The sequence below is a fragment of the Sus scrofa genome, chromosome X (assembly GCF_000003025.6).
Source record: "Sus scrofa isolate TJ Tabasco breed Duroc chromosome X, Sscrofa11.1, whole genome shotgun sequence".
NCBI lineage: Eukaryota > Metazoa > Chordata > Mammalia > Artiodactyla > Suidae > Sus > Sus scrofa.
Window position 1 is genome coordinate 33,046,355 of NC_010461.5, and position 288,358 is coordinate 33,334,712.

A 288,358-nucleotide genomic window follows, 5' to 3' on the forward strand; every position below is an offset into this window, starting at 1 on the left:
AGAGACCAGTGGAGGCAGCTTTAGGGAGGCAGATGCAGAGACAATATAAAGAGGAGTTAGGACAGCCCACCTATGGAATCAGCTGACATGGGCAAGACTATTTCCCCAATAACAGAAGTCTTCACACAGCTGGATGACCATGTGTCTCTAGGCTGCATGCGACATTGAAACTGAGATTAGAGCATCTCTTTTCACTCTAAAATGCTTGGCCCTGCGGGTGTCTTCATTTAGACATTTCCCACTGTGCCCATGGCTTGGAGGCTGCTGAGCGGACAGCCAGAGGAAGGACAAGAGTGCCCTCTGCCCGGGTCTGGGAATCTCATTCTGGGTGTTGTCCCAGGAACCTGGGGATGCTCCCAAGCCCTGGGGGTCCTTTCCTAACGCCGCCTCGTACAGGCAGGCGCTCCATGTGGAGACAAACCTCTTCACTGGCAAGATCCATGCCTGAAGTTGCACCTCTAGAACTAACCTTTGGGGGTCATGTGGCAGACATCAGGACGCTACCTCGTGAGGGACTCTGTTGAATTGCAGGTGCCACTTCAGTGTACACCAGCAAGTTCCTTAGTCCTAACTGACTGAAGCTTCTCATGTTACACCATTAAACACTCATTTCTCTGCATCTTACTAATAGGTGGACTTTCACCAAAACTCTGCTAAAAATAAACACCCTGGGGGAAGTAAAGTTTTACCCAATAGCATATAAATCAGGGTTCTTTAAATGTGTATCATGTAAAAATGTTGATTCCTATCAGGAAAAAGTCAGTTGTATCAGTAAGAAAAAAAAATTATCTGTATCGCCACCATGTCTATACACGTTTCATTTCCTATATTCTTGACTCCCTTGACTCATTCTTATGCAAACGTATGTCCCTGAAACAACCAAAACCCTCATCCCAGCCAGCTCTCTGCCTCCCCTGCAGCTGTGCCCATAGTGCCTTTGGCTGGAGTCAGGCTCACCTCCAAGCAGATAGGTCTCTCTGGAAATTTGTGCTGCAAGCCTCCAGTGGGCCCTTAATGCAGCTGGGCCATCAGGCTTTTCTTCCCCCATCTAGCCACGCCCCCTAAAGTGTAAGTGCAGCTTCAGTGGGCTCTAAATCCCCCGAGATCCTGATAAATGCACTTTCTGACCTGGCCATGGAGTATGAGAGCCTGTGTTTCTAACAGGCTTCCGGGTAAGTTACGCCACGGGTGACCAGCGGGTAGCAAAGTCCTAGATGACTATTTTATACCTACTTTTCTCCCTCCAAGCTTCCAACACCCCCTCGCCCACCCCCTCTGCCAGCTAGTGACCTGCTTCCTACCGCATGAGGAAGGTGTAGGAATCCGTAGAAGACCTCGCATCTCCATCACCTCGACTACTGACCTGCCAGCATCTGGACCCACATATTCTGCCTTCCCACCTGTTAACAGATATCTCAAACATTCCTTGTGCAAGAGTGAAGTTCTGATCATGTCAACACAATCTCCTCTACCAAGTTCTATGCACCCATCTGTGCTGATGTCACTGTCACTCCTCCAGTTGCTCAAATCCAAAGCCTTAAAGTGATGCTTGTCGTATTTCTTTCCTTCATACCCTATATCCAGTCCTACTTGCTTTACCTTCAAAATACATCCAAAGGCTGGCTACTTCTCACCACCTATACTGGTACCACCCATCCAAGGCTCCTGGATCACCAGAGTCATCTGTGGCCTCCCTGCTTCTATCCTTGCCCCAGTAAGGGTCTATTTCAAACCAAGTAGTGAGAGTGATCTTGTTAAACTTACCATGTGTCATTGAACCTAAAATACCATCAATTGTAAGAAGCAGCCTCATTTTATGTATAAGTAAAGTACACGACATTGCCATGAACTAAACTATGACACTTTGCCTTAATAATTTTGTGCAAAACATCCCTTAGTCTCGCCAGAATCTGCCTGCTTTGAAGATACTTCACAATTCCAGTATATTTGACATTTCATTTTGGCCTCAGTGCAGCATGTGAAAGTTCCCAAGCAGGGATTGAACCAGCCCCACAGCAGGGACAACACCAGGTCCTTAACCCACTGTGCCACAGGAGAACTCCTTGACACTGTTTAGTGCATCCAGATTCATTTCTTAATGCAATGATAGGCAGTCCTTTCCGGTGTATATCATGAACAGAAGAAAACCCAAGTCCATCTACTCTATACTTGTTGGTATATTTTCTTTGGTCTTTGAAGGCACTTACTTGGTAATTGCTTTGCAAGAAATCACAGACTTTAACTCATTCCTCCAATAATAAACATTCATTTCACTAGTATCAAGTTTTTACACTGCTGCTTTCTGTTGCCCTTTAACTTTTCATTTCAGTCCCAAATCATCATGTAATCTTTTGTTTTTGTTTGTTGTCTTTTTTGCCATTTCTTGGGCCGCTCCCATGGCATGTGGAGGTTTCCAGGCTAGGGGTCCAATTAGAACTACAGCTGCCAGCCTACGCCACAGCCACAGCCACAGCAACCTGGAATCCAAGCCGCATCTGCGATCTACACCACAGCTCACGGCAACACCGGATCCTTAACCCATGGAGTAAGGCCAGGGATCGAACCCGCAGCCTCATGGTTCCTAGTCGGATTCGTTCACTACTGAGCCATGACAGGAACTCCCGATCATGTAATCTTTTGGAAGACATTTTAAAACGCAGTTAAACTCTACACGGGTAGTACTGATAATGCACAAAACTTGCCTAAAGGGAAGACACTAAGAACTTTCCTGAGCAAGTTCCTCTGTGCAGGCAGTGACAACTATGCCTGAACTGCCACCTGGCAGACGATTATTATAATACAGTTTCTGCAAAGATAAGCCCAACAACCCCAATCTAAGCCATCATAAAATGTAGGGGGAAAGTTATAAAATTTGGTAAGTCAGATCATGTCCCTTCTATAGTCAAAACTATCAAAGGCTCTCTCTTGCACTTACCAGAATCCTCACCATATCCTATGGAATTCTCTGTGAGCTCCTTGCCAAGCAACTCACAGAGCTGCTCCTCCATCCCAAGCAACTATGTCTTTGCCCCAGAGGGAGTTTTCAGTGGGGTGGCCAGGTGGGTGTTTGGAATCTAGCCATAGGACTATTGAGTTGAGGATATATTTAGTCTGGATTTCTGAGATGTATGTCTCTGGTTCACAGTCCTCCCTGGAGGTAAGCTCCTTCTAGCTTTCCCATGTAAGGAATCGCTTCCAGAAATTCTCCTCATGTCCACTCTGTTGACTCACCTGGAGTTGGAACAAGAAGATCAAGGCCAAATACTGTTTGGTAATATGAACATGTGCCCTGGTTCCTGGCACCTGCAAGAATGTAGGCAGTGGAAGAGAAACAGTTACGGAAACGGATGGTGTGGTGCCAGAAGCTAGACCGTGGGAACCTCTTCTAATCACCAGACATATAAAAGCGTAGACAGAGTGGTTTATTCACATCAGTGCTTGTCAAAACAGACGTTTTCTCCTATCAGGAACATCCTTGAAAATGCAGCACAGCCAATTAAACGCCACGCCGTACTTGAGGATTTTGGACGTTTGTGGCAGCTCGTTGGCTTTTTGAGGTTTGTGATTTGTTGCAGTGTCTTTTGTCATTCTCCATAAATCTCTGAGGTGGGGCCTTGTTGGTATTTGGGCCGTTGAATTCTTTCTTTGAAATGGGCCAGATTCGGGCCCCACAAAACCTGGATCCGTGCCCACTGACATCTGTACCACTACCCTAGTTCCCACTCCCCATACTCTTACCCTGAGCACGTGCCTTGATGTCTCCTCACTGTTCCTCAGACAATTCCGACATTCCCTGTCTCTGCACTGCTGAGTCCCCCTGTCTGGAGCCCTCTTCCTACAGACATACCACATTTCTTGCCTCCTCCTCTGTTGAACGTCTTTTCTCAAAATTCACTTTTCCATAACCCCTCCTTGTCCCGTCCTTTCCTTTGGAATATGCCGTCCATATCTACACACGCTCCTGGAACTTCTTGCCCCACTTTCATTTTCTCTTTTCTGTAGCATTTTTCACACTCTAGGTGGATTGTTAACGATGGATTGAGCAATAGGTAGATGACAGACACTATCAACAAATTATCAAGTTACTATGCTTAGAGTTTATTGCCTGCCCCTCCACAAGAATAAACTCAGTAAATATTTGTTAAATGAATGAAACGCTCCTTTTATCAAAATCTGAATCATTTACTGAATTACACCCCCCACACACACACACACCACTCTTCTAAATCAAAATGAAAACAACTTCTAAGACCTTGAGTGAACCCTTAGGAAAGGAAAATCAAGATGGAGTCAGTATTGCTAAGAGAGTTTTCTAAAATGCAGCTGGGAGGCCATTAAGTGTGACTTATGCATGGATGGAATCTGATCTTTTAACCTGAAGAAGTCACCCAGAACACCTGCCAGAAACTCGAGGTACTTATTTGACCCTCACCCTAAAATAACTTGTGACAGTCTATCTACTGATTGGACCCCTACCCTAAAACAACTTGTGATTCTTTAAGGACGAATATTTTCATACCCATGTCAGAGTCAGTCACAGTTCTCACTAGCTTTTAACCACCTTGTGGGTTTTTTTGTCCGTATAAGCCCCTGACTCTCTTCCCCAGAACAGTCTCTTGGGGTAACCATGAGACCAGGAAGATGTTAACCAGAATCCAGGTTCTTGTTCACGGAGCTGAAGAGTGGACATCACGAACACACAGGCAGCAAGCAAGCAAAAGTCTTTATTACAGAAAAGCAAATAGCTCCCAGCACAGACACTGGGAGGGGGAGAAAGAGTCCCCCGCCTCCTGTTTTTCTATGGAGGTTTTTCTTTCTTAAGGACGAGGGTGCCAACGTGGGGTCCAGGTATCATTCCTTTTTCCCATTGACCTTGTCCAGTCACCTATATCAGGCCTTAGCCAATAGGGCTCTTAGAGATGGATATGCCCCATCGGTTTTATGGCTACTTTGTTCTTCTTTCTCCTGGACTGGGAGTCACCATTCCTCTCATTCCTTCCCTATCAGGCAGGGGGCGAGTTAGAGATTAACGTCCACCTAAACGTACAGCAGATACACTTTCTATAGAAAACAAAGCCTGAGAATGTTATTTCCTGGAACTCCCAAATCATAGATATTAATCAGCAACTATATCAAAGAATACATCGAAGCCCATGTTTCTACACTAACTACCTAAATCATCATTTATTACTCTGCCTCAACCAGAATATGGGGCTCCCAAATTATAATTCTGAGGACCCCCAAGTAAACTATTTTCTTATTTGCAGCTTCTTGCATTATTATTATTTTTTTCTTTGGTTTGACACCCTTTCCTGTGCCTCATAGCCATTTACTATCAACCTGCTACTCTAGGCCCAGAATGTGAACGTGCGTGGAAACTGTGAGTCTTTGATTAAAGAGCGCCCCCGGGGAAATAGTGTAGGGTTCAGTTGTAGTCCCTGGTTCAGATCTTTTTTGATCGTGCAAAGATTTTTCTTTTAAGACTATATTTTTAGAGCAGTTTCAGGTTTGCAGAAAAATTGAGAAAGGTACAGATGTTTCCCACATAGCCTCTGCCCAGTGGTTGCCGATTCTTCCTACAGAAAAAGAACAGGACAATGTTTATAGTTGAATGACTACAGGACAAAAGACAAAAGCCGCCTTTGAAATAAAGCTTCTCACACGCATAGCTCTCGGTGCAGGAAACCAGCGAATTCTGTAGTGGTCATTATTTAGAACAATGAGGAAAATGAGAACAGCAGAAAATGTTGAAGGTCGCGAACACTGGATACAAGCCAAACATTGGAAATGATTGTTTATTAACTTCTTTCCTGCCTGAATTTCTGTCGCTTTTTTTTTTTTTCCTTGCCTGAGAAGGGAGGGTCTGGGTTTTTTTGTTGTTTGTTTTTTCTACATCTGCCTGATAAGGTAGCACGGAGGGCTCCATTTCCATCATCATGCAGGAGGGGTTGGCGGCAGGATAGGCACAGATGTTAATTTAGCTTCTGTCTCAGAACTTCGCACTTCAGGAACGATCTTCCTCCTTGTCAACAGCAAGTTAGGCTACACTTAATAGCGGTGTTTCTTGTGTCTTCACCTGGCCGTGGGCTGCTTTAAGCAACTCCTGTCACTGTGCGAAAGGCTGGATGAGAGGTCATGCTTCTCCTTTTTGCTGAAACCAAAGAAAGATTGAGGCATGTTTTCTGCTTGGCAGGACACACATCCTGGGGTGCTTACATCTTTGGCACAGCTATTCTGTGGAAATTTTAATTGCAAGAGCAGGTATCCCCTAAGAGGATCAGTTGTCAGGGGGGTAAACCATGTTTGTTCTTCATTTATATTACAAATATATTTATAGGCGTTCCCCCTTATGGCTCAGTGGATTAAAGACCCAACATTGTCTCTGCAAAGATGCAAGGTGGATGCCCAAGATCTTCCATATGCCACAGGTGGGACCATAAAAAAACAAAACAAAACAAAACAAAAACGAACATACTTGTAGCTCTGGTTTGTGTCTCATCTTGACCTTTGACAGCTGTCTGAGAGCTGCAGTTTTTATTCACAGCGTGGTGGACTGACAGGAAGGGGTCTCCAGTGGGCATGGTCTTGTGGAGCCTGATGGCTTGTGGGGCTGGCGGGGGCAGGGGGCACAAGTGCCAGGGCCTGGGAGGTCATATGGGGTTTATTCCTTTGTTATCCAAGTAAACAAGACACTCGTCTCACTGCCTCCATCCTGGCCCGCACTCTGCAGCCCAAGGGATCCTGTTGAAACCCGAATCGGATCATATCACATCCCGCCACTGCTTCATGCCTTCCCTTGCATTCTCATTTCACTCAGAGGAAAAACCGAGTCTTCACAATGGCCCGAAAAGCCCTGCTTGATCTGACCCGTGTCCTCCTCTTACCTCTCCAACTTTTCCTCCTATGGCTCTCCACCTCCCTCCCTCCAAGCACCCAGGACCACACTGGTCTCTTGCTGGGCCTGGGCCACACCAAGCACTGCCCTCCTCTGGTCCTGTGCATTTTCTGTCTCTTCTGCCTGGAATCCTCTTCCTCTAGATTTCCGTATGGCCCTCTCCCTCATTGTCCACTTGTCTCTGCTTAGAAATTACCTCCTCCGTGAGGCTTACCCTGATGGCCACATTTTAATTAGCATTCTCCAGACACCCCATTCCTACCTATATAACTAGATTCTCTCGTCCCTGCTTTCATTTTCCCTCAGCCTTTTATCACCATTTAACATGCTAGATCACCTTTCTGGATTGTGGCATTGTCTGTCTGTCTTGCTACAGTGTAAGCTCCAACAAGGCACTGATTTTTACCTTGTCCATGCTGTTCCCGGCTCTCATCCAAGCCCCTGGAATAGCACTTGGAATATAGCCAGGTTGAGCATCCATACTGGTTTGCCAGGACTGTCCCAGTTATGCCTGTTATCCTGGCATGCTTATTATTATTTTTTCAAATCATGAATATGTTTTTTAATGGAGATATGGTTGCTTTACAATGTCATGCTAGTTTCCAGTGTACAGCACAGTGATTCAGACACACACACACACACATACATACATATATAAATATATTCTTTTTCAGATTCTTTTCTCATATAGGTTATTGCAAAATATTGAGTATAGTTCCCTGCACTATACAGTAGGGCCTTGTTTACCTGTTTTATATATAGCAGTAATGTATATGTTAATTCCAAACTCCTAATTTTATCTCCCCCACACTTCCCACTATCCCCTTTGGTAACCATAACTTTGCTTTCTATGTCTGTGAGTCTATTTCTGTTTTGTAAATAAGTTCATTTTTGTGTGTGTGTATATATACATATTTAGACTCTGCAATAAGTGATATGATATTTGTCTTTGTCTAGCCTACTTCACTTAGTATGAGACTCTCTAGGTCCATCTATGTTGCTGCAAATGGCATCATTTCATTCTTTCTTATGTCCGGGTAGTGTTGCACTCTATACATATGGCACATCTTCTTTGTCCATTCATCTGTCGATGGACATTTAGGTTGCTTTCATGTCTTGGCTCTTGGAAACAGTGCTGCTGTGAACACTGGGGTACATGTATATTTTCAAATTATAGTTTTCTCCAGATAAATGCCCAAGAGTAGGATTGCTGGATCGTATGGTATTTTTAGTTTTAGCATTTTTTAAGGAACCTCCGTATTCTTCTCCACAGTGGCTGCACCAATGTACATTCCTTCCAACAATGTGTAAGGCTTCCCTTTTCTCCACACACTCTGCGGCATTTATTATTTGTATACTTTTTAATAATGGCCATTCTGACCAGTGTGAGGTGATGGCTCATTGTAGTTTTGATTTGCATTTTTCTAATAATTAGCAATATTGAACTTTTTTTCCATGTGCCTCTTGGCCAACTGTCTGTCTTCTTTGGAGAAATGTCTATTTAGACCTTCTGCCCAATTTTTGATGGGGATGTTTGGTTGTTGTTTTTTTTTTTATATTAAGCGTTATCAGCTGTTTGTGTATTTTGGAAATTAATCTCTTATTAGTCACATCATGTGAGAATATTTTCTCCTATTCTGAGGGTTGTCTTTTCATTGTTGTTTTTTTTTTAAATGGTTTCCTTTGCCATGCAAAAACTTTTAAGTTTAATTGAGTCCCAGTTGTTTATTTTCGTTTAGATTCCCCCCGCACTAGGAGATGCACCCAAAAAGATATGGACGCGATTTATGTCAAAGAGTGTTCTGCCTATGTTTTCCTCAAGGAGTTTTATAGCAGCTGGTCCTACATTTAGGTATTTAATCCATTTCGAGTTGATTTCTAAATTGGCATGATTATTAACTGCACTCCTTTCACTGCGCAGAGTGTTGGATGATTCGATTTACGGTCACCGTGTGCAGAAGCTCAGTAAATATGTCTTAATTGAGAGGCTGCTCCCTCAGGGTAGAGGCTTTTCCAGTTGTGGTTCAGGTACATAGTCCCAGGAGAAAATCAGAGCACTCACCCGTATGAAGCAGCTGAGGCTCCGAAATGGTGGTAGGGAAGAGCCGCTGGCATTTGGAAGGTCAAGTCTTTGGGCTACAGTCCATCCATCTCTGATATTCAGGAGCCGGGTACCGGTTTCCTCCTAAGAGCACCGTGGAGTCACTGCTCCTGCAAGAAACCTTGAGGACTAGAAGGTGGACCAGAGTAGAATCGTAGACTAGCATCCAAAACAGAAATCCAGCTTCATAAACTGAGGCTGAAGAGGGTAGCGGCCAGGTAATCAACATTTCAGTTAAAAACTCAGCTAACATGGAGGTCCCATGTGGCTCAGTGGGTTAAGAACCTGACATAGTGTCCCTGAGGATGCGGGTTCCATCCCTGGCCTTGCTCAGTGGGGTAAGGAACCCACATTGCCGCAAGCTGTGGTGTAGGTCATAGATGCAGCTCTCATCTGGCGTTGCTGTGGTTGTGGCTCCGATTTGACCCCTAGCCTGGGAACTTCCATATGCCATGGGTGAGGCCTTAAAAAGACCAAAAAAAAAAACACCAAACCCTCAGCTAATATAAAGGATCCTTAATACTTGACTCTCTTGAATGAACCCTTTGAACTCTACATATATTCAAAATCCAGCCTTTTCTTCATGCAGACTGTGGCTCCCTTTCTCGTTGCCTTGTTATGTTTCCCTTTATTCATAATATATACGTGAATACCTTTTTAAATGTAGATTTCACTTTTACTTCTTATTCCCTGCATTAGTTTTCTGTTTCTGACATAAGAGACTGTCACAAACTTAGCAACTTACAACAATACACATGTATTTTCTCACAGTTCTGCAGGTCAAAAGTCTGGATTGGGTTAGCAGGTTTTTCTACTCTGGGACCCACAGGCCTGCAGTCAAGGCATTGGCTGGCCTGGGCACTTATCTGGAGGCTCTGGGAGCGGTTGCCTTGCTAGGCATCTTCAGATTTTTAGCAGACTTTCGTTCCATGCTGTTTTAGGACCGAAGCCCTCATTTCCTCGCTGGCTGTTGTCTGGGAGTCGTTCACAGCTTCTGGCAGCTGCCCACATTCCCTGGTTTGTAGTCCATTTTTTATCTTCAAAACCAGCGTCGACTAAAAAAATGCACCATGTGAGCGTTAAGTTTCATTTGGGGCCAGAGAGGACGTAAGCCAGGGAGACAGCATCTGAAGTAACCCTGAGAAAAGGAGGTAGTCAGAGCAAAAGACGACTGCTAATAGCAGAAAGCCAGCCATCTCACATTAAGGAATTTATAGCTCTTTTTCTCTGTATGGGAAGATGCTCATTGAAATCATTCCTTTGCTGTGCACCTCAGCTCTCTGGGGCCACTCTCCTGTATTTGCCCATCCTGACTTTCCTCGGGGTTCACAGTGGCTTCGGTCTGATGGCTGCTAGCTGGCAGGTAGTCTTTGTTTCCTTCCTGAGTTCCCTCGGGGCTCACCGATGTTAAAGGTGGCCGCGATTGCTGAGGACTGTGACACTCTTTGTTTACGGACCTGGCAGGCAATATTTTACTTCTCACCAGCAAGAGCTGGTTGACTGCGTCTCGCACTTGGAACCTCTGTGACTCGCCCCCCGTCTAGCACCTCTCCTCCACTCTCTGCTGCTGCTGCTGCCTCGCTCTGACTCACTTCATTGCTTTTCTCTTTTGCTTTTCTGGATTCATTTATCTATAAGGGGCCCACAAGGACAATCCAGAATATTCTCTGTTTTAAGATTAACCGATTCATCACTGTGAATCACTTATGAATCAACTGGTCATTGTAATGCACTGTAATAATTATAATAAACAGATTAATTACGGCTGCAAAGTCCCTTCACAGCAGTACCTAGATAAGTGTTGGATTGAATAACCAGGTAAAGGGACTCTTGGGCTCACCTCCTGTTTTTGAAAACATGTACTGTTTTCTCTTCAGAATATGTGTTATCAGGCACTGAGGTGGTTTGGGGTGGGGGGTGTTTGGTTTTAATTTTATGGCCGCCCCTGTGGCATTTGGATGTTCCCTGGCCCGGGGTGGAATCCAAGCCACAGCCAAGACCTCCGGCAGCTGCAGTAGTGCCAGATCCCTTTAACTCACTGCCTCAGGCTGGAATTGAACTTGTGCGTCTGCAGCGACCTGAGCCCCTGCCATTGGATTCTTAACCCACTGTGCCAGGGCAGGAATTCCCTAAGGTGTTTTTAACCTGGGAGTATGAGGGCCTCCCTGCCCTGCAACGCCCCTGAATTTCGCCTGTAAAGTGGTGAAATGGGTGGGCAGGATACTGAGCTGTTCTTCAGAAGTAAACTCATCTGCTGAGAACCAGATTTGTGAGCGTCTCCAGCTTCTGGCAGCTACTCAATACCTTCATTCCTTCCTGCTTGCAGAGTGTTTAGTAACTCGCAGAACCAGATGTCAAAAATCCGTCTCCAAGCCTGGTTCCCAAGGCCAGGGAAGTGGATAGGAGGGTGTGCATTGTGCTCAGAAAACTCCACGCAGGAGCAGAACTATCAAAACAGTGGCACCCAGGAGTTCCCGTCATGGCTCAGTGGTTAACGAATCCGACTGGGAACCATGGGGTTGCGGGTTCAATCCCTGGCCTTGCTCCGTGGGTTGAGGATCCGGCATTGCCGTGAGTTGTGGTGTGGGTTGCAGACATGGCTTGGATCCTGCATTGCTGTGGCTGTGGTGTAGGCCGGTGGCTCCAGCTCCGATTCGACCCCTAGCCTGGGAACCTCCATATGCCACGGGAACGGCCCTAGAAATGGCAAAAAAAAAAAAAAAAAAAAAAAAAAGACAAAACAGTGGCACCCGGTAGTGGAGGCGGCGAGATTCCACCCAACTGAGACCCACCAGATAGATGTGAGTTGTAACAGGGGACGTGAGGATGATGATTCGGTAACTGCTGCAGGAACTCCTGTTTGAAGCTCAGATTGGTCAAAGGCAGTGAGTCTCCAAGTGTGGTCCCCAGACCAGCAGCATCAGCATCACCTGCGGACTTGTTAGAAGTGGAAGTTCTTGGGCCCCATTCCAGATCCATTGACTCAGAAACCCTGGGGACAGGGCACAGCTGTCCCTGGTTTAACCTACCCTCCAGGTAATTTAGATGCAGGCTTAAAGGATTCCCAGAGGGCTTCCAGAGTGGTTCCCCTTGCTAAAGATTTGGCTGCTCTCAAGACAGTAGAGAGAAAGGAAACAGGTTTGCTCTCTGCTGGGGCCCCGTCTCTTAAGCCACCACACTACGCACTACACAGTAAACGGAAAGAAACACATTCAGGAGGTGAGGATATAATGTAAAAACATCATGGAGACTTTCATTACCTTTTATGCGTGACACTGTGTGGGCAGAAGATGTGGGCACAGCATTATTTCCTCTAGAAGTTTACACGCCAAGACACAGTTCCTTAATGTCAGATTTGAACATCTCCTCTAGAGCAGGCGTTTTTGTTGCCCTGCATCTCTGGGGACGTTTCCCAACTATAATAATCTAAGAGTATACTTAGTGCCCAGGGGCAGAAATATTTAACACTTGAAATCATTCCCCAGGAGATTCTGATCAAATTCACCCTTTCTCTCCTCTTGCTGAGGGCCACTAAGGAAAGCGTGTGCATTTCACGTTTCCAACCCAAGCGGAATCCATTCCTAAATCACTCCACTGAAGCCCTTCGGATTGTCAACTTTTCATTCATGAGCCAGAGTGTGGAGGCAGCGTTACCAATTTGGCTGCTAGGTGGCTGGTGCTGAAGGTCTAAATAGCAGCAGTGAGCCCTGTCTCTACAGTGAGCGTCTCCTTTGACTGAACTTGGATGTGAAGCTGGCAAGCTGCCTGGCCCATCAGAGAGTGAAAGAATTTATTGTGAGTCACTGTGGGAGGCAGAGGGAGTGGAAAAGGTCAAGGGCATGGGTGAACTCAGACATCTGCCCGGCTTCTAAAGAGAGGCATGAACCAGGTTAAAGGACTCGAGACTTAGTCCTCTTCGTCTTTCTTTGCCAAATACTGGCTTTTCACTGAGACTCTGCTTTTTGGTTTTCCTTTGTTTTGCTTTGGGGATGGATCTCGAAGCTCTAAGACCAAACACAACGGCTTTTCTTGATGTCTTTACATTCAGATTTTGACACACCCACGTAGCAATTCCGGAAACATGTTCCTTAAGAGCTGCTTGCACCCTTGCTCTGCCATTTCCAAACTCTGTAAGCTTTGGCAAATCACTTAGCCTCTGCAAGATGTAAAAGTAATAGTTCTTACCTCACTGGGTAATTTGAAGGATGAAATGAGTTCATAAAGATCAAGGGCTTACAACTCGGCCCTACATGGCATAGGCCTGCAACAAATGAAAATTATGGTTGCTGTGGTGGTGGTGATTTTCCTTGCCCTGAATCTTTTACTTCTCACACTTCCCATCTCTCACCCAGTGTGTACCACATGCCAAGGGACCATCACTAGGGAAGAAGACAGAGGCTCTTGGTTGAAGGAGAAATAATTTCCCAAATGCCACACCCAATCTGCATGCACATTATCTCCTTTCTCTCACTGACCAGGAGTTTATTAATGAAATGGCAGGACAGTGAAGAATAACAAAGAATTACTTTAATGACCTGAACATGGGGCCTTTTAGCACTTAGAAATGTAACAAGTAGAAACTAGCAAAAACAAATGGTAAATCATTCCAACATAATGTATAGACTCTATCAATCAGAATAGGCAACATCTTGTGCAGTAACAAAGAAGCCCAGCGTTGTAACCATGTATAACAACAAGGGCTTATTTCTTGGCTCATGTAACCAGTCTGTCATGGAGAGGCTGGGTCTCTACTCCACAGCCCTCTACTCTGGCTGACTTGGGTGGTTAGAGCAGCCAGCATCTGGAGGGTTGCTGTGCTCTGACCATGGCACATGAAAAAGGAGACGAGGCAAATCACATACTAGCTTTTAAAGGTGTAGCCCCCGGAGTTCTCGTCATGGCACAGTGGTTAACGAATCCAACTAGGAACCATGAGGTGGCGGGTTCGATCTCTGGCCTCGCTCAGTGGGTTAAGGATCTGGTGTTGCTGTGAGCTGTGGGTAGGTTGCAGCCATGGCTCGGATCTGGTGTTACTGTGGCTGTGCCATAGGCCAGCAGCTACAGCTCGGATTGGACCCCTGGCCTGGGAACCTCCATATGGTTGCTGCCCTAAAAAAGACAAAAGTTTTTTTAATCGCTTAAATTGTCTAAGAAGGAACTGCATAAAAAGATCAATCTCAGTATGATTTTAGGACAATAAATAAGTGGAACTTTTTCCTGAGTTGTTTGTATTATCCTAAATTTATAGATATATAATTCCTAAAGTATATTTTTCTGCAGTATCTTTTGTTCCTGGTGTTCAGTGTGTATGCATGTATGTATTTCAATTGCTTTAATTTTTAGTAACTCCTTAAAAATGTATTTTGACGAAGGAAATATATTTTTGAGAAAGTCTATCAAATTTACTATGTTTTAAGCATGGACTATAGTGGTTTTTGTTTGTTTGTTTGTTTGTTTGTTTTACGTTAACTCTGATAATTGCATTTAAAGCCAACTCTGAATTATCCATAGTCATGAAATGAGAATGGCAATAATAATAGACAACAGTGTCTTTTTTTTTCTGTCTTTTTAGGGCTGCATCCATGGCATATGGAGGTTCCCAGGCTAGGGGTCCAATCGGAGCTGTAGCCACCGGCCTACACCACAGCCACAGCAATGTGGGACCCATGCCATGTCTACAACCTACACCACAGCTCATGGGAATACCATATCCTTAACCCACTGATGGAGACCAGGGATCGAACCTGCATCCTCATGGATACTAGTCATATTCGTTTCCACTGAGCCATGACGAGAACTCCTAGACAGCAGTGTCTTAACTTACTAAGTTTTATATTCTTATTTGTCCTTTCACTGGATTAAGGAGCTATTGTTTACCCTTTTTTATGTATTTAGAGATTAAGGAGAGGCTGAGTCTTAACCCTGGTCACACAGGAAGTGGCACAGAGCCTTCCAATCCCAGTCTCCCTGGAGCCAGATTTGGTGCTCCTAATACCAGCCACCCTAGGCTCAGGCTCTGACCAAGCCCCCCGAGTGAAGTCGGACAAATTTAATTATCCACCTGAACTTATCTACGTGGAATCCCCGAATATGAAAAACAAAAATGGGGTCACCTAGAGCCAGATAAAATACATCCCGATGAGTTGAGAGCATCCCAATTATGCTTTACCCAAAAGCATAATTGTCACCTATCCACTAGTAAAATGAGTCCAATACCATGATATCTACATTTAAAGTATGTAAGTACAGAGGAGCAGAATTTCGTAGGTTAAAAGAATGAAAAAAACAGTTGTGCTGAATTAAACAGTTGTGCTGAATTTTTTTTTTTTTTTTTCCTCTTTTGGCCACACCTGTGGTATATGGCGTTCCTGGGCCAGGGATCAAATCCAAGCCACAGTTGTGACCTACACCATAGCTGTGTCAATGCCAGATGCTTAACCCACTGAGCCAGGCTGGGATCAAACCCTCACCATCACAGAGACAACACTCCATCTGTAACCTGCTGAGCCACAATGGAAACTCCCGCAGCTGAATTCTTAATGTTAATGGAAAAATAACTATGAAAAACTTGAGTTCAACTGGTACAAATGTCAAAGGCTTGTTTAGTAAAAGTAGAGATGAACAGCAAAGAATGTGCCGTAACTTCAATTCGCCTCTGAACACGAGAACCTCCAGGCCTGCCCTGAGACTTATAGTAGCCCAAGTGTCATAATAGGCTTTGACTTTTCAGTAGGATCAGAGAGAAATTACTTTTTAACTCCAATGAATTCCAACATCCTGTTAATTGAATACCTTGACAAGCTGGTTAATGAGACTGTTGACAGAAGAATGTAAGCTCAATTGTTTTTTATTGTGGCTTTTCAATTTACATTTCCTTCCTAAAGAAAAGCTGACAAATTGCATTGGAAAAAATCTATATTAGTAACCAGAAAATAAATTGCTATTACAATAACTTTGCTGAGGTAGGGAAGCTACAGTATAAAGAGCATTTATTTTTAGGTAAATTGCTGGTGTTCAAGAATGTTCTATTTGCAAGGCTAGCTACTAGGCAAAAAAGAATGAAGATAGCATACCTGAGATTGCCATCCTGAGAATGGCCTGCTAGTAAGGTTGGACCTTGCCTGCAATCTGCAAACTAGGATTTTGAGAGGGTTCTCACCAGTCCCAGGACTGATAAGGGTGGTACAAACAACACGGTTCATAGTGAACTCTGCTTTCCTTCTGGGAGTCAGGAATGTTGATCTATGATTGGCAGAGGGTACTGACATGACCAGCCCCCAATGAAAATCCAAAGTGCTATGGCTCTAATGAGCTTCCCAGGGCAATAACTTCACACACGTGTTGCTGCATTTTTTGTTGCGGGGGGGGGGGTAGGGGCGGTAAGAGTGCACTGAGTGACCCCTCATGGGAAGAATGAAACAGAGCAGGATAGGGCGGGCCCTCCAAGGTAGGGTACAAAAATGCCTCCAGGTCCCCCATTTCATGTCAGTAGAAAAAGGCTTTAGTCTCCTAGGCCCTTCCTGAGTTCCAAAGAGAAGACTCAAGCAATGAGTAGTTAGGGACGTGAGGGGATGCAGGAGCAAAGGAAAAGCAGTCAAGCAAGGGAAGGAATGATAGCTTAAACAGCTATACTGCAGCGATAAAACAGTCTTAGTTCCTCCTCAAGAGATACACATAATAATCCAGTGTATATCTTTGAGTTGTTCTGAATAAACTAGTACTCCCTACCTAGGTGGAGAATGGTGACAACTTGCGGACCACAAGTGGGTAGACCTCAGACTGATTGGAACCAGAAGGCTGTTGATTGATTAAGACGACGGAAATATCCTCCCATTACTTCACCACCAACCAATCAGAATAAGATCCACAAGCTTTAGCCCCACCCCCACCCCAAATGTTGCCTTTAAATCCCCTGAGGAGTTCCCATCATGGTGCAGCGGAAACGAATCCGACTAGGAACCATGAGGTTGTGGGTTCGATCCCTGGCCTCGCCCAGTGGGTTAAGGATCCGGCATTGCCGTGAGCTGCGGTGTGGATCACAGACGTGGCTCAGATCTGGTGTGGCTGCAGCTGTGGCATAGGCTGGCAGCTACAGCTCTGATTTGACCCCTAGCCTGGGACCTTCCGTATGCCTTGGGTGTGGCCTTAAAAAGACAAAACAATGACGACAACAACAACAACAAACCTTCCCCTGAAAGACATCAAGGAGTTCCAGTCTTTTGAGCATGAGCTGCCCATCCACCTTGCTTGGTGCGCTGCCGTTAATGCTATAATGTCCTTCTCCACAACCTGGTGTCAGTAGATTGGCTTTGCTGCTCTGTGGGCCAGCAGACCCAAATTTGGTTCAGTAACAGAAAGAGAGCAAAAGGAAGCCTAAACGCATATTCCTCTAGATTCCACTTGTATCTTTCCTCCCTCTCCATCTGGCTGCATATCCATACAGCCTCACCGTAACAAATCTAAGCCACATGTGCAACTCTGCACTGAGCCTCATAAGTCCTCATGATGCATCTCTGAATGTGGGGATGGTCTTGGAAACCCTTCAGCACAGCCACTTTCCATGGGCCTTTTACCTCCATAGGCTTTCATTTAAAAAGCAGTACGAAGTTCATGTGTTTCATCAGCAAGTTGTAGAAAGACTTGGCGTCTCGCCCCTGTTCTGACAAGATAAATAAAACTTCAAATATATTTGCAATCTGGATTTCAATACATCAGCTTGCAACAAACATTTTACACAATAAGAAGTTCTGGAAGAGAATCGGGCAGGCAGTGAAGGCACACAGCAGAAACAATAGTTCACTTTTAAAGAAAAATAACAATGGCAGAAATGGCATTGTTCCTTTAGCCTTAGGGCACAATTATTCTTTGTTCTGAGAATTATGAGAGAAAAAAAAAATCCAAGAAGCCATATGAAGATCTCCTATGGACTTCCAAAAATATTAGCCAAGGGAGAAGGTGGGCAGAAATAAAGAGGAATCATGTTTTTAACAAATGCTGTCTTTTTGGTTTGTTTTTTTGATGGTTTTTTTTTTTCCTTTTAAAAATGTATCCTTTATTTTGTTTTTAGTAAACACTGTCTTTTAAAATTACGATAACATTACCTTCACGACAACATCCGTATGTGTCTTGCCTGTTCTGTTTAGGTGCTGGAGGGCTGTTTAATATTTGCGAACGAAGGGGAAAAAAAGTATTCAGACAGTCTGTTTTGAAATGGAACTGAAAACAAAAGAACAAAGAAGCATGTTCTTTGAGATCATCGCCTTCAAAGGAAAGATGCCTGACAGAATTAAAATGCCATTGCCTGACATCAGGTAAAATTAAAATATCAGTTTCGTAATAAATCTGTCATAAAAAGATACTGTAACAATATAAAATGTTAGGAAACAGTCCTGCCGTGCAATGTACATCTTCTAAACATCACTGTGATTTTTTTTCTTATCCTTTTAAAGCAATGTGATTTTTCAGAATGCATAAAACGCAATGTTCTGACAGTGTTTAATACATTTCATACAGTTTCACGGAGTATTTCCAGAAAATGAGGAATAATTTAAGAAAGAGATTTCATCTATTCAGAGTATGGCTTGACATGCTCTTCCTTTCTGCTAAGATTCCTGTAATATTTATGCATAGTTAGCATGTGCCCCCTTGTTTTTCCCCTTGCCACTCACTGACCACTTTGTAATTACCTTTCTTTCTTCCCTACCAACTCAAGATGCTTAATGGATGAAATGGGGAAAGACGGGCCTTAAGGGGAAATGGATTTTACCAGAAAGTTGCAAGAGGGTAGGATGAAAAAGAAGAAAGATGTGACAGTAATGTGTGAGGACCAAGATGGCAGGGAATTGCTCTCATTGTAATGTGAAGCCTCTTAAAATGATCTGCCATTAAAATAGAAGTGATGTGACAAATAACGATGGCGATCAAAGAATTTTAACGTCACGAAAAGATTCGTTTCCAGTACTCTCAGTCCCAAACATTATTTTCCAATACTCTTTATACTTTTAGAATATATACATTATTTGTTACGAAGATGTCTTGATTTCTGTAGCATGCCGCATAATAAAGGTGAGTGAATTTGGCTTCGCAGAATTCAAAGACTCTAAACTCCAGTAAGGAAAGGAAGTGAATCCATGACTCTTTACCTCTGTATTTCTCCCCACCCGCTCAGACTCTTCTCGAAGTTTACTTTATCACAGGAGTTTGGAGAAAGGTGTGGGTAGTGGGAGGTCACTTTGCTCTTTGTTGCTTGGGTGATTTGAGGAAAAATGCACAGTGTTAAGAGGTGTGTGCTTAACTTTTCTTCGGAGAGCATCCTGAGGTCTGTAGCCCAGCAGACAGCCTTGCAGCAGCTCTGAGTGACCTGCTGCCAAGAGGAAGAGGGGCGTTCCTGTTGTGGCACAGCAGAAACGAAGCTGACTAGGATCCATGAGGACACAGGTTCGATCCCTGGCCTCGCTCAGTGGGTTAAGGATCCAGCATTTCCATGAGCTCTGGTGTAGGTTGCAGACTTGGCTTGGATCCCGAGTTAGGTGGCTGTGGTGCACAGCTCCGATTGGACCCTAGCCTGGGAACTTCCTGGGAACTTGGGTGTGGCCCTAAAGAGACCGGTAAAAAAAAAAAAAAAAAAAAAAAAAAAAAAAAAAAGGAAGAGAAATAAGCCTAGTTCGTATATGATTTGGGGCTAGGGAATCTTGGTAAAAAAAAGCATGGACCTTGGTAAAAAATTACTGAGGATCACAAAGAACAGATATTTCAAGGTCATGATTTTAGTGTTTCTCTGTGTATGGGAAGATGCACCTGTCTAAGGGCTTTTCTTTCCAAAGCGCAGAGTGTCTCATCCTGTTTTTCAGGGTGAAATGTCAGTCAGTCACAACATAGAGCTGTCTCCTCGTTCTTCTTCGTTTACAGTTATGTTATTAAAAATTAATTTTACTTTCTAATTCATAATTGAGAGGTCGACTGCAACTCTGTATGGTTTTAGTTCTAGAATTTCCCCTGGGTTCCATTTATATTCCTGTTCTTTGCGGCACGTTCCTGCCTTTGTATTCATGGTGAGAGTATATTTATTTAGTTCCCTGAGCATAATTAAAAGAGCTCCTTTAATATCCTTGCCTGATAATTTAGACAACCGAGTCGTCTTAGGGCTGCTCTTGGCTGATTATTTTTTTCTCCTGCAAACTGGGCCACGTTTTCCTGTTTGGTTGTATCCTTTTGGAGTTTACCCTGGATATTGCGAATGCGATGTCACGGAGACTAGATTCTGTTGTGGTCTTCTGAAGAGTTGCGTTTGCTCTTTTGCTTGTTTGTTTTTCAATCGGGGACATCATTTGGTGGGTTTCAGACTTCATGGTCTGAATCTCCTGAGGTGGCAGCATCTCAAATTTCAGCTCCTTCAGATTTAGCTGTGTTTATTTGAGCCTATCCCAGCTCCTGGGCGGTTCAGCCACAGAACTGAGCCAAGAGTATAGCGAGAAATGGATGCATTCCCCCTCCTGTCTCCTTACCATTCCCTTGCTTAATGTTAGGTGGTAACGGTACAAAATGAAAGACAAGGCTGCAAGACAAGAATAGCTGGCGAAACTGGTAAATTGTCGCAGCAAAATTTGGATCTTCCCTGTTTCTTACTCCATGCAGCACCTGTGCTAAAAATAGAAACTTATCCCTTTCCCTGGATAACCCACTGCTCCCTAAGCTGCAGGCATCCTGAGTTCTCTCTTTTCAGTGCTCCTGGCCACTCTGTTGGTCAATAAACCTGCTTGAGATCGCATTGCTCCTGTCTCTGCCTCCTTCTTCCCTTGTGGTTTCTAATACTTGCCAGTGGCTGTGGTTGCCCTGGATACTTTCCTCTAGTTCTGCAGGCCAGAAATTCTGCAGTTTCCTCTTTTTTTTTTTTTTTTTTCTTTTTTGGTCTTTTTAGGACTGTACCTGTGGCATATGGAAGTTCCCTGCTGGGGGTAAAATCCGAGCTGCAGCCGGCAGCCACAGCCACAGCCACAGCCACACCAGATATGAGCTGCATCTGCGACCTACACCATAGCTCACAGCAGTGCTGGCTCCTTAACCCACTGAGCGAGGCTAGGAATCAAACCTGCATCCTCATGGATCCTAGTCAGGTTAGTTTCCAGTGAGCCACAAAGGAAACTCTGTCTGCAGTTTTTCTGTTAGAGTTTTAGCCACTCCATGTAGAGATATCTATTCCGTCCTCAGTCGAAAACATGGAAAACTGGTATTGCACCCGCCCTGTTCCTTCTGAGTTTTCAATTCCCTCCAGGATATACCTGGTTTTGTTTATTCTCCTATGCCTTCCAGTCACTGTCTTATATTATTTTTGATATTTTTTTCCAGAATTTGTTGTTGTTTCCTGTGGCAGGCTTGGATCTAATAGAGCTACTCAGCTACACTAATAGCAAACCTATATAGCTCTATGTGATTTCAGATATGACCACTCTAAAATAAACTTTGTGAATTGAAGTTTTCTGTGCTATTTTTGCTAGTGGGATATTATAATACAAATAATCAATCTAGCTATTAAAGGCCAGCCTATTAAATATAACTTTTCTCTAAGCTATTTAAATATTTTTATTTTATTTTTTTCATTTTGGGCTGCCCTGCAGCATATGGAGCTCCTGAGCCAGGGATCAGATCAGAGCCACAGTTGCACCCTAAGCCACAGCCTCAGTAATACTGGATCCCTAACCCACTGTGCTGCACCAGGGATTGAACCCATGTCCCAGTGCTCCCAAGATGCCACTGAGCCTGCTCTGCCACAGTGGGAGCTCCTATTTTAATTTTTTTTAGAAGGATATTTTACTTTACTTATTTTTTTGTCTTTTTGTCTGGTTCCCAGGCTAGGGGTCCAATTGGAAATGCAGCTGCTGGCCTATGCTAGGGCCACAGAAATGTGGGATCCGAGCCACTTCTGCAACCTACAGCACAGCTCACAGCAACACCTGATCTTTAACCCACTGAGCGAGGCCAGGGGTGGAACCTGTGTCCTCATGGATGCTGTTCAGATTTGTTTCTGCTGAGCCACGATGGGAACTCCAAAATATTTTTTAAAATAGAATGTTTCAAAAGATCATAGAATAAAAACAAGAACAGAACTCCCGTTGTGGCTCAGTGGGTTAAGAACCTGACACAGTGTCCATGAGGATGCAGATTCAATCCTTGCTCAGTGGGTTAAGGATCTGGCATTGCTGTAACTGTGGCATAGGCCAGCAGCTGCAGCTCTGATTCAGTCCCTAGCCCAGGAACTTCCATATGCCACGAGTGTCACCATAGAAGGAAAAAAAAAAAGAAGTAAATAGAACAATAATTACTTAAATTAAGGGTATATGAAGAAAGAATAAATGGCATTACAGAAGACATAAGATGAGAATTAAATGCAAAGGTGTGACCTCGATTCTAAGTTACTATAGATAAAGACATTGGATCTCAGGATAGGTTTTCTCCGTCAAAGTATGATGTGGGTGGACAGAGGCTCTCTTCCATTTAGTGACTCAGGGGTCCAGGTTCCCACAATCTTGTGATGTTGCCATGTAAACAGGTGGCTTGTATAACCTCTGCTACAGGGAGAGAAAGAGCCGGAGAGTTGCTTGCACACAGGCTTTTTATAGCCAGACTTGGAAATGGCCTGCTATTTCAGTCTACATTGACTAGAACTCAGTGAATTGGTCCCTGTCCACCTGCAAGGCAGGCTGGGAAGGTTTTCTTTCTTTGAGTCCAGGAAGAGGAAAAGGCATGGTGAACACATAGCACTGTATGTGTCATCCTCTCCTTTTAATCAAGGCTATTAGAGAACAAAAAGATATAATTTTTATTTCATATTTCTTTTCTTCATGGAAGAGAGAGATGACCTTCTTTCCACAGTTGGTACTTCTTGCATACTGCAGGAATATTCAAGATTACCTCAGAAGAGTACTTAGTACTTACAATAAAGAGTAATTATTGATTTATAAACAGAGTTGCATTTGGTGGGGGAATGGCATTTTACAAGATGTCCTTTCTGCTCCCTTTTCTTAGTAGTTTCAGCAACCTGCTCTATGTTACAGAGCAATATGGAGTGTATACTTGTTGTACAATAAGAAATATAGTATATATAGCTTTTATATACAGGAATGTAATCTACAGCCTCTATGGAAGGTAGGAGCACTGGGAACCTGCCACTGAGGGTTGGTGCAGCTAAGGCCACCTTCATACTGACAGCCCTTCAACCCCAGGGAGGCTACTGGGCTAGGGTTGACCTTTCTCTCTTAGGGCTATCTGCTCTAACATGTGGGAGTGGCCTGCATGTAATCCATTTAGGAATCCCAAGCCTGAAATGTTCACTATTAATTACTGATCGTCCCTTCAAAAGTAGTCCCTACATTGGATTTTGGACTTAATATTCATGGATTGTTTTATTGCTATAGTTGGGTTTTAATTTTTTTAAACGTAGACTATCTTAGCTAGTCTTTCATAGTTTATATGGTGGGTTTCTTTGTATCATTGTAATTATCTACCTTTAACCTCTTTCCTCAACCTTACTAAGTAAATATTCAACATAATTAGTTTTTTTAGCTCCTTTCATACCTACATATGGGGGCGAGGGGGGAAAGTGGAGAGAGAAACCAAAAGATACAGGAACATGTGTTGCTTTCTATGCACAATACAGTATTTTTGTGCAGAAATGATCAAAAACTATTTTCTGAAAGAGCCAATGTCTCTGTCACAATAGATAATTTTAGCAAGAAATTATTATTTATTTATTTATTTGTCTTTTTGCCTTTTCTAGGGCTGCACCCACAGCATATGGAAGTTCCAGGCTAAGGGTCTAATTGGAGCTGTAGCCACCGGCCTACACCACAGCCACAGCAACATGGGATCCAAGCCGTGTCTGCGACCCACACCACAGCTCATGGCAAAGCCGGATCCTTAACCCACTGAGCGAGGCCAGGGATCAAACCCGCAACCTCATGGTTCCTAGTTGGATTCGTTAACCACTGAGCCACGACAGGAACTCCAAGAAATTATTTTATTAATACAACATATAGTATTTTAGACTATATGTTGTAATATATATTATTTCTAGAATTACATATTATAATAATTAACATAGATAATATATTAATGTATTATAATATTATAATTATATATCATATTTCTAGAATTTACACAATATAAAGTATATGAAAAAATACCCCAAAAAGTCAAAAGAAAAAAAAATCCTAGTCCTGTCATTCAATCATTGTTTACAATTTAGAAAACTTATGCACAGAAAACTTGATGATATTTGTTGGTAGAAAGAAGACAACTCAAAAAAAATTTTAAAAAGAATAGAATGGAAAGAGGACAGCTCAACTGCAAAATCATGAACAGCTGGTGAGCTGAGGAAGCTGTAGAAATGGAGAGAATGGAAGGTTTGAGACACTGATATCAGAAGAGCATAAAGCAACCAGATGAATGTAAAAGAGTCAGGGAAGAAAACAGTTCCCTCTACCCTTGTAAGTTCTTCTGGCTGGTCTAAAGAATTAAACTCATATGAGACACATTAACAGCAGAAAATCAAACAAAAGTGTATGAACATATATACATGGGAGAGACCCAGGAAATCCGAGTAATTTGCCAAAATGGCTGAAGCCCCCACCTGAAATACCACCGGCGGCGGCTAAAGACAGAAGAGGATTTTGGGGAAAGTGGTTTGGGACTTTATAGGGAAGGCAGGCAATCCACACAGAGATGGAAAAGTAAATGTTTGTTAAACAAATGTTTGCTGGGCCCTGCAGAGATGGTGGAACACAGAGTGAACCCTGATCTCTAGGCTCTGCTGAGTTTCTGCAATACATCTAGCGCGTATTCTTTACAGAGATCGCTAGTGATAGCTCTGTTCTGGGAACAGGCCTTCTGTCTGAATTCTTTTAGGCAGTGAGTTGGAAGGTCCGAGATTCTTCCTGAGTCTTTTGGGCTTTGATTATTTGCAACTTGACATAATCTGCATGTCAAAGAGACACATTTTGATGTGGTTAATTTTGTTCCCCTGTGGAGTAAAACTATTATAAAGGTATAGTTTTAACATTGTTAGGAGGAAAGAAGAGAAATGATAAGCCACAAACAAAATCTGTTAGATCACAACAAAATCCCTAGTGCTAGTTCCTCGATAGAAAAAAGCTAGAGATAGCTCTTAAGCCCCCAGTATAGAAAAACTGTCACCCCAAACACTAATAACATTAGCCCTAAAAGCCCTGTGGGACCTCAAAGTAGCTAAAGTGCTTTGGAAATAAACAGGATGAGGTAAAACTAATTAATCTAATTTTAGGGCTCAAGTTGGGAAAGAGCAATCTGGCAACTTCCTTACTGGATGCAAGAAAAATAAATTATTATACTTATATTTATTTTGGTTATATATTTTAAATGTAAGTCTAGCTTCCGTTTTCAAATAAGTACTGCCCTTTTATTTAGAAAAAAATCAAGCTGGAGTTTTATTTATTATTGAGCTCAAAATTGAATAAGAAATGACTATAAAAGCTCAAGAACTTATAGACTCATTAAATAAGTTGTAGAGGAGTGTAATTAAGAAAAGGAAAGTGAAGAGTGGGAAGAAGATAAGTGCAAAGGAGGGAAAGAGGGAAGGCAGAAGAGAGGGAGGATGGTTTTCTTGAGTTTGAAATAGATTTTGTTTTTAAAAGAAATGAGCCATGTACGCTACAAGCTCCCAAGTTCAATCTGAAACTCTCCATTACCAAAGTTCTTAAATTGCCTTTAAAAGTTAAATTACTGTTTAATTCCTCACAGTTTAGGCGTTCTAGGCATCTCTGTTGAAAACATTGACCTGATTACTTTTTCACTTTACTTTTGGAAATTAGTTCTTTAGTCTCTAATTAAGCCTTGTGCGGTAGACTGCATAATGAGCCCCAAAGATATTCACATTCCAATGCCTGCAATCCATGAATATATTACCTAACAGGGTAAAAGGGTCTTTGCAGATGTGATTAAGTTAAGGATCTTGAGGTGGGGAGATCAGCCTGCATTATTTAAGTGGGTCTTAAATGTAATCACAAGGGTTCTTATGAGCAGGAGGCTGAGAGAACTTTGGCAGCAGAAGAGGGAATGCAATAACAGGACCAAGAGATTGAAATGATGTGAGGAAGGGGATAAAAGAGACCCCTAGCCAAAGGATACAGGAGACCTCCCCTGATTGGAAAAGGCAAGGAAACAAATTCTCTCCTGACGTCTCCAGAAAGAACGCAACCCTGCCAACACCTTGATTTTAGGCTTGTGTAGATTTTAGACATTTCTGACCTCCAGAACTACAAGAAAATAAATGTGTTGTTTTAAGTCAGTAAATTGGTGGTAATTTGTTACAGCCACGTAAGAAACAAATATAGCAAACCAGTATGAATGGATCTGAAAGCTAAAAAAAAAGGCTGTAAATAATGTGTATACATACACGTGTGTATACATACATGCATATGTTCATATTCGTATATATATAAATGTATATATTTTTAAAGCTATATTCATATGTAAAAGGCTATTCACATATACATACTTCCTATATACGAAACCAAGTCTCTGACATGTTAGACTTGTAATAAAAATGAAAAATCACACATTCCTCTGTAATCATATAAAGGTGATATGCGTAGTCACTATACCACTTGTTCTGCACTTCCTCTTAGCCAAAAGGCCTAGAAGCAATTACTATACCACTTGTGACTATAGTGAAACACAGATGAGATTGGAATATGGCAGAAACTCTTGTGGCTGATCTCCTCCTGAAGGAGTTGGAGGTTTTTTTCATTACATTTTATTGCAGTAGAGTTGATATACAGTGTTGTGTTAGTTTCAGGTGTACAGCAACGTGAATCAGTTATATATGTACATATATCCATTCCTGCTCAGATTCTTTTCCCAGAAGGTCACTACAGAGTATTGAGTAGATTTCACTATGCTACAGAGTAGGTCCTTATTACTCATCCATTCCACACACAGTAGTGTATATGTATCAATCCCAACCTCCCATGTTATACCCCTCCCAATCTCTTACCTTTGCCATAAGATTGGTTTTAAAATCTTAGAGTCTGATTCTGTTTTGTGAACAAGTTCCCCTGTCTAATAATCATTCTTTACTAGATTCTAAATATTAGTAATCTCATATATTTGTCTTTGTCTGGTTACTTCACTTAATATGTTATTTTTTAGGTCCATCCATGTTGCTACAAATGGCATTATTTCATTCTTTTATGACTGAGTAATATTCCATTGTGTACATGCACCACATCTTCTTTATCCATTCCTCTGTTGATGGATATTTAGGTTGCTTACACATCTTGGTTATTGTAAATAGTGGAGCAGTGAACATTGAGGTGCATGTATCTTTTTGAATTATGGTTTTCTCTGGCTAGATGCTCAGGAGGGGATTGCTGGATCATATGGTAGTTCTATATTTCATTTTTTTAAGGAATCTCCATATTGTTCTCCACAGTGGCTGCACCAATTTGCATTCCCACCAGCAGTGCAGGAGGGCTCCCTTTTCTCCACACCCTCTCCAGCATTTATTGTTTGTAGACTTTTTGATGATGGCCATTCTGACTGGTGTGAGATGATACCTCCTTATAGATTTGATTTGCACTTCTCTGGTGATATTGAGCATCTTTTCCTGTATTTTGTGGCCATCTGTATGTCTCTTTGGGGAAATGGGTTGTATATTAATTGATGATCTCTATTTCAACTGTAAAATCTACTAACTGATGTTCATAGCACAATGAAAACTCTTGGACAATAATGCTTATGCCTACTTCTACTCCACTTAACTAGTGGTCTTCTCTGAGAGTAGTTGTGTTTGTTCCCAAACCCGTTTATTTCAATTACAAATCCGTAATTTGATCACACATATTATAATTGTATATGCACAATTTAAATTCCATCATTTGAGTCCTAGCCACAGCAATTATACAAACAAAAGAAATAAAAGGCATCCAAATAGGAAGAGAAGAGATAAAACTGTCACTGTATACAGATGACATGATACTGTACATAGAAAACCCTAAGGACTCAACCCAATTTGAACTGATTAACAAATTCAGCAAAGTAGCAGGATATAAGATTAACATTCAGAAATCAGTTGCATTTCTGTATACCAGCAATGAACTATTAGAAAAGGAATACAAAAATACAATACCTTTTAAAATCGCACCTCACAAAATCAAATACCTCGGAATATACCTGACCAAGGAGGTAAAGGACTTATATGCCAAGAACTATAAAACTTCAATCAAGGAAATTAAAGAAGATGTAAAGAAATGGAAAGATATTCCATGCTCCTGGGTTGGAAAAATTAATATTGTAAAGATGGCCATACTACCCAAAGCAATCTATAGATTCAATGCAATCCCTATCAAACTACCCAGGACATTTTTCACAGAACTAGAACAAACAATCCACAAATTTATATAGAACCACAAAAGACCCAGAATCGCCAAAGCAATCCTGAGAAACAAAAACCAAGCAGGAGGCATAACTCTCCCAGACTTCAGGCACTATTACAAAGGCACAGTCATCAAGACAGTGTGGCACTGGTACCAAAACAGACATATAGACCAATGGAACAGAATAGAGAACCCAGAAATAAATCCTGACACCTATGGTCAATTAATCTTTGACAAAGGAGGCAAGAGCATAAAATGGGGAAAAGAAAATCTATTCAGCAAGCATTGCTGGGAAACCTGGACAGCTGCATGCAAAGCAATGAAACTAGAACACACCCTCACACCATGTACAAAAATAAACTCAAAATGGCTTAAAGACTTAAATGTAAGACAAGACACCATCAAACTCCTGGAAGAGATCATAGACAAAACATTCTCTGACATCAACTTCATGAATATTTTCTCAGGTCAGTCTCCCAAGGCAACAGAAATAAAAGCGAAAATAAACCAAAGGGACCTAATCAATCTGACAAGCTTTTGCACAGCAAAGGAAAGCAAAAAGAAAACAAAAAGACAACTGACAGAATGGGAGAAAATAGTTTCAAACGGAGCAACAGACAAGGGCTTAATATCTAGAATATACAAGCAACTTATACAACTCAACAGCAAAAAAGCCAACCACCCAATGGAAAAATGGGCAAAAGACCTGAATAGACCATTCTCCAAGGAAGATATACAGCTGGCCAACAAACACTTGAAAAAATGCTCAACATCCCTGATTATTAGAGAAATGCACATCAGAACTTCCATGAGATACCACCTCACCCTAGTCAGAATGGGCATCATTAATAAGTCCACAAATAACAAATGCTGGAGGGGGTGTGGAGAAAAGGGAGCCCTCCTGCACTGTTGGTGGGAATGTAAGCTGGTACAGCCACTATGGAGAACAGTATGGAGGTACCTTAGAAATCTATACATAGAACTTCCATATGACCCCGCAATCCCACTCTTGGGCATATATCCAGACAAAACTCTAATTAAAAGAGACACATGCACCCGCATGTTCATTGCAGCACTATTCACAGTAGCCAAGACATAGAAACAACCCAAATGTCCACTGATAGATGATTGCATTAGGAAGACGTGGTATATATACACAATGGAATACTACTCGGCCATAAAAAAACCCAACATAATGCCATTTGCAGCAATGTGGATGGAACTAGAGACCCTCATACTGAGGGAAATAAGTCAGAAAGAGAAAGACAAATACCATATGATACCACTTATCTCTGGAATCTAATATAAGGCACAAATGAACGTTTCCACAGAAAAGAAAATCATGACTTGGAGAACAGACTTGGGGTTGCCCGGGGAGAGAGGGAGGGAATGGGAGGGATCGGGAGCTTGGGGTTAACAGATGCAAACAATTGCTCTTGAAATAGATTTACAATGAGATCCTGCCGTGTAGCATTGAGAACTATGTCTAGATATTTACATCGCAACACAGCAATGGGAGGAAAAAGTATGTATACATGTATGTGTAACTTAGTCCCCATGCTGTACAATGGAAAAAATAAATAAATAAATAAATTCCATCATTTGACTAAACATTTCATAAACTGATAAGATAGAAATTGGAAAGGAATTTTTTTTTTTTTTTGTCTTTTCTAGGGCCACACCTTTGGCATACGGAGATTGCCAGGCTAGGGATCTAATTGGAGCTGTAGCCACCGGCCTACACCACAGCCACAGCAACACCAGATCCGAGTCAAGTCTGCGACCTACACCACAGTTCATAGCAACGCCAGATCCTTAACCCACTGAGCACAGCCAGGGATTGAACCCACAACTTCATGGTTCCTAGTTGGATTTGCTAACCACTGAGCCACGACGGGAACTCCAGGAAAATTTGTTTTCATGAAAATACTTTGGAATGATTTAATGCAAATGAATACCTAATATAATTGCTGTCAAAATATGGATAGGGCAATAGCTTAAAAATTTTGGAAAAAATCATAAAAATCTAGGATTCTTTCCTAGACTGCTTCATGAATGTCTTTAGTTTCTTTTTTTAAAAAAAATTTATGGACACACTCATGACATATGAAAGTTCCTGAGCTAGGGATTGAATCTGAAACCTATTCTGCCACTGCAGCTGGATCCTTTAACTCACTGTGCCAGGCTGGGGATCAAACCCTCACCTCTGCAGAGATCCAAACTGCTATAGTCGGATTTTTAACCACTATGCCACAATGGGAGTTCCTGCATTTAGTTTCTTAAAAGCTCTTCTCTAAGGACACCCCGAAGTGTAAATGAGAGATGACGTTGTGTTAAGAATGTAAACTTGGGAGAAAGACCACATGAGTTTTAATCTTATCTCGACTGTTTACTGATTGTGTAATCTTAGGCAAGTTTCTTAACCTCAAATGTAAAATAAGGATGATTGTAATTGCTACCTCAAAAAGATACTGGCAAGACTAAAAGCATATGACGCATAGTAAATGCTCAACTGTTATTATTAATACTGGTACTGCTACTGTGTATGTGGTTTATTCAAGAATGACTACCTGGACCATCTATTCAATTTATTTATTTGTTTATTTTTACTGAAATACAGTTGGTTTACAATGTTGTGTTAATTTCTGAGGTACAGCAAAGTGATTCATTCAATTATACATGTATACACACATTCTTTTTCATATCTCTTTCTATGGTTTATCACAGGATATTGAATATAGTTCCCTGTGCTATAATGTTTATCCATTATATATACAATAGTTTGCATCTGCTAATCCCAAACTCCCAATCAATCCTTACCCGATCCCACTCCCCCTTGTCAACAAGTCTGTTCTCTATGTGCCATTATGATTTATCACAGGATATTGAATATAGTTCCCTGTGCTATAATGTTTATCCATTATATATACAATAGTTTGCATCTGCTAATCGCAAACTCCCAATCAATCCTTACCTGATCCCACTCCCCCTTGTCAACAAGTCTGTTCTCTATGTGGACCATCTACTGATGGAGTCATGCTCAAGGAAGACTCCTGGGCTTTAAGTCAAAAGACTGATAAAATCTACATATAGTTTTATGGTAAAATGATCTCTACTTATTCAAATTTGCCAATTAACAAACTTTTGCCAATTAATTCCAATTGTAATTGCTTTTGATAAGGGATTCTCCTAGAAGTCGATTTATTTGTCTGTATATTAGTAGTTTGAAAAACACAAAAAATGAGACCCAATTGTGTGAAAATACAAAGCTCCCATGACACATAAGTATCACTCCACTAAATCATTTCTTCCATACATTTTTTAAGATTAAGAATCTAGGGAATTCTCATGGCACAACAGAAATGAATCTGACTAGTATGCATGAGGGTGCAGGTTCAATCCCTGGCCTCGCTCAGTGGGTTAAGGATCTAGCATTGCCATGAGCTGTGGTGTAGGTTGCAGACCTGGCTAGGATCCAGAATTGCTTTGGCTGTGGTGTAGGCCGGCAGCTGCAGCTCCAATTCTCCCACCAGCCTGGGAACTTCCATATGCTGCAAGTGCGGCCCTAAAAAGAAAAACCAAAAAAAAAAAAAAAAATCCCAAACAAACAAAAAAGAAAAACCTGATTGTGATGAAACTAAAGACATATTAGAACTGAAGACAAAATGGCCAACAAACATTCAGACTAAATAGAGAGCAAATGCAAAATTACTGATGTTGTATTGACTTTTCTGTCAAAAGCTGGATGTTTGTTTGACTAGAAGATTTCAGAATTCAATCTCACATCCTAGATTAGGAATCATGATTTTTAGCCTGAAAAGGGATACTTATGATTTACAGGCAAGAGCACAAAGTGAGGTTTCAGAAGCCCTGAATTCTAGTCCCAACTCCATTCTGTATTTAGGTGAAGACACTTAACCTCTCAGAGCTGAGTGATTAGTGGATTCTAATCTAGTCCTTGACCCTTAACAGCCATGCCTTGGACATAGTGCTTAACTTTTCTTAACCTTGGATGCTATTTGCAAAACAGGGACAATAATAGAACCAAACTGTAATAGGTACAAATGGTGATGACATGGAATATTCATATGTAAAGAGCATAGCACTGTGTCTGGGGCATATATTAACTAATATAATAATCAACAGATATTAACTGTAGTTTACCTATTCATTTGTTCTGGAGGTGGTTAGAGAGACTGGCAGGAAGGAATGACTGTCAGATCCATGGCATTAGTTCATTGAAAGGGAGCTATTTAAAATATATACTATTACAATTTTTCAGCCTCTAAAGAAATGCTGGTGTACTAAGGCATAGTCCTGAGTGACCACACCCTAGTCAGTCAAATCTTTCTTTACACATCTTGCTCTTTCACATGAAGCTCCAGGGAATAAAAGAATATGCCGAAGTATAATTGACATATTATACTTATAGTAATTATTTTAGCTTTTATTCCAGTATTGACAATATCAGATTGATTATCCTTTCCCGACATTTGGGAACAGTTCAGCCACCAAAAAGATGATCCACATTTCATGTAGTTAGGGCTTAGAGAGTTGACCTGTTTGGGTCCTCCAGGAAGTCAACTCCAAGACAATCAGGCTTACAAGAGGTTTGGGGGAAGGGTGGAGAAGTAACATCTCTGAAAGGTGAATGGGGGAGGAAGGCTTGGGCACAGAAGACACCGATTTGACACTTTTGAAGGGAACGTGGGCAAGGAACACCTCAGAGAAAACTTAGACCAAAATGCACCTCCAATAAAGTTTCAGCCAACCCAAGAGGGAATTCCAGAGCAAAGATTGCTCCATAGAGGAGACCCACATTGGGCAGGAATGGCCGGGCACCAGTGCCCCACCATGCTCATTTGAATGCCAACAAAGCATGCATAGCACCCCCACCTCAAAAGTGGAGGCGCATCCCAAAGATGATATAGTCGAAGGCTGCCAGTTAAGCCTTCTCCTTGTAGCTGAACAACAGTTTTCTTTCTTGAAGGAGTATCTGAGAGGCGTACTGGAATGGCTACCAGAGTTCCCACATTATACCTTCCCTCGATATAGTTTATTATAGTAAGTTATTTCCCTGTTTTTATGCCTTACATCATTTAACATTTTATAAGTTAAAGCCTTTAATTTTTTTCTTGAGTATATTTTGCCAAAGTTTTGAGTTGTTAAAGGAAGGAACAAATTGCATATTACAGTAAAGGATTTTAAAATACATACTTGAAAGTTGATTTTCTTTTTAGAGACAACGAAGTAAATATTCATTCTTGTCTTCCCAAATATAGCAATAAAATTGGCGTTTAGAATGCTGACCTACCTAACCATAAAATTTCATTTATATTTTGTGTGATTAAAATGCATAAGTTTAAAGTTATATTTTCGATATTACAAGCACGTGTTAGATGCAAAAACAGCATCCTCTATTAGTTTTCAGGTTCATTGAGGATAGGCGTTGTATCCATGTTGCCAAGTACTTCCCAGTTGTAATGAGCAAAGAATCACCTCACGTTTCTTGGATGTGATGAAGGATTACTTAAAGTAGACCTTTCACATCAGTGAGATGTATAAAGCATTCATTGAAAATGAAATAGGTTTTTTACATATCCTTACTTTTTACCGAATTCAGGAAGGTGACAGACTATGCTTTTGGATTACTCTGTCACATAATAAATAAAGTTGGAAGTGAAATGAGCAGTGGGGTGTAGAAAGGTAAAGCTGTACGCTATCCATCATGACCGTATACTAGAAGATATTCTCTTGTATATGTTTTTACAGAGATGTATGGACAGATTGACAGATTGAATTCTGTGTTTATACACTGGATGTTCCAATTCACTTTAAGACACTTTTTAAAATGTGAATATTGGCTTCCTGGATTATCTAACAATTTAAATAAGTTAACCTCCACATACATGGCAGTCATAGTTATTATGTTACTAACGTTTATATTCTGCAGCCAAAAGAAGTTTCCTGTATTCTGATGAAACTCAGTAAATATAAATTTGTTCGTTTATTTAACATCTCCTAAGTATGTCACATATTGCTGAGTATTTTTCCAACATTTTACTATAAAATTTTTCAAGGACACAGAAAATTCAGAAGAATTGTACATGGAACACTCACCACCTAGATTCTACAAATAGCATTTAATTTTACCTGGTTTAACACATTTATCTGTCCATCTGTCCATGACTTCACCCTTGTATCACTCTAAATTATTTCAACAGATTTGAAAGCAGATTGTACATATCCGTATATTCCCCCTACAACACATTAGAATTCACTAGAGGTTGATATTTGACTGTATTTTTTTTTTCTTTTGAGGTAAAATTTCTATATAATAGAATGCAAATGTCTGGAGTGGACCAGTCAATGAGTTTCCACAAGTGCACAAACCTGTGTGCCAAGAATACAAAATATTAATATCATCCCATAAAGTTATCTCATGCCCCCATACCACTTCCCAGCCAATCTCCCAACACCCCATAGAAAATACCATTCTCTTTTTTTCCACTGTAAATGAGTTTTGCCTGCTCTAGCAAAGTCATGTAAATGAAATCATACATACTCTTTCATGTAAGGCTTTCTTCTCGTGGCATATTCTTTTCAGATTCATCCGCATTGTCACTTGTTTCAGGGATTCATTCCTTTTTTATTGCTGAGTAATATCTCATTGTGTGAAGATGTCAGGTTATTTATCCATTGCCTTACTGATGGGCAACTCTGTTTCCAATTTCAGACTATTGTAAATAAAGCTCTTACGAACCTTCTTGTACTAGTCTTTTCTGTACATATTTGTTTTCATTTTTCCTTTTTTTTTTTTTTTTTCTTTTTAGGGCCATACTGTGGCATGTGGAAGTTCTCAGGCTGCCAGCCTATGCCACAGCCACAGTAATGCAGGTTCCGAGCTGGATCTGCGACCTATGCTGGAACCTTAACCCACTGAGCGAGGCCAGAGATGGAACCCACATCCTCATGGACACTATGTCAAGTTCTTAACCCGATGAGCCACAACAGGAACTGCTGTTTTCATTTTTACTGAGTAAATACTGATGAGGAAAACTGGTTATGGAATAAGCATGTGTCTAGTTTTAAAAGAATAATTTTGGAGTTCCTGTTGTGGCACAGTGGAGACGAATCCGACTAGAAACATGAGGTTTCGGGTTCAATCCCTGGCCTCACTCAGTGGGTTAAGGATCTGGCATTGCCGTGAGCTGTGGTGTAGGTTGCAGACATGGCTCAGATCTGGTGTTGCTGTGGCTGTGGCGTAGGCTGGCGGCTATAGTTCTGATTAGACCCCTAGCCTGGGAACCACCATATGCTGCAGGTTCGGCCCTAAAAAAAAAAAAAAAAAAAAAAAAATCATTTCTAATTATGTTCTAGCATATAAAACATAATAGACTTTTATTTAAAAGAAAAATTTCTTTTAAAACTAGACACATGCTTACTCCATAAACAAACAGCCAGATCGTTCTCCAAAGTAGTTGTATGGTGTTTCACTTCCATACAACTACTCCCACCAACAATGTGCGAATGTTCTGATGATTCCATATCTTCAATAAAATTTGGTGGTGTTAATCTTTTTCATTTTAGCCAAACTGGTGGGTGTGTTGTATTAGCTAATAATGGTTTTATTTTGCATATTCCTGATGACTGACGATGTTGGACTCATTGTCATGTGCTCATGGGGCCATTCGTATCTCTTCCTTAGTGAGAGTTCTATCAACATTTTTGTTGATTTTTAAATTGAATTTTTCTTACTATTCAGTCTCAGAAAGTCTGTATGGATGTTGATAACCAGTATTTTGTGAAATATATGTTTTGCAAATTTTTCTGCCAGTCTGAAGATTATTCATTAATTTTTGAAATGATATCACTTGATGAGCAAAAGGTTTAAATTTTCATGAAGTCTAATTCATCATCATTTTCATTTATGGTTATTGCTTTCTTTGCCTGTCTTAGAAATCTTTGCCTACCTCCAAGTCACAAAGATATTCTGTGTTTTCATATAAAAGATTTATGGCTTTACTTTGTACATTTAGATCTCTGTTCTATCTCAAATTAACTTTTTGTGTGAAGTAGGAATCAAGCTTCAATTTCTGTGCATATGGACACCCAGTTGTTCCAGCATAATTTATGGAAAAGGTTTTCCTGTCCCCAACAGATTGCCTTGGCTACTTTGTCAAACATTAAATGACCATACACGTGGGAAATTTCTAGGCTCTCTCTTTAATTCTATTGATATTTTTTTTTTGGTCCCTATGCCAGACTGTCTTTATTACTATGACAGTGTAGTAGGTGTTAAAGGTCAGTTACTATAAGTCAAGTCCTCTAAGTTTGTTCTTCTTTATCAAAATTGCTTTGGATAATTTGGATTCTTTTTTTTGGTCTTTTGCCTTTTTGGGGCCGCGCCTGCAATATATGGAGGTTCCCAGGCTAGGGGTCTAATTGGAGCTACAGCTGCTGGCCTAAGCCAGAGCCACAGCAACACCAGATCCAAGCCACGTCTGTGACCTACACCACAGCTCACGTCAACGCCAGATCCATAACCCACTGAGCGAGACCAGGAATTGAACACAAAACTTCATGGTTCCTAGTAGGATTCGTTTCTGCTGAGCCATGATGGAAACTCTCCATGGATTCTTCCTTTTCATTTCTTATATCTTTGTTTTCCTATGTCCCTTTTATAATCAGTTTGACTATGTTTTTAGGTCTGCTGGGGTTATGATTTGAAGTGTGATGAGTCTAAAATCAAAATTGGGAGAAATATATCTTAACATTATTGAGTCTTCCAATACATGAACATGGTATAGCTTTCCATTTAGTATGGTCTTTCTGAATTTCCATGAGCAGTTCTTTGTAGTTAACAATAAAGAGGTCTTGCATATCCTTTGTATCCCTGACCACTTTATAGTTTCTGATGTTATTGTAAATTAAATTGTTTTATTTTCTAATTGTGTTCTAGCCTATAAAACACAATTGATTTTTATTTCCAAATATATAGATACTTGTCTAGAAATCTGTTGTACATATTTTTAATTTAATCTCTTTGTAGTCAGAGTACATACTCTGTATGATTTAATTCCTTTTATTAACCTTAGGTTTATGACCCATCATATGGTCTATCATGCTAAATGTATATTTACCAAGATTTTTTGACAAGATACAAAAGGAATAGAAACATTAAACTCTGCTTTCTTGCAGTTTACTGACCACATGGGAGTTAAAAACATAAATGCATAGAACAATATGACAAAGTCCAGAAAAACTAAATTATATCATCAGTAGGGATCAACCTCATAAGTGATGAAAAGTCTTAAAGGAAAGGATTTATTAGAGTAGGGACTCAAGGAATTTGCTTGTGGTGCAGTGGGTTAAGGATATGGCGCTGTCACTGCAGCAGCTGTGGCGCACTGCCGTGGCACACATTCATTCCCTGGGCCAGGAACTTCCACATGCCTCAGGCATGGCCAAAAAAAAAAAAAAAAAAAAAGAGTAAGAGCAAAAGAGTAGGAGCTCAAGATATGCACCCCTCCTTCTTGCTGGACATAAATGTTTGAGCCAATTCTTTTTTTTTTTTTTTTTTGTCTTTTTGCCATTTCTTGGGCTGCTCCTGCGGCATATGGAGGTTCCTAGGCTAGGGGTCCAATCGGAGCTGTAGCCGCCAGCCTACGCCAGAGCCACAGCAACGTGGGATCCGAGCCACGTCTGCAGCCTACTCCACAGCTCACGGCAACACTGGATCCTTTAACCCACTGAGCAAGGCCAGGGACCAAACCTGCAACCTCATGGTTCTTAGTCGGATTCGTTAACCACTGCGCCACGATGGGAACTCCTGAGCCAATTCTTGAAGCAAGTTCTGGGCACAAAGTATTAGGTTGGAAGTTGGAGAACTAATAAGTGAAATGATTAAGGGATTATAAAAGGATTTGGCACGTCATGAGAGGAAGACAGCATGGAATCTTATTTCCTTTTTCTTCTTTTCCCACAAGAACTTTTTTTTTTCCTTTTCTCATGCATTTATTTTTTTTAAATTGTAATCAATTGTTATTTCCCCAATATATATTTTTTTCTACTGTATAGCATGGTGACCCAGTTACACATACATGTATACATTCTTTTTTCTCACATTATCATGTTCCATCATAGGTGACTAGACCTAGTTCCCAGAGCTACACAGCAGGATCTCATTGCTAATCCATTCCAAAGACAACAGTCTCCGTCTATTAACCCCAAGCTCCCAATCCACGCCCTCCCTCCCCCTCCCCCTCCCCCTTGGCAACCACAAGTCTATTCTCCAAGTCCATGATTTTCTTTTCTGTGGAAAGTTTCCTTTGTGCCATATATTAGATTCCAGAGATAAGTGGTATCATATGGTATTTGTCTTTCTCTTTCTGACTTATTTCACTCAATATGAGAGTCTCCAGTTCCATCCATGTTGCTGCAAATGACATTATTTTGTTCTTTTTAATGGCTGAGTAGTATTCCATTGTGTATATATACCACGTCTTCCTAATCCAGTCATCTATCAGTGAACATTTGGGTTGTTTCTATGTCTTGGCTATTGTGAATAGAGCTGCAATGAACATGCAGGTGCATGTGTCTTTTTTAAGGAAAGTAGTGTCCGGATATATGCCCAAGAGTGGGATTGCTGGGTCATATGGTAGTTCTATGTATAGATTTCTAAGGTACCTCCATACTGTTCTCCACAGTGGTTGTACCAACTTACATTCCCACCAATAGGTCAGGAGGGTTCCCTTTTTTCCACCGCCCCTCCAACATTTGTTATTTGTGGACTTATGAATGATGGCCATTCTAACTGGGGTGAGGTGGTATCTCATGGAAGTTCTGATGTGCATTTCTCTAATAATCAGGGATGTTGAGCATTTTTTCATGTGGTTGTTGGTCCCATCTGTGTATCTTCCTTGAAGAAATATCTATTCAGGTCTTTTGCCCATTTTTCAATTGGATTGTTGGCTTTTTTGTTGTTGAGTTGTATAAGTTGTTTGTTTTAGAGATTAAGCCCTTGTCTGTTGCTCCATTTGAAACTATTTTCTCCCATTCTGTCAGTTGTCTTTTTGTTTTCTTTTTGGTTTCCTTTGCTGTGCAAAAGCTTTTCCGTTTGATTAGGTCCCATTGGCTTATTTTCACTTTTATTTCTGTTGCCTTGGGAGACTGACCTGAGAAAATATTCATGAAGTTGATGTCAGAGAATGTTTTGTCTATGATCTCTTCCAGGAGTTTGATGGTGTCTTGTCTTACATTTAAGTCTTTAAGCCATTTTGAGTTTATTTTCGTGCATGGTGTGAGGGTGTGTTCTAGTTTCATTGCTTTGCATGCAGTTGTCCAGGTTTTCCAGCAATACTTGCTGAAAAGACTTTTTCCCATTTTATGTTCTTGCCTCCCTTGTCAAGAATTTTTTCTAACCTAGGATTTGTGAAGCTATGTAATTAATGGCAGAACTACATTGCCAAAAAGGTCTTGGTGAAGAGAAATATTCAGGCATAGAGTAGAGGGGGGTGCAGGCACTAGGAGAGCAAGGGGAGTAGCCACAATTAATTTACTTTGCATAGGCCAGGAAGACCTAGTGGGTAACTTTTGAGCTGGGTCTTTAAGAATATACCTGCCACATTGAGAGAATAGAAAATCCTAATAGCTTGAAAGTATAAGACAGATACAGAGAGCTGCTTAGGTAGAGAGTAGAGGGAGGAATTTGTAAAGGTGCCCTAGAGTCGGAATTAGAAAATTTGTGCTTAAAGAGTTTGTATTTTCTGTTTAAGTGGATGGGAGTCATGGACTGTCTAAAGCTATCTGGCGGAACTGAAAAGGGTGGATAGGATTTGGGAGAAACTAAAGACAGAGAAACTAGTTAGTTGGTAGACCATCTTAGGTCAGGTGATTGATGATGAATCTGAAGTGAGGCAGGAAAGAGTCATTAAAAGGTAAGACCTGGAGTTCCCTTCGTGGCTCAGTGATTAACAAATCCAATGAGGAACCATGAGGTTGCAGGTTTGATCCCTGGCCTCATTCAGTGGGTTAAGGATCTGAGCTGTGGTGTAGGTCGCAGGTGTGGCTCGGATCCCGAGTTGCTGTGGCTGTGGTGTAGGCCGGCAGCTATAACTCTGATTAGATCCCTAGCCTGGGAACCTCCATATGCTGCGGTTGCGGCCCTAGATAAAAATTAAATAAATAAAAATTTAAAAAGGTAAGACCTGAGGGAGGTAGAATGAGCAGACAAACTACGGATAGAAAAGGAGTCATGGGTGAATGTCCCATTTCTTTCTTTCTTTTTTCTTTTCTTTTTCCTGAGCCCACAGCATATGGAATTTCCCAGGCCAGGGATTGAACTCAGCCACAGGAGTGACTCAGTCACAGAAGTGACCCGGGCCACTGTAATGACAACACCACATCCTTAACCCACAAAGGAACTTTGAGTTTCGCATTTCTGATGTGTGACGGGGCACATGGGAGTTTCATTACAGGGAAAGAAACTGTAGGACAAAAGGCAGAGTTTGGAAGAAAAACTGAGTTTCATTTCTCATCGATGGAGGAGGAAAGATCTATTAATTTTAACCATAGCTCTGAAGATTAGAAGTGGGAGGGCTAGAGATTAGATTTGCAAGTCATTAATATTTACCGGGCAGCAAACAGAGAACCGGAACTACACCCACCTGGTGTGTCTTAGGGAGCCTGGACTATTGAATGAGAAAAAGGCTGAGATAACTTGTGAGTCCCCTTCTGGGCCTTTGAGTAACTATTAAGAGGGAAGAGGATAACCAGGAGATGGAGTGCTAGTGAAGCAGACAGCCTGGCAATACCACCTCGGATGGTTTGGTCCTTAAACTTGCTTGATTTCTTAAACAAGAGGCATCTCATAAAAAAGCAATCGTGGGAGGAAATTAAGCTCACGTCATGTATTAAGGAGAACATCTGAGGGTTTATGCAAGAGAAACCAATCTGCGCTAGCTTCAGTAAAATAAAACTTTCTTATGAGAATGCAGTGGTGCTTCATAGAAGTCAAGGGTAAGAATGCCACTATAACTTGGAGGTGGACAGCCACTGAGAATCCAGCCTTGGGTCCACTCTATTTCCCTCTTTTCTTTGTCTCTTCCCTCTTTTAACTAGTTTTTTTCTCTTTCTTCTGATGGCATTAACTCCTAAATTGATGTTATGGCTCCAGACACCCAGTGTTACCAATTCCCCCTCCCCATTCTAAGTCCCCAGGCAAGTTCTCTGATTGGCCCAGCATGGGTGAGATGCTCCATCCTGATCCAATCAAGTGTGTGTGTGTGTGTGTGTGTGTGTGTGTGTGTGTGTGTTTAGGGGCCAGTGGACTCCAGGCCAGTTAAATCATAATATCTGGGGATGGGATCCAGACATCACTATTTGTTACAGGTGTCCCAGTTCTGGAACCAAGGCCTTAGGTTCTGTTATTTTTATGAAAATAAAGACTGTGGTAGGGTTAATAATGCCCTCCCCCACCACCGGCCATGTCCATGGGTTAATACCCAGAACCTGTGCAAGTATTACATTACACAGCAAAGAGGAATTGAAGATGGGATTAGAGGTGCTAATAAACTGACCTTAAAATAAGGAGATGATTTTGGATTATTGGGGGGCTGCCAGTATAATCACAGGGGTCCTTAAATGTGGAAGAAGTAGGCAGAATTGTGTCTGAGAGAAATGTCATTGCTGACTTTGAAGATGGAAGGGGACCATGACCCAAGGCATGTGGGTGGTGTCTGGAAAGTGGAAAATCAAGAAAGAGGAATCTCCCTTTGATCCTCCATAAAGGAATTCAACCCTGCTAACACCTTAATTTTAGCCCAGTTGTGACCCTTTTCAGATTTCTGACCTCTAGAGCTGTAATACATTTGTGTTATTTCAAGCCACTAAGTTTGTGGCGGTGGTGTGTTTTGTTTTGTTTTAACAGCAGCCATAGAAAACCAATAGAGACATTATTGAAAAGACTGGTTGGTACTTGAATAAATGAGAGAGCAATCAAAGATAATCCCAAGGCTGTATTCCTTAAATACAGTTGTTCTGGGATGAACATTTCTTTTTTTTTTCTTTTTAGGGCCGCACCTGCAGCTTATGAAGGTTCCCAGGCTAGGGGTCCAATCAGAGCTGTAGCCGCCGGCCTTACACCCCAGCCACAGCAACGCCAGATCTGAGCCACGTCTGCAGCCTACGCCACAGCTCACGGCAACGCTGGATCCTTAACCCACTGAGCAAGGCTGGGGATCGAACCTGTATCCTCATGGATGCTAGTCAGATTCGTTAACCACTGAGCCCCAGCAGGAACTCCAAGGATGAACATTGCTTTTTGTTCTCTCTAGACCTTCTCTTCTGAAAACAGCATCTCCTTCTATAATTTAGAAATTTTCTCATTTTCTCTTCCAACTCTGTGGTTCTACTTGGGTTACACCTGCACTTTCTCTCCAAGAATTGTTATATTACTTGGCCTCACCCAGTCATGCTCTTTATCTGGTATTCCAAAAACTAGACTTTGGAAAGAGGGGCATTCTGTCTGGTAACAACTTGGTAGGTATGAGCTCACTCTTTGTCAGAGGCCATGGTTCCAAGCCTACAGAGCATGACTTTCAGAGGGTCTGAAGAATGACCCCTTCCAAGAGAGGGAGGGTTGAGAGGCTAACCTGGAATTTGAAGCATTCAGTTACTGATTCCATTTATTCCCAAGGCCAGTCATAGACTTGCCCTTTCGCAACTTGGGTTACACAATAACTTTTCTCTTTTTGCCTAAGCTATTTTATGTTAGTTTTCATCACTTCATCAAAATATTCAGACAAATTCAGACATAAAATAAGAAAATAAATCTGGTAGCCAAATGGAAGTGAACAAACGTATATACATTTCTATTAGAGATGCAAACATTGTCTTTATTAATAACCCAGTTTTGTTTTTCCTTTTAGCACTTTCTGTACGTGAAACACTTTATCAGTGAAATGACTAGGACAAGGTCCTACTTCTAGGCACTTAGAGATTTATTCAGCCTACAGAGTCTGTGTCTGCATTTGCCAGTATAGAGACCCTCTTACAATATGTCCTGACTATAATTCCCCTAATGCTAACTTGACAAATGCAAAGCAGAAATGACTTCAGAAAGCCTGGTTTGTAAAATAACACAAACAGAAAAACCACAAAGGTTAATGGGGAGGATTTCAGGAAATTTAGATCTCTAAGGGCAATTACCAGTCTCTCCTCAAAAATGTCCCTTTCCCTTTTCAGTCAAAACGCTTGCTGGGAAGGACTATTGGTGTGGCCCTGTGGCAATTCTTTTATTCTTAATAAGCCACATGTTTCTCAGTTCCATCATAACTAAAGTAAAAAGAAGAAAGGAAAAGTAATTTCAAATAAATCACTTCGGGCCCGCAAGGCAAGCCACTTTGGATTCACTCAGGTGTGTTTATTTTAATAGCTGCTCTGAAGGCACGTGAGATACCACAGCTGACCAGATTTTAAACACAAAAGCATGGAACTTAAAACTAAGCACACATGCAGCATGGAATAATAATCAAGTTAGGCTTCTTAAAATGCCAAGTGCCAGAAAACCTGAAACCAATAGGGTAAAATCCACAGGACAACACAAGCGGAATATTCTGTTTCTCAGAGAGACTTTTAAGAAGCCCAAATTTTGAGGTGGCTCCCTAAAAAGTAGGGTCACTCATGGGTCTTATTTGACAACATGTGTTCTTCCCAAAGTAGTCAGGTAGGTTTATTTAAGACTCTTTTTTAAAGAAAAAGCAGATGTTGTCAGCAGTAGGCCAGAACCAGCAAGAGTTTGGTCTCAGGGAAAGGGCTGAGCTGTAGCAGTGGGCAACGCTTGGAAAGTCGCTAACCACGGTCTGGGATCACAGACAGAGGAGATATGTTAACTAGGATGCCCTGCACTGGCGCTCTGCGAGTGAGCAATTTCTCTGCCGCTCACCTCTGGAGGGCTGAGGTTTGCGCGCAATGAGGAGAGAGGCCAGTGGGCGGGTGGGACAACGTGTGGGGAGATAGGCATGCAAAAAGGTGAAAGGCTGCCGAGGATCTAGGGTGGCTCCAGGGAGAGGCGCGGTGACCCTGGGTGGTGGTGGGGGTGCGGGGGCGCTGGCTAGCTTGGCCCCGCGCCAAACTGGGATTTTCGAAGTGTGAGTGTGTGGGGGGTGCACCCCGGGCCCTCGACGACTTATCCGCCAGTGTTACACACATGCCTCTGCGGTGGAAAACAGCCCCGACCAGGTGCCTAGAGCGATAGGTCTTCTGGACCGGGGCGGCGAGGGCCCCGCCCCTCTGTTTCCCACCCTGCCTGGCCCCGCCTCTCCTCTCCTAACCCCGCCCGGGCCCCGCCCTCGCCACTTCCCACCGCCCTTTCCGTCGGCTCCAGGCTCTAGGCTCGGAACGGGTTTGGGGAAGGTGGGAGCGCGCAGGCGCAGTTGGCGGCTGGCAGAGCGCGGAGTAGCGGCGCGGGGTGCGCGGTGAGTGCTGTGGCCGCGCGGGGCTCGGAGACGGGGAACCTGGTTCTGGCCGAGCGTCCCAGGAAGGATCGAGGTAGGTGCTGGTGACTCCCCGGGGAGCCTTCGGTCCAGTAAGGAGAAACCTGCCAGACGTGCTGGCAGCTGGGTTGGCGCGCTGCCGGAGGGTGTCCGGCCCTGGCCGCGTGCGGAACGGAGTGCGTGGTGGCGGGAGCCGGCGAGGATCTGTTTGAGGAGAGAAATAGAAGGAAAGGGCTCCAGAGGCTGGAAGTCAGGACTCAAGCTTGGCAGGACCGGGAGGTTCGCCAAGAGCGCTGGAGGGTGTCCCAGCTTCAAGTTCGGTATCCCCCGGTTGGTGCCCCTGAGCGGCGAGCGTCCCAGGCCTATCCCTTCCCCCGGCTGCCGTCTTGGAGTACGGAGTTGCCAGGAACATTCCTCATCGCGAGGGGAAGAGGATTTGGAGGAGGTGGGCTGTCGCCCCAGGCTAGTGCCAAGGAGGGCGTGGCATTCGTGTGACTTTCTTCACCCCGCCCCCGGGAATGTGTGGGTCTTCTGGTACAGTGTGCTCAGGGACGTTTTAACAAAGGCTGTGACTGTTTTCTAGGCAGTGGCGGGTGACAGCGGGGGTGGGTCAGTGGAGGGGGGCGCACGAGGTCGCGGTGCGGCAGTGGGGGACCGGGAAGCAAGAAGGGGGCAGGCATGGGGGGGCGTAGAAGGAAGGGAACAACCCTCCTGCCTCAGCGTTTTCCTCCTTCCTGGTCCGCTGATTTTGATCAGTGGTAGAAACAGCCTCGGGAGAGAGATGAGTGGAAATTAGTGTGTGTGTTCAGGGCCATTGGTTTTGTAATTGAGCTGTTGATGTATTTTCTAAGTGTCCCTTCAGGAGAAAGGCGAAACTGATGGAATTTAAGAGGAAATAATTGAACGGAAGGATGAAGAGGTGCAGTGTCAAAACTTAAAAACTATTAATGCCTTGAGATAGTCATAGTACAGATTAAGCCAAACTTTTAAGGATGTGGAGGTGTGAAAGTCAGGGTAAGTGGAAAGTTAATTAGGGTGCGGTTGATTGTTGCAGTCAAGAGTGGATTGTGTGGTGTGTATACATGTTGCCAAGTTCTTTGGCACATTCACTTTAGAACCTTTAAAAACGATATTAGGGATATAAAACACCAGGGCAAATACTGTAAATTTGGATAAGGTTACAAGGCTTTTGTTTTCAAATTTAGGATCTTTAGGAAAAGTAGTAAATGTGTTCCCAAGCATAGATGTTGATATTTTTACTCATTTGTTTAACTTAATACAATTAAACAAACTGAACTTCCTCCTCCTCCACCCCTTTCCCTTGATTGTGAGTCCTGTATTATAAACATTTACTTTCAGATCTGAAGTGTGTTTAAAGGCACAGCCAACTGCCAACCCCCAAATCGTGAAGTGATCAGAATTTCTTCTTGTGTTATTGTCATTTTACTTTTTCTGTTACTCCTATTTTAAGTTAAATGCCACTGGCATTACCAAAGTGTGGGAGGGAAGCGTTAAGGATACCTTCTCTCTTTTCCAGGGCCTGATGAACTCCTCTCCATCCTTTCAGACTCAGCCCAGTTCACCACTTGGAAAAATTTCTCAAATAGCTCAGAATGAATTAATCTCCTCCCTTTCTGTTCAACTGATACACTGGCCTTATTTCTCTCTTGCTACTAGAACCTCGGTCTTCTGTGTTACCCCACTATCTAGGGCTATTGGGTATGTACTAAATGCCTAATAAATGCCCTTACAGTTTGATGTTAATAAATGCTGTTAGGTAGTAATTAAGATCACCTAATGTTAATGGGATAATAGAAATTCAGAAAGCTAAAATTATATTTAATATTTTTGGACAACATTAATTGCAATGTGAATAAGAAATAAGTATGGAAATACATTTCCATGTATTAGTCCGTGGAATCCTTCTAAAAGAAGGCAAAACCACCATCAGAAAAAGGCCAGTTTTTTTTTAAAAGGTCAACTTGTGATACTGAAACCAGTGAAAAGTCAACATGACATGAAGATTTGTAGAAAGACACAAATAGGGTGCCTCTTTGCTGCTGGAATTTAGGAAATTTGTAGTGGATCAAGCTGGCAAGATGGGATCTTCTGAAGGCTAATATAACTGAAGAACCTGTAACCTATTATTCAATTAAGGAGATTAATCAGTCGTATTATACTCCCGAATCTCAAGGTGTCTCGAGCATTTGGCTAACGAGTCTCTTTCACATTGTAGTGCCTTTAATAGGCTTGGCCTGACTCTTCCTGCCAGCCAGTTCTCTCAACTCCATCAGCATCGTTAGCCTTCCAGTCACCTCTGGCTGATAAGAGGAATTATCTTCCTCTTGCTCCTTACCACTCAGGCACATCACCCCCACACCTAGCTTTCATCTGCTAAATGGATTTACCCATTGGAGAGAATATCATGAGCCAATGATTATTCAATGTATAAGTAAATAGAATTGAGACTTCTAAAAATGAGTCAGGATTGGAAGTTCTCTGTGGCACAGCAGGTTAAGGACCTGGGGTTGCCACTGCAGCTGTGACACAGGCCACAGCTGTGGCGAGGGTTCAATCCCAGGCCCAGGAACTTCCACATGCCATGGGTACAGCCCCAAAATAAAAATAAAAAATAAAAGTCATAAAATGAAGCAGGGTCGGCTACTTGATTAGTCCAGGTTTCTGTGCCTGCAAAGCAGAAAACCTATTTTGGCTTTGAGTAAACGTCTAAGTTTTCTCCCCTCACTTAACATAGCTCCTCTCTACCTAAATGTAAAAGCTCTTCATTTCACTTTTTGAAATATATGGTATCAACAACCCCCCCACACAAATGAAGTGCCTGATTTTTATGAGTAAAATTTGGGACTCAGAATGAATGGCATCCATTAAATTTCTTTTTTATGAAAGTTCTACATCCTCTGTGGTCTGTAGACTCATAGAAAGAAAATATTCCCACCGCTGTGATTAAGGCTTCCTACTTTAAACTTTCCTCACCTAGACTTCCTCCCATAGACGTTCCTCTAATTCTTTGACCGGTCAACCTCAGTCACTTCCCCTGAGTCATCTTCTTGGGGTTCTGTCCAAGACTCACTCTTTCCTACTCTGTGCAGGAGGCAGTAGTGTGGTGGGCAGGAGCATGAGATGTGGAGGCAAGATGTTCCACATTTTTCTTTAAGTGTCAGTGTCCTCATCTGTGAAAATGATAATACCTGATAAGTGAGATCTGGTGTATTAATGGCTTATCATAATATCTGGTACATACTAATTGCCCTAAAAATGGTAGCTGTCATTATACGCAATTGCCATTTCTTACAACTGAAATTTCAGTAGCAATTAATTTCAAAATAAGGACATATCGACATCTGCTCTGTTCCAGCTTCAGTTCTGTGATGGTAGAGTCCTCTTATATACATAAAACAGGCGTCTTAGCACAGTGGTTCTCAAACCTCAGCATGCACAATAATCACAAAAATGCATAGATTTCTGAGCCTCACCGCTAGAGTTTCTGATGTCTGAGTCAACGTCTGAGAATTTTCATTTCTTACAAGTTTCCAAATGATAGTGATGCTGCTGACCATCAGATCACATTGAGTGGCACTGATCTAGATGGCATTAGGACACGGTGGCAGGAAGGAAGTGAAAGGAGACCAAAAGACAAAAAGTTATTAAAGAGAGGAGTGTGCTTAAAGCTGATGGCATAAGATAGCTTGTGAAGTTTGGAAAAGATAGGACTAAGAGAACACAGTTGGTTTTGGTGACCCGGAGTCTTGTTTTGTTTTTTCATGTGTATCAGTTACAGAGGGTCGATTTAATTATACTACTCAGTTGGTGGAATTTTATCATTATTACGACTAGGAAAAACATACCGCAGGTATTTGAGGTGATAGTTCTTAATCTGGGATGTGCATTTGACTCTGTTAGGGAGCTGTTTTCACCAATAGACTTAAACGTTTAGTGCCCTTCCTCCCAGTGCAGACTCATCAAACTTCAGAGTGTGGAACCAGCACATGAAAAAATACCAGGAGCTTTTCCTGAATACCCTGGTTAAGAAACGCTCTTTTGAATCGTGGTGGTCAGGAAGGAGAAGTGGTAAAAGTAAATTGTTTTTTTTTTTTTGTTAAATTGTTGATGAAGGGAGGAGGGAATTAAAAAAACTGGAGTTTGAGAATTTTCAACAATCAAAGAAATTGGAATATGTCAAGAAGTGAAAAGCCTGCTGGAGTGTTTGAAGGTGTCATAAGGAGATATAATTGAGGAAATAGAGAACTGGACACAGAGATAGGAGGGAATGGAGCGGGGACCAAGATAATAGCAGGGAAAAGAATGAAGAAAAATCAATCTAAAGGTAGAGAGGGGAGCAGTCGAAGGAATATTCTGTAAGGGCAGCTTGTTTACACACTACTGTTCTTCAGTGGAACTTAAATAGTCCGTGAACTCCATGGATTTTTCAAGTTTAATATTGTTGGTAAATAAACTCGTCAGTTCAGCTATTCCAGCTACCTCTAATGGTTACACAATTGTGTTTTTTCACAACTTTTCTCATTTAGAAGAATTTTTTTTTGAAATTAAGTCCAGACACACTGTGCTGTAATGCTTTTGTCCAAGCCCTTGCTATAATATCGACGTATCATCAGTATGTACATGATTATTATTCAACAAATGTTTGTGTGCCTCTCAATTGCCAGGCATTGTTCTAAGCACTTAAGGATAGAGCAGTGAATAAAATCTGTGTATTCTGTTGGCTATTTCTGTCTTCAAGGAACTTACATCCTTTCCGAGGGAGGCTGAGGATAAGTTAAATAAAAAAATGTAAGTGCACATGTGTTGTGAGCTTTCTATATATACATATGTATGTGTTTGTGTGATTGTGTGTGTGTGTGTGTAGTTATGTAGTGTTGTATTCTTCAGAGAACTACGAAGTGGGGAAAATGAATAATAGGGGAGCATCTATAGGTTTTCACGTTTAGGTGAACGGGATCTGTTGGAGGTGGTGATCAGGCAGGACTTTGCTGACTGCAGAGTCTTTGATGAGAACACCATTTATTTGGAGAAAGAGATCTCTGGGTGTAGAGAACAAGTACAGAGGTCTGAGGCGGTGTTTTTGAGACTTTTTTGCTAGGAATTACAAAACAGTCCTTGTGGCTAGAGTAGCATAAATAAGTGGGGGTGAATAACAAGAAACAGGGATAAGCAAGTAACAATGTGTATTGGAAGGTGGGAAGAGCATGTGAGGGCTATTCAGCTCATTTTGAAAGGACATTGTAAGGATACAGAATGAGAGGGAAAACCAGAGAGTGTTTCAAGAGAGAGGTGATCTGATCTGATTTTTCTTTTGCAAGGATTAATCTGATTGCTTTGAGGAGACTAGATTGCAGGGGGAGCAAGAAGACAAGAGTGACCAGGATTGAGGAGAAGCTGTGGTGGCCTGGACCAAGAAAGTGTAATGCTGGAGATAGGAGAAGTGATCAGATTTCCTGCTCACTTACAGGAAGTGGAATTGGAAGGGCACTGTGACGGAGGAAGAGAGTCAAGGGTAATCCCTAGGATTTTGATCTGAGCAACTAGAAGGGTGCAGTGGCCATTTAGTGAGATATGGAAGATGGTTGGAGAAAGAAAATTTGAGAGAAGGAAGACCAAGAATTCTGTGCTATGCATGTTGAGTTAGAGATGACTTTTTGATATCCAGGTAGAATTCAGGAGAGTGGTATGGGTGGACAGGAAGCTCTGGGGATGGATCAAATCATTAGAAGGGAAGAGAAGAGGTCACTCCTTGGCTTTCAAAAAAAAAAGAACTATTTTTAGAGCATTTTAGATTCACAACAAAATTGAGCAGAAAATCCGCAGTTTCCATTACCCCCAAACACACACAACCTCCTCCACTACCAGCATCCTGCAACATAGTGGTACATTAGTTAGAAGCAACAAACCTCCACTGACATAGCGTCATCACCTAAAGTCCCTGGTTTAGACTTCACTCTTGGTTTTGTACATTCTATGGGTTTGAACAAGTGTTAAATGACTTGCATCTACCATTGTAACATCATACAGAATGATTTCACTGCCCTAAAAATCCTCTGGGCTCTATGTAATTCATCCGTGGCAACCCCTGGCAACCCTGATCCTTTTACTGTTAATATAGATTTACCTTTTCTAGAATGTCCTATATAGAGCTGGAATTACACAGTATGAGAGCTTTGTATGTTGGCTTATTCATTTAACAATATGCGTTTAATTTTCATCCATGTCTTTTTCATGGCTTATTGTTCACTTTTCAGTGCAGAATAATATTCAATTGTCTGGATATATCACTTTCCATTCACTTATGAAGGACATGTTGGTTGCTTCCAAGTTTTGGCAGTTATGAATAAAGCTGCTGTAAACATCCTTGTGCAGGTTTTTTTGGTGGACATAAGTTTTTAACTCCTTTGGGTAAATACCAAGGAGCACAATTGTTGGATCATATGGTAAGGGTATGTTTGCTTTTGTCAGAAACTGCCAGATTGTCTTCCAGAGCGACTGTACTATTTTACTTCCCACCTACAATGAATGAGAATTCCCATTGCTCCACATCTGCACTAGCATTTGGTTTTGTCAGTGTTTCGAATTTTGGTTATTCAAATAGGTGTGTAGTAGTATCTCATTTTTTAAACTTGGAATTTACTAATGACATACTGAACATCTTTCCATATTATACTTGCCATCTATATATCTTCTTTCTTGAGGTGGCTGTTAGGTCATTTGCCCATTTTTTTAATCAAGTCGTTCATTTTGTTACTGAGTTTTTAGAGGATTTTTTTTTGGTATATTTTGGAGAACAGTCCCGTATGAGATGTCTGTTTTTGTTTTGCAAATATTTCCTCTCAATCTGTGATTTGTCTTCTCATCCTTTTAACATCGTCTTTCACAGTCCAGAAGTTTCTAATTTTAATGAAATACAGCTTATTTTTTCTTCCATAGATCACGCCTTTAGTGTTACATCTAAACGTCATTGCCATAGCCAAGGCCAAATTGGCTTTCTCCTATGTTATTTCAAGGAGCTTTATAGTTCTGTATTTTACGTTTGGTTTTTGACCCATTTTGAGTTAAATTTTGTGAAGGATGTAAGCTCTGTGGATATTCAATTGTTACAGCACCATTTGGTGAAAAGACTGTCTTTGCTCCATTATATTATCTTTGTTACTTTGTTAACAATCAGTTGGCTATATTTGTTTGGGTCTTTTTTCTAGGCTCTCTGTTTTATTCCATTGATCTATTTGTATTCTCTCCCCAATATCATACTTCCTTGATTACTGTACCTCTATAGTTAGTCTGTAAATAGGGTTGAGTCAGTCTTCTGACTCTGTTCTCCTCTTTCAGTACTGAGTTGACTGTTTTAGGTCTTTGGCCTCTCCATATAAATTTCAGATTAAGTTTGTTGATATCCACAAAATAACCGGCTAGATTTTGATTGAGATTGTGTTGAATCTATTGATCAACTTGTGAAGAACTGATGTATATATATATTTTTTTGCTTTTTAGGGACACATCTAAGGACTGCCATCTTGACACTATTGAATCTTTCTATCCATGAAATTGGAATGATTCTCCATTTATTTAGTTCTTTGATATCTTTTGTCACAATTAGGAGAAATTTTCCTCATATAAATGTTGTACATATTTTATTAGATTTGTACATACGTAATTCACTTGGGATGCTAATGTAAATGGTAATGTTATTTTAATTTCAAATTCCAGTTACTACTGGTGTATAGGAATTTGATAATTTTTGAGTATTAATCTTGTATATTGCAGCATTGCATATTATAGGAGTTTTTGTTGTTGTTGTTTTATTCTTTTGCAATTTCTACCTGACGCTAATGCCATCTGTGAAAGTTTGATTCCTTACTTACTAGTCTGTATAACTTCAAAAGGAGTGGTGAGATGAGAGGGAGGGAGCATTATTACCTCGTTCCTTAGCTTTGTTGAAGAGCTTTGAGTTCTCGATATAAAGTATGATATTAGCTTTAGATTTTTTTGTAGATATTCTTAACAAATTGAAGAAGTTCCCATTTATTTCTGGCTTGCTGTGTTTTTAATCTTGTATGGGTTTTGGATTTTGTCAAGTCCTTTTTCTGCATCTATTGATATGCTCATGTTATTTTTCTTCTTTAGCCCATTGATGTGATGGATTGCATTAATTGATCTTCACATGTTGATCCAGCCTTGCGTACCTAGGATAAATCTCTCTTGGTCATAGTGTGTAATTCTTTTTATACATTGTTGGATTTGACTTGCTCATCTTTTGTTGAGGATTTTTGCATGTCTGTGCATGAGAGACACTAGTCTGTAGTTTTCTTTTCCTGTAATGTCTTTGTATGGTTTTGGTATTAAGGTAGTTCTGGCCTCATGAGTTAGCAAATATTCCCTTGTTTTCTGTCTTCTGGAAGAGATTATAGAAAATTGATACAGTGTCTCCGTAAATGTTTGATAGAAATCACAAGTAAGCCTGTCTAGGCCTTTTGCTTTCTGTTTGGGGAGGTTATTAATTTGTGACTTAATTTTTTAATACATATAGGCCTATCCATATGGTCTGTTTTTCTTATGTGAGTTTTGGCAGATTGGGTCTTTGAAGGAATTGGTTAGTCTAACTTAGGAAATCTGTGGGCATAGATTTGTCCATGCACTCCATAGTAATGTCTTTTATTTCATTTTTGATATTGTAATTTTTCTCTTTCTTCCCCCCATAGCTTAGCTAAAAGTTTACAGATTTTATAGATTTTTTTTCTTATTATTTCTCTTCTTTTGCTTACTTTGAATTTAATTTGCTCTTTTCTGCTTTCTTTCTTTCTTTCTTTTTTTTTTTTCCTGTTTAGGGCTGTGCCTATGGCATATGGAAGTTAATAGGCTAGGGGTAGGATTGGAGTTGCTGCTGCCAGCCACAGCCACAGCCACACCAGATCCAAGCCACATCTGTGACCTGTGCTGCAGCTTGTAGTAAGGCCAGATCCTTGAGCCACTGGGCGAGGCCAGGGATTGAACCCACATCCTCATGGATACTTAACCCACTGAACAACAACAGGAGCTCCTTTTCTGGCTTTCTAAGGTGGAAGCTTAGATTATTGCTGATTTTAGATCCTTTTTTTTTTCTTTCTTGTTCAGCTGCACCCGTGGTATATGGATGTTCCCAGGCCAGGGATTGAATCCAAGCTGGAGCTGTGACCTGCACCATGGCTGCTGTAGCAATGCTGGATTGTTAACCCTGTGTGCTGGGCTGAGAATTGAAGCAACACATCCACAGAGACAAGCAGATCATTAACCCACTGCGCCACATTGGGAGCTCTTGATCTTTTTTCTTTTTTATTGTATGCAGTCAATACTGTACATTTCCCTCTAAGCATTGCTTTTACTTTATTCCACACTATTTGGTAAGTTGTATTTTCATTTTCATTTAGTTCAGAATATTCTGAAATTTATTTCGTGACTTCTTCCCTGACCCATGTGTATTAGAAGTGAGTTGTTTAATCTTTGTGTATTTGGGGATTTTGCAGTTATCTTACTGTTACTGATTTCTAGTTTAATTCCGGTGTGGTCTGAGAGCAGACATTATGTGATTTCTATTCTTTTAAATTTGTTAAGGTTGTGTTTTATGTCCCAGAATGTAGTCTGTTTGCTGCATATTCTATCAAGCTGCAGAAAAATGTGAATTCTCTGTTGTTGGATCAAGTAAGGAGATCAGTTATATCCCAATTGATGGTGCCGTTCAGTTCGACTATGTACTTAATTTTTGCCAGTTGGATCTGTCCATTTCTGTTAGAGTGATGTTAGCCTGCAGCTGTAGTAGGGGATTTATCTATTTTTCCTTGCAGCTCTTTGGGGTTTCGCCTCATATATTTTGACACTTTGTTGCAATGTGCATGCACATTAAGGATTATGTTATGTCTTCTTGGACACTCAACCCATTTATCCCAGACAACTTTCCTTGCCCTGAAGTAGCTGTCCGAAATCGATGTAGCTGTTCCTGCTTTCTTTTTTCTTTCTTCTTTTTTATTGAGGTATAGTTAATTTACAGTGTTATGTTACTTTCAAGTGTATAACAAAGTGATTCTGGTAAATAACTTTCCCATAAGTTTTTATAAAATATTGAATATAGTTCCCTGTGCTATGCAGTAGGTCCTTTACCTCTTTTATATATAGTAGTATATATATGTTACCACGAACTCCTAATTCATCTCTCTCCACCCCCTGCTATCTCCTTTGGTAACCATAAGTTTGTTTTCTGTGTTTCTGAATCTGTTTCAGTTTTATAAATAAGTTCATTTGTATCATTTTTTTAAAAGATTTTAAATATAGGCGTTCCCTTCGTGGCTCAGTGGTTAACAAATCTGACTAGGAACCATGAGGCTGCGGGTTCGATCCCTGGCCTTGCTCAGTGGGTTAAGGATCGGGCGTTGCCGTGAGCTGTGGTGTAGGTCGCAGACATGGCTCGGATCCCACGTTGCGGTGGCTGTGGTGTAGGCCGGTGGCTACAGCTCGGATTGGACCCCTAGCCTGGGAACCTCCATATGCTGCGGGAGCCGCCAAAGAAAAAGTCAAAAAAAAAAAAAAAAAAAGATTCCAAATATATTTGTCTTTCTCCATCTGGCTTACTTCACCTAGTGTGATAATCTTTAGGTCCATCCATGTTGCTGCAAATGGCATTATTTCATTCTTTTTAATGGCTAAGTAGCATTCCATTGTGTGTGTGTGTATATGCATGTATACACCTCACATCTTTATCCATTCATCTGTCGATGGACATTTAGGTTGCAGTATGTCTTGGCTGTTGTAAATAGTGCTGCTATAAACATTGGGATGCATGTATCTTTTTGAATTACAGTTTTTTCTGGGTATATGCCTCGCTCAGTGGGTTAAGGAGCCTCTGTTGCCGTGAGCTGTGGGTCACAGACATGGCTTAAATCCTGCATGGCTGAGGTGTAGGCTGGCAGCTGCAGCTCCCATTCGACCCCTGGCCTGGGAACTTCCATATGCCATAGGTGCGGCCCTGAAAAGAAAAAGAAAAAAAGCAAAAAAGAGAAAGTTTTTCATTTTACCTTTAGTTTTTCATTTTTGATGCTCTTCCCCTTTTTATGTAGATCCTTATTTCTGACCTGTGCTATTTTCCTTCTCTCTGAAGAACGTCTTTTAACATGTTTTGTCAGGCACATCTCCTAGCACACAATAGCCTCAATTTTTGTTTGTCTGAGAAAGTCATTTTTTTCTCCTTCCCTTTTGAGAGAGAATTTCTCAGGGTACAAAACTCTCAGGTTGTTAGTGAATTTTCTTTCTCTCAACATTATAAATATTTTTCACTCCCTTCTTGCTTGCTTGCTTGGTTTTGAGAGAAAGTCAGACGTACACTTGATCCTTAGCCACATGGGGGTTAATCCAAGTGAGTATAATTTATAGTCATCCCTCCATATCTGCGGTTCCTCTGCATTCGCAGAGTCAACCAACCACACACTCTGTAATATTGCAGCATTTACTATTGAAAAATGTTTGCATAGAAGTGGACCCAGGCAATTCAAACCTCTGTTGTTCTAGGATCAGCTGAAAATCTTATCTTTGTTCCTCTGTAGGAAAGTCTCATCCTCCCCCAATCCCTTGGGCGTTTTTCCACATTTTTTGTCTTTGATTTTCTGCAGTTTGACTATAACATGCCTAGATGTAGCTTTTTGTTTGTTTGTTTGGTTTTTGTTTTTCAGCCACACCCGTGGCATATGGCAGTTCCCTGGCCTGGAATTGAATCTGCGCCACAGGTGCAGTAACACTGGATCCTTAACCTACGGTGCTGGGCTGGGAATTGAACTGGCTCCTCCACAGAGACAAGCCAGATCATTAACCCACTGTGCCACAGTGGGAACTCCTGTTTTGTTTTGTTGCGTTTTTAAGCATTTATCCTTCTTGGTATTCTCTGAGCTTCCTGGATCTGTGATTTGGTATCTGACATTTATTGGGGGAAATTCTCAGTCATTATTGTGTCAAAAAATGCTTCTGTTTTCTATTTCATTCTTTCTGGTATTCTCATCATACGCGTTATGTCTTTTGTAGTTGTCTTAGAGTTCTTGGCTGTGTTTTGGTTTGGGGACATGTCTACTACCATTTTCAAGCTTAGAGATTCTTTACTCCTCTGTGTCCAATCTACTAATTATCCCATCGTAGACATTCTTTATTTCCGTTACAGCATTTTGGATTGGGAGCATTTCTTTCTGATACTTAGAATTTCCATCTCTGCTTACAGTATCCATCTTTTCTGGAATGTTACTTACTTTTTCCATTAAAGCCCATAGCCTGTTAATCCTAGTATTTTAAAATTCCTGGTCTGATAATTCCAACATGCCTGCCATATCTAAGTCTGGTTTTATTTTGATTTTCCCCCTTCTTCACAGGGTTTAGAAGACAGCCTCTTGGTATTGCAACACCTTTCCTCCAATGGCAAAATGACTGGGTTATCCTGAAACCCTTGAGGACCATAGAAATACTATTGTCGGTGCAAGTTGACTTTAGAGTTTCCTCAGGAAATGGCTTTACACAATGTCTGTCAAAATTGTATTCAGTGTTTCTTGAACACCTTTGCTGTGAAAGGGGTGTGCCTTACCCTTTGTAAGGGAGAAACATAAATACTTCCCAAGAATGTTACTGAGCATAATGAAGTGAGAGTCAAAGAAAGTGCCACAGGGCAGAGATAATCAGAGCTCTTAAAAATGCTCAGTGGTTGCTTTGCTTTCTTCATTATTGTGTGGTAATAGCTGGTATACTTCTTTTCAAGCTCATTCACATACTTAGGATGAATTTTTGATAGCACTCATTATCTTCTTGAAAGGCTTGGCAGTTAAATGGGCCAGAATTTAAATAACAATTTGAGCTTCTTAGGTACATTTTTCACTGCCTCAGAATTTAGAATCTAGGATTTCTTTGGGAAAATGTATTCTCTTTTACATTCCTGACTTGGAATAAGTTCCTTGCGTGCTCTTTTTTCCCTTCTTTGTGTCTTAGAAGATAGGCGTTATTTTCTGGAGTCCTAGTTAACCAAACTCCTCCTTTTTGAGTGACAAAACCTTGTTATTCCAAGCACTGTATATTCTGTGTATCTGTTCCATTCTGGCTCCAGAGAGCCTGTTCTTTGTGGTTTCGTTTCTAATGTTATGCATCACAATTTTGTTAAAAAAAAAAATCCATATGACTAACTTGTCGCAGTAATCCTTGCTGACATGTTTGCTTCAGGGAGAAAACTGGCAAAGTTAGAAACACATGCCTCGTTTTAAAATTTGCTGTCACTGCAGAAAAAAAGTTAATGGAATATATTTCTAGTTTTTTCCTCTGTTGGTATTACTCATGGGACCGGTATAATGATTTTGGCAAGAATATATTTACTTTGCTGTGTAATTTTATCATTCCTCAGTATCACTCATTTTTTCCCTAGGATTTATCAAGAAAATATTATGATGTAGAGAAATTGAAAAAAAGCTTTTTTTAGGTTCATAAGCAGTCTGAAAATAGAAATGTTTTTTGTTGCATTGATAGGAAGTATGTTGCAAATTTTAATGTTCCCTGAGTTTCTCTTACCTGTTTGTTTTGTTTTTTTGGCTGTACTTGCAGCATGCGGAAGTTCCCAGGCCAGGGATCAAACCCATGCCACTGCTGTAACCAGAGCCACAGCATCAACAATGCTGGATCCTTAACCCACTGAGCCACGAGGGAACTCCTGTTTTTTTTTTTTTTTTTTTTTTTAAGCGTTCCTTGAATTTAAAAGTTCCTTTAACTTAAAATGCAAATGGTAGGAGTTCCCCCTGTGGCGCAGTGGTTAACGAATCCGACTAGGAACCATGAGGTTGCGGGTTCGATCCCTGGCCTTGCTCAGTGGGTTAAGGATCCGGCGTTGCCGTGAGCTGTGGTGTAGGTTGCAGGCGCGGCTCGGATCCCGCGTTGCTGTGGCTCTGGCGTAGGCCGGTGGCTATGGCTCCGATTCGACCCCTAGCCTGGGAACCTCCATATGCCGCGGGAGCGGCCCAAGAAATAGCAACAACAACAACAACAACAAAAGACAAAAAGACAAAAAGACAAAAGACAAAAAAAAAAAAAAAGCAAATGGTAGACATGATTATTAGCATTTTCTTCTTTAAAGTATGACTGTTCGTGCAGTTCATAGATTTGACCTTGGCAGAGTTTTCTTTAGTCCATTCCCACTGCGGTTGTCCTTATTCAGGATTCATTACTACTTTTTTTTTTTTAATTTTTATTTTTTGTCTTTTTTTCTAGGGCCGCACCTGCGGCATATGGAGGTTCCCAGGCTAGGGGTCTAATCAGAGCTATGGCCGTTGGCCTACACCACAGCCACAGCAACTAATTAAAAAAAAAAAAAACTCAATGAATTTTATTACATTTATAGTTGTATAATGATCATCACAACCCAATTTTACAGCATTTCCATCCCAAACCCCCAGCCCACCCCCCCAAAGGGTCTCCTTTGGAAACCATAAGTTTTTCAAAGTCCGTGAGTCAGCATCTGTTCTGCAAAGAAGTTCATTGTGTCCTTTTTTCCGACTCCACATGTAAGTGATAGCATATGACCTTGGTGTGTCACTGTCTGACTAACTTCACTTAGCATGATCATTTCTGGGTCTATCCATGTTGCTGAGTATTTATTACTTCTCTCTGAACACTGTAATCGTGTCCTTTTTACTGGTCTTCCCGTCATTTCTTCCCAGTCCTTAATGCAAACCTGCCCATCCACAGATAGTGAAAGCCTCCTCCAGCCTAAGGGTACCACCCTGCATAGTGCTTCTAGAAAGATGCATCCAGCCCTGAACACGGAACTCTTCACTTTCTGAAAAGATTTGTCTGTGCCTAACCTTTCTGAGTTGGCTTCTGCTTTTTTCTGAGTTCCTCATTTGCATTTTAGCTCTTAACTATTGAACGGGTGCAGCTCTCTGCCAGAATCTCAGCCTCATTAGCCAGAGGTCAGAGCATCTCTGTTGTCTTTGTCTACTGGGTGTCTGCCTGGTTAAGGTTGGAAATCAGCATTTTGAATCCTTCTAAGCTCCTTGCCACTAGGTTAAGTGGCGTCTGGTGTACTTCATCAGGGCCTTCTGAAGACCAGGAAAGGCACTGGGGTAAATCCTGTTTAGAAGGAGATTTTGCTTTTTCCCTCTGGGACCCAAACACACTCTTAGCAATCCTGTCCTTCACAGGAGTATAGCACATTCATTATTCAGAAGATTGCCCGCATTATTTTTTTTTTTCTTCTCCTCTGTCAAGCAGATACCGGCCACGTGGATTATTTTCCTTAATAATGTCAATAACAGCAGTGACAGTAACCCCTCTGTTGTACCAGATATTTTACTTTTATTATTTTTATTACCTTGTATGGAATATGACATTTATCCCCGCTTTATGCTGAGGACACAACAGTTCAGAGAGGTTAAGTGCTCAGGATTACTTTGGGGTATGTGGTAGGGCTGGAATTCCAGCGCAGGTCTCTCTGACTAAATCTTGGGGGTTGTTTCAGGAGGCCCCTGAAGCATGAAGCGTGCTTTGGGGCTGCCTCTTCCCATTCTCAGCTTTATACAGTAAAACTCTTGTGTTTAAGAGGAGAACACGTATATTGAACACTTACCATGCATGCATCTCAAGCATCAAACATTATGGTCTAGCAAGCATTAAGTGCTTGAAGAATGTTGAATGAATTGATGAGTGAATGAATGAGAGGGTATTAGGTAGATTTGTTAGAAAGGGTAATCTCTGTGCTGAACAGAGTGGCAGGCATGTGGATGTGGTAGGGACTCAAAAAATATTTGTTGAATTAATGAGATTATCCACTGTACCCTTCTGTTAAAACATGATGACGAATCTAAGTATTTGAGTGATAGATCTGGTCTTTTGGTGAAGAAAATATGGGTTTTTTTTTTTTTTTGCTATTTCTTGGGCCGCTCCCGTGGCATATGGAGTTTCCCAGGCTAGGGGTCGAATGGGAGCTGTAGCTGCCAGCCTACGCCAGAGCCACAGCAACGCGGGATCCGAGCCGTGTCTGCAACCTATACCACAGCTCACGGCAACGCCGGATCGTTAACCCACTGAGCAAGGCCAGGGATTGAACCCGCAACCTCATGGTTCCTAGTCGGATTCGTTAACCACTGCGCCACGATGGGAATTCCGAAAATATGGGTTTTAATGGATGTTTTTTCCTCTGTATCTCTCAAAGAATAGTTGCTATCCTTTGAAGAACTCCCCTTCCGGAACAAGGCTTGATTTACCTACTTCATCTCACTGGACCTCTCACTCATTCACTCCCTAACACTCCTCTCTTGACCTCTGCCCTTTGCCTGGGTGAAGCCATTCATTCCCACGCCCAGCTACATTGTGCACACTGACAACTCCCACAGCTAGTCAGAATTTTTCCTTGACCATCGAGGCCGTAAAAATGACTGTCGACCTTCAACTAAAATGTCTTAGAACTTTTCCCCCTGTCCACTACCCCATGTGTAGGCCTGCTGCTTCTCCTTGGGGTCTCAAATTGTTAAAGGGAAGGAAGCTCTGTATTCAGGACAGAGAGCTCTGGGTAGGAAGCAGCCTGAGTACAATCTTGAACATGACCACATGCGGTTCCCTTAGCCACTGCTTTGGAGTCTTGGCCTAGAGTTAAAGCCTCTCCCTTAAGGGGCTAACAGGAGTCTCCCTCACTCCCTCCAGACAAGCTTCTGTCTTTTGGTGCTTCTCTGTGCCAGGTGACCTTCTACTCCTCCTTGCTGATGCCAGCAGGGGTGACAGGAGAGGGAGACCTCTTTCTCCTTCCTTTCTCAAGCATGGTGTGTGACAGAATATACTCTCATGCCGCATCTACAGAACTCTCAGGGTTAGTGTGGATTTTTTTCCTCCATTGTCTCTTTCTTTCCTGGCTGGATAATAGACCATGAGTTGTTTTGTGATGTATTTTTCCTAGTACTTCCAGTCTTCACGAGAGGCCTGCCCGGTGACACTGTGCAGTTAACTCTTAGCTATTTCTCTGGACCTATCCATGGCTTCTCCTTGTGCTGCAAGTCACTGGACTTCAGTTGCTAGTGTTGTTTTTTTCCTGTTACATTACTACAATGGTTTTGCTTCTCTTTTTTTCCTTCATCACACACTGGTGGGACTCATTTGTCTAACACCGTATATGAAATGTCTTCAAACAGCCTTAATTAAGTCAGTTGCTGTCTCTGTGTAATGTTGGCAAAGAAATCTTAAGTGCTTCCTTCCTACATTTAGTTGCGTTAAAGAGAAATTTCTAAGGAGTATTTTGTTCTTTTTATTCCAAAAATGTTTACTATAGCTTCTTATTGATCGCTGTGGATTCTATTAAAATGACCAAAAGTCACCTCCACTTTGGCACAGGTAAATCTTAGTTGCTGTGTGATCATCCATTGTCTTTCTGTCCACATCTGTATTTATAGAAATGTAATTCAAACTCATTTTGCTGTGGCTTCCCCAGCTAGTCAGGACCAAGACAGACTGTCAGAGAGCTCTGATACGAGTTTGTCTATAGCCTAAGGTTCTAGCACTGTCTGGGGTGGATGTTTCTGATGACAGTATGCTGGTTGTTTGAGAACCATAGCTTTTGGTCTGACCTTACTCTGTTTGACCAGAAGCAGCATCATTAATTCCGGGGAGTATTACCAGACCCTGAGAGGATCCCTCCATAAGGACCAAGACTGAGTGCTTAGGGAAGCCATAAACCTTGGGCACCACGGGCACCACTTCCTTCACCATGCCCTACGCATAGCTGCCATGCGTAGGTCTCCTACTTCAAGGGGGCCTGTACTTGGAGTAGTTAGTTCTATTTGCTTGCGTGGGTAGATGACAAAGGATAGTCTGTTAAACACTTCACACTTCGCCTTCTCTCTCATCACTTGCTTTTAACTAATTCAGGGCCCCACTGAGATGTGCAGTGTCACCTCTTAGTAAATGCTTTGGAAGTCTTGGCATGGAACATCCGTCTAGTGTTCCTGGCTCACAGAGAAGCAGGTAAGTTGAGCATATTGTATGTAGAAGCGCTTCTCTGTGCAGCACCTTGGCCACCTTGCGTGTCTTCATTCATGACACGGGGTCATGCTTGACCATCGTCTGACTTGGCGAAATGCCCTGTAGTTCTTCCTGGAGCCAGAGGAGATAAGCAGCCTGGTGAGGAGTCGCCACTAGGCAGTTTCCCCTAACATATCTGTGGGAACCTGTCATACGTCCATTTCTCATCCATCTCTTAGTGCAGCTAAGCGCAGGTGTTTCCACCTTGTACCCTGTGGAGTACAACTTGCGGTATCTGTGTCAGTCTGTAAAACTGCTTGGTTTAGTTTATAGAGGTGGCTCCTCTACAGCACCATGACACATCGCGGGGACTTCTATCATCTGCCCCTCCTGTTTGATGTCAGCATGTGGGATTAAGGACTCAGTGTGCTGACACCATGCTGATTTTGATTTTGCTGTGTGTGTAAGTAATAAATTGTCTGAATCCATTTGAGCTCATTGTCTCCTTACCAGCCTAATCTAGGAAAGTGCAGCAGCCAGCCTAACAGCTGCACTAGCAATACTTGTGGCCCCATGAGCCACTGATGTGTTGCTTTGGGAATGTTTGACTGTGACACAGTGGGGCTCGCACTGACCAAACACTCAGCTGCTGTACGTACCATGGGGTATTCTTTGAGCCTTGTACTTGTCTCTGGGCAGAGAGAGGCCTGTGGTTTGTAGGTGGGCAGAAACCAAGGCTTTCTATTGGAATTACCCTTTTCTCCCCTAGGCAGGCCAAAGAAAATACCAAATCTGCTCAGTAGAAAGTCTTATTTATGCAACTGCAAGGACCTCTCAAATTCTGAAGCTGCCCCCAGCCTCCACATCTCCCTAAGTGTGGTAGGAAACAAAGACCAATCACAGTGTTTGGGCCTACTCAAAATGATGTATTTTCTTTTTTTTTTTTTTTTTTTTGTCTTTTGTCTTTTGAGGGCCGCACCCGTGGCACATGGAGGTTCCCAGGCTAGGGGTCAAATCGGAGCTGCAGCTGCCGGCCTATGCCACAGACAGAGCAATGTGGGATCTGAGCCGCGTCTGTGACCTACACCACAGCTCACAGCAGCACCAGATCCTTAACCCACTGAGCAAGGCTGGGGACCGAACCCACCACCTCATGGTTCGTAGTCGGATTTGTTTCCACTGCGCCACGACTGAAACTCCAAAATGATGTATTTTAAATGGTACATTCCTCCTTAGGAGGTGGTTCCCTCTTGCTCATGGATTTTGTGGTATTTTGGTTTACAAAGAAACCAAATTTTCACCATACAGTAATCTACAAAAACATTTCTATTCTGGCATTAGATCTGGGAAAAATAGAAGACAGCATGGAGAGTAATTTCTACTCAAATATTTTTGAAAAAATTTTTTACAATACTTGTTTTTTATATTATGCTCCTTTTTTTAATACAGACTTTTAAGACTATAAATTCCCCTCTAAACACAACTTGAACTGCATTCCACAGATTGTGTTTTGTATTTTCATTACCATTTAGTTTAAAATATTGTCTAATTTCTCTTGTAATTCATTTTTAAATTTTTTGTGTTCCCCCGTGTTGAAAGCTTTTTATCCAAATGCAGTCATACTCATTTCATTCTATACCCCTATAATGTTTATTCTAATACAGTAATATTCCTTCAGTTTTTCAGATCTCTTTCATCAGAAAAGTTAGTGTGTAGTTTATTTTTCGACCCAGTGATTATTTATAGAGTTTTATTGTTTACTTCCCAAATATGTAGGGTTTTACTGGCTTACATATTGATATTTGGGAGGAAAACGTTAACACAGTAGTTCTGGTTGCTAACTCTTTCATGTTTCTGAGGGAACCTGGAACCATGATTGACTCTTGGTCAGCCCTCTGCATGTTTTTGTGTTTAATGGTTGGTTTTGTTTTGTACACCAGGAGCAATAGACCATGCTGTACCCGTTTGTTCGAACTGCTTTGTACAAACATCCGGATTGATGAAGTGTACCTAGTTTGATTGCTGGGGTCTTGAGTTTCAGTTACCAGGGCTGGTTGCATGGCAAGATATGCCTGTATGACTAGCCCTTCGTACACAAATCATGAATTCTGAGATTCACATGCTCTTTCTCTCTTCCCTGGGCAGAGGTATTTTGTATTTGTCCCTGTATTTTGCTTCTGGAGAGAAATTATATATAACAAGTCCGTGTCTGGCTTATCTTTACCCTTGACTCTGATAAATGGCCATGAGTGGAACCTACTGTAGAGTCTCTTCTTGGTGAATCACAAACCTGAAGTGGTCCTGTGTGCCCTAAAACCATATTCTATTTTGATTCTATTGTGGTCAGAGAACAAACTCCATATGATTTCAGGGTTTTTTTTAAGAAAAAATTACTGAGGTTTGTTTTATAACCTAGAATATGGTCTTTCCTAGTAAGTATACCATGTAAGTCTGAAAAGAATGTGTATTCTGCCATTATTGGGTATAATGTTCTATAAATATTAATTTGGTTAAAGTGGCTGATAATTTTGTTTAGGTCTTCTGTGGCTTTCCTGATTTTTTTTCTTTTTTCTTGTTTAATCCATTGCTGAGACAGGAGTGTTAAAGTCCCTAACTAGGACTGGAGAATTGTTTATTTCTCCCTTAGGTTTGTCAATTCTTGTTTAATGTATTTTGAAACTCTGCTATGAGATGCATACACATTTGAGTTGATGCCTTCTCTTAAATTGACCCTTTTATCATTAAGAAGAGTCCTCCTTTACCTCTGGTAATACATTTGGTTTTAAAATTTGTCTTGTGATGATAATAGCCATTACAATCTTTTGTTTATTACTCTTTGCAAGATACATATATATCTTTTTTTCATCTGTTCATTTTTAACCTGTCTGTGTATTTATATTTAAAATGGGTCTCTTGGAGTTCCCGCTCTGACTCAGTGGGTTAAGAACCCAACTAGCATCCATGAGGATGTGGGTTCGATCCCTGGCCTTGAGCAGTGGGTTAAGGATCCAGCATTGCTACAAGCTGTGGCGAAGCCCACAGATGTGTTTCAGATCTGGCATTGCCATGGTTGTGGCATATGTTGGTAGCTGGAGCTCCAGATCAACTCCTAGCCTGGGAACATACACATGCTGTAGGTGTGGCCCTAAAAAGAAAAAAAAAAAAAAAGAGTGCCTCATGGCTATGGAGCCCAGGCCCCTGGGGCCTGCCGCCATCCCCTTACCCCTCTGGGCTCCTAGGCTGGGGCACTTGTTCTGGCTTATCAGCATGGAGGACGAGGAGGAGAAGCCCACTGAGATGGAGTTACTGTGCATGAACTGCTACCGCAGTGGCATGCCAACGCCTCACCTCCTGCTCAACAAGATCCCCTTCTTCAGAGAAATAATCCTGAGCTCCTTTTCCCACGAGCACTGTGGCTGAAACCACACAGAGATCCAGTCAGCAGACAGGATCCAGGACCAGGGAGTGCACTACAGTTTGACCCTCAGAACCCAGGAGGATGTGAACAGAGAAGACTGATTCTGCCACCATACGGATCCCAGAGCTGGAGTTTGAAATTCCTACCTTCAGCCAGAAAGGCGCTCTGACAACTATGGACAGATTGATCAGCCATGTTCTCTCTGGCCTGGAGCAGGATCAGCCCACCTGAAGCGCAAATGAAGAAGCCATAGCTGAAAGAATCGATGAGTTCATTGTCAAACTGAAAGAGCTAAAGCAAGTGGCCTTCCCTTTCACCCTGGCCGTTGATGATCCCTCAGGGAAGAGCCTTGTGGAAAACCCACATGCTCCCTGGAAAGATGATACCCTGGTGATCACACACTGTAATCGCACTACAGCAGGAAGAGATCTGTGGCTCTGGGCAGAGGCGCCACAAGAGGAAAATCTCAGAAACGAAGTGCTCCAGTTCAGCACAAACTGCCTGGAGTACCCTGTTCTGGCCCAGACCGACCTGAAGCTAGTTGGAATCCCCCGTTTAAGGAGGTTATCATCATGGCTACCAACTGCAAGAATTGTAGCCATTGGACCAATGAGGTGAAATCTGGAGGAGCCATAGAGCCCTTGGGCACCAGGATCACCCTCCACATCCCAGATCCTGAGATATGAGCAGAGACCTGCTCCGGTTCAAGACATGTAGCATGGAAATCTTAGAGCAGGAATTTGAACTGGGAATGGCTGTCCTCAGGGGCAGGTTCATCACACTGGAGCGGATGCTGAAGCTTGTCTGGGAACTGGTGACCAGGAAACTTTTCACGCTGGGTGACAGTTCCATTCCTGGCCAGGTGGAGAAACTGCAGGAGTTTAGCCAGAGGTTGGACCAGATCCCTGAGGGTAACATGAAGGCCCACTTTGTTATGGATGATCCAGCTGGAAACAGCTACTTGCAGAATATACATACACCTGAAGATTATCCTGAGATGAAGGTAGAGCATTATAAGTGCACATTTGACCCAAACGAGCAGCTAGGGCTCAACGGCATGAAGACGGAGGGCTATGAGACAGGCCTGGCTTCCCAGGGGTGGCAGTGGGTGGTTCCTGGCCAGCCTCCAGTGCTGCTCACACCACGGAGTTATGTATTGCTATTGGAAAAGGCTGGTGTGTCAGTGGCCAGTGGACACCTGGTCTGAGTTGGAGATCTGGCCACTCTTTCTGAACAGTTTGAGATGGAAGTGAAAGCCTCTAGGGTTACGTGACCTTATTTTAGCAGTTTCGAATTGGCTTGGAAGAAACCCAGAAAGGAACCATCAGTCATGTCGTTGTCACATTTTTCCAATCACGTCTTTACCCTCCCTCCACACAATGCTCTCTCACCTCCCGTTGGAAAAGGTAGGAGACAGCTAGATCTGGAGTTTGGGAGTTGGTTTGGGTATACAAAATACTGACTTTCAACCGGAAGACAGTCTCCTGGGGCGGGGGGCGGGGGCGGGGAGGGTCTAACATAGGTGAAGAAGTTCTCATTAAAATGGTAGCTTTCAGACCTCAATAAAATAAAATGAGTGTCTTGTAAACAGCATTGACTTGTGTGCTTTGTTTATTTTTATTTTTTTATCTTTGTCTTCTGACAATGTCTGCTGCTTACTTGGAGTGTTTAGTTCAATGATCTTTAATGTAATTACTGACATGATTGGGCTTAGGCCTAATATTTTTTAATTTTCTACACATCTCATCTGTTTTTCCTTCCTCTCTTCCTCTTTCCTGCCTTGTTCTTAGAGTATTTGGATGTTTTCAGAATTCTATTTTATTTTTTGTTTATTGATATTTTAGCTGTTCCTTTTTGTACTATTTTTATAGTGGCTGCCTTAGGGATTACAATGTACAAACATAACTTTCCACAGTCCACTTAATTAGTTAATAATGTACTACTTAGTACATTGGTTAATAATGTACTACTTGAGGTAAAACACGGAAATCTTAAAAACTTACAGGTTCATAGCTCTGTCCTTTTTGTTGTAGTTGTTAAATATACATACACACCTACACACCCATATCCCCCACCAGATCCTGTTATTTTAGTTTAAAATAGTTATTTGGTTTATAAAGAAACTTAAAGGAAAACAAAATATAGTCCTGTATTTATTCAGCTGTTTTTCATTTCTGATGTTCTTTATTCATTTGTGAGTGTCCCAGTTCCATCTGGCATCATTTGCCTTCCATCTAAATAACTTCTAACATTTCCTACAGTGAAGTCTGCTGCTAACAAGTGCACTTCTTATAGTGGTCTGCCAGTGACATATACTTTGAGTTTTCTTTTATCTGAAAGTATCTTTATTTTGTTTTCACCCTTCATTGATCTTTTCCTTGGATATAAAATTCTGGGTTAACATTCCCCTCCCCCCAAGGCTTTAAAGATGATGTTCCAGTCTTTGTCTTCTTCCATGGTTTCTGATGAGAAGTCAAGCATTAATCAGCACATTATTCTCTCGATGGTGATATATCATTTTTCTCTGGCTGCTTTCAAGGTTTGCTTTTTATTTTTGGCTTACAATCATTTGTTATGTATATTGGCTGGGCTTCTCTGTGTTTATCCTCCTTTGATTCATGTTGTTTCTGAATTTCATCTGTTTTGGGACATTTTCATCCATTATTTCTTCAAATATTTTTTTTTCTTCTTCATGTGGTCTTCTAGTTACATTTATTTATAACTGTATAATATAACAGATCTCTTAGCTTCTGTTGTGTTTTTTTTTTTCTATCCATCACCTTTGGTCATTTCTCTTGGTTTGTCTTTAAGTTCGCTTACTCACTCCTCTGTCATGTTCATTTTGACATTAAGTCAATCTGGTAATCTTTTTTTTTTTTTCAGAAATTATACATATTTTTATCCTAAAATTTCTTTTATATTATTTCTGTTTCTCTTCTGAGGCTTCTGGTTTTTCTGCTGAAGTTTTCATCAATTTATTATTCCACCATCTCTGCCATAATTGAGTCTGGTTCTCATGTTCTCTTTGTCTCATCTAACTGGGCTTTTGTTTTTTATTATGGTTTGATTTTTATTTTGAAAACTAGACATCATGTACTGGGTAAAAGGAACTAAGGTAAATAGGCCTTTACTGTGAGTTTCGATGTTCTGGCTAGAAGTTAGGGTGTGTATAGTATTTACCATAGCTCTAGGTATCAGAGGACAAAATTTCCTCAGCTGTCTTTATCTTTTACTCCCCTGTTATCTTTGGGTTCTCCTTGGAACTTGTTCTTAAATAAGGTCTGGGATGTGCTGTTCTTTCAGTTTTATCCCCCTGTCACTATACAAGAGTCCTCTTGATATGGTGGGAAAGTGTGGGGAGAGAGGAAGTGTTTTATAATTCTAAGCTTGGGTTTTAGTCTTTTAGTGACCCTCTACCCCTGGGCTGTGACCTTCACATCTGCTTCTCAGTTTTTGTTTTTCTCCCTTAGAAGAGATAGGAAGGTGAAATGGGGGCTGGAATTGGGTAATTTCCTTCCCCCATGTGGAATGCCAAAGGAGGTTAGAACAAACTGGCTGTTTGAGTATTTTGAGCCAGTTTGGGTATTTCACTTCCTGAAGGTTGATTAGGCTCTGTTAAATAGTTTCCCCTGAGGGCAGGTCTTGTTAAAAGGAAGAGAATGTTCTGAGCATATTATAAAATGGCTACTTTTTCCCTCCCCCTGCTGGAAGCCTGAGGGAATTTTTCTCTGATCTTTGCTGTAAAAACTTAGAAGTCCTCTTGGAGGTAAAACTCAAAAAAAAGTATGAGGGGGCCTCCGCAGATCAGGTCCCCCCGGAAGTTTTTAACTCTCAAATTTGTCCACACAGAGCCTTCAGCAATCACCTGTAGTTTAGGTTTTCTACTCTGGTGCTGGTTCTGGAATTTCCTGTTCCTGGGCTTCTGCTTTGGTAAGTTGTATTTTCTGTATCCACCTGTCTGTCTACAATTTTGGGAGCAGTGGTTTGCCTTGGGATCTCAGTCCTCTGATGGATCCAGAAAGAGTTGTTGATTTTTCTTATTGTGAGAATGTAAGTGATAACTTCCAAGGTCCTTATATGCCAAGGTCGGAAGTCAGGTTTTTATGAATTGAAAACATGCCTTCTTGTATTTCATTGAGGATAGCCATTTCAACATCTTTGTTTTGTTCCAGCATCTTGATTCATCTTGAAATTGGACTAGAATGACTTTATTTTCTTATGATAATGTGTTACATTGTGTGTGTGTTATATTTTATTGACTTTTTGGTATGCTGGGTACTTTTGGGATTATATCTTCGATATTAATGAATTTTAAGCTGAGATTCTGGACTATGTTAATTTTTTAAATTGTTGTGCGAATTTCTGCTATATACGTATATATACATCCCCTTTTCTTTTCTTCCATCATGGTCTGTCCCAAGAGACTGGATATAGTTCCCTGTGCTATGTGGTAGAACCTCATTGCTTATCCATTCTAAATGCAACAGTTTGCATCTACCAACCCCAAACTCCCCATACATCCCACTTCTTACCCCTTCTGGGTGGCCGTTACAGTCTCAGTTCAGAATTTGTTCCTTTGCTTTGCATTTATTCCATACCAGCATAGTTGAGGATTCAATTAGAGATGTGGGCAGACAGAGTTTGGGGGTTCTCTCTCTCGCTCTCTTCCTTCTGGGGTTCTCTCCTTCAGCATTTTTCCAGTTCAGCTTCTCTGGTTCCCTAGGCCAGGATGATGTCTTTTTTTCACATCTTTGCTCCCTCCTCCACTAGCTGCTGTACACTACAAATGCTGCCTGTAGCCTCAGGCTAAAAGCCACAGTGACTGAAACTTAATTGTATGGTTCCCTGTCTCTGTCCCTCCCAGCAGTTGTGAGTTCCCTCTGAGCATCTATATGCTTTTGTGCACTACCCAGTACTTTACGTTCGTTTCTCTTTCTATGATAGCCAGGCTTCGTGATTGTATTCTGTTGTGTGTGTGTGCGCGCGCACGTGCATGTGCTCGAGTGCAGGGGAGGGAGAGAGTCCTGTATGTTCTGAGTTTATCATACCCAGAAATGGAAAGTTTTGAAGAATATTTCCATGAGGGCAAGAAACCCAATTTACTTTATTGAATAACCTCTTAGAAACCAAGACCATGTGTTCCTTTAGTGAATGCTGGTAAGATAGAACCTTGTGATGTCCTAGCTTCTTGTTTTATAGACAAAAGGGAGTAGGGGAGGGAGACATTTTAGAGATGAGCTGAATCCTTTGGGGGCTGTGAGCAACTGATATGATACCACCTCACTGAGTTGTATTGAAAATGAAATAACTTTTCACCAAGCTTGGAGAGTTTTTTTTTTTTTAAACTATTTACAGCTGTTTCGAATATGTTAGATGTTACTCTGCTTAGTACAGTGTAATAGATATTCAGTAAACATTATTTCACTGGAGTAAATTAGCACTAATGAATTAGCTAAGACTGAGCATTTTGATTATCTCAGAAATCAGATGATTAAAGGAATGTATTTGTGTATTTTTCTTCTTGTACTCTTGAAGATACGCAGCTGATATATACTTCAAGCCATTTTAAGTGAGATTATTTTGTCGGTGATAGACTTTGTTGTGTAATGCTATATAAATGCAGTGTTTGGGAGGAAGTCCCGCTGATGGTTATTTCTTCCATCTAACTCACTTGTCGAAGGACTGCAGGGAATAGTGAGCTAGGTAATTAAAGTTCATTTTGTAGTTTCCACATTATATTACAGCCACAGTAAATGAGATGATTAACTTGAACACCTTAAGAATGTATGTAGTAATTAGGAGGCTTATAGAAATCATCAAGGAATTTGCACAGATAGAATAGCAGAGAATTACAGTTCTTCGAATAATGGGGTTAACGTGTTCTGGGGAGTATGTCTGCACACATACAAAGTATAAAATTTACCAAATCACAACTCACAGTACTTTTGGTTCACTACCTACCCTCCTGTTAATTCCCATGTAGGAGATCGTGTTGGGTCTTGATAGCATTTGGGTAGATCACAGGCGGTGCTCGAGGTGCTCCTCACTCCTGAATGGGGATGAGATCAAAGCAGCCATGTTGGCCTGTCACTAAAATCAGAGACTTGGCATTGACTTGACAGTGCGGTTATTGTAAAAGAAGCGCAGCGTGGGGCTCTTTGCTGAGGTTAATCCAAGTATGTAGCATCCCAACTCAGAAACTGGTTCAGTTCACAGTTCTCTGCCCCAGGTCTCCATTTGCTCAGTGCTGTAGGCGTATTGGTGAACCCTGAGAAGGCTTAGGACTTTGAAGAGATTGCGCCAGCTTTCTCGCTGTTGGCTCTTAACCTGTAGCTATGGATCCCCCTGTATGCACCTTTTTTTCTGGGGTTGAAATCCAGTGCGCCAAAGGCACTTTGAGGCCTTAATTGCATGACTGAGCACTAAAAATGTGAAAACAATTGTAGAGCAGACGAACAAGGTGAGGCCAAAGAAGGTTTTTATGGATATTCATGCATGTTGCCAGCAGGATTCAGTTTTCTCCCCCCTACGTGATTCTGAAAGAGTCATGAATAATTTAACAAATTTGTGTTTGAGGCTTCTTAGCACCCAGTTGCATTCCTATTGTTTCTGAATCAGACCACATCAGTTATGGCCCTGTGTCTTTCTCTCCCATTGAGATGAATGGTTTAGTTCTGCAGGCAGTGAGGAGCTGTATTTTCTTTCCTTTTTTTTTTGGTTTTTTTGGGCCACACCTGTGGCATATGGAGGTTCCTAGGCTAAGGGTCGAAGCAGAGCTGTAGCTGCTGGCCTACACCATAGCCACAGCAACACAGGATCCGAGCTGCGTCTGTGACCTATACCACAGCTCACGGCAACGCCGGATCCTTAACCCACTGAGCAAGGCCAGGGATCGAACCTGCATCCTCAAGGATGCTAGTCAGATTCGTTTCTGCTGAGCCACCACAGGAACTCCAGGAGCTGTATTTTCAAGGGACTTTCCTTGTATTTCACGGTGGCTTGTGTGACAAGGAGGAGGAAGAAAGTCTGTTTTAGAATAAACTGCATGACGTGTTAGAATCCTCTAACGCTTATAATGAAGTTTGGTGAAATGCTTTTCCCTAGAGAATTTTCTCCTCAAATTAGTAACTAAATTGCTATGTGGGAGGAACCTTCCCAAGACTGACTTTCCTTGGTAGCCAAAGCAGGACGTTGCAGACATTTCAGAAGCAGTTTCCAAGGAGGTGAATTGAGGGTGAGGTAATTTTCTTAAGTGCTTGGATCCTGATCGTCTCCAGAGGCTTTGAAGCCGTGGTTACGAAATAGACTGATTTGATCTCCTGGGACCTTGGCCAGGTTTGTAATTGCCCTGAGATTGTTCGTGTTCACAAATGACAACATGACGTCCTTTCCTTTATTCTAGGAGAGAGGTGCTTCCCAGATGCTAAGAAACAAGCTTGATTTTAGTTTGGAAGACTTGGAAGGTCAGACCTCTTCATAGGCCAAATCGCAGTATATCTCAGCTTCAGTTGTGCAGCTGCAGAGTTGTGGCTGTTGTTTTATTGAGATAGCTTTGAAAAAGTCGATTAGACTGTAATCCGCATGCAGGCAGCTTTTATGTCATTTCGGTCATCATTGCCTCCTGGCACGATGCTTGGCTGTGGTAGATCCTTGTACATTTTTGTTGGAAGAATGGGAAGTCTGTCGTATTTCAGTGTCCTAGGTTTCTTTACTTGTTTTAGCCTGGGAATAGAGGCGGTGATGTTGGACAGAAGGCAGGGCAGGATTTCCCTTCTGCCCCTGGCAAACAAGTCTCTTTTCAAGTCTCTCAAGTGTCACCTGGTCTGTGAAGCCTTCATATTTTTTTCTGGTAACCACTGACTTGGCCATTTCTTACCATCATGTATCCTTTGCTTCTCTTAGAGCATCTGTGCCATTTTTTATTTAATTTTTGATGTGTATCTAGCTCTTTAAACCCCAGGGGAGAGCTCAACTTATGGTTGGTTTGTTTACCCTTGGTATATGAGTAGGAATGAGTTTGGCTGCATTTCTCAGGCAATGCAATTCATAGAGGCTTAGGAAGGGTGTAGTTACCTGACAAAATAAGTTTGGAGGTAGGCAGTTCAGGGCCGATGTCTTTAAGGAGACATCTTTGTTTTTCCAACCCACTAAGTGCAGCATGTGGGTTCTCATTCTCATGATTGTACAGTGGCTGTACTCCACACCTCACATCTGTATTCCAGGTAGGAGGAAAGAGGGCAGATGGCAGTGGGTTTGCCTGGAGTATGTCCTCTTGAGAAAAAGACTTTCCCCTTACGCTGCATTGGCTAGAACTGGGTCACATGTACACCCTTCGTTACAAGGGAGTCTGAGAACTTTTCCAGACCTTCTACTAGAGAAAGGCTGGAGGCAAAGGCATGGCAAGTGATGGCATTTGTGTAGGTAGTCTGCAATGTCCTGCTGATGACTGGGGGTCTCCCTCAAAATTGTCCTGGCACGTGTCCAATCAATTATGTCACATATTGAACCTATTTTAGTAGCAGGCTTACCATCTTACATCTCAAGGACAGAATTTGGGTTTTTGCTATTTCTTCAGATTCTTTGTATCTGTTTCGAAAGTGTGGTCTGGCTCTTGTTTTCAAATTCAACTTACTTTGACCATTTTCAAGATGAAGGATATGGTCAAAGATGGAAAAATAAGCAGTAGTCTAGAGAATGCGGTTCCAGGAACTTGGCCTCAGCACTATGCAAACCCTTTAACTCTGTAAGTGATGGGCTCCATAAATAAGCTGTCTCCTTCCTAGCGTTCTGTGATTACTAGATGCCCTTTAGCTTTCAATTCCTTCCTCCTTTTATGAATTGTGTTTGATAGAGGGAGGGGCTGCTGCACTTGATGGGTCCCCTTATTTGTGGTGCAAGTATGGTTAATTTCCACATCAACAATTTCTGGATGTCGTCTTTTTTAAACGGGTTGGAATGAAGCTGGGGGCATCTGGGAACCCTTAGGCCCCTCTAATCTTTGCTGCTGCCTCGCACTCTGACTCTCTGTTGCCGTCTTAGGGTACTCCTTCCTGTGATGCATTCCTTACTGTGTTCTCTAGGTAGTTGGGAATTTTAATGTCTTTTTCTTTATCCAAATACAGAATGTTTGTTTTCAGTGGTAAATTCCCTTACAGCAACAGGAAAACCCAAGAGTTCTGGTTAAATATCTATTAGACCAAGCTTTCTTCCACAGGACTTCCTTTTAGTTGTTCTAGGAGAAGCAGGGGCTTTTCTGAAGGTCTTTATATATTTTTTTAAATATTTTTTTTTTACAATGATCTGTAAATTTCTGCTGTACAGTGAAGTGACCCAGTTAAGGTCTTTTGTATTTTTGAACTGCTTCTCGGAAATTTATGTACAATTTGGTTTAGTGAGAATTTTTTTTCCTCTTTAAGGCCACATGTATAAGGAGGAAGAGATCAAAAAAGGGTCACCCAGGTAAAGACCCTACTTAAAGGGTAGTTCTTTTGGGTAGATGTTTTATTTTTTTCATTTTTTTGCCTTTGAGGGCCGCACCCATGGCATATGCAGGTTCCCAGGCAAGGGTTCAAATTGGAGCTACAGCTGTGGTCCTACACCAGAGCCACAGCAACTCAGGATCCGAGCCTCATCTGCGACCTACACCACAGCTCACAGCAACACCAGATCCTTAACCCACTGAGCGAAGCCAGGGATTGAACCTGCAACCTCATGGTTCCTAGTCGGATTGGTTTCTGCAGTGCCATGACAGGCACTCCAGATGTTTTGTTTTTTGAGAGAAAATGTTCTTCAAGCGTGCTTTAAAAACAGCGTGTATGCCCCCAAAGAGCATAGAGCATGAAATTTTGACCAAAAGCTATAGGTTTTTAAAAGAAGAAATACAGCTACCTCATTCATACGTTATGTATTATATATTCAACCTAATTGTGATCAGGGAAGCATAAGTTAAAGCAACAGGATACCATTTTCCATTTATTGAATTCACAAACTTGAAAACCAAAAAGCTCAGACTCATTGCTGACAAGTGTGGGGAATAGACTTTAAAAGATTTGTTTTCATTGTAGAAAGTGAAGCATACCAAAAAGTAAAGAGGCCAACATGATGAAACTTTCAACGTTCATCATTTTATTTATTTCAGATCTTTTTTAAAAGGCCTAACCCTCCCTAATCTGGTTCCCTTTCTTCCTCCCGCCTTCCTTCATTGTCAGCCTCCCTAAAGCCAACCTGAGGCAACCAGTCTATGTAAACAGGCACTCTTGTACACGGTGGTAAAAATGAAATTGCTTCAAACTTTCTGGAGGGCAAGTCAGCAGTATTTATCAATCGCCCTAGGAATTTAATCTCCAAAAATGATGAGATGTGGATAAAAATATAGATGGGTCCATTTACCAACATTAAAGAAATAGAACCATCCTAAAGGAACACCAATAAAGGACTGGTTAAATAAACGATAAATATTCATGTAATGGATTATGAAGCAGCAATGAAAATTCATGCATGTTCCAAGTTGTCTGCCCTAAGTATATGTCAGTGAATATAAAATATTTCCCATACATGTCATACAAAAATCGGTAGTCAGTCCAGTGTTAAAACATATACTTTGGTTTTGTGTTGTGAACAGTAGAAAAAGAAAGGTAAGGGCAAAATGGAAAATTACAAGATTGGTTGAGCTTATGATGAAAGAAAGACAGTGAAGCAGGTGGCTGGTTTGTTTAGGCTGTTCAGCGGACTTGGTGTCTTAGCTAACTGAGTATTTTTTTCCTGTGTCACCTGGTTGCTGGGTGCTGAAGTGCAGAAAGGCAAGGTAATGGCCTCATTCCTCAGGCAGCTCTGAGATCTGGCAGAGAGAATACACAGATAACTGGTGAACTAACAAGAGAGTAATATTTGATGAATGAGTACTACAAAATTGAATACTATAGAAATTCAGAGGAGAGGAGTTCCCATCGTGGCTCAGTGGTTAACGAATCCGACAGGAACCATGGTTGAAGGTTTGATCCCTGGCCTCGCTCAGTGGGTTAAGGATCCTGCATTGCCATGAGCTGTGGTGTAGGTCGCGGATGCGGCTCGGATCCCGCGTTGCTGTGGCTGTGGTGTAGGCCGGCGGCTACAGCTCTGGTCAGACCTAGCCTGGGAACCTCCATATGCCGTGAGAGCGGCCCAAGAAATGGCAAAAAGACCAAAAAAAAAAAAAAAAAAAAGCAGAGGAGAGATTATGTCCTGTTGGACTGATAGAGATGCATTTCTAACGGGGGTGGGGGAATTATACTGTCATTAATAATAGCTTTAGGATTCAAATAAGCTGAAAGGAAGGGACGTCACATTTAAGTTAAGGGGAATGGGATGAACAAAGGCTTGGGAATGGAAAAGTATATAGCCTTTGTAGAGAGCTAGTTTGACTTGATTTGTAGGATTCTTGGAGTAGAAAAGCAAGTAATGAGGCCAGAGCTCAGCCTAGCATGTTTCTCTTGTCTTAGGACCACTGATGCAGGTTTGCATGCAGTTGTGTTGGTTGCTTTTAGTTGCAACTCACAAAAATGTCCATTTTACTATTAGAAAAATTGACTCTAGGACATATGAATTTAAACTGAGAGCTGAACATTTTCTGTTCTTTGATCGGTACTATAGTGAGGACAGCATTAGAGTGAGAATCTGACCTTGGATGTGCTACAGGCTGTACCAAGTAGCAACCCTGTAATCAAACCAAGCCTTAGTTTCCTCATCTGTAAAATAAGTGTGATATTATTCCCCTTGCTGAGCTCACAGGGTTCCTAATGTGCAGATCAAGTAAAATGATCTGCTGATTCTTCTCGTTGCAGTGTTGAGGGAGCGAAAAACTATCTTCAGACGGAACCCCCTCTGTCTGTCCCATGTGCTCCCTCAAGCTCAACTCTGATGCAAAGCTGTGCAACTAAGGGAAATAAAGGATTTACAGAGAAATTTGAACCCAAGTGAACATTGAGTACCAATGTGGCAATCATTCAGGAAAATGTTCCCCCACCCAGTACCAAAGTCTTTCATGTGTTGACCCCAGACAGTTGAACTGCAGTTTAGGTTTGGGGGTTGCTTTTTAGCCATTATTATATTGGAACAAACAGCCTCTTTTGTTTTGGCTGATTGACCCCAGGGTTGTACTGATTTGGTAAACTAACTTGACAGGAGTTCCACAGTGTGCTTCCAAGTTGCGGTGATTCTTAGGGACCGAAGGCTACCCCCAGATGAACTGTAGTACCTCATCCTTAATTCTTTAAAATGGAATGATAGTCTGAATTCTCTTGGCCCATGCGATTGCTTACCGACATTTTTTTCAGGGCTGCAACTCTTTTTTGGAGAAGGGCCAGCAAAGTGAGTCAGATCATTTAGGATTTGTTTATAGATGGGCCGTTAGGATATTTGTCTGAATCAGCCAGGTACAGTGAGTTTCCTTTGGGATGGGTATTCCACTGGGCCTGGTGTGTTTTTGATTGTATCTGGGCAGTTTTATGAAGCCATTTGAGTGGGTCAGCTTCTAAATGTATTCTACAAAGGTAGTACACACTGCTTCTGTGCTCTCGTCCATTGGCCTGCTTATAACAAAGAAAATTACAGAAGTTGTGCTGTAGAATGCCTTATGGTATTTACTGTATGGATGGTGAAGCTACTGTTCATTACATTTCTTCTTTTTAGGACACTAGGGATAATTTTTCTCTCTAATCTCAAAATCATAAGGAGGCTTCCAGGCAATTGTTTTTTTTTTTTATCTTAGAGATACCATGGCTCGTGTAACGAACAGTGTTTTCTCTTGACATTGACTACTAAGATACAGAACCTTTCGACAAGTTTTTTGTATACAAACCTCAGTCTTCTCTTTTCGGACTATGTTATCCTGAAATTCTGTTCTTGATTTTTCTCGTCACATTTTCCTCAAATGCTTTTTATTTTAAATTTTATTTTGTCTTCTTTTATAATCCGATTTTACATAGAACATCTTTCTTTCCAGAAGTAGCTAAGGTATGAGGAAATGAAACTAATTGGATACTGAAATATTAAGTTTATTGTGTTGAAATGGTGTCTGTTTTGCTTTTGTTGGTTATTATGGCTTGTTGGTAATCTAGGTGCCAAACTAGGTGATATCTTGAAGTATCTAACAACTGAACTTTTTGATAAGATAGCATGCAAGGTAAAGCATCAGGTGATCATATGCCTACAGTAACCTCCGCAGTGAATACCTCAAGGTGTGCACGAGTTGTATCTTGGCCCTTTCCTGGTCAGGCTTCTCAAGTCTCAGTTCATTTCACCAGGAAGCCTTTTACAGGAGAGGGGACAGAGTCCCAGATATTTTTCAAAACTCACGAAGTAAACAGAACAAAAGACCAGCGCCATGCATGTTCCTTCATCAGGATCAGTTCTCCCACACCCACCCTGTATGATCCAAGTCTTTTATTGCCATACTGGTCATCTTTATTTTATCATGAGAAAAGTCCAATTTTTGTAGTCCATGTCAGCTAGGTATAAAGTAATTTACACCTATGTGAAGAGCTGATAAATCCCTCTGATTTTCCTTTTAATATGTGCTTATTTGCCCTAAGGGGTAAGATAGCTCTACCTCTAGATATTTAAATCCAGGTTCTCCCATTTATTGGTCCCAAGGAAATCATAAGAAATGAGAATAACAGTTTATATTTTTAAATATACACTGCTCCATTATTTATGCCAGCCAAAAATAGAATCAGTTCTTAATGGCTGCATAAATTTTTATTGTGTGGATGTAACAAAGTTTATTTCTGAATGCTCTGTCATTTAAGGAGTGGCTAAATTATGGTACATGAGTATAATGTAGCCATAAAGAATCGTGTTTATGAAGTATTTAATTTCATAGGAAAATTATGATGATGATGTATGAATGAAGGAGTGGGATGGATTGGGAACTCGGGGTTAATAGATGCAGACTGTTGCCTTTGGAATGGATGAGCAATGAGATCCCGCTGTGTAGCACTGGGAAGTATGTCTAGTCACCTATAATGGAGCATGATAATGTGAGAAAAAAGAATGTATACATGTATGTGTAACTGGGTCACCATGCTATACAGTAGAAAAAAAATAATGTATTGGGGAAATTTTTTAAAAAAAGGAAAAAAAATTTTGGACACAAAATGGAGTATCATATGAGCTCAACTTGTTAAAATACAGTATTTTATTTTTTCAATAAATTTTGCATGTCTAGTCTGTGTCAAGGAGAGTGATGGGTATGAGGATATAGCATCAAACAGATGGATGTGATCCCTACCAGTATTAAACACAGTGGGACATGATTATGAAATTCAGTCTCCCTTTGGAGATTAGTGATTTCTAGTCAAACGTGATTAAGCTCATTTTCTAGTTTGTGGATTCTGTAGGAGCTTGATTTCATTTCTCTTCTGTTTGTCTGGAAAGTAATAGCTCTCCAGTTCAATTAGATTGAGTGGTAGAATTTAAAAACAATAGCAACAGACAGTTCAAGCCTGACATTCCCAGTCATCTTTAGATTTTTTTTTTTTAACCTACGTAGTCAGTGTAGTCAGTGTTTTTTTTTGTTTGTTTGTTTGTTTGTTTTTAACCAATGACATCAGTGTAATAGCTTCTCTTAGGAATCTGTCCTTCTCCAGGAGAAGATACTAGTTGATGAAGGATAAAAACCATTTCTGCCTGGGTTTTTTTTTTTTTTTTTTTTTTTTTTTACCTTACATGTGCTTTTATAGAATGTGATTCTTGTTGCATAGCATGAACTTTTGTTCTTGAAACAGATTTTCTTTCTTTCTTTCTTTTTTTTTTTTTTTTTTTGTCTTTTTGCCTTTTTTAGGGCCTATCCCTCGGTATATGGAGGTTCCCAGGCTAGGGGTCGAATCAGAGCTGTAACTGCCGACCTACACCACAGCTCACAGCAACACCAGATCCTTAACCCACTGAGCAAGGCCAGGGATCGAACCCACAACCTTATGGTTCCTAGTCGGATTCGTTAACCACTGAACCACGACAGGAACTCCTGAAACAGATTTTCTTTAAAAACTTTTAAGTGATAGGAAATAGACCTTTAGTCAAAAATAGTTTTTACTGAAGAAGCTATGACTCTTGTTTCTTTAAGAAAATTATCCTGTAAAGTACACCTTCTTTAGAACTAAGGTTAATGTTTTAATTTAATGTTTAATGATCCGTGTCAGACCATTAAATTTTGGTTCTCTCAGTAGCTTTAGTGTAATATCCTTGAACATATTCACTACAATGATAGGCTTTGTTAGGTAGTGATGCAACTTATTACATGTCATAGAAAGAACTCCTAAAGCCTCAAGGGTGTATCAGATTTCGTCCATATACTATTGGTTATGATTTCTCAATGCCATTTTTTGTAATGTGCGTGCACAATAGGACAGTGGGAATATTAAAAACATGAGACCGAATTTTTCTTTCCTGGTCGAATTATAAATGTTGAGCTCTTGAAATTATTTAGTATATCTGACCTCATTTATTTAGAAATATTAGAATAGCCGAAGTTCTTATAGGATGACATGTAAAGCACCAATTTGTTGCGTCTAAGGCTAAGATTTTATGCTGTAGTATGCCTAAGGTAATACAACCAAAGCCACATTGTTTTTTCGTCTACTTTTTCACTCACACGTGGTGTCCATTATGCATTGATCTTGTCCAGCAGTATTAACTGCCTTTAACTGATTGTTCTGCTATCTGAAGAATCTTATTAAAATTTAATCAGTAAACTAAAAATAAGCAGCTAATGCCATAGTGCGTTCTGGTAACTCATAAAAGAGAAAAAGAAAGTAAGGCCTAATGTAGGCTTATGAGGTTAAAGGAAAGTGAATACACTTATTACATTTATTGGCTATTCAAGGGTATATGTAATTACCATTTTCCTTTCTTGAGACGTGCGATGCAAGGAGACTACACTTTTCCATTTACAAAATACTTTTCCGTTTACAAAATATCTACCACTTTCCCTACTAGCACTGAACCGCTCTTATTGTATGGCACAGTGCAGTAGGGTTTAAGTCCGTCTGTGCCACTTGTTTTCCTCAGAAAAGCTTTTCTGGACGGTGACTGTGGCTAACATGGTTCTTGAATTAGGTCCAGTGTGGGCTGCACTTCCCATCCACCAAGAAGCAAGTTCTCCCCACATGCTTCATCTTCCTAATAGCCTCTCCCTTTTTATCTCATTCCCCCATTGAAGGCGCTTTCTGCCTTAGTGTTTTTCTTGTTTCTCTTTTTGAAACATTCCTAGATTTAGAAGAGGCACCTAACCGTATTCCTGTTACTAGTTTGATCTTTCTTTTTATTTTCAGTGGCTCTGTTCTGCTGCCCAGAGGGACTTGTTTTCACAATAGCACGGAGAACCTGTTTAGAAAGTTAGGGCATTCTGCTGATCTTAAAAGTAATATTTGCTTAAAACGGGCACAAGTTTGGAACAGGCACTTCACATAAGATATGCAAATTGCCAGTTAGTTCATATACAAAAAGGTGTTCAGCTTTGTCAGTCATCAGGAAAATGCCTGTTGGCATACCACTACCACCCCCCAGAATAGCAAAGATGAAAAAGACAGTATTAAGGGTCTGCAAGGAGTTGGAGCAACTGGAACTCTACTCTAGTGCTGCTGAGAGTTTCAGCTGGTACAAGCACAGTGGAAACATGTTTATCAAGTCATGGTAACGGATAGAGCTGAATATAGGCATGCCTGTGAGCCCAGCAATTCCACTCTTAGGCAGAGACAGAGAAATAGTTACATAGGTTCCTAAAAAAACATGTTTAAGCATGTACAGAGCACTATGTGTAATAATAAACCCAAATGTCCGTCACCAGTAAAATAAGTACATTAATGGGGATAGGTATCTAACATGGAATTAGTAGTGAGAACAGATGAACTATAACTGCCTGTAACAATGTGGATCAATCTTAGAAACAAGATGTTGAGCAGAAGCTAGATCCAAAAGAGTATATACCCTGTGATTCCATTTATATGAAGTTCAGAAACACTCAAACCTCATCTGTGATATGATAAAATCAGGCTGGTGGCTGCCCTTTTTAGGAGATAGTGACTAGATGGGGGCACAAGAGGCGGGCTCCTGGGGTGCCAGTAATGATCTGTTTAGTCTCCTGATCTTGGAACGGGTTACACGGTGTGCTCCCACTATGAAAATTCAACAGGTATATATACTTATGTTTTGTACGCTTTTCTGTATTTATGCTTTATTTGAATAATTTATATAAAAGTAATAAGTACTATATTACTGCTACATAACAAATTTTTGAATTTTATTGAGATATAATTGACATACATGTACGTATTTAAAGTGTAAAACCGGATCGTTTTTTGTGTATGTATACCCCCAGGAAATTGTCAACACAATCAAGATAATGAGTAACTTGTCACCTCAGAAATTCCTCTTCTTTCTTGTAGTCTCTCCTCTCATTTCTTTTTGATGGCTGAAAAGTTTTATTTACATATATAAAGTATCTTTAAAATCCACACTGAGGTATGCTCAGAGATAGCTCAATCTAATTTTTTGTTTAAATTGTAGACCTCTCACCCTGTTGGGAGGAAGAAATCCCTCTCTCAGTCAAGAACATATAAGCCAGATTGCCTGGGTTAGAATTTTAGCTCTGCCACTTTGCAGACTATATGACATTGGACAAGTTACTTAACTACTCTGCATCAGTTTCCTTATCTGTACCTCTAGTGCTAATGCTAGTACTATACCCAACTCATAAGATTACAGAGATTAAAGAAATTAATATACATAATTAAAAAGCAATATGTTACTGTCCTGGTGTTGTTGTTCCCTTAGGTTGCTTTGCTAAAATCCTCAGTTCTCAGTTTTTCCTGACGATAATAAAGCTGTGCGTTGAGAGGGCCCTACCTTCAAATATCCTACCGGCACCTACCTCTCTCTTGCGTTCACATCTCCTTCGGTATCATCTCCCTCTGAGCTCCTTGCTGAAGGCGAGGTGAGGTATGCATTTGAAACCAGGCTTTTTTTGGTATAATGTCTTAGAGGGACATTTCGTGTGCTAAGAGGTACCCAAAATAGGATAGTTTAAAAATCCCAAGACCTTATGAGTCAGGATGTCAGAATACCCTTGCATTTGTTTCTACATGAAAAGTTGTTAGTGATCACTGTGACAGTAGTGCTTGTACATGTACAATAGCTATTCCTTGGATATATCCTAATACATATCCTATGAAAGATTCAACAAATAAAGATGTTATTTGTCCTTGAGAAGCTTACTGTCAACATGAAAAAATATAATTAGATTTTGAAGTAGTGCCTATGGAAAGACTGGGATCAGGTATTAGAGATACCAAAAAGGAGGAACGAGTAGGTCTTACTGATTGGTTATGTTACACTGAGCTAAGGATACTGCCACTGTTGTTAAGCCGTGCAGTGGGAGTGTGTTTTACTACTTCCCCTAAACTAGAAACAACCCAAATGTCCAACAGTGGTTGAATTAGTAAATAAATAGTGATGTATATATCTAACATGGAGTCAGTAGTGAGAATGAATACATTACAACCACATGCAACAGTATAGATGATTGCAAACATGATGTTGAGTGGAAGAAGCTATTTCTCAAAGAATACACTGTGATTATATTTATGTGAAGGTCCAAAAAAAAAAAAAAAAAACCTTGCAAAACACATCTATGGTATAAGAAATCTGGTTAGTGGTTACTAGTAGTGCTTACCCGCCGCCCCCGCCCCGCCCCACCCCACCGGCTTTCCTCACCTTGCTGATTCCAAGTACAAGGCTTGCCCTAATCACCTTCACCACCACTGTACCATCGCCTGCGAGGAATGACCAGGGATCTGTTTTTCAGGGTTTCCGGTCCCGGGAAGTTGCAAAGAGAGCAGTCTACATGGCTGACTCAGTGGGGACTGAATAAAAAAGCCTCCCACCAAGATAGGCTTCCTCCTAGCAGGGAGGTCATCGGCAAGGGGATAACGCCTGTCTATCCCAGAGAAGCCCTCGCCGTGCCCCACCAGGAAAAGTTCTGTCCATACGCTTGCGCTGGTGGTCTGTTGAATGTAAAACCACTCCCAGGAGACTCCTGGGCACTCATGCAATGCCCCTCGCCGAAATGGGCCATTGTTACTCATCTCTTTGGTCCCTGTGGATGTGGCCCTTCTGTCCCAGGCCCCTCTAACTTCTCTCCTCCCTTAACTGAGGGGAGCCTCTCTGGCCTGCGTCAGGGAATGAGTGGAATGGATTGCAGGGAGAGCCCATACCCTCATTACATTCTTCATTCATATTGTCTCCACTGTACCTGAGAAGACAAAGTTAGGACATTTTTTCCTCTTTTTCTGACCCAGGCTTCTCTTTATTTGAAGCAATGAGCACAGAATAACTTCATTACTTGTGGAGGAGGTAATAGGTAAGGAGTAGCAAAGAAGGGAAAAAATGAACTCTTGGGAGACATAAACTTTTAAATAGCTTCAGATGTCATCCCACAGTACTTGGGTTGAACGAGATGACAAAGATATTAATATTATAGTTACGGAATTTAGAGGTAAAGCTACTTTATATATGTGATGGAAAAAATCCTTGGTTTTAGATTCATGATGTTTCAGGTGGTAGCGGGATATCCAGGTGTAGGTTTCTCTGACGCCTTTGAAAGTATGCAAGTTAGAGGAAACGTCAAGCCTGGATCTATAGCTTTGTATTTTATTGCGATAGACGTGATCATTGAAACATTATTGTAGATGAAATAAACGGCTTCTCCTAGGAAACACTGTTGACGTCAAGTGATTTATAGGGCATCTGGATTATTTGATGTAGTTTGTGATGACTTCTTTTTACTCACTGAGGTACTTCTATAGCTTTAGCCTGATTTATTTACTTACACCCTTATCTTTAATATTTTATTGTGTACTTGAAATATAAGTCCCGCTGTCACATAAAATTAATATCTCTAACTTAAAGGTTATTAGAGAATTTTCTAACTGTTGTTATTGATAGTGCTAGACCTTTGTTTCAATAATATTTATCCTGGGCTTACTGGTATTTCTTTTGACTTGTTGACTTATGGAAATTCAGTAAGCCCTTTGATGTATACTCCAGGGGTTGGCAAATAATGGCTTGCTGCCTGTTGTTGTATGGCCCGTGAACTGAGAATCGTTTTTACATTTTTAAATGGTCGAAAATTTTTAAAAGGATATTTCATGACACATGAAAAGTATATAAAATTACAATTTCATTATCCATAAAGTTTTGTTAAACACAGTCACACAAAAATTCATTTCTCTGGCTGCTTTTCTGCTACAACAGCAAAGTCAATTAGTTGCGGCAGAGACCATATTGGCCTGCAAAGCTTAAAATATTTACTCTGTGGCCCTTTACAGAAAAAGTTTGCTGACTCCTGGTCTACACCAACACCTGTATCATTGATAAACTACTAAAAGACATATCAAAAAAGTGTGTGTTTACATAGGTAGTCATTTAAATAACCTCTAGCTTCCTTTTCTGCCTCACTTTTTTTTTTTTAATCCTTTGAAGTACTACGATTTATCCCAATTTAACATGCTACATGCTTTGCTTGGTTAAATAAAGAAGCATAGGTTCCCAGCCAGGTTGTAACTTTCCTGAGGGCAGGGATTTTTGTCTTTTTAATTTACTGCTATATCTCCAGCACCTAGGCATGCAGTAGAAACACACTATGTGTTTGCGTAGTCACACAGTATATATTTGTTGAATTGAAAAGATGACCATACTGAATGGACTACCTGTTACTGTACCCAAATCTGAGGATAACTAGAGAACAAAGTGTCCTTTCATCGTTTGCATAACTTGTCTCCCTTTGCTCTCCTGATTCAACATGTAAGAATCCATGGAATGGAACAATATCTGACAGCACTTTGGATGCTGCTGCCTCGTGTATATCACTTGGAGGAAGAGCATTTATAAACACATGTTATATATATTAATTTTAAAATTATTCAGTAGTGTCATATTATGGTTTTATAGTTTATTGATTTTATAATTACTGTATTCATACTTAATGTTTATATATTACAAAATATATTTTTCAAGCCTCTATGTCAGTTATTATATTTGTACCTTGAGGTTAATGGGCCTAGCAAAGTGAATGGTGCAGAGTAAGTACTCAAAGGTTAGAGTAATTGAAGATTTAAGCAAGCTCTTTGGGAATTGATTGCATTATGAATGCAGAGGTATTGTTTAACAGTTTCCCATCACATTTAGTTTAAAATTCAACTATAATAAAATTTAAAAAAAACTAAAATTCAGACTGTTTTTCAGCCAGTAAATTCTTGTATGATTTGACCATTTGTCTCTGTCTCCAATCTCTTCTCTCTTGCTTGCCATGTTAAAGCCATACTGAAACTTCTTTAGATTTCTCTAATACTTTAAATTCCTTTATGTATAGTTTTTTTTTTTTCTTTTTAGGGCCACACCTGTGGCATATGGAAGTTCCCAGGCTAGGGGTCGAATCAGAGCTGCAGCTGCCAGGCTATGCCAAAGCCATGGCAACACCGGATCTGAGCCACATCTGCGACCTGCACTGCAGGTTGCAGCAATGCCAGATCCTTAACCCACTGAGTGATGCCAGGGATCATACCTGTATCCTCATGGATATTAGTTGGGTTCTTAGCCTGCTGAACTGCAACGGGAACTCCCTATTTATAGTTTTTTTTTTTTTTTTGAAGAAAAATTATTATGAGCCCTGATAGATAGACTCTAAGCGGGGATCAGATTTGTCTTATTCACCATCAAGTCCCCAGTGCTTCGCAATATTACTGACATTTAGTAAGCAGTAAGTAAATATTTGTTGAATGAGTACATATATGACTTAAAAAGCGCTGGACTTGGTGTCAGAACTCCTAGGTTAAAATCCTGTGGAATGTGTTCTGAATCTTGTTTTGGATGCCAGTTAAACAGGTGTTTTTTGTGAAGTCAATGAGCTGTACATGTATAATACGAGCACTTTTGATGTAAATGTGTTGATGAGGTAAAAATAATCCTGGGGTGCTCCTCCTTACTGATTATGTGAAAATCAGTTATGTGATTTTTGAATGCAGTATTCAATTCCATTCAGTCTTTTGAGTTATGTGAATCCATTTCTTTGAAATTTCTTTAACCAGTTATCCAAAGGTATTGTTGTACCCACTGAGGCTGTTGTGAGCACCGATACGATGAGGTATGTGAAAGTGCCTCATTGTTGTAGATAAACAAATAAACCAGTTGAAACGTTATCATTGGAAGGATGCAGAAGTTGAGAAGATGCAGAGGGGAAGCTCTGCGAAACCTCGTAGAATAAACACATTTCTTACAGGGGGGCCCTTAGGCAGCTGAAGAGCTGGGGTTTGAAGAGACACGGTGAGAAGAGAACAGAATTCATCTCATCTCTAGAGTATGCCACAAGACCTAAAGGCCTGAATTTTAAAGGGCTAAAGGCCCTCTTATTCAAAATTACAAGGACCTTGGGCTTGGGGAAGAGCAGGAGAATAGGACTGGCAAAGCCCTTGGTAGGGTAGCCAGAAATTAATGCAAGGGTATATCTTTGTCCTCCACAGTGGAGAACAGTGAGGTGATTGACCTACCTCATCAACCATGAGAGAGCCATGTGGCTGAAAAACACAGCCATCGTTGAAGTCCTTCTCTACGTATTAAAATATACCCTGCAGTGTTTCAAAACTAATAAAGAGCTAGATGTAATTGAATCTCAGGAGATCACTGTAAGAAGAATCACTACCAGGATTAGGAGTTGCCAGGCTATGATTGTCCCTGGAAGGCTGGGTAAACAGACACTAGCACATGTAAGGACATCAAAAATGGCAAAGGAGGCTCTTAAAGAACTGAGGGCACCCATTCCAAACTTCAATAGAACATGTACCTGAAGCTAAAACTTTAAAATCGAGTTTTATTTTTACATAAATGGGGTAGTACCCATCGTGGCGCAGTGGTTAACCAATCCGACTAGGAACCATGAGGGTGTGGGTTCGATCCCTGGCCTCGCTCGGTGGATTAAGGATCCGGTGTTTCCATGAGCTGTGGTGTAGGTTGCAGACGCGACTTGGATCCCGCATTGCTATGACTCTGGCCTAGGCCAGTGGCTACAGCTCTGATTCAACCCCCAGCCTGGGGACCTCCATATGCCATGGGAGCGGCCCTAGAAATGGCAAAAAGACGAAAAATAAAATAAAATAAATGAGTTTTTAGAAACATTCAGCTCATAAAATATGTATTACTCTACCCTCTGTCTTAAGTAGTAATATTTGCACTTAATGTATTAAGCCAGATTGATCACCAGAAGTATATTGAACCAAGACATTTTGGGAAAGGAAATCTGTGTTACTATCCTCACAGGTCTGGCTCACTGTTTATTTATTGTTATCAAGAACTGTTCTGTTCTTAAAGGCTCCTCCCTCGAAGGCTATGAAATTAGGGCTATGAACAATAACTTCATTATGGATGAAGAAACTGAAGCTTGAAGAGGTTAAAAAACTTGCCCAAGGTCATGTAGCTAGTAATTGGCAAGGCAGGCCTCAAACCCTGGTGGTATGTGTGGTGACAAAGCCCACACTCTGACCTGGTGGTGGATCGCGTGTCAGGGTGTACCTAAGCTGCCATCATTTAAGAGGCCACAGTTCTGGAAATTGGCTGAGTCCTATCATGTCTTCCATGTGTAAGAAATCTACCCACAGAGAAGAACTCTTAAAAACTGTCGACTGATGAATCTTACTTGAATATATTGGAAGAGAGTAGCCTCTGTAATGTTGTTACTGGACCGTAAGCTCCCAAAAAGGGAATTTGTCCCTTTTGTCTGCCATGTTTCTCTGAAGCAGAGTTTCTCAGTCTTGACACTATTGACATTTTAGACTGGGTGATTTATGTTGTGGGGAACGGTTCTTTGAATTGTTAGGATGTTTAGCAGGATCTCTGGCCTGAACCCAGTAGGTGTTGGTAGTACCCCTCTCCAGATGGAACAAGCAAAGCTATCTCTAGACGCTGCCAAATGTCTCTTGGAGAAAAAATTACCCCCAGTTGAGAACAACTGCCCTTCTAAAGAATAGAGCAGTGCTGGCAAGTAAAAGATACCCAGTATTTTTTAATTGACTGGAGACAGGCGTGAACGGTGGTCCACAAAGTATACTGCTTGTGACATGCATGCAAAGTAACTAGAGGGAACCTTGAGAAAGTTCTAGAACTTTAATAGTTATGCATTTTTATATGCATTAGAAAAAGAAAACATATCCCATCCATGATTTCATGTCGTATTTTATAGGACCATGCTGAAGTAGATACTGAAATTTAAAAAAGACTTAATTGAAGGAAACATTGTATAATCCATAAATGCTTTTAGCAGAAATCATAAAATTGATCAAAATGGTATGTAAACGACTGGAGTTTGTTGCATTGATCTTTACCAAGGGAAACGAGGCAAACTGTGCCCTGAACATACTTAGTAGGAAAGCCCTCACTGGGAATGATCTGGTGTCCTGCACAACCTAGACACAGATGTAGCAGACAGATTGCCGACCCTCTGAAAACTGGACTGTCTGATAGATAATGTAAGGGATGCACATCTGTATGAGTTAGCACCTAAGTTCCAGATTGTATGAGAGTTCAGAGGAAAAACAGATGACCTCCTATTCCAGGTGATGAGGAAAGGCTTCCCCACTGATAGTGAGGGACGAATGGGACGTTAGTAGGTATGCGTAACGCAGAGAAAGAGAGCAGAGGCCTAGAGCTGCAAGTTTAAAGTGTAGTTAAGGGTTGAGTAGAGGCCGCTTTAGCTGGAGTGCGGCGTAGCCGTTAAAGAAGGTGGAACCTGCTTGTCGAGAATGTTTCATGCCAGACTGGGGTAAATCCATGGAAAGGTGATTTTTATTTAGATTTTCTAATGCCCGGCTAAAAGCTACTTTGTGGTCTTTAACTGTGTTGCCATTACTTTAGAAAGTCATGTGTAGCTCGGGAGGGGATCTGACCGAGAGTCAAGATTGATGAATACTGCTGCTTAGAGAAGTATACAGACCTAAACACACACACACACACACACACACACACACACACACACACTCTCTCTCTCCTCTCTCTCTCTCTCTCTCTCTCACTCTCTCCAGGTGAAAGAAGAGAATAAAGCAATAGGGGGTCAGAGGAGAAAGAGAAAACTAAACCTGGCAGCAGCAGGAGAAGTAGTGACCGGGGACCGGGGGAGTTGAGCGTTGGGGGTGATATTAGCATAGGCCTTGACCTCCACATCTCTGTAAGGAAATTGTCTTCTGTAAGACAAGATTCAGATCTTGGGAAGTTGACTCCTGGAACACTAGGTGAGTCAGCTGACAGATAGTATCGATCTTTACCTACTTGGTGTCATCTTCCCCTGGAAGAGAGCTGCCAAGAAGCAGCCTGTTCTCTCCACCACGTTGACCTCTGGAGAGGCCAGTCCTCCTTGAAAATCTCGGCCTATGCCTGACAGCTCTTCCCTTTGTAGTCCCCCTAACACAACTGAGAATGGCTTGATTCTTTTCAAAAAGACTATTAAATGTTGAAGAGTAAACGAATAGAATACAAGAAGTCCTGGCAGTCAAATCTCCTTGCCCTCTTGCTGCCGAAGAGAACGTCTTAAAAATCCAAATGTAGCTATGTGATTCCCTTGCTTCACTCTTTCATAGCGTCTCACTTGTACAGGGATTGCATTTTAGTGTATTAACTTTTTTAGGGTTTTTCCTGGAGTGAGAAAGGTTTTGGAATTCTCTTCATATGCTTACTTTATTTATCTGACTTGGAGGGTTAACAATGAAAATTGAGATGCTACTGGAAAGGACGAAGGGCCTTCCTGTGAACATGTATGAGAGTTCCAGCTCTTTCCTAAAGCCTTCCCAGAATAGCTTCACCCGAAGGGGCAGGGCTCACAAAACCGCTTTCTCATAAGACTGTCTCAAGGAGAAATCCTAGTGTGTGGGATACAGCCCACCACCCCAATTCAGCCTCAAGAGTTTGGTCCTTGGCCATTTTACATATTAGTGTTCTGCATTAGATTTTTTTGAGAGTGGGCTGCTGCTTTAAATAAGAGGTGGAGGTGATGTGCAATCACTTGATATCTCAGGTTCCTTTTGGCTTCAAAATTAGCCCCCTTGATGTCTTTCTTGATTGTCTTTATGCTAAATTTGTTCCATATAATATAATGCCTTGTTAGAAAGTAATGAAATTTCAGACTTGTGAGAGGTTTTTAGCAGTTACCTTGTCCAGTTTCCCAAAGTGAGCTCCAAAGAATAGAACTCCTGAGAAATATTGATTGCTCACAAAAAGGATGATGTAGCAAATATGTTGAGAGACCATACTTTTGTCACATTGCTTATTGGCATTTTTAAGGCTCTGAAAAGTTTTATAATAAAGAAACCTGTTGAACTTTGAGACAGCGTTTCTTACATTTATTTGTTCAGAGCCCTGTGGGGCTTTTTTGGTCTTTTGTTTTGTTTTGTTTTTGGCCGTGGTGTGCCGTGGCTTGATGTGGGATCTCTGTTCCCAAACTCGGGATTGAATGTGGGCCGCAGCAGTGACATCATCAAGTCCTAACCACTAGACCACCAGGGAACTCCACCGGGCCCTATTTTTAATAATGCACCTTTTGGCATCCTGTGGGCATCAATTTGGGCAACACTCATCTAGTTCAGCCCCCCCTCCATTTGCAAGAAATTTGAGATAGAAATGATTTTCTATTGTCAAACAACTAGTTATCAGGTTTCAGTCACATATTTAATACCTGATTGTTTCATATATGCTTAATTTCTTTCCCAGCTTTACTTGAGATGCAATTGATACATGAGTGTGTAAGTTTAAGGTGTACAATAGGATGATTTGATACACAGGTATCTTGTAAAATGGTTGCCGCAATGAGGTTAGTTAATGGATCCATCACCTCACATGGGTATAGTATACTTTTTTGTGTGATGTGTTGACAACTTTTTAGATTGTCTTGCTTAGCATCTTTCCTCTGCATGGTAAGTATTGATAACTATAGTGATCATGCTGTGTATCATATCCCCAGAACTTATTCATTTTAAAAATTGGAAGTTTATACCTTTCGACTCTCTTCACCCATTCTTACCACCACTCCTTGTCCTCAACCCTGGCAACCACCAGCCTACTGTCTATTTTTATGAGTTTAGGTTTTTTTTAAAGTTCACGTATAAAATTATACAGTATTGGTCTTTCAGTGTCTGACTTATTTCACTTAATGTAATGCTCTCAAGATTGTCACAAACGGCGGAATTTCCTTTCTTATGGCTGAATAATACTCCATCGTGTATGTGTGTATATTTTTACATCTTACATCTCTTGGTCGACCTTTAGGTGCTTCCATGTCTTGACTGTTGTAAATGATACTGCAGTGAATGTGGTGGTACAGAAGTCTCTTCTAGATAGTGATTTCATTTCTTTCAGATAAATACCCTGAAGAATTATTACTGGATCATGTGACATTTCTTTTTTTTTTTTTCTTGCGGAACTTCCATATTGTTTTCCACAGTGGCTGTACCAGGTTACATTCTCACCAACAGTGTACAAGGTCCCCCCTTTTCCACGTTTTCTCTGACATATGTTATCTCTTGTCTTTTTTTTTTTTTTTTTTTTTAATGGCTGCACTTGCGGCATATGGAAGTTCCTGGGCCAGGGATTGAATTCCAGCCCCAGCTGCAACCCGTGCCTCAGCTATGGCAACACTGGGTCCTTAACCCACTGCGCCAGGCTGGAGATTGAACATGTGCCTCTGCAGCGACCCTAGCTGCTGCTCTTGGATTCTTAACCCACTGTGCCACAACGGGACCTTCTCTCTTGACTTTTTTTTTTTTTTTTTTTTTTTTTTTTTGCCTTTTTAGGGCCACACCCGAGGCATGTGGAGCTTCCCAGGCTAGGGGTTGAATTGGACCTGTAGATGCCGGCCTACACCACAGCACTTCGGGATCCGAGCCACGTCTGAAACCTATACCACAGCTCACGGCAACGCCGGATCCTTAACCCACTGAGAAGGCCAGGGATTGAACCTGCATCCTCATGGATGCTAGTCAGATACGTTTCCGCTGAGCCACAGTAGGAACTTCTCTCTTGATTTTTTGATAATAGATATATTAGCAGGTGTGAGGTGTAAATGTTTCATTGTGGTTTTGATTTGCGTTTTTCTCATGATTGGAGGTGTTGAACACCTTTTCATGTACCTGTTGGCCATTTGTATGTCTTCTTTTGAAAAATGTCTAAGGTTAATTGACCATTTTAAAATTTGGGTATTCATCTTTTACTATTGAGTCGCATAAATTCATGGTATATTTTGGATTAACCCTTTATTGGATATGTGATTTGCAAATACATTCTTCCATTCTTTAGGTTGCCTTTTCATTTTGCATGTCATTTCTTTCGCTGTGCAGAAGCTTTTTAGTTTGATATATTGCCATGTATTTATTTGGGGAGGGTGGCCTGTGTTTTAACATCATGTCCAAAAATCATTGGCAAGACCAGTTTCAAGGCATTTTTTCCCTTTCGTTTTCTTCTAGGATGTTGAAGAGTTCAGGTCTTACATTTAGGTCTTTAATAAATTTCAACTTAATTTTTGTCAGTGATGTAAGGCAGGGTGTCCACTTTCTTACTTTCCCATGTGAATGTCTAGTTTTCCCAGAATCATTAGTTGAAAAGACTATCTTTTCCCTCACTGAGCGTTCTTGGCTCCCTTGTCAAGAATTAGTTGCCCTTATATGCTTTGGTTTATTTCCAGATGCTGGGTTGTGTTCCTTTGGTCTATTTGTTCTTTTATGCTAGTACTTCTAGGTTGTTTAATTTGTTGGCATATAATTGTTCATAGTAGTTTCTTAAGATCCTTTGTATTTTTGTGGCATTACTTTTAATGTGTCCTCATTTCTAATCTTATTTGTGTCCTATTTCTTTCTTGGTCTAGCAAATAATTTGTCAATTTTGCCCATTTTTTTCAATAAACCAGCTCTTAGTTTTGTTAATCTTATCTATTGTTTACCTCTTCTTTATTTCATTTATTTCTGCTCTAAGATTTAGTATTTCCTTCCTCTACTAAATTTGGGTTTAGTTTGTTGTTCTTTTACTAGTTCCTCGAGGGGTAAAGTTAGGTTCTTCTTTGAGATCTTTCTTTTCTCTTAAAAGTTTATTGCTATAAACTTCCTCTTATAACTGTGCTTGTTGCATCTCACTGGTTTTTTTATGTTGTGTTTCCATTTTTGTATGTCTCAAGGTTTTTTAATTTATCTTTTTTTTTTCTTCTTTGGTCTATTGGTTGGTCAGGAATGTGTTGTTTAATTTCCATGTATTTGAAATTTTTCTGGCTTTCTTCCTTTTATGGATTTCTAGCTTTGTAGCATTGTGTGTACAGATAAAGAGAACAGACTTGTGGTCAAGGGGGGAAGGGGAAGGGAAGGATTGGAGTTGGGGATTAGCAGATGCAAACTATTGTATATAGGATGGATAAACAACAAGGTCCTACTGTCACATGGAACTGTATTCAGTATCTTGTAATAAACCAAAATGGAAAAGAATATGAAAAGGTATTCGTGTACAACTGTATCACTTTGCTATACAGTGGAAATTAACTCCAAATTGTAAATGAACTATACCTCAAAAAATGAAAAATATTGTGTTTGTGAAAGATGCTTGATGTAATATCTATCTTCTTGAATTTGTTAAGACTTTTTTGTGGCCTCTTGTATGATCAATCCTAGAAAAGGTTTCTGTGTGCTTGAGAAGAATGACTATTCTACTGCTATTGGATGGAATGTTTTATATATGTCTGCTAGGTCCATTTGGTCTCTAGTGTTATTTAAATCCACTGTTTTGTGATTGATTCTCTGTCTGGATGAGCTATCCATTGTTGAGAGTAGGCCATTAAAGTCAACAGCTGTTGGAGAGGGGATTAAGATGGCGGAATAGAAGGACTGGAGCTCAACTTCTCTCCTAAAAACAACAAAATTCACAACTAAAGACTGAGCACACTTCACCAAAATGGACCGGAAACCTTAAAAAAGATACCCTACTCCAGAAGAAAAAGAGGAGGCCACATCAAGAGGTAGAAGGGGCGATTTCACAATTTAAACAACCCCATACCTCCTGGGTGGGAAGCTCCACAGACTGGAAACTAACTGGTTCACAGAGACTCACCTACAGGAGTGAGAGTTCTGAGCCACACATCAAACTCTCACGTGTGGGGATCTGGCACAGGGAGAAAGAGCCCCGGAGCATCTGGCATTGAACAGGCCAATGGGGCTTGTGTGCAAGAGCTCCATGGGACTGGGGGAAACAGAGACCCCATTCTTAAAAGATGCACACAGACCTTCACGTACACTGAGTCCAAGGGCAAAGCAAAGTCTCCAAGGGAATCTGGGTCAAACCTGACCGCAGTTCTTGGAGGACATCCTGGGAAAACAGGGGTGAATGTGGCTTGTTGTGAGGGAAGGACATTAAAGGCAAAGCTCTCGGGAATATTCAGCAGCAGTGCCTTTCTCTGGAGGTGGCCATTTTGGGAAAATCTGGCCCCACCAGTCAGCTAGCCACTGAGAAGCCCCAGGGCAAACAACAACCCACGTGGGATCACAGCCCCACCCCTCAGTAAACAGGCTACCTAAAGACCCCTCAGGCACACAGCTGCCTCTAATCCCATCCAGAGACTAAGCCCCACCCACCAGAGGGATTAGAATCGGCTCCTCCTACCAGGGGGCAGGCATCAGTCCCTCCCATCAGGAAGCCTACAGCAAGCCCCCATACTGACTTCAGCCACAGGGGGGCAGACATCAGAAGTAAGAGAGGCTACAATTCTATGATCTGTAAGAAGGTCACCACACCAAAAACCTATAAAAATGAAAAGACAGAGAACTATAACTCAGATGAGGGAGAAAGGAAAAACCCCAGAAAAACAGCTAAGCCATGAGGAGATTCTCAGCCTCCAGGAAAAAGACTTTAGACTGTTGATGCTGAAGAAAATGCAAGACATTGGAAATAAACTGGAGGCAAAGATGGATAACTTACAGGAAACACTGAGCAAAGAGATACAAGATATAAAACTTAAACAAGTAGAGATGCAAAATACAATAACTGAAATAAAAAATTCACTAGAAGCAGCTAACAGCAGAATACAGGAGGCAGAACGAATAAGCGAGGTGGAAGGACAGATGAGTGGAAATTACGGATGCAGAACAGAAAAGAGAAAAAAGATTGAAAAGAAATGAAGAGAGTCTCAGAGAACTCTGGGACAACGTGAAACGCACCAACATCTGTATTATAGGGGTGCCAGAAGGAGGAGAGAGAGAAGGGGACAGAAAAAATATTTCAAGAGATAATAGCCGAAAACTTCCCTAACATGGGGAAGGTATCACTCACTCAAATCCAGCAAGCACGACGAGTACCATACAAAATAAACCCAAGGAGGAACACCCCAAGACACATACTAATCAAACTGACCACAATTAAAGACAAAGAGAAAATCTTGAAAGCAGGTAGGGAAAAGAAACAAATAACATACAAGGGAGCCCTGATAAGGCTATTGGCAGATTTTTCAACAGAAACTCTGCAGGCCAGAAGGGAGTGGCATGATATACTTAACGTGATGAAAGGAAAAAACCTCCAACCAAGATTACTCTACCCAGCAAGGCTCTCGTTCAGATTTGAAGGAGAAATCTCAGATAAGCAAAAGCTGAGAGAATTCAGCAACACTAAACCAGCCTTACAACAAATACTAAAGGAACTTCTATAGGCAGAAAAGAACAAGAGAAGAAGGAAAGGAAAAAGAGCAGCAAAAACAAATCCAAAGTAATTAATAAAATGGCAGTAAGAACATACATATCAATAATTACCTTAAGTGTGAATGGACTAAACACCCCAACCAAAAGACAGAGACTGGCTGAATGGATGCAAAAACAAGACCCATACATATACTGTCTTCAAGAGACCCACTTCACTTCTAGGGACACATACAAATTGAAAGTGAGAAGATGGAAGGAAATATTTCATGCAAACGGGGATCAAAAGAAAGCTGGAGTAGCAATACTCATATCAGGCAAAATAGACTTTAAAATGAATATTTTCAGGGACAGAGAAGGACATTACATAATGATCAAAGGATCAATCCAAAAAGATGTTATAACAATTTGAAATATCTACGCACCCAGCACAGGTTCACCACAATATATAAGGCAACTGGTAACAACCTTAAAAGGATAAATCGACAATAACACAATCATAGTGGGGGACTTTAACACCCCACTTACAGCAATGGACAGATCAACAAGACAGAAAATTAATAAGGAAACACAGGACCTGAATGAAGCATTAAACCAGATGGACTTAATAGATATTTATAGGACATTTCATCCAAAAGCAACAGAATACACATTCTTCTCAAGTGCACATGGAACATTCTCTAAGATTGACCATATCCTGGGCTACAAATCCAACCTCAGTAACTTTAAGAAAATTGAAATCATATCAAGCATCTTTTCTGACCACAACGCTGTACGACTGGAAATCAACAACAAGGAAAAAACTGCAAAAAACACAAACACGTGGAGACTCAACAACATGCTACTAAACAACCAATGGATCACTGAAGAAATCAAAGAGGAAATTAAAAAATACCTAGCAGCAAATGACAATGAAGATACGACACTCCAAAACCTATGGGATGCAGCAAAAGCCGTTCTAAGAGGAAAGTTTATAGCAATACAAGCCCACCTCAGGAAACAAGAAAAAACCCAAATAAACAAGCTAACTTTACATCTAAAGCAGCTTGAGAGAGAAGAACAGACAAGACCTAAAGTTAGTAGAAGGAAAGAAATCATAAAGATCAGAGTAGAAATCAATGAAATAGAAACAAAGAAAACCCTAGAAAAGATCAATGAAACGAAAAGCTGGTTCTTTGAAAAGATCAACAAAATGGATAAACCCTTAGCCAGACTTATCAAGCAAAAAAGAGAGAGGACTCAAATCAATAAAATTAGAAATGAAAAAGGAGAAGTAACAACGGACACCACAGAAATACAAAGGATCATAAGAGACTACTATATGCAACTATATGCCAATAAAATGAAAAACCTAGAAGAAATGGACAACTTCCTAGAAAAGTACAATCTTCCAAGACTAAACCAAGATGAAATAGAAAAGATGAATGGACCCATCACAAGAACTGAAATTGAAACTGTGATTAAAAAACTTCCAACCAACAAAAGTCCAGGACCAGATGGCTTCACAGGCGAATTCTATCAAACATTTAGAGAAGAGCTAACAGCTCTCCTTCTGAAACTATTTCAAAATATTGCAGAAGAAGGGATACTCCCAAACTCATTCGATGAGGCCACCATCACCCTGGTACCAAAACCAGACAAAGACTCCACAAAAAAAGAAAACTATAGGCCAATATCACTGATGAACATCGATGCAAAAATCCTCAACAAAATACTAGCAAACCGCATCCAACAATACATTAAAAGGATTGTACACCATGATCAAGTGGGATTTATCCCAGGCATGCAAGGGTTCTTCAATACCCGCAAATCCATCAGTGTGATACACCACATTAACAAACTGAAGAATAAAAACCATACGATCCTCTCCATAGACGTGGAAAAAGCCTTTGACAAAATCCAACACCCATTTCTGATAAAAACCCTTCAGAAAGTGGGCATAACGGGAACCTACCTCAATATGATAAAGGCCATATACGACAAACCCACAGCCAACATCATTCTCAATGGTGAAAAGCTGAAAGAATTCCCGCTGAGATCAGGAACAAGACAAGGATGTCCGCTCTCGCCGCTACTCTTCAACATAGTTCTGGAAGTCCTAGCCACAGCAATCAGAGAAGTAAAAGACATAAAAGGAATCCAAATTGGAAAGGAAGAAGTAAAACTATTGCTATTTGCAGATGACATGATGCTATACCTAGAGAATCCTAAAGACTCTACCAGAAAACTGTTAGAGCTTACCAATGAATATGGCAAAGTTGCAGGATACAAAATCAATACACAGAAATTGATAGCGTTTCTATATACTAACAATGAAAAAGCAGAAAAGGAAATTAGGGAAGCACTCCCGTTTACCATGGCATCCAAAAGAATAAAATACCTAGGAGTAAACCTACCTAAAGAAACAAAAGACCTGTACTCTGAAAACTATAAAACATTGATGAAAGAAATCAAAGATGACACAAATAGATGGAAAGATATACCATGCTCGTGGATTGGAAGAGTTAATATTATCAAAATGACTATACTACCGAAGGCAATCTACAGATTCAATGCAATCCCTATCAAATTACCAAGGACATTTTTCACAAAACTTGAACAAAATATGTTAAAAAGTTTGTTTGGAAGTACAACAGACCCAGAATAGCCAAAGACATCCTGAAAAAGGAACATGGAGCTGGAGGAATCAGGCTCCCGGACTTCACACTATACTACAAAGCAACAGTCGTCAAAAGTGCATGGTACTGGCACAAAGACAGAACTATAGATCCATGGAACAGGATATAAAGCCCAGAATTAAACCCTTGCACTTACAGCCAACTCATCTATGACAAAGGAGGCAAGACTATACAACGGAGAAATGACAGCTTGTTCAATAAGTGGTGCTGGGAAAACTGGACAGCCACATGGAAAAGAATGAAATTAGAACACTCCCTAACACCATACACAAAAATAAACTCCAAATGGATGAAAGACCTAGATATAAGACCAGACACTACCAGACTCCTAGAGGAAAACATAGGCCAAACACTCTCTGACATAAACGACAGCAACATCTTCTCAGATACACCTCTTAGAGTATTGACAGTAAAAACAAAAATAAACAAATGGGACCTAAGCAAACTGAAAAGTTTCTGCACAGCAAAGGAAACCCTAAACAACACAAAAAGACAACCCACAGAATGGGAGAAAATCTTTGCAAGTGAATCGACTGACAAGGGATTAGTCTCCAAAATTTATAAACAACTTCTGCAGCTCCATACCAAAAAAACAAACAACCCCATCCAAAAATGGGCAGAAGATCTAAACAGACAGTTCTCCAAAGAAGACATACAGATGGCCGAGAAACACATGAAAAGATGTTCAGTGTCACTCATTATTAGAGAAATGCAAATCAAAACCATGATGAGGTACCACCTTACACCAGCCAGAATGGCCATCATCCAAAAGTCTACAAACAATAAGTGCTGGAGAGGGTATGGAGAAAAAGGAACCCTAGTACACTGTGGGTGGGATTGTCAATTGGTACAACCACTGTGGAAAGCAGTATGGAGATTCCTCAGAAAACTAAACATAGAACTACCATTTGATCCAGCAATCCCACTCCTGGGCATCTATCCAGAGAAAACCATGACTCGCAAAGACACATGTACTCCAATGTTCATTGCAGCACTATTTACAATAGCCAAGACATGGAAACAACCTAAATGTCCATCGACAGAGGAGTGGATCCAGAAGAGGTGGTACATATACACAATGAAATATTACTCAGCCATTAGAAAGAACGAAATACCAGCATTTTTAGCAACATGGATGGACCTAGAAACCATCATGCTAAGTGAAGTCAGCCATACAATGAGACACCAACATCCAATGCTTTCACTGACATGTGGAATCTGAAAAAAGGACAGACGGAACTTCTTTGTAGAACAGATGCTGACTCACAGACATTGGAAAACTTATGGTCTCCAGAGGAGACAGTTTGGGGGGTGGGGGGATGTGCTTGGGCTGTGGGATGGAAATCCTGTGAAATCAGATTGTGATGATCATTATACAACTACAGATGTGATAAATTCATTTGAGTAATAAAAAAATGAAAAAAAATTAAGTCAACAGCTGTTATTATATGGCTGTTTATTTCTCCTTTTATTTGTATTAGTATTTGCTTTATATATTTAGATGCTCCAGTGTTGAGTACATAAACATTTACAGTTGTTGTATGTTCTTGATGAAGTGACCCCCTTTTCATTATATAATGACCTTCTTTTTCTCTCGTGACCATATTTAGCTTAAAACCTACCTTGTCTCATGTAAGTATAGCTATCCCTGCTTTCTTTTGGTTACCATTTGCTTGGAGTATCTATTTCATGAAGTCCCTTCACTTCCTTCTATATGTGTCTTTAAAACTAAAGTGAGCCTCTTGTAGGCAGCATGTTACTGGGATCTTGTTTGTTACCCATCCAGCCTTTCTGTCTTTTTATTGGAGAATTTAATCCATGTATGTTTAAAAGAATTTTTGATAGGTATTGCCATTTTGTCCTGTTGAACTCTTCAGTCATTGTATTCTTTCTTCAGCTCTAAGATTTCTGTTTTTTATATTTATGGGTTCTATTTCTTTCTTGAACTTTTTGTGTTGTTTGCGTACTGTTCTCCTAATTTTGTTTAATTGCCTATGTGTTCTTGTAGTTTACTGAAGTTTTTTTAGGAGGATTATTCTGAATTATTTTTTAGGCAGTTCATAGATCTTTATTTCATTAGGGTCAGTTGTTGGAGCTTTATTAGTTTCATTTGGTGGTGTCACATTTACCTGTTTCTTCATGATCCTTGAATACCTTGCATTGATATCTGTACATTTCTCTTCCAGACTTTTCCTTTTCTTCTGGTAGGGAAAGACCTTCACTAGTCATGACAGCTTGAGGTTGTTAGACAGGTCAGCTGGTAGCCTCCACAGTCATCAAGGCTTGTTATTGGAGTCTCTAGTTGGGTGAGAACATTGTCTATGCTCTGAGATTGGGTGGATGCCACTAGCTAGGCTCCACGTTTAAGCAGAACCACTGTGTGACCATCTCCCTATTTGGGTGGGGCTCCTAGTTTTGCTCGGCAGTCAGATGGGACCACTAGCTGAGTTCTGCAGTCACCTCCTGTTCAGTAAAGCCCCAGGCTGAGTTCATGGGTAGGGTGGTGCCAGTGGTTGGATTCCATGATTGAGTAGGGCTGTGGGTTGGGTTCAGCAATCACCCCTTGTTGTGTGGGGTCTCAGACTGTGCTCCACAACCAAGTGGTACCACTGGCTGGATTTTGTGTTTAGAACTGCCAGCTGAGCTCCCTAGCCAGAAGGGGCCTGGATCAGCTATGCACATGGCCAGAGCTGCTGGCAGGGATCTTTGCTCAGGTGCTGCTGTGAGCAGGAGTGCCCTCTGCCAGAACCTGAGTACTGTTTGCTATGAGCCCCACCCTCTTCTCCATCTCTGATCCCCAATAGTCAAGCCCAGCAGATTCCTCCGATGATCTCCATTAGGCAAGACCTGAGTGGGCCCCCTGGGAAGTGTCCCATATGCTGGGGGAGCTGAATGTCTGCCTTGGACTCTATTCCCACTATAGAATCCATATCGCCCAACTCACCCCTCCAGAGAGGATGGCGATGTGGTCAGAGTGTATCCAGTCCTCTTATCCTAATGTTCTTCTTCTCTGTCACTGCTGTCCAGCAGGGTGCTTCAGCCTTACCCCCAGGTTCTAGCATCTTCACAATGGAGTCTTTCGTATAGATAGTTGCTGGTTGGTCTTCTTATGAGGGAGAGTGAAGTTGGGAATGATCTATGTCATCTTTGGCATCACTCTCCTCTATATGCTTGGTTTCTATATTCCTTAACCTAGTGATAAATTATGTCTTATAATTTTGCCTCTCTGGTACTTAGCTCCATATTGGGAATGTAGCAGATGAACAATAAATGGGTGGTAGTTCTATGATTAAACCCTATAAGAAAATGAAGCACTGCGGTATAAATTAGCTTCTGTGTATATATTTTCACAAAGAAACAGAATTGTTATTCCTGCATGCACACCCGCATTTGCAATATGTGGTTTTTTCCTCCAGATTTCTGTTCTCAGTAGTTCGTGGTTATTGATTCATACCATTTATTGGTAATAACTGCAGGCTGCTTTGCCAGAGGGATGATTTGATTAGATACTGCTGTTGACACCATTCAGGAAAATGTTGCACTATAAAGGGTATTGGATTTGTCACAGACATTGAAGAGAAACCAGCGGTAGGCAAACTAATAATATGCTAGCCTCGTTATTAAAATGAAGCCTTTCGGCATTTCGGTCCTGATTTTTGCTGATACCACTGCCTTCCTAAGAAATAAGCATGTGACCAATTTGATGATTTTTATTTGGCAAGGTCAGAAACTAATGCCAGATAAACAAGGTCATAGTAAGTTGATATAAAGCCCATGCTTCCAGAATACTATGCTTCTGTTCTCTGAGGTTAGATATCTCTTTGTAATGGAGAAAACACTTATGTAAGGGGGGCAAGATTGGAACGCACTAAAACGAAATGCTCGTGTTGAGCACATTAGCTTTAATGGAACTTGAATCTGACTGTGTGGATGTGCTTTGTTTTGTACAGAGTCATCATCCCAGGACCTGCTGGAGACCACAAGAAAACATGGGGAGAAGTAAGTTTCTCTTTGCTTTTAAATAATTAAGATTCTGTCCACAGTAATCCACAATATCTAGGAAATGAGATTTGCAACTCCAAAGTTTTTGTGTGTGTGTAGACACCTAAATTGTATTTCTGGTTAATGTTAGAAAGGTTTTGTCTGAAGCAGGGCTGTGCAGCGAGAGACAAATGGATCACATGTTGCTCAGTGGAAAGGGTCTCTTTGCCCCCTACTCTTTTCTGTACGTCTCCCAGTACAGGGAGAGAAGGCTCAAACTTGATATTGTACAGACCTGCCCTAATCCCAACTTCTTTACAACTCTTAGCAAAGTTACTCATGCTGCTAATGGCTTCTAAGCCTTGTTGATAATAATGTCTACAAAAAATATGATCACACTATGCAACCGGTGATAGTAATAAAACATCCATCTATGAACTTGACTTATAAGTGGCTTTGGTTGCCCCTAAAATGTTAAAGTCTGCCATTAAGAACCATTAGATGAATTCTCATCGTTTATTTTTTCTTTCTCATAAGACTTTCAGAGGTAGTGGACAATAGACAAATTTAAGGCCATTTCTTTGTTAAGTTGTTAATAACCAACCACTGCAGTGACTTCCTAAATAATTCTAATCAACATAGATAAAATCAACTATAAAATCTGATGATCTGAAGGACCTCAGAGGAAGACTTGGTGTTGTGGAGTATAAAGAAAAGAGTCCTGGACATAGAGTCAGAGGCCTGAATTCAAGTTCTACCTCTGCTAACTTTTTTTTTTTTTTTGGTCTTTTTGTCTTGTAGGGCCGCACCAGCGGCATATGGAGGTTCCCAGGCTAGGAGTCAAATCGGAGCTGCAGCTACTGGCCTACACCACAGTCACAGCAACACGGGATCTGAGCTGTGTCTGTGACCTACACCACAGCTCATGGCAACGCCGGATCCCTAACCCACTGAGCGAGGCCAGGGATTGAACCTGCATCTTCATGGATGCTAGTCGGGTTCAGCAGCCACTGAGCCACGATGGGAACTCCAACCTCTGCTGTCTTGATCAAGTTCTCGTGTTCCCCTAAACTTGTTTGTTCATCTCTGAAGTGTGATTAATAACCTGCAGTATTAGCCTCAGGAAACAGTGGTTGGCCTAATGTGATAATGCATATGCAAGGACGTTGAGAACTCTAAAGTGTAATGGAAGAATGCAGTGGTATCTGCTCATTGCCGTCCTTATTAAATAAGTATATCTTTATTGGTTCAGTAGTTAAAATGAAGTTATTTGATCAGATGCCTCCATAGGGAGCATGGGACTAGGGTTGTGCAAATGACAGTGTTTCCTTAGGTTTCCTGCTCCAGGCATCTTGCTGACCCCATGTCATTATGGGCCCTGGGTAGGCAGCCCCAAGGATTATGGACAGAAAATATCTCCCCCAAAACGCATGAAAAGAGGTGCAACATCACTCATTATTAGAGTAATGCAAATCAAAACCATGATGAGGTAGCACCTTACACCAGCCAGAATGGCCATCATCCAAGAGTCTACAAACAATAAGAGCTGGAGAGAGTGTGGAGAAAAAGGAACCCTAGTACACTATTGGTGGGGTTGTACATTGGTGCAACCACTGTGGAAAACAGTGTGGAGATTCCTCAGAAAACTAAACATAGAACTACCATTTGATCCACAATCCCACTCCTGGGCATCTATCCAGAGAAAACCACGACGCGCAAAGACACATGTACTCCATTGTTCATTGCAGCACTATTTACAATAGCCAAGACATGGAAACAACCTACATGTCCATCGACAGAGGATTGGATCGAGAAGGTGTGGTACATATACACAATGCAATATTACTGAGCCATTAAAAGGAACGAAATACCAGCATTTTTAGCAGCATGGATGGAGCTAGAAATTATCATGCTAAGTGAAGTCGGTCAGACAATGACACACCAACATCACATGCTTTCACTGACATGTGGAATCTGAAAAAAGGACAGACTGAACTTCTTTGCAGAACAGATACTGACTCACAGACTTTGAAAAACGTATGGTTTCCAAAGGAGACCCTCTGGGAGGTGGGGGGATGTGTTTGGGATATGGGATGGAAATCCTATAAAATTGGATTGTGATGATCATTGTACAACTATAAATGTAATAAATTCATTGAATAATAACAAGAAAGAAAATTATCTTCCTGAATCTCGATGAGTCAGCTTTAGTGGGTTTTCTCTGGAGCGTCTCCAGGGATTCTGGATCTCTACCAACCTTCACAAAAGATACGAATCTCTGATGGTTTAGAAATTTTTGAAAAGTGAATAAATTCTTGGAGTTCCTGTCATGGCTCAGTGGAAACGAATCTGACTAGCATCTATGAGGACACAGGTTCTATTCCTGGCCTTGCTCAGTGGGTTAAGGATCTGGTGTTGGCATGAGCTGTGGTGTGTAGGTCACAGACATGGCTTGGTTCCTGCATTGCTGTGGCTGTGGTGTAGGCCGGCAGCTACAGCTCCGACTCAGCCCCTAGCCTGGGGACCTCCATGTGCTTTGGGTGTGGACCTAAAAAGACCCCCCCCAAAAAAAGTGAACGAGTTCTTTAAAAACCAGTCAAAGTTATAAGATTAATCCATGCCATGTCCTAACTCCAAGTCACTTGTCAACAGAAGTTTCCAAAGCAACTCATCATGGTTTGGTCCTCACCTTCTTTCAAGCTTCATGTGGATTTGGAGAACGTTCTGATTATTGGGTTTCATCATGGCCATATGGCAAAAAGAGCTGCACCGAGACAGGACAGCACATTCCTTGTTGTTTCTGTTCTTCCTTTTCAGAATGGTCATCAGATCATTAGCAAGGAGGTCATTTGGTGCTTACTTGAAATGGTGCCCCAGCAAGTTATTTGTTTAAATGGTCAGGCAATTCATAGAGTTCTTGCTAAAGGACAGGGCATGGTAATCTGCAAAGATGGGCATGTTTCCAACCTGGAGAGAAGAGCAGTGCTTCAAAAAAAATGCTGTTTTTACAAACATACAGAAACTTGTATTAGCAGCGTTTTGACTGCATTGAGCACTTTAAAAACATCCTTAACATCCCAAATCTCAAAGAATCTGTCCTTTACGCTCTAAGCCTTATTTAGTTTGTCTGATTATACTTGTTAATTGCTGACACTGTTAAGGGGAAAAAAGATGCCTGTGTGCTCTTTTTTTTTCTTTTCTGGCAGTGTACAATGAAGTTCTTAATGGATTTGGCAAAGGCTCTCACAAACATAGCTCAAATGTGTTATACAAAGGGACAGCAGAGGAAAATACCATGAAGACATGGCACTAGCCTCATTAATTAAGGAGGCGTGAAAACAAAGAACACAGCTGGGAAACAATACAGTATGGGTAAAAAATTAAATGAAGGTGAAGTCCTTTCAGGATTCTTGATATTAGATGAATAAATTATTTATAAATATGTGTAGAGGCATCCGTCTTTTGTTTATTTGGCATAAAAAAATTTCATGAAGTCTTAAAAATGGTACAGGGAATAAGAACAGACTTGGGTATTTAATTTCTCATTAGGCCATTGACTATATGTGAGTTCTGAGCTGTGGCTTTGTATTTAAGACTCTTAAGAATATATAATTACTTTGATATTAACAAGTGTAGAGCATTTCATAACTCAGAGGTATTTCTCTTTCATTATCTTATTTTAGCTATAAGAGAACCCTACGACATAAATAGGGATTATTAGTTTCACTTTATGTTTTATAAAACTGAGGGTCATAAGACAAAATCTTATCCAGGGTCCACAGTTTATAAATGAAGAGTCAGAAGGCAAACCTGGATCTCCTTATGTCATATCCAGTTTTAATTTTCTTCCAATAAATTGAATTCTCAGTACCTTAGTCATCAGTAGTATATAAGGTTGATTAAAACCTTAGGAGCTGTCTGATGCTGTGAAAGGTATGGGAGAAGATATTTTCTAAGAACTACCGTGATATTCACATATTTCTCACAGCCTGGGGGAGTGGGCAGATAGGCAAAGAGAGATGGCTCAGTGTTCATGACCATGTATGGTGACAGCTGAAACACAGGTTTCTCTGCTAGTGGAGTGCCTCAGATGTCAAAGCCCTCTGAGCAGTGGTGGTCCATGGCTGCGGTAATTCAAAGGCAGCAGCACTGATGGGCACTCATCAAGCTAGATAACCAGATAATTCAGCTCAGAAGCTTGCTGTACACAACCCACAAGGGGAGGCACCAAAACTTCTGCAGTGAAAATCACCCTTCCTGATCGATGGGTTTCTGTCTTTGTGGTTTTTGTTAAAACAAAGAATATAATACAGTGGGGAACACCAGAAAAGTATGAGACAAGGGGAGAAGGTGTTAACAAAAAAAAAAAAAAAGAACAGCTTGTATAAATAATATTATGTATAAGATATTAGCAGAGAATTAACATTTTTCACAAAGAAGAGAATGTGAGGATTTTACAAATGTGTATATATAGGCTCACCAAATCTTACGTACGTAATACTAGGGAGTATTTATCTGTAATTTTCAGATGGAAATTAAAATTTTATTCTACCTTTTCATCCCGCCTCCCATAACTGGTATATTCACAATAATGACAAAGTCTCAGTATTCTACAAAACAGTTTCTTGGAAGTTTTCTTGCTAAAAAATTTGAAGGTGTTTTGTTTTGGGTTTTTTTTTTTTTTTTTGGTTACAGTGTTTGAGTAGAATTTGATTTTTTAATTGTACCTATTTTCCATCTGATTTTTTTCTACGTCAGAGCACACTTCTCTTACTGCATGTTTTAAGTGCTGTAATAGCAATTTATGGTATTTATTAGTCTAATACGCAGCTATTGATAGCTAATTGCACCTTAAAACAAAACTTCTGGAAGAAATCCATTATGTTTTCTCAATAGCAAACAACAGGGTGTTCCTACTTCTCTTTTACAAAATAGGACTAATATTTAGCCATAAATCTTTAAACAGATTAATTTTGCCTTGTCTAGAAGACAGTATCTGCAATAGCTGAATGATAGCAGGTCTTATGTGTGGAAAATAATTATAATAAAAATCTAAAGATACCTTAGCATTTTTCCTGTTTCTCCTCTTTCAGTATTTAGTCTTTGGAAATAACTTTTACCTAGCCTGGAAGGAAATCCCAGGTCTATAAGTTCTTCCTCTGAAAAGTCAGTTGCCTTCTTCATTTTCCATACTTAATGGTAACATGCCCTTGATGTCCTAGTATACATGACCATATTGTCGTGCTTTAGAGAAACAATGACAGTCTACCAGTTAGTCTTTTTATTATCATGAAAACGTAGCAGCATCATTCCTTTGGGTCCCTGGATGTGCTTGGTTCCTTTAGTTCAAAGAACCCAAATATGTCCCCTCTACTTAACAAGGCGTAATGGAAGGAAAGATGATTTATAGATACCACAGTAAATTCCTAAGCTCTTTGATTCACTGCCCAGCCGAGGCAAATCCTAAACTTTAATTTTGAGGTATAGGTTCATATTTTGAAACAGGGAGCGAGTGTGCAAACTGACAAACCTTATAAAGTGACTATCTGATAATGTAGTGCCTGATTTTATTTGACAGCTCCCTGGTTTGTAGTTCAAGTGAAGGCACACGTTCAAAGACAATTATTTTATTTTCTGGCCTGTATTAAGTTTGAGAGTCTCTCTGTTACGGGAGCATGTTCATGCCTCTGCAGTTTAGATGATGTCACCAATTTATTGGAAAACCTTGTCTATCTTCATAATTTTATAACAGTAAAACGTATCTGCTTGGGGCTGACAACAGCCATTATTTTTTCCTGGCAAGCCTTTCCCTTCAGGAAAAAAAAAAAAAGGAGCTAACTAAGGGTCAGGCCACTTTCTTTTTTAAAAACTCATTATAGTACTTGATCCTTTTTGTCTTTGATTCAATCCTCTCCTATTCAAGAAGAACATGACGTCGATACGTAAGTTTGGAATGGTTTCTTAACCTTAGCACTATTGACATTTTTTTTTAATTTGAAGCAAAATACATAACATAGGCGAAACAACTCACATAACATGGAATTGACCATCTCAAAGTGTACAGTTCAGTGGCATTTCGTACATTCACAATGTTGCGCAACTGTCTAGTGACAAAACATTTTCATCACCTCCAAGGGAGACTGTAAGCAGTCATTCTCTATTTTTCCATCTCGCCAGACCCTGTAAATCTGTGATCTCATTTCTCTCTCTATGGATTTACCGATGCTGGATAGTTGATATAAATGGAATAATGAAATATATTTTCTTTTAGTCCCTTTAGTGTCAGGCTTTTTTTCACTTAGCGTAATGTTTTTTAGGTGTATTCATGTCATACTTGTAGCTTATTCCTTTTTTATAGCTCTGTGTATGCGTATGGTACATGTTGATCATCCATTCATCAGTTAATGGACATTTGGGTTGTTTCTCCTCTTTGGCTGTTGTAACCTAGTGCTGCTGTGAACCTTGAGGTATCTATTCACAGTTCTTTGGGGGCATGTATGTAGCAGTGACTATTGACATTTGGGGCCAGATAAGTCTGTGTTGCTGGGGGGCTGTCTGTGCATTATTGTAAGATGTCTAGCAGCATCTTTGGCCTCTCCCTCCTAGACACCAGGAGCACCTACCCCTCCAAGTTGTCACAACCAAAACTGTGTCCAGACACTGCCGAAAGCTCCCTGGGGTGCAAAATAGCCTTCAGTTGAAAACCACTGATTAAGAATAAAGAAAAGGACATCTTTAGAGATAAGATGTAATTACCATTAGGATGTTTTTCATAGAAATAATTGGAGTCTAAAGGAGAGCATTAAAGTCCACCTTCTGTATCTACGGTTATTCACGGGTTCCACCTTCATGCATTCAGCCAACTGTGGATCAAAAACATGGGAAAAAAGCAAAAACGCCAGAAAGTTCACAAAAGAGAAACTTGAATTTTCTGCCTGCTAGCACATATTTACCTAGCATTTACAATACGGTTTACAACCGTTTCTGTGGTATTACATTGTTATTAGGTATTATAAGTAATGTGGAGATGATTTATAATATATGGGAGGCTGTGCATAGATTATATGCACATACAACACTATTTCCCTTAAGGGATTCGAGCATCTGTGGAATTTGGTGTCCATAGGGGGTCCTGGAATGAATCAGCCATGGCTACCGAGGGACAAATGCATATGGCTGTCAGTAGAAATCACCCATAAACTAGTCTATGATAGGAATAGAAAGGAGTTTTATTTGAGCCAAACTAAGGAGTGTAACCCAGGAGACAGCGTCTCAGTTAACTCTGAGGAACTATTCTGAAGAAGCCTGGTTTGCAGCACAGTTTTATATCTTGTCAGAACGAAGATCAAGGAAGTCAGGGATCCATTCCTTCAAGGTTTCCCAACAACTGCCACAGAAACAAATCAGCATGGACACATGGAGTCGGTATGGCCTCGGTGCCTGGGGAGGGAGTCTTATCAGAAAGGGAGTACCAGCATTGGTGACCCAGGAGGGGAGGAATTTAATCTTTATTTTCAGCACAGACATTCTTTCTGGCCAGTGCACCTTTTTCTTGAAGGATTAAAGCAGATGTACAGTATATGTTTGATAGGCCACAAACAGGCTGTTTTAGTTACCATAAAACTCAAGTTGAATCATGTATAAGCCAGGGCGACTTTGCCATACCTCAGTACGTGAAAATTTCTTCCATTATGGTTCTAGAAACCAAGGCGCAGTCCTGGTCCTGTAATGAAGTAGCTGCGTCCTTGGATGATTCTGGATTTCAGTTTTCTTGTCAGTAAAATGAAGGGGTTGAGATGGATCAGTGGTTTCTGGTGTGCTCAGTGAAGCCCCAGGTTTTCTAAAAGGGTCCCTGAGAAGCTGATATGAGAGAAAGGAAGGGAAGCGAAGTCCTGCTGGTATGTAGTAACTCCCTTCAGACAGAGCAAGCAAAAGTTTGAGTTCTGCTATCATTTCTACAGGAAATTCCCTTATAACAACATTGATTTCACCAGCGAGAAGTCATTTCTGAAATCCATGTGTAGTGTGTGTGTAACAAAGGCATTCGTTTGTCAGTGAGACTCCATTTCTGAAATCCATCATGCTCTGCCGTTGTGCACAGGAGACAGGAGAGAAAGATAGCTGAATACTATCTTTGAATGCTAGGTGAGCAACCACCCCTGCAATGTGGCTTTTTGATTAAATGTCGTATGTGTTCTATTAGTACAAGTATCCACTCCTAGCATCTAGATTAGAGTTGACTATCACACAGATAATACCATCCTGTATATGTTGACAGGTTGTAAACCATTCACTATAACATAGAGTTATGTATTTAAAATTATAGTTCAGGAGTTCCCATTGTGGCTCAGTGGGTTAAGAACCCGACTAGTATCCATGAGGTTGCGGGTTCGATCCCTGGCCTCACTCAGTGGGTTAAGGATCTGGCGCTGGCCTAAGCTGTGGCTTAGGTCGCAGATACGGCTTGGATCTGGTGTTGCTGTGGCTGTGGCATAGCCTGGCAGCTGCAGTTCTGATTCGAACCCTAGCCTGGAAACTTCCATATGCCACAGGTGCGGCACAAAAAAAAAAAAAAAAAAAAACTATAGTTCATATTTGCTGAGTCTCTCTGATGCATGCCTTTTCCCCCATTAAGTGGTGATTATTAGTTATAGTTGTTGCCATGTTCTTCCACATGAGACAGAGCAATGTTTAGCATGAATAAGATCCATAAATTAAAAGCAAAGCTTTATGGTTGTAATAGCTATAAACTCTAAAATTAATAATATTCTCGTTGATAATAGTTGAGGCACTAGTGACAGGAGAAATACCCATCTTTGGAATTCCCTTGTATTGGTGATTCTACCTGATTATGTGCTTAATTTTGTGCCAATTAGACCACTTTCTAATTCCATATTCTGTGGGTAAGGCACAGCCCTAGTTCATAAATACCGTATGTTAAAGTACCGTGCATTTAAATCAATTCTTGTGTTGATAGATGCAAACTAATGCATTTGGAGTGGAGAAGCAATGAGATCCTGCTGTCGAGCACAGGGAACTATATCTAGTCATTTATGATGGACCATGATGGAGGATAATGTGAGAAAAAGAATGTATATATAAATATATATATATGTATGACTGGGTCACTTTGCTGTGCGGTAGAAATCGACAGGACACTGTAAACCAACTATAATGGAAAACATAAAAATCATTTCAAAACCAATCAATCAATTCTTGTAATTGCTAGTAACTTGAGTGCTGTCATCTACCATTTCATGAAGAAGTCCTTTTGATAAGGAGTTATACATTATACGACTCCTTCAAGGAAAATTTGGCCTTGTACCTTCCATTGTGGAGAATCTATTAGGGCATGTCTCTGTATCTCATTATTCCTTACAAAGCATAAACTCGTTGGCCAAGAGACATCTGAATATATGATGTAAAATTTGGCTTTTCAAAAACCATGTAGAGTTAGTAAGATGCACTCTGGGGGGGGGCACAGTTTTGTTTTTAAAGAATACTGACTTTATAGGCATACATTACCTCTTTGGTCTTCTCTCTTACAGAAATCCATTTCTGGCTTTTTCTCCATGCTTATTCCCTGAAACCTGCCTGTTAGCATCTGACATTTCATTGCATACCTCTGGCAGCACAAAGATAGCTTTTGCTTAACGTCTCGGAACAGTGATGATAACCACTACATTGTCCTAAAGAAGCAGGTTCAGGATATTAAAGATATTAATAACCGTTGTTTCTTCTCTCAACCCAGACTCTCCACACTCACTAGCTCAATCCTTTAACTTCAAATTATTTTTTAAATATCTCAGTCCTTAAATAGGTTTCACTTTCCTACTTCCTGTGAGAATATATATTATGTGCCATTCTAACTATGCTCCAACTTTGTGACAAGCTGCTTGGGCACATGAGCACCACTGTGCAACACATTGGGAATTATAAACCTACCTGCTATGAAAAAATTAGCCTTTCGTTTTCATAAATAGGTTACAGTGGTGAAATAAATTGGGAAATAATCTTTTTTTTTTTTTTTTTTTTTGTCTTTAGGGCTGCACCCACAGCCTATGGAAGTCCCAGGCTAGGGGTCGAATCAGAGTTGTAGCTGCTGACCTACACCACAGCTCACGGCAACGCTGTGTCCTTAACCCACTGAGCAAGGCCAGGGATCAAACCCGTGTCATCATGGATACTAGTTGGGTTCATTACTGTTGAGCCACAGTGGGAACTCTGAGAAATCGTTTGTTTTTTTCCACCTCCCTGAGTAATAGGAAGATGATTCAAAGAGCATCGTTTTATTTTGCATAATTTTGGTTTTTTAGAAAGTGAAAGCTCACTTTAGAATTCTAGTGAGACCTTGTTTTTCTAGGGAAAGTTATGTCCATCAGCCTGTAATAAGAAATGCCTATTACCTATTTTTAGCAGAAGATAACCTTGAAGGCATTATATGCACACACAACTGCGTAAATGATAGTATCAAAATAGCTTACAAGCAAGAAAACACGGAATTAAGAGGGTGACTCTTCATAAGATTTTCTTTTATAGTATATAAATCTGAGCACAGGATTGGGTGGGGAGGGTATCTTATTGATTTTTCTTCTCATTTGTTTTTATTGTTGGTTTGGGAGATCGTGGTCACTTGGCTGAAAAATAGTGTGTTCGTATCCCCCAAGAATTTGGACATGATAGACTACTCCCACTTAACAAAAATCTTTCCAATTATAAACACATAATTTCACAGTTATAACAGAAAGGACCTAAGAAATCATGTACATATGTCACCTTAGGTTCAAGAATTAGGAGAGGAGCCCAGAGAAGTCAAGCAACAAATGCAGAAGCATGCAGCCAGTTTAGTGCCAGAGCTGGGCAGGAATGCTTATACCTGACTACAAATTCATGGCCTTTTCACCATCCCATACTTCCCTCTTTGCCTGCAGTTGGTGAAAGTGGGGAATGGATATTGGCTTTCTTAGACTTCATCAAGAAAGTCTCAGAAGGCAGTTTTCATATGGCAAACAGAAGGCTCAAATAAGTGGACAGCTTAGCATCTTCTATAGTCTTTTATGAGAAATTTACAACTAAACAAGGTATCAGATTTATTCACAAAAGAAAACCATCTTCCTGGTTAGCATATGGACTCATAGTTTCAGTCTGTGGCACACCACCATTTATACAAGACTGTCTGGGAACTAACTTTCCATGTGAATAAATACAATTTGCAGATGGTTGATGCCCACCTTTAAAATTTGCTTAAAAAACTTAACCTATTTTTATGGAAATGGTTCTAGCATAGGTCGTATAACTACCGCCTTCCTAAACAATATCCTGAATATCATATGGTCCTTTCTTGGTGACTTAGGTTCACCATTGTAAACGTAATCATTGACGTCTATAGCTTTGGAAGCTGTTAGTATGAGTGGGGTTAGAACCTACTCTAAATAACCTCACAGGGCCTGCTGTCTTTCTTTTCCCTTGTCTTCAGACTCATCAGCTTTCACTTCTTGTTGCTGTGAGTGTGTTGATCTAGTTCAGCCCACCCCTAGTCCCTTCTCCTTCTCAGCTTTAATGCACAGTGAGGCTTTCAGGTCTTATAGCCAGGCTCCTGGATGAGGGTTGAATAAATCGATCCTTGATTAGTCTAAGGGAGCTGGGACTCCCCTGTAGGTAAAACATAAGTTCTAATGCATGACCTTGGTCATCTTTTGTTTCTAACTTTATGAGAATTGATTTATTGGAGTGACTTACACATAAATAATGCCTTACTGCCCTTAATATCCATAATGATTATGTAAAATATTGTATAGCCACCTGAACTATCAAATAACTCAAATATCAATAGAAAATAATTTAGTGTATTTTGTTACAGCTACTCATTCATGATTCTCTAACCATATAGATCATGTATATAATTTTCATTTCTTAATCTGTTCTTCTTAAAAGCTTCTTTGTGATCCATTGTTAAAATTCTAATGACGATAGGCTGTCAGCATACATACATTTGACCAAAATTGGAGTTAATAAAAATAAGCATATGGTAAAGTATGCTTCCTTACAAGTTTCTTAGAAAATCAGTCCTTCTAAATAAGTACCAGAAATAGTCCTTAATTTACATTCTGAAGAATCTCTGAAAATTTTAAATTTCATGATAGCCTCAAGAGATTTATGAATCTTCAAAGTATATTGTACCACTACTCGATATTAGGTAATTGAAAGGACCCATGAGACTCTCATAAGCCTTTAATAATGGCTACAGGTATGGTGCAGCAGGAGAAAGATGGCTGCTAAGGCCATTTTTAGTCACATAGGACAGGCTTTTTGTCTTCTAATTGTGCCCCATCAAGATAGGTCTCAGGGGGAGCCAAGGTACAAGTTTACTAAGAATCTTTGATACCTAGTGGTCAAGTAGCTGCAAGTAGGCTACATACCATCAATGCACATCATCGGTCTATACATGTTTAATAAACAGTGTAGATAAGCTGGTTTATAGTGCCTCCACGGACGTTTCAGACTTTAACCAACACTTTATAAAGCTAGTACATTTCAACCCAAACTTGACCAAGGAGACCAAAGTTCCAGGCATCCTTCGAGTTAAACATACATTCTCACTGCAAGTTAATGCTCTCATTGAACATTTATTATTTATTTTCTAAGTGTAATTTTTATCATCTTGTAAATCTCTTGTTTTTCCTTTCATGGAATAGCTGCCACCATCACAGTGACAATAAGTCATACTATTGTTTATTGAGCTCCATTCTTTGCCAGGCTCTGAGCAAAGCACTTTATGTCCATTACCTCATTTATGACTCTGAGGTTGGTGCTGTTATTCCAGTTTTATAGATGAGGAAGGGAAGCTTAGGGGTTTTGCTTTCTTTATGTAGCTGTTTGCTTTAACAACTTTTTTTCTTACTTTCTAAATGTGTAACTGATGGGTACTACTTAACAAGCTTAGGATACCAAGGAGATCACATTTATTACTCAAACAACCACAGCCCCTCCAGATATAAGAATGTCTTTCATGGAGTTTCTGTTGTGACTCAGCGGAAACGAATCTGAATAGCATTTATGAAGATGCAAGCTCGATCCCTGGCTTCGCTCAGTGCGTTAAGGATCTGGCATTGCCCTAAGCTGTGGTTTAGGTTGCAGACGTGGCTCAGATCTGGCGTTGCTGTTGCTGTGGTGTTGGCCAGTGACTACAGCTCCGATTGGACCCCTAGCCTGGGAACTTCCATATGCCGAGGGTGTAGCCCTAAAAAGACAAAAAAAAAAAAAAATGTCTTTCTTCTCTGACCATCCCAGTTCCCACAGGAAATTCAAGAACCCTAGCCTTGCACCTTAGGTCTAGAGGAGTACGCCCGGACTCCTGCACCGAAGGAAGATAATGGAATGCGTAAGTGCATTTGTAGAAAGTCCCTGTTCTCTCTTGCTTTTGATGTTCTGGCTCCTGTTGCTGGCATACAGTCTTGCATCAGAACCATGGCACCCAAACTGGGCTTTCCAGTACCCAGAACAGTTCCAAGGACAGTAGAGGAGTCATTTCGGTAACAGAGGCATAGGTTGCTGTAGCTGGACTGGTAGTAATTATCAGAAACACTGGGAAAAGAAAAGGACATTTTTTTTTTTTTTTTTTGAGTGGAGACACCTGTGGCATAGGAAGTTCCTGGGCCGGGGATCAAACCTGCATCTCTGCAACCACCCGATCCGCTGCAGTTGAGTTCTTAACCCACTGTGCTGCAGTGGGACTCCAAGGAGGGCACTTTTCTACCCAGCCTTTCACTCACCTGCGCTCGCTGCATAATGCAGTGTTTCGGCTGTCTAGTGACGCTGTTGCTTCAGTTTGCCTCTCCCTGTCCTCTTCCTCAGGCAAGCTCACAGAACCGGAGTGGTGAATCGAGGAAGACCTTCGGGTAACCTCCAGCCGAGCGCTGTGACGGGATGGGATAGGGAACTACGCTGTGTTCTTTACCTGCCAGCTCTTAGCAGGTCGCAATAATCCATTTAACAGGTTTCACTAACCTTCAACGTTCAAAAGGGATCTCAGTTTTCTTCCTCAGAGAAGGCACTTCCCAGCCTATTAAAGCTTGGCATGCCAGATGGACTAGGGAGAGCAATGGCAGGACTCCGTCAGTTTCTAGAACCTCTAGATCAGAGGCTCCCAAACTTTCTGAGTTTAAGGTGCCCTTAGTTGTTTTGGTTTTTGGTTTTTTTTTTTTTACTTTTTTAAATTTCGTGGAAGTATAGTTAATTCACAATGTTGCGATAACTTTCACTGTACAACACGGGGACTCAGTTATACATAGAGACACATTCTATGTGTTTTTTTCAGATTCTTTTCCTGCATAGGTTATCACAGGATACCGAGTAGAGTTCCCTGGCTATACAGCAGGTCCCCTCAGCCATCCATTCCATATCCAGTAGTGTGCGTATGCCAATCCCAAACTCCCTAGGTCACAGGTTCCCAAACTTTCTGAGTTTAAGGTCCCCTTAGTTGTTGCAGTGATTTTTTTTTTCACAGCAACCCTGAGCCAAAAGAAATGCCTAGTAGTTCCATTTATTAAGTAATTAGGTCCAAACAGCATCATAGGTATTTATATTATGACAGCTTGTTCGCCATTGGAAAAGATAGTACAAGCTACTTCCTTTTACTGCACTTTGCAAATATTGTGGTTTTTACAAATTGAAGGTTTATAAAAACCCTGTTTTGTTGGGTGATAGTTAGCAATAAAGTATTTTTAATTAAGATATGTACATTGGTTTTTAAGACATAACGCTATTGCATGTGTGGCATATGGAAGTTTCCAGGCTAGGGGCTGCATTGGAGCTGCAGTTTCTGGCCTACACCACAGCCGCGCCAGATCTAAGCCACATCTGTGACCTACACCACAGCTCATGGCAACGCTGGATCCTTAACCTACTGAGCCAGGTCAGGGATTGAACCTGCATTTTCATGGATACTGCTGAGCGCAATGGGAACTCCAATGTATATTTCAATTATAGCAATTAACTATTTTATAATTTTTGGTATGCCTATCTCGTTCCCCCTTAAGACTATGAGCTTCTTGAGGAAGAGCCCATGTACTACTAATATTTTGATCCAACCTCTGTCTTTCATGATAGCTAGTAAAGAACTTGGTATAGGACAGGTTTTAGTAATTGTGGAATAAAGGGTAAGGCAGAATAGAGGAACTTGAAATCGGAATGACTACAAGCTTGCAAGTCATGAACCATGCGTCTAATTGAGATGGTACTTGAATACTTTCCACAAGAGAAACTATCTTTTGAAATTTGTAAAGTCCTTTTTTTTTTTTTTTTTGTCCATTGATTTCCTCTAATAGTTACGTATAGGTAGAGTAGCTAGACACCTACAGTTCTGGGAGTAGGGCATAGCCAGATACTTGTTGGCTTGCCCTACTGACCAGCTTATTATTCCTCTTTTATGGACCTTGGTTTATTCAATTCTAGGCTCTCACTCACTGTTTTGTTTTCCTAGGATGTCTTTCCTCACCATCTTTGCATATCCCAATCCTGTCAGTTTTTATGTATTTATTTTTTATTTTTAGGGCCATGCCCGTGGCACATGGACATTCCCAGGCTAGGGGTCGAATCAGAGCTACACCTGTGCCACAGCAACGCGGAATCTGCAACCTACACCACAGCTCACAGCAATGCCAGATCCTTAACCCACTGAGCAAGGCCAGGGATGAACCCGCAACCTCATGGTTCCTAGTTGGATTTGTTTCTGCTGCACCACAACAACTCCTTTTTTTTTTTTTTTTCCCTTTCTCCTGTCAGTTTTTAAAAAGCCAGCCCAAATACACTTTTCACAAGCCCTTTTCCAGGTCCCCATCCCATCCAAACACACCTAACCAGTAGAAATATGCCTGCCTTCTGACCTCCAAGGGTATCTACCTTGTTTTGTCTCATGTCAGAACTGTTTGTGTCTCTCTTTTATCTTCATTCTCTCTTGAGGGCAAAGGCTGTCTCCGCCTCATCCTTGTGATTTGTCATGATCTCACTGTAGGTAGTCTGTCTTCAGCAAATCTGTCCCAAAGAAAGAATGTTGCTCACTGAAAAGAAAAATGTAAACATCTGCATCTTTAAATAATGGCTCTTTCAATGAATTCACACCCAGGTTGAGAAAACTGATTAGATCATTGGAGTACAGATTTTTCATGTGAACTGGTAATTTTCAGGCCTTATCATCTGCTGTTTTTCAGCAAATGTATGATGCACATGATTTCTCCTGGATAAAAAAATTTTCCCATTAAAATATCGGTTTCAATATCTTGCAACACATTAAAAAATATATTACATGATTACACATTTTGGTTTAAGGCAGTAATTTAAAGAGTTACTTGAGATGCCGTATTATTTCATTTATTTTTATTCTTTTGAAGAGAAGACATGGGTAAATGAAAAAGTAATTATAGTTTTGAATTAATTACTTATTTTGTGCTTGTCTGTGAGTTCACCAGCCTTAGAGTTTAAATATTTTCTTTAGTAAGAGTATTTCCTAACTGAATCTAAAGAAAACAGTTTAGCTTTTTCTTGAATGAGAAAAGAGTTTGTTTGAATAACACCTCAGTGTTGTGTTCTCAGAGTAAATTTACATTCTGTATTACTTGTCACATTGTGTAATCTCTGTTGAGGGCATACACATGATTCTGGACAACTGTGGAGTAGCTCGCATGTTTTGATGGGAAAGAGGTAGAGGGAAGTAAAAAACTTTCATTTCAAACTCACTGCTTTAGTTTTTTAGAAGTCCAAACACCACAGCCCCTACATCACAGAAATTGCCCAGTGTTTTAGGAAGAAATAGTCAAATTTTGTTCTGTAGGTCCAAGCTACTACCTTCCCCTTTATTTTGTTTCTACACTGGGAAAAAAAAAATACTCATTCTGATAGCACCCATTAGATTTCCTAACGACTTTGATGAGACCTGACAAATACTCTGCCACAAGTTCGTGTTCCCTCATATACGGCAGACATAACTACTCTGTAACAGTATCTTTCCTCCTCATCGGATTCTTTCTCCGGGTGGTATCTTCTAATTGACCACACTTGGCAAGTGAGATAAAAATCTACTTGCCTATTTATTGCATCTCGAGTTCTCAGTATTGTATCATGTTGCCTCCCAGTATAAGAAATACACAGAAGGTGTGTGTGAAATGCTCTTGGTAATTTGATTAAGCTGGGTTTAAAGAGCTGTGTCCTTCTGAAAATTAATGTTCTGAATTAGCCTGCTTTCTGGTTTCAAGAGTTAACTGCTTTCCTTGACCTCTTTTTCCATGGAGATAGCCTATACGATTTTCTCTTAGAAGAATTTATATTTTTTTTCCCTCTTAAAAGCTTAAAATATTATTATTGATTATTTGGTGTATTTTCACCAAAACTGTTGCAAAAGCCAAGGATGTCTTAGACTTTATTGACATATCTGTTGTGTGCAGTATCACTAGAGGTCAGGCAGAAGAACTTTTTCTGAAAGAGAATCAAATGGGGTTCGGTACGTTAAAGCATCACACTATATATTACTTAAGCACTTTTAGGAACAAAACTGTTAGTTCTTCCTTGATATGGATATGGCCCCATTTATCTTAGCCTATCAAAACGGTTTTGTCACTCAGACTTCCCCTGTGGCCAACAGTGTAACTACACAGCATCGCCTTTGCCTGCAACTAGGGGTCTCTGGGTTTATCTGGGTTATCTTAGGTCACTTGGAGTTTCATTTATTTTTCGTTAGGGGGACAAAGACGAAGAGTCCCGAGACTGGATTTTGATCGGCTACCGCTGTTCAGGAACAGAAGCCCGAGGGCCTCCTCTTACCGTCCTGAGGCTAAGCAGTGGTATTATTATGACTATATGTAAACACCCATGGTTGGCAGGAAGGTGCTAAAGTCTGGACGCAGCCTAGTGGATCAGGTCCCTGTCCCTGCCCAGGGCAGCTGCCACTGAAAGGACATACCCACAGGAGGAGGAAGACAGCAGACTGGCTGGTTCAGAGCTGATGTTACCTCCTTGCTGACCCGCAGAAAGAGGTGTAGGGAGGGTGTTGGCTGTGCTTCCAAAGAGCAGGTAGCCGATTTCACCCTGTGTCTCGACTTTCCACATGTTTCTAAGATTACAATGTTGTGCTTATTATTGTATCTCTTTTTAGTTTTCCTCACAGGAGAAAAAGCCAATTCAGTATTAAAACGCTACCCAAGAGCTAATGGATTTTTTGAGGAAATAAGACAGGGCAACATTGAGCGTGAATGCAAAGAAGAAGTCTGCACGTTTGAAGAAGCGAGAGAAGCTTTTGAAAATGATGAAAAAACTGTAAGTATGCTGGCCATCTTTTTAAAAGGTTCGGATTCGCCCCCTTTGTTAAACGTAATTGAGGCCCGCGTTCTCAAATGGTGTGCTTTGCTGTCGGTCAAAAACGTCTCCCTGGTGGGTTTCTGAACACGGCCTCTAACTGAAAATACCGTGCGAGAGCTTGGTTGGCTTCTCTGGGGGCTGGTCTGTCTTTGAGGGCACGTTTCCACAGGACCCTGCCGAGCTGAGATGGAGCTTCTGAGCAAGGGGGAGGCATTCGTTTCGCCCGAGACCTTGTTCGGGAACGTTTTAGATCCTGCCATCCCCTGACCCTGCTTGATCAGGGAGCAAAGGCAGAGGAGGCTAATAGAGAGTGACACTGTTCTAAAACCTTTCACCTCTACGACAGAAAAGATCTATCAGAACTCCCCTCTGCTCGGAGAAGATGCCTCCTCACCTCTCTTGACTCTGGACCGCGTGCCGTCCAAGGTGAACTGAGATGGGAAAGCACAGGGCGGTGGTGCAGAGTCTATGGAACTGGTCCACCCTTGCAAATGATGAGAGGTGGCCATTTAGAAAGGTCCGTTCCTGTGCACCAGTCATGAAAATAACACAACATGCGAAACAGTGATGTCAGATGTGCTGACAAAGGGACATCACATCATCTCAGCAGCAGCGGGTGCAGAAGTTTTAAGAAAGGGGACTTGTTCTCTTGTTAGGTGTAGAAGGATCCAGGAGGCACAAGGAAGGAGTTCGAGGAGTGATGATTGGAGAGGCAACGTTACTAGATTCCAGTGTGCGCAGCAAAGGCCAAATCAGTTTATAAAGTGATGAACTATGAGCATCATGTTTTTTTCCCCTTTTTTAAAAATGATTTTTATTTTTTTCCATTATAGCTGGTTCACAGTGTGTTGTCAATTTTCTACTGTATAGCAAGGTGACCCAGTCACACATACATATATTCATTCTTTTTTCTCAAAAAAAAAAAAACAATTAAAAACAAGGAAAAGAATACATTATCCTGATTCCGTCATGCTATCAAAAAGTACTGTTAGCTTTTTAATATCTTTTTTTTTCTTTTCCTTTCCTTTCTTTTTTTTTTTTTTTTTTTTTTTTGTCTTTTTAGGGCCGTACCTGTGGCATATGGAGGTTCAGACTAGGGGTCTAATTGGAGCTGTGGCCACCAGCCTATGCCACAGCAACATGGGATCCGAGCCACATCTGCAACCTACATCACAGCTCATGGCAATGACGGATCCTTAACCCACTGAGCAAGGCCAGGGATCAAACCTGCATCCTCATGGATACTGGTCGGTTTCCAATAACTGCTGAGCCATGACAGGAACTCCATTTTTTTAACTTCTTAACAGCTTTTTGGTTATGTATCTGCTATTCCTTGTTTTTTTCTTTTCTTACATGTTTTTTCTTACAAAATTAATACATATTCATTGTAGAAAAATTGTGAAAATGTAGTAAAAAAAATGATTAAAATCACTTGAATGTTTAGCTCTATCTGATAATTTTGGTATTTATTTTTCTGACCTATGCTTAGTACACAGGTAATTTTTAAAAAGAACCATAGGATTATAGTATAAATAATGCTTCGTAGCATTCAGTTTTCAATAAGAACTGGCTCATACTCTTAAGACTTTAGTTTTGATATTGCATTTTTTCAAAAGAATACGTATTTTAGATATTCTACTGTGGTTTTCATAAAGCTAATGACTTCTCATTCTGCTTTATCATTCTCCTTTAAAGCAAAGGTAAGAACTTTAGTGGGAAGATACTCTGGAAGTATGTAAATTCTCTATTCTCCACCAAACTTCTACCCACTAGTTTTAACGTCTGCTGTTGACAGTCCTTCACTGAATCAATTACATTATAGTTTAATATGATGCTAATTAAATAGATAGTGGAAGTTTTTTTTTTTAATTTTTTTTAAATTTTTTTATTTTCCCACTGTACAGCAAGGGGGTCAGGTTATCCTTACATGTATACATTGCAATTACAGTTTTTCCCCCACCCTTTCTTCTGTTGCAACATGAGTGTCTAGACATAGTTCTCAATGCTATTCAGCGGGATCTCCTTGTAAATCTATTCTAGGTTGTGTCTGATAAGCCCAAGCTCCCGATCCCTCCCGCTCCCTCCCCCTCCCATCAGGCAGCCACAAGTCTCTTCTCCAAGTCCATGATTTTCTTTTCTGAGGAGATGTTCATTTGTGCTGGATATTAGATTCCAGTTATAAGTGATGTCATATGGTATTTGTCTTTGTCTTTCTGGCTCTTTTCACTCAGTATGAGATTCTCTAGTTCCATCCATGTTGCTGCAAATGGCATTATGTCATTCTTTTTTATGGCTGAGTAGTATTCCATTGTGTATATATACCACATCTTCCGAATCCAATCCTCTGTGGATGGACATTTGGGTTGTTTCCATGTCCTGGCTATTGTGAATAGTGCTGCAATGAACATGCGGGTGCAAGTGTCTCTTTTAAGTAGAGCTTTGTCCGGATAGATGCCCAAGAGTGGGATTGTGGGGTCATATGGAAGTTCTATGTATAGATTTCTAAGGTATCTCCAAAGTGTTCTCCATAGTGGCTGTACCAGTTGACATTCCCACCAGCAGTGCAGGAGGGTTCCCTTTTCTGATAGTGGAAGTTCTTATTTCATCATTCTATGTACATTTGTCAATTGGCATTCCACTATGGGCAGGGACCTCCCCTTTGTCCATTTTTCATAGATCACTTAATTCAGTGAGTATTAATCTCTTACTGTCAATGTTTTGATCAAATTTGACTAATGGAAGTTTCTTCAAACCAGCTTTTCTGTCTCTTTGACATGTCCCTATCATTCTTTGAGCATTTTTTTTTTTTTTTTACTTTTTGGCCCAGCAAGCTGTTCCAGGATAATCTGGTACTTTGCCTGCCTCAGCCTAGGAATTGGCTGTTTCCCTGAGGAGCCTTGGTTACATTTACTTAGGAATAATATTTAGAAATCAAGATCTGGGATCTAGAGTGTTCTCATTGCTGTCAGAGTATCATTGCTTCTGGGCCTTCCAGTGACAGAGCTAGGAAAAAAATTACACACCACACACACCACACTATGCATAAGTGTGGGTGTTTGTGTGCATGCACTTGCAGATTGGTCCTGCTGATTCCCCAATTCTAATACCGCCCAGGGTTCTTCTTTGTTTTCCCTGTTCTGTATTTGTAGATGAGATACGGATGTTCTTTGTGGATTTTCTTCCACAGTGAGAACCCTGACATCCAATAACATCAGTGTATTAACTCATTTGCTCAGTCCTACAACACATATACAATGGTTTCGGAATTGTAATACTCATATCATGATAGGGGGAAAATTTATATTCATCCATCCATCCATCCATTCTAGAAGTCACACTCTATGTATTCACAGAGGTTGTCCTATTTTTAAAAAGCTGTCTCGTACTTCCTTGTAAGGTTGTGTCACAGTTTATTCAACCAGTCTACTGTATTTAGGCCCTAAGTAATTTCCAATACCTCAGCAATTACAGATAATGCTGTAGTAGTTTTGCATTATTCGAAGTATACCTTCAAGGTCAATTCTTCGAAGTGGATTGCTGTTCAAGGGTTGATGCCTATGTACTCTTATTTGATATTCCCAGAGTACCCTCCATAAGGGCTGTACTATTTTACACTCCCACCAGATATGTAAGAGTGCTTGTTTCCTCACGGTCTGACCAAAAGAGTGTGTTTTCAAAGTTCTCACATTTCTTTTCATTCTGTTGGATGTGACATGATATCTTGGTGGTGTTTCAATTTGCATTTCTCTTAGAAGTGAAGTTGCATATTTTACCATGTGTTTATATATGTCTTATGAATTGTCTGTGTCTTTTGCCCATTTTTCTATCAGATTTATGGTTTTTTTTCCTCCTAAATTTTAAAGAGTATATTAGAGATACTAGCTTTTATTGGTGATACATTTCAGATATTTGCTTGCAGTTGTCATTTATATTTTGACTTTGCTTCTGGGTTTTTCTCATGCAACTTTTTTCCACTTTCATTGTAGCCATGAATTAAAAACTATTTAATTGAATCCAAATTTTTTTAATATATATGTATTTTTTTTTTATTTTCCCACTGTACAGCAAGGGGATCAAGTTATCCTCATATGTATACATTACAATTACATTTTTTTCCCCACCCTTTGTTCTGTTGCAACATGAGTATCTAGACAAAGTTCTCAATGCTATTCAGTAGGATCTCCTTGTAAATCTATTCTAAGTTGTGTCTGATAACCCCAAGCTCCCGATCCCTCCCACTCCCTCCCCCTCCCATCAGGCAGCCACAAGTCTTTTATCCAAGTCCATGATTTTCTTTTCTGAGGAGATGTTCATTTGTGCTGGATATTAGATTCCAGTTATACGTGATATCATATGGTATTTGTCTTTGTCTTTCTGACTCATTTCACTCCGTATGAGATTCTCTAGTTCCATCCATGTTGCTACAAATGGCATTATGTCATCCTTTTTTATGGCTGAGTAGTATTCCATTGTGTATATATACCACCTTTTCCGAATCCAATCCTCTGTGGATGGACGTTTGGGTTGTTTCCATGTCCTGGCTATTGTGAATAGCGCTACAATGAACATGCGGGTGCATGTGTCTCTTTTAAGTACAGTTTTGTCCGGATAGATGCCCAAGAGTGGGATTGTGGGTCATATGGAAGTTCTATGTATAGATTTCTAAGGTATCTCCAAACTGTTTCCATAGTGGCTGTACCAGTTGACATTCCCACCAACAGTGCAGGAGGGTTCCCTTTTCTCCACAGCCCCTCCAGCACTTGTTATTTGTGGATTTATTAATGTTGGCCATTCTCACTGGTGTGAGGTGGTATCTCATGGCAGTTTTGATTTGCATTTCTCTTATAATCAGGGATGTTGAGCATTTTTTCATGTGTTTGTTGGCCATCTGTATATCTTCTTTGGAGAAATGTCTATTCAGGTCTTTTGCCCATTTTTCCATTGATTGATTGGTTTTTTGCTTTTGGGTTGTATAAGTTGTTTATATATTCTAGAGATTAAGCCCTTGTCGGTTGCATCATTTGAAACTATTTTCTCCCCTTCTGTAAGTTGTCTTTTTGTTTTCTTTTGGGTTTCCTTTGCTGTGCAAAAGCTTTTCAGTTTGATGAGGTCCCATGGGTTTATTTTTGCTCTAGTTTCTATTGCTTTGGGAGACTGACCTGAGAAAATATTCATGAGGTGATGTCAGAGGTGTTTTGCCTATGTTTTCTTCTAGGAGTTTGATGGTGTCCTGTCGTTATTTAAGTCTTTCAGCCATTTTGAGTTTATTTTTGTGCATGGTGTGAGGGTGTGTTCTAGTTTCATTGCTTTGCATGTGCTGTCCAGGTTTCCCAGCAATGCTTGCTGAATAGACTTTCTTTTTCCCATTTTGTTCTTGCCTCCCTTGTCAAAGATAATTGACCTAGGTTCGGGTTTATTTCGGGTTCTCTATTCTGTTCCATTGGTCTGTCTGTCTGTTTTGATACCAGTACCACACTGTTTTGATGACTGTGGCTTTGTAGTATTTCTTGAAGTTGGGAGAGTTATGCCTCCTGCTTGGTTTTTTTTCTCAGGATTGCTTTGGCGATTCTGGGTCTTTTGTTGTTCCATATAGATGTTTGGATTGTTTGTTCTAGTTCTGTGAAAAATGTCATGGGTAATTTGATAGGGATTGCATTGAATCTGTAGATTGCTCTGGGTAGTATGGCCATTTTTACAAATTGATTTTCCAATCCAGGAACATGGAATATCTTTCCATTTTTTACATCTTCTTGATTCTTTGATTAAATTTTATAGTTCTTGGCTATAGGTCCTTTACCTCTTTGGTCAGGTGTATTCGAGGTATTTGATTTTGTGTGGTGCAATTTTAAAAGGTATCGTATTTTTGTATTCCTTTTCTAATAGCTGGTATATACAGAAATGCGACTGACTTCTGAATGTTAATCTTATATCCTGCTACTTTGCTGAATTTATTAATCAGTTCAAGGAGTTTTGGGGTTGAGTCCTTAGGGTTTTCTATGTATAGTATCATGTCATCTGCATACAGTGACAGTTTTATCTCTTCTCTTCCTATATGGATGCCTCTTATTTCTTTTGTTTGTCTAATTGCTGTGGCTAGACTCCCAAAACGATGTTGAAGAGCAGTGGTGAGAGTGGGCATCCCTGTCTTGTTCCAGATTTGAGTGAGAAGGCTTTCAGCTTTTCCCCATTGAGTATTATATTTGCTGCAGGTTTATCATAAATGGCTTTGATTATATTCAGGAATGTTCCCTCTATACCCACTTTAGTGAGGGTCTTGATCATGAATGGATGTTGGACTTTGTCAAATGCTTTTTCTGCGTGTATTGAGATGATCATATGATTTTTGACTTTTTTTTTTTGTTAATGTGGTGTATGATGTTGATGATTTGCATATGTTGAACCATCCTTGTGAACCTGGGACGAACCTACCTGGTCATGGGTATGATCTTTTTGATATGTTGTTGGATTCGGTTGGCTAAGATTTTGTTGAGAATTTTTGCATCTATATTCATCAATGATATTGGGTGATAGTTTTCATTTTTGGTATTATCTATGTCCGGTTTTGGAATTAGGGTGATGGTGGCGTCATAGAATGTCTTTGGGAATATTCCTTCTTCTTCCACCTTTTGAAAGAGTTTAAGGAGGATGGGCACCAATTCCTCTTTATATGTTTGATAGAATTCAGCTGTGAAGCCATCTGGTCCTGGACTTTTATTTGTAGGGAGTGTTTTTATGACATTTTCAATTTCATTTCTAGTGATGGGTCTGTTCATTGGTCTGTTTCTTCTTGATTCAGTTTTGGCAGGCTGTAAGATTCTAGAAAATGGTCCATTTCTTCCAGATTGTCAAACTTGTCATCATATAGTTGTTCATAGCATTCTCTTATGGTTTTTTGTATTTCTGCAGTATCCGTTGTGATTTCTCCTTTTTCATTTTTATTTTGTTTATTTGGGTTCTTTCTCTCCTCTTTTTAGTGAGTCTGGCCAGGGGTTTGTCAATTTTGTTTACCTTTTCAAAGAACCAGCTCTTGGTTTTATTTGAATCCAAATTTTTGATCATAGCAGAAAACATTCCTCTTATGCCCTCGTTATAGAGGAATCCATACAGTTTCTTCTAATGTATTTGAGTTTTTACATTTAGCTGTCCAATTCACTTATAATTTATTCTTGGGTATGGTATGAATTATGGATCTGATTTTTTTAACATAGCTATCCAGTTGTCCAAATACCATTTATTATAAAATCCCTCTTTGCCCCAGTGATTTTAGTTACCCTTTATCATATACCTGACTTCAGTATGCAATTAGCAAATTTCGGGATTTTCTTTCTTTTTTTTTTTTTTTTGGTGTGTTTTTCAGGGCCACACTCGCAGCACATGAAGGTTCCCAGGCTAAGGGTCCAATCGGAGCTGTAGCACCAGCCTACACCACAGTCACAGCAATGCCAGATCCGAGCTGCATCTGCAAGCTACGCCACAGCTCACGCAACGCTAGATCCTTAACCCACTGAGCGAGGCCAGGGATTGAACCCACCACCTCATGGTTCCTAGTCAGATTTGTTTCTGCCGTGCCATGATGGGAATTCCTGGAACCTCTCTATATTGGCTGTTTACACTCAACATAATGCTCTTATGTTCATCCAAGTTGGGTGTGTCAGCAGTACATACCTTTTTAATGGCTGAGTCGTATTCCATGGTATGGATCAGTTTGTTGAACTACTCACCTGTTGAGGGACATCTGGGTTGTTTCACTTTGGGGCTATTTCAAATAAAGCTGTTATGAATATTTGTGTACAGGTTTTTCTGTGAACATAAGTTTTTATTTTACTGGATTAAATCCCCAGGAGTATGACTGTTGTATGGGAAATCCATGTGTAGTTCTTTAGGACATTGACCGACTAATCTGTCATTGTACAAATTACCGTTTTAAATTACCACCGACAGTGTTTGAGTGATCCAGTGTCTCTGCGTACTTGCCAGCACTTGGTGGTGTGAACGGTGTTTTATTTTAGTCATTCTGATAGTTGTGTAGTGATAACACATTGTGGTTTTAATTTCCATTTCCTAAAATGGCTGCTAATGTTGAACCTCTTAGATGCTTGTTTTCTATTTACATATTCTCTTCTGTGAAATCTCCCTTCCTGCCTTTTGCTTATTTTCTAATTGGATTCTTTGTTTTCTTGTGTTTTTGATTTTGAGAGTTTTCTGTGTGTTCTAGATACGAATGCATTGTCAGACATGTATTTTGTGGACTATTGATTTTTATGTGTTAATTGTATATCTTACTCTCTTACTGACCTCTTTTTATTGCTTTCAAGGTGAAAGATGTTTTTATTGCTTCCCTCTGGCCGTTATGCATGTCGGTGCTTCTGTATCCTTTCCTGCCCGCAGAGACAATATGCTGCATTTTAGTAAACTTCCAAGCAAATAGAAGAAACTATTTCAACAATTGCTCAAGCAATTCTCCATGCTCTCCAGCATCATCTTTTCCTCTCTATAGAATCATTCTCATTACCCTACATGCCTTTTAGGAAGGAAAAAAAAGAACTCTCTTCACCTTACATCTCCTTCCAGCAATCACCTCATTTCTGGAAACTCGCCTCTGTCCGTCTAGATGCACTCCCCGGGTGAGCTCTCCTAGTATGTGGCTTGAAATGCTAATAACTCCCATATGTACATCCTAGGGGCTTACCCTGAACTGCAGACCTGGCTGACGAATTGCCTGCTCACCATCTCCTCTTGGAATTGAATATACTTCTCAAACTAAACATAGACACATCTGTGTCTCTTTCCCCCAAACCTGCTGCAGCCACAGCCTTTCCGATCTTAGTGTGTGATAATAATGCTGTCCATCCATCCCTTTGCTAAGCCCCAATCTTGTTGTCCTCTCTGACTCTTCTCTCGCTTTCAGTCCGCACCAACCTGCCAACAGTGTTGGTGCTAAGATGAAAATATATTCCGAATAGAGCCACCTTGCAGCCTCTTGACTTGTTACCACTTTACATGCAAGCCAGCATCACTCTTCTCATCCTCATCATTTCTTGGCCCCCTCCTCATAGGTCATTCTGAAAACAGCAGGCTCAAGTGATCCTTTAAAAACTGTCTTCTCTGTAACGGCTTTCTCTCTCCCTCAGTAAACATCAGAGTGCTCGGAATCACCCACAAGGCACGTCACTGTCAGTCCTCATCCCTCCCCGCTCCGCTCCACACCTCTGCGCCGGCTGCAGGTGCTTCTTGACCTCATCTGCAATGACCCATGACCCCTTACTCACTTGGCTGTGGCTTCCTTTTGGCTCCACACACAGACGGGCATGTTCCCGGCCTCAGGGCCTTGGCATCTGCCCGTTCCTCTTCCAGGTGGATGTTTCCGAGCTCCCTCACCACCCTCCATCAAATGCACTTTCTCAGCGAGGAGGTATCTTACTTTAAATTGCAACCTCTCGCCCTTTGGGGAGTTATTTTTCTTCCCAACACTTAATCACCACCTGATGTCTATTCATTGTATTTGTTTAGCATTGCTCTCCCTCCAGAACCATTAGCTCTGTGACAGCAACATTTCTCTTCTATGTTGTTTGTAGCTGTGGTCTTGAGCATATGAAACAGTGCTGGCACATTATAGGAATTAAATAAACAGGTATTTGATGAATGAAGGAATGAACAAGTGGATTGGCATGTCATGAAGTACATTTAATTCATAGGAAGTAGTGATTTAAAACTGTTCACAAGTTAGCTGATAGGGACTTAATTTAAATGTTTTCTATTATGTTGGTGTTAGGTTCCTTTACTTCTTATAGTTTAAAGCCTGTCATCTTAGTTTGCTTATGCCATTAAAACCATGCCATTTGCAATAAGGTGTACCCAAGGGCTTTGATCTAATAAGTGTCATAGAAATGGCATTCTGATCCTGGATCCATTTCAGAACATCTATCTCAGGATAGTGTTTGTTCTATTTAAGAAGGATCTGCTCTGTGTTAAGGAGCATTTGAACAACACAGTTTCATTTTCGAAGTTCATTTAATTAATCCAAGCAGTGAAGAAAATTACCGACGTTGGCATTTGCTTTCTACTCTTAGACTACGTATTAACTCTCTTTTTGTTTACTAAAATGTATCAGTCAGAATAGTTTTATTCATACTTAATTTCATCATCCCCAGATCTGAACTGTGGGAAGTTAGAACTAGGCTTTCAGTAGAATTGGGAGGGGGTAATTTTTTTTACCTGACTTGGAACAAAAGTCTGATTATATAGTAGAAGAAAATGTGTTGCACTTTTGTGGTCCTCATTTTCACCATGTAGACATTCAGTCAAACTTATTCGGGTGTTATCTGCTGAGTGCCTACAATATTATAGATACGGGACATAAAACAGTGGACAAGCTCACCACTGCCGCCCACCCCACCTCCTGGCCCCGAGGCATTTGAAATCTGGGAGAGAGAGCTGTCACATACACAAAAGCTCACACGAGCAGTAGTTAAAGAACGCCCTGCTCAAATCCTCTGGACAATCACGTGGACCTGATTTGGTGTCACAGCTCTGCCACCTACTGACTGTATTGCTTTGTGCAAACCCTACACCTTTCTAGGCCTCCATTTCTGTATCTTTAAAAAAAGAGAAATTACACCTTCACCATTAGGTTTGGAGCTGTGCGCTTAGCTTCTTTCCTGGCACAGAGAAAGCCTGCAATAAATACATTTGATTCTCCTTTTTAGGGGCTGAATTATAACCGCTTTATTTAGGAATAATTATTTGATTTCTACCACATAATTATTTGTTTTCTCCTTTCTTCTCTATGGGTCCCCCAGGGTAGTTTGTTATTTCGGAACTTTTCGTCTTGAACTAACGTGAAGAAAATAGTGATTCTTTCATACAGCTATTTCAGAATTTTTCTTCGCAAATTATTTCTAGTTAATTTGTGCTTGACTCCCCACGATGGCTGTCCTCAGACTTCAGCATGCGTAAGAATCAGCTTGGTTGCTTCTCAGAACTGCATAGGCCACCTCAGTGCCCAGATCTGGGTTTTTTCATACTCTTCCACAGCACAAGAAAGCAGGACTCCTTGGGCAAATGGCCAATTCTAGGTCTGGAGCAGGGAGAAGACAGGACGAACTGAAGCATGTTATTGCACCAGAAGGTAAGGAAGTACGCAGAAAAACAATAAGAAAGAGCCTGTTCAGGGACACAGCCAGCCTGAAGGAGCTCTCAGTGGCCAAAGCTAGACATTTTGAGTAACCAAATAAATGACGGAGTACTGGATTATAACCCAAAGCACATAATAAATACACAAGTCCATAGCTATGTAAATAAACAAACAAACAGGTGAGGAGAAACCAATCTGCAGTTCACAAGAATTCCAAATGATGTATGTAAATACTTCCCTCTTGAGGGGCAGAGCTTAATTCTCTGCCTCTCTTGAGCATTGCTTGGATTTAGTAATCTGCTTCCAATGGAAAGTGGGGAGTGGGGGAGACCTTACAGTAGACAAATCTGGCAAACACTACCTTGACTGGGTGATCAAGGCTAGCATCATCAGTGATACGTGATGTTGATAATGTTATGAGAAGGGGCTTCACGTCTGTGGTATTCCCCCTAAACCCATAGCCCCAGTGGAATCATGAGAAAATGATAAAGACACCCAAATTGAGATGGCTACATTCTACAAAATACCTGACCCCTCAAAACTGTCAAGGTCGTGACAAAGTAGACGGAAAAACTGTCACAGCACAGAGGAAACTGAAGCTATGTGATGTTTAAGTGCAATGCGGGATTGGATTCTTCCACAGAAAGGTCATTACTGAGAAAACTAGTGAAATCCAAACCCATTGTTAATAGCAATGTACCAGTATTGGTTGTTAATTATAAAAAATGTACCATCCTGGAGTTCCCGTCGTGGCACAGTGGTTAACGAATCCATCTAGGAACCATGAGGTTGCAAGTTCGATCCCTGCCTTGCTCAGTGGGTTAAGGATCCGGCATTGCCATGAGCTATGGTGTAGGTCGCAGACGTGACTCAGATCCCGCATTGCTGTGGCTCTGGCGTAGGCTGGTGGCTACAGCTCCGATTAGACCCCTAGCCTGGGAACCTCCATATGCCGCTGGAGCAGCCCTAGAAAAGGCAAAAAGACAAAAAAAAAAATTTATACATATTTATTAAATGCCCAGTCCAGGGCCCATAGGTCTCCATGGGGTCAGGGAACATGCTTTAGTGAGTCCTGGGGATTCTAATGTAGGTGATCAGAAGATAACATTTTGTTAGATTGTAAAGCAAATGCTTTAATTAAAACTACTTAGTTGGAATACTCAAAAAGCTTTGCAGTGGGTAGTGTTTCTAGGGTGCAGACAACTGTCATGTCTGGGTCTTTCCCATGCACTGTTTATTCCACGCTCCACTCTGCCCCCAAGTTGTGTCTGTAGTTCAGAAACACAGTCCAAAGATTTTTTTCTTCTTTTTTATTTTTTATTTTTTCCTTTGTAGGGCGGCACCTATGGCATATGGAAGTTCCTGGTCTAGGCGTCATTTCGGAGCTGCACCTGCCAGCCTACACCACAGCCACAGCAATGCCAGATCTGAGCTGCAGCTGCCACCTATGCCACAGCTTGCAAGCAGTGCCAGATCCTTAACCCACTGAGTGATGCCAGGGATCAAACCTGCATCCTCATGGATACTAGTCAGGTTCTTAACCCACAGAGCCACCACAGAGCTCCTCAAGTCCATAGATTTTAAGTCTAAGTCCAGCTATTCCTTCTTGGATAGCACCTCTCATTTCAAAGTGTTAACCTTAAATTCATTTTGTATGGAACTGTTAAGAGAGAAATTGAAGAAAGAGATAGGTAGTGCCCTTTGGTACTAGGATATGTTACTAAAGCCACATTGGGAATCTCTAAATCATAGCCCATGGCAGGAGGCAACATGTACACATTTGTGGGTGGAGATGGGGATTAGCAAGAAGTGCTCAGTGTCTGAGGGGTTTAAGAGTTGATCACTAGTTCCCTGGAGGTTACTCATCACACTGCAAGCAGAAACTCGGATTCTTTGACATATATAGAGAAATTCCTATTTCACTTAGCTTCTCATGATCCACTGATGTCGCTTGACCGCTGATTCAGAACTTTGCCCCTCGAGGGTGAGGGAATTCAGGAAGGAAGGGAGGGAGCTGAGACTGGGCGTAGACATGTGGGGGGCAAAAAGGGCATCACTGTGGCTGTCTCCCAGCCACACTATGCGTTTCCACACACATCTTTCCACACCTTCTCTAGACCCATCCCAAACCCTCCTGGAGGAGCCACATATGAAGTTTCCCTTCTGCCACATGGGGCTGTTTTCCTGGGGCTCCTATGGACATTGTCACTACTTCTTTTGGGATCTCCTGGGAATAAGTTAAATAGGACCAAAGTCTTTTATTTCATGGACTTGGTATTCTGAGCTGCTGGAAAGATGGGGAAGGTCTGACTTCTGCAAGTACATATCACTTTGTCCATTATAAGATCATTTAAGGTCAGTTTTTATTGATGATATTGTTGATGTTATTTTTAAATTAGTGGTGAACTCTACTCTCTGGAGGTTGGGCCCTTTGGTTGATCATAAATCCCATGTAGTCTTAGTTACTCTTTTCAGGTTACGGTAGTAACTTAATATGGAGGGTGTCAGCCTGTCTGTTGCCAAAGCAGTGGACTTACTCCACTGTGGGTCTTTCCTGCCCAGGCCAGCAGTCTTTTAACCTTGACCTGATGGTTTTTTTCTCAGCAAGTTTCCTCTCCCAATGCCAGCTAACCTTTTTCAGACCTGCTCTCAGAGACTGGGTACCTATGGGACTGATGGGTCTATTTGTTGGTCATTTGTAGAATCATCTGCGCCATAGATTTAATAAAACTCTGTGTATCTTAGGCAGCGGTATCTAGTTAGTAATGCCCTGTTTAACCTCCATATATGCTACTATTTACCCGTGATTACACTCAAGGTACATGTAGAAGAATATCAGAACTTATCAGCGCTCCTCGTTAGAATGCATTTGCCAGAAGGAATTCTTCTCATGGAGCTGATGGGAGCCCAAGGATTCCATGGCAATACTGCACCAGAGTTTAAGGTCACATAGCTGGTGAATCAGGTGTCTGAAAGAGTCTGCCTTGTATAACCACTTTAGCTTGACAGTCTGCACTCTTGTTCCTTGGAAACAAGCAGATCCCATACCTTTCTAGGCACTTGGGGCATAAAAACTCCTGTCCACTCTCTTTCACTTAAAACTTCAGTGTTGGTTTCTTTTGACACTCACCTTTTCCTTCTCTGCTCCTTTAGCTCCCACTAGACCTTGACCTTAAGACTGTGGATTAAGGAGAGGGTCCCGATATGCTCGTTAGCCTGTACCCTTCCCATTTCTCTCCCCTCTGGTATTTTGAGGACCTGGGAGAAGGAAGGGGAAAGGGGACAGATGTCGCTACCTTAACCAATAATGCTGTAGCCCCTTCTTGGCTGTCACGAAATCTCTGGTGGACCTGATCATAAGTTGGGAGGGAGATGCACAGCTGCTCCACAACACCGTTCCAGGAATAGGAGTTAGGGCTCTGTTGGCCTCTTTTGCCCCCTTCCCTGCCTGGCCCCTGTCCTGGTTTTCACACCTCACTTCCTTGTTGTCGAGGCCCTTTGCCAGGCAAAGAGCCCTCTGGGGCAGAGCAGCTTTCCACGTATCCACCTCACTTAAGAGAACTTCTTACACCTTCATTTTAATCCTTGGAAGGAGTCTGTTCTACTGCTGAGCCTGTTCTCCACCTTGCTTTTCCTTATGTCCACGCCGCCCTTCCTACGGGCACAGGGGCCAGGAGTGGGGCAGGTCGGTCACTCCACTGCTTACGTGAATGTCCCCTCATGGAATGAAATGTGGGTGTTCTCCTCCTGTGGGTGCCCTACATTTAGCTTTCCTGGAGCTCCCCTCAGCAGTTCAGTCTCAGGGTCTAAACAGTAACTTTGAATCTATAAAAGTGTGACAACCGACCTAGCATGTGCAGTGGGGATCCTAGTGACGCTGTTGGCCATGGAGCTGCCTCTTTGGAGTGCTTGATTGCTTGCTAGCCAGGAACTGTCACGGATAGAAATGCCTCACATCATCCAACAGGGAACTGCGTTCCGTCAGGGGAAGTGATAAGAATGAAACCTTCACATTCAAACTGGGATTTGAGTAGAACCCTAAATCAGCAACTTTGCCTGATAAATGTGTAAGGCACCTATTATTTCATCTAAAAGATGGTGTCACATGGCTCCCATGGCATGCCAGGAGGAGGTTGGCTGTGAATTCAGAGAACAGGGGCTTGCTTACCTGTTACCCAAGGAATTATATCCCTTAGCCTAATGCACTAAACCTCTCTCTCCAAAAAAGTGAAAGAAAGAAGAAAAAAGATAAAACCCATTCTGGGATGAGGCTGAAGTGTTGTAAAATGATACAATATCCAACAGAAAATGCCAGTTTTTAAAAAATTAATGGTTTATATTTTATACATAATACTGTAGACCAATAGGGCCACAAATAAATTACTAAAAAGTATAAACAATTATGAATAGGTTAAAAAAGTAGCTACTTTGATAACTATATTAAGGCAAGCATATGACAAAACCCAATAAATATTACCATATTTTATCAGTTCTCTAATCTTTTATTCACATTTTAACTTTTCTGAAATTGAGGTGCAGCTTATAATTAGTCACATTAGTTGAAATCTTTTTTTTTTTCCTTTTTGAATACATAAAAGAGGGTGCTTCTCAGTTCATGGTATATCTGATAAAATACAACAATCAGTCCACCCTGCCTACTCCTCAGAGATTCACATCTGGGTGGGGCCACTACCATAAATCAATTTCTGGTACAGCGGGTGGCTGCTGATTTCTTTAGTAGTGTTGGGGATTATAATTAGTTCCTTCCCCCAGTGTTAGGGTGCAGTTCTCCCAGGGCAAGACTCTGACCATGGTTTTAATGGTTGGAATATCAGCAGCTATAGAAGTAGAAGTAAGATTCAGTTGAGCCACTTTTGAGGTACAATAAAATCAGTGACAAAGGAAATTAGAACTTGGGGCTAGCCCTATATTGTCAGCTGTGGGTCTTAGGTACCACCAAGCTGAAACAGGGCATCCATTCTCCCACTGCACATATAGCAACAAACAGCAAAGAAGCCTCTGCCTTTTCTTGAATTCTGTGCTTCAGAGGGTCACACTAATTTCATAACTTAAAATAGCATCTCATTATTTGCATTTTAAAATAGCATCCCATTCCCAATGCTAATATTTGATACCAATCACTGCTCATCACGAATAGACTAAAGGCTGTTTTTTCTTTCCATTCTGTATTGAAGAAAGACCCATAGAATAGGCTCCCATCATTTTTATAACTGACAGGGTCCATGGAAACCAAGTAAGTCAAGCTCTTCATTTTACAAATAAGGAAATAATAGCTCCAGAGAACTTGTCAATTTGCTTATTTGCCCAGAGCAAGATACTGATTGGTGTAGCCTTAAGTAGGACCCCGGTCTCCTTGCTCTTCCCTCCCTCTGCATTCCCTCCTAATTTAATTGGTGATGGTTATCATAGGGTTTTACAGTGGAAAAATTTACCTCTAGGCTTCTTATGCGAGTTCTTGATAGGCTATTAGTAAAGGCACACCACAGTATGCTTACTCAGGCCCAGATATGGCTGAAATGGAAAAATTGGTGGCTGGTTCATACTATTAGCTGTATTTTTATTTTTACTGTTTTAAAATGCTTTAGGACAGGCAAAGTGGGTGATATTCTTTTGCACCGTTACACCAGTATTGCGAGTGCCAAAAAGACGAATAATACACCTGATTTCTGACTAAACTTGTGGCTTTTGATTCCTAATCAAGTTCTGAGCATCAAACCATGTAGCTGACACACTTAGAGCTCAAAGCAGGAAGAAAAGAAAAAGAAAGCCTAATAGAACTTGTAACATAGTAGGGCCAATTAGAAAGGAATATAGAGGTAGGCTAAGATTTCCTGTTATCTGAGAAGTGGCAACCTGAACTCTTAGACACTTTTGTACTTGTTTAGTTTGATCATTTTCAGGGGAGCTGTCTTGAAGCTAAGTAAACTGATGAGGTTCCATTACAATTCTAGAGCAATGTCTGAAGAGGTAAAAGAGATGATAAAAAATTGTGTTTAAAACTAACAAAACTTTTCAGTTCTAAGTGATTAATTTTTATTACTTTGAAAAACAGATTATATTATCAAGATCCAGGTACATACTACTAACTAAAATGAGATGAAGTAGGAGCCTCCTGGTGGCTCAGTGGGTTGAAGATCCGGGGTTGTCACTGCTGCACTGTGGGTTTGATCCCTGGCATGTGAACTTCTACGTGCTGTAGGCACAGCCAAGAAAAAAATGAGATAAAGCAGTTAGAATAATAATTCCCCATAAACCTAGAATTTATATTAGTTTTTCATTAAAATTGTTCCATTTTGCTGTCTGCTATTTTAAAATATTAAAATTCAGGGTAAAAACTAGACAAAACAGAGATAATTATTTATGAGGGATTGTAGTATCTCTTCAGCATACCATACAAAGATACTTTGGCACTTCCCTGGTGGCCTAGTGGTTAAGGATCCAGCATTGTATCACAGCCGTGGCTCAGGTTGAACCCCTGGTCTGGGAACGTCCACGTACCACAGGCGCAGCCAAATGAAAAAAAAAAAAAGATACTTTGTTCTAGTGTATGCCATTCTGTTTGCCTTCTGCCACCTCTTCTGTTCCTCACTTCCATGATCCCAGAAATCGTGTGCCCACTGAAATTTGGTCAAGGATTGCCCTCCCACAGACATTCTTGGTGAGGACAGAAAATACTAATCACCTGAATGAATAAATCATAAATTGCTAATGAAGAGAAATGCACCAGATACTATTGATCTAAAAACCATTTTACCTACTCTTCCTTGCTACGATAACCCCAATTTGGGGGAGTAATAATATACCCAGGTGCTAGAGGTACATCATAATTAATCTAATCATGATTCTGGTCTAGTCTCATCATTGCCATGGCTAATCATGGCAGTATTACTTCCTTTTCACAATCTGTAGTAATGTCTTCTCTCTCATTCTTGATATTGGTAATTTGTCTTCTCTCTTTTTTTCCTAACTAGTCTGTCCAGAAAGTTGTTTTTTAATCCTAAAGAATCTGTGTTTGGTTTTATTTATTTTCTGTCTTTTGTTTTCTATTTCCCTGAATTTTCCTTTGTTTATCATTTCATGACTTCTGCTTGATTTGGGTAATTAATGCTCTTCTTTTTCTAGTTCCTTAAAAGAGAAGGTTAGATTTTTTAGTTTAGATGTTTTCTAATCTTGCATTATTTGAATCCTTTGAAACTTTTTGAGATTTATAGCCCAGAATATGATTTATCTTTGTAAATATTCCACGTGTACTTGAAAAGAATATGCTTTTAAAGACTATATTTTATTTCCTATCTCTGTCTCATGAGAATTATTTCTTCCTCTTTGCCCTCTTTTTCCTCTTTACCTACAAAGAGGAGACCACTATGGCTTTGAACCATGTGACTATATAACCTATTCAGAAAATTATTTACAGTTGTAGAAATTTATTGAAATGATGATTGAATCATGGTAGTTATTAAAGACACCAGAAACAACTAAATACACACACACACACACACACACACACACACACACACACACATGCACACATGTACACCCTAAAGGGTATCATTAGCACATCAGAAATAAGAGCAATTCTTGGAAGATAGGAAAAGCGAATGCAATCAAATTCATTAATTCAGAGAATGTGAAACATCTGCAATAGAAAACCGAGCATATTGAGACACATTCAAGAGCAGTCAACAAAACTGAAGTACTGCACAGAGTCCTAGGTCAGCTGTGAGATTAAAGAGCTGCTCTGTGAACAGCACATTTTTTTTCCCCTGCCCTGAGACCCTCCCACCCCTATTTACACTGGGCATAAGAACCTGTGCCATTTGACCCCCTTTAATTTCCCAAAACTATATTACAAAGACAGTGGATGAATCTAAATAAAACAGCTGTAGATTGCATAGAGGGGAAAGAACAGGACACAGCTACTTCCAAAGGAAAAACATGCTTCTTAGAGTGTCAGAAATACCATCCTTATTTTGACAACAAAGCCCCTAGCCTGCCTGCAAGCTCCATGCCACATACCCCCAAAAGAGGGCACTGAATATCTGACACAATCTACCTTCCCATTCCAAGGAGAAGCCTCATAGTGAAATGGACCTAACAGCTCCACAGTAGATCCATGCTAATTACCAAGGCTAATCAAATGAGTCCTTTATTCCTAAATAACGTGAACAAAGTTTTGCCACATATTTGAGGAATGTAAAAAGGAAGATCATGATAAACAAACAGAACTATTTCTGGAGGAAAAAAAAATATATAGTAAAGGGAACAGAAGAGAACTTTACCAAAAAAAAGTCCAAATTCACAGTCTCAGAATTTTTTTTTTTTTTTTTTTTTTTTTTTTTTGGTCCTTTTAGGTCCGCATCTGTGGCATAGGGAAGTCCCCAGGCTAGGGGTCAAATCTGAGCAGCAGCCACCAGCCTCCACCACAGCCACAGCAACACCAGATTGGAGCCACGTCCGCAACCTACACCACTCACAGCAACGCAGGGTTGAGTGAGGCCAGGGATCGAACCCCGATCCCCATGGTTACGGTAGGGTTGGTTACCGCTGAGCCATAGCAGGAACTCCCATATTCTCAGAATTTTAAGGAAGACAGTGGGTGTATAAAAAGAGAACAGGGTGTTTTTATAAAAAGGAGTCATTAGAGAACAAGAGAAAGTCCTTGGCAAATAGAAATAGGATGCAAAATTTAAAATTTAATAGATAACTAGGGTCTCAGCTCAGCATCTCCTTGTCTCAGGCAGTCTTTCATGGAACTTGGGATGTAGCTCTTGTGCCTCCCCCCCCCCCCAATCCTCCATTACCCTCTACCCAGTCCTGCTCCCACCCGACCTCTTGTAATGAACGGGAAGCTCCTCTCCCCTAAAGGACCTGCCTTCCGGTCTTCCCTGAGCTGCTCCCTGACCTGAGCCACCTGCGTCCGGCCACCTTAGTCAACCACCCAGGGAACACTCTGAGGCTGCCTCCTGGCCCCATGGGCCCCACTTCCGCACCACCTTCTTCTTGGCCTTGGCGCCCACTGAGCCCACGCTACCAGCCATGTTGCCCACGCTGCCCTCACAAGTGCACCATAACTACCACCCCGAGTGAAGGCCGCCCTCAACAGCCTCGCCACCCTGGAGCTCCACGCCTCCTGCGTGTACCAGGCCCTGGCCTTCAACTTGGATCGCGAGGATATGGCCTTGAAGCCCCTGGCCCCCTGCTTCCTGCGCCGCTCCCAGGAGCACACCAGGCGCGCCCAGGAGCTGATGAGCCTGCAGAACCGGCGCGGGGGCCGCCTCTGCCTCTATGACGTTAGGAAGTCCGACCTTGAAGACTGGGAGAGCGGCCTCCAGGCCATGCAGTGCACCTTGCACCCGGAGAAGCGCATCAACAAGAGCCTGCTTGACCTGCACCAGCTGGCCACCTAGCAGAGCGACACCTACCTCTGTCATTTCCTGAAGAGTCACTACCTGAACCAGCAGGTCGAGTTCATCAAAGAGCTAGGGGACCATGTCACCACGGTGCGCAGGATGGGGGCCCCAGAAAACAACACAGCCGAGTACCTCTTTGACAGGCTCACCCTGGGCGACAGTGACAAGAAGGACTGACCTGGACTGCCTTCCCCGGAGCCACGGGGTAACTGCCCAAGGTCACCATGCCTGTGTGCACACACTGCAGTATTGCCCTTGCAGAAAAAGTTCACTTAAGTCTTCTTTCTTTCACTTTTGTTATTCCTTCCAGTGAAGTTAATGATTCGTAAATACAGGTCTCAGGTTGATGTGTCTGTGCAAAACCCTCATCTTTTAATCAGGTATACAGGAGTCTCTCCACCCACCTATCCCCTGTCCACGTGCAGCTCAGGATTTCCACAGATGGAGGGAGGAGGTGTTCCATGGGACCCTGGAAAACAAAATCAATCTTCCCTTTATAAATAATGTGGGGGTGGGGGAGTGGTCTTGGGCCCTAGTGAATGTTGTGCTTAAAATATACAAACATGGCCTTAAAATCATGATTGGGGTTGATCTGGGGAAAAAGGGAAGGGAATGAGATAGGAAAGGGACTGAAAGGGAGTTTTCACTTTATTTGAAATGTTCTTGGTTAATTCTGAGTAGCAAGATATTGGCCCTGGAAGCTGGTATAGCAGAGTCCCTCTTTGACAAGCGCACCCTGGGCTGCAGTGACAAGGGAAACTGAGCCTTAAACTGGCTTCTGCGTAGATGTGAAGGTGACTTCCTGTGGGTTCCTGTGGAGGATATACATATTGTCCTTAGAGTACCTCTCCTTTGCCCTGGCCTCATTCAGTGGGTCTTAACTGGCTCTGGCATTGCCATGAGCTGTGGTGTAGGTCACAGATGAGGCTTGGATCCTGCATTGCTTGTGGCTGTGGTGTAGGCCAGCAGCTGCTGCTCCAGTTCGACCCCTAGCGTGGGAACTTCCATATACCACAGGTGCGGCCCTAAAATATGCATATGGTTATATAGTGGTAATGTGGAGAGGTGTGAGATGGGTGGTGGTTTGGGGCACTTGTGTCAGTGGGCACATGTGTTTGGTAAAAATATGGATTAAAAACTTCTTTATTTCATCATAGTGGTTGCTTCTGGGGAAGAAGTGAAAACAGGATTAGAGACTGAAGTTAATAGAGTCTTCAACGTTATCTGAAATATTTTAGCTTATTAAATTATGCAAGTGTTAATGTTTATTGTTTCTCAGTAACAGCCTGGCAGCCCTGGAAACTGGCATAGGGGAGGACCTAATTGCCAAGCTCAGCTTTGTCAGTGATTATGGAAATTTTGTCATAGGCTGGCTTCTCCATAGACACAGGTATAACTTCACATGGTTATCAATGCCAGGCATGCACACTACTGTTAGAAAACCTCTGCTTTTGTTTTTTTAAAATACATTTTCTAATAATTTTGTACGAAAAAACTCAATACAGTGGTTGAAAATTTAAGATAGTCGCTTAACATAAATTTTTTGATAATATATGGTAGATTGCATCTCCAAGCTCAAAGAAATAAGAGTCATAGAAGGACCTTGTATAATGCCTAAGAGCCACCAATAGAAATTTCTAAAGGAAAAAAGAGGAGGTTGAATAAAAGGGAACACAATAATCAAGATATAATTTTTATTTTTTAATTTTTAAAATTTTTTTTGTCTTTTCTAGGGCCGTACCCGCGGCATATGGAGGTTCCCAGGCTAGGGGTCCAATCGGAGCTGTAGCTGCCCGCCTACACCATAGCCACAGCAACTTGGGATCTGAGCCGCACCTGCGGCCCACACCACAGCTCACAGCAACACCAGATCCTTAACCCACTGAGCAAGGCCAGGGATTGAACCCATAACCTCATGGTTCCTAGTCGGATTCGTTAAGCATTGAGCCACAATGGGAACTCCAAGAAATAATTTTTAAAGGGCTAACTACACTCCAAATACTATGGTCATATAGTTTTTCCTTTAATATAGCAGTGCTCTAAATTAGATTAATAGATATTCCTGTAATGAAACTTATTTGGTCACTGTTGATTTGTTTTTTGGTACATTTTTTTTTTTTGCACTGTAACATCATATAATTAAGATGTATAATGTGTTGATTTGATACATCTATAGTGAAATGATTGTTCCCAAAGCCTTAGGTGAAACCTGTATCGCCTCACATAATTACCATTTCATTTTGGTGGTAAGAACATTTAAGATTGATAATCTTAGCAACATTCAGGTATATAATGCAGTATTAACTATAATGTCCATACTATGCATTAGATCCCCAAAGTTTGTGCCCTTTGATTAACATCTTCCCCTTCCTCCCACCCCTAGCCTCTGGTAACCACCATTCTACTCTGTCTCTATGAATTTTGCTTTTTTAGCTTCCACATATAAGTGATTGAATGCATATTTGACTTATTTTTACTTAGCATAACCACCTCAGAATTCATCCAAGTTGTTACAAAGAGCAGGACTTCCTTCTTTCTCGTGTTTAAGTAATATCCCATTACACACACACACCCCAACCACATTTTCTTTATCCATTCATCTATTGGTAAGGCACTTCGGTGATTTCCAAATGTAGACTATTGTGAATAATGGTGCCTTGAACATAGAGATGCAGATTATCCCTTTGGCATCCTGTTTCCATTTCTTTTGGATACATACTCAGATGTTGGATCATTTGGACATCTACTTGGAATTTTTTGAGGAGCATCCATACTGTTTTTTCATACTGGCTGTATCAATTTACAGTCCCAGCAGCAGTACATAAGGGTTCTGTTTTCTCCACATCCTTGCCAATACTTGTTATCGCTTTTCTTTTTAATGATAGCCATTCTAATAGATGTGAGGTGATATCTCAGTATGGTTTTGATTTGCATTTCCCTGATGATTAGTAATGTTGAGCGCCTTTTTGTGTATCTATTGGCCATTTGTATGTCTTCTTTGGGAAAATGTCTATTCAGGTCCTCTGACCATTTTTTAATTAGGTTATTTGGGTTTTTTGCTATTGAGTTGTGTGTGTTATTTATATATTTAGGATGTTAACCCATATTAGATGTGTGATTTTGTTTGTTTCACTAATCGTTTCTTTTGTCATACAAAAGTGTTTTAATTTGAGGTAGTCCCACTTATTTATTTTTTATTTTTGTTTTTTGCTTTTTTTTGGCGGGGGGGGGCACACTCGTGGCATATGGCGGTTCCCAGGCTAGGGGTCTAATTGGAGCTACAGCTGCTGGCCTACACCACAGCCACAGCAACACCAGATCTGAACCGTGTCTGCAACCGACACCACAGCTCATGGCAACGCCAGATCCTTAATGCACTGAGGCAGGCCAGGGATTGAACCCGCAACCACATGGTTCATAGTCAGATTTGTTTCTGCTGCACCACAATGGGAACTCCCCACTTATTTATTTTTAAAGATTTTGTTGCTTGTGATTTTGGTGTCATACCATCAAAATTGTTGCCAGGACCAGTGTCAGAGAAGTTTTTCCCTACGTTATCTTCTAGGAGTTTTATGGCTTTCAGATCATATGTTTAAGTTTTTCATCCTTTTTTTTTTTTTTTGTCTTTTTTTTCTAGGGCCACACCCACAGCATATGGAGGTTTCCAGGTTAGGGGTCTAATCGGAGCTGTAGCCGCCAGCCTACACCAGAGCTACAGCAATGCTGGATCCTTAACCCACTGAGCGAGGCCAGGGATCAAGCCCGAAACCTCATGGTTCCTAGTCAGATTTGTTAACCACTGAGCCATGCTGGGAACTCCAAGTTTTTAATCCTTTTTGAGCTACTTTCTTGAGAGAAATAAAATAGGAGTCCAGTTTCATTGTTGTACATGTAGTTATCCAGTTTTCCCAACACCACTTAACAAAGCAACTGTCCTTTCCTGATTGAATATTCTTGGCTCCCTTGTCAAATATTAGTTGGTCATATATGTATGAGGTCATTTCTGAGTTCTTAATTGTTTTCCATTGGATTATGTGTGTTTTCATGCCAGCACTAAACTCTTTTGATTACTATAGCTTTGTATTATAGTTTAAAATCAGGAAGTATGATGCCTCCAACTTTGTTGTTATTTCTTATGGTTGCTTTTGTCTGTTTGGGAATTTTAGGATTATTTTTCTACTTATATAAAAATGCTATTGAAGACAACCTATGGAATGGGACAAAATAGTTACAAATTATGCAACTGACAAGGGTTTAATCTCCAAGATATACAAACAACTCATACAACTAAACAGCAAAAAAAAAAAAAGAAGAAAAAATGAGCAGAAGACCTAAGTAGACATTTCTCCAAAGAAGACATATGGATGGCCAACAGGCACATGAAAAAAATGTTCAGCGTCACTAATTATTAGAGAAATGCAAATCAAAACTACAATGAGGTGGAGTTCCCATCATGGCACGGCAGAAATGAATCCGACTAGAAACCATGAGATTGTGGATTCGATTCCTGGCCTTGCTCAGTGGGTGAAAGATCTGGTGATGCTGTCAGCTGTGGTGTAGGTTGCAGATGTGGCTCAGATCCTGCGTTGCTATGGCGTAGGCTGGCAGCTGTAGCTCTGATTCGACCCCTAGCCTGGGAACCTCCATATGCCACGGGTGCAGCCCCAAAAAGCAAAACAACAGCAAAAACTACAACGAGGTACCACCTCACACTGGTCAGTCTACAAATAACAAATGCAGGAGAGGGTGTGGAGAAAAGGGAACCTTCCTACACTGTTGGTGCAAATGTAAATTGGTACAACTAATATGGAAAACAGTATGCAGGGTCTTCAAAAAACTATATATAGAACTATCATATGATCTAGCAATCTCACTCCTGGGCATCTATCCAGACAAAATTACAATTCAGAAGGATACATGCACTCCTATGTTCATAGCAGCATTATTCACAATAGCCAAGAAATGGAAACAACCTAAATGTCCATTGACAGATGAATGGATGAAGAAGTTGTGGGGCATATACACAATGGAATACTACTCAGCCGTAAAAAAGATCAAAATAATCCCATTGGCAGCAACATGGATCGAACTAGAGAGTCTCATACTATATGATGTCAGAAAGAGAAAGATAGCATATGATATCATTTATATGTGGAATCTAAAATATGGTACAAATGAACATATCTACAGAACAGAAACAGATTCACAGACATGGAGAACAGACTTGTGGTTGCCAAGGGGGAGGGGGAGGGAGTGTGATAGACTGGGAATTTGGGGTTAGTAGATGCAAACTATTACATTTAGAATGGATAAGCAGTGAGGTCCTGTTGTAAAGCACAGGGAACTTGTGATAGAACATGATAGAAAATCATATGAGAAAAAGAATATATATATATATATATATGTATATATATATATATATGTATTACTGGGTCACTTTGCTGTATAGCAGAAATCAACAGAACATTATAAAGCACCTATAGTAAAATTTTTAAAAATACTGTTGAAATTTTGATAGGAATTATACTGTATCTATTGATGGCCTTGAGTTATATGGATCTTTAAACCATATCAATTCTTTTCATCAGTGAACATAGTTTAGCTTTCATTTTATTAGGTCTTTTTTTCATCAAAGTCTTAAAATTTTCAGTGTATAGAACTTTCACCTCTTTGGTTCAGTTTATTCTTAAGTATTTTATTGCTTTTTGGTGTTATTGTGAATAAGATTGTTTTCTTTATTTTTAAAATGTCTTGTTAGCATATAAAAGATGGAACTGTTTATATTGATTTTGTATCCTGCAGCTTTTTTGAATTCCTTAATTCTAATAGTTTTTGGGTGGGGTCTTTAAGACTTTCTCTATATAAAACCATGTCATCTACAAAGACATTTTACCTTCTTCCTTTCCATTATGGATGCCTTTTATTTCTTTTTCTTGCCTAATTGCTGTGGCTGGGACTTCCAGTACTGTGTTGAATAGGAGTGATAAGCGTGGGACTTTTGTCTTGTTCCTGGTCTCAGAGGAAATGCTTTCAACTCTTCATCATTGTAGATGATGTTACCTGTGGACTTGTTCCATATGGCTTGTATGATGGTGAGCTGTCTTCTCTCTATACCCAGTTTGTTGAGGATTTTTATCATGAAAGGTTGTTTTATTTTGTCAAATCCTTTTTATTTATCTATTGAGATGATCATATTATTTTAATCTTCCATTCTGTTAATGTTGTGGGTCAGGTTTTTTTGCTTTTTTTTTAGGGCCGCACCCACAGCATATAGAGGTTCCCAGGCTAGGGGTCCATTCGGAGCTACAGCTGCCAGCCTACGCCAAAGCCACAGCAACATCAGATCCAGGCCATGTCTGTGACCTACATTACAGCTCATGGCAACACCAGATTCTTAACCCACTGAGCGAGGCCAGGGATCGAACCTGCAACCTAGTCGGATTTGTTTCCATGCACCATGAACTGGATCAGTTTTTGATTTGCATATGTTAAACTGTCCTTCCATCCCAGTAATAAATTCCACTTGATCATAGGATATAACCTTTTTAATGTGCTTCTCAATTCATTTTGCAAGTGTTATGTTGAGCATATTTGCATCTGTATCGATCAGTTATATTAACCTCTAGTTTCTTTTCTGGTAATGTCCTCATCTGGCTTTTTATCAGGGTGATGCCAGCCTTGTAAGATGCTTTTGGGAATGTTCCCTCCTCTTCATTTTTTATAAGTGTGTGAGAAGGATTAGTATTCTTTTTGAATGTTTGGTAGAATTCTCCAGGGAAACCATCTGGTCGTGGCTTTTCCTTAGGGGAGCTTTTTCAGTAGTGATTCAATCACCTTGTTATTGTTTTGTTCAGATTTTCTGTTTCTTCCTGATTCACTCTTGGTAGGTTGTATGTTTTTCAGAATTTATCCATTTCTCTGGGTTACAATTTGTTGGTTTATTTTATTATTTTTTGTCTTTTGTCTTTTTAGGGCCACACCTGCAGCATATGGAGGTTCCCAGGCTAGGGGTTGGATCGGAGCTGCAGCTGCTGGCCTATGCCACAGCCACAGCAACGTGGGATCCAAGCCGCATCTGTGACCTACACCACAACTCACGGCAATGCCAGATCCTTAACCCACTGAGCAAGGCCAGGGATGGAACCCTCATCCTCATGGATACTAGTCAGGGTCATTAACCACTGAGCCACGATGGTAACTCCAGTTTGTTGGTTTATAGTTGTAGTTGTTCATAGGATCTCTTAGGTTGCTTTGTATTTCTATAGTATCCACTGTAACATCTCCTCTTTCATTTCTGATTTTGAGTCTTTTCTCTTTTTTTTTCCTTAGGCTAGCCAAAGGTTATCAATTTGTTTATCTTTTCATAAAACCAGATCTTAGTTTTATAGGTCTTTTTTTGGTTTCTGTTTTATTTCTGCCATGATCTTTATTCCTTCCTTCTCCTAACTCTGAGCATAGTTTGTTTTTTTTCTAGTTCCTTGAGGTATAAAGTTAGGTTGAGATCTTTCTTTTGTCTTGATGTATGCATTTGTCACTATACATTTCCCTCTTAGAACTATTTTTTGTGGACCCCATTTGTTTTAATATGCTGTGTGTTTTTATTGTTGGTTGTCTCAAGATAATATTCTCTTTCCCTTTTGAGTTCTTCTTTGACCCATAGGTTGTTCAGGAGTGTATTTTTTAATTTCCACATATTTGCGATTTTTCCAGCTTTCCTTCCATTATTCGAGTTTCATACCATTGTGCTCAGCAGGCTACTTGGTATGAATTCAGTCTTCTTAAATTTGCTAAGACTTGTTCTGTGATTTATCACATGATCTGTCTTGGAGAATGTTTTGTATGTGCTGAGAAGAATTTGTATTCTGCTGTTAGAGAAAATTTTATATATATGTAAAGGAAAGATAAATATGTGTGTGTGTGTGTGTATATATAAATTTGATCCCTTTGGCCTCAAGTATAGTTCATATCCAACATTTCCTTGTTGATTTTCTCTCTGGATGATCAGTCCATTGTTGAGAATAGAGTATTAAAGGCCTCAGCTATTATTGTATTGCTATTTTTTCCATTTTTGAAAGTTTTATTGAAGGATAGTTGATCTACAGTGTTATGATTTCTGCTTTATAACAAAGTGATTCACTTATACACATAGCCATTCTTCTACAGATTCTTTTCCCATATAGATGATCACAGATCATTGGGTAAAGTTCCCTGTGTTTTACAGCAGGGCCCTGTTGACCATCCATTGCATATACAATAGTGTACATATGCCAGTCCCAAACACCCAATCCATCCCCTGCACCTGTCCCCTTTGGTAACCATAAATTTGTTTTCTAAGTCTGTGAAATCTTTTCTGTCTTGTAAATTAATTCATTTGTGTCATTTTTAAAGATTCCACTTTTAAGTGATATCCTATGATGTTTGTCTTTCTCTGACTTCACTTAGTATGTTAATCTCTAGGTCCATCCAGCTTACTGCAAATGGCATTATTTCATTTTTTATGGCTACTATTACATTGTATATATGTACCACATCTTCTTTATACATTCCTATGTTGATGGACATTTAGGTTGCTTCCACATATGAGCTATTATAAATAGTGCTGCACGTTTTGCATGTATCTTTTCGAATTATGGTTTTCTCCAGATATATACCCAAGAGTGGGATTGATGGATTATAGGGTAGTTCTATTTTTAGATTTTTGAAGAACCTCTATAGCAGTTGTACCAACTTACATTCCCATCAACAGCATAGGAGGGTTCCCTTGTCTCTGCACCCTCTCCAGCATATTTTGTTTGTAGACTTTTTTTAATGATGGTGTGAGGTTATACCTCATTATAGCTTTGATTTTCATATCTCTAATAATTAGTGATGTTGAGCATCTTTTCATGTGTTTTCTTTGCCATCTGCATGTCTTCTTTGGAGAAACATCTATTTAGATCTTCTGTTCATTTTTTGATTGGGTTTGTATTTTTTATATTGAACTGCATGAGCTATTTGTATATTTTGGAGATTAATCCCTTGTTGATTGCTTTGTTTGCAAATATTTTCTCCCATTTTGTTGGCTGTCTTTTCATTTTGCTTGTGGTTTTCCTTTGCTTTTCAAAAACTCTTAAGTTTAACTAAGTCCCATTTGTTTGTTTTTGTTTTTATTTACATTATTCTAGGAGGTGAATCAGAATATATTGTTGCAGTTTATGTCAGAGAGTGTTCAGTGTATGTTTTCCTCTAAGAGTTTTATAGTATCCGGTCTTACATGTATGTCTTTAATCCATTTTGAGTTTATTTTTTGTGAACAGTGTTAGAGAGTGTTCTAAATTCATTCTTTTTCATGTAGCCGTCCAGCTTTCCCAGCACTACTTATTGACGAGATTGTCTTTTCTCTTTAGTATATTCTTGCCTCCTTCATCATAAATAAGATGACCATAGGTGCATGGGTTTATTTCTGGACTTCCTATCGTGTTCCATTGGTCTATATTTCTGTTTTTGTGCCCGTATCATACTCTTTTGATGACTATAGCTTTGTAGTGTAATGGGAAGTCAGGGAGCCTGATTCTTCCGTCTCTGTTTTTCTTCCTCAGGACTGCTTCAGCTATTTGGATCTTTTATGTCTTGATAAAAATTTTAAATTTTTTGTTCTGGTTCTGTGAAAAATGCCATTGGTATTTTGATATGAATTGCACTGAATCTGAATATTGCCTTGGTTAATACAGTTATTTTGACAATATTGATGTCTCCAGTCCCACAACAGGGGTATATCTTTCCATCTGTTTGTGTCATCTTCCATTTATTTCATCTGTATCTTACAGTTTTCAGAGTACAGATCTTTTGCCACTTTAGGGAGGTTTATTCATAGGCATTTTATTCTTTTTGATGTGATGGTGAATGGGATTATTTCCCTAGTTTCTCTTTCTGATCGTTCATTGTCTGTGTATAGAGATATGAGAGATTTCTTTATATTAATTTTTATCCTGCAGCTGTACCAAATTCACTGATGAGCTGTAGTAGTTTTCTGGTAGCATCTTTAGGATTTTCTCTGTATGGTATCATGTCATCTGCAAACAGCAACAGTTTTACTTCTTTTCTAATTTGGATTCCTTTTATTTCTTTTTCTTCTCTGCTTGGTTTGACTAGGATGTCCAAAACTGTGTTGAATAAAAGTGGCTAGAGTGAATATCCTTGCCTTGTTCCTGATCTTAGTGGAAATTGTTTTAGCTTTTCACTGTTGAGAATGATGTTAGCTTTGGGTTTGTCAAATATGGCCTTTATTATGTTGAGGTAGGTTTCCTCTGTGCCCACTTTCTGGAGGGTTTCTATCAGAAATGGGTGTTGAATTTTCTCAGAAGCTTTTGCTGCATCTATCGAGATGATCATATGGTTCTTATTCTTCAATTTGTTAATGAGATGCATCACACTAATTGATTTGTGAATCTTGAAAAATCTTAACATCCATGGGATAAACCCCACTTGATAATAGTATATAATCCTTTTGCTGTATTGTTGGATTTGGTTTGCTAGTATTCTGTTGAAGATTTTTGTGTCTACGTTCACCAGCAGTATTGGCCTGTGACTTTCTTTTTTTTTTGTTATCTTTGTCTAGTTTTGGTATCAGCATGATGGTGACTTCATAGAATAATTTGGGAGTATTCCTTTTGCAGTTTTCTTAGAACAGTTTCGGAAGGATAGATGTTAGCTCTTCTCCATTTGTGTGGAATACCTTTCTCCTTCCTCTCACTTTCAGTCTGTATGTGTCCCTAGATCTGAAGCAGGCCTCTTGTAGAAAGCATATATATGAGTCTTGTTTTTGTATCCATTCAGCCAGTCTATGTCTTTTGGTTGGAGCATTTAATCCATTTATACTTACGGTAATTATCAATATGTATGTTCTTATTGCCATTAGGTTAATTATTTTGGATTTATTTTTGTAGTTCTTTTTTCTTCCCTTCTTTTGTTTTCCTTTCTTGTGGTTTGATGACTATTTTTAGCATTGCGTATGGATGGTCTTTTCTTTTTTTCCTGACCACATCCATAGCATTTAGAAGTTCCTGGGCCAGGATTGAATCTAAGCTGCACCTGCATTCTACACCACAGCTGCAGCAACACCACATCCTTTAACCCATTGTTCAGGGCCAGGGATTGAACCCATACCACCTGAGCCACTGCAGTCAGATTCTTAACCCACTGTGCCACAGCAGGAACTCCTGTGTTGCTTTTTCTTATTTGTGTGTGAATCTAATACAGGTTTTTGTTTTGATATAACAGTCAATATATATGTACAAGATTGTTTTAAGTTGCCGGTCTCTTAATTTCAAATGTCTTCCCAGTATCTGCAGTCATACTCTCCTCTTTTCATGTTGCTTGCTTTGATATCATACGTATGTGTGGATGATTCCTTACCTTTACTATGTTTGCCTTTGCCAGCTAACCTTCTCATTTGTTATATTCTTGTTTCTAATTATGGCTTTTTTTTTCTGCCCAGAAAATTTCCTTTAGCAATATAGTTATTTTTCAGTTTGTGCATCATTCACCTGGCCATGGGATTTCCTATCACAAAAGTGCTCCTTCTACCTTTTTGTTGTGGCTTCCTTTTTTGTCTTTGTGTGTTGAATATCTTTTTTGGTAGTTTCCACTATGTTTTGTTGATGGTTCAGCAGGTAGTTGTGACTTTGGTGTCTTTGTGAGAGGAGGAGAATTTGAATCTTTCTACTCTACCATCTTGTCTCTAATCCACTAGGCTAATCTGTATTGCTATTTATTTCTCCTTTTAGTTCTGTTAGTATGTGCTTTACATATTTAGGCATTCTGTGCTGAATGCCTAAATATTTACACTTGTTACATCTTCTTGTTGGATTGATCAATTTATCATTACATAATGATTTTCTTTGTGTCTTTTGACCATATTTAGCTTTAACTCCATTTTATGTGAAAGAGGTGTAGCTGCCTTTGTGTTCTTTTGGCTACCATTTGCTAGAAATATCTTTTTTTCATCAATTCACTCTCTGTATATTTATGTCCTTAAAGCCAAAGTTCTTCTCTTGTAGACAGTTTATCATTGGAACTTGTTTTTTATCCATTCAGTCATTCTGTGTCTTTTGATTGGAGAATTTATTCCCTTTATGTTTAAAGTAATTATTGATAGGTAAGGGCATACCACTGCCATTTTGTTAATTGCTTTCTGACTGTACATCCTTTGTTCCTTTTTTTCTCTCTTCCTGTCTTCCTTTGTGATATGACTTCTTGCAGTGGTATGCTTTGATTCCTTTATTATTATTTTTTGTATCTAATACAAGTTTTTCCCTTGTGTCTTCAGGGTTGGGTACTGATGATTATTGTGATCCTGTAGTTGTGTCATGTTCCCCTGATGTTTTTCATATTCCTTGAAGTTTTTCATTTCTGTCTTTTCATTGAAGTAGTAGCCACCTCCTACAGTCTTTACTAATTGCCTTCAGAAAAGGCATACCTACCCTGAGCCCTGATAGTGATTCTGAGGCTTCCTCCTATGGGTAGAGCTGCTTCACACCTCTTCCTTCCTTCTTTTTTTTTTTTTTTTTTTTTTGGCTGAGCCTGTGGCATGTGGAAATTCCCACAGCAGGGATCAAACCCATGCCACAGCAGCAACCTGAGCTGCTGCAGTGACAATGCTGGACCCTTAACCCACTGTGCTACAAGGGAACTCCTCTTCCTCCCTCTTATGGAAGAATTCTTTAGCTTTCTCTTATGTCCTCTTTTGATCACACACTGAACTAGACCAGGTGCTGACAGTCTCACTTTTGTTTTCCAAAAAGTGGCACTAGACCTCAAGTGTGTGGTCTTTCGCTAGCCTGCAGATTTGGGTGATTTTCTATATATACTCATTTGCCATTTGCCAAAGCTCATCCTTGCCACCACCACCAGGAGCACACACAGGGAGCTGACCAAAATGTGGCAAAGGTGTTTGAAGGAGGCATGTTGAGTACTTAGGGAACCTATAGGTCAGTTAGGGTCATCCATGGGCAAGGCATTACCAATGGCTCATGGCCAGGCTTCTTAGTAGTCAGAGACACAGTAGGATTCATGTCCCTTTAGTACCCTCTAAGCAGCCTAGCTACTGTTTGCTCAGCCTCTTCCTGACCCCCGGTCATGCAACTCACAATTTATTGTTCCTCTCCAATGTGTCTGAAATTTGTAATTTTTTGTCCAGTGGTGTGTTTGAACTTTTCCTCTAGAAACTTTGACTTCCACAAAGCCTCTCATATCTGTGGGCGATTGTCTAAAACTGTTTATCAAGGGTTCTTGGACTGTGGCCAAGAGGAGCCGGAAATGCTTCACAGGTTCTCTCCGGATCCATAGCTGTGACCAAGTCTATGTTCCCTTTACCCAGTGCATGGGTGGTTGAAATTTGTTCTGGGTCACTTGGCATATGGAGCTGGATCATCCCACTGCTCCCACAAAGGCATTTTGTCCATGAATTGATGCCAAATTGTTGTTGAGGAGGGATAAAAACAGTAAATGTCTTATTCCGCCATGATACTGCATCAGTCTTGCTTTCTATTTATGATTTTGCATCTCTAGTCATACTTTAATATGTAGGTGTTTTGTTAAATATGTGTGAGTGACATCTTCGTCCTTCTTTGGTGTTAGGATTATTCTAGCCTTTTAAGATAAATTGGGAGATTTTCTCCATTTTTATATGCTCTGGAATAGTTTTCATATTAGAAGACTTAGTATAATTCTTATTATCTAGATTTGCCCTTTGCTCTTTTTTTAAAAGATAGATACTTTTATTTCTGTTAAAAAAATGCTATTGGGATTTTGATAGTGGTTGCATTGAGTATGTAGATTGCTTTGGGTAGTGTGAATATTTTAACAATATTAAGTCTTCTAATCCATTAAATAATATGTTTTTTCATTTATTCCTTTTTAAATTTTTTCCAGTAATGATTGATTTATTTTTGGATTGATTGTTTTCATGTGTTCAAATATCCTTGTATCCCCAGGGTGTAAATCCCACTTGGTTATGATATATGATCCCTTTAATGTGTTGTTGAATTTCATTTGCTAGTATTTTGTTGAGGTTTTTTTTTGCATCTGTATTCATCAGGGTATTGGCTCTCTTTTCTTGTAATTTCTTTTTCTGACTTCGAAATCAGTAATACTGGCCATATAAAATCAGTTTGCAAGTGTTTCCTCCTCTTCAGTTTCTCGGAAGAGTTTGAAAAGGACTAGTCTTAATTTTTCTTAAATTAATATGGAACCAATAGCCCAAGCAATCTTGAAAAAAAAGAACAAAACTAGAGGCTTCACACTTCCTGATTTCAAAAAATACTACAAAATAATATAGTAATTGCATAAAGACAGACATGTAGACCAATAGAACTGAATAGAAATAAGCCCACACATACATGGTCAGATAATCTTCAACAAGGGTTCCAAAAATGGGAACTGGATAGTCTCTTCACCAGAGTATTGTAAAAATTGGCTAGCCACATGCTTAAGAATGAAATTAGAGCCATACATTACACCAGACACAAAAATCAACTCAGAATGGATTAAAGATTTTAACATAAGACATGAAACTATAAAACATGTAGAAAAAATACAGGGGAAAAGCTTGCTGACATTGTTCTTGGCAGTGATTTCTTGGATACCCAATACATAGGCAACAAAAGCAAAAAGAGGCAAGTGGGACTGCATCAAACTAAAATGCTTCTGCACAGCAAAAGAAAATGTGGAAAGGCAGTCTATAGAGTGGGAGAAAATATTTGCAAGCCACATATCAGATAAAGTGCTAATATCCCAAACATAATAGGAACATATATAACTCAATTAGAAAAAGAAAAAACCCAATTAAAAATGAGGAAAGGATTTATAGACATTTCTCCAAAGAAGATATGCAAATGGTAATGGGTACATGAAAAGTTGTTGGATATCATTAATCATCAGGGAGATGCAAATCAAAACCACAGTGAGATGTCATCTTGCACCTGTTAGGATGGCCACGATCCAGAAATCAGAAAAATAACAAGTTTTTGCAGGGATGTAAAGAAATTGGAATCCTAGTGCACTGTTTTGAGGAATATAAAATAGTACAGCCACCATGGAAAACAGTATGGATATTCCTCAAAAAATTAGAAAACAGAACTATGATATGATCCAGGCATATCACCTCTGAGCATTTATCCAAAAGAATTGAAATTAGGATCGCAAAGAGAGAATTGCACCGCCATGTTCAGTGCAGCATTATTCACAATAGCCATGAGGTAGAAACAACCTAAATGTCCATTGATGGATGAATGTATAATGAAGAGGTGGTGAAGAAATGCAGTGGAACATTTATAGCCATAGGAAAAGAAGAAATCCTCTCTTGTGCTACAATGTGTATGAACCACAAGAACAGTATAAGTGAAATAAACCAGTCACAGGACACATATTGCATTATTCCACTAATAAAAGATACACAAAGTATTCAGACTCATAAAAAAGAAAGTAGAATGGGGATTTCCAGAGGCTGGAGGGCAGAGGGAACTGGGGATTTGCTATTTAATGTGTATAAAGTTTCAGTTATGTAAGAAAAAAAAGTTCCAGAGATCCTGCTATACAATATTGAGATTATAGTTAACAACACTGTATTGTGCACTTAAGTTTTTATTAAGAGGGTATATCTAATGTTATGTGTTTTTTAACCAAAATTAAAAAAAAAAACACTTGTGGGAGTTCCCATCGTGGCACAGTGGTTAACGAATCCGACTAGGAACCATGAGGTTGCGGGTTCGGTCCCTGCCCTTGCTCAGTGGGTTAATGATCCGGCATTGCCGTGAGCTGTGATGTAGGTTGCAGATGCGGCTCGGATCCCGCGTTGCTGTGGCTCTGGCGTAGGCCGGTGGCTACAGCTCCGACTGGACCCCTAGCCTGGGAACCTCCATATGCCGCGGGAGCGGCCCAAGAAATAGCAAAAAGACAAAAAAAAAAAAAAAAAAAACTTGTAATAGATGCTTTATAAGTATTTGTTGAATAAATGAAAAGTAAAAGTAGATAATCTTATTTATATGTAATTCTCTTATTGCGTGTAATTTCTAAATAGCAGGGAACATCAATTTTTATTTCCCTTTTACCTTGAGAAACTTAGATGTTTTTAAAATTTAATATTTTGGGCTACCAGTTTTGCTTATTTCTAATTGCATATGATATGGAATGAGACTATAATTGCCCTAATTTTATTCATTTCTGTGTTACTCATTTAACAAATACTTATTGCAAGCCTAGTGTGTATACACTATGCTCATCAATGAGGATGTATACCATGGTAAGACAAAAGCACTTGTCCTCCAGGAGCTTAAAACCTAAAAATAAATAAGTAAATAAATAGAAGATTAGCTTCAATTGGATTAAAACCACAGAGAAATACACTGTGATAGAGAATAGCCACTGCTGGAGGAAACATTATTTTTATTTTGAATAAGGTGATCAGGGATACTTCTGTGGGTTGATGTTTGTTTGAAGGCCAAAGCATAAGTGCAAATCACCAATATAATAGCCAATTGAAAGCATTTTAGATGTTAGGGTATCAGAAAGGAGGTGTCTGTCACTGAACCATAAAGAATTGAGGTGGAGTTGTACAAGGTAAGGTGGAGAGGTAGGGTCTGGTACTCCAGACCCTACTACCTCTCCCAATTATATTCCGAGTGCAAGGGGAAGGCTGTAAAGGGATTTAGGCAGGCACGTGACTCTGGTTCTTTTGAAGAATCTGGGTTTAGGGAAGAGTTGAAGCAAGAGGACCGAGTACAAGCAATTGCAGTGGTCTAGGCGAAAGACCATGATGGCTTACATGACAGTGGTGGCTAAGGAAATGAGATGTAGACAGCTTTCACATGGATTTTGGGGTAAGTTGGATTTGCTCATGGATCTGGAAGCGAGGAATAAGAAATGGAGAAAATAAGCTAGATTCAGAGATTTGGACTTGAGCAATGGGGTTGATGATAGTGCTGTTTATTAATCTGGGGGCTGTTGCTGGGGACACACTGGAGGTAGAAGCGTGGGGAAGGCATGCCATCTAAAAAAAATCTTGAGATGCTGATTAGACACCCAATTGAAAATGTCATGTAGGTAAGCCAGAAAAATGAATCTGGGGCTCAGAGCAGGTCTTTTTTTGAAATACACCTATGGGAGGCATTCTTCCCATGTGATGTTGAGGTCATGGGACTGGAGAAGCTCACCAGAAAGAGAGTGGAGAGAGAGTGTGGCATAGCCAGCCCCACACCCAGGGCAGCCAGCAGCAGAGGGAGCTGATGGAACACCCAGAGGGCTGCTGGCGCCACCATGACCATTACCTCATTCCAGACTGAGACCATCTGTGTTGACACCCAGTAGCCCCAAATCAGCCTGTTGCTGACCTCACTGTGACTTCTGGTTTCTTCTTCCAGGATGTGAAAAATAGTTAGCACCTTACCTTGTCTTCATGGCTGTGGGTAGAAAGAAATTATTTCCGAGTTGAAAGAAGATTCCTTGAGGAAATGACAGGTCTGCTTTTCTATGTCTGTCTCTCTTTTTTTCTGTTCCCTTTTAAAACTTCAGTCCACTGTGTTTGACCAGATGAAATCTGTACCCATGTCAACTCTGAGGTTGTCCATGCCTGGGAAAAAATTATCAAAACATCTTGTTTCTTCTGAGGCGCCTGTTGGTTACAGACAAAAGTTTAAAATTACCCATTTTGTGTGCAGTATTCAAGGTTACATGAGTAGCGTGAGTCTCTTTAAAGCTAGAAGATTGCTTTGAACATTTAATAGAAAGCTTGGCTATGTAGTAATTACCTTCCACATTTTATCACTCCACTTTAATACTTTAAAAAAACAAAAAAAAGATTATGTCGAGTTCAGTTTCCAGAAAATGCTTTTTGTCACTTACCTCTTCTTAGTCAAAGTTGATCTTTTTACCGTCTTTCTTTCTCTGCCTGCTTGGAAGACCTCTCAAGAGCTCTCTCTGACATCAACTCAGATCTTACCTATTTATTATATATTAATTAGCTGTTCTCCTCTAGATATGAAGAAGCACAAAGTGAGCATCTGTTTATATTTATACCTGTAAATTGACTAAGGGTCCTTATTTTCCTGTTTTGGAGAGGCATTTTTCCACATTGATTTCTTAACCCCAGATTGCCTGCCTTCAAATCCCAGTTTATCCACTTATATTGGGTGAATTTGGCCAAGTTACTTAACTTCTCCGTGCCTCAGTCTCCTCACATGTAAAATAAGGATAATGAAAGTGTCATTCGCATTGGGTTTTGCAATTAAATGAGTTATATATAAACTAAACAGTGTCTGGTGTCTATCATAAGTTCCTTATGTGTTCCTCATCGCCTTTCATCGCTTTGCATCACCAGCATCAGGATCTACTCACTTCTAAGTTCTTCTGTGTTGTTTATACTTTGAGGAGATTTCATGTCTATACTTTGCCATTGGCGGGCCTCTCTTGCACTTTGACCAACCTTGTCATCCCGCATATTTAGAGGGGAAAATTCTTTGTAGCTGCTTAGTTGTCAGGTGCTGCCAGGATTCAGGAGGGTAGATTGCTGTTTTCACTGCCCCCCCACGCAGGCCCAAGTCTCCAGGTGAATTCTGCTATGACATCTTTCCCTGGTCACCCCCTCCGTTTCTGTCTCAGCCAGCTTCCCTTTTAAATCACCCCATAGACCATGTTTTGCTTATTCTCCCCAATTCCAGGTTGCCTAAGTATCTTCTTTGCATCCTGAACGACCTCCCACTCCTCAGAGTTGGAAAAGATCCAAAGGATCAAGTGCTACTCCGGATCCCCACCATCATCTGGATGTTGGGATCTGAAAAGGAGAGGAAGGAGTGGACCTGAATTGGGGGGCTGGGGAGTAGACAGGGTATTAGAGTTCCTGATAAAATAATAAGTAAAACTGATAAATCACCACACATTTTGCCATGGGGGTTCTCAAGCTTTGTTGCCCATTATAATTACCTCCAGGGTACATCCCACCACCTTAAATCAGTCTCTGGGGGCAGAACCTAGACATGCCAGGCAGTTAAGCCAGCATGAGCATCTTCCTGCTCAAAGTGTGGTCTGTGGAGCAGCAGCAGCAGCCTCACCTGAGAGCTTATTAGAAATTCAGTGCTACCCAGACTTACTGAATCAGAATCTACATTTTAGTAAGACTTGAGGTGATGTCATTGCATGCTGAAGGTTTTGAAGCACTTAGTATCCTGGTGCTCAACAATGGCTGTACCTTGGAATAATCCGGGATGCTAGAAAATGACACTGATGCTTAAATTTAAACACCTCGTTCAGATATACCCTTAGGCATGCACTCGACCAAACACACTAAAAACTTACTGTAACTTCAACAACTATTGAATTGGCAAACAGTAAAAAAGACTTGGAGTTCCTGCTGTGGCACAATGGGTTGAGGACCTGGTGTTGTCTCTGCTGTGGCATGGGTTTGATGCCCGGCATAGTGGGTTAAGGATCTGGCATTGCCGCAACTGTGGCATAGGTTGCGTTGCATTTGCAGCTTGGATTCGATCCCTAGCCCAGGAACTTCCACATGCCGCAGATGTGGCCAAAAAATAAGTAAGATTTGGAAAGCTCTCATTTCCATTGATGTTGCATGCATACACATGCACATACACACTTACTTTTAAGCACTGTGTTTATAAATGGATTGGTAATCCATATGTTTTTCACAAACATGGATTGGGAACAGGCCAAATCCAGTCCCTTGTCTTTTTTTTTTTTTTTTAAATGACCGTACCCGAACCATATGGAAATTCCTGGGCCGGGGATTGAGTCTGAGCTGCAGCTGCAGCAACACTGGATCCTTTTAAACCCACTGTGTTGGGCTGGGGATTGAACTGGTAGCTCCACAGCAACCCAAGCCGATGCAGATTCTTCACCCGTGTGCCACAGGGGGAACTCACCATCATCTATTTTTTTTAAATAAAGTTTAATTGGAACAAACATGACCACTTGATTATACATATTGCTTGTTGCTGGTTTCATACTGCAGTGGTACAGTTGTTAGCAAACTCAGGTCTAGCTGCTCGGTGCTCAGATGTCAGTATGAGAGACAAGTGTTGGCAGGAATGGAAAAATTGTTTTAATCAGAAAGCCAGCAATCTAGGGAGGAGGCTAACTAGTGACCCAAAAACAACTCTGAAGATTGTACTCAGGGAAAAAAGGGACGTAATCTCAGATAATCCTTGAGATAGGAGGTCAGATTCATCACCATCTCCTGCTGCATGCGGGCTTGTCAGCTCCTTGTGATCTTTCTTTAGAAGCCATCTCATTCACAGTTTATGAGATTACTGAAGGGGAAGCTGGGGAAGAGATCTGGTCATCTGTTAATTCTTCATTTCTCTTTCTTTGATCTAAGGAAAGAATCAGTGGGTTAGACAAAGCGTTGTGTAATCAAAATATTTGAAAGGTGTGCTTGGGCCAGAAGTTAAAATATAGCTTACCTATGGTGACAAGATAAAAGGGACCTCCTGCAAAGAGCTCTTTTCTGCCAAAAGCTGCTTACAATATTAGTAGGTAAGACAAAGACCTTATATCCCACAAAGTCTGAAATACTATCTTATTCTTAACAGAAAATGTTTGCCAACCCCTATTTTATACTAACTTGTTACAGGCCTCGTATTTACCTAATGTTGCTAAATATTTACAAATTTTCCACTGTCTTTACACCTCCAGCATATGTACATTACAGTTTAATCATCAGTTTCGCTACCACAGCTGCCTTATGGCAGAAATGTAAGCAATGCACTGTACACATTTAATCTAGGAGGATAATGATTTAATATAGCATCTCTAAGACACTGTTGTTGACTTATCCAACTGCCGTGTCACACCTCCTTCCTTGCTAAGGCAACACTAATGTGAGGGGAATGACAGTGTCCCCAGTTACTGGTGATAAGTCATAATGGGTCTACATCATTCATGGCAGTTAGGTTCTCTTTACAAGATACTTTGTTTCTCCTGCTGCTGCTGACTTCTGGCCTAAGTAGTAGATATACATAACCTGGCCACCTGGGAAAAGTTTGCTTCCCTAGTTGAAGAGACAGAGTTTTGTGAAAACAGTTTGCCCCCATTCTAATCATCCTTATTGGGATGCTTGTATGGGGATGTGATGCCAGGAGCAGAGAGAGCCACCTTGTAACCATGAGGAAAGGCTGGGAGAATTGCAGGACACCCGTGTAGACCATGTCCTACTTGCACCCGAGTCATCAACCCCAGCATTTTCTATCACTCGGGCTTCTTGATATGAAAACGTGATTGACGTTATTGGGTAAGTACTTTGGGTTTTCTGTTACTTCCAGCTAATTAACAGATGTAACGTGACTACAGGGACAAGGCATTGTGTAGCCTCACTCAAAATTGAATCTACCTTTCCTCCTCCCTTTGAAATAAGCAGCATTTTAAGTGTGTGCTACAGGTGGAATTTCGTATTTAGCACCTTTTTCAGGTGCTCTCCAGACGTTCTCTGTGTTGTTACCAACAATCCTGTGAAGTATTGATCCTCCTTATTTGATGGGAAGGTGGGTTCAGGGTGGTGTCATTTTTCTAAAACTACACGGCTATAAAGCGACAGAGACAGAATCAGCTGGTTTCAGGGGAGGGTAATGTCTTTGCATCACTTCTTGGCTATCACCTCAGTTCCTTCGGCTAGATGAGCTGTATTACACAGGTGCTTTTATTTAAGCAAGAGCCCTGCAAAATGAGTCACTTTACCTCTATTTTTTTAAATGAAAAAGTGATGCAGCTTGGTTTCTGGGCAGTGTTTGCATATCCCTTTCAGGTGTTCAGATCCAGAGTTCATTCTGTCCTTGTCACACCCAGCCCTGAATGACCTCCCTCCCACTCCATGTTTGGTATTCCTTAAACACACAGGTCCCTACACCTCATTTGCCTCTCCAACTAACTCAATCTTTAATTCATAGCCAGGCTTCTAGAAAAGGTTACCTGTATCTGTTGACTTTCTTGGAAGGAGTTTCTTAGCTTTATGTTGTAAAAGTAGTATTTCCACAGGATTCAGAAATAAAACATATAAAATGACTTATGTGAAAGCCTTCCTCCTGTCCCTATCGCCAGACTCAATTGTTTCTCTCCCACCCTTTGAATGTTAACTCTTCCTGGGAGTTTTCTGTATATCCATACATTTGTTTCATGTATATTTCAGCATATATGGATTTATACCTCCTCCCCTCTCACCTAAATAGTAGAATAATTCAAAGGATCCTGCAACTTGAGTTTTTTTCCATCCTTAACAATAGGAAAGAATGAAATTTTTATTGAGATATAAAGCATAACATTACACTTAGTTTCAGGTAGACAGCATGATTTGATATCTGTATATAATGCAAAATGATCACAATAAGTCTATTTAACATCCATCACCAAAGTTACACAATTTTTTTCTTGTGATGAGAACTTTTAAGTATCTATTTTCTTAGCAACTTTCAAATACACAATACAGTATTATTAACTACAGTCACCCTGTTGTACACTGCATCCCCATGATTTATTTTGTAACTGGAAATTTGTGGCATTTAACCCCCTTCACCCATCTTGTCCACCCCCACCCCTGGTAACCACCAATCTGTTCTCTGTATCTATGAGCTCAGTTATTTTGTTGTTTTATTTTGATTGTTTAGGTTCCACATATAAGTGAGATCAGATAATATTGGTCTTTCTATGACTTATTTCACTTGGCATAATGACATCTGGATGCATCCATGTTGTCATATGTAGCAAGATTTCCCTTTTTTATGGCTGGATAATGAATACATCACATCTTTATCCATTGATTGTTGATGGACATTTAGACTGTTTCCATATGTGGGCTGTTGTGAATAATGTTGAAATGAACATGGGGATGCAGATACCTCTTTGAGATCCTGCTTTCATAAAGTCTTCTGGATAAATACCCAGAGGAGGGATTGCTGGATCATAGGGTAGTTGTATTTTTAATATTTTGAGGAGCCTCCATACTGTTTTCCGTAGTGGCTATGCCAATTTACATTCCCAGCAACAGCGCACAAGGGTTCCCTTTTCTCCACAGCCTTGCCAGTGCTTGTTATTTCTTGTCTTTTTCGTAACAGCCATTCTAACATGCGTGGGGTAATTCCTCTTCATGGTTCTGATGTGCATTTTCCTGATGATGAGTGATGTTGAGCGCCTTTTCATGTACCCGTTGGCCATCTATATAGGTTTGTTTTTCTTTAGAAAAAAGTGTCTTTTCAGATCCTCTGTCCATGACTAGACGGGATTGTTTTTTTGGATTTGTAGTTCTTGCTATTGAATTATATGAGTTCCTTATAAATTTTGGATCTTAACTTCTTATTGGATATATGATTTGCAAATATTTTATCTCATTTAGTAGGTTGCCTTTTCATTGTGTTGATGGGTTGCTTTGTTGCTCAGAAGCTTTTCAGTTTGATGTAGTCCCACTTCTTTATTTTTGCTTTTGTTGTCCAGTTTTTGGTGTCAAATCCAAAAAAATCACCAAGATTGATGCCAAGGAACTTACCACCTATGTCTTCTTCTAGGATTTTTATGGTTTTAGGTCATACATTTCAACTCCTTAATCCAATTTGAGATAATTTTTTGCATGGTGTAAGATGGTGGTCCAGTTTTTACAGCACCATCTATTGTAAGGAGAATATGACTGATTTGGAATCATTATGACTTATCACCAGTAACTGGGCACATTGTCGTTCCATCCAAAAGCAGCTGATAGCCTTATGAGTTTTCCCTTTTATATGATCCTGCTTTTCTCTTGCTGCCCTTAGAATTCTCTTTCACTTGGGCCATTTTAATCATGTTATGTCTTGATGTGGGTCTCTTTGGGTTCCTCTTATTTGGGACACTCTGTGCTTCCAGTACCTGGATATCTCTTTCATCTTCAGATTCAGGAACTTTTCAGCCATGAAATCATCAAACATATTTTGTCCCCTTTCTCTTTCCCTCCTCCTTTTCTGACCCTTATGATGTGAATGTTAGTACATCTGATCTTATCTCAGAGATCCCTTAAACTGTATCATTTTTAGAAATCTTTTCATTGTTCTGATTGAGTCATTTCCCTTATTCTGTCTTCCAGATCACTTTTGTGTTCTTCTGTATCATCTAGTCTGCTGTTAATTCTCCTAGTGTGTTTTCATTTCAGTTATTATATTCGACTTGACTGTTTTTAAAATATTTTCTAGTTCCTTGTTAAAATTCTGTGTTCATCTGTTCTTTTCCCAATTTCAGTTAGCACTCTCACTACTAATGCTTTGAATTCTTTATTTTGTAAATTAGTTATCTCTATATCACTAGTCATTTGTTTTTTTCAGGGTTTTTTGTTCTTTCACTTGAAAAAAATCTTTCTCTGTCTCTATGGAATTAGGTGAAACAGTTAACCTATCCCAGTCTTAAAAGAGTAGTATCCTTGTGTGGGAATGTCCCTGTGCAGTCTGCATGTGCCCACTGGCTTTGGGGGTGGAGCTGGATCTGAAGTGAGCACAGGTCCAATCTTCACCTGTGGAGTGCTGACAGCACTTTGGTGGGAGGAGGGGCTAGGGTCAGTGCCAGGTGTGAGCCAGGCTTCTCCTGTGCTCACTGGCCATCTCTGTCTTATTGGGGGTGGGGCAGGTCCTAAGATGCTGGAGCAAAAGCTCTAAGGGTTGGGTCCAAACTGGTTCTGTTCCAAGTTTGCATTCTCCTTGCTCCTGGCAACGGCACCTTCACCCCAGAGAGTAGCAGCACTGAAGCAAGAGGGGCTGGAGCAGGTACTCGGGGAAAGCTGGAGTGCATGCTGGAATGGTCCCAGCATGCCGATCAGAGCTCCAGACAGCCCCCAATCCACTGCCTCCATGAGCACCAGCAGTAGCTGCTCTCACCCCTTTCAGATGCCGTGCCGGATCCAAGTTGGCTCCATCCCCTACAAGTGTGCACTCTCCTCAGCAGTGGCAACTCTGCCCTAGTAGGGAGCTGATCAGAGTTAGAAGAACTGGAGTGGGCACTCATCACAGGCCAAAGCAGCACAGGAAACCCACCAGAGCCTCAGCCAGTTTCAGTCTGCTGCTGCTTCCTTGTTGCAGGAGTAAGCAAGCTTGCGTGTGTGTTTTTCAGGAGCAGAGTGTCAGTTTTTTACAGCTTACTGGTTTTCAAACCAGCTAACAGGGCTCAGCTTCCCAGTGTTGGACCCCAGGGCTGGGGTGCTCAATATGTGGCTTACAGCCCTCATTCCCCAGGGAGAATCTCTGATCCCGTATTTCCCTCCTCTGCTGTGTTCTCTCTTGTGGAGGTGGGTCCCAACCTGATTGCTTCTCCTCTCTTTCTCACCAACTCTGTGTGGATCTTTGCTTACAGTCTTGGTTATAGAAGAGCCTTTCTGCCAGTCTTCAGGTTGGTTTCAGTGATAATAGCTCTAAAGGTAGATGTAACTTTGATGTATTCATGAGGGGGGGGAGCTGAGCATCCTCCTGCTCTGCCCTCTTGATTTCTTTCCTCCCCTCTTTTTTTTTTTCCGACCTGAAGTTATCAGAAACTTCTACTTTTGTTAGAGTGCTTTCCATGAGTGTCCTCGAAGATGAAGCAGTTTCTGTAGCAATCCTTTGGCAAAAGTAACTATCCGTAAGGTCCAAAAGACAGAAATGGCCATCATAAAAAATTGATCAGAGTTCATTATGATGCAGTTGACATGGATATTTGGTTATTCCTATGGCCTACAACATTTTAAGACACTAACTAGATTTATAATAATAACATTCTCCTAGGACATAAGATTTTTAGTTTTATACAATTACTGGAACAGTTATATCAGTAACATATAGGTATGCAAATATAACCTAAAGAAGGTTTAGCATTTTCTTTTTTATTAATGCTTACCATGTAATTTAATAAGCATCATTAAAGTCTGTCTTTTTGTAAGGAGAGAAAACAAGTCTTTTGACCTATTCCAGGGACTCTGGAAAATCCTGAAGTCAGTTCAATATCAGAAAGACTTCATTTGGAATTTGATTTTGGGGAAGTTTATAAAACACTTGATGAAATAAGATCATAGGTCGCTCTGAAACATTACCTATCCAATTTAATCAAAGTGACAAAGTCTTAGCAGGCAAATACAGAAAGTTACAAATTGTAGAAACAACAACTTAGGTCTTTTAATAGTTGCCAAAGGCCTGATAAAGACAACATGAAGCACAGGCGATTATTTTGATAAAACACAATCTTTGTTTTAAATTTATTTTTGGTATCAAGTTTTTTTTTATAAATTTTTTATTTTCCCACTGTACAGCGAGGGGGTCAGGTTATCCTTACATGTATACATTACAATTACATTTTTCCCCCACCCTTTCTTCTGTTGCAACATGAGTATCTAGACATAGTTCTCAATGCTATTCAGCGGGATCTCCTTGTAAATCTATTCTAGGTTGTGTCTGATAAGCCCAAGCTCCCGATCCCTCCCACTCCCTCCCCCTCCCATCAGGCAACCACAAGTCTCTTCTCCAAGTCCATGATTTTCTTTTCTGAGGAGATGTTCATTTGTGCTGGATATTAGATTCCAGTTATACGTGATATCATATGGTATTTGTCTTTGTCTCTCTGGCTCATTTCACTCAGTATGAGATTCTCTAGTTCCATCCATGTTGCTGCAAATGGCATTGTGTCATTCTTTTTTATGGCTGAGTAGTATTCCATTGTGTATATATATTTTTGGTATCAAATTTCTTAAAAGGTAAAGAAAAACCTTTTATAATCTTATCAGGAGCAGAACAGTAGCCTATGAAAATTTTGTCCTTTTAGCAGATGAAAGAAAATTATTGGATTTATGTACATATACTATTAAAGTGTATTAAAAAAAACTCTTATAATAAATTTATTCCATTTTTAGCTATCTTGACTACCCAAGGTAAAGTTGCCTCTTCTTGCCCCCAACTTTGTACACCCATTCAGTTTGTCCTTTATTCTCCTCTTTTTATTATGAAAAAAAACCCATTCTACTTCAGGACACAATTACTTGATTTCCGTCAGAAAAATGCATCTCCATACTTTTTCTTGGCCAAAACATATGCAACTTTCCTTGCATAGTGGTGTTTCTCTCTTATTATCTCTAGTAGTTTTAGTTACATATATTAATTAGAATTTTTAACCCTTAGAAATCTTAACTTCTATTGAGAACTAAGAAGTAAGCAATTGTGAATTGTTACACAAGTATTGGAAAAATTATGCGTACATTTCATAATTTCTAGAAGCATATGCTTTTTCATAGTAGAATTTTATAATATGGCACATGTCTGCTGAAAGATCCATCCAAGTATCTTTAGTTTCTCTGTAGCAAGAAACCACAGGTGAATAACCCTATTTGGTAATTAATCTTTCAGTATTTTTTCTTATTTGGAAATGATCTAGATATTCATTGAATTTCCATCATTTATCTTAACTTAGGAAAACTCTAAGGTGTCAAGTTACCATAAAGATCTGAGCAGCTTTTTAAGTAGACATACTTAAAAACATTCACTTACAAATTTTTATTCCACTTATGTCTGTTTACTTGTTCTTAACAGTCATTCAGATTACTCGTGAAACTTTTTGAGACATTTAAAAATCTAGCTATAATGACAGCTTTTGTAAGAAAGATAATATGAGCTTGTTCGCCTAATAAACTCAGAATAAAAGAATTCTGAAGACATACCTATTTTAATTAAACCAGTAAACTTAAACTAGCTTTTATTTGCTGAACATCATCCTCAATCATGTAGAACTTGAAAGTAATTTTGGTTAGTTTCTGTTGTTTGGAAGTTTAGAAATATTTGCTAAGCACTTACTTTTTGTAAGTCAAATAGCGCTTTTCTAAATAAATTAATGTTGGCAATATCATCTAGAGGTAGGAAAAAATGTCACATATACATAACATGCATCCATTAGACATACAGAGATCCGCACAAACCCTATTAGCTTCCTTTCTAAAAATTCAGCCATGAATCAGGAACAGCAATACAAACTTCACTAATGTATAAAAAACAATTGAATGCAAATTGTGCCTCTGGATTACTTGCTCCAGTGGCTAAAGCTTTTTGCTAATATTTGTGGAGAAGCCTTTAAAGATTTGTATTTATCAAGTAATCTTAGGGAGGCTGTGGACTAGATTTTGTGCAACTGAGCTTTTAAGGCAGTCTGTATTATTAAAAGCATCCTGCCTCTCACCACCGCCACCTTTTTTTTTTTTCCCCCTCAGTCTTAGGTGATTTTGAGCAGTGTTTTAGTTACCATGTCTTTGAAACATAATCTCCCCAGGACATCTCCAAGGGACAGGGAAAGAATATAAATTTGCTCTTAGGAGTTTTAGTGCCTTTGGAACATTTAGGGAATCCCAATAAAATGTCCTAACCCACCCTGTAACTAGGGGATGCGGCCTGTAAAAAGAATTCTCTGGGAGTGCCCGTTGTGGTTCAGCGCTCATGAACCCGACTAGTATCCATGAGGATGGGGGTTTGATCCTTGGCCTTGCTCAGTGGGTTAAGGATCCAGCGTTGCCGTGAGCTGTGGTGTAGGTTGCAAACGCAGTTGAGATCTGGCATTGCTGTGGCTGTGGCATAGGTCAGCAGCTCTGATTTGACCCCTAGCCCAGGAACTTCCATATGTTGCAGGTGTGGCCCTTAAAAAAAAAAAAAAGAATTCTCTGGACTCAGGGTCAAAGGGGGCCCCATTCAAGGTTGGAGATGAAGAAGAGGTCATTTGGGTCACTATAGTGATGAGAATGATAAACCCATTGGACTTTGCCAACTTGGGGCAGCAGGAGCTGATTCTCATCTTAATGTTTTCCATTCTCTGTGAGCCTTAGCAGTCAGTGATCGCTGTGGTGGAAGGATGGGCATGGTGCGAAGAATAAATATCCAAGTAAGGAGAGAGACGGCCCTGGTACAAATATTGGTGGCTCCTGAACCCTCTGCCTTTCTTCCTTCTTCCTCTTCCTCAGTAGAGGCCTCAATAACCCAGTCAGCTTTTCTTTTGGTGGCAGGGATGTCTCATGAGGCATGTTTCTCAATTCTGTTCCATTCAGGGGAAAGCCCAGGGGCTTGGGATCTGTGGAATCTTAGAGGAAATGAGCAGGCTTTAGATTTTAAATCAGAGATGCCAACCAACTGACCCATTTTGGCAGCCATGAGCAACAATCCAGAGCTTATCTCCCCCGCCCCCCAAAACCACAAAACCCAGCAATGGCCAATTAGCTTCCCTTTCTTCTTCCTGCTGCATAAAATCTTTAAGAAAGGTTTGAATTTTAGTTGTGATACAGTTTCTGATCTGTTCTACTTCTTGATTTTCTGTTACCTCAGTCTTGAGCATTGTTGCTGGAAAATTGTGAATGACATGACTGTAAGCCCTTTTTTGTAGACAGCTGCTTTCCTTTCCAGGGTGTCCCGCTGGATCTCACCAAGATTAGGGTCTGCCTCCACTAGCACAATATGCCCAAGGCCATCAAGAAAAACCCTGGGCCTCTAGAGCATGCTACAGAATCTTGGCATGTTGGTATGCTGGCACTGAGCATTGCCTAGGAAGCTTCCATGGGGTTTTACATTTATCGAGGAGCCTGTACTCCGCCTTAGAGTTGTTAGGAGTGTCCAGCAGCAGATATTCAAGATGCTTATATGTTCAATGTTTTATTTTTAACAACATGATGCTAGGGATTGCACCCTCAACATGTCATCGGGTCAAAGGGTAAAGAGCACCAGTAGTGACTGAAGCAGGGACGCAGAGATATATGCCTCTGTTGTAATTTTCCTTTTGTGGTGCCATTGGTTTCGTATCACAAGGTTATTTCACGCTTATGGGTTAAGGTTCATAGTCCAAGCATGACCCACCAACTCAGCTGTCACAAGAAGAGGTCTCTCATCTTCCTTTCATCCTGTTTTTAACCCAGAGCCTCTTCTCAGGCAGCGATAATAGCCTTGTGATACAGTCTACCCTCCTTAGTGCTCCTTGGCCTTGAGGTATGGAAAGCTCCTCACACACATCCATAGTCAATAAAAGCCTGTATAATTAGTTTGTTCATGTTGCTGGACCATATGGCCTTGATCACACTGCTCTGGGTATATTGAGTTATTCTAACAGCCATGATATTTTGGATAGGATACTGTGGGCAACATAAAACAGCAGCACTGTGTGAAGGCGCAGAGCAGCTCAACAGACCTCGAGCAGTCCTTTCTGCCAAATGGGGTTACCCACCTGAGTTGGATGGTTGGACCATATGACTTTTAACCTTCACTCTGTTAATAAGGTATACCACACTTGCAGATTTAAACCATCTACTTCTGGATGTTGAGCCATCCTTCCATCCCTGGAATAAATACCCCTTACTCATGGTGTATGATAACTTTTAATGTATTGTTGAATTCGGTTTGCTCGTATTTCGTTGAGGATTTTTGCATCTGTATCGATCAGGGATATTGGCTTGTAATTTTCTTGTAGCATTCCTGTATGATTTATGGTCTCGGGGTTATGTTTGCCTTGTAATAAGACTATGAAAGTGTCCCCTCTCCTTTTTTGGAACCATGTGAAAAGGATTGGTATTAATTCTTCTCTGAAATTTTTGTACAATTCACCAGTGAAACTGTCTGGTCCTTGTCTTTTGTTGGGAGTTTTGTGATTACTGATTTAATCTCCTTACTAGTAATTGGTCTGTTCAAATTTTCTATTTCTTCATGATTCAGTCTTGGTATTTGTACATTTCTAGGAATTTATACATTTCTTCTAAGTTGTCAAATTTGTTGGCATGTAATTATTCATAATAGTCTCCTACATACTTTTGTGATTCTATGGTATTTAGGTGTAATCTCTCCTGTTTCATTTCTGATTTTACTTTAGTTCTTTTTCTGGCTAACTCTAAAGGCTTGTCAATTTTATCTTTTCAAAGAACCAGCTCTTAGTTTGATTTTTCTATTATCTTTTTAAATTGCTATTTCATATATTTTCACTCTGATCTTTGTTATTTCCTTCCTTTTACTAACTCTGGCCTTAGTTTTTCCTTCTCTTTCTAGTTCCTTGAGGTATAAGTTAGGCTGCTTACAATTTTTATTTCTTGAAGTAGGAATTTATTGCTACGAACTTCCCTTTCTGCTTTTGCTGTATCCCATAAGTTTTTGTATATTACATTTTCATTTCATTTGTCTTAGGTATTTTTTTCTCTTTGATTTCTTCATTGACACCATTTGGTTGTTCAGTAGCATGTGGTTTAATCTCTTCATATTTATGAATTTTCCAAGTTTTCTTCTTGTTCTTGACATCTAGTTTCATACCATTATGATTGGAAAAGATGCTTTCAATCTTCCTAAAACTTGTTTTTTGTCATAACATATGAGCTATTCTGGAAGAAATCATATGTGCACTTAACAAGAATGTATATTCTGTTGCTTTTGACATATCTATTAAGACCATCTGGTTTAATACGTCATTTAAGGCTGGTATTTTCATTACTGATTTTGACCACCCATTCATGAAAGTGAGGTACTAAAGTCCCCTACTATCATTGTACTGCTATCTGTTTCTCCCTTTAGGTCTGTTAATATTTGCTTTATATATTTAAGTGCTCCTATATTGGGTGCATAAATATTTACAAATGTTAAATCTTTGCCTTGGATTGACCCCTTTAACATTATGTAATACCCTTTTTTCTCTCTTATTACAGTCTTTGGTATAACTACACCAGCTTTCTTTTGGTTCTTCTTTGCATGGAATATCTTTTTGCCTCCCTTCACTTTCAGTGTGTATGTGTCCTTACACACAAGGTGAGTCTCTTGAAAGCAGCGTGTAGACAGGTCTTTTTTTTTTTTTTTTTTAATCCATTCTGCCACTCTGTCTTTCAAATAGAGAATTTGGTCCATTTATATATTTAAAGTAATAAATTATAGATATACACTTACTGCTGCTTTGTTTTCTGTTTTGTAGTTCCTCCATTCCTTTCTTTTGTTGTTCTCCTCCTTTGTGATTTATTTCCTTTAATTCCTTCTACTATAGGTTTTTGCTTTGTGGCTACCATGAGGCTTACATGTAACAACTTACCAAAACTTTCAACACATTCCACAGTTCTACATTCTTACTCCTCCCCCATCCCCACATTTTACATCCTTTTTTTCTTTTGTCCTTTTAGGGCCGCACCCGCAGCATGTGGAGGTTCCCAGGCTAGGGGTCTAATCAGAGCTGTAGCCTCCAGCCTATGCCAGAGCCACAGCAATGCAGGATCCAAGCCACGCCCGTGGCCTACATCACAGCTCACAGCAACGCCAGATCCTTGACCCACTGAGCGAGGCCAGGGATCGAACCTGCAACCCCATGGTTCTTAGGCGGATTCATTTCTGCTGTGCCACGATGGGAACTCCACATCTTACATCTTTATTTTGTGTATCCTCTAAGTATACAGTTGATCCTTGAACAACATGGGTTTGATTTGTGCAGGTCCACTTATACACAGATTCTTTTTTTCAGTAAATATACTATACATTCTACAGTTGATTGAATCCATGGATGTGCAACCATACACACTGTAAAGTTACATGCACATTTTCAAGTGGGTGGAGGGTTAGCACCCCAACCCCTACATTGCTCAAGGTTAACTGTGTTGATTATAGTTATGTGTATTACCTTTGTCCTTTAAAATTCCAACTAGCTTTATAAGTGATTAATCTACCACTTTACTATATATTTACCAAGTGAGATTTAAACTTTATGTTTTCTTGTTGCTAATTAATACCCTTTCTTTTTAATACCCTTTCTTTTCAGCTTAAAGAAACGCTTCAACATTTCTTAGACTCCTATAGCTTTTGCTTTGCCAGAAAATGCCTACTTACCTCTCTTTCAACTCTGGATGATTACTTAGCTGGGGAGAGTATTCTTGGTTGGAAGTTTTTTTTTTTTTTTTTCCTTTCAGCACTTCGAATATATCATACCATGCCACTCTGTTCTGGCCTATAACATGTGCTGAAAAACAAAAAAAAAATGTACTGCACTTATAGGGATTCCCTTGTAGTGTTTTTCTCTTGCTGCTTTTCAAAGTCTCTCCTTGACTTTTGACATTTTAATTATAACATATCTTGGGGTGCATCTCCTTGGGTTCATCTTTTTAGAGCTCCCTAGGCATCCCAGTTTCCTGTTACAGGTTGGGTGAGTGTGAGCCATTATTTCTTCTTTCCAACTCTTTTCCACCTCTGTAAAATTCAATTGTTAGTCAGCCTGATGTTGTTCCCAAAGGTTTTCATTCTTTTTGCTGCTCTGACTGGGTGAGTTCCACTATCCTGTCTTCAAGTTCATTGATCTTTTTGCTTCATCTAGTCTACTGTTGAACCCCTCTAGTATATTTTTCAGTACAGTTATACTCTTCATCTCTGTGACTTCCTTTTGAAGTTACCACTGTGTTCATCCATTCCCCTCAAGAGTTCAATAGGTTCTATTATTTTGAACTCTTAATCAGATAAGTTATCTGTTTCAGTAGGGATTTTTTTTCTGGGGTTTCATCCTGTTTGATTTGGAACATATTCCTCTGTTTTTGTTTTTTTTGTTGTTGTTTTTTTTTTTCACTTTTCCTTGAGTCTGTTTTGGTTTCAATACATTAGATAAAATAACCACCTCTCCCAGTCTTGAAGGAATAATCTTATGTGTGAGATGAACTTTTTCAACCTTGCCCCCTAGCTCTTGGTTGTCTCTCAAACCTTTGTGATTGTCCAAGCAGCCAATTTTATTTTTAATGATTCCCAGTAGTTTAGGGTATGCTGAGACATTTCAGTGCCCTGTAGGGGAGAATTGTTGTCAGCACCTAGTTCAGCCGGATTTAGAAGCCAGAGCTCAAACAGTAGCCTGTAAAATATGCAAATATATTATATTATACAGTCTATAAGGCTAAGTCTGCTGGCCACCAAAACCAGGTGATAGAGTTGTGTCCTAGGCAGCAGCCTGAAAAGTTAGGGTACCAGATGAGGTATAAGCTCCTTTCCAGGAGATACCAGCAATGCAAGGGGAAAGCACAAAGGTGTCATCCACTGGCCTTCATCCATGGACAGTCCTCAGTAGGTCCCTAGATGAATTCCAAACCAGAATCTTGCCCCTCAGGCTGAAGCTCCACAACAAGCAAATAGGTGTTTTTCACTGGACTGTGTTTCAGTCTCTTGTCTGTGCTGCACCCTGGGGGTGGTAGCCAGCCAGGGAGTTTTTTCTCCAATAGTTACTACAGTACCACAAGATACACAAAGAAAAGATATGCTGACCACCACAGCCAGGTGGTCAGAGGGCTTCCCGTGGGCAGCAGACACGTGTACAAGCTCCTCTCAGGGAGGTCTGGTCTGGTGCTCTGGGGGAAGCATGGTAGGTATGGAACGTGAAGATAGTGTCTACCATCAGCCATCTCTAGATAGGATTATACTGGGCCCTTAGCTGTGTGTGTTTAATTGGAAGCCTGACTCCTAAACCACAGCTATGAAGATAAGCTAATAAGCCACTTTCAGAGGACTTAGTGCCTCAGTGCTGCCTCTTGCCCTGGCAGTGGTAGCTGGTGAGAATTCTCTTTCCATTGGTTACAGTCCTATGTGACCTGTAAACAAAAGCCCCACTACCCACCAGGACCAGGCAACCTAGCCATATCCCCTAGGTGGCAGCCTTAAAAATCAGGACACCACAGGTTACAATCTTCTTTCCAGAAGAGTATTTCAGTAGGCCCCTATATATGCGTTAAATTAGAGGCCTGCCCCTTAACTTCATGCTTTAAGATCAGCAAGTGAGTCTCTTTCACAAAAAATTGCTTCTCAGTTGGCTGTGTCTGCTCACATGATCCTGCTAAGAAAACTCAGGGTGCCCCATTGGGTGGGGGTCAAATCCTTCACTCAACAAGAAGCTCATGGTTCTGAGCTCCCTCCCAATTGTAGGTCATCACACTGGGCGTGGGGTTGAAGGAGAGATTGTGTCTCAGCCTCTCCTACCCACTTGAATATAGGTTTTTTTCTTGTTTGCCTGATAAGAAGTTGGTCAACTGGTTTTTTCCCCCAGGAAAAAAAAAAAATGTTCCCTATTTAGATTTGTTGTGTCTGTCCATGGGAAGAAGTGAGGTCAGAGTCTTCCTCTGGTGCTATTTTGAACTTGAACCCTGAAAGAATGACTTTTTAATGATTTTTAATACTGGTCACCAGGGATATTTTGAGACTTGAGCTTTCTCCTGTTGCCTCTTAGACCAGGACAGCTATCAATTCCTGCCTCCAGTATCCTGAAGCTACACACCCTAACAGTTCCACTCTAATTGTAGAGCTTTTTACTTTATGTAAACTCTGTGCCACCTAGCAAAACAAAACAAAACTGTACCTTCTTCATCGCCCAGCTGTATCATTTTTCAACTTGACACCATACTCAGCATAAATCCAGTTTTCTTAGCAACTTGTCTACACCCTAGTGGCAGTTTTCAAGATAATGCCTTACCTTTTGTATCTTACTTTACAATCAACAGGCATTCTTTGTCTTCTCAGAAGTTAGATCCACATATGCTTGCCCTTTTGATGAAGGAAATAACAGAGATAGTGAGTGACTTTTGTGTATCTCCATCCATTTTCCCTACAACATCCCTCTTGATAAAGAATCTTGAAAAGTTTTGACCAACCTCTTGCTGGAATGTCCTGACGTATTCTCATCAGGGCAGTTTGGGGAGCTAGGATGATGGTTTTTGTCCCTTGTCTCTGGTTGTCTTTCCTTCCCTTTCCTGTTGTGCTTGTTCAAGCAAAGGGAGAAGCCATGTAAGGCGCTGGCTATAAATGCTGCAGGGCTACTCAGAGATACTAGCTCACTGGGCTCATCACCACTTCCAAACTTGACTAGGTAGGTTCTGAGCTGATTAAAGATTGTAAAAACATTCTCATCTTGACTCTCTGAATTGAGGAATAGCGTCCTTCAGGCCTTGAGTCACTCAAATTCTATTCAGAAATGGCCATGAGAAAATTCAAAACAGAAAAGCATACATTTTATAAGAGAGCAACAAATTATGTTTGATGCAATCTTTCACATACTGAATTTTGTTCTAAAACTCTCCTACTGTGGTGAAACATCTTTTGGAGCTCTTTCCTTTGAAATGATGGTCAGACCTGTCTGGTAGTTTCAGATTACATTTATTATCTGTATAATTTTAGCCTTATCTAAAACTACTACAACCCTTTAATTTTTTCATTACAAATTTTCATTTGCTCTGTCTGAGTATCTTTTGGCTGTTTTTAGTAAGATAAGCAATTTGAATAGCTTAAAGAGGCCAATGGGTTGATTTGTTTGAATGACAATTATAATATTTTACTGGATTTCAACCGAATTTTTCTCCAATTCTCTGGCCTCAAGGACAAAATACGTCTAGTTCCCAAAGAAATAAATCTGTCAGTACCTTTTTACAAAGATCAATGTTGTTTGCTTTCAACTACACATTTTAACATGATGAGAAGATTGAATTTTCGAGGAAAGTGGCCGGGTTCAAAAAATAGCTTACACATCACGGCATACTGCTTTTTGGTCTGCTCTGACACTGGGTCTGTTGCATTCAAATCCCAGTTCCAACATTTCTGTGTTAAATGACCTTGGTTTTATTATTACGTAACCTCTCTGAGCCTCCATTTTCTCATCTGCAAGTGGGGATGATAATTACACCTTCAGTATCGGGTGGGTAAGGCTAGAGGATTGAATTACTATAGCTTAAGTAAAAAGCTGGTGTTGTAATTTCAGTTTTGTCTAAGCTTCGTTTTATTTAAGGGTTAAAAAAAGGTCTGATTTTGTTTTATAGTTCTCTCCCGAAGGAAAAAAATTACTAGTCTGTGGGTTTATTTCCGAGCATGCCAAAGAAACTACAGAAATTAAATTATACAAGCCAAGCATGAAAAAAAAGAACTTCATGTGCGTTATGGATCCTTGTTTATTCCAAAGTGACTGGACAGGATGAAAAGGCCACTTTTTTTATTATATCTATCTAAGATTAGCATTGTGTAATTATTTGAAATCATGTATTTATTGAGTTTGGGGGTTAAGATTAAATGGGGGAGGAAGGAGATGGTGAGCTGAGAGATTAGGAAGAGAGGAGAAATCCTCATCTGTAGATAAAAATGGACTACAAGTCAGATGTGGTAGGTTTAAATACATTACATTACTAAAAAGATTCTGATTTAGTACAGTTTGATACCTGATTTCTAAAGAATGTATGTTTCTGTAAGAATCTCATGGAGTTGGAAATGAGTAGATATATGTTAATAGTGATTATGTGTCATTGCAGTGTAACTGCACATGATTTTCTTTTTTCCAAGTTTCTGCATTAGTAAATTTTGATAATTTCAATTTCTATAATAAAGTTGGCAATCCTAAAAAAAGTGGCATGTACACTTTTGTTGTTTAAGGAAAAGCTTCATGTATCTATATTTCCTAAGTTTTCAACATGGGTCATCAAGTGATTGTTTCACTAATAAAAATTTAATTTTAGGTCTGGAGTATTGTCCTAAAATAAATGCTGTATACTTTGGGATTATACTATCTTTACTCTTGGTTTGTTTTCATGTTACACCTTGCATAGTTTCATTTGTACATAGCCTTTGGTAAAACATACCATATTTTCTTGTAGCATTTCAAAATTTTATCTTAGAATCACAGAATAATAGAATAATAATGTACCTTACGGAAGGTCTAGTTCAGGGATCAAGCACTGATGACAGTGGGTCATTGTTATACCCCTAGAGTATTTTCAAAGTACATGCCTAATAACATACAGTGCTATAAAACAAGCGCTTTAGTGCCCACAGTCTTACCTTCTGTCAGATATGGAAATAATACCAGGGACCTCTAGTGCCTGCAAACAAATATGATTGTGGAAAAAAATCACGCATTGGCTGAGTGTTGAAAACAGTCTCAACAGCACTGGGGGGTGGTCTTTGTTCCATGGTTTGGGATATAGGTTATCAATGTGAAGCTGAAACTTAATTAGAGGTATGAAAGCTGTGTACTTTGGGGTTGGAGAGCAAAGTCTGGTAGGACACTCCAGACAGAACCATTTGCAGTTCACCTGTCAAATATGAGCACTAAGCCTCCCATAGCCAGAGTGGCACGTGCTATTAATGATGATGGGATCTGTGACGAGACCCTTGTAAGTGGATACAGAAAATGATACTTAATTCCTCTTTTAAATGGAAGAGATCTGCTATGGTTGGAGAAGGGGAGATCCCTTATTTATTTTTTTTTCCTTCTAGTATGTCCTAAGTAACAGCAGCAAGTCTTGAAGATTTGGGAGTTCTGACCATTTTAGGGGAGGAGCCAGAGTGAGCGCCATGATTTGGAATTTGTCAGGGAAAATACAGGCCGTAGGTCATTTGAGCCAACAAATCTGGTTTTAGATTTTGTTTTCATCATGTTCCTATAGCACAGGTATGGGTTCATCTGCTCTTTCCTAGCTTTTGATCATACTTATGTTCACGTCCTTTCACTATTTTCAGAAGGAGTTCTGGAGCACTTACACAAAAGCACAACAAGGAGAGAGCAACAGAGGAAGTGACTGGTTTCAGTTTTACCTTACCTTCCCATTGATCTTTGGCCTCTTCATTATCCTCCTTGTCATTTTCCTCATCTGGAGATGCTTCCTGAGAAACAAAACTCGCAGACAGACAGTGACTGAAGGCCATATTCCTTTCCCTCAGCACCTCAATATCATCACCCCGCCTCCCCCACCAGATGAAGTGTTTGATAGCAGCGGATTGTCACCAGGCTTTCTGGAATATGTAGTTGGGCGCTCCGATTCGGTCTCCACCCGCCTGTCCAACTGCGATCCCCCACCGACCTATGAGGAAGCCACTGGCCAGGTGAACCTGCGCAGGAGCGAAACAGAACCTCACTTAGACCCACCCCCGGAGTATGAGGACATCATCAACTCCAGCTCAGCCAGTGCCATCGCTATGGTGCCTGTGGTCACCACCATCAAATGAACCTGCACACTTCTTTTTACTAGAATCGTTTTTAAAATACTAATGCAAGAACTTTCTAGCACTTTACCACTACATACATGTGCATTTGACTTATTGGACTCTGACAGCATACCACTTCACGCCCTCTGATTTGATTTTCATTAGTTTTGTTTCCTGCTATTAAAATCGTTATCCATGCTCATTTTTGCTCAAGCAAGTATGTGGAGAGGGAAGAATACTCGTGGAGGTCTTCACGGGAGGAGATGTGTGTGTACATCAGCCCCGTACACGGGCAGCTGTTCTAAGAAGCCATTAACATCTGTCTAAACCACCTGTAAAGAGAACATTACTCACCCAAACTGGGGGGCGGGGGAAGGCACCCACAATCTGCGTAATAGATGGCCATGCTGTTGAATTTTCAGAGTAAGATGAACTGTGCCTGTTTTCAAATTCTTGCAGGCTCTTATTAACCTTTTTCTTCAACTACCTTAGAAGGGAAAAAAAAAAAAAACATACAGTCTTGATTTGAGGAATATCTCAGAAGGAAGGGCACCATCAATGATCCCGAGCTTAGAGAGGACAGCAAGAAACACACTGGTCCTTAGGGCCATTGGGCTGGTTTTGTAGGAGGGATTTTGTTGTTGCTGCTGCTGCTGCTGACTGGCTTCCCGGCAGAAATTAGACAGTATGTGTTTAATAGCTCTGAATGGCACATGCTATTTGTATTAACATCTTGGAGTGGATCTCCAGACGAAAGAATAACGTCTAAAGTAGCTATATGAATTAACAACAGCAAGAGATACGCGTTTCCCTTTTCCTTATTGGTGACAGTAATTTTTTTCCCTCATTTAATTGCCTTTTACTCCCTCTCCTACCACAGAATCTTCAAGCACCTAAGAATTTAGTAAAAATTGTGAAAATCCCTTTCTTACTGTTTTTGTGTAGAGTGAAGTCTTTGTCTCAAGACGATTAGAAGGCGAGTTTCCATTGAATTCAGAACTGTGATTTTGAGATTGTTCTCCAGTTGGTGGAGGAAGACTGCAGTCTGTGCTGTGCCAGGCGCACACAAAATCTAGTTATAGCCACACATAGATCTCACTGTCGCCGTTTCATTTTGTATTTTCATCAGATGTTTTTTGAACTGCAGGATTTTTACTTTTCCCTTGGAGCAAGGGAACAGCCTGTGAAGGGACTGCCAACATCAACTGGCTCAGAAAGGAAAAAAAGAAGTTATATATGCACTGATGGGAAATTCATTATATCATTCAGGGAAATGTCTGTGCCACTCCCAAGACTCCTTAAAATGATGAATCAGGCAGAAGGAATGCAGGTGTTTTTGAACCGTCACACCCTGCTGCCTCCATCTCCATCCACCCTGCCCCAGCCCTGCCCCAAACCCCAGGAAGGAGGCCTGCTGGGGAGGTCCCTGAACAAGCAGTCAGATGACCTGAATTCTAATCCCGCTCTGCCACGCACGGGCCAGGAGACCTTGGGAAAAACCCACCTCTGGCCCTCCAATCCGCACCCCCCGAGACGGCACGGCATCATCTGTGATTCTAATCCCACTCTGCCACGTACGTGCCAGGCGATCTTGGGAAAGACCCACCTCTGACCCCTCCATCCTCCCCACACGCCCCCGCTTGAGACAACACAGCAGCATCTGTCCTGCCTCTCCTGGGGCTTTAAAAGGACCTAAGGAGAGAGAGGGTGGGCGTGCATGTCCTTGCCATCTTAAGATGGGAAGAGCTATCGGGGTGTGAGGTCACAGCATTGTTCTTCTTGAGGGACAATTTTCTCTGTTGCCCTGAGGTTCATCTGAGTTTTCCCACAGTGAGAAAGACAGCAGATGGCGAACCTGTTCCTAATCTCCGACCGTGGGCCCTTCAACTCCTGCCACTCTCTGCGCTGCACCAAAGCTGTGCCCACTGAACGACGCCTGCCAACTCGGCACATGCTAAACAGGATTCAGCAAAATGCCAGAAAGGGAACTAAGATGTACAGTTAGTAGGTTTTATATCTTTCATGGACTAAAAATGAATACATCTTGAACCTAGTCTGAGCACAAATGACAATATTGTTTTGAAGTCGGCCATGAGTACATGGTGACCTCTAGCTTCTATTTAAAGCTGAAAGTGGGAGTGTCCGATCCGGTGATTTGTGTGCATGCATGTATGTATTTGAGTTGATTTTTAAAGGAAAGAATTAAGGCTCCTTTTTTGTAGACTTTTTTTGGCAATAATATCAGGCCTTAGATTATTTTCAAAGTATGGCCCATAAACCTCGGGGAGTCCTTGAGAACCTTTGAGGATCAAAACTATTTTCATAATAATATGAAGACATTATTGGTCTTTTCACTCTCTCCCAGAAAGTAATTAAACATGTAAAAGCCATCTTCCCATGAATTTTTGTCCTCTTTTAGAACGTATAGCTATTTTCTTTAAAATGTTATGTTAGCATGTACTGGACTTTTATCTTCTTAAATGAATAAATTCTTTCAAATTTTTCAGTTTTACTGTCTAATGTGGCAAATGCCATTAGATATAAACTCCATAAACAAAAACCCTTTGGGGTCCGGATCCCCACCAAATGTTCAGAGTAGAAAGGGGTCTGGAGACCAGAAGTTTGAGAATTAACAGGCACAGGCACAGGCGAAAGAGCAGGATTTTCTATTCCTCAGTTACGTATTCTGGCCATTTTAAATTCCCGATAATGGATTTAATGCTGTCTCATAGAGACGGCTGAATGTCAGTGTCAGAAGGAATGCTGCTCCTTGAAGCAAAAGCCAAATGTTTGTTTAAACTGACCACTGACTACAGCTTGTTAGGCTCCTGGTCGGAGTAGACGCTACTCCGCAGTGTCAACAGCGGTCATCAGCCGCGGGCCTGGCGGCAGGACACATGGGATAATGACAGGATAAGCACACTTTTTAAAAGAAAACAAGTACCTTCTTCAAGAAACATGCTCTTAGGTTAGTTCGTTTCATTTGATTTTTGGTTTGGGTTTTACCTTTTTAGAAACCCTTTTGCTACCCTGTCTGGTTTTATAAACTGAGTTTCTTAACATTTGTTACAATTCGAGGGGCTTATCTGGAATAATATATATTTTTTATGCTTTTGCCTTTCTTACCTGATTGATATTACATTCACCTTTGATCATTTTTAATAAAGGTTTATTTTTACAGATCTAGGTAGTACCTTTCTTACGCAGTAACTCAACTGAATCAACCCGTGCAGTCAAAGGAAAGGAGGCGCTGCCTGGTCCTCCAGTGGGACGGTTGCCAGGCCTCCGCAGTGCTCAGGTCTGGAATCCTAGAACTGGCACTTTTCTGCCTCCCTGCTTTGAGTGTCACAGTGAATTGTATCTCTGTTTAAAGTCAATTACATGATTTCTTTTCTTCCTCTTGACCAGGACAAATAAGGATGCTGTGTTTGATTCATTGTTAATGATGACTTCAAGATTGATGCGCTGATCTGATAACTGGGGAGGTAGCTTTAACTTGGTTCTGTGTAAATAGCATGTATTTTATTATAATATTTCACATTTTTAAACACTTGGTTTACATTAAATTATGGTATTTAACTATTTTTATGTTCATTCTAGGTAAGGTTTTTTTCTTATATTTCTGTGTTTTGGGTATGCTAAATAAAGCTATTTTTAAACCCACAAGATTTCTTTTGCCGTATATTATGGTTAGATGATAAACATGCTGCAGAAGCTCTTATGAGCTCTGATCTGTTTAACGTGATAAAATTATTACATTTCTTTTTTTCTTAGGAATTTAGGGAATGTGACTCTGTAAGGAAATCAAAAATGTCCGGGTGTTCTCAGCATAAGAAAGAACTATCTGTACTACTTGGGAATGAATGATGCTGGCATGACACAGATGGGGCACACTTGCTCCAAAGGGATAGCTTGAGCCCTCTGCTCTCATGTAGTTTGTCAATTATTGGGATAGTGTTGTCTGCAAATACAAAGGAACTTGGTTTTTCGTCCTTAGTGGAATAGCTTGCATTTGACATTTGAGACAATGAGACAGCAAAGCACAGGATGCAAACATTTGTGACCACGGGGCATCTTCCTAAATGCAGTTACCTCAAACACTAAAATCTGATGGGATGTGTCATTGACCAAGTGAATGCAAATATGAATTGATCTTTATAGAATAAAAAATTCAAACTATTTACTTCTATCCAAGGAAGAATTTTAAGTACAAATTATAAATCTAAGTATGCTTATAAATTGTGTAAGTTTTCAGAGTTCTCCAAAATGTCCAAAATTTAAAAATATATAGCAAATTGTAAAAATTACCTAACTTACAGCTTAATACATCTGCGAAGCACACCTAGATTAAGAAACTTCCAGCACCCCAGAAAGCTCCCCCTTCTTAAAGATATATTATTCTGTTTATCATAAAAGATCAAATTTTAAAATTTCATACTGGGCTGTGTCCATATGGACTTGCCCCTTTTCCCTTTTCAAATTCTTTGAAGTATTCCAAAAAAGTTCAAGCTACAAGTTCGAGACGCTCTTCCATCTCTTGGCCCTCCGTGAAATCACGTACTCATTCTATGCCTTTTCTAGGTACCTGAACCTCTTGGGGGCCAGAGTTATATTTAATCCATTTGACTCTCTTCCACAAATACATTCAGTACCTAAAAGTTAGGGGTTTTCTAATATTATAAATTAACCAAAAACATCAGTACCTTTCTGGCTGATGTCCTTAAATGCTTGTCTTTCTGCTGTAATTCTTATCACATGTCATTTCCTTAAACTTTGTATGATAACATTTTGTTCTCGGTAACTTTACTTTACTACCTTTTTAAAAGGTCAAAACCCACTATAATATAGTCCCACAGTCTTATCTAACCTTATTTCCCTCCATGGCTCTGATGATTGATACCTTGTGTTAGACCCTAATGGGATTAGAAAACAAAGGTGCCTGTAGCCCTCGTCCCTGGCCATTAGGCTGGAATAACCCTCTAATCTTCTAATTTAGTGTAACCTTAATTCCACCTCATCTCACAGAGATTCTTTTTGCCCAAAGTCCCATGGAAGTTATAATCAGTCATCTTTATCATGCAGTCCTGTATATCAGGCTGTGTTTTGACTTCTTTAAGTTTTTAGCAATGGAAACTAAGTTTCAGTTTTTTCATAGAACCTAATACATCAAGCAGATGAGACTACTGCAGTTGACTGTAGAAGTGGGAAGCTTAGAACCTCACCACCTGTGACCTTCCTCGTCAATCCCCTTTACTTCAGGTTAGTCCAAGCCCCCTCTGCAAACATTAGTATTGGATTAACCTAATTGGAAAGCCACTGTAATAGAACATCGATTGGTGTCCAGTTTCTAGTCCTACATCTTTCCACATTCACAAAAAAGCAATCTACAAGATCTCTTCCACTAACAGACTGCTCAGGATTCAAAATGTTCTTTCTGGTCCAGTTGTTCCTAACTCCCAAGTAGACTGCACTGGCCACCAACCTATACTATGTATTAAAATTTTGTCAGAAGAGAGAGCCATGTAATGTTAATAGTTCTGATCCCTTGTTTATATCACTTTCCATCATCACCACAGTCTTTGCCATGTTTTGAATACTCATTCCTTTTAGATTTGTGGAAATGATAGCTTTGTGATAGTCATACGCCATATTTTGAAATAAGCGTAGACTAATGTCAATGAAAATAGTATGGAATAGGGAATGCCAAAAGTATGTTCTCTCCCATAAAAGCAGCAAATAAACTGCCCAAAAGTGTAAGAATCAACTTCATTAGAACTCTGGAAACTACAGTTTATAGCAACCAATCAAGAATAAAACCTGTAACTCACCCTGCCCTTATTCACTGCTTCCCTTCTTGTTGGCATCATGGAAGACAACAGCTCACATTCCAGGTATAGATTTCTAGTACCAGAGAGAAAAATGAACCTTATTCTCAAAGAATTGAGGTTGGCTGTTTAGCCTCTATTTTGGCTCCCTGAAGTACTAGTTCAAAGGGTTTACTTTAGTTCACCTTACTAGGAACTCTCCCAAGTTGGAGGCAGCTATGGTTGGGGGAGGAGAGGCAATCAAAAATAATACTTAAAGGTAAAAGCATTTGTTACTCCCAACTGGACAAGGAAAAAGAGCTGGAATAAACAAAAGACAGACAAGCTTGGGTGGAAAGGCTAGGGAATGAAGAATACAAGGTATTTGAAAAGCTCCCACATGGTCTTGAGATAGAAGGCCAAGCACATATCCAAAGCTGGGCGCATGCTCTTAAAAAACTGAGGCTTTAAATTCTCGCCTTTGTCTTACATTCAGGTTCTCCATAAGCAAGAAGTGAAGGTTATGATAGAGTTGTATATTGTCTGGCTGGAACTTGAAAGTTTCCTCTAACACAAAGAGCCCATCTGCAAAAACTAGGACACATTTTGGGGGTGAGGGGCACATTCCAGGTATTTAAGGAACTGTGTTAAATCCCTAGCTAACCACTAGAGAAGAGAAATGAGACCAGTCACATCTAACAAAGAATACAAATTTTACAAAATGACCTAAAAATCTTACTAAAACAATTGGAACAAATAGTGAAAACAAACCCTAAGGAGGGGGAGGAATCTGATTCCCAGAGTTGCTATTCTTTAATATTTATAGCTCCACCTACTTCTTAGTATAGTACCCAGTCTGCACCACTTAGGAAGCCTGACCAGAGAACTCAGGCAACCATGAAGCCCATCCTACAGCTTCATGTGGGCAGGGAGCCAAGCCTACAGTCCAATGATCCAGCAGTTCTCAGCCAGCAACACACGACCCCAACCTCAGAGCTTAGGCAGTGGCCTTACCAAAAAAACAGACCTTGGTGGCAAACCCCACTAGCCCGCGGATGTTACCAGCAGACATGTTCATGAATCCAAAGTAAGGTGACTGGTGAAGAGCTGTCTCTGACAAAACAAACCTGTAAAATATGGAAGAGCAAACCACTTACACAAATGTGGAGATGCCAATGTAAGGAATCAAAGATCATTTTTAAAAAATGGGATAAATAGGAAACCACCAAAGGAAATTAATAAAGCTCAAATAACTGACCCTAAAGAAATAGAGATATAGAGTTCTCTTGTGGCACAGCAGGTTAAAGATCCAGCATTGTCAGTGCAGGGGCTTGGGTTGCTGCTCAGGTGCAAGTTCAGCCATTTGCCTACAAACTTCCACATGCTGTGGATGCAGCTGAAAAAAAAAAAAAAGACATAGAAATCTATCAACTGTCAAAGAATTCAGAAAATTTGTTTTAGGAATTTTAGTGAACCACAAGAACACAAAGACAACTCAGTGAAGTTAGAAAAACAATATAGGAACAGATATAAAAATTCAAAGAAATAATAACCATCAAAACTGAAAACAACCATAGAGCTAAGAAATATAAAAATATGAGTAAAATGAAGAAGTCAGCTGAGGGCTGCAAATGTAGATTCAACCAAACAGAAGAAGGAATCAGTGACCAATAAGATAAGACTATTGGAATTATCCAGTCAGAGGAGAAAAATAATAAAAAGAGTAAAGGAAGATGATGGAACACATGGGACACAATAAAAAGAAACAATATCTATATTATGAGAATTCCAGGAGAAAGAAAAACAGAAAGGGTATTTAAAGCAATAAATGGCTAAAAACTTTCAAACCAGGGGAGAAAAATGGACATCTGGATCCAGAAGTCTTTTTTTTTTTTTTTTTTTTTTTTTTTTTTTTTGTCTTTTTGCCTTTTCTAGGGCCACACCCACAGTATGTGGAAGTTTCCAGGCTAGGGGTCTAATCGGAGCTATAGCCACCGGCCTACACCACAGCCACAGCAACACGGGATCCGAGCCACGTCTGTGACCTACGCCACAGCTCATGGCAATGCCAGATCCCTAACCCACAGAGCAAGGCCAGGGATTGAACCCGCCACCTCATGGTTCCTAGTCAGATTCCTTAACCACTGTGCCACGATGGGAACTCCCAGATCCAGAAGTCTTAAAGGACCTCAAATTGCTTAAACTCAAATAGGGCTACACCAAAACACATTATAGTAATTGTCAAAAGTCAAACACAAAGACAGAATTTTGAAAGCAGCAAAAGAGAAGTTATATACAAGGGGACCCTCATAATACCATCAATGGATTTCTCAACATCAGCTTTTCAGGTCAGAACGGAATTGCTATCTTCAAATATGGAGAGGGGAAAAAAACTGTTAACCAGGATTTCAATACAGGGCAAAGCTGTCCAGAAACGAAGGAGGGATAAAGACTTTCTCAAACAAAATCTCAGGAAGTTCATCACCACTAGACTTGCTGTACCAGAAATGCTAAAGGGAATGCTTTGAGTAGAAATAAAAGGACAGTAATAAACATCATAAAGTTAGGGCAAAACTCACTGGTAATGGCAAATGCAGAGTCCACGTTAGATTTTATAATATGATCATGGAGGTACATGATTCACTTACGACAACAGATTAAAAGTTTAAAAAAATACAACCCAACAGCAAAAAAGCAATCAATCAATGGAAAAATGGGCAAAAGACCTGAATAGACATTACTCCAAAGAAGATATACAGATGGCCAGCAAACACATGAGACAATGCTCAACATCGCTGATTATAAGAGAAATGCAAATCAAAACTACCATGAGATACCACCTCACACCAGTCAGAATGGCCATCATGAATAAGTCCACAAATAACAAGTGCTGGAGGGGCTGTGGAGAAAAGGGAACCCTCCTGCACTGTTGGTGGGAATGTCAACTGGTACAGCCACTATGGAGAACACTTTGGAGATACCTTTTAAATCTATACATAGAACTTCCATATGACCCCACAATCCCACTCTTGGGCATCTATCCGGACAAAACTCTGCTTAAAAGAGACACATGCACCTGCAAGTTCATTGCAGCACTATTCACAATAGCCAGGACAGGGAAACAACCCAAATGTCCATCGACAGATGATTGGATTCGGAAGAGGTGGTATATATACACAATGGAATACGACTCAGCCATAAAAAAGAATGGCATAATGCCATTTGCAGCAACATGGATGGAACTAGAGAATCTCATACTGAGTGAAATGAGCCAGAAAGACAAAGACAAATACCATATGATATCACTTATAACTGGAATCTAATATCCAGCACAAATGAACCTTTCCACAGAAAAGAAAATCATGGACTTGGAGAAGAGACTTGTGGCTGCCTGATGGGAGGGGGAGGGAGTGGGAGGGATCAGGAGCTTGGGCTTCTCAGACATAACTTAGAATAGATTTACAAGGAGATCCTGCTGAGTAGCATTGAGAACTTTGTCTAGATACTCATGTTGCAACAGAAGAAAGGGTGGGGGAAAAATGTAATTGTAATGTGTACATGTAAGGATAACTTGATCCTGTTGCTGTACAGTGGGAAAATAAAAAAATTAAAAAAAAAGTTTAAAAAAATGTATGGAGTTCCTGCTAAGGTGCAGCAGATTAAGGATCCAGTACTGTCTCTACACTGGCTCAGCTTGCTGCTGAGGCACAGGTTTGATCCCTGCCCTTGCACAAGTGGGTTTCGGATCCAGCATTGACACAGCTGTGGCTCGGATTCCATCCTTGGCCCAGGACATTCCATATGCTACAGATGCGGCCAGGAGAAAAGCTAGTAAAAATTACCGTGACTAAAATAATCTGTTATTATGCAATATAAAAATATGTCAACTGTAATATCAATAATGGAAATGTGAGGGGAGGAAGAAGTAAAAGTATAAAGCTCAGAAATTCAGTTAAAGTTGTTACCAGTGTAAAATCGGCTCTTATAATTTTAAGCTATTTTATGTGAGCCCCCTGGTGACAAAAAGGGAAAAAATCTTTAGAATTAAAAAAAAAAAAAGATAAAGAATTCAAAGCATACACATAATAAAATCAACACAAAAAAGACAGCAGGAATAAGTCCTTACCTGTCAATAATTACTTCAAGGGTAAATTGGTTAAATTATCTAATCAAAATACACAGAATGATATGGTCAATTAATCTACGACAGAAGTGTCAAGAAAATATAATGCATGAGGTCCCTCCGTTTTGCAGTGGGTTAAGACTCTGACTGCACCATTTCCGGTAAACGGCCTGAGGTGACCTCTAAAAATGGTTCACTCTTCACTTGACCCAGAAAACCCCACAAAATCATGCAAAGCAAGAGGGTCAAATCTTCATATTCACTTTAACAACACTCAAGCCATTAAGGGAATGCATATTCGAAAAGCCACTAAATGTCTGAAGGATGTTGCTCTACAGAAGCAATGTGTGCCATTCCGTCGTTGCAATGGTAGAGGTGGTAGGTGTGCCCAGGCCAAACAGTGGGGCTGGACACAGGGTTAGTGGCCCAAAAAGAGTGCTGAATTTTTATTGCACCTGCTGAAAAATGCAGAGAGTAATGCTGAACTTAGGGGCTTAGATGTAGATTCTCTGATCATTGAGCACATCCAGGTGAGCAAAGCCCCCAAGATGCAGCGTAGGACTTAGAGACCTCATGGCTGGAGCAACCCTTACATGAGTTCTCCCTGCCACACTGAGATGATCCTTACTGAAAAAAGAGATTGTTCCTAAGCCAGAAGAGGAGGGTGAACAGAAGAAAGATATCCCAGAAGAAATTGAAGAAACAAAAACTTACGGCCCAGGAATAAATTTCACAAAAATAAATGAAAATAAAAGTAAACTAAGAAGAAAAAAAAGACTCTGACTGCAACTGGTTGGATTGCTGCAGAGGTGCAGGTTTTTTCCCCAGCCCAGTGCAGAGGGTTAATGTATCTGGTGTGGCCAGTTGCAGCACAGGTTGCAGCTAGGGTTAGGATTCAATCACTGACCTGGGAACTTCCATATGCTGTGGGTGTGGCCATAAAAAAAAAAAGAATATACAATGGAGAAAAGTCTGTTCCATAAGTGGTGCTGAAGAAACAGACAGCTACATGAAAACAATAAAATTAGAACATTCTCTAACACACACAAATAAACTCAAAATGAATGAAAGCCCTAAATATACGCCTGTATATTATGCAACTCTTAGAGGAAAACATAGGCAGAACGTTATTTGACATAAATGGCAACAATATCTTTTGGGGTCCATCCCCTAGAGTAATGGAAATAAAAATGAAAATAAACAAATGGGACCTAATTAAACTTGAAAACTGTTGCACAGCAAAGGAAACAGGAACAAACCAAAAAGATGACCCACAGAATGGGAGAAAATCTTCCCAAATGAAGCAACCAAAAAGGTATTTATCCCCAAAATATAAACAGGAAATACATTTCAATATTAAAATAAAACAAACAACCTGATCCAAAAATGGGCAAAAGATCTAAATAGACACTTCTCCAAAGGCAGACAGATGACCAAAAATAACATAGAAAGATGCTCAACATCACTAATTCCTGGAGAAATGCAAACTGAAATGATGAGCTATCACATCACACCAGTGAGGAAAAATTGCTGTCATCAAAACATCTACCAATGGAGTTCTTGTTCTGGCTCAGTGGTAGTGAACCCAACTAATATCCATAAGGACATGGGTTAAGGATCCAGCATTGCCTTGAGTTGTGGCATAGGTCGCAAACGCAGCTCAGGTCTGGTGTGGCTGTGGCATAAGCTGGTGGCTGCAGCTCTTATTCAGGCCCTAGCCTGGGAACTTCCATATGCCATGGGTGTGGCCCTAAAAAAGACAAATAATTAAGTTTACCAACAATAAATGCTGGAGAGGGTGTGGATAAAAACGAATTCTCTTGCACTGCTGGTGGGAATATTAATGGGTGAACCCACCTCAGAGAACAGTATAGAAGGTCCTTAAAAACCTAAAAATAGAACAACCACATGACCCTAGAATCTCCTGGGCATGTATCCAGAGAAAAGCGTCATTTAAAAAAACACATGATGCACCCCAGTGTTCACTGCAGCACTGTTTACAATCACCAAGACATGGAAGCAAACTGTCACAAAGGAATGGATCAAGAATCTGGGGTACATATATACAATGGAATAATACTCAGCCATAAAAAAATAATGCCATTTGCAGCAACCTGGATGGACATTATGATACTAATTAAATCAGAGGAAGACAAGTATCATATAATGTCACGTATAGGTGAAATGTAAAAAATATATATACAAATGAACTTATTTACAAAATAGAAACAGACACTCAGACACAGACCACAAACTTATGGTTACCAAAGGGGAAAGGGGGCAGAGGGATAAGTTAGGAGTTTGAGATTAACATATACACACTACTCTAATCAACAAGGACCTACTATACATACATACACATGGCAATATGCTCAGTACTCGGTAGTAACCTATATGAGAAAAAATCTGGAAAAAATGTATGTATGTGGAACTGATTCACTCTGCTATATACTCGAAACTAACACATTGTAAATCATCAATACTTCAATAACAATTTTTAAAATAAAAACAGTTATCAAAAAAACCCAACAGTGAATAGATGATCCAAATATAGAATATGAACAATATACACCAAATGAACCTAACAGACCTAAACAGAACATTCTACTTGATAACAAGAGCATACATATTCTTCTTTAGCACACACGGAACAAAGTTTTCTAGGACACACCACATGTTAAGAAGTTTTAGCAAATTGAAGAAGAATGAAATCATACCAAATATCCTCTCTGACCACAATGAATGGTATGATACTAGAAATTAATAATGGGAGGAAAACTGGAAAATTCACAAATACATGGAAAGTTAAACATACTTTCCCGAACAACCAATGGATCAAAGAATTTAGAGGAAATAAAACCTAACTTGAGACAAATGGCAATGGAAACACAGCACACTAAACTTCTGGGATACAGCCAAAGCACTTTAAAGAGAAAGTTCACAGCACTGCTCACCCACGTTAAGAAACTAGAAGAATTTCAAGTTAACAGCCTAACTCTATACCTTCACGAAATAACTTTGGGCTTAGCTTAAAGCTAAGCCCAAACTTAGCTGAAGAGGAAAATAATATGAGAATAGAAATAAATAACCTAAGTTGTTTCTTTGAAAAAGATAAAATTGACAAATCTTTAGCTAGACTAACCAAGGGAAAAAGACAAAGGATCCAAACCAACAAGTATTAAGTGAAAAGCATTACATTACATTACAACAGATACTGGAGAAATACAAAGACTCGTAAGAGCTAATGTGCCTAACTATACGCCAACAAACAGGACAACCTAGAAGAAATTAGATATGTTCTTGGAAAAATACAACCTAGTCTGACCAAACCAGGAAGAAAAAAATCAAATAGACCAATTACTAGGGAGGAGACTGAATCAGTAATCACACATTTCCCAAAGGAGGAAAGCTCAGGAACAGATAGCTTCACAGTTGAATTTTACCAGACATCAAAAAATTAATGACAATATTTCCCAAACTCTTCCAAAAAAATCAAAGAGGAGGGTACACTCCCAAACATCATTGTAGGAAACTAACATTCCCCTATTATCAAAGCCAGAAAAGGACACTATGAGAAAATTACAGGCCAATATCCCTGATAAATATAGATGCAAAATTCTCAATAAAATGCCAGTAAACTGAACTCAGCAGCACATTAAAAAGACCATTCACTGTGATCTAGTGGGATTCAGTCTTGGGATGGGAGTTGCAATACTCATATCAGACAAAATAGACTTTGAAAACAAAGGCTGTAAAGTAAGACAAAGAAGGTAACTATGTAGTGATAAAAGGATCAATTCAAGAAGAGGATATTACACTTGTCAATATATATGCCCCCTAATATAGGAACAACCAAATACACATGACAAATATTAACAGACATAAAAGGAGAAATTAATGGGACTGCAATAGCAGCAGATTTTAATACCCCATTCAGATCAATGGACAGATCCTCTAGAGAGAATATCAATAAAGCAAGAGAGATCCTAAATCACGAAATGAAACAGACTTGACAGTTTCAGAATATTACATCCAAAAAAACCCAGAATATACATTCTTTTCAAGTGCATGTGGAATGTTCTCGAGGATTGACCACATACTGTGACACAAAAGTAACCTCAACACATTTAAGAGTATAGACATTTCAAGCATCTCTGACCACAATGGCATGAAACTAGAAATCAACCTTCCTGAGAAAAAACTGACTACATGGAGACTAAAAAAACAATGGGTCAATGAAGAAATCAAAAAGAAAATTTAAAAATACATTGAAGAACAAACAATCCAAAAATTTATATGGAACCACAAAAGACCCAGAATTGCCAAAGCAATCCTGAGAAACAAAAACCAAGCAGGGGGCATAACTCTCCCAGACTTCAAGAAATACTACAAAGCCACAGTCATCAAGACAGTGTGGGATAGGAGGCAAGATGGTGGAAGAGTAGGGGGACATGTTCGCCCTCTCCCACAAACACAACAACAACAACAAACATAGCTACAGGATAAATGACTCGCACAGAACAGCAGCCAATTGCTGGCAGAAGAACCTAAACGCCAATAATGGCAAGAATCTCGTGACATAACTGGGTAAAACAAGAGAAAAGAGAGTGAGAGAAGGTGAATCCAAACCGGATGGGCGCTCCCGAAAGGGAACTGTGGAGGAGAAAGGGATCCCACACCCTGGAAAGTCACCTACTTGACAGAAAGATCAACCAAATCGGAGAATCTCCAGATGCAGAGAAGAGTGCAGCAGTAAGTCGGAGTTCTGAAAAGCAGAGCGAGAACTAAACAGATCATCTGAACTATTGGCAGAGTCACCAAAAATTGAGACGCCTGGGTGGGGGCTGGGCACCCAGACCTCAGCTCCAGAGGTTAGTTCCCCCTAACAGGCTGGGGTGGGAGGTGCGGAGACTGCTGCTTGGGGGGAGGGGGCACATCTAGGAACCAGTCTGTCAGGTTTGACAGGGCAGAGACTGCCTGGGAGACTAGAAAGCAGAGTGTCGCAGGGGGAGGGAGCAATACACTAAGGGCTGGGAAGTGGAAAGCCACATCAGAGGGAACCTGGGAGAAGAGCTTGACAAGGCACCAGTGTTGGGAGAGGAGAGAAGAAGGGGTGGGCCCCCAAAGAACACTCCCCAGCCACAGCGAGCTCACTGGCCCGCCAACTATCAGAAAGCTGAGCTTCCCAGTGCATCCCCCCCGCCCCCACCACCCCCTATGCACACGCCGGACCTGGGGCTGCCTGCCATCCAGGAGGGCTGGCCTCGACAATTGCCAGAAGCCTACCACTGCAGGGGCTGTCCCTGCCCTGGCCTGCTTGCCCTCTGGAGGGGCTATACCCCCGCGGAGCAGCACCAAACACCACCACCCCTGGGAAAAGGCCTGCAGCCCAGAAAAGCTAGAACAAGCTTGGCCGGGGCCGTGAAAAGATCTGCCTACATTCTCTGACAGTCCTTCCAAGTAGGGCTGCCCTGGGGAAGAGCCTCTTGGGTTTGCAGCGGCCCAGCTAGCAGCTCCAGCCTTCAGGGGGTGCTGCACTCCTGAGGAACAGCTGCCCAGCACTGCCAGCCTCCCGCAAAAGCCCCACAGCCCAAAAACACCAGAGCAAGCTCTGCCCAGCCAAGTGAAATCTGCTCCCATCGTGGTGTGGACCTCCCAGTCCTGTCTGTCCTCACGAAGTCCTCCTTGCTTCAGAGAGACCCTGTTAGCCCCGCCAACACTCCAGAAAAGCCACACTGCCTCAAAAAAGACTGATCAACAACGCCAGCCCTCAGGAAACATTCCACGGCAGTGACAAGGCAAACACTGCCCGGCCACGGAGAGTACAACTCCAGCAGGAAAAAGAAAACAACAAGCAAGATGAAGAAGCTGAGAACCCACCCCCGGTTAAACCAACAGGAGAACTCGCCTAAAGCAGTCAACAATGAAACAGATCTCTGCAGTCTGACAGACCTGGAGCTCAAAAGAGAAATAGTGAAAATACTGAAGGAATTAAGAGAAGATATGAACAGTAAATGCAGACGCCCTCAGAAAGGAACTAGAAAATGTAAGGAGGAGCCAAGAAAAACTAGAACACTCATTTGCAGAGATACAAACCGAACTAAGGGCAGTAAAAACCAGAATGACTAATGCAGAAGAACGAATCAGTGATATGGAAGATAGAATAATGGAAATCACCCAATCAGGTTAGCAGACAGAAAACCAAATCAAAAAACAGGAAAGCAATATAAGAGACCTATGGGATAATATAAAGCGGGCTAATCTACGCATAATAGGAATTCCAGAAGGAGTAGAAAAAGATAAGGGGATGGAAAATATATTTGAAGAAATTATCACTGGAAACTTCCCAAATCTAAAGGATACGGAGTTCAAGATACAGGAAGCACAGAGGGCCCCAAACAAGTCGAACCCAAATAGACCCACACCAAGACACATTATAATAAAAATGGCAAAAGTTAGTGATAAAGAGAGGATCCTAAAGGCAGCAAGAGAAAAGCAGAATGTTACCTATAAGGGAACCCCATAAGGTTATCAGCTGACTTCTCTACAGAAACACTATCGGCCAGGAGGGAATGGCAAGAGATATTTAAAGTGCTCAAAGGAAAAAATATGAAACCTAGAATACTCTATCCAGCAAGAATATCATTTAAAATAGAAGGAGAAATAAAAATTTTTTCCAACAAAGAAATGCTAAAAGAATACAGCAGTACAAAACCCAGGCTAAAAGAAATACTGAAAGGGCTTCTCTAAACCAAAAAGAAAGGAAGGAAAGAATGGGAGGAAAAAGAAAAAAAAAAAGAAGAGGAAGAGCTAGGACTGAGGAAACCACAATCAGAGAACAGTCACTCAAATAAGCCAGCATACAGATTTAATCATGAACATGTTTCAAACAAAATAAAATTTAAAAGAAAAAAAAGTCATCAAAATCATAAAATGTAGGCAAGGGATATTAGGAAATAAATAGACCCTTTTTTGTTGTTTGTTTGTTTCTCTTAATTTTAATACAGTAATGAAGTGTTTGAACCTACAGGACCATCAGGCTAAAACACACAATTATAGGAAGGGGTTAGCATACTTAAAAAACAGGGCAACCACAAGCCAAAACCAAACATTTCATTTGCAAAAAATGGAAAAAAAAAACAGATAATAACCAGAGACCGTCCAACCAAAAAAAGAAAGGAAGAATGGAGAACCATGGAATCAACTGGAACACGAGGTTTAAAATAGCAATAAATAATCATCAATTATCACCTTAAATGTCAATGGACTGAATGCTCCAATCAAAAGACAAAGAGTGGCAGACTGGATAAAAATCAAAAAGCTTCAATATGCTGCCTACGAGAAACTCACCTTAGGACAAAGGATACATATAGATTGAAAGTGAAGGGGTGGGAAAAAATATTTCATGCCAATAGACATGACAGGAAAGCAGGAGTTGCAATACTCATATCAGACAAAATAGACTTTAAAACAAAAGACATAGCTCAAAATGGAGGTAAAACAGCCACCCAGTCGCCCCCAGCCCAACTCCGGCAGTCACCGCCACCACCCAGATGGGGGAAAGGAGGGCCATGATCCAAAGGAATGAGAGCAATTGAGAAAACTGTTAATTGGTGGTCTGAGCTTTGAAACTACAGATGATAGTTTAAGAGAACATTTTGATAAATGGGGCACACTTACAGATTGTGTGGTGATGAGAGACCCCCAAACAAAACGTTCCAGGGTATTTGGTTTTGTGACTTATTCTTGTGTTGAAGAGGTGGATGCAGAAATGTGTGCTCGACCACACAAGGTTGATGGACGTGTAGTGGAACCAAAGAGAGCTGTTTCTAGAGAGGATTCTGTAAAGCCTGGTGCCCATCTAACAGTGAAGAAAATTTTTGTTGGTGGTAATAAAGAAGATACAGAGGAATACAATTTGAGAGACTACTTTGAAAAGTATGGCAAAATTGAAACCATAGAAGTTATGGAAGACAGGCAGAGTGGGAAAAAGAGGATTTGCTTTTGTAACTTTCGATGATCATGATACAGTTGATAAAATTGTTGTTCAGAAAAACCACACTATAAATGGGCATAATTGTGAAGTGAAAAAGGCCCTTTCTAAACAAGAAATGCAATCTGCCAGATCACAGAGAGGTCGTGGAGGGGAATCTGGCAACTTTCTGGGTCATAGAGGAAACTTTGGAGGTGGTGGAGGCAACTTTGGCCATGGCGAAAACTTTGGTGGAAGAGGAGGTTATGGTGGTGGATGTGGTGGCAGCAGGGGTAGTTATAGAGGAGGCGATGGTGGATATAATGGATTTGGAGGTGATGGTGGCAACTATGGTGGTGGTCCTGGTTATAGTAGTAGAAGAGGCTATGGTGGTGGTGGACCAGGATATGGGAACCAAGGTGGTGGATATGGTGGCGGTGGTGGAGGATATGATGGTTACAATGAAGGAGGAAATTTTGGAGGTGGTAACTATGGTGGTGGTGGGAAGTATAATGATTTTGAAAATTATAGTGGACAACAACAATCAAATTATGGACCCATGAAGGGGGGCAGTTTTGGTGGAAGAAGCTCGGGCAGTCCCTATGGTTGTGGTTATGGATCTGGTGGTGGAAGTGGTGGATATGGTAGCAGCAGGTTCTAAAAACTCAGCAGAAAAGGGCTACAGTTCTTAGCAGGAGAGAGAGTGAGAGGTTGTCAGGAAAGCTGCAGGTTACTTTGAGACAGTCGTCCCAAAAGCATTAGAGGAACTGTAAAAATCTGCCACAGAAGGAACGATGATCCATAGTCGGAAAAGTTACTGCAGCTTATACAGGAAACCCTTCTTATTCAGGACTGTCATAGCCACAGTTTGCAAGAAGTGCAGTTATTGATAAATGCAATGTAGTGTCAATTAGATGTACATTCCTGAGGTCTTCTATCTGTTGTAGCTTTTTCTTTTTGATTTCATTACATTAGGTATATTGCCCTGTAAATTGTGGTAGTGGTGCCAGGAACAAAAAATTAAGGAATTTTTAACTTTTCAGTATTTGTGTAGTTCAGTTTTTCTATATTTTAGTACAGAAACTCTAACAAAATGCAGTTTTGAAGGTGTTTCTTTGTGAGTTAACAAGTAAAGACGATCATTGTTAATTACTATTTTGTATGAATTTTACTAAAGTTAACTGTAAAGAAACACCTGCTGACTTGCAGTTTAAGGGGAAATTTATTCTCCCCATTTCCAAACCATGAAATGAGTGGGCTCTGACATGTGGAGAGAATAGATATTTGTATGTTTGCAATGTGTGTTTTAGATAATAGCATTGGGTATTTACATTAGCATATTTTATTTGTGAACTTAATAGCATTAGGATTTACCTTCAAATTAAAAATCTCAAAATTCCTATTTGGTTTTTGTGCATTTTCTTTCAAAATGTAATCATATGATTTTAGTGTATTAGCTTTGCTGAGAGTCCTAGCTGTGTTTAGAACATCTCCATTCTGCAATCACCTTGGTCACATGTGAACTGCTCCCATAGATTTATTCGGGTATAAAGGATGTCTGCTGCCCTCTGATTAAATTTGGGAAAGGGGTAGTGAATGTCTTCCCCTTCCTCTTATCTTATAAAACATTTTTAAAAATTCCAAATACAGGACCACTAAGCCTGCTATATCTGAGCAAATTAAAGGCTGCCTTTTTTTTCCTTTTTAAAGCACAAGAGGCCCTTAAATCTTGGTTATTTTCCTTGGTTTAATATATATTTTTTTGATACAAGCTCTCAGAGCAAGAGGATAAAAATCATGCATTGTTGAACTCTTAAAAAAAATAAATAAAAGACATAAAGAAAGACAAAGAAGGACACTATTTAATGATTAAGGGATCCATCCAAGGAGAGGATGTTACTATCATCAACATATATGCCCCAAATACAGGAGCACCCATATACATACAACAAATACTAACAGACATAAAGGGAGAAATTGATGAGAATACAATCATAGTAGGAGACTTTAATACCCCCCTCACACAAATGGAGAGATCCGTTAGACAGAAAACCAATAAAGCAACAGAGACCCTAAAGGAAACAATAGAAAAGTTAGATTTAATTGATATCTTCAGGACACGACGTTCAAAAAAATCAGAATACACATTCTTCTCAAATGCTCATGGAACATTCTCAAGAATCGACCACATATTGGGACACAAAGCTAACCTCAACACATTTAGGAGCATAGAAATTATCTCAAGTATCTTCTCTGACCACAATGCCATGAAATTAGAAATCAACCATGGGAAAAGAAATGAGAAAAAACCTACTACATGGAGACTAAACAACATGCTACTAAAAAACCAATGGGTCAATGAGGAAATCAAGAAGGAAATTAAAAAATACCTTGAAATTAAAAATACCTTCAAATACCTTGAAACAAAATCTATGGGATGCTGCAAAAGCAGTGCTCAGAGGGAAATTTATAGCAATACAGGCCTTTCTCAAAAAAGAAGAAAGATCCCAAATTGACAACTTAAACCTTCACCAAAACAAATTAGAAAAAGAACAAAAAATACCTAAAGTCAGCAGAAGGAAGGAAATTATAAAGATCAAAGAAGAAATCAATAAAATAGAGATTCAAAAAACAATAGAGAAATTTAATAAAACCAAGAGCTGGATCTTTGAAAAGGTATACAAAATTGACAAACCCCAGGCTAGACTCACTAAGAAGAGGAGAGAAAGAACCCAAATAAAATTAGAAGTGAAAAAGAAGAAATTACAACGGATTCTGCAGAAGTACAAAAAACCATAAGAGAATACTATGAACACTTATATGCCAACAAATTTGACAATCTGGAAGAAATGGACAATTTTCTAGAATCTTACAGCCTGCCAAAACTGAATCAAGAAGAAACAGACCAACTGAACAGACCCATCACTAGAAATGAAGAGGTCATAAAAACACTCCCTACAAATAAAAGTCCAGGACCAGATGGCTTCACAGGCGAATTCTATCAAACATATAAAGAGGAATTGGTGCCCATCCTCCTTAAACTCTTTCAAAAGGTGGAAGAAGAAGGAATATTCCCAAAGACATTCTTTGATGCCACCATCACCCTCATTCCAAAACCGGACATAGATAATACCAAAAATGAAAACTATCGCCCAATATCACTGATGAATATAGATGCAAAAATTCTCAACAAAATCTTAGCCAACTGAACCCAACAACATATCAAAAAATTATGCACCATGACCAGGCTGGGTTCATCCCAGGTTCACAAGGATGGTTCAACACACCTCATTAACAAAGAAAAAAGTCAAAAATCATATGATCATCTCAATAGACGCAGAAAAAGCATTTGACAAAGTTCAACATCCATTCATGATCAAGACCCTCGCCAAAGTGGGTATAGAGGGAACATTCCTGAATATAATCAAAGCCATTTATGATAAACCCACATCAAATATAATACTCAATGGGGAAAAACTGAAAGCCTTCTCACTCAAATCTGGAAGAAGACAGGGATGCCCACTCTCACCACTGCTCTTCAACATAGTTTTGGAAGTCCTAACCACAGCAATTAGACAAACAAAAGAAATAAAAGGCATCCATATAGCAAGAGAAGAGATAAAACTGTCACTGTATGCAGATGACATGATACTATACACAGAAAACCCTAAGGACTCAACCCCAAAATTCCTTGAACTGATTAATAAATTCATCAAAGTAGCAGGATATAAGATTAACATTCAGAAGTCAGTTGCATTTCTGTATACCAGCAATGAAACATTAGAAAAGGAATACAAAAATACGATACCTTTTAAAATTGCACCTCACAAAATCAAATACCTCGGAATACACCTGACCAAGGAGGTAAAGGACCTATATGCTGAGAACTATAAAACTTTAATCAAAGAAATCAAGGAAGATGTAAAGAAATGGAAAGATATTCCATGTTCCTGGATTGGAAAAATCAATATTGTAAAAATGGCCATACTACCCAAAGCAATCTACAGATTCAATGCAATCCCTATCAAATTACCCAGGACATTTTTCACAGAACTAGAACAAACAATCCAAACATTTATATGGAACCACAAAAGACCCAGAATCACCAAAGCAATCCTGAGAAATAAAAACCAAGCAGGAGGCATAACTCTCCCAGACTTCAGGCACTATTACAAAGGCACAGTCATCAAAATAGTGTGGTACTGGTACCAAAACAGACAAACAGACCAATGGAACAGAATAGAGAACCCAGAAATAAACCCTGACACCTAGCATCAATTCACCTTTGACAAGGGAGGCAAGAACATAAAATGGGAAAAAGAAAGTCTATTCAGCAAGCATTGCTGGGAAACCTGGACAGCTGCATGCAAAGCAATGAAATTAGAACACACCCTCACACCACGCACAAAAATAAACTCAAATGGCTGAAAGGCTTAAATATACGACAGGACACCATCAAACTCCTAGAAGAGAACAAAGGCAAAACACTCTCTGACATCAACATCATGAATATTTTCTCAGGTCAGTCTCCCAAAGCAATAGAAATTAGAGCAAAAATAAACCCAAGGGACCTCATCAAACTGAAAAGCTTTTGCACAGCAAAGGAAACCCAAAAGAAAACAAAAAGACAACTGACAGAATGGGAGAAAATAGTTTCAAACAATGCAACAGACATGGGCTTAATCTCTAGAATATACAAGCAACTTATAAAACTCAACAGCAAAAAGGCAACAACCCAATGGAAAAATGGGCCAAGGACCTGAATAGACATTTCTCCAAGGAAGATATACAGACGGCCAACAAGCACATGAAAAAATGCTCAACATCCCTGATCATTAAAGAAATGCAAATCAAAACTACCATGAGATACCACCTCACCCCAGTCAGAATGGCCATCATTAATAAATCCACAAATAACAAGTGCTGGAGGGGCTGTGGAGAAAAGGGAACCCTCCTGCACTGTTGGTGGGAATGTACACTGGTAAAGCCACTATGGAGAATAGTTTGGAGATACCTTTTAAATCTATACATAGAACTTCCATATGACCCCGCAATCCCACTCTTGGGCATCTATCCAGGCAAAACTCTGCTTAAAAGAGACACATGCACCCGCATGTTCATTGTAGCACTATTCACAATAGCCAAGACATGGAAACAATCCAAATGTCCATCGACAGATGATTGGATTAGGAAGATGTGGTAATATATACACAATGGAATATTACTCAGCCATGAAAAAGGAAGACATAATGCCATCTGCAGCAACATGAATGGAACTGGAGACTCTCATATTGAGTGAAATAAGTCAGAAAGAGAAAGACAAATACAAATACTATATGATATCACTTATAACTGGAATCTAATATCCAGCACAAATGAACCTTTCCACAGAAAAGACAATCATGGATTTGGAGAATGGAGTTGTGGCCGCCCGGGGGGAGAGGGAGGGAGTGGGAGGATCGGGAGCTTGGGGTTATCGGATACAACTTGGAATGGATTTACAAGGATATCCTGCTGAGTAGCATTGAGAACTATGTCTAGATACTTATATTGCAACAGAACAAAGGGTGGGAAAAATATGTAAGTGTCACTTGGTCCCCATGCTGTACAGTGGAAAAATAAAATAAATAAATAAATAAAATATAAAGAAACAAAATACACTGAGACAAATGACAATGAAAACACAGCCATGCAAAATCTATGGGATGCCACAAAGGCAGTTCTTAGAGGGATGTTCTTAGCAGTACAGGCCTTCGTCAAAAAAAGAACATCTCAAAGCAACAACTTAACCTATCATCTAAAAGAATTAGAAAAAGAACAAACAAAACCTAACATCAGCAGAAGGAAGGAAATCATAAAGATTAGAGAGGAAATCAATAAAATAGAAATTCAAAAAACAATAGAAAAAAAATCAATAAAACCAAGATCTGGCTCCTTAAAAGGGTAAACAAAACTGACAAACCTCTGGCCAGACTCACCAGGAAGAAACGAGTGAGAAGCCAAATAAACAAAATAAGAAATAAAAGGGAGATATCTTAACGGATACTGCAGAAATTACCAAAAAAAAAAAAAAAAAAAAAAAAAGACCGAGCGAGCAAATGCTACAATTTTATATGCCAACAAATTTGAGAACCTAGAAGAAATGGACAACTTTCTAGAAACATACAGCTCACCAAAATTGAATCAAGAAACACATCATTTAAACAGACCCATCATTAGAAATGAAATTGAATTCGTAATAAAAACACTCCCTACAACAATAGTCCAGGACCAGACGGCTTCACAGGCAAAGTCTACCAAGCAAAAAAGAACTTATACCCACCCTTCTTAAAATTTTACAAAAGATGGAGGAAGCAACATGCCCAAAGACATTCTATGAAGCCACCATCACCCTAATACCAAAGCCAGACAAAGATACTACTGAAAAGGAAAGTTATAGGCCAATATTTTTTATGAACATAGACACAAAAATTCTCAACAAAATTTTAGCCAATTGAATCCAACACATAAAGAGATCATACACCAAGACTAAGTGGGATTCATCCCAAGGTCATGAGGATGGTTCAACATACACAAATCAATCAACATCATTCACATTAACAAAAGAAAAGCCAAAACCCACAGGATCATCTTAATAGATGCAGAAAAGCATTTAACAACATCCAAAAACCATTTATGATAAAAGCTCTTACCAAAGTGGGTATAGAGGGAACATATATTAACATAATAAAAGGCATTTATGACAAACCCACAACCAATATAACACTTGACTGAGAAAAGCTGAAAGCCTTCCCTCTAAAATCTGACACAAGACAAGGATACCCACTCTCACCACTTTTATTCAACATTTTATTGCATTCCTTGCCACAGCAATCAGACAAACAAAAGATATAAAAGGTATCCAAATCAGAGTGGAAGAGGTAAAACTGTCATTCTATGCAGATGACATGATACTATATATAGAAAACCCTAAGGATTCCACACAAAAACTATTCAAACTGATGAACAGCAAAGTAGCATGATATAAGATGAACATTCAGAAATTGGTGGCATTTCTGTAAACTAACAATGAAAGATTTACAAAGAGATCCTGCTGAATAGCATTGAGAACTATGTCTAGATACTCATGTTGCAACAGAAGAAAGGGTGGGGGGAAAAACTGTAATTGTAATGTATACATGTAAGGATAACCTGACCCCCTTGCTGTACAGTGGGAAAATAAAAAATAAAATTAAAAAAATAAATAAATAAATAAATAAAAATAAAAACAATACCTTTTAAAATTACACCCCGCAAAATGAAATATCTAGGAATAAACCTGACCAAGGAGGTGAGACTTATATGCTGGAACTATAAAACATTAATCAAGGAAATTAAAGAGGATTCAAAGAAATGGAAAGATAGCCCATGTTACTTGATTAGAAGAATTAATGTTAAAGTGGCTGTAACTATCCAAAGCAATCTATAGATTTAATGCAACCCCTATCACATTACCCATGTTATTTTCCACAGAACTGGAGAAAGCTATTATTCGAAAAGATGCATGCATCCCAATATTCACTGCAGCACTATTTACAATAACCAAGACTTGGAAGCAACCTAAATGTCCATCTACAGAAGAAGGGATTAAGATGTGGTACATAATACAATGGAATACCACTTAGTTATATAAAAGAACAAAATAATGCCATCTCCAGCAACACAGTTGCAACTATAGATTATCATACTAAGTGAGGTAAGTCAAAAAGACAAATACCATATGATATCCCATATATGGAATCTAAAATGTCACACAAATGAACCTATCTGCAAAACAGAAACAGACTCACTGACAAAGAGAATAGACTTGTGGTTGCCAAGGGAGAGGGGTGGGAATGGTATGGACTGGGGGTTTGGAGTTAGCAGATGCAAGCTATCACATTTAGAATGGATAAGCAATGATGTCCTACTGCATAGCACAGGGAACTATATATATCCAGTCTCTTGGGACATATCATGATAGAGGTTAATATAAGAAAAGGAGTGTGTGTGTGTGTGTGTGTGTGTGTGTGTATGATTGAGTCACTTTGCTGTATAGCAGAAACTGGCACAACATTGTAAATCAACTATACTTCTAAAAATTTAAAACATTTCAATAAAAAAAAACACTGATTACTTATTTCCCCCCCACACCCACCCAGAAGAAATCTGAAAGGAAAAGGTAAAATTGTCTCTATTTGCAGATGACATGATTTTATATATAGGAAAATCTTAAAGACTCCACCAGAAAAAAATTGTTCAAATTCATCAAATTCAGTAAAGTTGCAGGATTCAAAATTAACATGCAAGAAGAATCAATATTGTCAAAATGACTATACTATCCAAGGCAACCAAGATTAAATGCAATCCCTATTAAATTTGTATGGAAACACAAATGACCCCAAACAGCCAAAGCAATCCTGAGGAAAAAAAAAAAAAAAAAAAAAATGGAGCAGAGTTCCCATCATGGCACAGTGGTTAACGAATCTGACTAGGAACCATGAGGTTGCAGGTTCAATCCCTGGCCTCACTCAGTGGGTTAAGGATCCGGCATTGCCATGAGCTGTGGTGTAGGTCGCAGATGTGGCTTGGATCTGGCATAGCCGTAGCTGTGGCGTAGGCTGGCAGCTACAGCTCCGGTTAGACCCCTAGCCTGGGAACCTCCATATGCCATGCACAGGTGCAGCTCTAGAAAAGGCAAAAAGACAAAAAAAAAAAAAAAAAATGAAAGAAAAATGGAGCTGGAGCAATGAGGTTCCCTGACTTCAGACCATACTACAAAGCTATAGTTTTCAGAACAGTATGTTACCAGCATGAAAACAGAAATACAGACAATGGAACAGGACAGAAAGGCCAGAAATAAACCCAAGAACATATGGTCAATTAATCCATGACAAAGGAGGCAAGAATATACAATGGAGAAAAGATAGTCTCTTCAATAAGCAGTGGTGCAAAAACTGGACAGCTACATTCAAAGGAATGAAATTAGAATACTCTTTAACATCATACACAAAAGCAAACTTGAAATGGACTGAAGATCTAAATGTAAGACTGGATACTGTGAAACTCTTAGAGGAAAAAATAGGCAGAACACTGACTTAAACTGAAGCAATATCTTCTCAGATCCATCTCCTAGAGTAATGGAAATAAAAACAAAAATAAACAATGGGACCTAATTAAATTTTAGAAGTTTTTGCACAGCAAAGGAACCCATAAATAAAATGAAAAGATGACCCACTGAATGGGGGAATAAATTTGCAAATGAAGCAACTGACAAGGGTTTAATCTCCAAAATATATAAACACCTCCTACAGCTCAATATCAAAAAAACAAACAACCCAATTACAAAATGAGCAGAAGATCTAAACAGACATTTCTCTAAAGATACACAGATGGCCAAAAAACACCACACAACTACAGTCAAGTAAGCTATGACAAAGGAGGCAAGAATACAAACTATAGAAAAAACAGTCTCTTCAGTAAGTGTCGATGGAGAAACTTGACAGCTATATGCAAAAGAATGAAGTTAGAATGTTGCCTAACCCTACACACAAAAATAAAACAAAAATGGATCAAAGACCTAAATTTAAGCCCAGATACTCTAAATTCCTAGGGAAAAACATAAGCAGAACACTCTGACATAAATTGCAGCAGTATCTTTTTGGATTCATCTTCTAGAGTGGTGGAAATACAAACAAAAACAAACAAATGGGACCTAATTAAACTTAAAAGCCATTGCAAAGCAAGGGAAACCATGAACAAAGCAAAAAGACAACCCACAGAATGGGAAAAAACACTTGCCAATGATGCAACTGACAAAAGGTTCAAAACATACAATCATCTCATACAGTTGAAAATCAAACAAACAATCCAATTGAAAAACAGGCATAAAATCTAAATACACATTTCTCCAAAGATGGACAGAGATGGCCAAAAGCTTGTGGAGGGATGCTCACCATCACTAATTAGAGAAATGCAAACTGAAACAACCATGAGGTATCACCTCACACCTGTCAGAATGGCCAACGTCAAAAAGTCTACAAACAATAAATGCTGGAGAGGATGTGGAGATAAAGGAACTCTCCTATACTGTTGGTGGGAATGTAAGTGGGTGAAGCCACTATGGAGAGCAGTTAAAAAAAAAAAAAAAAAGTGGGCCCCCAAGTTTACTGCAGCACTATTTACAATAGCCAAGACATGGAAACAACCTGACTATCCACTGACAGAAGAATGGATCAAGAAGCTGGGGTACATATATATAATGGAATATAACTCAGACATAAGAAAGAATTAAATCATGCCATTTGCAGCAACCTGGATGGACCTAGACATTATCATACTAAGTGAAGTAAGCCAGGTAGAGAAATACAAGTATCTTATGATACCACTTATATGTGGAACCTAAAAATAACAATACAAATGAACTTATTTACGAAACAGAAATAGATGCACAGACATAGAATGAAAACTTATGGTTATCAAAGGGGAAAGGGGCAGAGGGATAAATTAGGGATTAACATTTACATTGTACTCTAAATAAAATAACCAAGAAGCATCTACCATACAGCACATGGAATTATACTCAATAGTCTATAATAACCCATATGGGAAAAGAATGTTAATAAACAATAAACATATGCATATTATAGCTGTATTACTTTGCTGTATACCTGAAATTAACACAACATTATAAATCTGCTACATTCAAGTAACATTTAAAAAAATTAACGTGCAAAAATCAGTAGCAATTCTATGCACTAAGAGGCAATTATCTGAAAATAAAGAAAATGATCCCATTTACAAAAGCATAAGAATGTACTTAGATAAAAATATAACCAGACAGGCAAAGGATCTCTATACTGTAATCTCTAAGACCTTGATGAATAAAATCAAAGAGAAATAACTAGAAAGGTATCCCTTGTTCATAGAACACGAGAATTTATATTACCAAAATCTCCATACTTTCCATGCCATCCATAGTTTTAATGCAATACATGTTAAGAGTCTCAGGGATTTTTTTTTTTTAACAAATGTACAAGTAAAAATCCTAAAATTTAATTGGTCCCAACAAAGTCCCTGAATAGCCAAAGCAATCCTGAAAAAGACCAAAGCAGGAGGCATCACACTTCCTGAACTCAAGCTATATTAGAAAGCTATAGTCAATCAAAACAGTGTATTACTGGCATAAAAACAGGCATTTTGACCAATCAAACATAATCAAGAACCCAGAAATATGCCCTAGTATATATAGCTGAGTAATATTTGACAAGGGAGTTAACAATATTCAATGGAGAAAAGTCACTTTCTTCAATAAATGGTGCTGGGAAAATTGAATCTTCCCATGTAAAAGAATGAAATTGGACCACTACCTATACCACTCACAAAAATTAACTGGAAATAGATTAAATACTTTAATAGAAGAGTTCCCGTCGTGGCGCAGTGGTTAACGAATCTGACTAGGAACCATGAGGTTGCGGGTTCGGTCCCTGCCCTTGCTCAGTGGGTTAAGGATCTGGCGTTGCCGTGAGCTGTGGTGTAGGTTGCAGACGCGGCTCGGATCCCGCGTTGCGCGTTGCTGTGGCTCTGGCGTAGGCTGGTGGCTACAGCTCCGATTCGACCCCTGGCCTGGGAACCTCCATATGCCACAGGAGCGGCCCAAGAAATAGCAAAAAGACAAAAAAAAAAAAAAAAAAAAAAAAAAAAAAAAACTTTAATAGAAACCCAGAAACCATAAAACTAGCTGAAGTAAACATGGGGGGAAAGCTCCCACTGGGTGTTGGCAATGCTTGTTTTGTATATATATGACAACTAGAGCACAACAATGTAAAAAAAAAGAAGTGGGATTATATCAAACTAAATAGCCTCTGCATAGCAATAGAAACAATCAACAAAATGAAAAGACAATCTACAGAAGGAGAAAAAAAATATCTGCAAACCAAACATCTGATTAAGGGTGAATATCCAAAGTATGTAAAGAACTCATACAACAGCCAAAAAGAAAGAAAAGGGAAAAAAAAGAAAGAAAAAAAATAACAATAGGCAAAGGACCAGAATAGACATTTTTCCAAAGAAGATAAATGAATGGCCAAAGGGTACATGAAAAGATATTCAACACAATTAGGGAAATGCAAATCAAAATCATAATATCACTTCATAAATGTGCGAAAGACTAGGATCGAAAAGACAAGAGACAACAGATGTTGACATGGATGCTGAGAAAAAGGAACCCTTGTGCACTGATGGGGAGATTATGAATTGGTACAGCTGGTATGGAAATAAGTATGGAAAGTCCCCAAAATTAACTATCATATGGTTCAGCAATTCCACTTAGAAAGAAGTGAAAACACTGTATTAAAGAGCATCTGTCCCCATCCCCATGTTCCTAACAGCAGTATTTCTAATAGCCAAGACATGAAAACACCCTAAGTGTCCATCTACAGATGAAAGGACAAAAAGGCACGGTATACATACATTCAACAGGATATTAACTCAGCCACGAAGAAGGAGGAAATCCTGCCATTTGTTGAAACATGGATAGACTCTGAGGGCATTGTGCTAAGTGCAATCAGTCAAATTTCAAAGAGAAAGACAATATTGTATGATCCTACTTATACATGGAATTAGAACAAAACCACTCACAGAAAGAGATTAGATTTGTGGTTACCAGAGATGGACATGCAAGGAGAGAGAACTGGATGAAGGTGGTAAAAAGTGCAAACTTCTAGTGATAAGATAAAGAATTACTAGGGATGTAATGTACAACATGAAGACTATAATTAACACAGCTGCATGGTATATATGAAAGTTGTTAAGAGAGTTAATCCTAAGTGTTCTCATCAAGAGGAACATGAGATACAACCTCTGTAGAACATGATGGATGTTAATTCACGGCGGTAATCATTCCATGATGTATATACAGCAAATCAGTATTTGTACCCCTTAACCTTATACAGTGCTGTATGTCAATTCTATCTCAGGAAAACTGGAAGAAAAGAAAGATCACTAAGCACACTTGGGCATTGGAAGGACACCCTTTCTCCCTCTACCATTTTCGTAAGCAATCCTTGCCCTAGAGGATGTGAAATCAAAGGACGCATCTCTATGTAAATATAGGGTAAGCACCTGAGTGCTTTTCTATTCTAATGCAAGTGCTTGACGTTAAGCCTGTGATTGCCTAGGCATCCACTTCAGAGACCGCAATCTTGAATAAACACTAGATAAAGAGCCTGACCCCTGAAGTTTCCTTTGTTTTAGAGATCTCTGGTTGCCTTAGATAATTGACCTTGTTTTTCCCTTCCTGAGTTTTCACTCCCTCCCTTATGTTTTAAATTCACCAACACAAAGAGTGAACCTGTGACACCCTAGGCATCCCAGCCTAGACTCCAAAAAAGGCAGAGCTCCAGGTCCACTCTCTCTCTAGTGAAACCTGGCTATGTGGCGCCAGGTGTAATCCTCCAGGAGTTTATAATAGCAATAATCCTCCAGGATCTGTAATAATCCTTTTTTTTTCCCCAAAGTTTCCTGATCGTTGATATCTAGGTGCACCTTGTAATCATAGTAAGAACCACAGGGGCTGGTCCAGCCACATCACTGACTGCCAAAGGGAAATGTCTGCTGGGGGGGCGGTGGTTTCCTCTGGCCCAGGTGAGTCCTCCCAGGCATTTCTAGCCAATAGCATCACTCCTGACAGGCTGAGACCAGGACAAAACAATTGGCCTCGTTGGCGGGATGGCATGTTTGCCTTTGCAGTTAACAGGGGGAACACCCTTGAACTGCAACTGGCTTACTAGCCGACTAACCTAGGTGGGTAATACCATCTGGGAACCGAACACCACTTGCTGGAGGTCTGTCATGCTGCTGTGTCCTTGCGTATTGCCTCTGCCATGTGTTGCCTGAGGTATCCATCCCAAGATGTCACTGCTGCCATCACGACTCAATGATCTCACCAGAGTGGCATGATCAAAGCCACATGGTCTAATGAGACAATTAGACCACTAATTTAAAAGGCCTTAATGCCTCCTGCTGTGCAAAACTGGCAGGTCCAATGACTTTGTCATGTCCATGACCATAGTGACCCAAATGATGCCTTAAATTTCCACCCTGAATAGGCTCCATTTGACCCTAAGTCCAGAGACTTCTTTCTACAGGGCCCTCCCCTAATTGCAGGGCAACACTACTTCATTTGGGGGGGGGACTCCTGAAACCATCCATCAGGCACTAGAGGGCAATGACATGGTTGCTGGACATAGAGAAGATGGCCGCCCAGCCGCCCCAGCACTTCAGACTCATGATCCTCCATCCCCACTGCCCTAGAAACATCTTCCTCCAACACATTTCCCTCAACGCAAAGGGTTCCCCGCTCTCTCCCTAATAAACCACTGAATTGTTCCCCTTATGGGAATACACAAAACCTCTACTGGGAGTTATGAAAACTTGGGGTCCCTGGCTACTTAATCTCTGAACAGCCAGGCTCTAAACTCCAGGCTAACATTTTCCCAGCCACAGACCCCTTCTGCCGTCCATCCTCCGGCCACAACCCTCTAAGCCCAAGCCAGCCCCTGCTACCCCCTCTGCCCCCTTCCCTAACGGCCACATAAGTTCCTACCCTAGGAAATGAGCAGCTCCCTGAGGCTTGTCCCACCTCCTGGAGACAGTCAACCTTATACCTCTGTTGTGGTCCATTAGGACAATAAAAATGCACAGTCCTTCTTGGCCCCCATTAGACATGTAGACTTATAAAATATGCGCAACCTGAAAGTCGAAAGTTTTTTTTTTTTGGTCTTTTCTAGGGCCGCACCCACAGCATATGGAGGTTCTCAGGCTAGGGGTCTAATGGGAACTATAGCCGCTGGCCTATGCCACAGCACAGCAATGCAGATTCCAAGCCGAGTCTTCGACCTACACCACAGCTCACGGCAACACCGGATCCTTAACCCACTGAGCGAGGCCAGGGATCAAACCCGCAACCTCATGGTTCCTAATCGGATTCATTAACCACTGAGCCATGATGGGAACTCCGAGAGTTAAGTTTTATCTGGGGCAAAATGAGGACTTAAGCCTGGAAGACAGCATCTCAGGCAGCCCTGAGAAACCGCTCTGAGGTGGTGAGGGAGAAGCTAGGATACATAGGAGTTTTTGCAACAAAGGGCAGGGAGCAGGAACAAAAGAGGCCTGGGCTCCCTGAAATCAGTCCTTTGATAGGCTCCTCGCTCTCAGGGCCAGTACCCTGAGTTTTCACAGCCTGCAGACTCACAGGCTCTCTCCCTTGAAGGTGACTGCATTTGAAGATGACCGTGACATTCTTTGTTTTATCCTTAACTACAGACCAGGAGGCAGTGTTCAGATTGCCCTTGAAATACTGCCCAAAGGGGAAAGGGGGGATATAAGGATATGATAAAGGGGAGGGCAGGTGCATGCAGCAGCCACACGTTTGACAAAAGGTTGTGGCTGATCTCCTGAAGGTCACTACCAGCCCCAAGGAGCAGACATCACCATGGAGGATTTTAGTGTTTTTCTAGATATGAGGAGATGCCAGAATTGGGCACATAAAATCTCCTCAAATTATCTGAAGGCCTGTTCTTCCAGTTTTCCCAGAGCACAGTGTCTCATTCCTGGCCTCCACCCTAAGCCTTGCTCAAGGGGTGCTACAGGGTCGGGTCGGCAGCTGCAGTGGCTCATAATTTAATCCACGTAGAGGCTGATGGCAAGTACCAAACTTCAGTTCACAGACAAGGGGCCCAAGGTTCTGTCATCCCAGGAAATCCCTGTATATCCCCGAAAGGGAAGCCTTTCCACCTATAGGGCACTGCCAGTAAAAGAATCAAAGATACACCAACCCACCTGGATATCACTTTGGGGACCATTCACCTCAAATGGCTTTCTCCGGCTGGTGGTTCATTCTTTCCCTATTACAGGCAGAGACGTACTGACAGGATGCCATGCTGCATGGTTTAAGTCCGGGTTCTTGGCCTTCCTGACGGGAATCACCAAATGGACACCCGGACTCTTCCTCCCCTGGTCCAGACACTAGGCATTTCCCAAGAGCAACTTCAACAGGGCACCGAAGGCCTATGGCATGTCATTTAAAGATACGCTTGAGGCCAGAATCATGAAGCCACCATGTCCCCTTTCAGTAGCTCCATCTGGCTGGTACTTAAGCCAGCCACCAACGAAGGGCACCCCACCCGTGACTATCAAAACCTTAGTGCTTAGGTTTCCATTCAGGCTCCTATTCCTAATAATACAGAACTGACTGAGGACATCGAGTGGGCCCAGGGAGCATCCTTTGTGTTCACAGACCCACTAACGTGTTCTCCTCTGTTCCCATCTCTGAGGAATCCTAGGCTCTATTTGCTTTCACTTTTGAAGGCACTGAAGATGCCTCAATGTGGGTCCCAATGGGATATTTTAAAAGTGGGAGATAGATGGGCTCCAGGATAGGCATGTGCAGCTAGCCTCTTATTTACATTTCTTGAGGCAGGAGACAGGTGGGCTCTGAGACAAATATTTACGACCAGCCACCTATCTATACTTTGAGACAGAAATAACAACAGGCCCAAGGCACCCAACTGGACTTGTCTTCTGTGACCTGTTCAACAACGGTAATGACAGGATCGAAAGAGGGCTGAGCTCTGCCTGGACAAAAGACCAAAGAGGCCACATTACTCCCCAGCCTCAGGATCAGAGAGACCCCTTGGGGTCAGACGTGGAGGCGGGACAGGCCATACTAAGTCTAGATAACCTTCCCGCCATGCTTTGCTTCGGAATCCATCTTGGCCAAAAGACGTGCACGCAGATGGGAGGAAGGCCCTGGGTCTGGTCAGGTACAAAAGATAAAACAAGCTAACTGACCAAAGGAAGACAGACCTGGAAGAACTGTCGTATATAAGTGGATGAAATCACCTCTCTGGTGCGCTCCTCACTGAAGGGGACGCCGGCGCCCTCATTCCTTTGGATGTGTGTGTATCACTGCTTTGCTTCTGCCTTAGATAAACAGACTATTCTCTGTGTGTGCTCCCACATGCTGTATTGTGTTTCTAACAATAAACTTTATACCTGTTTTTCCAGTCTCTGCCTCCTCGAAACAGTCTTGCTTTCAACAGGGGGCACAAATCGGGGCCATTCTACCTCTAGCCTCTAGCTGGTCTAGTGGCTGGGATTCCTGGTTTTCATCCAGGCTGCCCAGGTTCAATTCCTGAGCAGAGAATTAAGATCTCACTTGAAGTCATCATGCACTGTGGTCTCTCCAAAATCAGTGCCATCACACAGAACCTCTGCCACTGAGATTTAAATACCTTACGGTGGAGTTCCTGTCATGGCGCAGCAGAAATGAATCCAACTAGGAACCAGGAGGTTGCAGGTTCGATCCCTGGCCTCGCTCAGTGGGTTAAGGATCCAGGGTTGCCATGAGCTGTGGTGTAGGTTGCAGATGCAGCTCGGATCTGGCGTTGCTGTGGCTCTGCCATAGGCCGGCAGCTGTAGCTCTGATTAGACCCCTAGCCTGGGAACCTCCATATGCCGTGGGTGCGGCCTTAAAAAGACAAAAGGCAAAATACATACATACATACCTTACTGTCAAAAAGGTGCCATTTGGGGCATTATATTAAGGACATTACGCTCAGGGGTCCCTCTGAGAAAGCAGTACGAGCAAATCTGCACCCCCTCACACACCACTGAGACCTCAAGATCCAAAGCCGAGCCTCATCGGTCAAATCTCTGAGCAATTTGACAGATTGAGAAATTTCTCCCAACCATCAAACACTCACCATTAAACCACTCACTACACTCAGACAAACAAAACACCCATTAGGCCTTTTAATGTTTTAGGGGCAACGCATCCCCCATCTGTCATTGTTTCTTCACCCAATATACACAATCACGTTCAAGCTGGCCACCTGCCACTGTGGCAAAACCCAACAAGTGTGCCTTGGGAGCTGCCCGGCAGGCAGTCCGAGTCTTACCTTTAGTCCCCACAGGCTCCATGTTCCATCTCAAGCCGTTGGCCACACCTGACTGTGCCTGCTAGAATCTCTGATCCAAATAGGCATCTACATGGCTTCCTATGGGATGTGGGACTAGCCGCCTACCCGAAGGGGCAGCCCCTAACACTCCCTGTGAACACAGGCTTTTGCCATCCTCTCAGGAAGCAAGTCCCTAAATACCCCCCACCTGGTACTACTCCAAACACGAGTTCCTAAAATACCCTGGGTTAGAGATGCCCCTCAAGGGAAAAGCTCAGCCCAGCTAGCGGTGCCTCCTCGTAACAGGGAAATGAATGGTACCTTTGGAGAGGGCTGAACCTGATGTCAGAGGCCCTTCCCAGTGATAGGAGTGTGTGATCCGCCCCTTCCCACAGTGACGGCAGTACCCTTCCTCCCCTTTCTCCTCCTGTGGCTACTTGGGGACCCCTTGGGTCTGTCTGAAACAACAGGGAATGAGCGCTCCTTGCCAAGGGCAGTGCCCATCGCTGCTCGCAATGCAGCTGGCTGGGGGCTGCAGCAGCCACCCAGCCTCGGGTGCCCTTCTGGTCAGGGAGGACCCTGCTGGCTCAGCCCGACTGGCAGAATTCGTAGCTGTGCACCTAGCCCTTAAGGAGGCCAAAAAAAGGGCCGTTCACCGAGCCACGTTGTCAAGACTCTGGAGCTGTTGCTAAGGGCCCTGCAGTCTGGTCTGGCCAATGGCTGAGGATGGTTTTCTCACGGAAGCCAAGGCCATCTGGGGCTCCAGATACTGCGGAAGGAACTAGGAGAATGCCTGGCCCTCAACACCGATGCTCACTACTCCACAGCGGAGCCAATTCAACAAGACGGCAGACCCCCTCGATCAGCCCTCCTCTCCTCCCCAGGTAGAGGCCTCGGGGTATTGACCCTTCTCACCTGCTTGTGGAATGCGCCTGGGAAACCTGGGGGCATTGGAATTCATGCTTTAGTAATTGGGGCTCAAGGGGTTCCCATCGTGACTCAGTGGAAATGAATCAGACTAGTATCCAGGAGGAGGAGGGTTCCATCCCTGGCCTCGCTTAGTGGGTCGGGGATCCGGATCTGGTGTTGCCATGGGCTGGCGGGTAGGCCAGCAGCTGCAGCTGATTCCACCCCTAGCCTGGCGACCTCCATATGCCACAGTGCAGCCCCTAAAAAAAGAGCAAAAATAAATCAAATAATTGGGGCTTGAGCAAAGGAACCCCCGCCCCGCCCCCTCTGCGGCAGCCCAGGCGGCGACAGACGAGCGCGTGCTCTTCACCCCAACCAAACCACGGGGGTCATCCCGACGAGGACGAGCCACTCCCCAGGGGGGACCGACCATCCTCCCGCTGGTATCCTGGCACATTGCACCCCACCCCCGCCGGGGCTGCCAGATACACCCGCACCGTCACAACCAACCCATGCTTAACTCGGGATCTTGGCGAACCCCATGCAGAATTCCTCCTCCACACACGTGCTCTTTCCTTACGAAAATCTGTCCTGGTCCCTCCGCAACGCTAGACATTGCTGACTTGGACCAGGACACCTTACCTCTCAGGAGCCTCAAGAGCAGGCTCTCCCACACCCATGTTCTCCGAAGCTTCCATCTAGCTGGTCGTCCCCAGGTGGCTGGGCTCAGCCGCATCTTAAGGACCTTCTTAAAGAGACACTACTTAGTTTCAAGCAAGTGGTTCTCAAAACAGATCAAACCCTTGCCCCAGGCCCTCATCTTGCTTAACTCTCGCCTCCCCCCGCCCCCTCCGCTTTATACCCCACATGCCAATTATTATACAATTATCATCCACCCCTCCCCCCCAAATTCCCCTTGTGGTCCTTTCTGTCAATCCTCAAGCTTTGATGCTGTAACACGCTGCCCTTTTCATTTTGTTCTCTGACTCCACCCCCACCCCCGCAGCTATGATTTTTTTTGTTATTTTTTGTTCTCCTTTGCTAGGATTTTTTCACTCATCTGCCCACCTGCTTCATTCTGGTAACCTAATTGAGGGCAGATAATCCAATATAATCCCCTCATCTGAATGCGCCACAGGCCACAACCCACCAAGTCAGCGCGAGATCTTTTCTTTGGAAACTCTGACAATGGTGAGGCCTCTCCGAAAGGAGCCACCTTCGCGCTGGCCACTGTCACCAAATGCGGTGGCAACAAAGCCTGGCTAATCAAAGCGAATCCTCCAACTAACCTAGAGGAAGTAGATGACATGGTGCTAAGACCAACCAGGAAGGGGCACAGAAATATCTGAAAGGAAGAGAGACTCTCTGCTTGGTAGACACAAGCCATATTTGGAGATGAGGGGATGGTGAGCAAGCTCCAAGTTGGCGTGGCCTCGCCCCATGCTAGGCAAGGTGACCCAGTACTTCCTCACCAGGCAACCGAGCCCAGCCATTAAGCAACACACAGAGAGCCCCATGGAGAAGGAATGTGACCCAAGTGCTTTCAAACATCGGTGGCGCTCTATCTGGGTTTGGCTTTTTTTTTTTTTTCCTTATTCTTTAAAGGGCCGCACCTGCGGCATATGGACGTTCCCGGGCTACAGGTTGAGAATCGGAGCTGCAGCTGCCAGCCTACACGACGGCCTCACCGATGCCAGATCTGCACTGTGTCTGTGACCTACCCCCAACTCGTGGCAACACCAGATCCTTAAGCCACGAACGAGGCCAGGGATCGAACCTGCATCCTCACAGAGACAGCACTGGGTTCTTAACCCGCTGAGCCACAATGGGAACTCCTGGCTCTGGTTATTCTTATGGTTTTATACAGCCTGAGTGATAGGGTCACTGGTAGACCCCTCGGGCCCTCACGCAGACAACGCTGTAAAAATACCGCTCTGCCTCTCATTGCACCACAAGGTGGAAAAGCAGGGAACGCTGGGGAGCCCTGTGGGAAAACCTCAGGCCAGTGTGCCCCTGAGTCTGGGCGGCAAAGGGCTCGTATCCCTTTATAGGCTAGGGTTACTCTGGAAGCAAAGTCTAAATGACGCCTGTTGCCCAATTTCAACATCAAATAGTGCTACCGCTAATTGGCCCTGATGAAATAAAATTTATATTTGAAGGCAGGACAGGAACAAATTAAACATTACATTCTCTTTCCACGCTTGTTTGGGTCCTCTCCCTCCCTCCCAGGCAGTGTGCATCTGCATTACACATTAACCAGCCCCTCAAAGACGGCAGTGCCTGCTCAGCCGTCAAGATCATTTTTGTCTTCGCTTTGACCCCGGCAATGTAACTTCATAAAAGAATAGTGTTCTTTCCCAGCTCTGTAGCGGATCATGGTGACTTACTGCTCACTTGGTATGTGCTTACCTGGCCAATGTGTCCTTGGCGACCTTTATGTAAAATATCAGTATGTCATTTTGATGTACGATCCACTGTCTCGAAGATGTCTCTGACTATACCTTTGACGTCTAACAGAACAGTTCTCAGGGCTTTCTGAAAAATCTGCTTCCTGGGTTATAATCCTCAGCAGTTTGGCTCAAATAAAACTCCTTTTTTTTCTTAACTTGATAGTTGATTGAATGTTTGTCCACCGCCCTGTGACTGCCCGTACCTAAAACCCATCTGGTTCCAGGGACTGCGCTGTCCACTGACTGCCCTCACAGGGTGGGTTGAGCCGAAATAGCATCCCTAGGCTCTCCCTTAGCCTGAAAGTTGTTAATGTCCTCCCCTCCAACTCTGCTGCCTCAGCATCACAGGGTAGAATGTAGTGTAAGCAGGTGAGGTTTTGTTTTTTTTATTGTAATGCAAGTGCCTGAGCTTAAGCTGATTGCTACGGCATCGACATCAAAGACTTTTTCTTTTTTTTTCTTTTTTGCCATTTTCTTGGGCCGCTCCCGCAGCATATGGAGGTTCACAGATTAGGGGTCGAATCGGAGCTGTAGCTGCCAGCCTACGCCAGAGCCACAGCAACACAGGATCCAAGCCGCATCTGCAACCTACACCATAGCTCACGGCAATGCCGGATCCTTAACCCCCTGAGCAAGACCAGAGATCGAACCCCCAACCTCGTGGTTCCTAGTCGGATTCCTTAACCACTGTGCCACGACAGGAACTCCAAAGACTTTTATCTTGAATAAACACATTACCAGCTACACACTAGAAGAGCCAGGCTGCCCCACCCCTGAGGTTTTCGTGGTTTTCGAGATCTCTGGTCGACTGAAACAACTGATCCTTTGACCACTTGTTTTTTTCCTTAAGGCATTTTAATTCCCACTTCTGCTTTAAATTCACCAATAAAGACTACAGCTGTGAAACTCTAGGGATCTGATCCTGGACCCCCCAAAAAGAACCCTAGGTCTGCACACATACTCTCCTCTCCCCATGAGCTCACTGAGTGGCCCCACACATCCCCATGTATCCTCCAGGACCTATGAGTGATAAACCATGTTTTTTTCAAAGTCCCCTCATGGTTGCTACTGAGGTGTGTCTTGTGATCATAAGAAGAAGCCCAAGGGGGAGTCCAATCACAATATTGGCTCCCAAAGGGGAAATGTCTGGGGGGGGCTGCCACAAGCAGTACAGCCCAGGTGAGTGCCCCCAGGCGTTTCTGGCCAATAGCATCACTTTTGAGAGGCAGAGGCCAGCACACAACACTGGCGCTGCCCCCACCTCCAAGACTTCCACGGTGACTTCCACGGTTTACCTTCCTCCTGGAGCTGTTCCTCCGCACTCCTAGGCTCAACCCGGCCATTTGATAAGCAGTCAGCGGTCACAGGACCATGGCTAGACTAGAACCCTCTACGAGAGGGTCACAGTCTCCGGCGATGTGTGACAGAGAAATCATGTGAACTCCTTCTAGAATAAAAAGTACCACTAAGGTATTGGATTTTTGAACCACAGGTGCTCAGTCTTAAAATGACCGACAGGAAAGCATGAAAGACTAGCTATGATCCCCATGGCTGTGTTAGTTTCTTTAAGAAATGGATCCTAGGAGTTCCCTTTGTGGCTCAGTGATAAGGACCCTGACTAGTATCCATGAGGACGCAGAATTGATCCCTGGCCTCCTCACTCAGTGGGTTAAGGATCCAGCATTGCCATGAGCTGTGGTGTAGGTCACAGAGGCAGCTCAGATCTGCACGGCTGTGGCGTACATGAGCAGCTACAGCTCTGATTCGACCCATAGCCTGGGACCTTCCATACGCTGCAGGTGCAACCCTGGGGGGAAAAAAAAATGGATCCTAGTCCAGCCCTGGCCACTAAATGCAAAATATGGGTGGTTTCTGACATGCCAGCCTCGCCTGTCCCTCCAGATAAAAGTTCCGGTGTGAAGAATTATGGTCCACATTTGAGAAGTGTTGGTTCAGTTAAGCCAAAGAGGTACACATAAGCTGTAGCAATTATTTGCGATTTATGTGCATCCAAGTGCTGAGAGATGGAGAGGGGAGATGACCTTCATAACATTTCACAAAGTATAGCTGGAAATACGCATATACAACTATCAAAAGTTATTTGGACAATCAACCAAGGGGCAGTAGTTTGGGAGCAAGGTACGAAATAATGTTCGAGAAAACTTATTTTAGTCCTATGTGGAAAAGCAGCCCAAGCCTCTGTTCTAGCCCTAGGATGAAATATTGATTGTCTCCATTGAAAGAGGTGGAGAGATCACATACTTCTGAGGAAGCAGCACCTATAAATTAGAACAGAAGAATGTAAAGCAAGAACCCAGCTGGGGGTCTGGCCAGCTCAGGAGAGGAATGAGACACCTTCTTTCCTCTTCAGCCCCAGCCCGGCCCTGGTTGGGGGCTTGGCAGCCTGCTGGGGAAAACAGTGTGTTCAGTCTCAAACTACGACCCTTCAAGATTTTTAAAAAATCGCTAAACACATTTTCTAGTAGAAACAGAGCCAAGAAGGGACTGTTCTCTGTGCAGGGTGGGGGGGGGGGGGGGGAGAAACCTGGCCTTGCTGAAGGTCAGGACTCTGCCAAGAAGGGCAGGGGCCGCCTTCCTCTAGCAGGAGCATCACAACAGCTATTTGCTCCTCTTTGCTGGCACCTTATATAAAGCTGGGACAGGCCTCAAGAAAGCACATGACCCACTGGCCTCTTGACACCCCGTTTTCCTGAACAGGTGACTGAGGAGGAGGCACCGACTTTAATCCAGTGTCCACATCATCGGGGGTGAGTCGTTTCTATTCCAGACTCGGTTTCCTCGCGTGGGAGATGCTCAAACCAAACCTATCCCACGGGGTTGCCAGGATGGGCCAGAGGGCAGGAAATCAGCGGGTCTGGCAGGGGCTCCTCAGGTCCTGTTGGCCGCTGACAGGACGGGGACGGGCTCCCGGGTCACCTTTATTAACAGGGGCTCCCGGGGGCCAGGCTCCCCAACCGGGTCCTTCCCGGAAGCATCCCCCGGCTGTACGTGGGAGTCCAAGCCATCTTCCACCCCGCAGATGTCTCCAACAGGCCTTCCGGAGCCGCTTTTGCGGCTCCTTTCTCTCTGTACTCTTTGCCAAGGGAGGAAGAGGCTCCGGGAACCACGTGCTCAGCGCCCGGCGTGCTGTGTGGGCGGGAGACACGGGCAGATGGGGGCTCCCTCGGGGCTCCGGCCTCACCGTCCATAGGGCAGACCGACTGGCTCAATGCCTGGACCGCCTCCTTAGCTGCGCCACCGCCTGGAAGGGCATCCTCCTCTTCTGGGGAGCGGCCCCCCCCCACGTCCTCGGGTTACCTGGTTCTTGGGGGAGCCCCCCCCCACGTGACCCCCATCTCCCTCAGCACCGCTGACTGGCTCAGGGGTCAGCCAGCCCCGGTTCCTGTCCCTCGGGCCTCCTGCCGTTGGCTTAAGGTCAGGCAGCTGAGGACCAGCCCGGAGGGAGGTGGAAACACTTCTTCCCTGCAGTCCAGGCGGGTTTCGTCCACTCTCCATGAGGGCAAAGGGGGCGGAGCTGATATACATCATTGATGAATTTAGCCAAAGAAAGAGAGCATGATGGTTCAGCTCTACCTTGACTTTTTAACTTCTGGATCTGCACTTCCACAAAGAGGAAGTGCTGTAAGCTTCTAGTCACTTATACCCATGCATATAACACGTAGTCATCCAGAACTTCATTTGACTGGGTAATTAGGGTAGGCTAACTGCTCTAACAAATATTCTGAGTCTTACTGGCTTAACACAGTGCATTTTTATTTTTTGTTCTTACCAAGATCCAGTGCACACTGATGGTGCAAGTGATGGGACGATAGTCTCCTTACATCATTCAATGGCTCAGGAGCAGGTGTGAGATAAGTGTGGAAGAGTGTGCAGCAGAAGAGAAACAAAATGGAAGGACACATCTACCTAGAAGAGATATACAGAAGTCTTCCAGTGTCAGAAAATGACAAGATTTTGGCCTTTGAGATGCTCCCTATCTTACCTGCAAGCTCCAACCCATGTATCCCAGAGAGAGACCACTCCCAACTGACACACTCCACGCTTCCTTTCGGAGAAGACTGTTAATGACACGGACTTCAAGCTGTAGCTCACAGCCATGCTAGTCACCTAGGCCAACCAAATGAGTCCTTTACTCCAAAATATGAACGAACAAACATCTGCCAGATATTTGAAGAAAATGAAAGAGAAGATCATGATGAACAAACAGAACTATTTTTGGAGAAAAAAACCAATATAATACAGGACACAAGGGAGAGCTACACCAAAAAATCCAAATTCATGTTTTCAGAATTTTAAAGAAGACAGTGGGTTCATAAAGTGAGAACTGGGTGCTAGAAAGGGAACAATTAGAGAACAAGAGAAAGCCTTTGGAAAATAAAACTTTAAAGTTAAAAACTTAAGAGATGCCGGGTGCTCAAGTCAAAACCTCAGGCTTCCAAGGAACCTGCCCCACAGGGGTCATGCCCCGCCCCTCGACCCCGCCCCATCGACCCCGCCCTGTCGACCCCGCCCCCGTTGACCCCGCCCCTTCGCCCTTCCACCCACTTCCGGTAACGGTCCCCCAAGCCCACCTCGCCCGCCCCGCACAACCACGCGGTTTCCGGTCCATCCCAGAGCGGGCGCCCAGGCCCCCGCCAACAGGCCCGGAGCCCACCGGCCCCGGCCCTCCCCATCGCCCGCCCTGGGGACGCTCCGAGGCGGCCGGCGCCGCCGGCGCCCCCGCCGCTGCCCGCCCCGCAGCCCCCGCTTCCGCGCCGCCTTCCCCTTGGCCTTGGGGCCCGCGCCGCCCGCCCTTGTGATCACGCCGCCCTCGCAGGTGCGCCAGAACTTCCACCCCGAGTGCGAGGCCGCCCTCAACGGCCACGCCAACCTGGAGCTGCACGCCTCCTACGCCTACCTGCTCATGGCCTTCTCCTTCGACCGCGAGGACGGGGCCGGGAAGCCCCTGGCCCGCTGCTTCCTGCGCCGCTCCCACGAGCGCAGCGAGCGCGCCCAGGAGCTGATGAGCCTGCAGAACCGGCGCGGGGGCCGCCTCTGCTTCCGCGACATCAGGAAGCCCGACCTGGAAGCCTGGGGGGCGGCCTCCGGGCCCTGCAGTGCGCCCTGCACCTGGAGAAGCGCGTCCACCAGAGCCTGCTCGACCTGCACCGGCTGGCCACCCACAAGAGCGACGCCCAGCTCTGTCACTTCCTCAAGAGTCGCTACCTGGACCAGCAGGTCGAGTTCATCAAAGAGCTGGGGGACCATGTCACCACCCTGAGCCAGATGGGGGCCCCGGAGCTTGAGATGGCCGAGTACCTCTTTGGCAAGCTCACCCTGGGTGACAGCCACAAGGACTGACCCTGGACTGCCCTCCCCGGAGCCACGGGGCGACTGTCCAAGGCCACCATGCCCGCGTGGCCCCCACAATATTGCCCTTGCAGACAAAGTTCACTCAGGTCTTTCTTCGGTCCCTTTTGCCATTTCTTCCCGTAAAGTTACTGGTTCTTCAGTAAATAAAGGTCTCTGGTTGCTGTGTGTGTGCCAGTGTCTCACCTTTTAAGTCTTAAAACGGGCCTCCAGGAGTCTCTCCACCGACACGTGCCCTGTCCACGTGCAGCTCAGGATCTCCACAGATGGAGGGGGGAGGTGTTCCATGGGACCCTGGAAAACAAAATCAGTCTTCCCCTTACAAATAATGCAGGGTGGAAGGTGGTCTGGGGCCCCCCATGAATGTTGGTGCCTATGCATAGTTAAAGTCTAAAACATGGCCTGAAAATCATGATTGGGGTTGGCCTGGGTGCTATTCATTAATTACGGTCTTTTGCTAGGGGCACAACTGGGGTGGAAGGGTGGGGAAGGCCTGTCATGTAAAATCCGCGAGGCCTGTGAAACACCCCAGTGGAGTCACACAGGTAGCCAGAAAAAAAAAATGAATCTGGAGCTCAGGAGGGATGTCAGGTGTAGAAACACACAGGGGAGACGTCAGCCTACACAGATGCTGTTGAGGTCATGGGACTGGATAAGCTCACCAAAGAGCAGAGAGAGAATACGCCAGCGCCAAGCCCAGGAGGGCCAACATTTAGAAGGTGGGCTGAGGTGATGAAACACCCAGACCGGTGCTGACCCCACCTGGACTGTGACCTCACTGCAGACTGTGGCCACCTGGGTCCACACCCAGGGGCCCCAAGGCAGCCTGTTCCTGACCTTCATGTGGCCTCCTGGTCTCTCAGGATGTGGAGAAGATTTAGTTTTTTAACTTATTTTAACTTATTTTCATGACTACGGAGAAAGAAATTTCCCACTTAAAAAAGAGAGAGAGAGGGGAGTTCCCGTCGTGGCGCAGTGGTTAAGGAATCCAACTAGGAACCATGAGGTTGCAGGTTCGATCCCTGGCCTTGCTCAGTGGGTTAACGATCCGGCATTGCCGTGAGCTGTGGTGTAGGTTGAAGATACAGCTCGGATCCCTCATTGCTGTGGCTGTGGTGTAGGCAGGCAGCTCCAGCTCCGATTTGACCCCTAGCCTGGGAACCTCCATACGCCGAGAGAGCGGCCCAAGAAATATCAAAATGACAAAAAAAAAAAAAAAAAAAAAAAGAGAGAGAGGGATTTCTTAAGAAAATAGATCTGTTTTCGGTTTTATGGGGTTTTTTTCTTTTCTGTTCCCTTTAAAAACTTAGCCTCTGGAGTTCCCATGGTGGCGCAGCAGAAATGAATCTGACTAGGAGCCATGAGGTTGCAGGATCGATCCCTGGCCTTGCTCAGTGGATTAAGGATCTGGTGTTGCCGTGAGCTGTGGTGTAGGTCACAGACACGGCTCAGATCTGGCGTGGCTGTGGCTGTGGTGTAGGCCAGCAGCTGAAGCTCCGATTTGACCCCTAGCCTGGGAACCTCCACATACCTCTGGTGCAGCCCTAAAAAGCAAAAAAAAAAAAAAAAAAAAAAAAAATTGTAGGATTATAAAAAGATCCCGAAGATCCTGTACCCTACAAGATAAAATTCACAATGTATGGCATCCAGGCAAAACTTGCCGGGCAGGTAAAAAATTAGAAAAATGCTACTCATAATAAGAAGTAAAAGCAATCAATTGCACTGACACAGAAGTTGGAATTAGCACAGAGGGACAGGGAAACAATTATTAGAACTGTATTTCATATATTCAGGATGGCAAGTAGAGACATGGAAGATGCAAAAAAGACCCAAAATGAACTTCTAGAGACGAAAAGTACAATATGTGACAAAACTCACTGGGGCAGTTCCCGTTGTGGTTAAGGGCCCAATGTTGTCTCTGGGAGGATGCATGTTCCACACTTGGCTTTGCTCAAGTGGGTTAAGGATCCTGCGTTGCTGTGGCTGTGGTGTAGGCCGGCAGCTACAGCTCAGATTAGATCTCTAGCCTGGGAACTTCCATATGCTGAAGGTGTGGCCCTAAAAAAAAAGGCAAAAAAACCCACAAAAAAACAAAAAACCTCAGCCTCTTGGAGTTCCCACTGTGGCACAGTGGGTTAAGAATCCAACAGCAGCGACTCGGGTCTCTGCAGAGGTGCAAGTTCTATTCCTGGCCAGGTGCAGTGGGTTAAAATTTCCGGTGTTGCCACAGCTATGGCTCATATTCAGTCCCTGGTCCAGGAACGTACATGTGCTGAGGGTGTGGCCACAAAACAAAACAAATGAAACGCAGCCTCTCTCTCAGTCAACTCTATTTGACCAGATAAAATCTATACACGTATCAACCCTAAGCTTGTCCTGCCTAAGAAAAATGCTCAAAACATGTTTCTTCTGGGCCAGGTATGGTTACAAAGACAAAAGTTAAAATTTACAGATTTTGCATGCCTTATCATGAACACATGGTCAGTTCGAGTCTCTTTAAATTTGGCATATTGAGGAGTTGTGGCGCAGCAGAAAGGAATCTGACTAGGAACCATGAGGTTGCGGGTTCCATCCCTGGCCTTGCTCAGTGGGTTGACGATCCGGCGTTGCCGTGAGCTGTGGTGTAGGTCGCAGACGTGGCTGGGATCTGGCGTGGCTGTGGCTGTGGTGTAGGCCGGCAGCTGTAGCTCCGATTTGACCCCTAGCCTTGGAATCCCCATGTGCCACGGGTGCGGCCCTAAAAAAAAGGCAAAAAAAAAAAAAGCTCGCATATTGCTTTGAACATTGACTAAAATCTGAACGAGCTTAGCTAGACAGTTATTAACTTCCCCATTTCACCATGTCTGAACTTGAATACTTCCTTAAAAATGAGGATTAAATCCCTTTAGTTGAGTTGCCAGAAAATGCACCTGCCCCTTTGCTCTTCTTGGTCACACTTGGTCTTTTCACTATTTCTTTCTTTACCCCCCACCCCTGAGGACCTCTCCTCTCTCTGACAATATCTCAGATCACATATGTGCCAATTAACTCTTCTCCTCTAGACATGAGGAAGCACAGGATGAGCAGCTATTTGTGTTAATAAATTGACTGCAGATCCTTCCTACTCTTGGCTTTTGGAGACGCAGTTTGGTGTCGCAGATTCTTCGCCATAGACTGCCTGGGTTCAGATGCCAGTGTAGCCACTTAAGTAAGGGGGTGAACTTGGGCAGGTAAATTACCTCGCCTCTGTCTCAGCTTCCTCCCATGGGAAACAGGGATAACAAAGGTGTCAGGGCCATTTGGGTACTTAAAAGGTAGAAGAAGCTAATATTTTTAAATGCTTAGAACAGTGGCACCTAGGAAATACCTTATCGATAAGCCATCATTTATCGTCACCATCGTCACCACCGTCACCACCATGCACTCACTTCCAAGTTCCTTTGTGGGGTTGCTACTTTGCAAAAAAGATTTGTAGCTTTACTTCGCCACTAGGGGTCTCTCTTTCAACCAACCTGATCCCCCTCCTCATTGAAAGGGAGAAATCCTTCGCAGCGGCTTGGTTGTCAGGGGCTGCCTGGATCCCGGAGGGTAGATTACTGTTTTCGCTGCTGCAAACTCAGGCCCAAGACGAAAGGCAAGTCTTGTGACACTGTTCCCTGGCGAGCCCTCTGCCCCACTCTGTTTCAACTAGCTTTTCCTTTAAATCGCCCCCTACAACACTGTTTGCGGCTTCTCCCCCAACCCAGGTCTTCTGAACCTGCTCTTTGCATCCTGAAGTACATTCCTCTCCTCAGAGTGAAAGGATGCAGTGCTAATCCTGATCCCACCATCGTCTGGATGTGTAGACCTGCAAAGGAGAGGAATGCATCAGGGTGCAGGGGGATGGGAAGAGGAGACCAGCTTAGGGCTACCGATACACTGATATGTAGGTCCATTGCCAGGCACCTGGCCATGGAGGTTCCCAACCTTTGCTGTACGTTAGCAACACCCGCAGAGCTTTTAAAACTCGGGCTGCCTCTGGCTCCTCCCAGACCAATTACATCATTCTCAGGGGCAGGACCTAGACGTCCCAGGCAAGTCAATTCAAAAGTGTGGTGCGAACCAGCAGTATCCGGTTCACCTGAGAACATGATAGACACTCCATAGTCTTAAGCCCTACCCCAGGCTTACTGAATCAAAATCTACATTTTATTTATTTATTTTTTGTCTTTTTTTTTTTTTTTTTTTTTTTTTTTTTGCCTTTTGTATGGTTGCTCCTGCGGCATATGGAGGTTCCCAGGCTAGGGGTCGAATCAGAGCTGTAGCCACCGGCCTACGCCAGAGCTACAGCAACGCCACGGGATCCGAGCTGCTTCTGCAACCTACACCACAGCTCACGGCCACGCTGGATCCTTAACCCACGGAGCAAGGGCAGGGATCGAACCCTCATGGTTCCCAGTTGGATTCGTTAACCACTGAGTCACGACAGGAACTCCAAAATCGACATTTTAACAGTTAAAGGTCCCAGGTAATGAATATGCACACTGGAGTTTGAGAAGCATTCTTTAGCACCCTAGTTGTCAAACACGGCTGCACCTTGCAATCACGTGGCACACTGGAAAATAATGCTGATGCCTTGATATAAACTCAGGGCATACCCTTATGTTAGTCCTGGAAACCTACTCTATCTTCAACAGCGATTACTGAATTGCCAAATACCCAAAGGGGCCTTGGAAAGCTCTTTTCCCATTTGATGTTTCACACAGACTCACAGTGATACAGATACATCCACAGACAGACACACACACACATTTTACCCATTTTGTTTTATCTCAGCTCCCTCACTTTGCTTTCTTCAAGGTGACACCATCAACCTCTTTCACCCTCCTCCTCATGGGTTAAGTTTCTCAAGGTAATTTGCAAGACAAAGCCTGGACTTTCCTAGGCTCCTCTGTGAAAGGCAAGCCTGCCCTCAGCACAGGGGGAAAAACTGTTAGGAGCCTGGGACCAAACGGACTACTTGGTCCCAGTCTTGGAACTACTGGGGCCGATTCCTTGGTGGCTGGGTAGCACGTATGACTTTCAAGCTATGGCTCAGGACAATCCTCTGTAGTGGAAAGCTTTTCAGGGTTCCTTAAGGAAGCCCTTAAATCCAAGCTGGCCATCTTTGAGACTCTCCGCTCTCATCTGTGGCTTCTCCGCGAATTCTCAGAGCCAAGGTCTGAGTAGTCACTGCTGCGTTTGCTCTAGCAATCAAACTGGGTGATGAAATTGCTTTCTAAATCCTAAGGTTCTTTCTTCCTCTCTTACCCCTCTTGAGACTATGTGGGGGAAGTGAGGGGATGCCACTTTCTAGAGATGGCCATCCATAGACTGTTCTCAGCTCTTGGGTTTGAAACCTTGGATACTGACTAAGCCTTCAACTTAGGGGTTGCTTGCTTGCTCCCCCCACCCTGCCCCCGTCCGTCTGTATCTCTCTCTCCCTCTCTCTCTTCAAACATCCATTCTCAGAGGGGCCAGCTGACTCCTCAGAACCAGCCTGAAGATGGAGAGCAGTGGAAGGGCATGTCTCAAGTGTGCCCAGCTGCTTCCTACAAAGGAAGCTGTGCTCTGAGCCACAGAGTGGAAAACCTTGGTGCTTTTCTTCATCTCCCTTGAACTCGAGGGTTTTCTGGATGGTGCAGCCAAATGAGTTTCTGAGAAGACTGCCGGATGACATGGGGCCCGATCCATGAAGGCTGAGAAGAGGCAGCAGGCATTTGCTACAGGGAGTTGTTCTAGGCTCTTCCGTGGTTCTGCTGGCCAAGAAGTAAACTATTATGAAAACTGCGACGGAGGAAATCTGTCAGCCAACCTCCAATCACCGACTTCCCTAAGGGCTTTTCTATCTTCAAAGGATGGATTCCCAGATGGAGAACTCTTGGCTGACTTTTCATCAGCTCTGCTCTGCACTGTGGTTACCAACTTTCCTCAGATCAACAGGAGGCAGATATGGAGTTCCTGTCGTGGCACAGTGGAAACGAATCCGACTAGGAACCATGAGGTTGCAGGTTCGATCCCTGGCCTCGCTCAGTGGGTTAAGGATCTGGCATTGCGGTGTAGATTGAAGACGAGGCTCAAATTGGCTGTGGCTGCCAGCAGCTGTAGCTCCTATTCGACCCCTAGCCTGGGAACCTCCATATGCCACAGGTGCAGCCTAAAAAGCAAAAAAAAAAAAAAAAAAAAAAAAAAGAAGGCAGGTGCAAGTAGTGGGTTCACAGCATTCAAGCTCCACTGGTTTTACTAAGTTATTTTGCAGACTAAGAATTTTCAGAGGAGATATAAAATTATGGATCAGAGAGAAGAGTCTCAGAAAAAGCCTGTCTTGCCTGAGTCAGAGGCCAGTGAGGAGCTGGACTTACTACATGAGGCTTCTCCTTCAGCGCCCCCAGCAGTGCCCCCACCATACAAAAGGGTGATCCCTGCAAGGAGTGCCAAAGCTCCCACCAACAATCCTCCGAGGGCCCGGGGCCAGCCCTAGTCCTCTACCCTTCCTTGCCAGCTCGTCAAAAGGGATTGATCTCCCCTCCCGGTACCCACCAGGGTACTCACCCGACCCAGGGTATACTCTTTCTCAGGCAGAATAATAGTCAACAAGTTCCCAAAGGTCTAGATGACCAAGGTCAACTCAGGGGATTTGTAAATGTGCTCTCCCCCTTGCCTACTGCTGATCTTACATAATTGGGCAGAAAAAAAAATTACCTATTTAGAGCACAGCTTTCTGCATGTGCCTCAATGCCCTATTCCTGTGTTGGGGCAAGATCTGACAAAATTTAAATGCCCCAGTGACTTTCTCACCACAAAACAAGTAGACACTAAAGTGCTCCTAGATCAAGCCTGCGCCCTCCAAGCTGTGCTATTACAGTTGGGAGACAGACCTCAACCAGAAGTCCCTGAAGAAATGCTACAAAAGGTGAGAGTGGATGCTTGGTCTGAGAACAGCCAAGGTGCCAAGGGTCCGAATGTAAATCAATACCTTTTAAAGAGGCATGCGAAGGAAAGTACAAAGCCTCGGATAAGCCCCTTTCTTCAATGCCGGTTAATCGGACCTTGCCACTCTCCAATCCTGCCGGTACAAACACTCAGGACTGGAGATGATCGTTTTGTTCAGGCTTTGAGAGCCATTAACCGAATCGTAGAGGCCATACATCCCGGGGTGCCAGATCCTTATACTTTTGCTTACGACCCTATCTGGAGACTTTCGTTGGTTTACAGTTCTGGACCTAAAAGATCGCTTTTGCTGCCTACCCCTAAGTCTCAAGTCCCCAGGAACGGTTTGCCTTTGAATGGGATGATCCAGAGACTGATATAAAACAGCAATATCATTGGCTGGTACTCCCATAAGGATGAAAGAATGTCCCTACCATCCTCCAGGCAAACCATGGCCAAGGGCTTAAGGGATCTCCCATTAAATGAGGGAGTCACACTCTCTCATGTAGATGACATACTCGATTGCCAGTAAAACTAAGGAAGCTTCAGACCAAAGTAACAATCCTCACTTGAAGCTTTCTGGCACAGTGGGGATATAAAGACTCCACAGGAAAAGCACAAAAATCTCAAGCAACTGTGAAATAAGTAGGACGGAGAAACTGATTGCCAGACTGGAGGGAAGCATAAGTTAGGGTGACCGTACCCGCCCCCAGAAGGCAATTATGAGGATTCATAGGAAAGGCTGGGTTTTGTCTTATTTGGATTCCTAACTTTGGACTCGGGGCCAAACCCTTATAGGCAGCTCTTTGAAGAAAAGACAATGAGCCATTCCAGACCATGCACATCGTTGAAGACTATTCTAGCAGAGCTGACCCGACTGGTCAGACTTTAGACAATCCAGATATGGAAATGCTTACAAATGGAAGGAGCTTCGCAGACCAGAGACTCCAAAAGGTCAGGTAAGCCATGGTGACTCATCAGGAAGTCTAGAAGTAGAAGCCCTCCTCCAGGTTTATCTGCCCAGAAGGCGGAGCTCAGAGCCCTCATGAGAGCACCGCACATTGGAGCTAAGAAAAAGGTCACCATTTAGACTGATGCCTCTTACCCAACTGCCTTCTCCGTTGTGCACACATATGGGGCCATGTGGCCAGAAAGATGTCTACTAACATCAGGAAGAAATGATACTCGCAGAGGAGGTACTGGCTTTATTGGTCTCTGTTAGAATGCCAGAACTAGCCACAGCTCATTGCCCGGGCCACCAAAAGACTGATAATTACATAGCTAAAGGAAATAATTTGGCGATCAGGTGCAAAACAAGCATCCAGAACCAAAAACCCAGGTCCTAAGGCCCTAGCCCTCATTCAGAGTGTGGATACATCCCTGTTTAAGCCTCAGTATTCAGAAATGGATCTAAGAGCATACGAATAGGGCTGGAGTGCTCACTCTTGAGACTTGGATGGTAATCGGTACCAACCAACCAATGAAGGCTGGATTTATCATGAACGGGGACTAGGGCTTATACCCAAGCATTTAATGGAAAGAATTATCACTCATTTACATCAAGGAACCCATTATGGGGGTGGATGCAACTTTTCATTGGCTACAGACATTTACTATTGGTCCACAAATGCAAAGGACCATCCAAAAGGTAATACACAATTGCCTGATCTGCACCAGAAATAATCCAAAATGAGGCCACCCCCAACAATAACAGGGATGCAAACTCAAGGGACATAACCAGGAGGTGACTGGCAAAGAGACTTCACTGTTACGCCAAGAGCCACGAGAAAAGAGACATATTTGCTGGTATTTGTGGATACGTCGCAGGATTGGCAGAAGCTTTGTTCATGCCAGACAGAAGCTTCCCAGGTAACAAAGGCCTTACTTTAAGAACATTTCCCTCATTTGGAGTTGCCACTTTCAATTCAAAGTGACCACGGAGGAGTGTTCCTAGCCCAGTCAACCCAGGGCATGTCTGAAGACCTTGGAATACAGTGGAAATGACACGCTTCATGGAGACCTCAGGCTACAGGGAAGCGTGAAAAGATGAACCATTCCTTAAGGGCAACCACCAAAATATGTCCAGAAACCAACTTCCCTTGGGGTAAAGTCTTACCAGTTGCCCTACTAAGGGTAAGAGTAGCCTCTAGAAGCAAGCTCCAACTGAGCCCTTATGAAATGTTATATGGGAGGCCCTTCCTTAAGACTAAATACTACTGCAGTCTTGAAAATGATCAGACAGTAAAAGAATTAGACACTATACAATGTGTTAGGTTTCTAGGTGTTACTTTACATGCTTCTCGTGGATTAATGTTTCTCACAGATGCTCCCCTGCACTGCATAAGCTCAGGGGATTGGGTCCTCCTCTCAAACTTGGAAAAAAATCAACCCAGTGGAATGGACAATTTCCCAGCAGGGCACACCCTCCATGGACAGGAGGAAATAGGAGAACCCAACCATCCTAACACCAGATGGGAAACCATGACCAATTTCTTGGCCCCTAATTAAACTTGTGAACGCTTAACTGACTTTAAATTACTTTTCAGAAAGAGCCAGGACAGCTAAGATGCCACTCTGCCAGGAAGAGAAGACTGCTTCGGCCCACGAGTCTGGACCAGGCCTATATAAATCCAAATCCAATCACTAAAAATGTTAAGAATGACATGTTTTCATGGCTTCCAAATGCATAAGGTCTGTTTGTGGAGGACTGTTAAAATTAGAAGTCACAGTTCTGGGTATCTTAAGGTTAATCCCTTTACTGCTTATTGTCAGCTAGAGCAACGGTGCCCCTCTTTCCCTCAAGATTGAGGGGTATACAGAGAAAACAGGGCAGGATTGAAACAGGACGTAAAACAATGACCAGCTTAAAACTGGTTTGGCTTCCTTAAAACAGGTTGTTGATGAATCAAACTTAGGGTTACTTTACAGAGACAGCACTGCACATGTGCAAGACAGGAACCCAAATTTCCAGGCTGACCCCGAACCAACAACTCCAGTCTACAGAACTCAAAGAATAGAAATGTTGTCGCCAGAGCCCTTTTCAAGTGAGAAGTTCTTCAATAAGGAAAATCTGGGATTCTAGCAGCATGAGTAGCTTACGTAGACTGATTCAAGACTAGCCAATCAGCTCGTTCCCCTAACCCCCCCCCCTTTTTTTTTGTCTTTTTCTGCCATTTTTCGGGCCGCTCCCACAGCATATGGAGGTTCCCAGGCTAGGGGTTGAATCGGAGCTGTAGCCGCCGGCCTACGCCAGAGACACAGCAACAGGGGAACCGAGCCGCATCTGCGACCAACACCACAGCTCACTGCAACGCCGGATCCCTAACCCACTGAGCAAGGCCAGGGATGGAACCCGCAACCTCATGGTTCCTAGTCGGATTCGTTAACCACTGCGCCACGACGGGAACTCCTCCCCTAACCCCTTTAATTTTGCCTCAACCTTTGGATCTAGGAGACACATTTGAGAGCCTTGCCTCCTGTCTCCTTGCTAGCCAACCTCGCAATAAAGCTTTCTTTTCCTCAAAGCCAGTGTCACCGCATTGGCTTTTGTACATGTCGGGCAGTGAGCCTTAGTCGGTGACACACAGTGACACACACATTTACTCACTTTGTTTTATCACGGACTGGTTTGTTTTACACCATGGATTGTCAAACTATGGCCTGCAAGCCAAATCCAGCCCACCATCTGTTGTTTTTTCATTTGTTAGACTATTTTTTTAGAGCAGTTTTAGGCTCACGGCAACCCTGAGAGAAAGACACAGAGATTGCCTGTATATTCTCTGGCCCCACATATGCAATAGCCTGTGCCACCATCAACATGTAGTCCCACAGTGGGAACTTTGTCACAGCTGACGAACCTACGTTGATACATCACGATCACCCAAAGGCCGTAGTTTATATGAGGGTTCATTATTGGTGTACATTCCAAGGGTTTGGACAAAAGTACAGTGACCTGTATCCACTATTACAGTAACGTACAGAGTTTTCAGTGCCCCCAAAATCCTCTTCACCCATTCTTTCCTCTTCCCCTCTCAACCACTAAACTTTTTACTGTCTCCATATTTTAAAAATTGAGATGTAACTGACACATGCCATCTCATCAGTTTCATGTACATAACATGATGATTCGATATTGGTATCTACTGTGAAAGGATCACAACTAGTTAATATCCATTACCATACATAGTTCCATTTCTTTTTCTTGTGATAAGAACTTTTTCAAAATTAGAGAGTATCACGGATTTACAGTGTTGTGTCATTTCTGCTGTACATCACAGTGACCCAGTCATACATATATACACATTCTTTTTCTCATGCTATCATGATCTACCCCAAGAGACTGGATACAGTTCCCTGCGCTGTACAGGAGAACTTTTAAGATTTACGCTATTAGCAACTCTCAGATACACAGTACAGCATTACTAACTCTTGTCATCATTCTGTACATTACAACCCATGACTTACAACCGGAAGTGTATACCTTTTGACTCCCCTGACCCATTGCGCCCACCCCTTAGCCCCTGCCTCTGCTCTGGCAACCGCCAATCTGCCCTCTATGAGTTTGGTGTTTTTGTTTGCTTGTTTGCTGAGATTTCACAAATAAGAAAGCGCATACAGGACTGTCTTTCTCTGACTTAATTCACTTAGACTCATGCCCTCGAGGTCCACCTACATCGTCACAAATGACAACATCTCCTTCTTTGTATAGCTGAATGATGTGCCACTGTGTATATAAACCACATTTTCTTTAGCCATTCATCCATCATTGGCTGTTTAGGTCACTTCCATGTCTTGGCTAATGTAAAAAATGATGCAATTTACATGATACATTCTCGAGGTATTGTTTTCACATCCTTTGGATAAATACTCAGAAGTGAAATTTCTGGATCATATGCCAGTTCGATTTTTAACTTTTTCAGGAACCTCTGTAATGTTTTCTGTATGGGCTGCACTAATTTACAGTTCCATCAACAGTGCACAAGTGTTTCCTTTTCTTTACATCCCTGCCAATACTTGTTATTTCTTGGGGGTTTTTTGTTTGTTTGTTTGTTTTCCCCCTTTTCTGGCTGCTCCATGGCATATGGAATTCCCGGGTCAGGGATAAGATCCGAGCTGAAGTTGTGACCTACACCGCAGCTGCGGCAATGCTGGATCCTTTAACCCACTGTGCTGGGCCAGGGATCGAACCTGTGTCCTGGCACTGCAGAGATGCTGCCGATCCACAGAGGCACTCCTATTTCTTGTCTTTTTAATAATAGCTATTCTAACAGGTTGTGAGGTGATATATCATGTGGTTTTCATTTGCATTTCCGAATGATTAGTGATGTCGAGTACCTTTTCATGTACCTGTTGGCCATCTGTGTGTCTTTTTCAGAAAAAAAAATGTCTATTCAGATCTGTCCATTTTAATAATAATCTTTTTTTTTTTTAGCTAATGAGTTATATGAGTTCTTTATACATGCTGAATACTAGCCCCTTATCAGAGTTATCATTTGCAAATATTTTGTCCCAAGTAGCTTGCCTTCTCATTCTGTTGATAGTTTCCTTTGGTGTGCAAAAGCTTTTTGGTCTGATGTAGTCCCACTTATTTATTTCTGCTTTTCCTGCCTTCCCTTTTGGTGTCAAATCCAAAAGATCATTGCCAGGACGATGTCAAGGAGCTTACTGCCAATGTTTTCTCCTATGAGTTTTATGACTTTTTTTTTAGGTCCTACATTCAAGTCTTTAATCCGTTTTGAGTTGGTTTTTGTGTGTGGTATAAAATAATGGTCCAGTTTCTTTCTTCCTTTTTTACATGTGGCTGTCCAGTTTTCCCAACACCATTTATTGAAGAGACTCTTTTTCTCCACTGTATATCCTTGGCTCCGTTGTCATAATTAATTGGCCATGTATGTGTGGGTTTATTTCCGGGCTCTATTTCGTTTCCTTGATCTATGTGTCAGTTTTGATTTCACTGCCATACTGGTTTGGTTACCTTCTCCATATTTTTGTCTTTTCTAGGATGTCATATAATTGGAATCATACAGCACAGAGCCTTTTTAGATTGGCTTCTTTCGCTTATGTCTCCTCCTGGCTTGACAGCTCATTTCTTTTTAGTGCTCATTAGCATTCACTGCCTGGATGTACCACAATTTATTTATCCATTCATCTCCTGAAGGGCATCTTCGTTGCTTCCAAGGTTTGGGGCATTGTGAATGCAGCTGTTGCAAACATCTGCATGAAGGGTTTTGTGTAAATTTAAGTTTTCAACTCCTTTCAGTAAATACCAAGGAGTGTGATTTCTGGATCATGTGGTAAGAGCACTTCTAGTTTTTTAAGAAACCCCCTAATGTCACCCAAAATGGCTGTACCATTTTGTATTTCCACCAGCAATGAACAAGAGCTCCTTTTGATCCACAGCCCAGCCAGCACTTAGCGCTCCCAGTGCTCCAGATTTCTTATTGTGGGTGTAGTTTGCATTTCCCTGATGACGTATGATCTGGAACATCTTTTTCGCGTGCTTATTTGCCATCTTTATATCTTGTTGGATGAAATGTCTGTTAAGGTCTTTGTACCATTTTTAAGTCAAGTTGTTTTCTTATTGTTCAGTTTTAAGAGTTCCTGTCTATTCTAGATAAAAGTCCTTTATCAGATGTGTCTTCTGAAGATATTTTCTCCTGGTCTGTGGCTTGTCTTCTCATTCTTTTAACACTGTCTTTCACAGGGCAGAATTATTTTATTTTAATGAAAGATATTTTATCAGTTATGTCTTTGGTGTTGTATCTAAAAAGTTCCTGCATACCCAAAGTCATCTAAGTTTTCTCCGATGTTATTTTCCAGGGGTTTTATAATTTGACATTTTACATTTAGGCCTACAATCCGTTCTGAGTTAAATTTTGTAAATGATGTAAGGTCTGTGTCTAGACTCATTTCTTTGCATGTGGATGTCCAGTTGTCTCAGCACCATTTCTTGAAAAGACTATCTTTGCTCCACTGTATTGAACAAATGGCTTCCTTATCAAAAATTAGTTGATTATATTTATATGGTTCTATTTCTGGGCTCCCTATTTTGTTCATTTAACTATTTGGCTATTCTTTCACCAATACCATGCTGTCCTGATTACTATTGCTTGAGAGTAAGTCTTAGAGTCAAGTAATGTCAGTTCTCCATTTTTATTCTCCTTTAATAGGGTGTTGGCGGTTCTGGGTTCTCTGCCTCTCCATACCAACCTGAGAATAATTTTGTTGATAGCCACAAGAAAACTTGCTATAATTCTTTACCATCTGTTTTTTTACAGTAAAAATTTTATTGGAATTGAGCCATGACCATTAATTTACATATATTTATATCCTGTTGCTGGGTTTGCACTACAAAGGTTGTGGAACTACCTATGTGCCACAAAGCCTAAAGTATTTACCATCTTGTCTTTTCCTGAAATGTTTGCTGATCCTTGTCTACAGTAACAGGCCCTAAATTCACCTAAAACTGCCAAGCATGTTTAATATGTCAGTTGTCATTATACATCTTTTATGCTCATTGCAGTTTTACCATCAACTTCCCTACACCCCACCCTTATACAGAAAAGAAAGCAATTGCTTGAATTAACTTAATCTAAAATGCTAATAATTTAATCCATCATCTCAGCAAAAAGAGCATGGCAGACACTGTTAATTACTAATCCAACAGCCATTTCAACCCCTCTTACTAAGAGAACACTGAACTTTTGGAGGTGACAGTGTGCCCAATTCCTTGGCATAAATCATTATCGGTCTAAATCAATCATGAAAGTTTTCTTCCTATTTGAAAATGCTTGTTTTCATCTTCTCTTCTGCTGCCAGGGTTGACTATATGCCTGAATTTTTGGCCTAAGATATAAATAGAAATAGGCTAGATTTCTGATAAAATTTTACCTGCCTGATAAAAAGCGACAAGCTTTGTGAAAAGAAGTCATTTCACATCCATTCTTGTTCATTCTGATTGTGACGGTGGTATGAGGATGTGATGCCAGGTGCAAGGGCAGCCACGGTGTAACCATGAGGATAATGCCAAGAGCACTGCAGAGCCCAATGTGGAGCCCTGTTACACTTGAGCCAGATATGCAAACTATCATTCCTTCCCAAGCCACCCCACAGATTCTTGAAAAATAAACAGTTAACCTTGCTGCTTAAGCTCCTTTGTGGACATGCAGTTTATGATTCATCTAAAAGATACAGGAGTTCCCTTGTGATGCAGTGGGTTAAGGACCTGGCATAGGCACCACAGCAGCTTGGGTCACTGCTGTGGCGTGGGTTCAGTCTCTGGCCCAGGGACTTTCACATGCCACACGCATGGACAAAAAAATAAATAAATAAAAGATAGAAGAAGATGACAAGAAGGCATTTTTCAACCTCACTGAAAGTGAAATCCATCTTCCCCCACCCTAGTCTTTAAATACAGGTTTCCCCACCATCTGAAAGTAGAACATTCCTATGAAACTTTTTGCAAGCCAAAACGGTGTAAAGCTAAGAGTATACTCTGCTTTTCAAAAGGTCACATTATGCCACTTGGCTTCTACAAAAGACCTACATTAATATGGGAATGGCCTTTTGTTTGCATGTGTAACATGAAAAAATCCTCTTTGGATTTCTTTTTCTTTTTTTTTAGGGCCACACCCATGGCATATGGAGGTTCCCAGGCTAGGGGTCCAATTGGAGCTACAGCTGCCGGCCTACACCACAGCCACAGCAACACCAGATCTGAGCTGTGTCTGTGACCTACACCACAGCTCACGGCAACACGGGATCATTAACCCACTGAGCGAGGCTAGAGATCGAACCCGCAACCTCATGGTTCCTAGTCGGGTTCGTTCGTTTCCGCTGTGTCACAACAGGAACTCCTGGATTTCTTTTCGTTAATGACAATCAGTGCTAATGTAGGTCTTTCATAAAACGAAGTGGCAGAATGTGAACTTTCAAAAATGGGGGGGGGGCGGTTCCTGTACCCAGTATTTGCCAAGTGCACGCTATATGTGAGGTGCTATTTTTGGTTCTTTCCTGACAGTGTCCATGTCATTCTCATAACAGCCCTGTGAGATATGGATCTTCCCCGCTTTTCATGTGAGAGTAGTGTTACTGTCGGAAACCACACAGCTAGTAAGTCATGGAGTTTTGATTCCGGAGGAGGTAATGTCTTTGCACACTTTCTGCTCTTCTGTCGTCTCATTTTGGGGGACTATGTGATTCACATTATATAGATGTTTTCATTCAAGTAACAGGCGTGTGAGATGGATATTCCCGTTTTATAAATAATTGGCAGCTACGCTTATGGGCAGTGTTTGCATGTCCCTTCCAGGTGCTCAGACCCAGAATCCATGCTCTCGTTGCTGCCACTCAGCACTGAATGATCTCTTTCACCTTCAATGTTCACAGAGCCGGCAGATCCCTAAACCTCTCTCCACCTTAAACTGACTCCTCTCTACATTTAATTCATAGCCGAGCTTCTAGGAAGGGCTTACCTGGACCTGTTCACCCCCTGGAAAGAATGAATTTCATTGTTTTAAGTTTCGAAATTACTAGTAACATTCACAAGGTTCAAAAACCAAAACATATAAAACAATTTATGGTGAAGTCTTTTTCTAAACTTTGCTCTTCAGTTTCCCAATTTTCTCCACTTTTTAAAAAGCAACCTCCTTGGGAGTTTTCTGCATATTCTCACCAACACTTGTAGAATGTATATATAAGTATATACAGATGTACAGCACCCTTATCTAAAGAGTAGGATAATATATAGGATCCTGTACTTTGCATTTTATTCCCCTTAGCAATATGACATGATTAATTTTTAACAGTCCATTTTGCATACTTTTTCACTAGAGATACTTTGGCACTTGAGATTCTTCCTGCAGCTTCTTACATCAAGACAGCTACCAATCCCTCCCTACTTGATTGGCTTCATTCAAGTGTCCTGAATACAAATCATAACACCTTTCCAAAAATTACGTCTAAATTAAAGAGGTTTTACGCTACATAAACTGTGTGCCACTTTGAAAAAACAAAAACTCCGAGGTGAATTTAAACACCATGCAACCAACCTTTGCCCTCTGCTTCCTCCAGCTGTTCATCTTTAACTGGTAGTAAAATAAACTGGCACTGGTAATACATGGCATAGATACTGTATTCCAGCGATCTGTCCAACCCTGTTAGTGACAGTTTCAATAAAGTACCTTACTTTCTGTATACAACTTTCCAATGTGTTCTACCTTTTTGTCTTCTCTAGAAGTTTGAGTTGCTCTATCCTATTTTACAGATGAAGAAATTAAAGATGTTAAGTGACTTGTGTGTCAGTCCAGCCATTTTCCCCAGAACATCCAAAGTTAATAAGAAGTTTCTCAAATGTTCTGAGTAACTTCTGGATCTACAGCTACCTCTCTGTGAATGCCCCAGCTTGCAGGTATTTTTACCTTATATTCTCAACAAGGAAGCTTTGAGAATTAGGATTGTGGTTTCTGCCGTTTGTCTCCGGGTGTCGTTCCTTCCCTTTCCTGTCATGCTTGCTCAAGGAAAGGGAGAAGCCCTGTAAGCGCTGGCTATAAATGCTGCTGCGCTACTCAGCAATATAAACTCACTGGGCACATCACCTACTTGCAGACTTTACTAAGTATGTTCTGATCTGATCAATCAGATTGCAGAACATGCTCAGCTCTTCTCTTTCCAATTATGCATGGGGTCCTTCAGGCCGTGAGTCACTCCAATTCTATTCAAAAATGGCAGTGAGAAGATTCAAAATAGAAAAGCACATATTTTATTTTAAAAAAGCAACAAACTGTGTTTGATAGAATCTTTCACATCCTGAATTTTGTTCTAAAACTCACTTTCTGTGATGAAACATCTATGTATGGGGGCTCTTCCCTCTGAAATGATTGTTAGAACTCCCTGGTAGCTTCAGATTATGTTTATCATTTGTAAAATATTAGTCAGACATAAAACTACTGAGGCACTTTAATGATACTTTTCTTCATTAAACGAATCTTTTACATCGTGCCTAAGATCATTGGTTAAATGTGATGTCGTACCGAGAAAAATTGAATTGTGCAAGTCAAACATGTAAAAACAATCATTTTCAGCACAGCAAAGGAAATAAAAACCAAAACGAAAAGACAACTCACAGAATGGGAGAAAATATTTGCAAATGAAGCAACCAAGAGATTACTCTCCGAAACATAAACAGCTCATGTAGCGCTCTCAAAAAAAAAAAAAAAAACAGCAATAAACAAACAACTCAATCAAAAAATGTGCAGAAAATCTAAACAGATATTTCTTCAAAGAAGACATAAGGATGGCTAAACATCACATGAAAAGATGTAAAACATTATTAATTATTAGAGAAATGCAAATCAAAACTACCTTGAGGTATCACCTCACACGAGTCAGAATGGCCATCATCAAAAAGTCTACAAACAATAAATGCTGGAGAGGGTGTGGAGAAAAGGGAGCCCTCCTACACTGTTGGTGTGGATATAAATATGGAGAACAGTATGGAGGTTCCTTAAAAAACTAAAAATAGAACTTCCATCCGACCTAGCAATCCCACTCCTGGGCAAATAGCCAGACAAAACCATAATTTGAAAAGATACTTGCACCCGAATGTTCACTGCAGCACTATTTACAACAGCCAAGACATGCAAGCAACCTAAATGTCCATTGACAGATGACTGGACAAAGAAGATGAGGTGTATATATATATATAATGGAATACTACTTAGCTATGAAAAATAAAATAATATTATTTGGAGCAACATGGATGGACTTAGAGATTATCATACTAAGTGAGCTAAGTCAGAGAAAGACAAATATCATGTGATATCACTTATGTCATTGGGCAGGACCCTATAGGCCTTCCCAGAACAGACCCCCCACTCATGTCCTCCATGTCTTCTGCCTATATAAAAACTTTAGTCAAAGAATCAATTTAATCACAGAAGTGAAAAAATACAGAGAAAAAGGAAAAGAGTCAAGCAAGACAGAATAATAATAGTTCAGCCACTCAACAAAGTCAAGGACCTTGAGTTCTTCCTGAAGAACTAGAGATAATATTCTGAGTCTTGTCCTTGGAGCTGTTTTTCAGATGCTGAAGCCCCCAGTGGGTGGAAGACTATTAACTGTAGACCCCAGACTGGTTGCAACCAGAAAGCAGATGATGTTGACTCCCAATGACCTCACCGCCCACCAAAAAGAAAAATGTCCAAGAGCTGGCCACACCCTGCTCCTTGGACACTGTAAGACTCCTCACTACCCTCTCCAAGGGGGGCACAGTCCTTGAGGCACCAGCCTACTGTGTTCCCTCTTTGTCTGCCAATTAAACCTATTTTTTCTGTTTCCTTCAACTCTGCCTTCGCATTTCTATTTGGCATCGGTGTACAGAGGGAGCTGATATTTTGGCAACACTTACATGTAGAATATTAAAAAAAATTATATGAATGAACATATTTATAAAACTTTTGACTCGCAGACATAGAAAACAAACTTATGGTTACCAAAGAGGAAATATCATGGGGAGGGATAAATGAGGACTTTGGGATTAACATCTACACACTACTATGTATAAAATAGGTAATTAACAAGGTCATACTGTATAGCTCAGAGAACTCTACTCAATATTATGTAATAAACTATAAGGCGAAAGGATCCGAACTATTTGTAGATGACATGATACTATACCTAGAGAATCCTAAAGACTCTACCAGAAAACTGTTAGAGCTCATCCACGAATATGGCAAAGTTGCAGGATACAAAATTAATACACAGAAATCGATGGCATTTCTATACACTAACAATGAAAGAGCAAAAAGAGAAACTGGGAAGCAACCCCATTTACCAACACATCCAAAAAGAATAAAATACCTAGGAGTAAACCTACCTAAAGAGACAAAAGACCTGTACTCTGAAAACTATAAGACACTGATGAAAGAAATCAAAGATGACACAAATAGATGGAAAGACATATCATGCTCGTGGATTGGAAGAGTTAATATTATCAAAATGACTATACTACCCAAGGCAATCTACAGATTCAATGCAATCCCTATCAAATTACCAAGGACATTTTTCACAGAACTCAAACAAAATATTTTCAAGTTTGTTTGGAAGCACAAAAGACCCAGAATAGCCAAAGACATCCTGAAAAAGAAACATGGAGCTGGAGGAATCAGGCTCCCTGACTTCAGACTATACTACGAAGCAACAGTCATCAAAACTGCATGGTACTGGCACAAAGACAGAAATATAGATCCGTGGAACAGGAGAGAAAGCCCAGAATTCAACCCACACACCTACAGCCAACTCATCTATGACAAAGGAGGCAAGACTATACAATGGAGAAAGGACAGTTTGTTCAATAAGTGGTGCTGGGAAAACTGGACAGCCACATGGAAAAGAATGAAATTAGAACCCCCCCCTCACACCATACACAAAAATAAACTCAAATGGATTAAAGACCTAGATATAAGACCAGACACTATCAGACTCCTAGAGGAAAACATAGGCCAAACACTCTCTGACATAAACGACAGCAACATCTTCTCAGATCCACCTCTTAGAGTATTGACAGTAAAAAGAAAAATAAACAAATGGGACCTACTCAAACTTCAAAGTTTCTACACAGCCAAGGAAACCCTAAATAAAATGAAAAGACAACCCACAGAATGGTAGAGAATCTTTGCAAATGAATCAACTGACAAGGGGTTAATCCCCCAAATTTATAAACACCTTGTGCAGCTCCATACCAAAAAAACAAAGAATCCCATCAAAAAATGGGCAGAAAATCTCAACAGACAGTTCTCCAAAGACATACAGATGGCCTAGAAACACATGAAAAGATGTTCAACATCACTCATTATTAGAGAGATGCAAATCAAAACCACTCTGAGGTACTACCTTACACCAGCCAGAATGGCCATCATCCAAAAGTCTACAAACAATAAGTGCTGGAGAGGGTGTGGAGAAAAAGGAACCCTGTTACACTGTTGGTGGGATTGTAAATTGGTGCAACCACTGTGGAAAACAGGATGGAGATTCCTCAGAAAACTAAAAATAGAACTACCATTTGATCCAGCAATCCCACTCCTGGGCATCTATCCAGAGAAAACCACAACTCACAAAGATGCATGTACTCTGATGTTCATTGCAGCACTATTTGCAATAGCCAAGACATGGAAACAACCTACATGTCCATCAACAGAGGATTGGATCAAGAAGGTGTGGTCCATATACACAATGGAACATTACTCAGCCATTAAAATAAATGAAATAACCAGCATTTTTAGCAACGTGGATGGATCTAGAAATTATCGTGCTAAGTCAAGTCAGCCATACAATGACACACCAACCTCAAATGCTTTCACTGACATGTGGAATCTGAAAAAAGGACAGACTGAGCTTCTTTGCAGAACAGATGCTGACTCACAGACTTTGAAAAACTTATGGTCTCTGGAGGAGACAGTTTGGGGGGTGGGGGGATGTGCTTGGGCTGTGGGATGGAAATCCTGTGAAACTGGATTGTTACGATCATTATACAACTACAGATGTGATAAATTCATTTGAGTAATTTAAAAAAATAAGAAAAAAAAGAATCAGAAAACAAAGTGTATATGTATCTGCATAACTGAATCACTTTGCTGTACACTTGAAACTAACACAACATTGTAAAGCAACCATACTCCAATATAAAATAAAAATCAAAAAATCATTTTCATGTGCATTACTGATGCCTGATTATTCCAAAGTGATGTGGTGATAGATGAGTGCCCTTTTCATGTGTCTATCCAAGGTTAACATTACATGACTATTTTGAAATAATGTTTATGTTTTAGAATATTGGTAAGTTGGGGGAAATGGAGGTGGTGATCTGAGAGACTGGGGAGATAGAAGAAGTCTTATAGAGATTTTTTAAAATGGACTATGGGGAGTTCCCGTCGTGGCGCAGTGGTTAACGAATCCGACTAGGAACCATGAGGTTGCAGGTTTGACCCCTGGCCTGGCTCAGTGGGTTAAGGATCCGGCATTGCCATGAGCTGTGGCGTAGGTCGCAGATGCGGCTCAAATCCTGTGTTGCTGTGGCTCTGGCGTACGCCGGTGGCTACAGTTCCGATTCGACCCCTAGCCTGGGAACCTCCATATGCCATGGGAGCGGCCCAAGAAATGCCAAAAAGAGGAGGAAAAAAAAAAGCGACAAAAAAAAGGACTATGGGAATTCCCTGGTGGCACAGTAGGTTAAGGATCCAGCAATATCACTGCTATGGCTCAGATCACAGCTGTGATGCGGGTTCAATTCTTGGGCCCAGAATTTCCCTATGCTGCAGGTGCAGCCAAAATTAAAAAATTAAAAATGGACTGTAGGAGTTCCCATCTTGGCGCAGCGGAAATGAATCCGACTAGGAACTGTGAGGTTGCAGGTTCGATCCAGCATTGCCGTGATCTGTGGTGTAGGTCGCAGATGTGGCTCAGATCTGGTGTTGCTGTGGCTGTGGCGCAGGCGGGCAGCTACAGCTCTGATTAGACCCCTAGCCTGGGAACCTCCATATGCCTAAAACGACAAAAAGACCAAAAAAAAAAAAAAAAAGGACTGCAAATGACATATAAGGTAGATCATAGGAACTTAATCCCAACTTTGTAATTTGACGGCAAATTTGTAAAACTCTTTGTAAGGATGCAACTAGCAATTGGTACAAGCATAGATAAAGAGTAGAGTATGATGGAGCATGATAATGTGTGAAAATAGCATGTGTCCATGTATGTGTAACTGGGTCACCATGCTGTACAGCAGAAAAAAATTATATTGGGGAAATCACTATTAAACATAATAGTAATAATAATAAAAGCTGAGACCATGATAAAATAAACTTATATGAAAAAAAAGACTAGAGGTAAAACATTTTCTAAATGATGTAGAGCAAAGCATTAGTGGTGATTATTATCTTTGTGATGGAACCACAAGTAATTTCTTTTACTATGTTTCTACATTAGAAAGTTTTTATGTAATTAATACATATTGCTTTATAATCAGAATGAATTAAGAGTTGATAATCCTAAAAGTGATGACTATTCAAAATGCCAGTCACATACAGTTTTTGAAAGTTTATTGTTTAGGAGTTCCCACTTGGGTCAGAGGTAATGAACCCAACTAGTATCCGTGAGGATGTGGGTTTGATCCCTGGCCTTGCTTGGGGGGTTAAATATCCAGCATTGCTGTGAACTGTGGCATAGGCCACAGATGTGATTCAGATCCTGCATGGCTGTGGCTGTGGCTGGCAACCGTAGCTCTGATTCCAGCCCTAGCCTGGGAACTTCCATATGCCGTGGGTATGGCCCTAAAAAGCAAAAAGCGGGAAAAAAAAAAAAAAGAAAGAAAGAAAGAGAGAGAAGGAGGGAGAGAGAGAAGGAGGGAGGAAGGGAGAAAACAAGGCATTTGTATGTCAAGTGTCTGCACACCAAGAGCCTAAACAGCCTGAAACAGTACATACTATTAATGGCGATGCAGTTAAGTGTCATGAAGCTCATAGTTGCACATGGAAAATAATTTTGAAGAGTAATTTTAAAGGATTTTTATAGTTATGATCCGGGGGAAGGAAAACCTTCACTGCTGCCCCCCCCCAATAAAATGTCACAGATAAAAATGTAAAAAATTCAAATCTGAAAAATAGTCATAGGTTCTGAATGACCCTATTAGGAAGGACTTAGAATGAGCACTGGATTTATGTGTGATTTCTTTTCATGGGATTTATAGGCAGCAAGGTGCTGGTTTTGGTTTTTGCTCCTTTTGCTCAATGAACCCAACCACTTGTTGATGCAACAGTTCTCATACTTTTGTCATATAAATTTCCAGCTTCGCTGTACCTTCTAAGGGCTTCGGAGTACCTCCACAGAAGCACTCCCGGGAGAGGGTAATCCGTGGGAGAGGTGGCAGTGTCATTGTGCCTGGTGCACACTGATTCTAGTCACAGCGCTGCCTAAATCTCCAAGCTGTTCCTATTTTATTTTGTATTTTCATCAGAATATTTTTTGCTTTTTTTAGCTAGAGGATTTTTACTCTTTTCCTGGAGTGGAGAGAATAATTTATGATTAAATTGGCTACAAAAATTGGTTCAGGAAAAAAAAAATGGTTGTTTCAAATGAGGTTCCAGGCTGAGGGGAGCAGAGAGGAAAGCAGGGTAAGGACCGTGTGGTTCGCGGGTGTAGCCGTGGCTTCTTCCTCTGCAGGACACTCTCCGTCTCTCCTCAAGGCTCAGCGGGGTGTGGTTTTCACAGCCAGAGGCCCAAGCATCCGGCAGTCACGTGAGAACCAGGCTCCATTGCTGGGGGGGGGCATGTCTAAGCATCTGTTACACCGGGAGGAAGGCACAGGCAGCCACCTGCTAGGGGCGTGCTCTGGGCCAGGCTCTGGGTGAGGCCGCAGTTTACAGGCACACGGTGACTCGGTCACTGGGAAAAGCCCAAGATGAAGACACTCTTCTGAGCCCCATGTTACACATGACAAAACTCTGCTCAGACGGCACAGACGAATGACCAAGACCACGCGGCCGGAAAGGGGTGAACGGGGCTGGCAAACCCAGGCCCACTGGTCCCACTGTTGAAGCCAGCTGGGCAGCCACTGACCAGTCCTTGATGACGGGCCAGGAGGCAGCCCAGGGGCGCCCTTCAGCATGTGCGGACCAGGAGAAGGTGTCCCATGATGACACCGACGGGACACAATTCAATTTCTTCTTCACGTGACAGGACTTTTTTTGTAAACCTAACACAGCACATAAGAGTATTGGAAGGAACGGTGTGTATTTTGAGTCCATCACTTGGGACAATTTTCATGGGATAGACTCACACATGCTAAAATGTGTCTGCAGACACTGATAACTGTCCCCCTATCAAATAAATGAGCACAGACAGGTGAAGTGGTTTCATCTGAGAATGAGATTTATAATTGGTTTAATGGGATGCTTTCATAAATAAACCCAGTAATACTTAGTAATAAGAACTGCTTGAATGGCACGTTTTAGTCTAGAAAGGAGTTCTACGTAACACGACTATTTAACTGACCAGTGTCCATAAGACAGAACAGAATGGTTTATTCTACAGAGAACAGCGCCAGCTAACAACCCCCGTCTCGAGTCCCGTTTGGCATAAAGCAGCGTAAAATCACTCATACGTGACATCGACACAGCCGTAACTCCTTTTGGGTGCGTTTCTTTATGGATTTCCCGGCACGCCTCCATCTCCAGGGAAAGGCCCTGTCCCATTAAGTCCACGCCAAGCGCTCTGCCACCCTCTCCACCCAGCCCACTGCCATCGCCTCCTACTTGTAGACCTGCTGCAGCAGGAATGAAGAAGCTTTCAGGTCCTCGGTCCTGCTTTGCAGCCCCTCCCCCGTCACCACCGCCATTCTGGGAACTCAGCATCCCCGGGGGCCCTGCCCACCCCGGCGTCACAGGCCCGGGCGCCCTCAGAGCCACGGAGGAAGGAGGGCCTCGCCCCCCACAGCCTCGGCCAGCCCCGCCCACCAGGACCACGCCCCGCCCCGTCGCCCTGGGAAACGGCTCCCCGAGATTGCGGATCCCGGCATCCCGCACTCACCACACCTCCCGGCCCCCCACCCGCACCCCGAGCCCCTCCTGGGGGTCCCGCGGACAACGACACGTGACAGAAACAGACAGGCGTCTGAGGTACCACCGCCATGGACTTTAATGGCTGCGAGACCTTAAAGGGGACCAGACCTTCCTCAGCCACACGCAGTGTCGGGCGGGATGAGGCCACCGCTGAGGTCTGGCCCGGCTCCGGGACCCAGGTCTCACCGCCCGGCCTCGGGCAGGGGCTCCTCGGCCTCCTCCTCAGCCCCCCGGGAGACGCTGCTGGCCTGGAAGAGGCTGCTGAGGGTCTCGTTGTGGCTCCTGGCCCTCTGCACGTGCTCGGGGGCGATGCGCATCTTGCGGCTGCTGTGGGCCTCTCCGGCCGCCAGCTCCAGGATGTTGGCCGTCAGGTACTCGAGGACACCGGCCAGGAACACAGGGGTGTGCGAGCTCAGGCGCTGCGCATAGCGACCCTCTCGCAGGTAGCGGTCCACGCGGCTCACCGGGAATTGCAGCTCTGCTCTTGAGGAGCGCGAGAGGGCCTGCTTCTTAGGAGGATTGCATTGCGGGAGGTTTCTTTTCCGAGACATGTTGGCTGGGTGCGGTCCCGGATCGGCCCAGCGTGACTATCCCGCTGTCCCGGGTCTCCTGAGAGGCCACTGCGACTTTCTGCTGCAGGATCCCTGGGCGGCTGCCTCATATTGGCCTGGGGCCTTTGTGACACCTCTGACTTTGTGATGTCATCAGTGTCCTCTGAACCCTGATCAGGACTGGCCTAGAAATGCCTGTGGTAGGAACCTCTCTTTTAGGGAACTCTTTCTATGTCACTTTAACAGTCTAGCAAATTTTTTTTAAAGGATGTTTCAATGGAGCCACTGTCCTGTCTATAGGACGCTGCTTCAGGTTATCTGAGCCCAGCCTTGCATTGGCTTTGAATGGTTTACATCCATCTGTAAACTGGTGGCCACTGACAGACATGCGGAATGCCTTGTACAGTAGAGCTCTGTTTCTCTGCACCCTCATACTGTAATAAAACCAACCCTGCCTCCATTTTCACATCTCAATACCCTTTTTCAATATTTCTATGTTTTCTCTTTGGCTTATCTTTTGGCTACAGTGTCTGCCAATTCCCTCATGAGTTAAATACATTCCTCAAACACACTTGCACTTCGTATCTAAGTGTCATGAGTTTCTCGGTTTAAAAATACCTTTTAACTGTTGTAGAGATCACACTGATAGGCCAGGTGAACTCCAAAGACAGAAAAGTGTGTCTCATTCGCAGCCAAAGCCCAGGAGTGCCCTGTCTTGTTCCTTCTAGATGATTCCAGAGCACCGAGAGGATGTTGGTGATTTCGTTTTTCTAATTTTAATTTTATATTTTAATTCTCCTCGATACTAGTTTTATGTTTCTGCTTTCTTTTCGCTCATTTATAGCTGCTAAGTGATTCCCCTTGTTGGCAGAAGTGGTGGAGAATTTGGACTTAGGATCAGACCATCTGGAGATCTCTATGAGTGGGTCCACAGAGATCTAGTCTCCACTGAGGTAGAGACAAGAGACAATCTCGTTTTCTAGTCCTTGTTTATCTATCTGTTTACTAGTCAAATCATACCCTCTAGAGGCAAACAGCTTTTTGCTCTCTGGACCAGTTAGTTTTTCTTTCTATGCTTATATGTAACCGTGGGTGAAACTGTAGAATTGAAGCTACAATCACTCTCTGTGCCTAAATGTTGATGTGTCTGTAATTCAGAAATGCCTTCACCTCGGATGTGTGAGCGTGGAATGTTTTCCTATGCTGAATGCTATTAAGGGAAGCGATTGCGACATCTCTTAAATAATGGCGCTCTGTTCTGATTGGCATATCTGCATCAATTGCTTACATAAATTGAATATTCCTAGCTTTCCTTAAGAATAAGGAAGCTCAATTACAATACTCTAAATTAACTACATTTAAACAATATATATTCTCCCAGAAACCCATCCACAATTATTTTAAGAAATCAACGCTTCTATATTGAGAGGTGGTCTTTTTCCCAGACAGGACCATCAACCCCTGTCTGTCTTGAGACCACACAATTCTCACGACAGAGCAGAGGAGGAGCCTCGACAACAGGGTGCAGGGCTGGGCTCTCCTCCCTACCGTGCCACCCACTTGCCATGGGACCCTGGGAGAGCGGACTGGCATCTCTGGGCCCAAGTAGCCTCTGCTATAAAAATGGAGACCCTAAACAAGAATCCCTGGCCTCTGTGCCCCACTCACCCCATTTTAATAGAAAACTGTTCTTAGGGAAAAGTCATAGACTGGTAACTGTACACCTCGAACAGAACTTTGCAATAATTTAGTCCAACAGCGTCATTTTCTAGCCATGGAAGCTGACGTGTCCCAAGTAAACGACACTTATAGGAGACCAGAACCCAGTCTCCCTCCCTCTTCTTTCACTGTTTTGCTCCTTTGTGTCGTGAAGACTCTCTCTCTCATGGTCAAGTTGGCAAGTTACTCTCATTCTACATCTCAGAACTGAAATATCTCAAACCACAGTATCTAATCTGCCACCCCGCTGCAAACTCGTTTCCCTTAGTGGATGTTGCATTAACAGAAGTTTAGAGATATTTTGCCCTCCGTGATTCAAGAACCCAAAATATGAGTGATCAGTCTTTTGTGTTCATGAAGGACTCTGCAAGAGAAATGCTAAATGAGACACCAAATGCAGAGCCTGCTCACTGCTTGTCCTTAGATTTGGAACCGTACACCTAAGAGAATAAATTAAAATGACCACTGCAGCCACGACGTGGAAACAACCTAAATGCCCACTGAGCGATTACCAAGATGTGGTACATATGTACGATGGAATTCTACTCGGCCATAAAAAGGACAAAATAATGCCATTTGTAGCGACATGGATGCAACTAGAGAGTCTCATACTAAGTGAAGTAAGTCAGAAAGAGAAAGAAAAAGGACCATATGATATCACTTCTATAGGGAATCTAAAATACGGCACAAATGAACCCCTCTGCAGAAAAGAAACAAACTCACAGGGAGAACAGACTGGTGGTTGCCAAGGGGAAAGGGGGAGGGAGTGGGATGGACGGGGAGTTCAGGGTTGGTGGATGCAAACTATTGCATTTAGAATGGATAAGCAACGAGGTCCTACTGGGTAGCGCAGGGAACTACATCCAATCTCTTGAGATAGAACAGGACAGAATATGAGAAGAATAAAGTACATATATGTATAACTGGGTCCCTTTGCTATATGGCAGAAATTGACACAATACTGTATATCAACTACAGTTTAATAAAAAAATTTTAAATAAGAAAATAAAATGTGGTGGTTTTTTTTGTTTGTTTTTACACCTGCACCTTTGGCATATGGAAGTTCCCCAGGCTAGGGGATGAATTGGAGCTGCAGCTGCTGGTCTACGCCACAGCAACACTGGATCCAAGCTGCATCTGCAACCTACACTGCAGCTCATGGCAACGCTGGATCCTTAACCCACTTAGCAAGGCCAGGGATTAAACCCACATCCTCATGGACACTATGTGGGGTTCTTAACACACTGTGCCACAACGGGAACTCCTAAAATGACTGCTGCACTGCTAATCAAACATGATTTGTGGGCTGACATGGGTCCTTAAATTATTTGTTACTAGTCAGCTATAAGAGGTAAAGAAATTGAGTTAGCTTTCAGGAGTTGCCAGTGTGGCTCAGAGGTAACAAACCCAACTAGTATCCATGAAGACGGGAGTTCGATCCTTGGCCCCGTTCAGTGGGTTGAGGATCTGTCGTTGCCATGACCTGTGGTATAGGTTGCAGACATGGCTGGGATCTGGCATTGCTATGGCTGTGGTGTTGGCCTGCAGCTTATAATTAAATAAGACTATATGTCATTTGGCAATGAATTTGTATAACAGAAAATGTTGCCCCCATACCAAAGACCATTTAAAAAGCACCATGCTACACCAATTCACCGAACAAGAAGATTTCATCCTTTTCTTTTCTTTTTTTGGCTTGTTGTCTTTTTTAGGGCCGCACTCATGACATATGGAGGTTCCCAGGCTAGGGGTCAAATCAGAGCTACGGCTGCCAGCCACAGCCACAGCCACCGCCACATGATATCCAAGCCGCATCTGTGACCTACACCACAGCTCACAGCAATGCCAGATCCTTAACCCACTGAGCAAGGCCAGGGATTGAACCTGCAACCTCAAGATTCCTAGTTGGATTCATTTTCACTTCGCCACGACGGGAACTCCCGAAAACTGTGGTTTTAGAATTAATGTACAATGAGAATAATGACCTCAACTCTCTTAAGGAGCCACGTATGTGCTGTACATGAGTGAAGTGGGTCACACATGAGGTACACTAGGGAAGGGTGATGACCGTGGAAAACCAAAAGGCCCAGCATTACAAGCAGCGAGTCCTCTTCATCCGACCATCACCACGCCTGGCCAGCCGTTTGTATTCCACACAAAGAAGCCAGGAGTGGAGGTTTGCAGGTGAAAAATATGACTCTAAAATGGTGGCAGAGAATGAATTTTCCTTTAAAAACATCACTGTAGGCCTCATTGTCCTATCTGCTGACATGATTAGGTCTTTAAGTGACAGGACTAGAGTAGGATAATTCGTTTTAATATCCTAATACAAGATTAAAGACAGGGAATGTTAAGGAAGTTTGGGAGACTGTGGTAAGCTCATAACCACCCGAGAAAGGAATCCAGGACCCTAGCAACAGTCTACACCACCCTGAAGGAAGACCAGGTGCATCTAAGTGCCAGACACACTCAAGCCACAAACCTGATCGTTAAAACTCAAAACAACAGATATGGCATCTGGATCTCGTTAGTAGTCCTTTTCAAGTAGCATTTCTGCATGGAGCCAAGAGAGAAAAATACAGGTGAAAGGGGCAAAAAAAAACCCTAGAGGAGTTCCCGTCATGACTCAGTAGTTAATGAACCCGACTAGGAACCATGAGGTTGTGGGGTGGATCCCTGGCCTCGCTCAGTGGGTTAAGGATCCGGCGTTGCCCTGAGCTGTGGTGTAGGCCACAGACACAGCTTGGATCCCGAGTTGCTGTGGCTGTGGTGTAGGCTGGCAGCAACAGCTCCGATTAGACCCCTCGCCTGGGAGCCTCCATATGCCACGGGAGCGGCCCTAGAAAAGGCAAAAAAAAAAAAAAAAGCCTAGATAAAAGGGGACATTACACCAAAACCTGAGATGAATGATCATATTTTAGTATCTGTTACCACCCTTTTGCTAATATACATATGATGTCAAATACCGCCGTGACAGTCCCGGATACACCTTATTGGGTCAATGACGCAGGACTTGACGTGAACCCAAAAATGAGGAAGAGGGTGGTCTTCTCCCCTTCTCCATTTTCCCTTTGTTTATCAAAATAAAGTCATCTCAGTCCTTGGGCCAAGGCCTTCTCGCCCGCCCGCTTTTGTCCCTCACAAGGGTCCTACGCTCATCAACCCACCCTCTGCCGGCCACTTCGCCGCTCACTGAATTCTTTCTGCTCTGAGACAAAAGCACCCGAGCTTCAGGAAGTCCTCCCTCCAGGTGAGTGGCTGCAATTAAAGACAGTAGGTTCAAATCCCTGCCTAGAGATCATGGGTTCGAGTCCCAATCTGAGGTTCAGAGGGTTCAAGGCACCATCTGAGTTTTGACGGGGCTCCAGTCCCACCTGGGAAGAAACGTGGTTTCCTTAAGGGGCCGCTTTGGCATTTGCTCTCTAGTGAAATGATGTATTGATTCTGAGGTGATCCTCTTCCTTGAATCGTACCTGGAGGCTGCCACATCTCTCTCTGAAGCGTCAGGTGGTCCTTGTCCGTCCACTTCCCGGCAGGACCTGCCAGATACGGAGGCCAAGGGAGCCTGAGTCTTCAGAACACCTCTCCTCTCAAAAGCTGTTCTCAGCAAGGAGCCAGCCTGGCTCCAGCCCTTGTAAGCAGGCCGACACTGAGCGGAAAATACTCTAAAGGTTCTTCTCAGGCTCGACAGCTGAGCTCACGCGCTCTCACATGGGATGTTTTCTGCCACTGTTGACCCATGGCTGACCCTGGACGGCTGTGACACTGCTTCTGATCACAGATCTGGTTTGGCAGCCGCGCTCTCGCCGGCCCCTGTCCCTGCTCCCTCGGGTTTCACCTGCCCCTCCCAACAGGACACTGGTGCTCCCTCTGCAGGGCTCGAGTTAGAACGAATCCTTCCTCACCGCCCCTTCCCGCCTTTTCAACATGCACAAAAGCCTGACCTTGGGTGGCTCTTCCCTTCCCAAGGGCAGTGATTCTCAGCCTCCCTCCCCCAAGGGGACGATGCCCAGTCACACGCAGGAGGGCATTTGGCGGGGTGCCGCATTCAGGGTGGTGACATGCGGGCCGTGGCCCCCACGTCTCCTGTGAACCCACAGGCACGGCTGCAGCACGATTCCTACAGGGACGGCGGCACAGCTCTGCCTGATCCACGCACGACGTCCAGGTGACTCTGCAGAGGTCAGGAAAGTTCAACCTCCAAACTCGGACACCAGACAGAGAGGCTGAAAGAGCCCAGGAAGCCTGGCTCCCTGCAGGTGTCACCGGGACACTCTGCTGACTACGGCCTGGAATGTGAGGAGACCACCTGAGCACGCGGCCCTGCTACCCGACACGGTTTGCCCACCTCCCATGACTCCTCTGGCCCTGAATGACCTCCCCTGCTGTGACGTCTGCTGAGGAACCCAGGACACTGTGCTTTGTGCTCAACCAAGCCACAGCCCTAAGCCACATAAGCTGCTTTTAGTGACAGACCGCTATTGAACCAACAGGGCAGGATTTGAGAACAATGACGGATGGCCTGGCACTACCCACCCTGGGCGCACTCCCTGGTGGCTGAAGGACACTGGAAACGCAAAGATGCTCCACCGGAGGGGTGGGGTGGCACGACTGGTGTCATCACGTGACCAGCTGAGGTGACCTTCTGCAGGAGAGGCCTGCTTGCTGCTCAAACGAAGAGACGAGTAAGAGCGGAACGTGGCTAAGGCTTGGGGGCTTCGTGGCTCTGATGACTCATCACTAAGTTGTGGGCTGGACATCTTGACAATGAGGATTCTGCGAACATGTGGCTGAATGAGCACCAGGTGACAAAAAAGGTTTCTTGGACTCACACAAGCACCCGTTTCAACGAGCTCTAAGCACAACCGACACTGTTACTCTGAGGATACATCTGAGAAGTTGGCAAAGGGTAAGCCAGCTCCGATGAGGACTGTGTGGTTCGCGGGTGTAGCCCTGGCTTCTTCCTCTGCAGGACACTCTCTGTCTCCCCACAAGGCTCAGCAGGACGTGGATTTCACAGCCAGAGGCCCAAGCATCCGGCAGTCACGTGAGAACCAGGCCCAGCGGCACCTTTGGGTGGGGGGCATGTCTAAGCATCTGTTACACGGGGAGGCAGACACAGGCAGCCACCTGCTAGGGGCGTGCTCTGGGCCAGGCTCTGGGTGAGGCCGCAGTTTACAGGCACACGGTGACTCGGTCACTGGGAAAAGCCCAAGATGAAGACACTCTTCTGAGCCCCATGTTACACATGAGGAAACTCTGCTCAGAGGGAACAGACGAATGACCAAGACCACGCGGCCGGAAAGGGGTGAACGGGGCTGGCAAACCCAGGCCCACTGGTCCCACTGTTGAAGCCAGCTGGGCAGCCACTGACCAGTCCTTGATGACGGGCCAGGAGGCAGCCCAGGGGCGCCCTTCAGCATGTGCGGACCAGGAGAAGGTGTCCCATGATGACACCGACGGGACACAATTCAATTTCTTCTTCACGTGACAGGACTTTTTTTGTAAACCTAACACAGCACATAAGAGTATTGGAAGGAACGGTGTGTATTTTGAGTCCATCACTTGGGACAATTTTCATGGGATAGACTCACACATGCTAAAATGTGTCTGCAGACACTGATAACTGTCCCCCTATCAAATAAATGAGCACAGACAGGTGAAGTGGTTTCATCTGAGAATGAGATTTATAATTGGTTTAATGGGATGCTTTCATAAATAAACCCAGTAATACTTAGTAATAAGAACTGCTTGAATGGCACGTTTTAGTCTAGAAAGGAGTTCTACGTAACACGACTATTTAACTGACCAGTGTCCATAAGACAGAACAGAATGGTTTATTCTACAGAGAACAGCGCCAGCTAACAACCCCCGTCTCGAGTCCCGTTTGGCATAAAGCAGCGTAAAATCACTCATACGTGACATCGACACAGCCGTAACTCCTTTTGGGTGCGTTTCTTTATGGATTTCCCGGCACGCCTCCATCTCCAGGGAAAGGCCCTGTCCCATTAAGTCCACGCCAAGCGCTCTGCCACCCTCTCCACCCAGCCCACTGCCATCGCCTCCTACTTGTAGACCTGCTGCAGCAGGAATGAAGAAGCTTTCAGGTCCTCGGTCCTGCTTTGCAGCCCCTCCCCCGTCACCACCGCCATTCTGGGAACTCAGCATCCCCGGGGGCCCTGCCCACCCCGGCGTCACAGGCCCGGGCGCCCTCAGAGCCACGGAGGAAGGAGGGCCTCGCCCCCCACAGCCTCGGCCAGCCCCGCCCACCAGGACCACGCCCCGCCCCGTCGCCCTGGGAAACGGCTCCCCGAGATTGCGGATCCCGGCATCCCGCACTCACCACACCTCCCGGCCCCCCACCCGCACCCCGAGCCCCTCCTGGGGGTCCCGCGGACAACGACACGTGACAGAAACAGACAGGCGTCTGAGGTACCACCGCCATGGACTTTAATGGCTGCGAGACCTTAAAGGGGACCAGACCTTCCTCAGCCACACGCAGTGTCGGGCGGGATGAGGCCGCCGCTGAGGTCTGGCCCGGCTCCGGGACCCAGGTCTCACCGCCCGGCCTCGGGCAGGGGCTCCTCGGCCTCCTCCTCAGCCCCCCGGGAGACGCTGCTGGCCTGGAAGAGGCTGCTGAGGGTCTCGTTGTGGCTCCTGGCCCTCTGCACGTGCTCGGGGGCGATGCGCATCTTGCGGCTGCTGTGGGCCTCTCCGGCCGCCAGCTCCAGGATGTTGGCCGTCAGGTACTCGAGGACACCGGCCAGGAACACAGGGGTGTGCGAGCTCAGGCGCTGCGCATAGCGACCCTCTCGCAGGTAGCGGTCCACGCGGCTCACCGGGAATTGCAGCTCTGCTCTTGAGGAGCGCGAGAGGGCCTGCTTCTTAGGAGGATTGCATTGCGGGAGGTTTCTTTTCCGAGACATGTTGGCTGGGTGCGGTCCCGGATCGGCCCAGCGTGACTATCCCGCTGTCCCGGGTCTCCTGAGAGGCCACTGCGACTTTCTGCTGCAGGATCCCTGGGCGGCTGCCTCATATTGGCCTGGGGCCTTTGTGACACCTCTGACTTTGTGATGTCATCAGTGTCCTCTGAACCCTGATCAGGACTGGCCTAGAAATGCCTGTGGTAGGAACCTCTCTTTTAGGGAACTCTTTCTATGTCACTTTAACAGTCTAGCAAATTTTTTTTAAAGGATGTTTCAATGGAGCCACTGTCCTGTCTATAGGACGCTGCTTCAGGTTATCTGAGCCCAGCCTTGCATTGGCTTTGAATGGTTTACATCCATCTGTAAACTGGTGGCCACTGACAGACATGCGGAATGCCTTGTACAGTAGAGCTCTGTTTCTCTGCACCCTCATACTGTAATAAAACCAACCCTGCCTCCATTTTCACATCTCAATACCCTTTTTCAATATTTCTATGTTTTCTCTTTGGCTTATCTTTTGGCTACAGTGTCTGCCAATTCCCTCATGAGTTAAATACATTCCTCAAACACACTTGCACTTCGTATCTAAGTGTCATGAGTTTCTCGGTTTAAAAATACCTTTTAACTGTTGTAGAGATCACACTGATAGGCCAGGTGAACTCCAAAGACAGAAAAGTGTGTCTCATTCGCAGCCAAAGCCCAGGAGTGCCCTGTCTTGTTCCTTCTAGATGATTCCAGAGCACCGAGAGGATGTTGGTGATTTCGTTTTTCTAATTTTAATTTTATATTTTAATTCTCCTCGATACTAGTTTTATGTTTCTGCTTTCTTTTCGCTCATTTATAGCTGCTAAGTGATTCCCCTTGTTGGCAGAAGTGGTGGAGAATTTGGACTTAGGATCAGACCATCTGGAGATCTCTATGAGTGGGTCCACAGAGATCTAGTCTCCACTGAGGTAGAGACAAGAGACAATCTCGTTTTCTAGTCCTTGTTTATCTATCTGTTTACTAGTCAAATCATACCCTCTAGAGGCAAACAGCTTTTTGCTCTCTGGACCAGTTAGTTTTTCTTTCTATGCTTATATGTAACCGTGGGTGAAACTGTAGAATTGAAGCTACAATCACTCTCTGTGCCTAAATGTTGATGTGTCTGTAATTCAGAAATGCCTTCACCTCGGATGTGTGAGCGTGGAATGTTTTCCTATGCTGAATGCTATTAAGGGAAGCGATTGCGACATCTCTTAAATAATGGCGCTCTGTTCTGATTGGCATATCTGCATCAATTGCTTACATAAATTGAATATTCCTAGCTTTCCTTAAGAATAAGGAAGCTCAATTACGATACTCTAAATTAACTACATTTAAACAATATATATTCTCCCAGAAACCCATCCACAATTATTTTAAGAAATCAACGCTTCTATATTGAGAGGTGGTCTTTTTCCCAGACAGGACCATCAACCCCTGTCTGTCTTGAGACCACACAATTCTCACGACAGAGCAGAGGAGGAGCCTCGACAACAGGGTGCAGGGCTGGGCTCTCCTCCCTACCGTGCCACCCACTTGCCATGGGACCCTGGGAGAGCGGACTGGCATCTCTGGGCCCAAGTAGCCTCTGCTATAAAAATGGAGACCCTAAACAAGAATCCCTGGCCTCTGTGCCCCACTCACCCCATTTTAATAGAAAACTGTTCTTAGGGAAAAGTCATAGACTGGTAACTGTACACCTCGAACAGAACTTTGCAATAATTTAGTCCAACAGCGTCATTTTCTAGCCATGGAAGCTGACGTGTCCCAAGTAAACGACACTTATAGGAGACCAGAACCCAGTCTCCCTCCCTCTTCTTTCACTGTTTTGCTCCTTTGTGTCGTGAAGACTCTCTCTCTCATGGTCAAGTTGGCAAGTTACTCTCATTCTACATCTCAGAACTGAAATATCTCAAACCACAGTATCTAATCTGCCACCCCGCTGCAAACTCGTTTCCCTTAGTGGATGTTGCATTAACAGAAGTTTAGAGATATTTTGCCCTCCGTGATTCAAGAACCCAAAATATGAGTGATCAGTCTTTTGTGTTCATGAAGGACTCTGCAAGAGAAATGCTAAATGAGACACCAAATGCAGAGCCTGCTCACTGCTTGTCCTTAGATTTGGAACCGTACACCTAAGAGAATAAATTAAAATGACCACTGCAGCCACGACGTGGAAACAACCTAAATGCCCACTGAGCGATTACCAAGATGTGGTACATATGTACGATGGAATTCTACTCGGCCATAAAAAGGACAAAATAATGCCATTTGTAGCGACATGGATGCAACTAGAGAGTCTCATACTAAGTGAAGTAAGTCAGAAAGAGAAAGAAAAAGGACCATATGATATCACTTCTATAGGGAATCTAAAATACGGCACAAATGAACCCCTCTGCAGAAAAGAAACAAACTCACAGGGAGAACAGACTGGTGGTTGCCAAGGGGAAAGGGGGAGGGAGTGGGATGGACGGGGAGTTCAGGGTTGGTGGATGCAAACTATTGCATTTAGAATGGATAAGCAACGAGGTCCTACTGGGTAGCGCAGGGAACTACATCCAATCTCTTGAGATAGAACAGGACAGAATATGAGAAGAATAAAGTACATATATGTATAACTGGGTCCCTTTGCTATATGGCAGAAATTGACACAATACTGTATATCAACTACAGTTTAATAAAAAAATTTTAAATAAGAAAATAAAATGTGGTGGTTTTTTTTGTTTGTTTTTACACCTGCACCTTTGGCATATGGAAGTTCCCCAGGCTAGGGATGAATTGGAGCTGCAGCTGCTGGTCTACGCCACAGCAACACTGGATCCAAGCTGCACCTGCAACCTACACTGCAGCTCATGGCAACGCTGGATCCTTAACCCACTTAGCAAGGCCAGGGATTAAACCCACATCCTCATGGACACTATGTGGGGTTCTTAACACACTGTGCCACAACGGGAACTCCTAAAATGACTGCTGCACTGCTAATCAAACATGATTTGTGGGCTGACATGGGTCCTTAAATTATTTGTTACTAGTCAGCTATAAGAGGTAAAGAAATTGAGTTAGCTTTCAGGAGTTGCCAGTGTGGCTCAGAGGTAACAAACCCAACTAGTATCCATGAAGACGGGAGTTCGATCCTTGGCCCCGTTCAGTGGGTTGAGGATCTGTCGTTGCCATGACCTGTGGTATAGGTTGCAGACATGGCTGGGATCTGGCATTGCTATGGCTGTGGTGTTGGCCTGCAGCTTATAATTAAATAAGACTATATGTCATTTGGCAATGAATTTGTATAACAGAAAATGTTGCCCCCATACCAAAGACCATTTAAAAAGCACCATGCTACACCAATTCACCGAACAAGAAGATTTCATCCTTTTCTTTTCTTTTTTTGGCTTGTTGTCTTTTTTAGGGCCGCACTCATGACATATGGAGGTTCCCAGGCTAGGGGTCAAATCAGAGCTACGGCTGCCAGCCACAGCCACAGCCACCGCCACATGATATCCAAGCCGCATCTGTGACCTACACCACAGCTCACAGCAATGCCAGATCCTTAACCCACTGAGCAAGGCCAGGGATTGAACCTGCAACCTCAAGATTCCTAGTTGGATTCATTTTCACTTCGCCACGACGGGAACTCCCGAAAACTGTGGTTTTAGAATTAATGTACAATGAGAATAATGACCTCAACTCTCTTAAGGAGCCACGTATGTGCTGTACATGAGTGAAGTGGGTCACACATGAGGTACACTAGGGAAGGGTGATGACCGTGGAAAACCAAAAGGCCCAGCATTACAAGCAGCGAGTCCTCTTCATCCGACCATCACCACGCCTGGCCAGCCGTTTGTATTCCACACAAAGAAGCCAGGAGTGGAGGTTTGCAGGTGAAAAATATGACTCTAAAATGGTGGCAGAGAATGAATTTTCCTTTAAAAACATCACTGTAGGCCTCATTGTCCTATCTGCTGACATGATTAGGTCTTTAAGTGACAGGACTAGAGTAGGATAATTCGTTTTAATATCCTAATACAAGATTAAAGACAGGGAATGTTAAGGAAGTTTGGGAGACTGTGGTAAGCTCATAACCACCCGAGAAAGGAATCCAGGACCCTAGCAACAGTCTACACCACCCTGAAGGAAGACCAGGTGCATCTAAGTGCCAGACACACTCAAGCCACAAACCTGATCGTTAAAACTCAAAACAACAGATATGGCATCTGGATCTCGTTAGTAGTCCTTTTCAAGTAGCATTTCTGCATGGAGCCAAGAGAGAAAAATACAGGTGAAAGGGGTAAAAAAAAACCCTAGAGGAGTTCCCGTCATGACTCAGTAGTTAATGAACCCGACTAGGAACCATGAGGTTGTGGGGTGGATCCCTGGCCTCGCTCAGTGGGTTAAGGATCCGGCGTTGCCCTGAGCTGTGGTGTAGGCCACAGACACAGCTTGGATCCCGAGTTGCTGTGGCTGTGGTGTAGGCTGGCAGCAACAGCTCCGATTAGACCCCTCGCCTGGGAGCCTCCATATGCCACGGGAGCGGCCCTAGAAAAGGCAAAAAAAAAAAAAAAAGCCTAGATAAAAGGGGACATTACACCAAAACCTGAGATGAATGATCATATTTTAGTATCTGTTACCACCCTTTTGCTAATATACATATGATGTCAAATACCGCCGTGACAGTCCCGGATACACCTTATTGGGTCAATGACGCAGGACTTGACGTGAACCCAAAAATGAGGAAGAGGGTGGTCTTCTCCCCTTCTCCATTTTCCCTTTGTTTATCAAAATAAAGTCATCTCAGTCCTTGGGCCAAGGCCTTCTCGCCCGCCCGCTTTTGTCCCTCACAAGGGTCCTACGCTCATCAACCCACCCTCTGCCGGCCACTTCGCCGCTCACTGAATTCTTTCTGCTCTGAGACAAAAGCACCCGAGCTTCAGGAAGTCCTCCCTCCAGGTGAGTGGCTGCAATTAAAGACAGTAGGTTCAAATCCCTGCCTAGAGATCATGGGTTCGAGTCCCAATCTGAGGTTCAGAGGGTTCAAGGCACCATCTGAGTTTTGACGGGGCTCCAGTCCCACCTGGGAAGAAACGTGGTTTCCTTAAGGGGCCGCTTTGGCATTTGCTCTCTAGTGAAATGATGTATTGATTCTGAGGTGATCCTCTTCCTTGAATCGTACCTGGAGGCTGCCACATCTCTCTCTGAAGCGTCAGGTGGTCCTTGTCCGTCCACTTCCCGGCAGGACCTGCCAGATACGGAGGCCAAGGGAGCCTGAGTCTTCAGAACACCTCTCCTCTCAAAAGCTGTTCTCAGCAAGGAGCCAGCCTGGCTCCAGCCCTTGTAAGCAGGCCGACCCTGAGCGGAAAATACTCTAAAGGTTCTTCTCAGGCTCGACAGCTGAGCTCACGCGCTCTCACATGGGATGTTTTCTGCCACTGTTGACCCATGGCTGACCCTGGACGGCTGTGACACTGCTTCTGATCACAGATCTGGTTTGGCAGCCGCGCTCTCGCCGGCCCCTGTCCCTGCTCCCTCGGGTTTCACCTGCCCCTCCCAACAGGACACTGGTGCTCCCTCTGCAGGGCTCGAGTTAGAACGAATCCTTCCTCACCGCCCCTTCCCGCCTTTTCAACATGCACAAAAGCCTGACCTTGGGTGGCTCTTCCCTTCCCAAGGGCAGTGATTCTCAGCCTCCCTCCCCCAAGGGGACGATGCCCAGTCACACGCAGGAGGGCATTTGGCGGGGTGCCGCATTCAGGGTGGTGACATGCGGGCCGTGGCCCCCACGTCTCCTGTGAACCCACAGGCACGGCTGCAGCACGATTCCTACAGGGACGGCGGCACAGCTCTGCCTGATCCACGCACGACGTCCAGGTGACTCTGCAGAGGTCAGGAAAGTTCAACCTCCAAACTCGGACACCAGACAGAGAGGCTGAAAGAGCCCAGGAAGCCTGGCTCCCTGCAGGTATCACCGGGACACTCTGCTGACTACGGCCTGGAATGTGAGGAGACCACCTGAGCACGCGGCCCTGCTACCCGACACGGTTTGCCCACCTCCCATGACTCCTCTGGCCCTGAATGACCTCCCCTGCTGTGACGTCTGCTGAGGAACCCAGGACACTGTGCTTTGTGCTCAACCAAGCCACAGCCCTAAGCCACATAAGCTGCTTTTAGTGACAGACCGCTATTGAACCAACAGGGCAGGATTTGAGAACAATGACGGATGGCCTGGCACTACCCACCCTGGGCGCACTCCCTGGTGGCTGAAGGACACTGGAAACGCAAAGATGCTCCACTGGAGGGGTGGGGTGGCACGACTGGTGTCATCACGTGACCAGCTGAGGTGACCTTCTGCAGGAGAGGCCTGCTTGCTGCTCAAACGAAGAGACGAGTAAGAGCGGAACGTGGCTAAGGCTTGGGGGCTTCGTGGCTCTGATGACTCATCACTAAGTTGTGGGCTGGACATCTTGACAATGAGGATTCTGCGAACATGTGGCTGAATGAGCACCAGGTGACAAAAAAGGTTTCTTGGACTCACACAAGCACCCGTTTCAACGAGCTCTAAGCACAACCGACACTGTTACTCTGAGGATACATCTGAGAAGTTGGCAAAGGGTAAGCCAGCTCCGATGAGGACTGTGTGGTTCGCGGGTGTAGCCCTGGCTTCTTCCTCTGCAGGACACTCTCTGTCTCCCCACAAGGCTCAGCGGGACGTGGATTTCACAGCCAGAGGCCCAAGCATCCGGCAGTCACGTGAGAACCAGGCCCAGCGGCACCTTTGGGTGGGGGGCATGTCTAAGCATCTGTTACACGGGGAGGCAGACACAGGCAGCCACCTGCTAGGGGCGTGCTCTGGGCCAGGCTCTGGGTGAGGCCGCAGTTTACAGGCACACGGTGACTCGGTCACTGGGAAAAGCCCAAGATGAAGACACTCTTCTGAGCCCCATGTTACACATGAGGAAACTCTGCTCAGAGGGAACAGACGAATGACCAAGACCACGCGGCCGGAAAGGGGCGAACGGGGCTGGTCAAACCTAGGTCATCTGATCCTGTTGGAAGATGATGGCCTGCTGCCATCATCTCCCCTCCCCCACCCCACACCCTGCCCCAAACCCCAGGAAGGAGGACTGCTGGGGAGGTCCCTGAACAAGCAGTCAGATGACATGAATTCTAATCCCGCTCTGCCACGCACGGGCCAGGAGACCTTGGGAAAAACCCACCTCTGGCCCTCCAATCCGCATCCCCCCGAGACGGCACAGCATCATCTGTGATTCTAATCCCACTCTGCCACGTACGTGCCAGGTGATCTTGGGAAAGACCCACCTCTGACCCCTCCATCCTCCCCACACGCCCCCGCTTGAGACAACACAGCAGCATCTGTCCTGCCTCTCCTGGGGCTTTAAAAGGACCTAAGGAGAGAGAGGGTGGGCGTGCATGTCCTTCCCATCTTAAGATGGGAAGAGCTATCGGGGTGTGAGGTCACAGCATTGTTCTCCTTGTTCTTATTAAGGGAGAAGTTTCCCTCTGTCTCCCTGAGGTTTATCCAAGTTTTCCCACAGTGAGAAAGACAGCAGATGGCGAACCTGTTCCTAATCTCCGACCGTGGGCCCTTCAACTCCTGCCACTCTCTGCGCTGCCCCAAAGCTGTGCCTACTGAACAACGCCTGCCAACTCGGCAGGGGGTATAATGGGAAATCTCTGTATCTTCCCTTCCATTTTGCTGTGAACCCAACACTGTCAAGTCTATCTCACAGGAAAACCTGGGAGATGGGTAATTGGTACTGTGTGTCATTTCAGTGGACTAGCAGAGCTCTGAACACAAACAACCCAGCTTTCTACACTGGCACACATCCCTTACACGATTTCTCTCCATGGCAGAAACAATCATGTTGATTAAAAGACAGCTTCCCTAGAGGAAACAAGCAAGGTTCAAAAGTACACAAACTTGGAGCTCCCCTTGTGGTGCAGCGGAAGCAAATCCAACTAGGAACCATGAGGTGGTGGGTTCAATCCCTGGCCTCGCTCAGTGGGTTAAGGATCTGGCATTCCGTGAGCTGTGGTGTAGGTCGCAGACACGGCTCAGATCTGACGTTGCTGTGGCTGTGGTATGGGCCAGTGGCTGCAGCTCTGATTAAACCCCTAGCCTGGGAACCTCCATAAGCTGCGGGTGTGGCCCTAAAAGGAATGAAGACAAAAAAACAAACCAAAAAAAAAAAAAAAAAAAAACAGGAGTTCCCGTCTTGGCGCAGTGGTTAACGAATCCGACTAGGAACCATGAGGTTGCGGGTTCGGTCCCTGCCCTTTCTCAGTGGGCTGATGATCTGGCGTTGCCGTGAGCTGTGGTATAGGTTGCAGACGCGGCTCGGATCCTGCGTTGCTGTGGCTCTGGCGTAGGCTGGTGGCTACAGCTCCGATTCGACCTCTAGCCCGGGAACCTCCATATGCCACGGGAGTGGCCCAAGAAATGGCAAAAAGACAAAAAAAAAAAACAAAAAAAAAAAAAACCAAAAAAAACAAAAAACCCCACAAAACACACACGCAAAAGTACACAAACTTAAAATTGCTGTTAGTACTAAATGCTTCAGTATTCTTTTTTTTTGTTTTTTTTTTTTTGGTCTTTTTGCCATTTCTTGGGCCACTCCCGCGGCATATAGAGGTTCCCAGGCTAGGGGTCGAATCGGAGCTGGAGCCACCGGCCTACACCACAGCCACAGCCACGCGGGATCCGAGCCGCGTCTTCAACCTACACCACAGCCCTCGGCAACGCCAGATCTTTAACCCACTGAGCAAGACCAGGAATCGAACCCGCAACCTCATGGTTCCTAGTCGGATTCGTTAACCACTGCGCCACGACGGGAACTCCTCGGTATTCTTATACAGGCTAATCTAGGTTTCCAGTGAGTACCCATCAATTGACTGCATATATTATCAGTCCAAAAGTTATCTAAAGATCTTGGAAATGATATTCAGGCTTAACACTACAAAACCTCATTTCTGTGGAAATACAAGATTGTGAAAATAGTGGTTCCACTTGGCTAGACCTAAGTTGCTATTTTTCATAATGTTACACAACACCTAGAAGTAACGGTGCCTCACATGATCAGTAAACCTGTATAAATTTAGTAAAATCATATCCAAGAAGCATAAAAATATGTCTGTGTGATTAAAATGTGTATGAAATGAACGTGTATGTACATATACATTAGAGAAGATAAAGTTGCTTTTATTAAACCCTAAAGATTAAACAAGTATTGTTTGCCAAAGATTTCTATAAATTATGTGAATTTGAATTCTAAAATGATTCTGAGTGAGTTTCTGGGATAACAGATATTTAAAAATCTAGTACATGGAGTATCAGGTTTCAATTTCCTTATTTCCGGGGAATTTCAGGATTATTCAGTTTATATAAGCAATTATTTATCAAGATACCACCAATGAAAAACAAAAAAAAAATAAAAAAAAAGATACACCAATGAGAAAAGTGTTTTTAATTGACATATAGTTGACTTACACATTATATTCGTTTCAGGATGACAAAATAGTGATTGAAAATATTTAGTTTTTAATTTTTATTTTACTTTTATTTTTCATCTGTTTTATGTCCTTAGTCGTCTTCAGTTAGAACAATCCTATCATTTACCTCTGCTATTTTTTTTAATTGAGGTACAGTTGATATACATATTAGTTTTAGGTATACAATACAGTGATTCAAACTTTTTATAGATTATACTGCACTTACAGCTATTATAAAATATTGGCTGTATTTCCTGTGCTGTACATTATGTCATTGTAGCTTGTTAATTTTGAATTGAATGAGTCTTTAAATTCTATAGTGCTTTACAATCCTCAAAAGTTTCACACACATGATTTCTTTCATATAATCCCATAATAACCCCGATTTTTCAATCCTCTACTCCTACAGTCTCAAAAGAGATAGTTTCATGGCACAGGGCGGGGGCAAGGCAAGTATTAATGACAACTGGATCATATCAAAAAGCCTTGGGAACCAATTTGAAAAGGATCCCACAGAGTGTAAACTGGTACAACCACTATGGAAAACAGTACGGAGGTGCCTCAGAAAACTCAATATGGAACTACCATATGATCCAGCATTCCCACTCCTGGGCATGTATCTGCACAAAACTTTCATTCAAAAAGATACACGCACCCCTATGTTCATTGCAGCACTATTCACAATAGCCAAGACATGGAAACAACTTAAATGTTCATCCACAGATGAATGGATTAAGAAGATGTGGTACATATACACAGTGGAATACTATTCAGCCATACAAAAGGACAAAGTTGCAGCAACATGGATGCAACAAGAGACTTCTCGTAGGAAGTACGTCAGAAAGGGAAAGACATATATCATATATCACTTATATCTGGAATCTAGTAATATGGCACAGATGAACCTATCTACAGAACCAAAACAGCCCCACAGACATGGAGAACAGACTTGTGGTTGCTGAGGGGGAGGGAGTGGGATGGACTGGGATTGGGGGGTTAGTAGATGCAAACTAATTACATTTAGAATGGATAAGCAATGAGGTCCTGCTGTACAGCACAGGGAACTCTATCCAATCACTTGTGATAGAACATGATCAAAGATAATATGAGAAAATGAATGTATATATATTTATATGTGTGTGTGTGTGTGTGTGTGTATGACTGGGTCACTCTCCTGTACAGTAGAAACTGACAGAACATTGTAAATCAACCATAACAAAAACTTTAAGGAGTTCTCGTCGTGGCACAGTGGTTAACGAATCCGACTAAGAACGATGAGGTTGTGGGTTCGATCCCTGACCTCGCTCAGTGGGTTAAGGATTTGGTGTTGTGAGAGCTGTGGTGTAGGTCGCAGACATGGCTCGGATCCTGAGTTGCTGTGACTCTGGTGTAGGCCGGAGGCTACAGCTCCAATTAGACCCCTAGCCTGGGAACCTTCATGTGCTGTGGGAAGCGGCCCTAGAAAAGGAAAAAAGACAAAAAAAAAAAAAAACTTTAAAAAAAACTTCTGAAAAGAAAAAAGAAAGCAAGAAAAGGATCCCACAGGCCAAATATGGAACAATTTGAGCATCAATAAAACTCATTACTTCAATGATATTGTAAGCACCAAGTATGTTTAAAGCCAGGGTTTCATATTTAAAATATCCAAAATATCCAAGAAGATATTTGAAACATCTTCTTAGGAAGATGACAAAGAATCAACATACTGTTTGGAAAACTGATATAGTTAAAGTGAAGGAGAGAAGGGTTTCTCCTAACTTCCTATCCAAACTTCTATCTCAGGTTAACCCAAACCTCTAGAACTACCAATTTAGAGGAAACACAGAGCAGTGGACCACATTAAATGACACTAATACAGATTCAAATGGCAAAACCTTGACTCCAGAAAAGTCTGTTGGACAACGAAGTTTCTTTGACAAATAAGTGACAAAGAAAAAAAAAATCAGAGAAGGAACCTAGAGATTATAAGAAGCTTGAAAGATCTCTAAACAAATCGTGCAACAAAGAGGCTCGTTGTTCGTGTCTTTCAAATCAGCTCCTTTTCTTACTCTAGTCGTTGCTGGACTCTAAGGTCTGTGCTTTTCATAACTCTTAGGCTGTTCTGCTACTGGTTGTTTTGTAAACTCTAAGGATCTGTGGATGAAAACGTGCCCGAGAGAAATGCAATGACGGGAAAGTGAACGCCTTCTCTTTTGGTCTCATTTCATTAATATACAAGATAACGCCTGGTGTGCATAAGGGCAGGGGCTAACCTTTCTTCCAACCAGGAAGACTGCTTATTAAAGGATGTTTTATCCTTCAGTGACTCAGGCAAGGAGGTCTTCTATCTTTATCCTTGGATTGCATTTAACTTTGGGGCTTTCTGTCCACAGACAACCTTGGCATTTTAAAAGGATTTTAGGAGATTAGAATCTTCCTATCTCCTGCCTTCACGGTTTTTTCATTCTCTTGGAGATAAACGGACACTCTTCTAGGTATTTAATTCTTTTCCTTTCAGCAGTTTCTCTTGGGGGCATAGTTTGCATGCAGAGATCGTTGGTTTATTTTTCTGTAAATGTAACCTTTCAGATGTTTGTTCCTGAGCCATGAAATTCTCTCTTTGGAGACCATCTGGACTTCTCTATCTGCCCTCAAAAAGGGTCAGCTGACCTTGGCTAGCTCAGTTATCTAATCCTGGGTTAGCTCAGGCCATGGGAATAATTCTTCATATGGTTCATGAGAACCCAAGGGTGACAATTGTCTGCAACCTGATGTGCTAGACATCTTGAGGGAAGGAAAGAGAGTGGGAAAGGGAAGGATATAAATGGCCTCTAGCTTCTTGAGGTGTGGCCAACTAGCTGACAGGATGACCTTTGGGGGTGGAGGGTAAGCAGGTCATGGCCTTGGTGGTATGATTTTTAGCTTCTAGGAAGGCTTTTTACCCCCGCCTCACAACCCCAAGGATCACATAATATATTCCCATCATCTAAAAATTCCATGTTTGACATAGAAGATATAGCATTTGCTCATTTTTTTATTTTCTGCAATACTTAATAGAAAAGGAGAGTGCACTTCCTCTGGAAGAGTGGTGAGTCCCAGAGGGGGCTCAAGAAGGTTCATGCTGGAGAGACAGGCGATTCCTAACACTGCCTTTTTTTGACCCAAGGCAGAATTTCCCAGAGTGCGTATTTGGGCAACAATTGGTCTGAGACACCATCATCTAAAAAAATGGTTTACGATGAAATAACTTTGCAAAACACTCGACACCATGACCCATTTCCTCGAGATTCATAGTGTACATGCTCATATTAAGACTCTAAGAAGTACTGAAATCAAAAAGCAAGCTCAATGGCGTTAAGGACTTCTTTGGGTTCAAAAGGAAAAGGACCTCTTGGCTTTGGTGATCTTCAGAGAGTATGTACAAGGGATAAAAGGTACATACTCTTTAAAATCTAAGCACTGAGAATCATGGAAGATCAGATTCTTATTAAAAAAAAAAAAAAAAAGGAAAATACAAAAATTTTTTTGGCCATGCCTGGGGCATTGTCACGAGACATGTTTCTAACAATATTTTCTTAGCCTCTTTGCTGAAAACTCTATCCTGTCCTGCTTTACTTTACCACATCTTCCTGCTTGAAAAGCAGTCACAGTGCTGGTGAATGACTTAAGCTTAAGAACAAAGACCTAAAGACATAAGTTATTCATAGGGTCAGTTGAATGAGGACTTAATGTGTTGGTCTAGGCACACCCAGGACCTGGGCGGATTGGCTCACATTTAAACAGCATGATACGTCCTCTTAGGAATAAAAGAAAGAGAAGCCTCGTGGCCCCAAGGGGTTTATGAGGGGTCCTTAGCAGGATATGCATTGGCAAGGAGAACCAAGGTGCAAACCTAGGCATGCTGGGTTGCTGCAGATAGGCACACACCTTCTGCAGAAGCACAATGGTGATTCTCTAGATGCTAGGCATAGATAGCTGAAGCCAAGCTTCCTCAAATGCTCATGATTGTTAAATGCCTAAAGGTCAGAATAAAAGCTTAATCAGCAACCGGCTATGTGACTTTAAAATAACTTAAAAAAACCTATATCCTGCACCCACAACCCTCTTCTCACTTGACATAATCCTAAAAGACACAATAAAAGCAGTGTGGTTTCTTGAGGCGGGGCTCTGTGTCCCTGAGACCTTGAGTCCCCTGGTTCCCACCTTTACTTAAGATAAATGTCTCTGTGTCTTGTTTTATGTTAACTTTTTTCCTTAGGTTTCACAGCACCCGTTCTTCAGCCCCATCCTGCTGAGCTGGTCTTGGCAGGGCATGTGGAAGTTCTTGGGCCAGGGATCATACCCATGCCACAGCAGTGCCAATGCTGAGTCCTTAACTGCTGGGCCATCAGGGAACTCCATAAAACTTTTACTTAAAAAAATTTCTCAGAATAGTGGGAGAAATACTGAGGGAATGAATCTAGGGTTTAACGTAATTTGGGAGTTCCTGTCGTGGCTCAGTGGTTAATGAATCCGACTAGGAACCATGAAGTTTCGGGTTCGATCCCTGGCCTTGCTCAGTGGTTTAAGGATCCCGAGTTACCGTGAGCTGTGGTGCAGGTTGCAGATGTGGCTCGGATCCCACATTGCTGTGGCTCTGGCGTAGGTCGGCGGCTTCAGCTCTGATTAGACCCATAGCCTGGGAATCTCCATATGCTGCAGGTGCGGCCCTGGAAAAAGACAAAAAAAAAAAGTAATTTGAAAAAGGTATTCTGAAGAGTTTTATATTCTAATTGACATGAGTAAATCTGGCTCAGGGGGAGAAAATGAGGGAAATATAGATTAGTGGGGTGGATGGGGAGCTTGGGGTTAATAGATGCAAACTATTGCCTTTGGAATAGATTAGCAATGAGATCCTGCTGTGTAGCACTGGGAACTATGTCTAGTCACTTATGATGGAGCATGATAATGTGAGAAAATAGAATGTGTGTGTGTAACTGGGTCACCATGCTGTACAGTAGGGAAAAAAACTGCATTGGGGAAATAACAATTTTTAAAAAAGAAATAAACAAGAAGGAAAAATAAATAAATAAAATGTGGCAAAAATGAACCCATCTACAAAACAGAGACAGACTCACAGACATGGAGAGCAGACTTGTGGTTGCCAAGGGGGAGGGAGAAGGATGGACTTTTGAGTTTGGGATTACTAGATGCAAACTATTACATTTTAGAATGGATAAGGAATGAGATTCTGCTGTATAGCACAGGGAACTATAGCCAATCTCTTGTGATAGAACATGATGGATGATAATATGAGAAAAAGAATGTGTATATATGTATGACTGGGACACTTTGCTGTACAGCAGAAATTGCTAATATACTTTTTTTTTTTTTTTGTCTTTTTGCCTTTTCTAGGGCCGCACCCACGGCATATGGAGGTTCCCAGGCTAGGGGTCTAATCGGAGCTGGAGCCACCGGCCTACTCCAGAGCCACAGCAACATGGGATCCGAACCTCGTCTGCGACCTACACCACAGCTCACGGCAACACTGGATCCTTAACCCACTGGGCGAGGCCAGGGATCGAACCCGCACCCTCATGGTTCCTAGTCGGATTTGTTAACCACTGAGCTGCGACGGGAACTCCACTATACTTTAATAAAAAGAGAATCATCATCAAATGTTTGAAGGAAACATCGAAAGTAATTATAAAAAAGAAATATCAAATGGAACAAATGGAGGGAAAAAACCCTTATACTCAAAACATTACACAAGTCTAAATTCAGAGACATTTTACGAAACAACTGGCTTATGATCCTCAAAAGCGTCAAGCCACGCAAGACAAAGAAAGACTAAAGAGTTATGCCAGACTGAAGGAAGCTAAAAGTCATGACAAAGAAATGCAGCATGAGATTCTGGATTGGATCCTTTTGCTGTATAGGATATTTGGGGGGATAAATGGAAAAAAAACTTGAACGAGGTCTGAGTATTAGATGGTAGTAATATACTAATATTCATTCCCTAATTTTGATTGTCATATTGTAGTTATTAGAAGAAGTTCCTTGCTTTTTGCAGAAAATACACACCAAAGAGTTTGGGCTGATGGAACATTCAGGTCAACAACTTATTCTCAAATGATTCCGAAGCCATTAATTCTTTGTACTATGCTTGCAACCTTTCCGTAACTTTGAGAATATTTCAAAATGAAAATGCATACCAAACTCCACTTATATCCAAAGATAAAGCATTAGCAGGGTAAGAATCAGTCTTTAGAATGAGCATTCCTAATATCTCCACACAGTTAAAAAAAAAATCCACGAAAATAATAAACTAGAGATCATGGAAATTAAAACATTAATTGCTAGAATAAAAAAAAATCCAATAAATGGACTGAATGACAGATCAGGCATTGCTGAGTGGCAAATTTGAGAGTCGGAACATTAACCAAAGCAATCCACCCATAATATAATACAACTGGACCAAGAGAGGACTGAAATTGCAACCTGCTAATATGTTTTCCAAAAAAGAGAATAGAGAGGAAATTCTCAAAGAGGTAGCATGGAGAAAATATATGAGAAAAGAGAAATAATATATAATCAAGAATATAATAGATGGGGAAATTCCCTGAACTGATCAATCCACGAGTTTTAGCCTCAATCTTTAGAAAACAGAGACTGAGGCTCAGTTTGAGTGCTGTAAGATACTGTTTTAGTTAGAAGGTGCAAACCCACAGCAATGCAAGTGAGGAAAATCGAACATTAGGCAGGGAAAGATGTGAAGAGATGTGATGTGTTATGGTGGCCACTGCTTCACCCTGAGCCTCAGCAGATCATTCACTGAGCGGGCTTGTCCAGAGGTCTAGAAAGCAAAAGCATGCCTCAGATCAGGTGACAGTGTGGAAGAGGGTGGCAGTGGTATTTAACTTCCAACCTGCCTCCTGTCTCCCAGTGCTCATTAGTCAAGGCTGCCCCCACGCCCATGGGTGCTTCTCGCACACTTTGGAGATACATTATCTAGCCTCTCGTCAGCCCCTCAGCCCACTAGATTCTACACTTCTTGCAGTGTAACCATTTCACTTGATTCGGGAAGGGGAGCGGTGAGAGGCACCAGTGCAAAGATCTGGTCTGAGGTGTTTCTGGTTGTTCCCCAGCAGTGGACGGTTGAAATCCTCTTGTGGTCCATTCTCAACAGCCATTATGTCACCAGGCAGAAAGGAGATGGTCAAAGAGTCCAGGAAGGAATCCCCTATCCAATGCAATCCACATACCGAAAAGAGCTGCTGAGTACTGAGCAGGAGAATTTTTTTTTTTGTCTTTTCTAGGGTCACATCTGCAGCACATGGAGGTTCCCAGGCTAGGGGTCCAATCGGAGCCGTAGCCACCAGCCTATGCCACAGCCACACGGGATCTGAGCCGCATCTGCGACCTACACCACAGCTCACGGCAACACTGGATCCTTAACCCACTGAGCGAGGCCAGGGATCGAACCCGAAACCTCATGGTTCCTAGTCAAGTTCATTAACCAGTGCGCCACAATGGGAACTCCTTTATATAAATATATAATATATATATTATATATATATATATGTATAGATATATATTTTTTTATTTTTTGACAATTTTTTTAAATGTTTCACTTACAGAGAGTGATACTATTTCAGATAACCAGGATCTTTTTCAAAAGCTAAAAACCTTCAGAGAGGAAAAAGAATACCTACCAATGGTTAAGAATTGGTGACTGAGGAGTTCCCATCGTGGCTCCGTGGTTAACGAATCCGACTAGGAACCATGAGGTTGCGGGTTCCATCCCTGGCCTTGCTCAGTGGGTTAGGGATCCGGCGTTGCCGTGAGCTGTGGTGTAGGTCACAGATGCGGCTTGGATCCCACATTGCTGTGGCTGTGGCGTAGGCCGGCCGCTACAGCTCCGATTCGACCCCTCGCCTGGGAACCTCCATATGCCACGGGAGCAGTCCTAGAAAAGGCAAAAAGACAAAAAAAAAAAAAAAAAAAAAAAAGGAAGTGGTGACTGATATCAGCAATTTTACCAGCATCATTAGGTAAAGAACACAGGGAATAATAGCTTCCAAGTACTGAAGATAAATAACTTTGCGCTCCGATTTCCATACCCTTCTCAGCTATCACTCAAGCATGAAGACAAAGTAAAGATAACCTCCGGCAGAAAATGATTCAGAACATGGTCAACCACGGAGGCCCTTCATGAAATACTACCTGACCAAGGAGAAAAGCAAATCTAAGTGGAAGAGAAATGCAAGCAGCAATGGTGAGACAAAAAGATGACTGAAGCTTAGCTTGGGGATACATAAGTGTTCAATGTTAAGAAACAATGGTGGGTATCAACCGAGATCTGAAATTCCAAAAGGTGGTGACATGACAGTTAGAGCTGAATGGGGGAGGGAGTGGCAAAAGTTAAAAGCTTGCCATATTTTTTCATTTCCATAAGCAGAAGGCCTATAGACTCCAGTTAGTTCTAGAGAGTATTAAAAAAATCTTAAGTGATGACTTGATGAAATTCCATAATGCCCATCAAAATCACAGGTTTAATTTTCATAGAACTTGACAGGCTAATTTTAAAAATCTACAGGGAGTTCCCGTTGTGGCTCAGCAGTAACAAACCTGACAATAATCATGAGGATGTAGGTTCGATCCCTGGCCTCGCTCGGTGGGTTAAGGATCTAGCGCTGCCATGAGCTGTGGTGTAGGTTGCAGATGCGGCTCAGAACCTGCATTGCTTTGGCTGTGGCATAGGCAGTGGCTGTAGCTCTGATTCGACTCCTAGCCTGGGAACTTACGTATGCTTGGGGGTGGCCCTAAAAAGAATAGAATAGAATAGAATAGAATAAAAATCTATATTAAACAGGGTAGTGGAAACTTCCACTCTAACAAACATCAAAATATATTATAACCCTGTTGCAAATTTAACAGTGTGATAATGGCACAGAGATGAATATATTGGTGGAAAAAATAGAGTCCAGGAAGGGACTCATTATATTTGGGAGTTTAGAGTTACAGTGACACTGCAAATTGATTCAGGACAGATCACTCCATGAATGAGGTTGAGACATCTGGCCATCCTTTTGGAGAAAAAAAATAATACAATCTTACTTCAAACCAAGGGATGGATTCACTGTGAAGCAAATGAAGCTTAAACCAGAGGGTCCCTATTAATACATGAACCCCCCCCCCCCCGCCACCGCCCAACACACACACAACCCAAAGGCCTTCGAGGGATCCTAGGAATGAATTTAGGATAGCAGCTTGGATCTGGTCAGTGGAGTATATTTATGCGGTTGACAGTAATTTCTTGGTATCATTAGAATATTGCTACTCGTTCTAATATGTAGAATGGTCATCTGTTGGGCCAATGCACCCAAAAAGTTGAAGGCCCGTGGTCATAACGAGCTATGAATATGTCCTATGCCACTGGCACTGGAAGAATGTGATAATGGAGGAGACAGAAGGCATCAGCAATGCAAAGTCTCTCCTTTCAGGAGAAATTTTGAAATGTGGTTTATGCAATTACAAACATACAACTTTTTCTTTCACTGAGAAGACTATAAAATAGAAGTTACCGGAATTCCCATGTTTACTGGACATAAACCTGTTGCAGGACTGCCAACAGCAAATAGAGCTGACGTTGAGGTAGACGAGTATTTTATGTGCCCCAAAATCAGAAGTAAGAAATTTCCATCAACCATGTTAGAAGGAAATGTAAAAATGTTCAAGGCTCTCCTGGCAGAGTACAACCCCCTTCTGGTTAGAAACCAAAAGCTCCTCATGAGTTTTTCACAAAGACTGCAAGGACCTTGCTAGCAAGAACAGTTTTTTGTTTTGTTTTGTTGCTCTGCTACAAGAGAAGAAAGGCCAAAAATAAGAGAGATCTCCAGAATACTACTTTCTGTTACCTGATCTGGCCATTCTTCTAATATCAGTCCAGATATTAAGCAACTATAGTAATTACTGTATCTCCCTCTTACTAGATCAAAAAAAAAAAAAAAAAATGCAGCATTGGTGCTTTTCATGCGAAGTTGCTTAAGAGTTTAGGAGCCAAAGATTATTACCCAGAGAAGGAGCAGTCAAGAAATATCAATTTCACTTGACCTAAGCAAGGGAAGGTCAAGCTGTGATTTTGCATTAAAACCTAATGCGGGAGTTCCCGTCGTGGCGCAGTGGTTAACGAATCCGACTAGGAACCATGAGGTTGCGGGTTCGGTCCCTGGCCTTGCTCAGTGGGTTAACGATCCGGCGTTGCCGTGAGCTGTGGTGTAGGTTGCAGACGCGGCTCGGATCCCGCGTTGCTGTGGCTCTGGCGTAGGCCGGTGGCTACAGCTCCGATTCAACCCCTAGCCTGGGAACCTCCATATGCCGCCGGAGCGGCCCAAGAAATAGCAACAACAACAACAACAAAAAGACAAAAAAAAAAAAAAAAAAAAAAAAAAAAAAAAAAACCTAATGCAAAAAAATATCTATCTCATCTGTCTCAGTGTTAGCGACTACATCTCTTTTTATAAATTATGTATCCTATTTTTGTAGCATGTACTTTATTTTTATATTAGTCCTTTAAATAAAGAAAAGTGGACCCTTATATGCTTGGGGTCAATATAAATTGGTATAGCCATTATGGACCACAGTATGGAGAGTACTCAAAAAACTCTAAGTAGAACTACCATATGACCCAGTAATCTCACACTGGGTACGTATCTGAAGAACATGAAAACACAACTTCAAAAATATACATGTACCTCAATATACACAGCGGTCTTATTTACAATTGCCAAGATATGGAAGCAACCCAGGGGTTCATTAACAGATGAATGCATAAAGATGTTATATATACACATATTGTGTATACACACACACACACAATGGAAGAGGAGCCATGAAAAGAATGATTTTTTTTCCAATTGCAACACAGACCTAGAGTGTATTATGCCAAGTGAAATAAGTCAGAGAAAGATGAATACTGTATTTTATCACTTATATGTCGATTCTAAATATATATATATATATAAATATATATATAGCAAAACAGAAGCAGACTGACAGATATAAGAAAACTGTATAACTGTATAAATGTTATATATATATGTGTGTGTATATATATATATATAACAAAACAGAAGCAGACTCACAGATATACGAAAACGAACTAGAAGTTGCCAATGTAGAGAGAGAAGGTGGGAAAGGCAAGATAGGGGTAGGGAATTAAGAGACACAAACCACTATGGATAATATAAATAAGCTACAAGGATGTTATACAGCTCAGGGAATATAGCCAATATTGTATAATAACTTTAAATGGAGCATAATTTTATAAAAATTTTAAATTGCCATGTTGTATACCTGAGACTAATATTATAAAGAAACTATATTTTTATTTAAAAAAGAGAGAAAAAAAGAAAAACATTCTTTTTGGTCAGCACCGTGCTGGGTGGTAAGGAAGCCTCAACCATATTTCTGTGAAGCCACTTTAATTGCACAATGGAGGTGGACCATGAAGTAGCGGGGAAAAGCAGAACAGCCAGTTACAGGGTAAGAAAAGGACACAGGAGGGAAAAATTAGAACTTGTGGTACTTCTGAAAACAGCATCCTAAGCTCACACCTGGCCCTAGCGTAAGGCAACTTCCAATAGTCTGCAATTGACTCAACAAACACTGCCCCCTGGCGGCTGGGACAATATGACCATCGTGGGGTTCATTTGGAAGTATACAGGCGTACCTCAGAGACACTTTGGGTTCAGTTCCAGAGCACCGCAATAAAAAATTGAAGAATATAGCAATAAAGCAAGTCACACAATTGTAAATTTCCCAGTACATGTAAAAGTCGTATAGCTTATTAAGCGTGCAATAGCATTATGTCTAAAAAACAACATACAGACCTTAATTTAAAAATACTTCATTGCTAAAAATGTGAACCATCACCTGAGCCTTCAGCAACCTGTAATCTCTTTTCTGGTGGAGGGTCTTGCCTTGTGTTGACACTTGTTGACTGATCATTGCGGTCGTTGCTGGAGGTTGAGGTGGCTGTTTGACAGCATTTTACCCACAATAGACTTTCTTTCAGAATTGGTGTCGATTCTCTCCAATCCTGCCGATGCTTTATCAACTAAGTGTGTGTAAGAACTCTAAAATGTTTGCTCTCATTTCAGCAACCTTTATAGCGTCTTCACCAGGAGCAGATTCCACCTCAAGAAACCATTCTTTTTTTAATGGTCACACCCATGGCACATGGAGGTTCCTGGGCCAGGGACTGAATCCGAACCACAGCTGTGACCTCCACCGCAGGTGCGGTAATGCCAGATCCTTTAACCCACTGTGCTGGGCTGGGGATCTACCTGTGCCTCCAGTGACCTAAGGTGCTGCAGTTGAATTCTTAACCCGCTGCGGGAACTCCACATTAAAGTTTTATCATGAGCTTGCAGCCATTTAGTCACATCTCAGGCTCCACTTCAAATTCTAGTTTTCTCGCTATTTTCACCAACATCTGTGGTTACTTCCTCTCTTGAGATCTTGAACACCTCAAATCATCTACAAAGGTAAGGATCAATTTTTAAAAAATATTCCTGTTAATGCTGATATTTGGACCTCTTCCCATGAATTATGAATTTTTTTCTTTTTTTTTTTTTTTTTTTTTGTCTCTTTGCCTTTTCTAAGGCTGCGTCCCGCGGCACATGGAGGTTTCCAGGCTAGGGGTCTAATCAGAGCCGTAGCTGCCAGCCTCTGCCACTGCTACAGCCACAGCCACACGGGATACAAGCCGCGTCTGCGACCCACACCACAGCTCACAGCAACGCCAGATCCTTAACCCACTGGGCAAGGCCAGGGATCGAACCCGCAACCTCATGGTTCCTAGTCGGATTCGTTAACCACTGGGCCACGACGGGAACTCCGAATTATGAATGTTCCTAATGGCACCCAGAATGGTGACTCCGTTCCAGAAGGTTTTCAATTGACTTTGCTTAGCTCCATCAGAGGACTCACTGTCTATGGCACCTATAGCCTTACGAAAGTATTCCTTAAATAATAACACTTGAAAGTGGAAATGACTCTTTGATCCATGAGGGCAGAACAGATGTGTCAGCAGGCATGAAAACAGCACTGTCTCCCTGTACATCGCCGTCAGAGCTCTTGGGTGACCAGGCACATTATCAGGGACTAGTAATATTTTGAAAGGAATCTTTTCCTCTGCAGTAGGTCTCAACGATGGGCTTAAAACATTCAGTAAATGTTTCAGAGATGTGTTGTCATTCAGACTCGACGTTCCATGTGCAGAGCACAGACAGAGGGGATTCAGCATAATTCTTAAGAGCCCTAGGATTTGAAATGGCAAATGAGCATTGGCTTGAACCTCAAGTCACCTGCTGCATTAGCTCCTAACAAGAGCGTCCTCCTGTCCTTGGAAACTTTGAAGCCAGGCCAAGACTTCTTTCCTCTCCAGTTTGGAAAGTCCTAGATGGCACCTTCTTCCAATATAAGGCTGTTTAGTCTACACTGAAAACCTGTTGTTTACTGTAACCAATTTATTCATGATCTTAGCTGGATCTCCTGGATAACGTGCTGTTGCTTCTACATCAGCCCTTGCGGCGGCACCTGGCACTTGCGTGTTGTGAGACGGCTTCTGTCCCTTCAACCTCAGGAACCAACCTCTGCTCGCTTTGGACTTTTCTTCTGCAGCTTCCTAACCTCGCCCAGAGATCACTGAACACCGTCACCGATACAATAATAATGAAAAAGGCTGAAATGTTGTGAGAATTAAATGTGACCAAGTGTGACACGGAGACACAAAGTGAGCAAATGCTGTTGGAAAAATGGCACGGAAAGACTTCAGCAGTGAAGCCTTGCCACAAAGCTTCAATTTGTAGTTACCAAAAAAAAAAAAAAAAAAAAAAAAAAAGGCAGCATCGTGAAGCACTATAAATGGAGGTATGCCTATAAGCACATGTATGCCCACCTACTGCCTTGGAAAAACCAAGCAAATCAAGGAAAAGCTAAAACAAACGCTTCAGAGGAAAGGCTCACACTGTTTTGTTCGGCAGCCTTTTGGATTTTGCTAAAGCGGGTACTTCTGTGGAGGTGCAGCCATGGAAAAAGTAGCTGAGGGTTGCTTTCCTCACATCCTGGGGTATGTGAACTGTTCTCATGGAAAAGTGTGGTCCTCTGATCGATGGGGAAGAGTTTGGGGTGATGTGAGGGAAAAGTGAATTTACTTCTGGTGAAAGCCAGCTAAATGCTGCAGAAGAAGGGTTGGCAGGCTGACCAGAGCCTCCGTTCAATCAGCCACGTGTAGTGTGATTGTACGTGTGATTTGGGGGTTCCCCGGCCAAGACCTTGTTTGGGCATTTTGTGTATTTTTCCTTGTTATTGAAGTAGAACACATATACAGGAAAAAAGGCGCATACGCTTACAGCTCCCTGAATTCTCATAAACTGAAAATACCCAGAGCACCAGTACCGGATTAAGACTAAAAACATCCCCTTCAAGCCAGCTTCATGGGCACGGACCGATGCGGTTGCACGGGGCCCCATGTGAAGGTCTCTGCACTGGGTTTCACGCTCTCCTAAAAGTCTTCATAATTTTTGTTTGTTTGTTTAGCAAAGGGCTTGGTGTTTTCCTTTTGCACTGGACCTTGCAAATGATGTAGCTGCTCCTGATGACCAGTGTCCCATAGCCCCCCACTCATGCCCCTTCCCGGTCACTATCCCTTCCCACAAGTGTTTTCATATCCTGTTTTCTATCTTATGTAAATGAAACAATACAGTGGGCAGGGTTTCATGACTGGCTCCATTTGGTAAGCACTGTGTTTGTCAAACTGTCTTCACATACTGTTGTGTGTAGCTGTTGGTCACGTATTCCTGGTGCCTTCGCATGCTGCACTGTGGGACTGTGCACCAGTTTACTGATCCATTCTATAGCTGATGGGCATTTGGATAGTTTCTAGGCTGGGGATATTTCCTATAGTGCTGCTGTTCTTATACATGTTTTTATGTCTTTGCTTGCAGTTTTATTTCATGTTTTTATATATTTATTTATTTATTTTTGTCTTTTTGCCACTTCTTGGGCCGCTCCCTCGGCACATGGAGGTTCCCAGGCTAGGGGTCAAATCGGAGCTGCAGCCACTGGCCTACGCCAGAGCCACAGCAACACGGGATCCGAGCCGCATCTGCGACCCACACCACAGCTCACGGCAACGCCGGATCCCCGACCCACTGAGCAAGGGCAGGGATTGAACCCGCAACCTCATGGTTCCCAGTCGGATTCGTTAACCACTGCGCCATGACGGGAACTCCTCTTTTGATTTTTTATGGTGATTTTTATTGTTTCCATTATAGCTGATCTACAGTGTTGTTTGCACTTTTAAACGAGAAGAATTTAGTGTTACATGGAGTACTTACAACATCTTTAGGTATGGTCTTATGCTGTCAGTTGTGATGAACGTGTCCACGTGGAAATTAGATAGATAAGGATTTGCTTAAAATGCTAGGATATATGATAGACTTTAGACACAGTTTTAACTGGATACAGTTTAAGATATAAGGCACCTTCTAAGAAAACATTGGCAACTGAGAACCATGGCAGACACGAAAAGTGCGTTTTCTCCTCCTAATTTGTTTCTTTTCTCTACCCATCTTTTTTTAATTCCACTAATTTGACTTTTTATTTTATTTATTTTTTCCTGCTGTACAGCATGGGGACCAAGTTACACTTACATGTATACATAGTTTTTCCTCCAATTGTTGTGTTGCGATGTAAGTATCTAGACATAGTTGTCAATGCTACATGGCAGGATCTCATTGTAAATCTATTCCAAGAGCAATTATTTGCATCCGTTAACCCCAAGCTCCCGATCCCTCCCACTCCCTCCCACTCCCTCCCACTCTCTCTGGGCAGCCACAAGTCTATTCTCCAAGTCTGTGATTTTCTTTTCCGTGGACACGTTCATTTATGCTGTATATCAGATTCCATTTTTGATTACAATATGTGTCCACTTCTGTTAGACATATACCCAAGAATGGAATCCTTAACCTGCCGTGCCACAGTGGGAACTTCTCAAATATGTTCTTTGGGAAAACTTCAAGCCACCTAATTTTGATATTCAGCCCTGTTGTCTTATCTTACTCAAATTAAAAATATGGTAGAAATACTGGCAGGTGACTTTTACATTTTTATAATCACAGTTACTTTTAAACTCTAGTGTGCATGCCTTTATTATCAATTCTCTGAATCTTGAATGAATTTCAACTTTAGGGTTTTGTGGTTTACATTTTAGGATTAAAAAAATTAACACTCAGGAGAAACATAAGCAGGATTAGGAATATAGGCAACTGTCTGCCAAGAGCTACCGTTTTCGTAGATATTTTCACCATTTGTCAATGAATTCATTATGTGGACGTGAGATGTCCCTGGAACTCCTCCTTGTTTCTCTTTATTCTGCCCACTCAGATTCCCATCTTTTTGCCCTGAAGTTTGATTCACTTCTTTCAATGCATGAGGCAGTCTGTGGATGTCTGTATCCAAAGAGATCACATCAGGCTCAGCTTCTTGTAGTTTGATGGACAGAAAATGGCACGTGATCCTTTGAGGTCTGGCTGTAATATTTGTCCAAAACATTTTTTCTCATTATTGATGGCATGGCCCCAGAGCTGGGAACAACGAAGACGTGGGTTATTTTCCAAAACGCTTTTCTTAAGCCAGATACCATTATCATCACCTTCTTGTGTCCACGCTCCTGCTGGGTGTGCCATACTCTACACTGTCTACACAAAGACGGTCTTCATTTCTCATTTCTTTTTTTTTTTTTTCTTTTTATGGCCACACCTGCAGCATATGGAACTTCCTGGGCCAGAGGTTGAAATGGAGCTGCAGCTGCCAGCCTCCGCCGCAGCCACGGTAACAATGGATCCAAGCCACATCTGTGACCTACATCACAGCTTGCAGCAATGCCAGATCATTAAACCACTGAGAAAGGCCAGGGGTAGGACCCTCT

At 41.8% G+C, this 288,358-nt stretch overlaps 3 protein-coding genes, 3 long non-coding RNA genes and 4 pseudogenes across 9 annotated transcripts; 5 read left to right on the forward strand and 5 right to left on the reverse strand.

Annotated features, from left to right (window-relative positions):
• LOC106506937 lies at nt 5,843-12,394 on the reverse strand. The gene is made up of 3 exons (XR_001302596.2): nt 12,257-12,394; nt 8,958-9,106; nt 5,843-6,151 (listed from the first exon to the last, which is right to left on the reverse strand). It is a non-coding gene; the product is annotated as an uncharacterized LOC106506937 (long non-coding RNA).
• Nucleotides 18,145-186,202, forward strand: PRRG1 (proline rich and Gla domain 1). Of its 3 annotated transcripts, none has more exons than XM_021079580.1 (4): nt 18,145-18,307; nt 104,681-104,729; nt 122,857-123,017; nt 182,075-186,202. In XM_021079580.1, the coding sequence occupies exons 2-4, from the start codon at nt 104,720-104,722 to the stop codon at nt 182,558-182,560; spliced, it is 657 nt and encodes a 218-aa protein (XP_020935239.1). In that variant the 5' UTR covers nt 18,145-18,307; nt 104,681-104,719; the 3' UTR covers nt 182,561-186,202. The 3 variants fall into 3 exon arrangements, with proteins under 3 accessions (XP_020935239.1, XP_003360301.1, XP_020935238.1); XM_003360253.4 differs by lacking the exon at nt 18,145-18,307 and adding an exon at nt 44,765-44,953; XM_021079579.1 differs by lacking the exon at nt 18,145-18,307 and adding an exon at nt 44,963-45,343.
• Nucleotides 65,885-73,047, forward strand: LOC110257646 (annotated as a pseudogene).
• LOC110257647 lies at nt 142,608-145,377 on the forward strand (annotated as a pseudogene).
• LOC110257648 lies at nt 172,585-182,067 on the reverse strand. Its single transcript, XR_002340534.1, has 3 exons — nt 179,049-182,067; nt 176,441-176,570; nt 172,585-172,691 (listed from the first exon to the last, which is right to left on the reverse strand). It is a non-coding gene; the product is annotated as an uncharacterized LOC110257648 (long non-coding RNA).
• LOC110257649 lies at nt 183,140-190,192 on the reverse strand. 2 transcript variants are annotated; one of them, XR_002340536.1, is made up of 3 exons: nt 189,602-190,192; nt 189,358-189,470; nt 183,140-188,440 (listed from the first exon to the last, which is right to left on the reverse strand). It is a non-coding gene; the product is annotated as an uncharacterized LOC110257649 (long non-coding RNA). The 2 variants fall into 2 exon arrangements; XR_002340535.1 differs by having other exon boundaries at nt 183,140-189,470.
• Nucleotides 192,088-193,193, forward strand: LOC100521351 (annotated as a pseudogene).
• On the forward strand, nt 199,956-201,106 carry LOC100521170 (annotated as a pseudogene).
• On the reverse strand, nt 252,649-253,399 carry LOC110257841 (histone H2A-Bbd type 1-like). The gene has a single exon (XM_021080615.1). The coding sequence runs from the start codon at nt 253,229-253,231 to the stop codon at nt 252,863-252,865; it is 369 nt and encodes a 122-aa protein (XP_020936274.1). The 5' UTR covers nt 253,232-253,399; the 3' UTR covers nt 252,649-252,862.
• On the reverse strand, nt 261,294-262,044 carry LOC100624295 (histone H2A-Bbd type 1-like). The gene has a single exon (XM_013986049.2). The coding sequence runs from the start codon at nt 261,874-261,876 to the stop codon at nt 261,508-261,510; it is 369 nt and encodes a 122-aa protein (XP_013841503.1). The 5' UTR covers nt 261,877-262,044; the 3' UTR covers nt 261,294-261,507.

Bases quoted from the DNA above. Each gene is read 5' to 3' on its own strand.
- PRRG1 (XM_021079580.1), top strand. The intron at 123,018-182,074 runs GTAAGTATGCTG...CACTATTTTCAG, and splicing joins TTGAAAATGATGAAAAAACT to AAGGAGTTCTGGAGCACTTA.
- LOC110257841 (XM_021080615.1), bottom strand. From the start codon at position 253,231: ATGTCTCGGAAAAGAAACCTCCCGCAATGCAATCCTCCTAAGAAGCAG.
- LOC100624295 (XM_013986049.2), bottom strand. From the start codon at position 261,876: ATGTCTCGGAAAAGAAACCTCCCGCAATGCAATCCTCCTAAGAAGCAG.